Source organism: Hydra viridissima, unplaced genomic scaffold, assembly GCF_058129835.1.
Source record: "Hydra viridissima isolate aposymbiotic clone 2 unplaced genomic scaffold, HvirCarnegie_v1 scaffold_1, whole genome shotgun sequence".
Taxonomy (NCBI): Eukaryota; Metazoa; Cnidaria; class Hydrozoa; order Anthoathecata; family Hydridae; genus Hydra; species Hydra viridissima.
Window position 1 is genome coordinate 35241412 of NW_028324300.1, and position 282483 is coordinate 35523894.

Sequence of the window (282483 nt, forward strand, 5' to 3'; positions counted from 1 at the left end):
CTTTTTTATTTAAAAAATATATTTACAATAAAGACACACAAAAAAAAAAAAACAACTTAAAAATGCAAGAAATTATTATAACAATTATAAACTGGTAGAATATCGCAAATAAAAGAAATTACAAATTACAAATAAATCTAAGCATACTATGTTTTCAAAGATTAAAAAAGTAAATTTGTAACGAAAATATCCTCCGTTTACTTTTGAACATGATCTCACTATTTGGTATTAACTTGACGAGCTTCACGCAAAGTTCCATTGGTACTGAGTTCCAAACTTCCACTAAAACCGCTTAAAGTTGTTTTTTATTTGATCGTTTAAGCATCCTCGCAAGCCCAAATGTTTACGATTAGATTGAAATCCGGTGATCTAGCACACAAGGGTAATATTCTTTTACAAAAGTCGCAGAGTCCGCTGAAGCTCTATCTTCTTGAAAGATGCATTTGCCACGTCCATAAAGTTTTTCAGCAGATGACACAAAGCAGTCTTCCAAAGTCGAAATAAGAGTAAACTATATAACTCGACCTGGTAAATGTTAGATAGAACTGTCCCTTTAAAAGAGAAAAAACCCAAGATACCTACGGATACCACTCCGCCGCCTTGTAGTCTTGGTACCACAAACCTAGGGTTGTAATTTTCTGACCTCAATCTCTTGAAAAACCTTGTGCATCAGTCTTCGTCGAAAGCACAACAAGATCAAGAGCTAAGTGATTATAGAAAAGAAATTATCATTAGTCAAGTTAATCCTAATTCCTTTAAATGGTGGACTCCTCATACAGAGCAATAAACGATACTGTAAGCATTTGGCAAATTTATGGTAAGCCTACTTATTACACAAGTAAAATCTGAAAGGATAGCACCTCAATTAAAATTGCTTCATCTTTATTTACAAAATGATGCAAAACTGGATATTTAAGTTAGCGTAGAAAAACCAAGGTGTTTAATGTCACTGCATACTTTTGTAACTTCAAGAAGTAGATTTTTCAACTATTTTTTTTAGGCGGTTAAACTAGGAGTAGCTTTTTGGGAAAAAACATAACAGTTAAATAAAAAATTTTCTCTTCAGTAAAAAAAACCCTGTCCTCAAACAAGTTTTTATGTTTAATTTTTACCTAATCATAATCCACAAAAAGCCCACAAGTATTTCCATGAAAACAATCTTAAATATATATACAAACGATTTCTGCTAAAAACCTTCTTCGATCTTTTAAGTCTTTTAATGAAATCGGAACAGTATTTTGGGACAGTACGAATACTTTGTCATAGAGAAAAAGTTCGTAACGTCATCGAATTTTGTAGCACTTTCTATGATTGTATAAAGAAGGAAAATGAAGGAAAATAGAGACATTATCATTAAGTTTTACTCGACTCAAACATATAATGATCGAACAAAAGTACGAGACAGCCGAAACACCAGGTAGACCTGTACAAGTGCATGAAAAATAAAGCAGTTGCACCAATAACAAAACAACACCTGATTTAAGAAACATCTGTGGACACATCTTGTGGACAACCAATCAACCAATATCAACTAATCCACCTGTGGAAGAAGATTGTTTGATATTGGTTGATTGGTTGATTGGTTGATTGGTTGGTTGGTTGATTGGCTTATTGGTTGATTGGTTAAGAAAATTTAGCAGGATTTTTGGGAGGTTTTTTATAAGAATTTATTGGGGATTTTTAAAAAGAGAGTTTAGGGAAAGAGAAAAAAGAGATTTTGAAAAAAAAAAAGGTAAAGAAAAAAAAACTAAAGAGATATTTTCAAAGAGAAAGTGAAGATTTTTAATACAACAATAATTCTTATATATATAGAGACCTTTTGACCCTGATTTCCAAAGGTGGTATGAAAATATTTTTGTCTGACGTTTAATTTCATATTATCATCTGTATTTGTAAATATCAAAAGATACGTAAAATATCTGAGAGTGTTAAGCAAGATAATGATACTTGACCGTTAGTAAGTATTATTATCATTTACATTTTGATTAAGGAATTATTGCATTTTTATTAACTATATTAAGATTTTAGTATTAAAATTAACGAAGGTCTATAGTGCTAGAAGTCAAGGAGTCTACCGTGATACAATATATACACGAACTACACACGAACTACACACGAACTACACATAAACTACACACGAACTACACACAAACTACACACGAACTACACACGAACCACACACGAACCACACAAGGACCACACACACGCCACGCAACACTGAGGAAAATCCAGCAACCCAATCGTAAACATTCAAACACCCTAAAATAACCAAACAAAACAAACACATTCTCCAAAAGACTAAACTGTTCGCTTTTACTCGAGTTATAATAAAAACATTTTTAAAGATAACTTCGCGCTGCAAAAAAGTTGCATCTAAAAAACTAAAACTCTAAAACCTTTAATAAGAAAACGTTACAAAGATTTTACTGAGTAAAAACCTATTTATCAATAATGACAACCTGAAATAGGCTCATAAGAATAAGGTGGCGGAAGAAGAGAATCGCTTGGTCTACAAAAGCGTGGTGGTAGAAGTGTTGGTATATGAAGCTGGTTGTGTAGTATCTTTGTGAGTCAAATAAAGACACCTTACATATAGCAAGTAAAGAACTGCAGGGTGCCATTAGCAGACGTAAGTAATAAGATATATCTCCTACCCACACAGTTGAAGCTTGGATGGAAGAAAATTGAATTAGTTAAATGCTCAAGCCCAACTTTATCCAATTAGTTAATTTGAGTTTGGATGGTTAAGAACTAGTCAAGGTCCCAGTCAAGGTCCATAAGTAACTTGAAAGAAAAACTAGATGCCATTTGGAGAAGAGTTCCAACCGCAGATTTGTAAACTATTTTGTTCAATTGATAATAACAAGAGGGTGATATCTTAAATATTTGTTTTGATTTTTATTGTTGTTGAGCAAATTTTGATTCATCGTAGTTTTTTTTTTTTTTATGTGTGTAATATTTTAACAGTTTTTTTTCTTGCGTCCGATTGTTTTATCTAGTTTTTTTTCTTTCTTTACTAATTTATTTTATTGTGTAGGGTAGCATTTAAAATTTAACTTTGCGTTTTAGTTACGCATCCTAATGCAAGACATTTTTTCTTGAATAAAAAAAAAAATAGTTCAATACCTTCTTTTAGACTTTAACTTTAAATAAGGATCAAACAAAAAAAAGAATCTTAATGCGCGATGTATGACTTGAAACTTCAAGTTAAACTCTTGCATTCGGGCCGAAATGCGCATGACATTTCAGGCTCTAATAATTGGAGCCTTAAATTTTTCACTTTTTCACCACGTAGTATACACCAATTGTAAATAAATAAAAAAAAACCTTTTGTGATATGGTAATTAATAGTATTTTTTAAATGAAAATTTATCGAAGTCTAGGAATATTTTTTCGCATTACATTTCCAAATTAAACTGGTATTTTTAATTTAAACTTCAATCGGTCGATTGGATGTTGATTGAAAAATATCCAATAAATTGGAAATATCCAATAAATTGCGTTAAAATATCCAATGAATTGGGAATATCCAATGAATTGGGTTTGCCGATAATTTTCCTATCAATTAGTTCATTTGCAATTTTCCAACCCATTTTTAAAACTCCTACATATATATTCCATATGAATTTTGATAATTAATCAAAATATTTGATTGTAAAGGGTTCATGTTTGTTGCAATAGTGATGCTGCTGGCAAAGATATGAAAAAAGGAGCAATATTTTTCGTCCTTCCTTCTCCGCCCGTCCAACCTTTTTTATTTTTAATTTATTTTCTCATAATAAATTGAAAGCTAAATTGAAAGTATTACATAATCTGTGCACTTACAAGTTATGTAATATAAAACAATTGCTTTCTTCTCCGCGACAATACGCATTATACAAGTGTCCAATTACATGCAACAATATGCAACAACTACACAATAACTTCATGAATTTACATTAAGAACAGTTTGTGTTTTTAAAGTAAATAGGTCTTCTCAAACAATCAGCGGACGACAAGCGTATACAAACTTTCCCGTTTCCTAATCTACTATTTTTCTTGTAAAAGTTTTCATGAGTTTTATTAAACGCATATGATACAACGATATGTAAGTTGTTTTACCTTCTAATGAAGCAGTTAAAGATGTAATTGTGAATGAATTAAACTAATTATTTGTCTTGTCACCAAAGCAGTTGGCATAGCTGAAAATGATGGCATTTAGATATATTGTCGAGCCGATATCATTTTTTTACTTTTCTTCAGTTTTGTTACATTATCCTGTTCTTCAGCAGTATGTTTACAAATGGTATAGTGCTGAGTACGGACTCGAATTCCATGTCGAAAGACAGTCAAGTTCTTGCGCCTATAGCGGCTATAACACGACCGAAAAGAGCCTACAGAAGCAAGTGGGTTATTTGAGAAATTTACTTAATAAATTAAATGGAAATTTGTGTCTAAAAAAACAATATCTTGTCTCACTGATTAACTAATAAGTTGCTTTTTTTGTCGGTACTTTTTCTGACTATTAAAAGAGCATCCAGAATGCAATAGAAAGTAAAGTCTTTCCCCTTCCCCATATTTTTAGCTTCTCACTATTTTTTGTTATTTGAATAATGATACAAGGTTTATTTTCTTTAAATATACAAAAAACAAGATTCATTTCTTTAAATATACAAAATTTAAGTTTACTATATATTTTTTGAGTAAAGTACAAGTTGTAAAAATAATAACCTTTGACTCTCGTGCTTCGCAAATATGGATACAAATATGAAGTTTGTTCTTTTTATGTTTAATTCAGGTTCAAAAGATGTCGTCTTCATTTTTCTCCTTACAGTCGTTATGCCAATCAATACCCTGCGTAATTACTCTGTTATTATATGGATCTTTATCAGATATGATTGGTAGGAAACCAGTTATGATATTCACAACAGCAATGACATCAGTTTCATCGGCGATAACAGTTGTTATCATAAAAATGAACTTTGATGTTAAATATATTTGGTTTTCAGCGTTTTTGGATGGTATTGGAGGCTCCTTGCCTGGAATGTTCATAGGAATGACAGCTTATATTGCAGATATTGCAACGAAAGATGGTTTGACGCTTAGACTCGGTAAGGTTAACAAAGAATAATTTAAGATTAGCCTAAGATTAATTTAAGATTAACTTAAGATTAATAAGGATTAAAATAAGATTAAGTTAAGATTAATTCTATGTTTAATCTTAAGATTAAACTTAAGATTAAACTTAAGATTAAACTTAAGATTAACTACAAACGATTAATTAAGATTAACTGCAAATTTACTCTGACAATTTAACGAGTACCTTAAAACAATGTTAAACCGTTAACAACCCAAACAGCATCAACATTCCTTAACAAAAAAGAGGTATCGATAGTTTTTTGTGGTAATTCATAAGATTAACCACACAAAACTATTTATACCTCTTTTCTTTGAGGCTGGTGCTAATGCCCTTTTGTAAAAAAGATAACTGTTCTTTTAGGAGCTGAAAAACTTCTGAACTTGTTTTAACAAAATTAAAAGATCAAAATACAACAATATCGGATACTTATTTTGAATCAACGATGAAAAGAAATACCGAAAGAAAAAAAATGTTGAAACTACAGGCCTTATAAAATATTTAGAGGCACCAAATGATCCTTATAAAATATTTAGATTTCACCAAATGAAAAAAAAGTTACTTCCAATTGTAGCAAGAGATGTTTATTCACGTCTTTTTTATGATCCTAAAGATAAATCTACAATCGAGCATAACGCCTAAATAACAGAACCTTTCCAAAAAAAGAAAAAAAAAAAGCTGAAGGGGTTGACCATTTTGTACCCCAAAACTCTTATTAAATAATGAAAAATATTTTCTTAAACATTTTGGCTTACATAAAAAAAAAAAGAAATGGTTTAGTTGAAGGATCAAATGACTATCTGAAAAAAAAAAAATCTTCAAAAGATTTCACTTTAAAGTCTTTACCACCATCATCAGTTGAACCAGAAAGATGCTTCAGTGCTACTGGGCTTTTTATTACTGAGTTGAGAACATCATTGAACCACAACACTAAAATGTATATAATATTTGATTGTTTAGAAAAAAATTACAATTCCTTAAAATTACTTAAGTCATTTTTTCCCATTACTTAAACACCCCCATTGAGGAGGCATGTTGAACGTTAACTTTATTAAAGTTGACAACGTATAAAATAACGTTAAATTAGTTTTTTTGAGAGACCTAAATGAAGAAAGTTTTTGGTAACGCAGGTCAACAAAAAAAATGTTGTGAATACATTCTAAACTAATGATACTGAACTTTATATACTTTTAGTCGCTAAATCAGTATCTAGCACCATTTTTTTTTGCATCACTTACCGTTCTCTAAAAAGTAGCCTCGTCTCTATTTAAGAATGCAAATAGGATATACTGCAAATTACAGAATTTATTTAACTTAATAGATTTTTTTATGTTAAAACTCTACGAAATATAACAAAGTTTCCACAAAGTAAAAACTCTCCACAAAATGTAACAAAATCTGTATATAAAGTTTTTACAATCCACTTTTACCATAGTTAAAGCACATGTGCAAAAAGTAGAAAAATGATTCCGCAAATTCAAAAATAAAAAAATGGCAGGTGGTACAATTTCTTAGCTATTACACTCGGACACACCATTACGAAAAAAAAAAAATGAATCTGGCAAAAACGTTACAAACTTTTTTTTTTATCACCAGCCTGTGTAATCAATACCTTAATTTTAATAGCATATTTAATCGATTTCACAGAATTACCTTGGTCACCCATCTCCTTGCTAAAATAATTGTCCGAGGTTATGTCAAGTTATATAAAGTGGCGTAAGTTAGCTATAAGTGAGTTAAAGACCGCTAACTGAATTAATTTAATACTGCTGAAATAAAAAATAAAAGATGCAAAAATAAATGTTTTTGCTTGTATCTTATTTAACACTGTAAAGGGAATAAATTCTTCAAAACGTCAAGTTTTATCTTAATAAAGGATTGTTTGTATATTTAGCATAATTCTTATTAACTTCTCCATTTACAACTTCAGCGCGTTGTCATCAACTAGCACTTATATTGGTAGAGGAAAAATCTGTTTCCACCTGCATGACGAATTTTCTATTATCTGACTTTTGAACATTATACAATAAAATGTAATGTTAAAAAATATAAAAACATGTTAATAGTTCGACTGAATGAATATTGGGGTTATTTAGGGTAAAAATTAAGGAACGGAAATTTAACGTCTGAGTTATCGTAGGGAATATACTTAGTCTTTATGTAAAATATATATTTCTAACGATGTTTATTGTTTACTTGAAACTTTGTAAATATTTATAAATTTTTCAAACTATATATTACTTTTTTCGCACTAGCAATCAACGAATCAATTCTTCTTATTGCTCTTGCTGGTACGTACTTCTCTAGTGGTTATTTGATCACAAGTTATTCGTTCTTCGCTTGTCAATTTTTGATTTCAAGTTTAAGTTGTGTAGCGCTTTTGTGGACTTTGTTAATTTTAAAAGAATCTTTGAATGTAAACAAACCTGGTATCAAAAAGGAGAGATTTCATCTAAAACAAGTTATTTCCGTACCTAATACTTTATGGAGTGCATTTACTAAAAAACATAAAAAAAGGTGGATTATCTATCTTTCAATGGCAACTATGCTAATTGCTAATAGCTCATCTATGTCACATTTAAACATACTGACGTTGTATTTTCTAAGTTATCCCTTTTGCTTTACTGCAATATCGATTGGTTATTACGTAAGTACACTGCTGCTGGTCGCTGCTGTAGGAATGGCATTGGGAATAAAAATCGGATTGAAGATCTTTTCAGGACCAGCGTTATCGCTTATTGCATATTTTTGCAACTGCTCGTATTTTATCTTCTTGGCTTTATCAGAAAAACAAGGCAAAAACTTTTTATACGCAGGTAAACTTTTGAAAAACACCCGTCATATACCATTTATATAAAGAATAATTTTTAAACTTGTTAAACACCCGTCGTATACCTTTACATAAGTTTTAATTGTTAAGCTCGTAAAACGCCCGTCATATGCCCTTTTATACAGTTGAAAACTTGATAGGGATAGTTTATTTGAATTGTTTTTCAAACTAGAAAGTGCTGAATAATTGTTCAGCTCGTAAAATGTTGTTTTAAAAAGATATGTGCTATTTATTCAAACTTTGTCAGGGTTGGCTTTCAAGGCATTTTCGATGCTATATGCACCCGTCTTTCGTTCTATACTATCAAAAGCTACAGATGAATCAAGTCAAGGTATGCGAATGGTTTATTTAATGGTTTGTCAATCATCCTTCCTTTTATAGTTTAGAGGAAACGACCATTTATGTTGTTTATTTCAACTGTAAAAGTTTTTTATGCTTTTCGAAAATTTATTTCCGATAGGTTTTTCATGAAAAGTGTCGCGAGTATTGACTAAACTTGCAAATAGTTTTTGCAAGTTGAGTCAAACTTTGTATTGCTGCAGAGTTTTTAGCGTTAGCTTTCTTATCAATAATCATTTACAGTTGCTTTTATTACTGTTGGTGACTTCTGGTGGTTCGACTTCTGCTTTTAATAAATGTTAATTCAATAACGGCTTATTTTTTTATTAAACTATTAAGGTTCTATTTTCTCGATATTGATCTGTTTGGAACAGTTATGCAGCCTACTGATGATGATATTTTATAACTATGCATACACTCGTATCAATATCGCCGGATACGCTGGCTATTTCTTCTTTATCCCTCCAATCATTCTTACTATCCCAACAGTCCTCACAATGTAAGTATTAGTTTAAATTTTTTTTATAAGTTTTATTTGCTAGACTCTCCAGATCTATTCAGACCTTTAGAGACAACCTTCGGCTATTAAATTTAGAAGATTAAACATTTGTTTTCTGGTTAAACAATTTAACTTTGGGAAAGTCGTAATTTTAAACTAGTTCTAGACGCTCCTTTTATTACAGACGCTATTTAGAGCGCTGTAACGATGAAATGTTTTGGAACAGAGATTGGTTTACCTCGTTGGATTCCTTAACGTCGTCTTGGAGAATGACCAGAACTAGTCTACTTTTTGTTATACATTTAAACAACTTACATGGTTTTTTTTTTTTTTTTTTCTAATGATATTATAGATATGTTACAATATATTTGTTACAAACTATTTTAAGTTTGAATGATTTTTAGAATTTACTGGGTCAAAACACAGAATGCATCTGAAGACACCGAACTTAAACCTTTAATAAAGAAAATGTCAAATACATAAATAGAAAAGTTAGAATTAAAATCAATTTTGGAAAAAACCCATGGGTAGGGTTTTTTTTAGGTTTCATCGACATGTTTTTTTTTTGGTAAAAAAAGTTTGTTTTGTAATAAAAAAAGTTGAGAAAAATTTTACTAAATTTTATTTAATCTTAACTTTTTATACTTTTTAGTCACTTAATGAAATGTTTATTACATAATTTATAGTTTTATAAATTAATCCTTTCATATTTGAAAATATTCAAGCGCTGCAACAAATGAATAAAATTAAAACATTGTCATGAATTAAAACTATTGCGACATTAAGTGATTTAGATGAATAAAAACTAGGCTGTAGAACAAGCGTTTTCTTTTTTTTTTATTATTCGTATGAATCTATGTATTCTAAGTTGCAGCTTTTTGACCACTTCTTCATTTTTCAACTAAATTTACAAAAATTCAAAAAACGAAAAAAAAAAAAAAAAAAAAAAAAAGCACAAAGCATTATTTGAGCTGGTGAGAATCAGAATGGTGTAAGTCAAAAAAAATATATTTTTAGTTAAGTCAATATTTATAATTACCATGCATCATTCTGTTAAATATGAGCTTGGTGTAAGTCAATTAGTTACTAATGACTAACACCGAGCAACTAAAATGAGTTTTTTCATCGTTCGTTTTAATTTTAGTATAAAAATAAATCGAAAAGTAATAATCGAGGTTCAATAAACTTATTTAAGTTAAAAGTTAATTTGCGGTGCGAAGTAAAATATCTGAACGTAACACATGCTTTCTGATATTCTTTTAAGCATCTTTTCTGCATTGATACTAATATAGTTTACTTGACCACCGAAAACCTCTATAAACGTTTTATTAACAGTTATCGGAAGGCAATCATTTTAACCTGATTATTTGCCAAAATGGTCTTAAATCTATATGAAGACTCCACGGGAAGAAACGGCAGGGTCACATTTTGAAAATTTTGACTTTTTACACTTTCTAGCTTTACTAACCATCATAGCATATTTAGTATTTGAATTCAAATCAAATAAACGATTTGATGCATATTTAAAGTTTTTCTAAATTTTCCTAAAAATTCGAAACTTATATAGGTTTAAAAGTTTACTAATGACTTATCTTAAAATGAATAAGTGTGACCCTGCCGTTTCTTCCCGTGGAGTCTTCATATATTTTTAAAGTCCTGTGAGCGGGTTCACTTTGGAACATTTATAAGTAAGACGAAGTAAGTATGCAGTATACTCCTTGTTTTCCAAATGTTGTGGCTAAAACTATCAACAAATAAAATGCAAGCAGTATTTTAATGTAAAGATTTATTTGTTGGTTTTGTTAAAAAATATATTTTTTACAAATGGACGTTTTACCTTTATATATTTGTGAAATCTCACCCCCATCTTTCCTAAGGACGCCAATGCCTTTTCAGGTTCTTTCTTATAAACAATAGCGGTTTTAAGTTGAACGCAAGAAATTTTTTCATCTTTTTTCCCCAAATAATATCGAAATTCATCCACCACGAGAGTGTTTTTTTTTTTTCTCTACCTGATAATTTTGGCTTCTTTTTTCAATAAAAAAGATAATATATTAAAAACTTATCCAAAAAATTTGCTAAAATGCCATTTTTTAGTTTTCACTATGTTTGCTCCTTAATACAAAAACAACAAAGTAAATCTTAAATCTATTTGACTCAATTTCAAGAAATCGCTATTTAAAACCACAAACTTATAATGGTTGCGGCTGACATTTGATTGGATTGCTGGTTAAAGGGAAAAATAACCTGAGATAAATATTCCAACTTATAAAAGCATTATTGTACGATGTCTATTATTTTAATATCAATACAAAAAATTTAGATAAAGTATAAGCTAAGCATCTATTCTATTCAAGATAGATATCTATTGTCACAGCAATTTAACAAAAAAAAAAATTACGATAGAAAAAATATATTACTATTTCAACTCTAAAATAAAAGGACCTTTAAGAATATCAAAAGCATATCAGGTCAGTAATTGATGGCAAGTCCATTGTTTTTAACAACCACAGTACATTTATGAGGCACAGACTTGATAAGTATGTCAATTTGAAACTTTTTATTTGTCACCAGGCAGATTGAAGTTTTTGATACGATTCTTCAGCATTTCTGAACCTACCATGCAAATGTACTTTATTACCAAAGTGTTTCCCTAAAGTCCCAATAGGATTACGTTTACGGTTTAATAGTGATTACGATTGCGCAAATACGGTTCTAATAGTGTTAAACATTAGTTTTAATCGTTTACAGTTGGTAAATGATTAAAACAATTGTTTAGCACTATTATTAGGTCACATTTTGTTTTCTCTCTAAACTTTTCAGATGAAACTTCGACTTATCTGACTATTTTGTTCGTCTCAATTGTTCTACCGTCCAATTTCAGTGAACCTTTAAAAAACTCCTCCAAACATGCTTCTCGGTTCTTCGCCGACATTTTTTCCCGGTTTTTTGCTATACGATAATTATACAACCCGAAAAGTACGAGAAGCAACTTTCTTCGGTCGTCCGACTAAAAATCATCAGTTTCAACAACTTCTTTTGTATTATATTTTATCAACTAATCAATTCATAACCGCTATTGACATTTTCTACATAAACTTGACATTTTTATTATAAATCACTTTGTGTAGTTCCAGCATCCGTGATTTTTTATTTGAAAACGCTATTATATCTAGTACTAGCAATTGTCTTGCTATTACTGTATTTTTATATACGCAAAAAAAAAACAATTAAAAGATCATAAAACTGAAAACAAAATAAGAAAATATTCCATTAGTAGGAAATGAGATATCTGTTAAAGGTTTTTAATTTAAAAAGGGATTTTTTTTTTAGAGCTCCATTAGTTTTAGAGAACAGTGTTTTTATGCACTATGTAAATAAACCGTCGTTTTTTTCCTACAAATGCACCCTTGAAACTCTTCATCTACAAGAAATCCTGTCAAAACCACATGATGTAGCTTTATCTAAAAGTTAATCTTGAAATCTCAATTGGAAAATTATTTCGATTATGATACTGTTAAAAAAGTTTAAATGTCGTTGCAACATGGCTGCCACATTCCTTTTTTCGGGCGTTTTCTAGTATTCAGAAGTAACAGTTATTAAAACTATGAAGAAAGAAGGCTTTTTTAAATCTGATAAGAGGATGATTTAATGCTCCGAATGCTACTCATTCAGAGCAAGAAAAATAACAAACACGAAAATCAAGATATTTCTTGACGTTCATGTACATCATCGGCCCAGTTCCTCGTACTGTTATAAAAATAACTAGCTGTGACATTTTTAATTCAAACCGCTGGAAGACTCAAAAAAGTAACTAATATTTACATGGAAGATTTTTAAACTCATAGAAGACCACTTTCGGAATCGTTTATTGTTGTCATCTGTCTTCAATTGATGTCATTCATGTGTACTGGATTGACGTCTGTTCTACTCTTTTTTGTGATTGGCCAGAATGGCTGCTTTGTTAAATTACCACAGTAGTTTCTAAACAACATAGGAGATAGTAATGAATGAATGATTATTTCAACAGTAGCGAAAGTTTGGTAACAAAAAGGTATCATTTAGTGTACTTATTCTGTAAACGATATTATATTTAAAATTTTTAAACTGTTTAAAATAAAAATGGTTATTTTATTTTTCAATATAAAGCAAATTTCCTCTAATTCTTTTCAAATATTTTCATTTCAATAAGTATCTACTTTATTCTGCATGTTTTACACGTCCTTTTAAAAATTAATAGATGCGCACTCGAGTAAAACTGCTTTTAGTCGTTATTTTTTTTACTGCTTTTAACAACTTACAATGTTATAAAGGTTTTTTTAATCAAATCCGCGGTTTTACCCTTATATAACCGTAAAGTTTCTCAAAAGACAGTACTGTAAAATGAATGGTTAAGTCTTTAGTCGAACTTTGAAAAGTTCTAAGTCTAAGTTCTTTCATAGAAAGGCTGAATATTTGCTTTCAAAAAGCATCATGCAGCTTGTGCTCTATGGAACTGCGGTTCCAGCGTCAGTAATTTTTCAACAATGTTTTAAACTTTTAGGATCTTCAATTGCTCTTTATGACTTGCTTAAACAAAAATAAAAAGATTTAAGAAATTGCTTCAGATAATATTAGTAATATCAGTAACTTTAATATCAAGTCCAATTAGATAAATAGAAAAATGCATAAAACCATTACTTCAGCAGTAAGAATAAAACAGAGAGTTAATTTTCATAGACTTCGCTTTTTTGCTCAAATTAGAAGTATACGCAAAAATTCAATGCTGAAATATATATGTACTCTTAAACGTATTTAGTTAACGCTATCATTTTATTTTGATGAAACCGGCGCACGACGTTTTTCTTGTTTGATCAAATTGTTAATAACCCATTGTTAAATAGATGTTAGACGTAGTTAAGCCTATTATACCAAATAACATTGTATTAAGATTTTCATTGTTTGTTGTAGAAATTTATTGTACATGCAGAATTTATCGCTTCAAAGCAAAAGATAAGAAATAATACAAACAACTGAAAAAACATTGAATCAAACATCAACAAAACTGCTATCGGGAAAAACTAACAAAGTGAGGCTACTATTGTTTTTATAGCAGTTTATGGAGTCCCAGCTAATATCTCCTGCCTGCTACAATGACAAATAAGTAATGTTTTCGTTAAACTGTTAAACTGTACATTAAAAAACAAAATACATTATCTGTGGTGACCATCAGGTCTTGTTTTCAAATGATAACCGAAACAAGTTAATGTTCCTTATATTTTACAGATAACAAGTGTTCGAGGTTGCTTTAAACAAAACCTATTGCGATGTCAAGGTTAAGATACACAATTGAACCAGTGCTTTTCCTATATTCATCTTCCATTTTGCTTCAATACCCTGTGCTCCAAGAATACATATACAGCTGGTACAGTGCAGAGTATGGTCTTCGTAATCTTAATGAGACTCAGACAGATTCATGCATCGAAAGTGACCATAACAAAACTGAAAAAATCCTTCAAAAATTAGTAAGTAGTTTTGTGGAAGTCTTAGTTGCTTCTCTAAAAACATTTTTTTTTTTTTATTTGACATTTTAAACTTATTGTTTTCAATCATCATTTAAACCATTAAAGATATAATCAAAAATTGCTCCCATTTTGCAATCGGTTCCGGTACTTTGGTTGAGCAATTATAAGAAATGTTTTTGTTTTATTTTGTTTTGCGTAACTTTAGTGCAAGTCTGTCTGTATCTTAGCAACAGCATTAATTTGCGGATGTTCTAAGAACACAAGCCTAACAAAAAAAAAAAAAAAAGAAAAAAAAAGAAAAAGAAATTTATTAAAACTTTTAAGCCAATGGCATTCCTAAATGGCAAACCTAAATCTTATGCATTTTTGGGTGCTGAAAACGTATTTCGTATCAGTTTTTATACTCCCCATAATTCTCTCACAATAAGTCATCGATTCTATATTTCAATATAGGAAAAATTTGATACATAAAAATTAAAAAATCACAGTTTTTTTTTTTATTAGGTCACAGTTTTTACTAACGAAAATATTAAATTACAACAATACAAATAACTATTTTGATATATTTTTTATCCCTTTTCTCTATAAAGCTTTTTCTCCGATGTAATGTATTTTGTTGTTTTCTATGAAGTGACCAACATTAATCATCCATCATATTGATATTCCACTGTTCCTGTTATCGTTTGTCCATCTCTTTTATCTCCGGATGAAACCGTTCCGCTTTCTTTTCACTCACATGACCCAGGTATTTAAAAAAAAAAGTCACGATGGGTTTGCACAACTTTGTCAAAACTCATATATTAGTCTAGAACTAAACAGTTCTGCTTTTTCCTAAATCAAACTAAAATCATCACTAAATCATTCAGCTTGGGTAAACAACTGTTGATTTAAGTTTTCTGAAGAACATTAAAGCTCATCAGTATTCAGTTAACTTTCAATAAATTCGAAACTTGAATGTAAAATGTCATCAACAGACTGAAGCGCTCAAGAACAGGAAATCCTAATCCGTGTTTTAAGACACATCAGTTGAAGTAAGGCTAGAATAGACAATTACTTACTTATCATTGCAGCTATATCCAGAAACATTAATGCTGCAAAAATAAAAATTGTTTGAATAGTTTTTTTTTTGCTGTCTCCATACCATGAGTTCTGCAAATTTAAAAGATTTCTTCTCTTTCTTGTGCCATTTCTAAAGATTCTTAACATAAACATAAAATACTTTATGAGCAGCCCAACATTTGTCTTAATTACCGATTTATACACCAAAATATGCATAGTATACTTTTTTTAGAAGGTCAAAAATGTTTTTTTGATTTTTTTTCACAATCATCACACATATAACAGAAAGCGTTAGGAGAGTTTTTACAACCACGATTAGTCATGTTTAGTGTAAACTAAATACACATTTGTTAAACACTGCAATGCGGGGTATATTAACTGGAAGTAAACAAACAGCTGCTCCATTTATCAAAACTACCGACCAATTAGCAATTGATTTAGGTGCCAACCCTATAACGCTTGAATGATTAAAAATATTTTTTTACATTTTGAACATTGCATATATATATGTTTTTAAATGTTAAAATGTGAGAAAGTGATGGGTGATAAAACTTATTACTATTTTTCGGAACTAGCGCACCGAACACCGCCGGAATTAGGTAAAATTTTTGAAAAAGTTTTTTTTATTGTTGGCCTGTGCATTTTTCCCTAAGAAAAGTTCAACAAAGAAGGATTTTCACCGATTATTTTTTACAAGATTTTAAAGTTTTACTTTAAAAAAAATAAAATTCCTCTTTCAATTACATTAAGTTTGTATTTTTATTTTAGTGTAACTTTAAGTTAAATGTTTTTTAACAATTTTAATGATTGTAATAAACTATATTTTGAATAATAAAATTAATTACAGGAAAAAAACTGTACCATTAATCATATAAATTTAAGACTTTGAAAAGAAATCAATTTGCGTAAAACGCCTTCCTTCATTTGTTACGTTATTTTGTGAAAAATTAAGTTTTCAGTTAAAAATTCGTTCAAAATGAAAGAGCGAAATACTGAAAAAGAAGTCAGAATAAAAAACGATTAATAATCTGTGAAAAAAAAGCAAAGACTGTCCACCCTGTAAGTGATGGATCGAGCCGCGCCAAAATTTACAAGGCTCTCAAAAACGTAAAAAACAGTGAATCTGGTTTGTGGAAGAAGATGGACAAGATCTCTATTTGGACCAAGAAATCCTAACAGAGAGGTTTCAAGTCTTTTCAGTGACGCTATCCAAACTGAAATAAAATTTAAATCTTGTATTAGTTTAAATTGTTGTAAACTTTAAACGTCATTCTCTTGTATTTTTTGACAGAATAAATTTATGTAAATGTTAAGGGGCGCCCTGTAAAATTGTACTTTTCTCAGAAAATGCAATTGCATACTTAAAGAAGTTAATACCGTAGTTTTTCAGTTACAATTAAAGTTACTAATGAACATGAAAATTTGATATTTCGCTCTAAATTTGAAAACTCTTGACCTAACAGTGATGCACCTAGTGTGGGTATATCAATTTTTCATCTATTTTGACAAATAATGAGTTGCAAATAATGTCTATATGATACAAAAAATGATTTTTGCACAAGTATTATCTAATAATAATACAACTATACAGTCTTAAAACTTCCCGTTGGTCTTGTATACGCACTGGGTTCATCACTGCTAGACAAGAGTTCTGCTATATGACATCAGTTCTGCCATTCTTTGTTATCTTCCACATGATCAATTTATAATCGCAATAGTCTCCGTAATCGCCATAACTACCATCATAATTAAAATAAATCATTAGTAAAACGTAAGGGCACCAATGATCATCATTAAATGATAACCGTGTCGTGGAATTTACTTTCAAACTAGGTTCAAAGTCAAGCAGCTTCATTTAATGCTGGGTTAACGCTCTGCCAATCAATCCCCAGTATTTTCACTTTATTTTTTTACGGCTCAATATCCGACATAATTGGAAGAAAACCATTGATGTTGTTAACCTCAGCCATGACAACTATCTACTTAACAGTTACTACAATTACGGTTGTAAAAAACCTTCATGTGAAGTATATTTACATAGGGGCATTTGTGGATGGGTTTGGCGGTTCTTTCTCGTGTATGTTTATGGCTGTGACAACATATATCATAGATTTGACTAAGAAGAACGAATTACCAATGAGGTTCGGTAAGAAAATGTGTTATTTTCTAATACTAGTATGCACTTACTCATATTTATATGGATTTATTACTAGCACTTTGTTTAAATTATAAGTTTTCACCAACTTTGCTCAACTGCACTTGTAGAAATATTTTTTTAATGTATATATATATATATATATGGGGTTATTTTTTAATTAATTATCTTCTAAATAAAAAGATTATCTTTCTTTTCAAGCCATCATCGAATCAATAGTGCTTTTTGCATTTGCTGGAGTGTACTTTTCTAGCGGTCCGCTGATCTCTAAGTTTTCATTTATAATCATTCAGCTTTTCATATCAAGTTTGAGTTGTCTGTCATTTTTTTGGGTATTGCTTATAACTAAAGATTCTTTAAATGAAGACATTTCTAGCGTCGGAAAAAGAAACTTTGGGGTGAAAAGTTTATTAGCCGTACCAAAGACTATATGCATAACTTTGACCAATCAATGTGGGAAAACTTGGCTCATTTTTCTCTCAATAACAACGCTTTTGTTCGGCTACTGTATAACAATGCCACTCCTGGCTTACTTAATGTTGTATTTACTTGATTCACCTTTATGCTTTTCCGCATCAGAAGCTGGGTATTATATTGGCACCCTGTTGATTGGCGTATCAATTGGAAGTACTCTTGGTATTAAAGTTGGGATGAAGCTCTTCCCTGAACCAGTCGTTGCCCTGATCTCTTGCCTCTGTGGTTCCGCCCATTTTATTTTACTTGGATTTACACAGACCAAAAATATTTTATATACAGGTATTAAAGTGCTTTATTTTTTTTTTACTATATTTTGTTTACTATATTTTGTTTTACTACAGGTAATATTTGTCATATCTTCGGCTTGGTTCATATTTTATTATGTTTGTTGATTTCTAGGTTTACTATTTAAATCATTTTCCTTAATGTATATGCCTATTTTCCGCTCCTTGCTTTCACAAGCGGTCGTGGCATCGAGCCGAGGTACTCCTAATACTACTAAGATTTTTTCTGTTATTATTGCCAATATATTGTTACTATTGCTACTGCTTCTGTTTTCAGTATTTATTATTATTATTAGCTTTGTTAGAACAATATCTATTCTTATTCTCCAGACATTTTGCTGTTTGATACGTAATGTCAAGGTTTTTTCTCAAGGTTCAATGTTTTCTGTATTGGGAAGCCTCGAGCAAGCCCTCGGTATATCAGTTAATTTGTTCTACAGCTATATTTACACTCGGATGAATAATAGTGGTTATCCAGGATATTTTTTCTTTATACCCGCTCTTTTTTTGCTGATACCTTTGATATCAACTCTGTAAGTTGTAGTTTTTTTTTAAATAAAAAAAATTGTAGACTTACCATCTTATTGGTTGACTAATTTGACTTACTATCATTTAATTTTAACTTTTAAAGCGTCTAGAAAATCTTTCACTTGGTAAATGCATATCTTACTTTTAATTTCTTCAGATTATACTGGATGAAGTCAAGAAAAGATTCGGCGAAAAATGCTTTAAAGAAACCTTTAATAAGCATCGAGGAAGCTTCTTCCTGTCATCGAACATGATATTTACCGTGAATATTTTTTTTTGTTTAGAGCAAATTCTATTTTATGTTTTGTTAAAAATATATGCAGTTCCTCTACACAACAACCGTGTAACAACTTGTTTTAAATCTCCGGTAGTTCATCTCTTGATAAACTTTCCGTAATATTTAAAATCAAATGTTAAACTCATGTAAAATTTCAATTTTGCAGATTCGTTAGTTTATCGTTGATCCAAATAAAGCAAGAGCCAATCTCTGACGAGGTTTCAGAAAAAGTATAAAACAAAAAAATGGCATGATAAAAGAAGTAAATTTAATGGAGTTAGTTTTAGTTATGACGTTCGTTGCCGAACTATTTTTCGTGTGCGTACGTACTTACCACAATAGTCTTAAAGTATACACATTATCGGCAGTTTTGAAACGGACCAGTACTACGAGTATACTACGAATATACTCGTAGTCGGCAGTGAACGCGTAAACACGGTTTTAAACCTGTAAGTTTTATCATTTCTATTACTTTATTGTGGTCAATATCTGTGTTAGAATCTAAAAAAGTTATTGAGAACAATTTATTATAGCGATTATAAGTGTGTTAAGTAACTTTAAAATTCTTGACAACAATCTATTATAACAGTTTATAATGCGATAAGTAATTTTAAGGTTGCTGTTATCAAGATTATGGTTTGACACAGGTAACCAAAAAAAAAAACATCAAGAAAATTAATTTCTAAGAATGGCTTAAGAAATACTCAAAAATCTCAAAATTATACAACTAGCATCCGACAACCTTTCGGAGGGCCCCCTAAAAAAAAAACATCTAAACCGGAGAACAGCAATCAAGTAAAAGCCGATCGAAGGGAAATTAATCATAAAAATACGGATTCCCACAGCCGTAGTTTGTGAAAAGCGCTTAAAGGAATAGAAATGGGTAATGAAGTATGAGAATAGAAAGGAATAGAAATGGGTAATGAAGTATGAGAATAGAAAGGAATAGAAATGGGTAATGAAGTATGAGAATAGAAAGGAATAGAAATGGGTAATGAAGTATGAGAATAGAAAGGGGTATCAATCTTGAGTAAGAGTATATTCGACTAAATTTTTTTTTTAGAGTGCTAACAATCAAAACTCAACAATATTGGGATTTCAGTATTGTTTAAATAACTTATTAAGTAAATATAGCTTAATTAGCACTTCCAAATACATTCCTTTGTTAAAATTAAAACCTTTTTTTTCTATCCGAATCACAATTTTTTTGTATCACATAGAATAATTGGCAATGACTTATTTGAAGAACATATATGTACTATATAGCTACTTAAAGTGAACTATTTATAATTAAATTGCTAATAACTATTGCGCAATAAAATAATTTCAAGCAATCTCCCCTCGCCCATTTAGATTTCAGAACCATTCTTCCAAAAAATAAAGTTCTAAGTTACACGCAAAAATCGTGGAGAATAATGGTTGATCTACATTGCAATGGATTTTTTTAAAAAAACAAACAAACAAACAAACAAAAACAAGAAATATTAATGAATTTTATAGATGATTGAGTAGAATATAATAGTAAAATAATTATTTGCAAACTCTTCTGCGTAAAAACACGAAGAATTATTTGTCATATTTTTTATTTTGTAAAACATGATTGTTAACATTCAATCAAGTTTTATTATTTTCATTCATTTTATCATCATCATCATCATCATCATCATCATCATCATCATCATCATCATCATCATCATCATCATCATCATCATCATCATCATCATCATCATCATCATCATCATCATCATCATCATCATCATCATCATCATCATCATCATCATCATCATCATCATCATCATCATCATCATCATCATCATTATCATCATCATCATCATCATTATTATTATTATCGTTATTACTATTATTACTATTATTATTATTACTATTATTATTATTATTATTATTATTATTATTATTATTATTATTATTATTATTATTATTATTATTATTATTATTATTATTATTATTATTATTATTATTATTATTATTATTATTATTATAATTATTATTATTAATATTATTGTTGTTGTTGTTGTTGTTGTTGTTGTTGTTGCTGTTGTTGTTATTATTATTATTATTATTATTATTACTTTTATTATTATTATTATTATCATTATTATTATCATTATTACTATTATTGTTATTATTATTGTTATTATTATTATTATTATTATTATTATTATTAATTTTATTATTAATTTTATTACATGATTTTGTGTCCCTTTTGGACGTTCAGCTAGTACTTGTGTCTCAATTTTGCTTCCCTTACCCTTATCTATGCTACTTCTGAAAACGTGTATACCCTTCAGAAATCATTAATAGTATTAGCAAATCAACTAACTCGTTAAAGATATACGTTAGATTCAACTATACATTGTTTCTGAGGAATATTTCGGCTATTTTATAATATAATTTATTACTTTACCACAGGGTGATCCTGAAGGTGAACTTCACAGCAATAGCTTTTTCGACAGTTTGTAAATGGAAATAGTTACAAAGAGCTACTGCGTTACAAAAGTTGAGCGAACAGTCTGAAAAAAGGTGTTTTTTGAAGTTGACCGAACAGTCTGCTTATCTGTTGTTTTTATTTCAAAACATTTCTTTCATCCAAGATATAGAAAATTGAGAACTATAACTCATTTGACAATTGAGTCATCAGAATTTAAATAGTAGTTTTCGATATTTAAAAAAAAAAATCTTTACATATTTACAAGATTTACATATTCACGAAAAAAATTTACGAAGGTTAAGAATGAAGTTAACCATAACGATTTCTGGTTTTATTGATTACATTTCATGAATGTTTATGCTTTAATCTGCAATATAATATGCTTATGAAGTATATATCCATTTTTTGTTTGTGTAGATACTTCTAGTAAAAATCATGGGGTATTTAAATTTATACAGCCTTTAAAACTATATAACGTTTACATAAACTGAATAGGTTAATACAATTTCTTTTTTTTACTTCTTTTTTAATACATTTTTCAGAGGACTCTTCAGAAGATTCGAAGTTATTAGATACACATTTACTGAGATCGTTTGGTCTTCTAAAAATGTAAACATTAGTTTGTGTGTGTGTGTATATGTGTGTGTGTGTGTGTGTGTGTGTGTGTGTGTGTGTGTGTGTGTGTGTGTGTGTGTGTGTGTGTATGTGTGTGTATTTATATATGAAATGTTACAGTATTATTAATAATTATTCCATTGCATTCTTGACATGTTGTGTACATTTTTCCATAAGTTTGAATCAATTTGAGGGCGGCTTTTTTAATAAATATTTAATGTTTATTATTGGTTTTAGAATTATGAAGCGTTAAGGATGTGTTAAGGCTAAGCATTTAGGGAGCTTTGGGTTCTAGGGTTATGTGAAAGGTAAATGTGCAGGTTGAGTCGAGGTTGCTCGTGTGTCGATAGTTTGTTTAAAAATGGGTAAGGTTCAATCGTTAAAAGGTTAATTTTATATTTACCATCCGCAGTATATTCTATGATACAATATTACTTAATAAGCGTTCTATTAGTGTGTAATGGTTTGCACTCTTATTCATTACGTTTATAAAATATAAAGAAATACTCTTTTGCTCTACTTGTAGTGTTAGATACGGTTTTTTTTTTATTAAGTATTCCTCTTTTTGTTCTTCTTCTTTTTCATACGAATATCTCTACTTCTTCTTTATTTGATTAATATTTCTTTTGACTTTTGTTTAATTCCTTACTTCTTCTTATTATCAAAAGTTTGTTCTTCTTTTTCTCTTTTGTTCACTTACAAAACTTCTTGTTTATCCAATGTTTTTCAATCACAAAAGTTCTCTCTCTTTAGAATTGTACTTCAGACTTTTTTAAAAACTCTCTCTTTTACTTATCTTTAAAACCCTGTCTTCCTCTCCTCTTCTCTCCGTCTATCCGTCTCCCTACTGTAAAACTCTTTTTTTTTGTTGAGTTTTTTTATAGTTTTTCGTTGTTTTTCCGTTGCGATACCTATTCATCATTTGTTTATATGGCCGCTAGACGAGTCTTCGTGTTTACGTCTTTTCCCAGTAGTTTTTAACTTTTTTTCTTTCCGTATTATCATTTACTTACCTGATAGGTTGATTAGTCATTGTGTGTAAGTCTTCTCCCGGTCGTTGTTTTTAACTTTTCTTCTTTTCGCTTTCTCATTTATTTTTATGGCAGGTTGAATAAGCTCCGTGTGTAAATCTTTTAACAGTTGTTAATTTTAACTTAATTCTTTTTGCTTTATCATTTATTTATATGAAGAGTTAATGAGCCATCTTGTGTACGTCTTTTCCGATCATTGTTTTTAATTTAATTCTCCCTCATCACACTATAAATCTATTAGATTATTAGGAAAAGCGACAGGAGACGCTAAAGTATCTTTGATTTTAATCATGTTTGGTGTTATCATTTGATTAAACTTTATTAGTCTTTTTCTTCCGGTTTTAGTGGAAAAAATGTAAAAACTACGTTTTGTTGAGTAATTCATTGATATGTTATGCTCAGGTCACTAACATTCGGTAAAAAAAACTATGAATCAGGTATATAATCATTTTTTTTTCTTCATATTTTTCAGTTAACTGCGTTTAAAAAATAAAAAAATCACCAAATGGAAATTTGGAATAAAGATATCGTAAATAACTTATTTTTTATGAAGTTTTTTTACTTTTCTATAAAACTGCATAACATGAAGTTAGTCGATTGCAGATTGCAGCCATTGATATGCGTTTTAGACATAAGAAAGTTTTTCGGTGACAATATACAGTTACTAAAAACCTTTTTTAGTGAATTCACTTTGTATTACCAGACAAATTAGCTTGTTTTTGAAATTTATAGACGATGTATAGAGTAAATTAGATTAAGAGTAAAAAGTTTATCTTTGAATTCAGTTATTTTTGAAAGGAGAAATATATATTTTTTCCTTTTTTGAAATTTATTTTGTAGAGAATTTCTAACACTATATAAATATATAAAAATCGAGGAAACAAATTTTGAAAATTTAAAAAAGTTCGATTGAAAACTTTTCTTGAAAAAATAAAAAAAAAAAACCGTTTACTTTTTCCCTTAATTTTGGGGAAAAGTGAAGTAATTTTGATAATTAAAATACTAAAAAACTCATGCTAAATTTATCAAAAATATAATGAAAACAAAAACTTTTTAGAAACTAAATGTTCAAAAAAAAAAAAAAATTAGTTAATTAAATTTGAGTTGTTTCATGGTCAGAAGCAGATTCGGAGTATTTTTTCATGCAAAAAAACTCAACCAAGCTGTATTTTGATTTTAAATTTCTTTTCATCTTTAGATAGAGCATAAAATTCTCTAAAACACGGTGCCACACTTTATTCAAAGACTTTACTTTAGGATCAAAAAAATGCAAAACGAAAAAAAAACAGTCACTAACCATATTTTTTTCGTTTACACTTACTCCAGTTTACACTACGCAGATATTTTAAAAAATTTTTTCATTGTCAGTAAAAATTTCGGAATTCAGTTTCCCCATCTTATAACTGGTGGGTTTCGCTATTTGAGCTAATTTAAGAGCTAATTTTTGTAGCTGATCTACAGGTAAATATTTATCAGCAAGACACATAACCACAAATCTTTCATTTAAATACCAATTGTGCTTTTTAAGTGATTTCAGTACGGCTTCTGCTGGTTTAAAACTGAATTCAGAATATTGTATCATTTCATTAATAGCTTTTAGATCTAAAGAAGGTGCTATGGCAGTGTTAGGAGCTTTAATAAACCATGGAACATAAAATAGTGCTGCAGTTTCATAAATCAGCTCTCCCTCTTGCAATCATATCATGTTAGGACATAAGTTACTGAATTGTGGCTGAATAAGATCATATGTTAAATAATAAACTCCCTGTGCCATAAACCTGGCATGATGCGAAGCCATTGGAAATCTAAATTGAAACTTTGTTACATTGCCACCTAACCAAAGAACTGCTAATTGTATAAAATACTGGCAGTCATTTCTAGGAAATGTATCATTTTCTAGGCAACTTTGATCGAATGTTAATGATTCAGAAGCCTAAATTTCAAAAAACTTTATTATTAAAAATTATAATTAAACTTATTAATCTAAATAGGACAATTAAACCAACCTGCTTTTCCAAAAAAAATATAATTTTTTTTTTCTGAGTCAAATCTCTTTAGGCTATCATAATTTATCTTCTTTTCAAGAATCAATTTCCAATTACCCTTCAGCCTATCAAATAACTCAGTCTTTGGTCCACTTGTTTTACCACCAGTAAGAACATTTTAAAAGTGCAACATTATATTTATTTCAAATCATTTAAATAAATTATATGTTTTAATAAAATGAACTAAGAAAAATTTTCGAGTTACATTAGATTTAAAAATTATGTCACGGTCTTCTAGTTGTAAATGATAGTGCAGAACGCGCTATTAAATATGGTCAAGACTTCATTGAAACTTTGAAAATTAGTTGTTGCAGATCATCGAGTAAAATTCATACAACAGAAAAAAAACCTTGGTTGAAAACTTTAAAATAATTTTTCTTTAAAAAATAAATACAAATTTAAAAATATTTTTTATTTAAAATACATAGGAAAAAACATATATAAGCCCCCCCTACCTCCCAAATATAAACATCATGTATTTAAATGGGTAGGGCTGACCATTTCCATCATCTTTTGCATTAAAACAAAACATAATCTAAAAATAGATATATTAGGCTACAAAAATAACCCTTAAGATATCTATAAAATATTTGTAAGTGAACCTGCCCCTCTTATTAATTTCGCGCGTTTTTTGAGAATCTTCGCGTGTTTTTTGAGAATTTTCGCGTGTTTTTTGAAGTTTCGCGTGTTATTTGTAACTTTTTTCTTATACAAAGTTACATAAATGGTGTGTCATTGACAAAAAAAAACACTTAAATTTTTCTTTTTTCAACAACCATTGTATTTGTTTTACGAGTGTCGGCCTAACAAACAAACTAGAGTTGCACTACTTGCCTCTTCTCGTTAAAAAGTGAACAAATATGATGGTAAACTTATTTACAACAATCATCATCAGCATTATTAAACATAATATGCTCAATCTTTGATTGATTAGCCGATGAAATTCGATTTTGATGTTTGTGTGGCAGAACTTTCAAAGTTACTTGTTTTTTGCTCTATCTCATCACAAAACGTTACTTTGGTGCAAATTAATGCCTAATTAGCACCATTTTCAGGCACCCCTATTAGTGCCGATAAAAAATTTAGAAAAAAAGTTTTAAAAATTCAAAAAAAAAAGGTTGATTAAAAATTTCTCATGTAAAAAAAAAAAAAAAAAAAAAACCCCGTTAACTTTTCCCTTAATTTTGGGGAAAAGTGAAATAATTTTGGTAATTAAAAAATTAAAAAACTCATGCTAAATTTATCAAAAATAAAATGAAGACAAATCTTTTTAGAAACTAAATGTTCAAAAAAAAAAAAAAAGATTATTAAATAAACTTGAGTTGTTTCATGGTCAGAAGCAGATTCGGGGTATTTTTTCATGAATAAAACTCGACCAATTTTGTATTTTGTTTTTAAACTTTTTTTCATAGTGGAGGTTGTACGTAAAGCCAATTTTTAAAAAAGTTTATGCTTAAATGCCGTATATTTGTCTTAACTATTAGTTTAGCCGCGCTCATCTTAATGCCCATCTATAAATGCGCTCATCTATAGGCGCTCATCTTGAGCGAGAGCAGCTACGTGTTTACTCTTTTCCCGATAACCATTTTCTTGGTTTTTCTACCCAGTTGCCTATTTTATTTAGTAAAATTAAATTTTAGTTACAAGGATTTTGAAGTCGATTTTTAAATAAACTCTTTTTTTAACAGAACGAATTTTAAATTTTTGCTAAAGCACAAATAAATTTACTAAAAAGACTTTTTATTCTAGAAACATATAATAATAATAAAAAAAAAAGTAATATATTTTATTATTAAATTTAATATATTTTATATTTTCATTTCTGTTAATATTTCAACATTAGCACTTATTTCTCTCCTTAATATTACTTACTTTTTTACTAATATTATTTCTTTATTCTATAAAAATATCCATTCAATTCAAACGAGTAGACTCGTTAAAAATGTATTTTCTGCGGTATGCAGTCAAACGTCCCGCAATACAAAAAAGAAAAAGTTTTTTTTCTTATTAAACAGGCAAAGTTGAAACCCGCCTCAAAAACCTTACGCGTGTATAAATGCATTCGTCTAAGAGCATTATTAAAGAAACGTTGTGAACATGCAACAGGTTTGCGCAGTTTTTTCCTTTTATAAATTACAGAAAAGAAGATGTATTAGCGATAATAATTAAACCATTGGCCTATAATTATAATATAAATATGATTTAAACATTAATATAGGTCGTTATAAACATTAGGGTGCATGTGTGTGTGTATGTTTGTGGTGCGTGTATGTATATATATATATATATATATATATATATATATATATATATATATATATATATATATATATATATATATATATATATATATATATATCTGTTTTAGTATGATTGATAACTATTCCATCGCATACTTGGCGTGTTGTACTATTGGAATTATTTTGAATGGCATTGGATTGTTCTTGTTGATTACCTGGAAGAGTGCGGGAATAGACTTAGCTCAGCGATATATACTCATCAACCTCTGCTGGATTGACTTGAGTTTGAGCATATTCCTTTCAATTGACGAGACGCTTGACTTATTTGAAGTAACTTATTCAAATTATAGGATGGTTCTAAAAATCTGCATATATATTGTTAACCTCGGATATTATTGCGCAACATTTTGGCTGATACTTGACAGGTACCTGCATATAAAACTCAACATTAAGTACTTCCTCTACTGTTCAAAAAAGAAATTATTAATTGCAACGATCATTTTGTGGATTTTCTTGGTACTGAGTGGAAGTTTGTTTGAAGTTTACCACGTAAACTATGTCATTGTGATTTATGCTGTTTTTGATTCAATTATACTAATCTTTTCCAGCTACGTGTACGCTTACGCTTTGATATTGTTTAAAAAACAAAGGGCAAATGTACGATCCAATCAACATAACAGAGGTATATTTAAAGGGTTAGTAACTGCTTTAATTATTTTAGCAGCGTATGGTGTATTGGTTGCCATACCTGATATAATATATGCGATTAATTCTATCGACAGCAACTTTACTCAAAACGAGAAAATATTTTGGTATGCGTGGATAGTTTACCCCGTTTCCTTATGGACTGATGCGTTAATATACATACTTTTATCTCCTAAAGTCAGATATGCACTGAGAAATAAACTAAAATGTTTATTCGGCAATGGGAGGAACACTACTGAGAGAAGTGAATCGTACTACATCAAGTCAGAGAGAAGTTTAAGAGTGAAATCAGAAAGTTGAGCAGTTTAACGGTTTACAATTTATTAAAGTAGACCTAAGTACGTGAAAATTGACGTTACTTCAATAAAAAATCTATTGATTTCATTGCGCAAGTGCTAAAATGTGTGTAGAAATAAAGTGAAATGATGAAAAGTCATATATATTGTAATTTTAGCTATAGCAATCCCTGACACAAACTTTGGCTGGAACATATACATCAACCGTTGCGAAATAACTGGTTGTAATAATTATAAAAACAAATCAGCTTTATATTTATACTTAAAAGCAAAAGCTTGAACAGTTGTTCTGTAAGTTTATCAGTTGCATTTAAAACTGGCAACTTAACGTTTGTTGTGTACCAGAGCAAAATATCCAAATATTGTTTAATGATTTGGCATTATCTCCTTTTTAAAACAAAACAAAACAAAAAAAACCAAAAAAAAACACAAAAAAAAAAAAAAAAAAAAAAGAAATTAATTAGTTATCTATTGCCTTTTTTTTGTTTGTATATAAAAGGAGCAATATACCCAAATGATTAAGGATTTGGGAGTATTTCCTTTTTTAAAACAATAAAATGAAATGAATTTGTTTTCTGTTGATGCTTAATGTTTTTTTGTTTGCACATGAAAGGAAATCATTAAGAATATATTCTGTATACACTGAATATACACTGTTCCAAACAAGAATATACACTGTTCCAAAAAAAGGCTTCCCACCCAAACCTTCTGACCCATAGAAAGCCTCTTGAGGGATGATAGTATGTAACTAGAGGATCAAAATAATGTTAAACTCAAAATCACTGATTGGCGTCCGAGAGAGAAAATTGCATTTAAAGTTTATGCTATAAATGAAAAGGTTCAGAGAAAATAAAATCAGTTGTATTAAAAAAAATTTCTGTATTAAGTCAAAGTAACTCTACATACATAAAAAACAATCTAATTAAATTCACTGTCAACAAAAAAAAAACGAAAAATCTTTTTAAATTTTTTTCTGGAGTTAAGCGAACAAAGCGTTCGGAGTTTTGTAGCGCGACACAAACTTAAAAGTCGCGTAAAATTCTGGGAAAAGACATATATGTTTGTTTACATTTGTGTTTTTTAGATTTGTGTTTATTTAAAACAAAAAACATACTTATTCATGACAAAACGCCCAATAGGGCAAAGACTCATAAAGAAAACTGAAAATGTATCTGCTTTCTTTGTTTCAAAAAGGCTTCTAGAGCACTGACTGACAATATGAAACACAAATCACAGGTTATTTTACAGAAACAGATTGATTTTCAAGACCCAAGAGTCCCTCTTGGTGTATATGAGGCCTGTAGATCATTACTTAGAAGATGTGATGAAGGTCAGAAGGTCACTTTGCCAGAATTTCAAAACTTTAATTCAATCAGTCTAAAAACACTGACCAGAACTTCAACCTGTGATTGCAAGATTTGCTCAACTGCAAGACTATCTGGAAAAACTAAGCCTACTTTTCTTAAAAACTCATCCAACCCAGGACCAGCCGAGGTTAAAAAAGCTCAAAAGTTACAAATGCTATAGAGAAAAGATGTGGAAAATGCTTTTCAGTCATTGGCCGTGGTTTTGCTCATGTATGTACAAAGAGTACTCTACAAAAGAACTTGGTTGAAGTCACATCAAAGGACAGACTTGCTGCTGAAACAGTTGCAGTGTCAGTCATTTCTTCATCTGAAGCATCTCCATATGGAACAATTCGTCTCAAACAAGCACAAGGAAGCAGTCCATTTCCAGTCCTATAAGGTAAATAATGTCTATAATGTGATTAAGAAATGTAATTAGTTTGTATACTAGTTGAGAATCTTGACAACAGTTTGTAATTTATTTGCAGGTTCATCACGATCAAAATGCCTCTTTCCAGAAAAAGTAGTCCTTGATGTTAAAAATTTAGCAAAAGTGCAAATGAACACTGGTCTTTCTACTCTGGAGTGCAGAAACTGGTTTCAACCTTGAACAATGTGTCACAGACCCGCATTGTAAGAAAAAATTTTGCAACTAACTTTCAGTCTTTTGGGCGACAACTTGCATCTGAATTTATTCACACTGAGGTTCTGTTTTCATCAGAAAGCAAATCAGCAGAACCAAAAGTAGTTGCAAATTGCATTAGTGCAAAGTCTCTTCTAGAAAAAACTCGACTCAAAAGAAACATTTCTCAAAACCACCTTGTGAAAGTGGGTATATATGAGGGAGGAGATTTTCTCAAAGTCAGTTTGGGTGTTATTGATTTGCAACAAGCCCCACAATATGTCACTAGAAGACTTCTGACTCATCAAACTTCAAAAGATTCCAGTGTCAAAAGCCAGCTTTTACTTTCTGTTTCTGAGGAACTTCCAGAAACCTATGAGAATGTGAAAACAATCTTAGAACTCGTCCAAGTGTACCAAATAAGTTTCTTCTTGTCTTGTGACATGAAACTTGCAAACATTATTTGTGGGATTCAGTGACAAGCTAGTTCACACCCTTGTACATGGTCTGACATTGATGCAAAGAATCTTGCAAGCTGTGGAACTCCTCGAACCTTTAAATCTGTCAAGAAAAATATTGAAGCTTTTATTGCCTCTGGGAGTGATAGCAAAAAAGCAAAAAGTTTTACCAACACTATTCATTCTCCAATTATCAGTCTTCCTGATGATTCTCTCCTTATTTACCTTATCCCTCTAATGGAGCTCCATCTGCTATTAGGAGTTGTGAAAAATCTGCTTTAGTCACTCTAAGGCTCTTGGACTAATGTTGGCAAGTGGCTTTCTGGACTACACATTCAAATTAAGCCGTACCATGGTGGTCAGTTGGGTGGACCAGAATGCAGAAAGATCCTGAAAAACATTGACTTACTTCAACAGCTAGCTGAAAGAGAGTCTGCAATTCAAGTTTTTGGCTACGTTGACACTATGCGAAAATTCAATGCTGTTGTAGAGTGATGCTTTGGCAATGAACTTGACACAGACTATTCTGAAAAAATCCAAAGTTTCAAGGAATCCTACATTGCTCTCAATGGGCCATCTGCAACACCAAAAGTTCACACAGTCTTTCACCACATTCAACATTTCATCAACAGAAGGAAATGCTCACTAGGCATCTTCAGTGAACAAGGGACAGAGGCACTACATCATGAGTTTAAGCTCCATAGGCAAAGATTCAAACGTTTTCCTGACCATCCTCAATATGCAGAGCACTTGACCAATTGTCTGGGTGATCTTAACAGCAAGCACATGCGAAGAATGAAAACTTAGAATTAAATTCAGAATTGTGATCAGTTTTTAAGCTTGTCAAAGAAAGAAAAATAGTATTTTCTAATCTTATTTTTAGAATTTTATCACCTTTTCAATCTTTTGTGATTGTTTGATGAGTTTATGTTAGAAAATATATATTTGAATAATAAAAATTAATAAATTCCTTTCATAGATCCTTCAAATTTTAGGCGTAAATTTAAAATGCAATTTTCTCTCTCGGACGCCAATCAGTGATTTTGAGTTAAGTACTTTTTTGATCCTCTAGGTATATACTATCATCCCTCAAGAGGGTTTCTCTGGGTCAGATGGTTTGGGTGGGAAGCCTTTTTTTGGAACAGTGAATAGCAAACTATCTCGCAAATATTCTTCTTCCAAATTTTCTTTTCAACTGAGTTAAATATTTGAAATCAAAATTTGGTTGTAAAAACTTAAAAAAGCTGTTACATAATATGCAGTGCGGAGTAAGGAGCGATCTTCACCTAAACTTGCTGATTGGACCATGTGCAATTTAGAATGTTTTGCATTCCAGTGAGAAATCTTCAAAAGACAAAGATACTCCCTAAATCCAATAAAATATTTTTTCTGTACGCAGAAAAATGGTTCTTAAAAAAAGCGACTTTATGTATTGAATAATTTTATACTTAGAATATATTACATTTTAAGTAGTTAAATAAATAAACATATATCAAAATCAGTGTTTGGAAAGTTCCATTTTAAGAGGATCTCGTTCCGTTCCCCTCTCATTTCGAAAAATTAGAACTCGTTCTAATTCCTCCTTCCTTGTTCAAAAAAGGAACTCGTTTCACGTTCCTACTTTGTTCCTTTTTTTAAACGTATTTTTACATATAAATGGTCATGCTTATACGACATCTATAAAAAAATGAGAGCAAATTTATTGTTTTGTTATGCGAGTGAGGTTTTTTTAATAGATTTTATTTTATTATTACATTTAGAAAATTTTTTGATATTTCTGAAGTCCCGCCGGCCTAGTCTGCCTCTAAAGGTACTTTATTCTTTGAGGGCGGCGTTTTTAATATCCATTTAAGTTTGTTAGTATTTGTCTCTAGTAATGATGATAAGGGATTTAGGAAGAATTGAATCAACGTTTATGTAGAAGGGTGTATGGAGGTTGGAATCGAGGTTGAGGGTATGTGGATTACTTGGTTAGGAAAGGGTAAGGTTTGGGGATAGTTTAGTTAGGGATGGACAAGGTTTAATCGTTAAAGGTTTAAGGTTGTATTAGCTGTCCTCAGTATATTCTATTACGCATTACAACTTAATAAACGTTCTATTGGTGAGTAATAGTCAGCACTCTTTTATTCATTAAGTATAATACAAATAATATTCTCTAACAGTTCTTGAAGTGTTCAAATATCTTTTCTTTATTTGAAACTTCTGGTTATTCTTCTTTAATATTTCTTCTTCTTTTTCTCTTTTATTCACTTATAAAACTGCTTGTTCATCAAAGTACTTCTTCAATCACATAAATTCCCTCTGTTTAAAAACCTTCCCTAAAAACTATTTTAAAACTTTCTCTTTAAAACTCCGTCTTCTTTCTCCCATTAATCCCTCCTTACTCATCCGTCAAACTTTTTTTAAGCTTTTATAGTTTTTAGTTGTTTTTTGGTTGCGATACCTATTCATCATTTGTTTATGTGGCAGGTTGATGAGTCTTCACGTTTACGTCTTTTCCCAGTTGTATTTAGCTTTTATTCTTTTCGTTTATCAATTATTTATATGAAGAGAGGACGAGTCATCTTGTGTATGTCTTTTCCAATCGTTTTTTTAAATTTAGTTCTCCTTCCTCACGATACGTATATAATTGAGTAACTAATATCAGTTCGGAAGTATGAGCATTATAAAAATGTTATTGGAAAATAGTCTAGTCAAAATAAGTTTAAAAAAAGGCTAACCCGGAAAAAATTTGGCTATAAATGAATTTGGTATCATTCGAAGCGTAATTTTATATACTTTAATATATCCAAAATCCACCAAAATTCGTATTGGGCAAAAAAAGTTATAAATATTATTGTTGACCTCACTTTGTAGATTTTTTTTAAAAGATGAACTAAACCCGTACGACTTGCTGTCAATAAGTTGTGATAATTCAGCGAAAAATGACGCGGTTCATATAATATTTTGTAAAAATATAGTTTAAAGTTTACAAATTATAAAAATGTATAAATTAATTACATAAAATGCTGACATTATCTATAAATAGGACTGAATAGATTACTCGAACTTATTTATGCAAGCAACTCTGTCACGCATATAATTACTGGTAAAGCAGTAGCTAGAGCACTAAGAGCTCACTTCGTAGTTGAGTCTGCTTAATGAGTCTGCTTTTTAAACAAAGCCCCAAAGATGAAGCTGATAGTTCTCTAAAAAATATGTATCAGGATCTGGTCCAAGGAAACATTTGGAAGAGATAAACAATAGCAGTGTAGTTATAAGATTTACAAATCTTATTGAAAATTTAAAAATAAAGCTTTCCCATTCATCCAGAACAGCAAAACGATGGTTGCAGTATCTTGAATACATAAGCATTATCAAAATGTTCATCAGAGCAGAGAGAACTGGGAACTGGCACAAATATCTGGAAGCCATCAGGCTGATGCTTAATTTATTTGCCACAACAGGGCATATAAACTATGCCAAAAGTGCTCGGTTATATCTACAATCCATGCACTCACTTAATTTGAAGCATCCTTGGCTTTATGAGCAGTACTGTAAATCAGGTTACCATTGTATTAGACGCACAGATTGATATTGGGCTGGTCTTCGGCCTGATTTAGTAATTGAAGAGTGCATGATGAAATCAATAAAAATCAATGGAGGCTAAACCAGAGGAAGGGGTATACCAGAGGCTAGGAGGAATCTTTGGGTCAGTACCTTGCACGAATGCGAAACAATCCATGGTTCCATGTCAACATTGACAAAGAATTGTTTTGAGAGCAGTCAGCAACATTGTGAATCTGGTGAGTCTCGGTGAAAAAGAGAAACTAAAGATTTTTTAGCATTAAAGGAGCTGCTCGAGCTGTTTAACCCATTTGAATTTCAAGACTCAGGACTTCAATGTATATTTACTGGCCTATGTGCTGATAAAGAAGATGACATCAATTGTAATCAAGCAGAAAATGTGGGTTTAGAGATTCAAAACCATCTTAATAATATTGTAGTAATTAAGCAGTTATCAAGCGTTCAAAGCAGGTCAAGACACTTGCCAAGTTGATGCCATCTGTTAAAGTTAATGGCGATGCAGTCCACGTAGATCCTAATATTTTGTTCCAAAGACTAATCATGCTAATTGAGAAGGTTGAAGATTTAACTGACTGCTTCAAATATGAATTAACACCGGAGCCCACATCTCTCTACAAAGATGGATTAATGACAAAACCAAACAAAGCAGCGTTTGGTAGAAACTCATTAAGGATTCAACAATTTTAACAGTGAATAATGACACAACCTATATTCTTGACGGCGGAGCTTTGCTGCGTCGAGTTTTTTGCAGTCTCTCAGCTACATATTCAGATATTATTGAACAATATTGTACATATATTACAAAAAAGTATGGTAATCATACTTTAATTGTTTTTGATAGTTACAAATCATCCATCAGAGATCAAGAACATCAAAGGAGAGCAAGAAAGTCTATCAACATTGTATTCCAACCAAAAAACCAAGTGAACTGCAAAAAATTTGAATTTCTATCAAACAGCAATAACAAAACTGCTTTGATCAAAGCATTGGGAATAAAGCTAAGAGAAAAAGGTCATATAGTAGCGGAATGCGAAGGAGACGCTGACAGAATCATTGCTACAAAAGGAATTAAGCTTGTACAAAATTGAAAATGTGTGACTATCATAGCTGATGATACAGACATTCTTGTTACGTTGGTTCACATGTGGGATCAAACCATGTGTGAGATTTTTTTGCGCCGCAAAGCTAAAAAAAGTATGAAAAAAAAAAAAGGAAACAATCAGCATAAAGAATGTTACATTAAGTTTATCATATAACGTGAAAAAATGTTTGTTGTTTATCCATGCATGAAGTGGATGTGATACTACCTCTGTGCTTTTTGGTCAAGGAAAGATAGCTGTAGAAGTTTATTGAATCGATTAGTGAGTTTGCTCAATCTTTATACACAGTATTCCAAGATCCCTTTGCAACACAAGATCAGGTAGCTAATGTTGAAATACAAGTGGTTTTGAATATGTATGGTATGCAAGACAATGATCATATTTTTTTTATTGATTTAAAATATTGTTTATTTCATAATTATACGTCCATATTGTTTTGCAGAGGTTTAATTTAGCTCAACTATTACTATAGGTGAAAAAAATAAACAAGTCTCGCTAGCACAACTTAGGAAACAAAAATATATGAGAATGGTGGCAACTTCCAAAAAAGGAATTCAGCCAGAACGACTACCACAAACTGAAAGCGCGATCAAGTACCATTCGTTTCGAGTGTATTTACAAATTCAGCAATGGTTGGGAGTCAATATGGATGAAACAAAGTGGGGATGGAGAAGGGAAAATGACGTTTTAGTACCTACAAAGACGGACAAGGTATGTATACTGGAGCAGCAAAATAAACCACAAATGCCGATTTTACTTTCAAAACGGATTTCTTGAAAATACTCATTTTTCAATAAACAATCTAAGTTTAAACCAGCTCCCAAAAATAGTTTTAATTAGCTTTTCAACTTAAGTATTTTTTTATTCAGGATCCTGCACCAATTCACATTCTTAATATCATAAGATGTAACTGCGGCACTAATGCTAAAACACCATGTAGAAAACAATGCCAATGTCGACTCATGGAATAAATTGCATGACATGTCATGTCATTTTTTGAAAGTAACTATTACTTTTGTTACTCTATAAATGGTTGAAATGGCGGCTTAAATTATATCACGCGTTTCTTGCGCATTATTTTACTCCACATTAATGTGCAATGTTTCAGTTTTTAAAGAATTTACACTCGACTAGCTTTTTATGAAACAATATCTCCACAAAATTGTGCAAATTATGACCTCTACACTTAGTGTCGAATTTTATGTCCACACTTTCCGCGAGAGTGCAGCCTGCGGACAGTGCCAAGGTTTGGAGTGCACAAATGCACCAAAAAATAACGTCAATATCGATGACAGCGAAAATGAATATGAAAGTAGTGAAGATGGAGATGGAAACATTTTTGAAAAAATGTTTGACTTTTGCTATTTTTTCTAATTATATTAGTCGAGTGTAAAAAGCACTAACATTTAAACCTTAAATGAAAAATTATTCAAAAGTAGTTAAAAATATATTTATTATTAAAGAAAATATTTCAAAAATGCTTGTTTTTTTTAATAGTTATACTAATAAACAAATTTTTTTTTATTTCAGTCTCAATATCAACAATATATCTAATAAACTTTTAAGTAAAGGTGTTTTAATATACTATAAGTATTAGCCTATATAAAAATATTGTAAAAAGACTGCTGACATCAGCATTTAAAAGATCTCTGAAGCACATTTCATTTTTTTAAATTTTTACACATTAGGCTATATCTGAACAATATTCAAAAAGACTAAGCAACTTTAATATAAGTTATTACAACTTATTGACTGTAGACACGACGGGTTTTTTTTGTATTTTTAATAAATTTGAATAAAAGTGAAGTGAGCTTAAATAATCATAACTTTTTTTGCCCAATATGGATTTTGGTGGATTTTGGATATGTTAAAGTAGATAAAATTACGCTTCGAATGATACCAAATTCACTTTTATCCAAATTTCGTCCAGGTTGGACCCTAATTTGACTAGACTAAAATAAAAATTTAGAAAACGAGTAAAAAGTATGAAGGCAAAGACAAAGAAAAAGAAAGTGAAGACAAAGACAAAGCAAACTTTAAACACTAGCTTTACTTTGTTTAAATATAACTAATTTTTCAAATAGAATGTCACCCAATTTATGTCTTTTTTCAGTCTCATTAGACCCTGTTGAAAATAGCCACTCAACTTATCCGAAAGGGCCACACACTTTATAACAATTAATAATTTAGTGAAGTACGTTAGTTAACAACTTAGTTTAAAAATAATAAAATTAAGACAATGCAGTTTAATGCAGATAAAAAGTGAGTTTCTGGCGTTATTAACCCCTTAATGCACACATTAATTTGGAACTTTCTATCAAAAAATGATCAACTTTTTTTTTCCTTGATTTAGTATTTATGTATAATTGGAAGAAAGAAAAAAGGATTTTCAGTGGCGTAACAAGGATATTTTTTCTAGTAGAGGCAAAAATAAAAAAATGACAATTTTTTAAAATAAATGCATTTTTTAGGTAGGGGAAGGGTGCCAATGATGGCATACTTAACATTAACGTTTCTCTGAGTCATTACCTGAAAACTTAAAAAATAATTTTTGACATGGGTGTATTCCCTTTAGCATGCAGAATAATAATGAACCTCAGAATTTTTACCATTTTTCTTTTTTATAAGTTTATGCCATTAAAAAAGAAATACAAGTATGCCATCTTAGGCAACCAACTGCTCCTATGATGGCACACTTTAAAGAAAATAGACAAACAAGAACTTTTCTTTTTTTGTTTTTTATTTATGGAAACACAACTTATCAAAAAAAACAAAATTAAAAGTAAATCTTTGGTCTGTAAGCATAGTTCACATATAAATTTCTTTCTACTTCTAATTATGCCTTGCACATAAAAAATGACACCAAGACTGCATTTTTGACCACAAATCCATGGTTCTTTAGAGCAAGACAGCGTATAAAGTTCATAACAATACAAAAATGCTGTATCAGATTCAAAATTCATTTTATTATTACTTCCTTTAATCTCCTCACTGCAGTCTTTTTCTTCAACAGTCGTCTTTCTTTTTGTTTTTCTAACAAAATTTTCCTTTTCTTTGTTATCTTTTTCTTTTGCCTTATCTTTTAATTCTTGAATGTCCCGTGTGGTATTCAGAGGTCCAGTTTTTCCACGCTTTCGTGCCCTTTTCAATTCGATTTTAGGGGTTGCTAAAGGCACCGAACACAACTTTTATACACTAGATCTTATCCTTTCGTTGAAACAGAAGATCCAATGCATATGGAAGCTTCTGATGGGGAGATCTCATTTCCAAATGTGTTGGTTTCTCAAACTCTCGTATTTCATCTTTGTTCTTAGCCTGATCACCTTTTTATGAGCATAAAAATTTATTTCAGGCATTTTTTTCAATTCATTTTGCAGACTTTCCTATGATGGCAACTCCTCAGTATGCCAGCATAGGAAAGAGTCACCATATTTATTAAAACAAGCTGTGTCTACCTTATTCTACACATTGCATTAAAATAAGTATTCTAATAAATGTACAAAGCCTGCAGATGAAATGCATGAAAATTTCACTTCTGTATGATGTATAATAAAATCGTAATCCTAAATATATGAGGGCATTAAAACTACAACACCACATGCGAAAACTTATGTTTGTTGATTACAAAAGCACAATTTATGACAGAGGGACGAATTTTTACCAGAAGTAATGAATTACTAATACACACATGTTGGTCTAATCACTTACGCACCAAAACTAATATTTTTGGAAATATGACCAGTATGCCATCATAGGCGCTATGCCACCATAGGCTTCTTTCCCCTATATAGAATATAGATATAATATACAGGAACATAATAAAACATAAAAACATAATAAAAATTTTTAGAAAAAACTAAAAATTTGATTTTGTATGGTATATCATAAAATAAGGCACAGCACATAATCCTACGTCACAATTTCTACAATAATATCTGGTTTCTTTTCTTTTTTTCTTCCCTTTATCGTCCCTTTTACTGCAACACACAACACAGTATCTACATGGAGCAGCTTTTTTTCTGTTGGAGGCACATGTTCATGAAAATGGCGTTCGGTCAGTCGTAAGGGCCCAGGTAGAGAACTTGGTCTACCTTTCTTTGACGTTGAATAAATACCCGCGTCGGGAACGAGCATGTAAAAGTTTGTTTACAACGAAATACGTTCGCTCGAGTGTGACACGGGCGAATTCAAAATTTGCCGGAAAGGATAGCTCGTGTCAGACACGGGCATGTACATTAAGTGATTAAAAAACACTATATATTATAAAAATACACATTTACATTACAATTATATTTTAATCTGCAATTGAAAAAATTAATTTACGAATAATTTTTTTTTATCTTTCAAATTATGATCATATTATTAAACAATTATGCATTAAAACCATGAAAATATTTCGTCGTTGTAACAGCATGTAATATATTAGCATAGAATTTTATTACTTAAAGCCCAATAAAAATTACCATCATTATGACTTATGTTGTTCATAGATTAGTATAAATTTAGTAACGCATAAAGTTTTATTCCTTTCTAGTTACCAGTTTCCGCCATTCTAAACTCTCGTTTCTTTAATGGCGGTCATTTACAATGGTGGTTTTATAAAATCAATTTTTTTATGAGTAATTTTTTTTATATCAGTTTTAAACGATCTATAAAAGACATTTTTATTACATCTATACTTAACCGATAAATAGAATTAATCAAGTTTATACATCTAATATGCGCCACAGAAAAAGTCTCTGTATTAACCCTCCGTCGGGCGCAACTGATCTAACAGGCACATGCTTCATTCATTTGTTACTTTCTCCACACCGGAGCGCTTTTAAATCTAGATCTTTCTAGTAATTTCCTGTCTTTATAAGACTTATAAAACCCTCTCACTTAGTTACTTAACAGATAACGCAAAGTGTATTAATTGACCTGTGTGTTCTGATAGGCTCATTGCGCCCGATTAAGTCATTTTATTTAGGTAGCTATTTTTTAATTTTTTTTTTTCAGATTTGTTGATTTCGCACATTTTAAACTAGTAATATTAAACTAACTGTGCGTATTTCATAAAAATAAATAGAAAATCTTCAAATGGCCTAATATGCACATTGCGTCTGATTATGTCATAATTTATTTATTAAAGAAAAATTTAATGGCGTCTCAATTTGATGAGCTAAGGAAGTTACTTGAGGAAGAAGTTGAAGAAGAATCTGCACAAATTGAATATTTTGCAGAAGAAAGTGATATTGACTCTGAAGATGAAGTTGAACAATGCATTCTTAATTCAGAAACTGAGCAATCTGAAAACGAAACAAAAGAAGATGACAAAGAAGAAGGAAACTCTTTTATGGGCAAAGATAAAAAAACGGAGTGGCTAACTAAACCACTAAAAAAAAGTCGACGTCGAAAGACACACAACATTTGCACTCATCTTCCAGGAGTAATTGGAAATGCAAAAAATGCCAAAACTCCATATGAATGTTGGAATAATATTTTTAATGACAATATAATTGAAATGATTGTCACATACACAAATATTTATATTGACTCCGTAAAAGATAGGTTTGTGCGGCAGAGAGATATCAAATCCACTGACATAATAGAGGTAAAAGCATTCATCGGACTATTGTATTTAGCAGGAGTATAGAGAGCAAATCGAATGAGTTTGGAAGATCTTTGGGGAAAAGAAGGTGATGGCATTGAAAAATTCTCTCTTGTTATGAGTCTCAAACGGTTTAAGACACTTATTTGTTGTCTTCGTTTTGATGACCGAAGAACTCGAAACCAAAGAAAAGAAACTGAGGCGCCTTGCCCCAGTTTGAATAATCTTTGAAACATTTGTCAATAATTGTCAGAAAAGTTTTAGTCCAGGGGAAAATCTTACTGTTGATGAAATGCTTCCGGGATTTCGAGGTAGATGTCAGTTTCGGCAATACATACCCTCAAAACCAAACAAAAACGGTATAAAACTTTATAGTCTAGTTGATGCCAGGATGTTTTATACTGTCAAATTGGAAATTTATGCTGGGCAACAACCACAAGGCCCTTTTTGTTTTAGCAATAAACCAAATGATGTGGTGATGAGAATGGCTGAACCTTTATTTGGATCTGGTCGGAATATAGCAGCGGATAACTGGTTTACTAGCTTCGATCTCGTAGATAAATTAAAAACTAAGAAGCTTTCATATGTCGGCACTGTCAGAAAAAACAAAAAACAGCTACCAATTGCATTTATAAATGTCAAAGGTAGAAAAGCAAACACAAGCATGTTTGGTTTTAATAATAATAAAGTTTTGGTCTCCTACATCCCGCGCGAAAGAAAGAATGTCATTCTAGTTTCAAGTTTTCACGATGATGATGCCATTGATCCTCAATCTGGAGAGCAAATGAAACCGGAAATAATCACTTTTTACAATCAAACTAAGTGTGGAGTTGATGTAGCAGATCAAATGTGCGCTTCTTATAACGTGAGCCGAAACACCAGACGTTGGCCTATGGTAATTTTCTATACAATACTAAATATTTCTGGGATCAATTCGCAAGTAATTTACATTGGGAATAACCTCGAAAAAAAACGAAGAAGATTATTTCTAAAAGAGTTGTCACATGAATTGGTTTTGGAACACCTACAGAGAAGAAGCATGAATATCGTTGGAATACCTTTTAGTCTACGTATTAGGATGCAAAGATTCCGTCCAAGAATTGATCAAGAAAAATCACAATCTCCTACAACTTCAAAAAGACGTAGATGTGTCACGTGCACTTTAGAAACGGGTGTAAGAAGGTTATCTCAATACGAATGTCGAAAATGCCACCAATCACTTTGCATGAGCCATCAGGTTTTTGTCTGTCAACCATGCTTTTCTTTATACGAATGCATCAATTTAAGTGAACATGAAATATCCAAATCAGAATAAATATGATTTAAGTACATTAATGTGACTTACAAATGAAATATTTTGAAAAATCTTGATGTTTAGTACTTTATGTAAGTAAAAATTGCAGTAGACACTTATTTGAAAACCAGTTTTAATAAATTACAAAAAAAAAGTTGTTAGGTTGTTTACCTATCTTTTAAAAAAGTAAAATGAACAATGGTCATGACCAACGAATAACTTACTACATAATTGTAGGTATGAAAATTTTTTACAGGGGCCAATTAAATTCCACTCAGAATATGTCAACTGCCTTCGTCTTTTATTCGACCATATCTGTATTTATAATGAAATATTTAAAAATATTATTGTAACTTGATATAATTGTAATAAAATATATTTTATAATAAAAGAACTTATTTAACCTAATTTTGGAATTTTGAATAGCTTTTCATTATCTTTTCTTTATTTAATATTTAAATCACAAAATGTAAATGCTATTAAAAAACAAAAATGTTTAAAATAAAAATTCATGTTTGAATTATGAACTTTTTCAATCAATTTAATTTAAAAAAAAGGAAAATTTTATTTACAGTTATTCAAAAACATTTAATAATTGTATCAAAAATAAAAATATTTATGTATATGTATATACATACACTCAAAACATTATTTACATATATTAGTGTATGTATATACATATATTTATGTTATGTATATACATACACTCATATATATATGTATATGCATATACATACACTCAAAACATTACTAGTTCCTCATTTAAATTCAATATGATTAATGAATAATTATGCATAAGTACATTACATATAAAGAAACAGAAAAAAAAAATAGTTACCTGAAATTGGTTGATTGTACGTGGTTTGAGAACTAAACATAATGTAAATATGTGTGTGGTTTAAATAAATTTGGGTTTTTGTCCCTGTTATATTTGGCTGCAGTTTAACTATATAATAATTGACTATATAACTAGAAAACCGATCAAATTACACAGATATTTAGCTTTCTAGTTTATCCGCCCACTGGAAGAACGATCACATTGCTCGCTGTAAAACATGTGATAACGCTAAACCAATCAGAATTGAGAAAATTATAAACAAACCTGTTGAAATGGTGGGTGTATCTGATTTTCCTCAAGTGACGGATAAGCCGAAGAAAAGAAAATCATTGGGTTCTAAAAAAGATAAGGCGAAAAAAGCTCGAATTTCAAGCCACACAATAGGCAATAACTGCCAGTGCACATTTTTGAAGTGCTTCAAAAAAACAAATCTAGAAGACAGAGCAACTCTTATTAAAGCATTCAATGCTTACCTTTCAAAAGACGAACAAGACTCATTTCTATCTTCTCTTATTACGACAAACAAAGTGTTGAAGAGAAGACCTACTCGTCGTGAAGGGAAAACCCAGTTCCATGAATTTAGCTATTCTTATCATGTACGAGTCATGCGTGGTGGAACTAATGTAGAACAGAAAGTCTGCTTCAAAGCCTTTATGGCCTTGTTTGGCATTACAAACAGAAGAGTAAAAAACATCAAAAAAGCTTTAACCTCAACAGGTAAGTAGCAAAATGTAATTATTACTCAAAGTATGCCTGTTAAAAAATGTATAATTGTGATAATTATTATAATAATTTATATTATCATAATTAAAAATTATTGAAAACGCATCTTTACATATAGCTATTTCTGTATTACAAAGTTAATCATGACAAGATCTGGTACTGCTAGATTAAAATATTATTGAGCAATCACAATCAGTTCATGTTACTAGATGTAGTCACGTATAATTTTGTAATACAGAAATATTATAAATTGTTATCACTTAGATTAGCTGTAGACTGTAGTAATACCAGTTGACCGTATTTTTTTCGTACCATTGCTAATCATCCGGTGGAACCTCTTTTTTGAGTTGATGTTTACGTATCGCACCCTTTTTTCACACTGTCTAGCAACCTACACTATACAGATACAGCAATACCGACTTATAACAGTTAAATTAATAAACTAATAGCCTTACTATAAAACAATTCAATTTCAATAATAATGTTAATTTAGCATTACTAACTTAGACTAACTGTGTAGTCATAACGTCTGACTGTTTATGGAAAGATATTCACTAATTTATAACTTACATTAGCACTGCCACTAGGAGGATTAATAATGTTATCATTTTTTTTTTGAGTAAGTGTGGTCTTATCTTAATTAAAAGGGAAGGGCAGAGGAAGAGATTCTTTTGTTAACAAAAGAAAAAATTCAAATTTTGGTTTGTAACAAAAAAAACTTTTATGCACGAGAAATTTGTTTGTTTAGTAACAACAGGACAACAATTAAACAAAAGTGTGCAACACTTATCACCCACACCCTACACCCTCCCCCCAATCAACTAATCCGCCTCTATTACTCACACTTACTAATGATTTTTTTTACAATAGGGTGTCCTCCTAAAGATATCAGAGGACGACATAAGAATAGGCCACACAGGCATCCTGACCATGTGACAGCAGCTATCCGTGCACACATATCAAGCTTTCATGGAAGACATTCTCACTATGCGCTTGGCAAAACTAGAAAGCTGTATCTTTCAGCAGAGCTTAAAGTCAGCAAAATGCACGCCCTCTTCCGAGAAGCACATCCTGACTTAGAGATAACTTACGAAACTTATCGCAGAGTTTTCGTTAAGGACTTTAATATAGGGTTTGGATACCCAAGGAAAGACACTTGTGGGACTTGAAACAAGTTAGTTTTAAAAATAGAGCACGTGGAAAAATGCATCTAAAAGAATGAAGGAGATGTAGATGTCCTACGTGTGGAAAAAGAAAAATTGACCAAAAAACATGAAACAAACAACACAAACGCAAAGCTGGTACATTTTACACGAGAAAGTTGGAGGCACACAGACGTGCTGAAGCAAATGAAGCGATTGAGGCAATATCATTTGATTATCAAAAAAGTTTATCTATGCCAAACAAGACGTGTAATGAAGTCTACTACCGTCGCCAACTTACTTTTGTTTCTTTTAACATTCACGTGCTGTCCACAAATGATGTTTACATATATACCTACGATGAGACCAAAGGAAAGAAGGGTGCAGATGACGTTGTTTCAATGTTGTATCATTTTTTTACAAATCATTTTTCGAGTAATGTCACTGACCTGGAGGCTTTTTGTGATGGATGTGCTGGACAGAACAAAAACTTCACCATTATTCGTTTCTTCTACACAATGATGCACACCTACAAGCGCTTCAAGACTGTTAAGCTGACTTTCCACATCAGAGGACACTCTTACATGGAGTGTGACAGAGACATGGGCCTGGTAAACCAAAGGCTAATGTGGAGTTGCCAGAAGACTGGTGTAGAGTCCTAGAAGAAGCTAGAGTTAAACCAACACCATACAATGTTATTCGTTTTTCTCGCAACCAGTTTTTGAGCTTCACTGACCACATGAAACTAAACTTTAAAGCAACATGTCCCTTTCCCACAAGGCCAGTGCAGGAAATCCGATTTTAGGCTCAGCATCCCAAATTGGTGTCATATCGAAATAATTGGAATGGCTCAATGGAAACCGCTGTAATAACAAAACCACAGAAGAAGGGATCAATTCTTAGAAATCTTCCAACGCTGATGCAGCTCTACCCTATTGATCTGGCGGTCAGCAAGGAAAAGTATAAAGATCTCCAGATTCTCAAGCGCTTTTGTCGACTTGAAAACCATGCATTCTTTGACAACCTTTCAACCTTAGTTACAGACATCACTGACGGTTCTGAAGGAAGCAGCTCATGCACTGATAATTAAAAATAATCACCTATTACTTTTTAATTAATCCTGAACACCATTAATAAAGCGCATCTTATTTCTAGTTAACAAAGTTTAAGTTTTCCTTAATAATTGTATTGGTTATTCTTGTATACAAAACGATACATACACTCTACGCTGCACCAGTTAAAATTGTAATTTACTATTATACAAACATTTTTTGAAAAGAAAAAAGTATAAAACGGAAAAACGATCAAGCACCAAATAGTTATCCCATCGGTAAAACAATAATAACAACATCATTGCTAAGTAATGTTGACAGTAAAACTTTTGTTTCTATTAAAGACCTTGCTCAAGTAAATAATAAAAAAGAGAAAATTAAAAAAGCTTTACAAAAAAGTGAGCTATAGTCTTTTAAAGTTTAAAATCTAATTTACTCAAAACAATAAAAATGCAGCTTAATCGTTTTTCCAGTGTGGTCTTCATATATATATATATATATATATATATATATATATATATATATATATATATATATATATATATATATATATATATATATATATATATATATATATATATATATATATGTATTAGGGTGACAATTTTTTTAAACATTAAATTTTTTTTGGAATTTAAAATTCTAAACAGCTGTGCAATGTCACTTTAGAAATTCACCAAATAAAATTCTGCTCAAAAGCTTGAAAGGAAAAACTTTATTTAGAATTTATTACAGAGTTAATAATAACTTTATTTAAACAGTTTTTTGTGGTAAAATTTAAAAAAAAACGGTATGTAGAAATTAAAACAACTATATTAAAACATTTTCTTAATATTTTGACATATATATTTAAAATACAGCTTAATTCTTTCTGAGAAATATTGGTATTTTTACTCATTTATGATACTTAAGTTTTTAATAATAAAAAAAATGATTTTAAGATTCATGATCTTCTAAGCTGACTTAGCATAAATGGTATTTAACCAAACCAAAACCTCATTACCTGAATACAGTTTGATAAAAATAAACCGACTTTCCTCTCTATTTATTGCTTTAGCAAATTGGGAAAAATATCTTTACGTCACAATTTAACGAATGCTTTTGTGGTACCCAAGACTAAATAACTTTTTTAGTTTTAGATATACATTAAGTTCCGGGGTCCGCCTCTTTCCAAGACCAATATGTAAATTTTACAACACATCTAAATTGTGTAAAACTCAACTGTTCAAAAATATATACTTTTTATTGTAATACACGTTTTGATATAAAGATCTTAATACAATTATTAAAATATAAGAAATATTATTTAAACATTTGAAGTTAGGATTTTCTATGTAAATGTTTCGAAAGCAAATGTTTTTCAAATCCACTCAAACTGATTTTTTTTTTTGTTATTGTGTTATAAATTGATTAAAAATATTTTTTACAAAGTTTTTATAGCTTTTACAAAGTTTTCATAAATCTTCTCACTCAAAACAAGTCACGATTTCCAGTTTAAAACAGTCTTTTTTTCAGTTGGAACACTGAGAAATAATTATGAGTAACAATATGCGCCAGTATTTAAAAACAAAATCAAAGAAACCAATCCAAAGAAAAGTAGCTTGTATGATATATGAGAAAAAGCAAGACCTTCAACATTCTAATAAATACAATGTTGTATTAGCTTAAGTTCTTTCCTTTTGAATCAGTAAGTGTTTTTAGTAAATTTTATTCAAAAGTTGATAACCAATTTTATTTAGCATGTTAATTCGCTATTTTTATTTCGACTCTGGAATCATGGTTTTCTGAAAAAGTTTTTAGCAGCTATCTTCTTGTGAGTAAAAATCATAAAAAGTTACAGTATAGCCCCCAACCTTACTAATTTTAGTACTATTATCTTATCGGTGTAAATAAAGTTGAATTTCTGACCGTTATTACAAAAACAGTTTAAAATTTTAATTGTGTGAGTGTTTAGTTTTCATGCAAATGCACCTGGTGTTTCAACTGCATAGCACTTTTCATCGAACGATATGTTTGAGTCGAGAAAAAATTAGAACTTGTGTTTATAATTTCTTTAGCTTTCCGAACTCACAATAACTAATAATTACTTTTCTATAGCCAAAGTTGTTACAGTGGTTTAAATTTTGCTGTTTAAATTATTTTTAATATACGGATCATTCCGTAATGTTTTATTTAAAACGGCAGGCTTGTTAGTTTGCCAATGATTTTATAAGGAATTTAGTTACATTTGGGACCTTTTTTTTTACACTTTTCTACAGAAAATGTAAACAAGATGACATTCAAAACTGATTAACATAGATTATTGCATATAAGGACTCACTAATAAAACTCAATAAACTAAGTAAAATTAAAAAAGTTAAGAAAATAAAAAGTTAACACACGAAGTAAGTTAATCACATAATACAAAAAAAGCTTCTCAAATGTTTTATTGTAAAATATGGGGAAATTTAGCAATATTTCTAAATATTGGGTAAGCTTAAGTATATCTTAACTCTTTACATTTATATTCACCTACTTTCATATAGATATACACAAATAAAAAGCTACAAGATGTATATGCAAAAATCAGAGAGGTTATAAATTAACAGTATACCTAAAATGGAATCCCGCATGAAATGAGTTGCCGCAAAACTACATCGAAGCATAATTTCATTACCAGAATGGACATCAGAAAGAGCCGCGTACAATTTCTCCGGGTTGGACTGATGTGCCCTTGCATAATAATTAACCTCTGTCAATAACAAAAGCCAGCAACAATTTAGAAATGAAACAAATGCTACGCTTTCACAAGCCGGAAAAAAATTTATGTGAAAAATGCCAACCACATAAACTTAGAAATATACTTGATACGGAGCGTAAGAAATAAAATGAAAAAAAAAAGTAAAGCCCGAATCGAAAAAGAAAACGATAAAAAGTAATGAAAAGTCGAACTTAGGATTGACACACAAGCTCTGCTATTAGCACCTAAATACGTTTGATCTCTTTATTTTAAAACTAAGCTAAACACACAGAGTTTCAATTTATTCAATTTGAAAAAACTAAGACGGGTTTTGCCATCTATGAAATAAGCTTGAAGGTGGGCTATTGTCTGATAACTATGAAACCATAATAAATAAGTTTATTACAAACAAACTTCTGCCGAGCATTCAGAGAACCTGAAAAGGATATTAAAACTAAATTACACAGCAATAGATGTAAAGCACAAAATAGTGTGGCATTAGCAAATATTTTAATAAATGTAGTAACATTAAGCAATGTTATAATTGAGCAAACGTATTGGTAAGTTGCCCGCACCCAGATAAAAGCTGACTTTATGCATGCTACCATAAAGAGAAAGCTGAAAAACGAAGTTATTCGTGTACCAGCTGAATATCTAGGAGTTTGTCTAGGAGCACGCGTACATCCTAAGCTGCATCTAGGCGTACATCTTACTTAACAAAAGATTTTTTTAACCCCTTTGGAAATGTACAATATCATAAATCTATTAGATTATTAGAAAAAGCGACAGGATGTAAAGCACAAAATAACGTGAAGAATAAAAATTAAAAAAAACTTTAAAATCGTTTAAAAAAATTAAAAGATTTTTTTAAACGATTTGGAAAACTCTTTTTCCGGAACTTTCAGTTTTTCCAACTCTTATGCGAGTGTATCCTCGAGATTTCGAATCAAGATCTCTCGAATTAATTATTAATTCGAAAGCTTCGGGTATATTTATTAGCAATTATCTCTGTATAACAAATGCAGAGATGAAAAAAATACTATTTCAAACCTTTAAAATTATATATAAAACAATTCCAATAAAAAAACAAAAAAAAAATAAAACCCCAAAAAAAAGGGTTAAATTGGGCTTTTTTTCTTACGAGTATTCTAATTTTTCGTACTCCTATCTTGAAAGCTTAATCAAAATAAAAATCTAAATGGTTTGTGTATCCGTAGTGTAGATTTCCCGCTGTACTTAAGCAAGAGCCACTGCATATCGCTCTATACGCAATATGTTGAAAAAACTTTTTTTTACCAGGATTTTTAAAAGTTGCTAAAGTACAAATAAACTTTTTAAAACAATCTTTACTCTTTAAAATCGACAGAAAATTCTCTAAAAAACGGTGCCACACTTTTTTAAAGACTTTTTCTTTTAACAAAAAATAAATGTAAAAAGATAAAAAAGAAAAAAAAAAAAAAAAAATCGCTCACCTTTTTTTTCGTAAACACTTAGCCCAGTTTACACTACATAAATATTTTAAAACTTTTCAAAGCGAAATACTTTAATGTTTTAATTTATGCTAATATTTCAATATTATTACTTATTTCTTTTTTTTTTTATTACTTACCCTTTTTTATGAATACTATTTCCTTGTTCTACAAATTTTCTCAAATTTAAATTTTAACAAATACACTCGTTAAAAATGTATTTTCTGCGGTATGCAATCAAACATCCCGCAATACGAAGAAAAATTTATTTATTGAAGAAATATGAAGAAAAATTTATTTGTAGAACGGCTTAAGTTGTAAACCGCCTTATAAACCTTAGAAGTGTTTAAATACATTCGTCAAAGGGCATTTTTGAAAAAACTTTATCAATCTGTTCGCACAGTTTTTTCCGTTTTTAAACTACAGAAAAAAAGATGTGCTAACGGTGGTAAGATGACGACCTCTGTGTGTTTATATTATTTATATCATATACAAATAACAGAGATCGTTTAGAGAAATCTTTTTAGAATCGCACACATTAGGGAGAGTTTTAAATGGTATTGATTGATTTTATTGATTACCAGGAAGAGAGCGGAGATTGACTTAACTCAGCGATATATACTCATCAACCTTTGCTGCTTTGACTTATGCTTAAGTATATTTCTTACAATTATCGAGACGCTTAAATTATCGCAAGTAAGTTATTATCGTATTACTTGAATACGATATTATAAAGTTTATATTTTAACTATTATACCGCGTGCTAAGAATTGTTTATATTTAGTAAGAAGAGGCAGTGAAAATTAAAATACTTGTTTTACCAAAAAAAAAAGATGCGTTTAAGGTTTGAAATCTACGCAATTGTGCAGAACATTTCCCGCCCAACATTATTTATTAATTAAAGTTCAATGTCATCTTCATTGCAAAATTTCTCGTGAATAATGTTTTGTTCGTTATTTTATTTGAAGGCTTTAGCAAATATAGTTTGATAATGGTTCCTTCAATAACAACTTCTTTTATCTTTGAATATGACTTGAGTGATATATAACTTAACTGAGAGCTTATAACTTAATTGAGAGATTGTCTAAAAATATTCTGCAATCATGAGTTGCCACCGTTGTCCAAAACTTGAGTTGATGCAGTTTGTAGCAAACAGATTGTTCACCTTCAGATGTAGCCTTTTGAAGCAAGGAGCTTAAGCTGTATTATTTGGAAATGAATTGTACCGATGTAGTATCCTATTAAGTAAATTAGATGAATGAATTCGATTTTAACTCTATTAATTGTGAAATGGTTTTGCAGTAAAAAACCAGTCTGCTTAATGAAATGAGTTATCTAACTCATGTTCTCTTGCACGCAATTCAGTGTTTAGAAGACAAGCAAGTGATTTGATGTCCCAGTTGTAATTGTTACTGAACTGACGGTTGACAATTAACATTAGTTCTTTTTGTATCTTTTCCGAAATTACTGGGATAAGGAGAAGTACGTAAATATTGCAACTGATACCAAAATTCTCGAGACTTCTTACTTGGATTTCTAAGCTGTCAAAAAATTGTCCTTTACTACTCAATATTATAAATATTATCAATTGTTTCTAATAAAAAGAGTTTTTGCGTGTGTGATGATGTAAGTGGTTGCTTATTGTCATATCTTCGTTTGAGTATTTCCAAGGCAGTCTTGTAGCTTTCGTTTGTCAAAGTGAGTCCAGTTATAGAGGCTATTCACTGAAGTGAATTATGCAAATAAGTCATTTTTGGAATAACAGATAAATCATCTTTAAGATTAATCAAGTGCAAAATGGCGGATCAAAATGTTATTTGAAATACAATTAACTATGTAAAAGCAATTTGTAAAATGGCAAATCAAATGCCTGTTTGCTGCTACTAAAATACGACAATAACTAAAGCGACATTCTTATGAAAATAATAAATAAAAACCTCATGATAAATCCAGAGCGATATGCGATGAGATACAGTAAGCAATCAAAAGTGGTTTAATTTCTAAAAGACCTTTTAAAAGTTGCAAATTCAATTTAAAGCTTCATGCTACATTTACCCCTACTTGTCTGAAATGAACGTAGATGTAATCTTTAACGTCCACACTTACAGCGCTCGGACACTTGACTTAAATGGGAAGAAAGGCGCTTGATAGAACACACATGCCATCTGCCCAATGGCAATATTAAAAAGCAGAAGAACATGCATGGAAATAGATTTAATGACATTAATGAAGTATGAGCCCTAACTTTGGGGAGTTATTCAGAAAAAAAAAATTTTTGATGAAAACTTTTATGATAATTCTGAAAGTAAATTTAATCAAGAGTTCAGATAAGAAAACAGAATTAGGTTAATTTTCTTTGCACAAAATTTCTTTAGGCGTTTTAAAGTCTCGACGGAAGATAATTATCCGAACATAAACAATGTTTTCTGAGTTACAATTAAAAAATGATTTGTGTGCAAATATTAGTGATCGACCGAAACTTAAAATTTTCCGGAACCGCAATTAAATCTAAAATAGATTTTTATTATTCCTAACCGTAACCGTAACCGAAAATAAACCCATACCGGAACAGGAACCGAAACCGGAACCGAAAACCAATAATATATATATATTTTTAAAGTTAGCTTCAGGTTAAACAAAACATTAAATTAATAAAAATATTAATTGGATTCCAACTGGAAGATTTTCTCGACAAAAATGAAGTTTTTCCAAGTTTTCTGGAAGGAGTGTGTTTCTTTCGTTTGAGAGAATATCTCCCGCTGTAGAAAACAGTCTTTCAACATCCGTGGATTTCGGAGGTGGTGTGAGGTACTTTCTTGCTATCTTAGTCATTTCTAACTTCACTTTGTTATTTGAATTTTTTTCATAGTCTTTCCATAACCCAAGGCATTTAGAAGCAATTGACAATCCAAAAAATTATATAATACTTTTTTCATCATTTTGGAAGATGAATGTGCATTTGGTCCTGTTTGAGTTTGAGATTGCGCAATAATTTTTGGCACAATGTGCAAAAAAGATGGTTTTTTTTCATTGTCGCCAGATAAAATTTGAGTTGCAGGAGCCGATTCATCTTCAAGAGGTTCAAAAATATTTCTTTGGGTCATGATAATATGTTTAGCATTTTGAAAAGCAGTTTCAGATCTGAAAAAATACCATTTGTATCTTGGACCTAAAAGAGTGACAGCAGAATAATGTTCTGTTTCTTCAATTGCTGAAAAATGTTGTTCAATTGCATTTTTCAAAAAAATTTTCAACTCCTGAACACTGACATCGCTGGAGCTTGTTTCCGAAGCTTTAATTATTGTTGTCACAATCGGAATGCAGCAACTGATGCAAGAATCAATACTTGACAATACTTTTATTAATTCGTCAAAAACACTTAAATTATTCACCAATTTTTTATAGAGGCTTGTGTCTAAAACATAAAATTCAATTCCCTTCGAAGGGAAATTGATTAAAGCGGCTGCAATGGCTTCAGGTGGAAAGTTCGCTCAAGCATGTAATAGATGGAGTTACATCTTGTGGCAACATCATTTTTTAAGCCAACTATGTCTTTGGATTTCTCACAGTCTGTAAAGTTCAGCGTAGAAAACAGTAGAATGGGATGCGTACCAATAAAGTTTTTGACTCTTTGAAATCAGTTCGTCTATGATTGGATCTAAAAATAGTTCTTCATTAATTAATAGTTGAAGGAAGTAGTTAAGGCATCCAGCTGACTCATAATTACAACTTGGTTCATTGAAGGCTGCTTTTACAAATGCTGTATTGTCTCTTAAGCAAACTCCAATTTTTGAAGTAATTTCCCACTTCTCTGCTGTTGTTTCAATCTTGTTGAAAATGTTTTTTGTGGTATGGCTTTCCTCAAATTGAGAACAAGAAATACAGAATTTGACACGATTCCAGTCTTTGGAAATAAAATGAACAGTCATTCCCAGATAGCCATGATGAAATGATGACCATGGATCAAGACAGACTGACACATTTTCAGCATCTGATTGTACCAACTTTTCTTTGAAAGGAACTTTTATCTTTTCATAAGCTGGATCTAATAAATTTCTGTTGTATTTTTTTGCAACGCATTTAATAGTTTGGAGCTAAAAGAGCATAGTTCCTCCAAAACCCAGCATAATTGACAAAAGACCCCGGTTGGAGATCAATAACTATCAAACACTGACTTGTGAAATTTTTGGCCTTTTTCAAAGTTAAAATCAAACTTTGAAAAAACCTGAACCCAATTTGGCGTTGTAGATTTAAACATGTCAGTTATTTGTTTTTTCGATCGTATGTTGAAGATTCGAACTGAGAAATTCTCGTGTGAATGCAATCAAAAGCCGTTGCGTTAAACTTAAAAAAAGTTGATTCAAGAGAAAAAACGAATATTTTAACACGTTATAGATGATATAGTTAGTTTTAGTATTTAATATATATCTATTTATTTAAAAATTATACACATAACAGCAAATTGTCTTCTAAGTAATAACGAAAAAAAACATTACAAGTTAGGAACATTATTTTATAATGAATTTAAACAAGAAAATTATTTAGTTTTCAAACAAAGCCAAATCCTACTTCCGTTAATTCTCAGGCTTAACATTTAATTTATAAAAAATTTATTTAAACTACTTTTATCAAAATGATAGTAACGCTATAATGCTAAATATACAATGCGAAATATATTCCGGTTCCGCCCAAAATTGTGGCCGGAGCCGGAACCGAATTTCGGTCGATCACAAGCAATACTTCTAGTTAATTTTATAATCAAATAATGAATAGTCGCTAACAGTGAACACATAGTTTTCAAAGCTATTTGATTTGTTATCGAAACAATCAAAAACGGGAGTTAAAACCAAGAAATAGTCGCAAGCTCAGCGCAACTCAGTTATCGAATTGTTTAAACATGATAAAACATTTAGATTGATACAAGAAGTGACTGGAGTTTCATTAGGAACCATCAGCGACTTGGTTAAAAAACACAAAAGGTTTGTATAAGAGAAAAATCATGATTAGAAGCAAAGCACAGAACGACCCCTAGAATCGATCGACAAATTGTATGGATGGTGCAGTTGATCTTGTGAAGTCTGATGGAGCTCAAAAAGTATGAAAAAAGGAAGTGAAGCATTCAAACTCAGCTCGAGGAACAGCGAAATTAGGAGGAGGCAATCTTATGGTGTGGGGAGCAATAACTTGGAATGGAACAGGAAAGCTGGTGTTTGTTGATGGAATTATGGACTCTGATGTTTATGTCAACATTCTCAATAAATATCTTACGTCCTCAACTAGAAAACTGCGAGTGGGAAAACATTTCCTGTTCCAAAAAGACCAAGGACCAAATATGTTAAAAATAGAAAAAGAGTTTTTCATCCAGAAGTAAAATGAGTTACTTAAATGGCTTACTTAAGAGTTCAGATTTCAATCCAATTGAATACTGTGGGCTATTTTGAATCAAAAATCTGACGCACAACATATTAAATAGAAGATAGAGCTGAAGATCGTGCTCCAAGAACCTTGGACTCATATTGAATCAGATACGACAAAGACGTTTGTTGAACCAATGCAAAATTGATTTGCAGAAGTCATTAAAGCCAATTGTGGCCTAACTCGATGATAAAAAGTGTTAAAACTAATTAAATGAAGAAAATTTTGACCTTAAAAATCTTGTTCGGGTACTTACTTAACGTTGAATATTTGTTAAGGTTGAATGTTTCGTTAAGTTCTGGGCAAAGAAAGTTAATAACTACTAAAATTCTTTAAAATTACGTCAAATTTTCGAAAAATAAAGTATTTTTACAAATACTAACTATATACAAACTTCTGAATCGAAATAATTATAATAAAAAAAAAAAAATACGTTTGGTTTCCTCCTCTTCTTGTAAGATGTTCTCAACCCTTCATTTACTAAAAGCTGTAGATTTTTCTCAAATCAATTTTTTTTGTCTAGCATAGACAAAAAATTGTTTTGCTAAACCCAAGCTGGCACTTGAATTCTAAATTCAAAAGCTGACAATCAAATTTATTGAATATCTTCATTCCCTGTTATTATATTGATTACTGTATCATGGTTTTTTAAAACAGGTTTTGCCAGTTATCTTTTAAATAACGTTTGCATCTGGTCTCGACTTGCTAGTAAAAATCATAAAAAGTTACAACATTGTAATTGAATTATCATTTTATCAGTTTAAACAAAATCGAGTTTTTGATTTGATTGCCAAAATAGTTTAAAATTTTAAGTGTGAGAGTTTTTATTTTTAATGCAATTGCTCATGTGTGTCCACGTGGTGTTTCAGCTGTCTCGCTTTTTTCATCGAATAATAATATGTTTAAGTCGAGAAGAATTAGAACATGTGTTTATAGTTACTATAGGTTTCCTATCTCATATTTTTTTTTTTTCAGGGCTAGTAAGCCTGGCGGTATTCTGTGAAACCACCAAGTAAAATTAAATATCAATGAGAACTTTAGTTTTTGCAGAGCTATTCGAATGTTTATTAAACAACAGGTGAAAACTGAGTTACCACGTAATTAAATTTCGAATATTTGTCTACCTAAATAAACTTTTGCGGTATTAACATAAGTCGATGTTTTAGAGAGTAAGATAAAGCATTAAAGTGAAAATAAACTGAAAAAAGATTTTTGGTGACATACATCATCAAAAGCCCTTTTTTAGCGACTGAATACCACTTGCGTAAATCCAATTTGTATTACTATTGAACTTCTTTGTGTAAATCCACTTTGTATTATTAAATTAATTAGTTTTTATTTTGAAACTTATAGGTGATGTGTTGAGTAAACCAGGATAAGAGTAAATAATTTGTCTTCAAATTCCGTCATTTTTTAAAGTAAAAGATTTTTTTGTTTTTTGTTTTACTTTTATTTTATAGAAATTTTCTTGCACTAAAGATATATGTAAAAGTTGAGAAAAAATATTTTGAAAATTTAAAAATAAATAAAAAATATTAAAAATAAAAAATAAAAAGAACGGTTACCTTTCCCCTTTTTTATAGGGAAAAAGAAAAATTGTTAAACTTTGGTGACAACTAAGATATTCAAAAAATCATACTAAATTATTTAGAAAAAAAATAAACAAAAAAAAAACAACTAATCTTATTAGAAATTAAACATACAAAAAAACTATTTATTAATTCATTTGTTACGTGGGACAAAAACAGGTTCGCGGTATTTTTTCATGGAGAAAAACTCAACCACGTTTGTATTTTGTTTTTAACCTTTTTTGAAAGTTAGCGGAGGTTACATCTTCATGCGCATGTGTAAGTGTGAACATTTGCATGCTTACTCTTGCTCCGATAAACATTTCCTCGCTAATTTTACCAAACTACCTTTTAAGTTTAATAAATGTTATTTTTAGTTTCAATATTATTCTTTTAATATTAATACTTATTTCCGTTATTATTGTTAATTACTTTTTAATTATTATTTCGTTAATTTATAAATGGGTCTCAAATTTAGATTTAAACAAATAAACTTGTTGAAAATGTATTTTCTGCGGTAAGCAGTCAAACTTACCGTTAAACGAAAAGAAAAAGATCAACTTATTAAACAGGCAGTTATAAACTGCCTCATAAACCTTACGAGTGTATATTTCGTCAAAGAGCATTGTTAAGCAAATGTTGTGAATATGCTGCAGGTTCGCGCAGTTATTTCCTTTATCAAAGTACAGAAAAGAAGTTGTGTTAACTGTGGTAAGAAGACAATCTCTGCGTTTTTATAACACAAATACCATATACACATTAACATTAGGAATGGTGTAAGTGTGTGTGTGTGTGTGTGTGTGTGTGTGCGTTTGTGTTATATATATATATATATATATATATATATATATATATATATATATATATATATATATATATATATATTTTATAGTATGATTAACAAATATTCCACCGAATACTTCACGTTTTGTGCAATTGGAGTTGTTTTGAATGGAATTGGATTATTTCTTTTGATTACCTGGAAGTCTGCAGGAATTGACTTAACTCAGCGATATATACTCATCAATCTCTGCGGCATTGAGTTAACCTTAAGCATATTTCTTATAATTAACGAAATGCGTGACTTATTAGAAGTAAGTAATTCACATTATTGGCTGGTTTTTGTGTGCGCAACCATTTTTACCATCGGGTATCATTGCGCAACTTTTTGGTTGATACTTGACAGGTACTTGCATATCAAACTGAACATTAAGTACGTCGTCTACAGTTCAAAAAAGAAAATATTAATTGCAACAATTGTTTTGTGGATTTTCTCGATGTTTAGTGGAAGTTTAATAGAAGTGTATTTCTCTAACTATGAGGATGTGGTTAATGCTGTTTTAGACTTAATAATACTTTTTTTTTCTGGCTACGTGTACGCCAAAGCTTTGATATTGCTTAAAAAACAAAGGGCAAGCATACGATCCAATCAACATAGCAGAGGAATATTTAAGGGATTAGTAACTGCTTTTTTTATTTTAGCGGCGTTTGCTGTATTGGTTGCCGTACCCAACATAATTTATGCTATTAGATTTATCAGCAACAACTTTACTTCCAACGATAAAGTATTCTGGTATTCGCGGATAGTTTACCCCGTTTCCTTATGGACTGATGCGTTAATTTACATATTTTTATCTCCTAAAGTTAGAAATGCACTGAGAATAAAACTACAATGTTTATTTGGTAATGGGAGAGGCACTACTGAAAGAAGTGGATCGTACTAAATAAAGTCATGAATAATATTTGGAGCAAAATCAGAAAATTGAGGATAATTATCTTACGGTTTATAACTTATTCAAGTAGACAGAAATGCGTGAAAATCTACGTTATTTCAATAAGAGCTCTTTTGAATTTACTGCGCAATTGTAAAAGCAAACACTTTTAAAATATGTGTAGAAACAAAATGATAAAGTTTCGTATGTTGTGATTTAAGATTTAGCACTTAATGATGTAAGTTTTGGCTGGAGCTTATACAATTACCATAATCGTTGAACAATAATTGTTCGCACTAATTATAATAGTGAAATAAATTTGTTATCTCAACTAAATGAATTAAACTTGTTATCTCTGCTATATTCTATATTCTCTGCTCAATGTTTTTTTTGTTTGTACATAAAAGGAGTTCCCACGAGCGCCGTAGCAAGCTAAAATGGTGCCAAGGGCCTGAGAATATTTGGCGCCTACCCACTAAAAATTGCCCTGCCACCCTTCCCCCCTTCCTCCCTCATAAAAATAACCTACCCTTAAAAATAACCTCCCTTCTCCAAAAAAAAAATTTAGTAACTTCTAATCACATTTACAGGCTGTGGTTTGAACCTTTGAGAAAAATTGAAAATGGCCCAATAAAAAAATTCTTTAGTACTTAAAAGTTTATTAACAATAACAAATAAGTTTAATATACATTAAGTGATATTCACTTTTCGTGCTTTTATGCATGCAAAATCATCTATAATTTATCATAGTTTACCTTCTTTGCTATTTCATTCTCAATTGAAATAATAGCCAAACTGAATAAGCGTTCTTGTCCCATGGTTGCTCGCAAGTAATTTTTGATTTGTTTAAGTTTACTAAAACTTCTTCCATAAGTTGAAACTGTCACTGGAAGAGTAAAGAAAATCCTGAGTGAAACTTAAGTGTTCGGATATACATCTGTTAAAGAGTAAGAGTGGATGAATTGCAGTATTTCAATTGCATTAGCACATTCCAAATTTTTCATCATAGCTTTTGCCTGAAACTTGAAACTCTCAATCTCAGCTTGCAGTTCTAAAGAATCCAAATCATTTTTTTACTTCCGGGCTAGGCTAAATGCTTTTTGCTTAAGATGTTCAACAGAGTTAAGAGAGGTGCGATTTTTAAATTTTTAATAATTTTATATTGCGCGAAATATCTTTTTTTACAGCATTTTTACAAAATTTATTTATCACATAAATGAGATTTTTTGACTTAAGTTATGAATCGTGCAAGACATTGAGGAAAGAAACTTGCGAGTGATAAATGGGAGGAGATAAATAATCTTAATAACTGAAAATTGCCACCTTTACAATAAACTAAATTAAAATATTGATAGTAAAGTTGTCCAATTTTCCGCCTTTACCAAAATGGCGCTCGGAGCCTAAGCCCCCCAAGGCCCCCCTCGCTACGGCACTGGTTTCCACCATAAATGAACGACCGAAACAAAATTTTAAGCCGAATCCGAAAACCTCGAAATAGGCACCGAAGCAATCTGAACCTTGAAATCCAAATCAATACCAAAACATGAAATAACTATTTTACATATACAGAGTGTCCCTTCTCTCTCTCTCTCTCTCTCTCTCTCTCTCTCTCTCTCTCTCTCTTTATATATATATATATATGTATATATATATATATATATATATATATATATATATATATATATATATATATATATATATATATATATATATATATATATATATATATATATATATATATATATATATATATGTATATATTTTATTTTAATATATTAAAAATTTTTCATCCACTCTATATATATGCACTGCAGGCCAAATGTTTCCGAACACTTGATATTTTTATATAAAAAGCTAAAATCTAATCTGTATCATGAAATTAATCAATAATATTAATTTATAATACTTAAACTTACTAATTTTAAGTGTTTATGTAAGTTTGTTTTTTTAATTGTTTATTTTAACTTGATATATAGCGTTACATTACTCTTAAGAGTTTGGTATTGTTAAAGTTATTTATTTGTTGAAACATAAAGTAAATATATATAATATAATGATAGTCGAACAAAATAATTAAGAATATTTAGTTTTGTTTAGTTTTCATTTGGTATTAATGACGGTTGCTTTAAAAATATGGGTAAAAAACCTTCTTTAACGGTTGCAAAACGTTCTGAAATAATTACATTACATAAAGAATGTTATTCAGTTCATAAAATTTGCAAAAAATATAAAGTTGCCAGAAGTAATGTACAAGATAACATCAAACGATGGAAAGAAACTGGCATTTTTGAAGACAAATAAAGATCTGGTAGACCACGGAAGACAACAAAAGCAGAAGATAATATTATAATATTGATGAGTAAAAAAAATCGAAGACTTACGGCCCCGGAAATAACTTCAGGCTTTAATAGGAGTCATTCAAAATCTATTTCATTAACCACTACGAAACGATGTCTTAGACAAGCAGGACTTTCTGGTCATATAGCGGTCAGGAAACCGTTGCTACGGATGGCAAATGAAAAGAAAAGGTTACAATAGGCTATAGACCACCAAAATTGGACAGAAGAAGACTGGGGAAAAGTACTATGGACCGACAAGTCCAAATTTGAGCTGTTTGGGCAAAGACGTAGAATTTACATCAGAAGAACAACAAAAGAAAAAGTGATCCCAGAGTGTTTAGTGCCGACAATCAACCATGGTGGTGGGTCAGTTATGATCCGGAAGTGTCCGAAAACTTTTGGTCCGCAGTGTATATATAGAGTGGATGAAAATTTTATTCATCCTCTCCTCATCTAATATCAATCAATTCATGGTTTTCTAAGCAGGTTTTGCCAGTTATATTTTGATTAAAGTTTGTCTCTGGCCTCTATGTGTTAGTAGAATTCATAAAGTAGTTACAATATTGTCGCTATCTTTACAACAATTAACTATTATTTTATTTTTTAGTTTACATTGCTTGTCTTTAATACACCAAGTACGAGATTATCTTTTATACTTCAAATACGACCCAAGCACGAAGTATAAAGTACTGGTCTTCTGAAACTATCGATGAATATCTTGAATGACCTCAACCTACAGATTATTAATACATTGAGTATTTTTGAGTTTTAGTCAAGTTTATTCTTGTTGCCAACATTAAAATGTTGGCAACAAGAATAAACTTGACTAAAACTCAAAAAAGTCGAATGTGATAAAAATCCAGCCGGCACACAACGTTGTATTTACGTAGTATTTATGTTAAAATTACGTTTTACGTTACTTAACGTTAATCTAACGTTGTGTAAACGTAATCTTTTTAACGTTATATTCTAACGTTGAGCTAACGTTGATAACGTTAAAAAAACAAAGAAATATTTACGTAACATTCTAACGTTGAGCTAACGAAAAGACAACGTAAAAAAAGAAAGAAATTGCCGTATTTTTTGCGTTTTTTCTTCTTAAAGATGGCCACACCCACTGATCACAAAATATAACTGGATAGCGTATACCAAAAAAATTTTTGAAGCCAGTTTTGGCCTCCCAAGATGGCGACGGAATTAAGGAATGATGATATGAAAATTAAGAAACTGATAACAATCAAGTTTTATATCTTGAGCTCAAATATTGATAAATATATAATTTTCTAATAAAAATCTAGTTTTTTTGTTTAACATAAGATTTTTTTCATAAAAATAACGGAATATTACATATTCACATAAATTTCAAATAAAAATATTTTTTTACTTAAGAAAGCATATTCTTACAATAAGTTGCTCTATGTTAACTTTCTGTTTTTCGTTTTTTAGAATAAATATAAAATAAAATTTCTCAGCAAAACTAAGTACAAATTTTTATTTTAATTTACTTAAATTTAGTTTGTTTAATAAAAGTAAAGAAAAAGTATTTGTATGCTTGTGTAGAAATCTCAAGTTTCAAATAGTTAGCATTTGTTATATAATTTATGTGCCTTTTAGTTCTTAACTACCCAATGCTGTGTGCTAGAAGGTTAATAACACAACAGCATGGTAGGCAGCTGATTTTATTTTTCAGATAAAATGTTTTTTAGGCATTAGTTCATCAGATAGGCACTAAAAAATTATAAATGCTGCATGAACTATTAGCTGAGCACTGTGATTACACACAACTCAGAGGTTCCTACTAGAGTTATATATATATATATATATATATATATATATATATATATATATATATATATATATATATATATATATATATATATATATATATATATATATATATATATATATATATATCGTATCATAAAAATATTTTTAATTGCTTTTTGAATAGGATAAGTTTTGTTTATTGCTTCCTAAGCTTTTTTCCAGTTATTTTGGCAGTTTGTTTTTTACCCAGGTGATAAAGATATATTTTTGCATAGTTTTCTGAAATAAGTTTAATCAGTGCAAATAAATGGTTATCAGTTATAGCTAAGTCAAACATATGAGAAGTTTGTTCATTAAATATTTTTGAGTAATCAACTGATCTCAAAACAGCTCTAGAAATGGCATTTTGAATTCCTATTTCATTTGGAAGGTTGCCATTTATTGAGGAAAGCAACCTTTGGAAACATCTTTCAGTTTCTTCGCATATGGTAGCAACACTTTTAGTTGGTTTAATTAAACCTCTTCTGTCTTTGAATTTTAAAAAACTGGTTTGTTCATAATGATAAGAAAGTACTAATGCATTCCAACATTTAATGCAGATAGTTTATTGTAAGTTTACGTATCATAAATTTTTTGATAAGATACATAATGTTGATAATGTTTGATAACATACAAAATGTATGTTATCAAAACATTCCCTTAATGATTTGTTTTGAATAACAAGTTAAAAACAATTGACTCAATTATTGAGAGCTGAAATATTACAAAGAATAATATATAAGTAAAATAACATATATTAAAAAATAATATTTTGTACTTAATACTTTTATTAAATACTATATCCATTAATTACATATATGTATTAAATAATCCTAGAAGGAACCCCTGAGTTGTGTGTACTCACAGCACTCAGCTAATAGTTCATGCAGCATGAACATATCTGGTATCTTGCTGCAAAAATTGAAAATATAAAATTTGTCAAAATTGTAAATAGACACCACTGCCGCTTACCATACAGTCATGTTATCAACCTTCTAGCACACTGCACGGGCAACTAAGAACTAAAAGGTACATAGATTATGCATAAATATTATTTAATCGTAAATTGCACTTAAACGGTATATTAAATATTTTGTACCTTAGTATCAAAATAATTACTTTAGTTATCTGATTTTTTTAGAAATCATTTCATTTCTTTAAAGTCATTAAAACTTTATTTCATAGTCTAGTTTTTCTTTCAAAACTCTATTTATTTTCTTTAATATTTCTGTAAAAAGCCTTATAAAATGTACATCGATCACCGCTATGACTCCGATCGCCGCCATCTTCGGAGGCCAATTTTGGCTTCAATTTTTTTTGAAAAAGGCAATTGAATACGCTATCCAGTTATATTTTGAGATCAGTGGGCCACACCCTGTAAAAATGAAAATTAATACCAACTTCATGTCCCCAGGAAACCCCTTTAGGTGTAAATAGTATCTGGGTATAAAGTTCACCACAAGAAATTTCAAAATCAAATATGGCTGTCTGAGCGAGACATTCACATTCAAAATTTTTGGTCCATAAATCTCATTTTCGCCATATAGATATTGTCAAAACATAACAAATTTTTTTGTTTTTTTTTCTATACTGAGAAGCTCTTCATTGCTGCTTATAGAGTTGGAATGCATTGCCTCGGTTGTTTGTCCACTAAAGAGTCCCAAAGAACAGTTATTTCTAGGAATGAACTGAGGAATATGGTGAGAAAGAGCATGAACTTTTGGTGTTCCAGTTATTGAAAGTCTCTGGTACAAAGATTTGAATGCCTCAATCTTCTGACTGTAATTGGCTTCCAAATGGCTTCTAAAACAGACTGATACAACAGCATGAAGTGTTTGAAATGCACCAGTGAACTTTGCACTTCTTGAGCTTTGCCTATTGGTGCAAGAGACTCCAACAGATCAAAATTTTCCAAAATCTTCTTGCATTCATTTCCATTGAATTGACCCCCATGGTATAGTTGCATGGTAATATGCAGTATTAAAGGTCATTCTTTAGCACCTGGCCACAGGTGCTAAAGAATGACCTTTACACAGCAAGCCCTTGAACAGTAAGCAACAATGACCTTTACACAGCAAGCTGTTCAGAAGTGTGGTAGGTCTCGGCCAAATTTTGAGAGGCAACTTGCACAGCGTTTTTCCGTGATGGGTTTTGAACTTTGAACACTTTTATCCAGATCAGTTTTGCTGAGAAATTTTGTATCGTGAAGTTCTGACAAAGAATTTCTTTCTCTTGATGTCATTTTTCCAATTTTACAGAGCAAACAACTGCATACAGTGCTTGTCCTTGTAAAAGGTCTTACTATGTAGGATACTTGATCTTCACTAGTACCCTTGTCAAGTCGTTCAACTTTTTTTTCTCCAATCACAACAGACACCCGTAGGTACCATTTGATCGGTGAAGTCAATGTCTTTGTTTACACCTAAATGCACTCTTTTAATGGTAAATGCAGTAAGTTGTCTGTCGGCTTTCTGATGGCACAAAAAACACACTGTTTTTCTGCAGTCTTCATGAGTTTCGCTTTTGTTTGGTATTTTAATTTTGGAACTTTGAAATTAGAAAACCAATAACGCACAAAAGAAAATTATTCTATTAAGAAATTTAAAAGAGGGTGAATGCCCTTTCCTGGAAAATGGTGATATCTTTTCCAGGAAACAGAAGTTCTGAAGAAAAATTGTAATCTGCCAGACTAAAAAATATAAAACCAAAAATACGTGAGAGATAGACATTGTGATCCAATTCACAAAAAAGGAGATGGTTGTTAGATATCCTTTTGTTACGTTTATTTGTCTGTTTCATGTTTTGGCTTAAAATACATGAAATGGTTAAAACTTACACCCTAGTATATCCACTATGCAAAGAAGATTGTGGTGCCATTGTTGTAAATTGTTGCTGTTTCTATTAGCAGCAATAAAGAGCTTCTCAATATAGAAAATAAAAACAAAAAAATGGGTTAAGTTTTCACAATAACCATATAGCGAAAATGAGGTTTATGGAACAAAAACTTTGAATGTGAATATCTCGCTTGGACAACCATATTTGATTTTGAAACTTCTTGTGGTGAACCTTGTACCCATATACTGTTTACCCTTAAAGGGGTTTCCAGGGGACATGAAGTTGGTATTAATTCTCATTTTCACAGGGTGTGATGGCGTAAGAGAAGATAGGAAATGTATTTGTTTAAATATAAATATAAAGGTGACTTACCTTCGAACTAAACTTATAAGTTTAGTTCGAAGGTAATTATCCAAGTTTAAAGGTTTAAGTTGTCTTTTAAAAAACAATAGAGGAATTTCGAAAAAATATTTTTAAATAAAAAGTGTACAAGTACTAAAAACTTTGAAATGCTGATAAAAGATTTAACAAAAGGTGGTAAAATGTCGATTATAAAGGTTTGATTTGATTTTTTCTTGTTGTCAAAACCTGTTCTATAAATTATATAACAGATTTTTTATTATGTTGTAGAATGTTTTATTATGATATTGAATAATTTTTTATTCTTAAATTGTTATGTTACAACTATTTCTGAATCTACTAGTTTTCAGATAAATTATAAATACTTAGCTCGATATCATTAAATTTGTTCAAATTTTAACTTTTTGAATTTCCACAACAAAATTTTGTATCCAATTATTTGAAATGTTCAAACAATTAAGTAACATTTGTATTTGGGTATTCATTATCACGATTTTTGTTCTTTTAATCTCATTTTAAATTTTAAAGAGTTGTGCCTATTTTATAACCCTTTAGTTGAATCCAAATTTATAGCTAAGTTTAGATTTTTTATAATAAATGTGAGTAATATGTCTAGTATTTTACTTCAGATGCAAGAAAATTACAAACAAATATGAAATTGGTAGGAGCCTAATGCTCATCCAATTAAATCTGCTATGATGTTATTTTGAATCTGATAGTTACTCTGAGCAATATAGTCTAATATTTTAAAATCAAGTTAGCTGTGGAAAATCAATTTTAATAAACTGCTTGCATTGCTTATATTTTGAAAAACAACGTAAGTATATTATATACTATGCCTATAATCATCTTGTATTTTCACATTTTTAGTATTTATTTGTTTATTCATTTAGTTGTGTTTTAGTTAAGATAACTTAGTAATTGAACTGAAAAAAAAAAAAAAAAAAAAAAAATTATTTTCCAAACTAAATTTTAACCTTAACATTTCATTCTTGAAAAACCTGTAATACCGTATTTTTATTTTTAGATTTTATTTTAAGCTAGTCTTTATTTTATCCTAAATAACCATAGCTAATGAACACAAGCAAGTGTTTTTTATCACTATATAGTAATAATTATTAGTAACTGCGCTGAAAACAATTTTTAGAAAGGTAGTAAAAACACTTGCTTGTGTTTATTAGCTATGGTTATTTAGGATAAAATAAAAAGTAGCTTAAAATAAAATAAAATATTTGATTAGAATTTTAACTGATTATTTTAATTATGATAAAAACATTCAACTGTATGATTTTAATTATTATACAAATATTTAGCTGTATGATTTTATTATGATACAAAAATTTAACTGTATAATTTTAATTATTATAAAAACATTTAGCTGTATGATTTTAATTATGAAAAGATTTAACTGTATGAAATTAATGAGCTAGCAAGTAAAAAACTTACTTTGAATAAATGTAGTTTCCTTTTTATTATTATCAAAAATTTAGGTTTTCTTATTTTTTATTTTTTTATTATGTTCAGTTTTTATTATCATTTTGTTATTGTCAAAACTACTAAAATTTAGGTTTATTTCAGAATAATAAAAATGAATAAACAAGAGAAAAATCAATACTTGAGGGAATGGCGGCAAAGTAATAGAGCCTTAAACAATCTTCTTGTAAATGAAGAAATCGACAGCTCATTGCATGTCAAATCAAATATTAATGAAGTGGAGAGTAGCACTGATTTCCAAAACATTGAAATTGAGAACTATAACAATTGTGTGTGTCTGATCATAAAGATACTTCTGGAACTGAGAGTTCTGATCTAGACTCTGAGGTTCTTAAGAATGATGATAATGAAGATCTAAATCTGTCAATATTGTTCTATCTCTTCTTCCTTACATGTTTTTTATAATTAAATACATCTTAGTCTTGAATCTTGAAAGTTAGCGTTAAGAAAAAATCAAGCAACTAGTCAGTTACAAGAAAAATATATTTTTAACTGTGTTTTTAACATCCTATTAACAGTATCCCATATTGTATTTTAGAAGTCATCCTGCTAATGTTCGAGTCTCCGACGGAAGCACAAATAAAAGATCAAATAGGAAGCATCTTAAAGTTATCACCATTTGTAAATGGAAGCAAACAAAAATAATTGAGGAAGCAACTGATTGTTGAACAATTATTAATTTTTAGTTTTTTTTGTAAATTTATTATACATGCTATATAATATACAAAAGAATACATAATACATCTTTAGGTAAAGTATTTAAAAACATTTATTGTATTTTTAGTCAGAGTATCCCAGAAGCTGTTTTTCTAACGCCTTGTAAGGGATTAGAAACCTTTATTTTAACGTTGAATACTGATTGTAACTGTGTTAAACATTTAATGTTAGTATATTAACATTAAAGGTATATATAAACCGTTTATATACGGTTATATTCATATAATAAACATGACACGAAGCTATAGGCTTTGGCAGGGTTATATGAATATAACAGTATTTTAACATTAAATATTAAACACAATTACAATCAATATTTTATGTTAATATAAAACGCCAATATTTTTCCAACTTAAATTTACGTTAGTATAACGTTAATCTAACAGAACTTTACGTTAGTATAACGTTATTATCTAGCGAAAATCTAACTTAAGAATTTTACGTTACAAAACCTTTCCATTTTGCCGAACCGGCAACGTTGTACTAACTTAAAATCTAACGTAAATACAACGTTAATACAACGTTGTGGGCCGGCTGGGAATCCATTAAATGTTTATTTTGACTCAAAATTTATCGATTCTGTCTGTACCAAATATACACAAAAAAATCTTATACATTAATTTAACAAAGAAATAAAAAAAACAACAAGTTTTAGAAAATTAGAAAAAAAATCTAAAAACAATTTTTACAGCTGTTACTAATTGTGAAGGTGTATGTGTCTTGTCGATTGATATTCGCGTATGGCTTGTGCATGGTTCATGTAATGGTTCATGTCTGGTTCGCGTAATGATAGACTCGTTGACTTCTAAGATTTAATATCTACTTAAAACATTAAAAATACCGTCTTAATGCAAATATTAACAACATACTGTCTCCTGAACCAAAATAAAATTAATGATAAAATTAATGGATGGTGTTTCTCGCCTTTTACTTCAAAAATACTTCCATATGTCTAATTCAACTATATTCTTTACAAATAATAACACATTAAATTATAATATCATTATCAAATCTCGTTCAAAAATTCTCTCTTAACATTTTATAATTCGTGCCCAAAACGTCTACTTAGAACTTCTCTTTCGCTTAAACTCTTAATTCCTTTCTGTTAATGCCGTTTTCTTCTTTTGAGTTTTTCTTCTTTTGAGTTTTTCTAAATCCTTCATTTTCTATATGCTGTAGATGTTTCTAAAACTAAGTTTTTTTAGCACACACTAATATCGTGTTGCTAAACCCAAGGTGGCAATTTAAATCAAGATTTAATCGCTAACAATCTGTTTTATTTACCTTGTTCGTTCTCTATTTCTATTTCGACCCTTGAATCATGGTTTTCTAAAATAGGTTTAAGCTGTTATCTTCTTGTTGGCAAAAATCATAAAAATTAAAGCGCTATCGCGAAACTTTACTAAATGAGTTGCTATTATTTTATCGGTGGAAATAAAATTGAATTTCAGATTTTTATTCCAAAATTATTTTAAAATTTTAAACTGTTTTGCAATAGCGATTTTCTGAGTTTTATTTTTCATGCATTTATATGTCCACCTGGTGTTTCAGCTGTATCGCACTTTATATCGAACGATTTTAGGTCTTAGTCGAGTAAAAATTAAATTTGTGTTTACAATTTCGATAACTTTCTTATCTCACAATAGAAAATAACATTTTATATTCACAATAGAAAATAACATTTTATATTCACAATAGAAAATAACATTTTATATTCACAATAGAAAATAACATTTTATATTCACAATAGAAAGTAATAATTACTATTCCGAAGTCTCAACTGCTAAAGTGGCTTAAACTTTGTGGTTTAATTTTTTATATTTTTTTTGACGAAACTTTCCGTTATGATTTATCAAAAAAATCAGACTCATAAGTTTGCCGATTAACTTGTTAGGAAATTATTTGCTAATGACACCTTTATATATATATATATATATATATATATATATATATATATATATATATATATATATATATATATATATATATATATATATATATATATATATATATATATATATATATATATATATATATTGTAGAAAATGTTTATTTATTTAACATAGGTTATTGCAAATTCACTAATAAAACGCAATGAACTAAATATGATAAAGAAAATACAAAAAATCACATTAGAAATAAGTTAATCACATAATGAAAATAGAATTTCACAAATATAATCTGGCATAAAATGGTTAAAGTTAGCAATATATACAAATATAGGCGAACTTAACTATATTTTAACTCTTAAGATTTCTTTTCGCCTACTTTAATTTCCATATACACAAATAAAAAGTTAAATGATGTATACATTCACAAAGAAAAACCATTAATGTTATAAAGGAACAATATAGCAAAAATGGAATCCCGCTATTGGCGCAAAATTATTTTGAAGTTTTATTCGATAACCAAAATTGACATCAGAAAGAGCTGGATACAAATTCTTCTGAAAAGACTGGTTGCATTGCGGAATAATAAACCTCTGTCAATAAGAAAATCCAGCAATTCTTTAAAAATAAAACACATGCCACTTTTAAAACCAAAGTTGAATGTGAAAAATTGCCCAACACATATATTTAGTAGTATATGTCATGGAACGTAAGGAACACATAGAAAAAATGAAGTCAAAAACCAAAATGAAAAAAATAAAAAGTCATAAAAACTCGAACTTACAATGGAAATATACACTTTGCGATTAGCACCCAAGTCCTGCAATGCTTCATCTATGTATTAAAAAATTAACCTATCCGCATACAGTTTTTATTTGTATATTTCTGAAAAAAGATTTTTCTATCTATGGAACGAGACTGAAGGTGGTTTATCGTCTCACAACTATGCAACCAAATGAAACATATTTATTATAGACAATCCTCTTCCGAGCATTTACAGAGAGCACTCGATGTAAAACACAAAATAACGTGGTATCTGAAAGGCTTTAATGAATGCGGAAAGGTTGAAAAATATTGTAATATAGCAAAATTATTTGTAAATGGGGCGTATCCAGATGAAAGCTAACATTATGCATGCTAACGTAGAGAGGATGCTGAAAAGTAAAGTTATTAGTGTGCCTGCTGAATATGTAGGAGTTTGTCTTGCAGCAGGTGTACATCCTAAGGTCGATAGAGAATATAACTTAAAGCTAGATTTTTTTAAAATCATTCAGAAATATACAATATTATAAATCTGTAAGACTAGAAAAAGCAACGGGTGACACTAAGGTATCTTTGATTTTACTTACATTTGGTGTTTTCATTTGATACAACTTTAGCATTCTTTTTCTACCTGCTTGAGTAGGATAAGTGTAAAACCACATTTTATTGAGTAATTCATTCATATTTGTTTTGTTCAGGTCACAACGTTTGTTAAAAAACTGTTAAACAGGTATATGATTAATATGCGTTTTCAATCTTTTCAGTTAATAAAATATGCAAAATAAAAAACCATCAAACAGAGTTTTCGAATATAGACCTATGTGATATGAATACAGATATTGTAAATATTTTATTTTTTGTTAAGTACTTTTTGCTTTTCTTTAAAATTGCATAACATGGAGTTAGCTGACTGCTGATTAAGTCATTGATATGCATTTTAATCACTAAAATAGCTCTTTGGTGACTATATACAATCACTGATAACCTTTATTAGTGACTGAATACCACTTAGTGTAAATCCACTTTGTATTACCAAATTAGTTTGTATTACCAAATAAAATTTTAGATGACATATAAGGAAAACAAGGTTAAAGTAAACAGTTGTTCTTCAAGTTCAGTTGTTTATTTAAAAAAAAATTTTTTTTGTTTTCTTTTTAGTTTTTGTTTTATAGAATGTTTCTTGGACTTTGTATTCATGAAAAAATTAATAAATAAATTTTCAAAATAAAAAAAAAAAATTTATTTTTATGAAGAAAAAAAAAATTTAACTTTTCCCCTTATAATTTTGGGAAAACCAAAAAAATAATTTGACAAGTATTTAGTTACTAAAAAAATCATTCTAAATTGAGCTAAAATAAAAACAAAACTAGTTGTAGGAAATTATTAGAAATAAAATACACACAAAAAAAAATTTATTAATTAATTTAATTTGAATTGTTTCAAGGTCGCAAGCAGGTTCACGATACTTTTTCATGCAAAAAAATTCAACCAGTTTTTTATCTTGTTCATGAACTTTTTTGATATCAGAGATTGAAAGGCCATACTCCTTTACATTTTACTTATCAGTTAGGTTTGGTGCTCTCATCAATTTTTTGATTAAATAAAATTGGAGACACTTTATTTTACTAGGATAATTTTTAATTTTTGCTAAGATACAAATAAACTTTTTAATGTAATCTTTACTCCTTAAGATCGAGCGAGAAGGGTCAAGCATTAAATAAAAGAAAAAAAAAAATTGTTAAACAGTTTACTTTTTTTTTTTTTTGTTTACACTTGCACCAATATACTCTACCAATTGATATAAATTTAAAATTTTTCAGAATGAATTTTTTTTTATGTATTCATTTTTATCAATGTTTTAATGTTATTACTTATATTTTTATCATTACTTACTTTTTTATTAAAACTATTTCTTTATTTTCTATATCATCCCAGATTTACATTCAAACAAGTAGACTTATTGAAAATGAAATCGATTACATTTTCCATGCGTTGTTGTGTTAGAATTATTTTGAACCGCATTGGAATAATTTTGTTGATTACCTGTAAGAGTGCGGGGATTGACTTAACACAGCGATATATACTGATCAACCTCTGCTGCGTTGACTTCACTACGAGCATATTTATTACGATAAACGAGACGCTTTACTTATTAGATGTATGTTACTCACAATGTATGCTAGTTCTTGATGTGTGCAGAAACATTTTTAACATGGGATATTATTTCGCAACGTTTTGGTTGATACTTGACAGGTACTTGCATTTAAAACTGAACATTAATTACATCTTCTACTGTTCAAAAAAGAAAATATAAACTGCAACGATTATTTTGTGGATTTTTTCAGTGTTGAGTGGAAGTGTAACTAAATTTTATCTCATTGACTACGTCGATATGATTTATGCTGTTTTAGACTGAATAATATTTTTCTTTTGTGGCTACGTGTACGCCGATGCTTAAAATTGTTTAAAAAACAAAGGGCAAACGTACAATTTAAACAACGTAACAGAGGTATATGTAAGGGATTAGTAACTGATTTTAACATATGGCGGCATTTGCTGTGTTGCTAGTCATACCCGACACAATATATGCTATTGGATTTATTAGAAGCAACTTTACTTACACTGATTAAGTAATCTGGTATACGCAGGTAGTATACCCTACTTCCTTATGGACTGATGCGTCAATTTACATATTTTTGTGTCCTAATGTTAGTTATTCACTGAGTAATAAGCTAAATGCTTTGTTCAGCATTCGGAGAAACACTACAGAGCAAAGTGAATCGCACTACATAAAGTCATAAAATAATTTTAGGAGCACAATATACTTATTAAACGGTTTATGATTCATTCAGGTAGACCGAAATTCGTGTAAATCGAAGTTACTTGATAAGAATTCTATCAACTTCACTGCGTAAGTATAAAAATGGCTTAAGTATAAAAATGACTAAAGTATAGGGACACAAATGACTAAAATATAAGTATATAAATGACTAAAGTAATATAAGTTAAGTATAAAATGACTATAAGTTAAGTGTAAAATGACATAAGTTCAAAAAATGACTTTCAAAATATGTGTAGAAATAAAGTGAAGAAAAATCATATGTTCTAAACTCTGGATAGAGTGCTCAAAGATGTAACTTTAGGCTGGAGCATAAACAGCTTCTATAACCGTTGTACAATAATTGCTCGAACTTATTATAAAAACAAATCAGCTTTAATATTAATACTTGAAAGCAAATGTTTTACAGTTTTCCTGCAAGATTATCCGTTACATGTGTTCATTCACATCGACGTTTTTATTTTACAAGAGCAAAATATCCATATGTTTATTTGTGATTAGGCAGTATCTCTATTTTACAGGAAAAAAAAAATTCAATGAATTTATTTATCGCTGCTCAATCTTTTTTGTTTTTGCATAAAAGGGGATACCACCATTAGTGAATGACCGAAACCGAACTTTTTACCGAAATCGAGTGTACCGAAAATTTGTTTCCGTAAAATCGTAACCGTAGCCGAAACCGAAAGTTCAGCCGTACCAGAAATCCAAACCAAAACCGTAACAAGCCAAAACTTGAAAACCAAATCAAAACCAAAATAACATGATGTAACTTTCTTTGTACATAAGATTGTGTCCATTTACTCAATAGAAAAGCTAAAACAATGTTATATATAAATGTAATAAAAGTATAATAACAGTACACACACACACACACACACACACACACACACACACACACACACACACACACACACACACACACACACACACACACACACACACACACACACACACACACACACACACACACACACACACACACACACACACACACACACATATATACAGATATTGCGAGGTTAGAATTATTTTGTTCTATCTCCCATTTTGAAAGTTGGAGCTATTAATTTTGGTAAGTAAAAATTACTTTTAATATACGCTTTGAGGATGGATGCGGGAGCAATCTGTGAACTTTTTAGAACATTTTTAAAAATGAATTTTTAAAGTACTAAAAAAATATATTCTTGGAGTATTAAAAAAAGAAACGTTGAAGATAAATGCTTTTCCAATCATAAGATTCAATTAACTCTCCTTTTTTTTATCACGGCTTCAAAAACGGAAGGTTTAGCAGGTACTGATTATATTTCTGATTGAAATTGAATTCCAAGTACTTATAGTTGATGACTTAGTGACTTGACATTTAAGTGAGCCTTTTTGCAAGCCTTATTCTCAACTATGCTCCACACACTGTAGTCATAATTTAGGTCAGGACTCGATGGTGGCGAAAAGCATTTGGGGTGGAATTCAACCATATTGTCCAGAAGATATTGTTAAGCTTTTCTTGACCCATGACAAGATGCAATTATTTTAGCTGTTATATTTATGAGTTATTGCTGTTAACAACTGATATGGTCTTAAAATTCTGTCGTGGTGAGTTGTATAAATTATAGGTGGTGCAAATTTTGGCAAAGTGTGTTTAGTCTGTAGTTTATTCACTATATTACCAAATAAATTAATTTTATTAAACGAAAATTTCGGTCTTGTTTTATTCAAAATGACAGTTTCGTTAGATTGCCGTTGATTTGGTGAGGAAGCTTGTTACAAATGACATCTTTTTTAAGGTTTCAAATAAAAAATAAAAACGAGATTCCATTCAAAACAATTTAACATAGACAAATGCAAATAGGGATTCATTTATAAAATTCAATAAACTAAATACCATTAAAAAAAAATACAAAAATACCATTAGAAATAAGTTAATCAGATAATAAAAATAGAACTTCACAAAACAAAATAGTAAAATGTAGGAAAATTTAGCTATATTTATAAACATAGGCAAGTTTAACTATAAGTTACCTTTTAAGTTTTCTATTCACCTACTTTCATACACATGTACACAAGTAAAATGTTATAATATGTATATATTCACGAAGAAAAATGATTGAGGTTATAAATGAGTAATATATCAAAAATGGAATTCCGTTATTAAAGCAAAACTGAGTCGAAGCTTTATTCGATTAACTGAATGGACATCAAAAAGAGCCGTGAAAAGTTCCGTGAAAAATTCACAAAACAGACTGGTGTGCGCGTTGCAGAAAAATCATTTTCTATCAATAAAAAAAATTCAGCAACACTTTACTTTAGAAATGGAACACTTGTCACTGTTTGTGCAGAAAAATGATGAGTGTGAAAAATGCCAATCACAAACTCGGAAATACACCTTATACAGAACGTAAGGAACACATAGAAAGGAAAAAGTAAAAGCCGAAAGGCAAAAGAAAACGATTAAAAATCAAAAAAGCACAAAAGCGATAAGATGGACACACAAGCTCTGCTATTAGCCCCTAAATCTTTGAAACTAAGCTATGCAGATAAAGTTTCTATTTATTCAATATGTGAAACAGATAAATTTTGCTATTTATGAAACAAAACTGAAGGTGGGCAATTGTCTGATAACAATGAAAGCATAAGTCAAATTTTTTATAGAAAAACCTCTGCTGGGCATTCACAGAGAGCCTGAAAAGGATATTAAAAATATATTATGCAGCGATGGATGTAAAGCACAAAATAACGTGTTATTTGCAAAATGCTTAAATGAATGTGGAAACGTTGAACGATATTATAATTGAGCAAAAGTATTTGTAAGTCGGCCGCATCCTGATGAAAGCTAACTTTCTGGATGCTACCATAGAAAGTAAGCTGAAAAATGAAATTATTCGTGTACCAGCTGAATAGATAGGAATTTGTCTTTGAGCACGCGTACATCCTAAGCCCTAACTATCTTACTTTTCAGAAGATTTTTTTAAAATCCTTCGGAAATCTACAATTTTATAAATCTATTAGGTTATTAGGAAACGCGACAGGAGACGTTAAAGTATCTTTGATTTTATTGACATTTGATATTATTATATGATTCAATTTTAATAGTCTTTTTCTTCCGGTTTCACAAGAAGTGTGAAAACCATGTTTGACTGCATAATTTAATATGCTGTTTTTTTCTGGTCACAAACATTCTTTAAAAAAGCAATTAAACAGGTATATGATCAATATACAGTTTCAGAACTTTCAGTTAGTTGCGTATAAAAAATAAAAAATTCACCTAATTGAAATTAGGAATAAAGACATAAATATTTTCTCTTTTGTTAAGTTTCTTTACCTTCCTTTTAAATTGCATTACAGAGTTGGCCGATTGCAGATGAAGCCATTGAAACAGGTACACTCGTTAAAAATTTATTTTCTGCGGTATGCAATCAAACTCCCCGCAATGCAAAAAAAAACTTGTTAATAAAAAGGGCTAAATTTTTAACCAACCTGATAAACTTTAGAAGTGTATAAATACTTTCGTCATAGAGACGTCTTTTTCGTTGAAGAAACGTTGTGAATCTCCTACTGGTTCGCGCAGTTTTTTTCCTTTATTAAACTACCGAGAAAATAATGTGGCAAGAAGTCGATCTCTGTGTGTTTATAATGTAAACATCATATACACATTAACAGAGATTGTTTGATCTTCTTAAACAATCGTAAACATTTAGGTGCGTGTCTTTGCGTGTGTGTGTGTTTGTGTGTGTGTGTGTGTGTGTGTGTGTGTGTGTGTGTGTGTGTGTGTGTCTGTATTCGTCTGTGTGTGTGTAATAATTATCAACCATATGGTAAAATAACATATGTGTTCATCCATATAATATTACAGTATGACTGCTAATTATTCAATTGCATTCTTGACATGTTGTGCTATTGGAGTTACTTTAAATGGAATTGGATTGTTTTTGTTGATTACCTGGAAGAAAGCGGGGATCGACTTAACACAGCGATATATACTCATCAACCTCTGCTGGATTGAGTTAACCTTGAGCATGTTTCTTACCATTAGGGAGATGTGTTCTTCATTTGACGTTAGTTATCCACATTATAAGCTGATACTAAATGTGTGCATAGTGATTGTTAATACCGGATATTATTGCAAAAATTTTTGGTTGATACTTGACAGGTACTTGCATATAAAATTGAACATTAAGTACGTCGTCTACTGTTCAAAAAAGAAAATATTAATTGCAACAATTGTTTTGTGGATTTTCTTGGCGTTGAGTGGAAGTTTATTTGAAGTTTTTCTCGTCAACTACTACATTATTATTTATGCTGTTTTTGTTTCAATTATACTTATCTTTTCCGGCTTCGAGTACGCCTACGCTTTGATATTGTTTAGAAAACGAAAGGCAAATGTACGATCCAACCAAAATAATAGAGGTATATTTAAAGAAATAATAATTTCTTCAATTATTTTAGCGGCGTTTGCTGTATTGGTTGCCATACCTGATATAATATATGCGATTAAATCAATTAACAGCAAGTTTACTTACAGCAAAAACGTATTTTGGTATACGTGGATAGTTTTCCCCGTTTCCTTATGGACTGATGCATTAATTTACATATTTTTGTCTCCTAAAGTCAGATATGCACTGAGAAATAAATTAAAATGTTTATTTGGCAAGAGGAGAAACACCATTGAGAGAAGTGAATCGCACTACATAAAGTCTTAAATAATTTTAAGAGCTAAATCAAAACGTTGAGCAATTTTAAAGCAAAATTTTTATTTGTTGATTTATGATTTCGCAGTCTCTTTTTTGTTTTCTTGTTTTTACTTAAAAAAAAAAAAAGGAGATACCACCATATCATTAAGAAAGTAGTAGCATTCTAGATATAATGGTATCTACTTTTAAGTATAATCTTCTATTAAAATGTGTTAAACATTTAAAAAGGAAAATTTGTCACCAAAAACTTACAAAAGTTGATATAATATGTAGAAGGGAGTAAATGCAAGATGTAGAAGTGAGTAGAGAGCGATTTCCGTTTAATTTCTGATTGGAGCATGCGCTTTTTTGAATGTTTAGCATTTCAGAGAACCAGAGTAAAGGCCGAATTCCAGTAAGGACAGTTTTCTGTACGCAGAAAACTGTCCTTACTGGAGTTCGGCCTTTACTCTGGCTGTTGAAAAAAGCGACTACCTGTATTAAATAATTCTATAGTTACTATTACATTTAAATATTGAAATCCACTCTTTCCGTCATATATATTAACATTATATTGAAAAAAAAAATTATATATTTTTTTAATAATAAAAAAACAGAACCTTTGGGAGGAAAGACTTGTTTTGCTTTAGAAAAGGGGAACGAGGGTGAGGATCAATTCAAACAAATAAAAAGATAACCGTGGATTCCCCAAATCCACGGTTGCCTTTTTATTTATTTGAATGGGCTCCTCAGTATTTTCCTTCCGGTTCTCTCCCTAAAGCTCTGATAAAATATTGGTTTATCATCTAAAATTAGTTGATAAAATTTTTGGTAAATAATTTATGATAATATACTATATGATAATTATGAGCATTATAACAATATGCACAGTAGTAAAATAAAGCTCTTTTTTCATAAGTTATTTAATTGCTGATTACGATTAAGTTCAAGTTAAAAAGAAAAAGAAAATTTAAAAAATATTGTAAATTTTTAAGCAATACGTAAAAGACGTGTAAGAAGAGTTAAATTGCGCTTTAAAAAGTTAATCAGTTAAAATTTCATACTGAATTCACGAACCAAACTCTGTAGTACTCTCGTCAATCGGCTTGTATTCATAGCTGCCTTTGCCATCCATGTATAACACGTACTAAAGAAGCGAAATCTCTTAAAACACGTTGGATGTTCCACAGATTAAATTTACGAATGAGTAATAAGAAAAAAAATATAAACCTCGTGATACTTCCAGAGCGATTTGCGATGAGATACAGTAAACAATGTAATCCCAACCTTAAAAAACACAATCAAAAAAAATTTAACTTCTAAAGGACTTTTTAAAGATTGCATATTCAATTTAAAGTTTTATGTTACATTTACCCTACCTGTCTGCAATGAGCGTAGATGTAACCTTCAACGTCCACACTTACAGCGCTTGTACACTCGTCCAAAATGGCGAATTGTGGAGCATGATAAAACAAACGTGCCATCTGCCAAAAAACGATAAAAAAAAAAAAAAAAATCATACACAGGAAAATGTTTAATGACAATACTGAAGTCTGAGGCCTAACTTTTGTTAAACCGATTCCCATTTCAATAACAATTTCGGCAAAGGAAATTGATATACTATAGTGTATTTTGCTTTCACTATGCAGAAAAGCATATAATAACACTGTATATCACTATACCAAAAAAAAATAGTCAAATTATTTAGAGCAATTTATAAAATTTTTTTAAGATAAGTTTTTTCAATTAAATTATCAAATGTTAAAATGATGTGCAAATGACCATGATATATATATATATATATATATATATATATATATATATATATATATATATATATATATCATGATCATTTATATCATCATATATATCATTTATTTCATCATATATATCATCAAACGCTTACGTAAAACAAGAGTTATTTACCGTTTAATAGTACACACATATAGTCAGTTGTGAATAAAATAATAGGAGTGATTAACAAAATAATTATTTATAATAATTTTATCTAAACTTAAATTTAAATTAATTTTTTAGGAATAACTGGAGCAAATGTTATATAATGAAACGCGAGTATAAAGAATTGCTTGCACTTTTAAAGTTACGGTGGGGAAATCCCAAATTTTATATATAAACATTATTATTAGATTTGTTCACTAAAATAACATATCTACAGTTTACTATCAACCTATTTATATTAGCTTTTTATTTATTTGGCTTTACTTATATTTAATAAAGCTAAGATTGTTAGTGTTAATTTAATGAAATATACTTGGTAATCGATTGAGTTTATTTTCTAATTATGGGTCGTACATCGCATAGTAGTGCAGAAAAATGATAACAAACTATTAAATTAAAACAAGAAGGGAGAACATTTATTTAAGAAACATATTGCTCTCCCATTAATGATCAGAAATGGAAAAATGGAAGAATTGGAGCAGCCATGTCTAAACCATCAAATAAAGTTAAAGAATTCTAGAGCAAAAAAGATCTATAGCTAAAAAAGATGATGTAAAAGCTGCTTCAAGTAGAGATAAAGTGAAAAATATAAACAACTGAAGAAAACTATTATTGATCATATCTAAGAATGTAATTTTAGTGATAAAGAAAAATTAAAAAATTCAATTTTTGTGATTAATGTAAAACAACAAATCATCACAAAGCAAAGGATTATTAGATTTAAGTGTATCAATACTATTTATACTCACAGCAACTCTTTGTTTTTCTCCGCCACTGAGAACATCAATCCAATCTTGAACGCTATCCCAACCTCCTTCACGCTCAAGAATATATCCCAAATGTACCTGCAAACAATAACCTCACAAAAAAGTAAAAAATTATCCAAGTTTTAAAAATCAAAAAAAATAAAAAATCTTATCTCTGAAGCAGATAAGGTAACCATAAAAGAAAAAAGAAAGTTTTTTTTAACTGTATCCAGCATTGCTACAAGATCATTATCAGTTATTCTTTTACATTTCATCTGAGCTATTGAGTCTGGATAAATAATTTGGTCTCTTAATGTTCCAATAGTCATGTATGGTCGCTGTGGAACATAGAACAACTTGCCAGCATGAGGTTTAGTGATAGAGCCACCATAAGCTGGCCACAACTACAAAAAAGAATTAAGATGATTATATTTAAACAAATTTAAAAAATCCTACACATTTTTGTGATACTAGACTAAACTTGCATTTTAAAAAAAAATAAATTCTATTTAAAAGGGGTTTTTCAAGTCATAAGCTCTTCAATTTATATTTGGCACAAAAAATTGCTTAGCTAAAGCAACAATCCATGTTTAAGAAACTTTTTTTATGTCAATAAACGTTCATTTTTTTGAACTAAACAAACAATTCACTTATATGACTTTAAGAAAAAAATTTTTCAAAATCCAAACCCACATATCTATCTTTAAAAATATCCAAACTCACATATCTATCACTAAAAAAGTCCAAACTCACATATCTATCACTAAAAATGTATTTAATTTTTTGATTTTTTTTTAACTGTAAAAAGAAGCTAAAAAATCAAACTTAATCTGAAAGATCTCATGACTTTGATAACACTCAACTCCCGCATAAAAATTGGGAGTAAAAGAAGTCAGTAAATCTTTTTAATTTTTTTTTTATTTTAAACATAAGTTATTTACCAGTTAGCAACAAACAAACGTTTTTGTGTAATATATTTAAATGCCATATTATCTACAGTGCATTAATTTTTATTTTTATCTGTTTTTCAAATTTTCATTTTCAAGTTAAAAAAAAGTAACTTCATGAAAGGGATGACAGTGTATATACTTATAAGATACCTATTTACTTACAAGATACTTATAAGTATGTATTTACTTACAAGATACCTTGAAAACTTTTTAGCTGGCAAACCACTTACTGCTCTGCAGTATTAAAATATTATTATTGATCTAAAAAGAATTATCTGATCAACAGAGAAAATGAATTTCAATTACATTTCTTTCACAAAAGATGCCTTCAACTAACTTAGTTGACTACAAGGTTGAAGAAAAAGCTAACAATAATGTAAAGGAGAAAATCAGAATTAGCCATAAAAACATTTAAGATGCTTCTTCAATCTTCGCACATTTCATTAATAACTATTCTTATCTACATAATTGCAGTTAAAAGTTTTGAAGAGAAGAGAACTTGCAATTGGCTTTTCTTTTCTACACATTCAAAAACTCTAACTGTTGTCACTGATCTGTTGATGTGTTTCAACAGTTTATTCACTGCTACATTATATAAAAGGAGAAGAGAACTTGCAATTGGCTTTCTTGATGTGTTTCAACAGTTTATTCACTGCTACATAAAAGTAAAAGGAAAAACAAGATAAGGTTCTGAGAGTTTGATTTGTGATGAAAAAATCTGTGAAAGCGTCAGTAAGAACCTCAAGAAACCTAATAAAACTAAGAACAAAAAGTTTGATAGTTTTAGTCTGTACTTTTTATTAAATGATCAATTAGTTTACCAATTGCTTAATTGTTTTTTTTAGTATACTAACGAATATTCTGTCATTGTGTAATAAAATATTGTCTAGATTGGCATAGTATCAGTGATTGTGTTATCAGAAAGTTCTGCAAGAACTGTTCACACAGGATGTTGCTCAAAATAAATTAGAGTATTAGGAATGATTATGAGAAAATTAACATTTACGCTTGACATGTCTAAATAGAAATTTTATATATTACTGTGAATTTTTAGTAACTTTTATTCAGGCAAGGTATTGAGGCAACCCTTTCTTCCTTAAAATTGTCAGGATGTTAGAAATGTTAAAGATATTTGTCTAAAAGGTGACTTTACTAAAATGAAGCCCTTTATAGAATTTGAAGGTGCATGATTACTTGTCAATTTGATAAAAGCATAACCAAATAGCTTACCACCATCAGCATGTCTTTTTTTGCAATGAAGCTATAAATAGATTAGTAGCTTGTTCAATTAATCTGTTTTCACAATAACTAAATTGTGCGCTATTTATTAATAGACCTCATTCTAAGAATTCTGCTAACTACAAGTGAACAGCACATTAAATAATTTCTATGCTTCTACTAGTAGTTATTGATAGTAGTTTGGTAACTTTTCAGGTACTACACCAAGCTGAGATTTTTTATTTGTTGTGGGAGTGGTTGATGATCTGAGGATAAACTGCAGCAGCTACCAACTTAAACTTATACATACATCAAATCCTGAAAGCTACAAGCTTGGAATAAAAATATAAAAGATTTACCAATTCCAACATTAAAAGATGTTGGATTTACTTTGGTGAACATATTGGTGAAGAGTTAAAATAAAGATAATTATATATGATTAAAACTTCCCAATTTGAATACATAAATATCACAAAAATAATATAACTAATAAGATTTAAGAAACATTTTGAATCAACATAAAAAGAACTTGCCTCGCCAAGTATTCTAAAAAGTGTTGACTTTCCACAACCATTGGGACCACATACCAAAACATTATGTCCTGCAACAACCTCAAATGTCAGTTCCTTCAACAGGACATCACCATTTGGTGTTACTAAAGGAACCTGGTCGAAACGGATAATATAATCTTTTTCAATGAAAACAACTTTATGACTCATGTCAATTTGAACTCTTCCTACTTGATTGACTTGGTCTAAATTAAATTTATAAAACAATTAATTGTTATCATTTAACTTTCGTTTTGATTGTATTTAAAATTTAGTAAAAGACATTCTGGTAATTGAAAAATTGAGTATGGAATACTGTCTGACATAAAATGATACATATTTACATTATAAATAAATGGTTGTTTAGCATATCAATATAACTAAACAAAGTTGATATTAACAAAGTTGATATTAAAATAGTTATACTTGTTCCTTTATAACATCCATGTTACAGTCGTACAACTTTTTATTTGGAATAAATTGTATAAACAAAATTTAAAAAATTAATAAAAAATTATATATTGGTACCAAAATCAATTAAAAAAGAAAATCACCACATGCTTTTATGAAGACTTGAATATGTTTTGGCATAGATATAATTTTATGAATATGTTTTGGCATAGATATAATTTTATGAATGTTTTGGCATAGATATAATTAGATGCATAGATAATTCCTTTGGAATATAATTAGATAATTATAATTATGGATAATTAAGATATAATTAGATAATTATGGATATAATTAAAGATAATTATATATAATTAATAATAATAATTATATATATATATATATATATATATATATATATATATATATATATATATATATATATATATATATATATATATATATATATATATATATATATATATATATATATATATATATATGGAAGTTTGAATTTTTTATCCCTCACCCTTTTTTTCTGTGAGGCTAATGAAAAAGAACTCTATCATTAACTTTATGAAAATTGGATAATATATACAGGAGGATTCTCAAAAAACAAAGATTTTGAAAATTGATGTACTTTATAAAACACTTCAGCTTTATTGCTTGCATATTGAGTGTTAATCAATTGCAGTTTATTACTTCTTAGTTCACTTTCTATTTTATACAGTAATAATTACTTTTAAAGAACATCATTGAAACAAGACAAAAGTAAAACATTTATTTGCTTGGCTTGTATAAACAAAAAAACTTTTGTAGCTAAGTTACCTGGCTTTTTGGACATTTACTCCACCTTCAAAAGGTTGAGAAAAAAACTGTTAGAGATGCAAGCCGACAATGTTTTTAGACAATGGCAACAATATAAAGCAAGGCCATATGAAATAAAGCAGCATTCAATCTAGAGGTTGGAGAAATAACATTGAGTGGAAGGCTCTGCAGAAACACAAAACTTGTCAAACTACTTATTAAAAATCAAAGGAAAGCAACCTTTTTTGGATTATTCAACAGTTTACTTGATATTGCTCATGCGGATGCTCTTAAATTGATCACCATTCCAGAAGACAAGAACTTATTGCTCAGAAGCAAAAAGGATAGCCATGGTTGATGGGAGCTGTGGACATGGTTCACACATGCCTTGAACAGCATGCACAACAGCATTTAGATGCTGAATTGGAACACTTTGAAAATTCCCAAGCAGATATTGAAGCATCAACAAGCCAGGCTGTGGTCAAATCTGATTCCCCACCATGATCTACGGTAGAATATTACAATCCTCTTGCCTTCTTAGGTGCTTCCACTAGTATTGCAACATTAAACATAATGTCACCTAAACTATTGTCTGCTCATGAGTGAACAAAATTCTCATCATGATAGGCTACCTTCATTTAGAAAAAATTTGCTTCCAGTCTTGGGCATGCTGTTATTGATTTGAATACAAACAGGACCACTGTTTATCTTTTCAGAGCAACACCAATGTGTAGTTAAAGCACCAAATTTTGAGTTCAAAAATGTTTTACCTTTAATAATGTAGTGTGGGATGAAAAATTAATTATAGATTTAACTTCTAAAACGCTTGTAGAGCGTCTTCTAGTCCTAATATCTGGTGTTGGAGTGGAGCAGCTATTTGGTGTTCCAAAGCTTGCGCCAGAAATTGACTTGGCCCAAGCTAAGATCATTATTAAGTAATTGGAGGAGTGGGATTTTATCGAAATGTAGTGTTGTGGTTTGGCATTAAAACATCTAACACTGGAACTTATTCAGGTACTTGCAGTATGATTAAGCAAAAATTTAGACAAGATATACTATTCTAGGAATATTGCCATCATATAATTGAGTTAGTAGTTGGTGCTGTATTCATGACAACAAGTCATGGATCTACTGGTCCTGAAGTTTTGCTCTATAAACGATTTTAGAAGCACTGGCAGTTCATTGATTGCAAGAATTTTCAACTAGCTTAAACAGATGAATGAGATATCTTTATTGGAGGCAGCCTTTTATGAGGAGTTAATTTTCAAGTGCCAGGTGCTATATATTGTCCCAGACTAATGTTGATATATATATATATATGCATATATATATATATATATACATATATATATATATATATATATATATATATATATATATATATATATATATATATATATATGCATCAGGCAGAACCAGTTAAGCCTGGTGGCAATTACTGTAATTTGTGCCTGACTGAAAAGTAGCACATTACTTCGAAACAAGACTTGCTCAATAAACGAAGCAAACTAACATCAAAGTGCCGCCATGAAAATAAATTTTTAATTAAAAACTTTAATGCCATCATAGCACGCTCAATAGCACTTTTTTCGTATTTTTTGTAGTTACATTTTTTTATGGTTTATAACATCTGATGATCGCTATTGCGTGAAACTTTAAGTAATGTAATATAAACCAAGCTAATTTTTTAGCTTATATAATAACAATAATAATAATATATTCGCTCTACTTATTCTATGCTGTATTGAGCACTCTTACTGGAAATTAACATAAGTTCTACAGTACTTTATATAATATATATTATATATATATATATATATTGTCTGAAAAATAAAATTTAAAAAATGTATCATATACATGCCAAATATGATATTTTCATATTTGGCATATATGCAGTACATTTTTTCCATAGTCATGCAACTTTAACTTAATATCTATAGATGGTCAATCAAGCGTCAACAATCAAAATATTGAACATTTTAGAAATACAGTATCAATGCTATTCCATTTTTTTGTTTTCAAGTGAAGCTATCTACTTTGAAATGCCTTTAACTGACCAAATATACATTTTAATTTTTTTAATAGAGTTTGCATATATCACCTGTTTTAGCTGTGCCACGAACATAAATATTTTTCTTCATGTCATTAAGAACATCCATGAGTAGAATTACCCTCGTAGTGAATCTAGATTGAAGAGATTTTTGAATTGTTGAAGAAAATCAGATGAACAAAAGAATTGCTCAAGAAAATCAGATGAAAAAAAGAGAATGCTATTGTATAAATAATATTTAATAAAACTGGAAAGCTTAATAAAACTGGAATTTAAATTCTTTAAATCTATCTCTCTTTTTATAAACTCTCCTCATTTTTTAAACTAAATAAATCAAAAAAGTTTAAAAATTGCTTTAAAACAAAAATTAAAAAAGGGTAACTTGCTTTTAAAGAAAAACAATTTTCTTCTTTATCAGAGAAACTTTTAAATTACTGTTGCACAAAATTATTCTGCACATGAAGAAAATAAAAAATGTCTATTTTTAAAGTAAAAACCCATAGAAACTCAGTTTTTGTCATTTATTTGTTAAATTCTAAATACATCTTACAGTTACAATTTAACAAATACAATAAAAAATTTTTTTTTACAAAAAAAGTGTTTGACAAGTTGGTCAATTTATGACACCCTACTTTGGTTTTACACCAATTTGATGAAAAATGATAGATGATGAATTGTTGTCATCATTCACAACAAATAATGTGAAATATCATTTGTATAAATTGTACACTAAGAAAATTTTTTTTTTATGTGAATACTCAAAAAAAAGCACAAAAAATCAATAAAAAGGACAAAACATCATGAAATTGCATTATGTTTATTATGGTCTAATTTCATGGAAAAAAACCTGGGTCATAACAATCGATAAAGTTAAGTAATTGTATTAAGCTAAAAGTCATGCAAATAAGCCAATACTTTGGAATGAATTTCTTTAGATGGAAGCAAGTAATTTCATTAAAATGTTTAGTCCATGGTATGGTAAGCTAGAAACAGAACTTTAGCTAAAATTTTTAATAGCAGCTAAGCAAAAGGAGCTCTAAGATGATAAGAGAGCATATGGCTGTTTTTAATGTAATAAAAATAGTTTTCATTGATGGAAAAAAGGATCAATATCTCTGAAATATCATTCTCAAACAGAACCTACTCAAGTGCACAAAAATTAAAAATTAAATCCAACTTTGCTCTTTAGCATTCAGTCTAAGCACACTAAAGTGTTAAGAAATGGTTGTCAAAAAAATCTAGTAAATACATAAACAGCAACCTCAACCTCTTCTTATTAAGAACACCTTTTAAATACTTCCTGTAAGATGACAACAAATTAGCAACCTAACAAATTAGCAACCCTCAAGTTGATCATCAAAAGAGAATTGGAGTAATATTCTAACTGAAAATTTCTTATTTTAGAAAGTGTAAGTTAAATTCTTTTCTCAGAAACTTTAAATCAAATTTTGGATATAAATAATATAACAAAAAGCATGAAAAAAATTTACATAATTCAGATTTGAGTGCATTTTTACTAGTAAACAAAATTTAAAAAAAAATATAACCAACTAATTTCCAGATGATAACTTTTTCTTTAAAAGTTTAGAGTAAATAAAAAAAATAGAAATAAGTTACAATAGTAGAATATGTGAAATAACGCACCCTGACAACCTAGTAAGCTCTCGATCCACTAACGATAGCCTCCTTAGGGCATCAGCCATCTTCAATAATATCTTACCTGTTGCATAATACTCCTAAAAAAAATAGCAAAAACAAAAGCTTAATGATTCTCTAGAGACGCATATAAAAAATCTCATAAAAATATCAGTAAATAAATTTAAAGATATTACCATTTGGAATAAAATAACAAAAATAAAAAAGAAACATACTTCCATGATTTCTACACTTTTCATTTTTTTATGCCTTTCATTATTTGAGAAAAAACTTATGGCCATGGCACAAATTGTGACAATTTTGGCGAGATCTAAGAAAACAATAAAAAATATTTTAAGCAACTTTTAAAAAATGCCTAAGAATGATATGGTATTTTTAATCAGTAAAAAACTGTAACATAATAAAAGAACATTGTTTAGCACTATGATATAGAAAAACTTATAGGAAAGTTGATTCAAACATACGCTTAGCAATAATATTGTCAGCCATACGAGTTAAAAATCTAAACATCAACATATGGTGCAAATTGCTTGCCTAAAACAAAAACGATTTTTGCATGAATAGCAACAATAATAATTTTGTTGCCTAATTATTGTACTATTGCAAACATTCTCTATTGCATATACTTTGTTTGCTCAAATTAAATGTTTGGTATATCTTTATTTGTTAAAACTGAATATTTTGTGTGATAATTCTAAAGTTCTTTATAAACAGTGTTTGTTATAGCAGATATTGTCTGTATTTCTTTGAAACTTACATGATACTTTTTTTATAAATCATTTACATTTTAGTCAACAGTAATAAAGTATAAAAAAAAGTAATTCCATATACTAAGTATGCAAATATTTCTTTGTTGCTAAAATTACAAAATCATTACAAAATCTTTACCAGCCTGTTGAAAGATTCACAAAGTGTTTTCTTTTCCTTATCTTGGCCTTGGTAAAATGCAATTTCTTCGCTAAAGCAAATTTTCAGTTTTATTTTTTTATAAAAATAATCAATATAAAAAGGAATATAAAAATCTACATACATACACACACACACACACACACTCACACACACACACACTCACACACACACACACACATACATACATACATACATACATACATACATACATACATACATACATACATACATACATACATACATACATACATACATACATACATACATACATACATACATATATACAAAATGTATGTACATATATATATATATATATATATATATATATATATATATATATATATATATATATATATATATATATATATATATATATATATATACAATATGTAATAAATATACAAAATGTTTATACATACATATATACAATATATGCAAAATTATAACTGTATATATAAAATACAAGGATTTTTACCAATTAGTAATAATTCGTGAATTAGCTGAACGAAACTCTCCTTCAAGTCTTTGTCCATCAGAAGTAAGTTGTCTAACTGGTTTTCTAAGTCTAAATGCAAAAGTTGCTTTTTAGGTAAATTTTAAGATTATAACTAGAAAAAAAAAGGATTGAGCAATTCTATCAGGCAGATAAAAGTTGAGTTTCCTTTTGTTGACTGTAACAAACTTCAAAATAAGAAACTTTTTTTTGCAAATTTACAACTATGTTTGGTTAAATTTAACTGCATGTATTCATAATTTGTCAATTAAATCAAAATTGAAAAAATTATATTAAAGAAGTTAGAAAATAAAACAGCACCTGGTCAATAAAAACCCAGATGCAATTAAATAACCAGAAATAAGTAAGTATCCCATCAAAGCAAGAGGTGTCTAAATTTAAAATTTTTTTATTTTTTCTTACTACCATCTGCTAGAATTTATTAAAATGACATTTCACATTTTAAAATGATATTTTAAAAATATTTTTTAACAAAACTTCTTTTAAAATAAACATTTACCAAAAAAAAGCTGATAAAACTAACATTTAAACATGTTTTTCTAATAAAAATATTAATTAATTAAAAATATAATAAATATTTGAGATTCTGAAAATATTCTTAGATACTGATTATATTTTATATACTTTTTATACTGATTATATTTTTAGAGTGAAAAAATATCTAAAAATTTATTTAATTTACTATTTAACTATTATCTAACTCACCTTATACCCAGAGGTGTAAACCAAAGCTTTCACATACAAAATTATATCCAAAACAGGCTAAACAAAATGTTGATTTAAAAGTGTTATCATTCCACAAGGATGTACAACTACATGCTTCCATCTTGCAAATCCTTAAGTAAAAACTATGGAGTTCAGTTGCTAAAAACAAATTGTAAAAAATACCTTAGTGATCTTTAAGTAAAGATTGACAAAAGATTCACAAAACTTGTCAACATCCTGAAAAAAATTAATTGATTAATTTTTCTTTAAAGGTTGTTATGACATATCTTTGTTACTTTTTACATACTTAAGACTTTTGGAATTCTTTTTACAGAATGGTTCTTGGTGTGATAAAACCTCAATACCATTCTATCATAATAAATTAAAACTTATTTTTTACTTTTTTTAAGTAATACTATGGACTTGATTTAATCTTTAAATGCAAGGTTAGGTTTTTTTTCTCTGTAATTTAACAAAGTAACATATAGTAAAACAACATAAAGTTAAAAATTAAAAAAGATATACTTCTGTTAAAAGCTGATCTGGGTGAAGAATTCTTCCATCCAGGTTGTTCATTTTATAGAAATTCATTCCACTGCAACAACAAAAAAAACTAATTTAATAACATAGATTTACATACATATATTACGTTACATTACCTTACCTTACATTACATTACCTTACATTACATTACATTACATTACATTACATTACATTACATACATGCATGAGAGAGACAGAGAGAGAGACAGAGAGAGACAGAGACAAAGAGAAAGAGACAGAGAGAAAGAGACAGAGAGAAAGAGACAGAGAGAAAGAGACAGAGAATAGGATTTAGTCTGTTTGAAAGTACCAAAAATGAATAAGGTCATTTTTTAAAGGTAATCTCCATGCTCCTCCAAGATCAACTTTATATAATTTCTTAAAACAGGTTTCTTACAAAAAGAAAAATGTAAAAACCTTTACAAAAATTTAACATACTCTAAATAATGATCTTGCAAATTAAATGTTAATCTTGAACGTAAACTGATCTTCAACTCATCAATAGAAAACTAAATTTGAAAAACATCTCATTAATGGGTATTTAAAATTACTAAACTTCTAGCATTTCATTTTAAGAAATTAGGAGAAAAATGCTAAAACTTCAATTTTCAATAAATAAAGTTTTACATTTGGAAAAAAATCAAAACCTTTGTGAAATCATATTTATAAAAATACCGAAAATAAACATTTTATACTTATTAAAAATACTTAGGACAAATATATATCTGAGTCAAATAAGGCAATTATTTAACTCAGAAAAATTTTTTGCTAACTTTAACTCTCGACTGTTATATTCAATTTCATGTAAATTGTAACATAAACTAAATTTTTTTTTTCGTTGAAAAGAAAGTTCTTTCACACTTTCATGCAATAGTTTAATTCATTACAATCTTCTGAATAAATACAATCCATCTACAATATAATTGATATTATTACCAACAAAAATTCTCCATTCATTTGGAAAAAAAAATGGATCTCATTCTTGTAGAAACTGCCTGGCTGTGCCTCAAAGAATTTATGAATGTTGGCTTTAAGTTGGCAAGCATGGTCAGACCTCTTCTCTGACATGTGAAATTGTAGGGCACAGAAAAGGTGACAGTTGCTTGGAGAGATGTCTGGAGAATATGGCAGGTGAGACAAGATCTCCCATCCCATCTCTATAAGCTTAAGACATATTGATTTTGCTATGTGTGGCCGCACATTGTTGTGCAGAAAAAAAATCTTTTGGTGCTGCAGCTACATCTGAGTTACTTTCTACCTGAGTCTTTCCAGTTGGTGACAGTAATAGTGAGCAATTATGGTGGTGTTGGAAAGGAGGGCCTTAAAATGCACAATGCCATGTATATCCTACCACACTGAGAAAAGGACTTTCTTTTGGTGAAGATCTGCTTTGGGCTCTTTTTGTGCCATCTCTTCAGCATCAGCCTATTGACACTTTTATATACAGTTTACATAAAGTATCAACTTCTTATTGCCAGTAATAAAGTGATCTAACTACTCAAAACCTTGCTTTTATGAGACAAAAAAGTGCATCTCCAAACACATGTTCTTGTCATGTTGTGTCAGACTGTGGGGAGCCCATATCCCCACTTAAAAACATTTCCCAATGAATGAACATCGCAGTGTGGATGCTATACAACAGTTACTATATAGAAGAGTCTAAGATCCTCCTCCACCAGTTTGCACAACACTTCAGAATCAACTTAAATTGGATGACTAGACTTTGGACAATCTTTGAGTCAGAAGTCATTAGAACAAAAATCTACGAAACAAATTTGACAAGTGTATTTGGTAATACTGCCTTAACCTAGGGCTTTGCATATGTTTAATTGGGCCTTAAAGAAACCAAAAAGAAACTTATATAAGATGAAATGTCAAATATGTGATTTTTGATCTAACATTTTATGTTAAATCACCTGTACTAGCTTATATATATATATATATATATATATATATATATATATATATATATATATATATATATATATATATATATATATATATATATATATATATATATATATATATATATATAAGCTAGTATAGGTGACAATATACTGTTGATGTATTAAAAAAAAATGCTAAGAACTTTCTAGAAATTCATAGAACTTTTCCATGCTCTAATGAGATCCATTTTTAATCACGCAAGTGGGATAAAACATTCCTTTAAACCCAACAATTTATTGATAAAAAATGCTATGAAAAAGAAACTAATATATGTAAACAAACCTTTAACATCTGCGTTACAAGAGCAATCTGTAATAATAAATGTGTCTCAAAATAATAATCAATCATAAGAAAGTCAAAAATCATTAAAAACGAAACCTTGATATATTATAATATTTCCCATTAACAAAAAATTAGAAGTATTTAATTACAAAAAACCCTTCAATAAACAATATTTAATTAGCTAGTAACAAACACATAAAGCATAAATAAAAAAAAGTAGTGTAACATACAACAGGCATTGCAGTAAGATATTTAAATGCACTATCTTTAAAAGATTCCAAATCTTTTGCTATAATTGATCTAAGAGAGAAAGATTTAAAACCAATTAAGTGAATGGGAATGAGGTACAAAAAATTTCTCAAGAATCAGCAGATATTGTTAATTACTGGATGGATAAATTTTATGTCAAGTTTTAAAAGTAACACCATTTTATTTGGATTGGGTTGCCATTTGGATGAAAATTTAATAACACTGGATTTAAGAAATAATAGAAACTTAATGCAAGAAAAATATTTGTAGCAAAAAAATCCTAGATTTTCTCCCAGTAACAGGGATGATTATTAACAGTACTGAGTATTTCTAATAATTAATTACCTTTCCATTGATGTTGTCATAGAGATCATCCAAACATCACAAAATGTTCTTGATATTAATGACAATGCAATAAAGATTAGTCGGGCAGTCTAGATGATATAATATACTATAGTACATGCTTTTTAAATGAGAAAATCTTCATGTTAAAACTTAGAATAGTAAAAGTTAGAATATGCAAAAACAGTTAATAAATCTTCAACAAAATTTTGTTGGTAATCTTACTTCCAGAGGGAGGTTATTACACAATTTGGGACAAAGCTCTTGCCTCCTGTAAAAGTCAAATCCACTTATTGTTTTTTTTTTTTTATTAAAAATATTTGTAGTAGCATTATTTCCATTAAACAAACAACAATATTTTAATTATATACAACATAAATCCAAGGGAGCTCGAAAAAAAAAATCCAAAGGAACTAGAAAAAAAAGGAGAGACTTATATTTTAAAATATTGGAGTTTTATGCCATACTCTTAAACCATTGGATTGTTGGGAAGAAATATAAAACTTGTTAAATTTTTTTTCAAATTGTATCCTTATGTCTTCCTATTACAGTACACACAAGGATATTAGAGCATAATAACAGTTCTCTAAGAGAAAACTGAAAATAAATTAGTAAGTAAAAAATCAAGTAAATAACTTTGTTAAAAATAGGAATAAATTGGATTTAAAAATTTCGTTTTACTGTATTATAATAAATGAAAGAGACATTTGCTGAATAAAAAGCAAATGTAAGTTGCATAATCTTTATTTACAAAATCTCTTTAGCTGCTAAATTAATCAATTATTTTATTTAACAGGGTTATAAAACAAGAGGATTGAGGAAGGGATAAATTTGTAAATGAAGCTTATATCATTACTTTTTAAAACAAGAAACAGAATCATTTATTAGACTTCATTTTAAAGTTAATACTGAAATAAACATATGCTTTATTAATAATGTTTCCCTTTAGAGTAAATTCATAAGATCATTAAAACATACCTCTTTAGAAAAAGGGCCTGGAATGAGAACCTTCACCATTCTTAGTGTCTGCCTTAAATGATTGAGTAAAAAACAAAGAAATATCAAATGACATGGATAAAAACATACTTAACTAAAAAAAAAAAACACAAATAAAATTAACTTCATTCACTGAAGATTTATATTTTTAAGTTCAGAGTAAATTAGCAAATTTAGTTTTATATTGAAACTTATAGAGAAGACTAGTACAGAAGACCCTTTGATCCAACTATCTCTAATAAGGCATGTATATACATTCATTTACTAAAGTCTAGATTGCCTAAAGAAAGGAAATGATGTATAATTTGTGTGATTGTCTGAGTGAACACAAAAAAATTTTCAATTTAACTATAAATTTTACCGCAAAAAATTTGAATCCACTACTCCTTTATACTCTTTTGGGTTCTAAGTGTAAAAAAAAAAAGCTTAAACAAAAAAAAAAAACATAAAATAAATAATCAGCAAATATTATTACTGTTGTAATTGTATGCCAATGCATATATACAAATACATTAATATAAAATATTATATATATGTATGTATGTATGTATGTATGTATGTATGTATGTATGTATGTATGTATGTATGTATGTATGTATGTATGTATGTATGTATGTATGTATATATATATATATATATACATATATATACATATATATACATACACACATTTATACAGTATGTAACAAAATTATTCATACCCATAAGAAAAATGAAAATTTTTTAAAGTATATTATATTAGGCAGCATCAAAAGTATGCATACCTTTCAACATTTTATTTGTTTCATAGTTAAATAATAAATAGTATGAGGCCCTTTGACATTGATTACTGCTTGCTAGCAATTAAGAAAACTATCAACTATGTTTTGTAAATAATTTTGAGCAATATTATGCCAACTTGCCTCCAAAGCTAAAAGTTTTGCTTTTTGGTACTGTGGTCATCCCTATTAACTTTGTCATCCAAATAGTACCACAACTTTTCAAATGGATTCAATTGATATCCAGGCTTTGAAAAGGCCAATCTAATTCTGTTTCATTTTCTTCAAAAAATTCTTTGGCAATCCTACTGTTATATTTTGGATCATTGTCTTGTTGGATGACAAATTGATCCGGTAATTCTTATTTATTAATGAGGGGGGGGGGGGGGGCAGGGCATAAAGTTTATATATTCAGCTCTTGTTAATTTTTCATCAATTAAAACTAATTCCATTATAATTGAAACAATCGTAAACAAGTATATTGCGACCTGTGTTTGATGGTTGCTGCCATAACTTTTTTGTCCAAAGGTTTTCCTTTTCTTTTCCATAAATTTGGTCTTTTTTTGGAACTCTTTAGTTTAAATAAACTTTCATCAGACCACACTGACTTCTAAAAAGTAAACTTTGACTTTGGAAAGTACTTTTTTGCCAAGGCAAATCATTTTATTTTATTTTTTCTTAAAATAAAGTGTTTATTTGACACAGGACACACAAAACTCTACATAGCAAAGTCTGTTGCATTGTTTGTTCAGAAATATTCATGCATAGTTTCTCTTTAATATTCTGGCAGAAATAACAGGCTCTCACTTTACTTCTTGCAAAATATGTTTATTTTCTCTAGACATTGCTTTTGGTGGATGGTCAGAATATACTTTATTTTGCACACTTTAAGTTTTCTTTTTTGAATGTATTATTGACTTGCTTTAATTATACTTTTCAGCAATTTTTCTATATATTAAAAGTCACTTTTATGATAATCAACAATCAATTGCTGTACTTTAACACTTATATGGTGTTTCTTAGCATCTTGGAAAATGTTTAAGATGAAACAAAAGAAACAATTCTTAAAATACTTTAAATTTTACACTTATAGTGCAAATACAAAAAAATTAAAGAACTTGTTGGCTAAAAAAAATCAAAAAACAAACTTACAGCAATAAATAAATTGATGGATATGAATACTTTTGTCATTTAAAAAACTGTACTTTTAATGTTATATGCTAAATATAACATTGAATACATAGCATAGCAATTTAACATCATAATTATCAACACAGAATTATTCTTAATAATCATGTTTACATGAGTTTATATTTCATTATATAGAAATACAGAATAAATACATTAGAGTATAAACACAAAATTTACTAATATGCTAGAGGTATGAATAATTTTCTCACATGTTGTATATATATTATGCACACACACACACACACACACACACACACACACACACACACACACACACACACACACACACACACACACACACACACACACACACACACACACACACACACACACACACAATATACACACACATGCACACACAAACACACACAACTACTTTTACAACAATAATAAATTGCCTTACAAATTTACCTCATCAGGAAGTTTAACACTTGAATAAACATTTTTCCTACAGAAAAAAAATATTAAAAAAAATTTTTTTTTTTAATTTACATGAGATTATTTATCCAGAACTTTTTATTATATTCATCATTAAAAGTTTAGAATTTACCATTTTGGCAATTTCTTGCTCCAATGAAACCCAGATACAACTGCGGCAGTTGATGCAGCTATAGAAACAATAAGTAAAATATTTCTTGACGTTAGGTTGCTGTTTGTTTGAAATAATATTTTGCTCCAACTAGGCGCCATTGATATAAAATTTACTTTTAGTATATTTCTAATATATTTCCAATATCTATGAAATACTATTTCATGGCTGTTGATTGCTGTAGGACATAAAACATTTAAGTATCATACAAAATAGTAATTTCTTCATTTTGTGTGTGTGTGTGTGTGTGTGTGTGTGTGTGTGTGTGTGTGTGTGTGTGTGTGTGTGTGTGTGTGTGTGTGTCTGTTTATATGATAAATTTAAACAAACAAACATACATACATACATACATACATACATACATACATACATACATACATACATACATACATACATACATACATACATACATACATACATACATACATACATACATACATACATACATACATACATACATACATACATACATACATACATACATACATAATGTAAAACTAGATTTCAATTGGTTACTTAAGTTGTTTTTTTTTTAAAGAAATAATATTATATATGTGTATCAACTGTTTATGTAAGGAAAAAATCAATTTTAATCTATTTAATGGTGAATACTGATAATGTTGACACACTTGCATAAATATTGTTTCTTAAGAAGAGAGCTCCAAAAATTTACGTTTATTTACTACAGAATATTGATATAATTTGAATAAAAAAGTACAGTAATAACAATGAGTTTCAAAAATTCGATTAGATTTTAGAAGTCATTTCAAAAGTGAAATAAAAATTTTTTTTCTAGCTATATATTTATAAACAACAAGTTTTCTACCAATCAGAAGTTGTTTCTCCGGGTGATTGTAAGCAAACGCTAGATTTTTCGGAAATTTGAGTTTTCCGGTCAAAAAGTTTGTCAACAAAAAAAAAATCCCGTCTAGTTAAAAACTGGACATGTCAAATATCAGAGCTAATCTGGTCCAGAACGAGAATCCTTCTGTCATTTGAATATAGCTAAAAATGCAATAAAAAAGACTGAAGTATTTTTATAAATGTAACGTCTGGTTGTCTGAAGGTCAGTAAATACAATACTAGCTTAGGTAAGTTATTACATTTGTCACATTAGGTCAAAATGAAGAAAAACATCAAGCTGAGTTTCAGAAGAAACCCTCTGGAGGGATTAATATACAGGGTGCTTCCACGAAGCTCCTTAATCGAAATTTTGTCCTATTTTCACTTTAAAGAGCGCTTTAGCTCCGTTAAACTGTTGCGGCGTTTAGCGCAAGCACTACTTCCAAAAATGACCATGTACTTTAGTCCATCGAATTTAAATCTGGCGAATAAGGCGATCACTCTACGGATGTAACAAAATCAGAAAAATAGGTCTTGCACCAATCTTGCGTAATTTTAAACTTGTGAGCTGGGGCGAAATCCTGTTAAAAGGTTCATTTTGTATTGCCAAAGTGCTTTTGTGACCGCGGAAGTACTACGGGTTCAAGAATGTTTCAACGATACACTTCTTGGTTAATTTTTATACCTTAGTTGATGAAAACAAGAGGTGTTTTGCCACTTACACAAATTCTATCCCAAACCATGATGGAGTGCGGTTTTGTTAATGCTCAACAACTGCGAACATTCCAGAAGTTTTTTTGAACCAAATTCTGTCGTTTTTATTGTTGTGAGCATGTTCCACCGTAAAGAGCTTTACATCTGTCAAAAGAGCTCTCTGCCAGTCGCGATTTGCGTGATTACGTTGAAGACGTTTTGTTTTCAAGCGTCAGAAGATAAACCTTTTTGAGGTTATGGGGTTTGAAGTTTAAGTTGTTTTCGACGAACCGAGTTACTAAAGTTAAATCACAGGTCTTATTTTTAAAAGAAAATTCAGACCTATAATTTAAGTTTAGTGATGGGTTGCCAAATGATTTTTAACTTCAAGACGTCATTGCCTATTTATAGCTTTGGTGACAAAAAAAAAAAAAAAAAGAAAAAAGTGTTCACCATAAATTTTTTTAGGGCAGGCTCTTTTGCCGAGCCAGCCCGCTTTCCATATAAACAGGCCCTTAGTGCAAATGAAAAATCAAGGTATGTGTATCAGCATTTCAACAAAAACGTAATAAAATCATTAGTAATAAATCAAGGATGTTAAATATCATTGTTCCAAAAAGCATGACTTTTGGGGAAAATATAAGAACAAGAATTGTTTGCGATGCAGAGGTCTATGTTTAATTGCTACAAACAAAATGAATTATCTTCATACACCTTGTTGTTGAATTTGCATTAAATCAATAAAAAAAAAAACAGTATATGGTTTATTACTGAGGGGTTCGGATTTTGGTTATTATTGAGGGGTTTGAATTTAACTAATGGTAGTAATTTTGATATACATCAAAATCACTATATATTAATACGTTTTACTGATTATAGTAAATTTTTACTATTTTCAACAGATTTAGAGCAATGTTACACTTTGCTATTAAGTAAGAACAATATTTTAATGAAAAATGTCAATGAACTTATCTATCAAAGAATAAGTAAATGCACCAATATAAAACCTGATACACTTCTATTCTAATATGTCTCATATTTTTGTTTTCTTTGATGTAAAAAGAAAATTATTAAAGTTTTCCTTCATTCCAATTAAAAACGTCTTGAGGTCAGTAAATTCACATGTTAAAGCAGAATAAGTGAAAAATATTTTTCCATAATTAGATTAGATTATTATTCTAAATAAAAAACTCATTGTACGTTGGTTCGCTGCAGTAATCTTATCAGCGGAACTTTTATTTAGCAGTCCTATTTTGATATTGCAATTCAGAATCAATGATCCAAAACTAAAACAATAGATATAGGTAAGCTTAGAACAATACATCGATATCGCATATTTCCGAAACAATGTGATTTGGTATTACTTATGACACAAAGATACATTTGTTTTGTAATTAATTTTGATAAAAAGTGTATTTCTGTCCAGTGGTTGTAGAAGCGTGAGAAAGAAGAATTGATTTACGGAACGTTCCCAATCTTCTCAATATTAAATTTAAACTGTTATTCGTATTTTGGTAAAATGTTGTTTGAATTTTTTGTTTGGATCTTGAAATAGCTAAATGCAAATTTTTATACTGTTTGTGGCACAATTTTATATATGGTTCTTAGATGTATTTGCTTTTGTAAAACCCTTTGCAGTTAAATAACTGTTCTTTTGATAAAGTCTGCTGAGATAAGCTAAGGTTAAAAATGGAATTTATCCGTTGATTGTTCTTTTAAAGAACATAAATTACAAGCTGCGCAGCGGTGATGAAGGACAAGATTCTTAAATTTTAGCTTTTAGTAACTATTTAAACGAATAAATTTCAGCCATAAGTTAAAAAAAAACTGTTTTCGACAAAACGTTTCGCTAATTGATTGAATATTAACATTTTATTAATATGGTTTTTGATTTCAACCTCATTCAGAACGAAATCAATTGTGTTATCTTAAAATACAGCGATTAGGAAACCTTTTTAAAAAAAGAGGAAAGTTATGTTTTTTATGAAAAGAAAAAAAAAGGAGAAAAGAGTTAAGAGGGGTAATTAATATGAAGTTTAAATTCTTGTTGTTTATAATTGGCTCTCAGCTCCTCTCTTTTCAACAAACAAAATAAGACCAGGTTTGTGCGGACCGTAAGAACTAATTCAAACAAATTCTTAGTTCTCTATTTTTTAAAATAAGATTATTTTATATTTCATAAGATGGAATTCAAGCATTATCATTTATACCAAAATGTATATGGAATGTTTTGGACCTCTGTATTAAATCTTATCAAATTACAAATTAAGTGGAAAGAGGTCAGTGCATTATATTTAGTTGTTTGTATTTAAAATTTATTTTCACTAATTTTCTATTATATTTAGGTAGAAATATGCTTTGTTATTAATACTAAAAATAAACCTTTTGAGTGCTAAATACACAATGCTAACTATAAAAACTCAGTTGAATTTTTAATTATTCTGCAGTCTAAATATTGTAGTAAAAAACATGAAAGAGATCATTAAACTATAAAATGTTGAGAATATACTTGACTTTTGGTCAAATCAACTTGACTTTTGGTCAAATCAACTTGACTTTTGGTCAAGTATATTCTCAGTATTTTATAGTTTAATGTTTATTTAATTGTTTAAATATGAAAAAATTATTTTAAATTAAAATGCATTTGTAAAGAAAATGACCACTTTAGAAATGATTTAATAATTCTATAAATAATTTGTAGTTAAACATAAACACTGTTTATATCCTATGTTCAGAATAAAGTAAGACTAATAAATTACTTTTTTAAATTGACATTATTGGTAGGACTTAATACAAATATTATATTTGCATCCAAAAAATGTTTTACTATATTGACATTCAAATATTTTTGTTTTTAGAAAGAAAATCCTGTAGCTTACTTCACTATAAATTAATATGCTCTAAAGATGAAATGCACACAGTTTTTGGTCATGGCATTATGCTTATTGAAGTAATTTTCTCATAGTCTTTATATAGATAGAAAACACTTGACTAATAATTTCTGTTTTTTACAAATAAATTTTAAATACTGTATTATATATATATATATATATATATATATATATATATATATATATATATATATACATACATACATACATACATACATACATACATACATACATACATACATACATACATACATACATACATACATACATACATACATACATACGTACATACATATGCATATATATGTAATATAATGCATAATATATCTAGGGAAAGCTTGCAGGCATCCAATAAACTTGCAATGAATTTAGAAAGAGCTCAAAGCTTACTGGATTCAATATTAAAAGAATACAGAAAAGAAGTTGTTCCTATATTTAATAGTAAGTTTTCAAAATTGATCTTAAAATAAACTTACAAAGTTTAGCTGTACAAGTTCTTGTTAAAATTTTATACAAGTTAGAATCTTGTTTTGTGTGTGTGTGTGTGAGAAAAGATCATGATAACTATTGTTTTACAAAAGAATGCCATGCATATAATTTAACATTGCATTAAGAAAAACAAACGGAATGTTTTCTTTAACTATTTTTTTAGTTTTCTTTTAATGGCATACAAATAAATCAATGTTATTTATTCATTTCATAGCACTAGTTTACAAAATTTTACCTTTTTTTCTCCTTTTTTTTAAATTGCTTTTTGTTAATTTTTTACACTTATCTCAAATTTGTTTCTTAAATTCTATTGTGTTTTGTCAGTCATGGTATTTAATATTTATCAGTCAAGTAACTGAGAAAGTTTTTTTTTGGAAAACTTATCACATTAAATTTGAAATCTAATGAATATATTTCTAAATGCTCTTAAGCATAGATATTTTTTTTTTATAAAAAAGTGTTAGTGTCTGTCTATCAGTAATTAGCCAATATTTTAGTACTCCATTTCTTCTCAACATTTTTCCATACTCGGAGGTAGTTCATACTCTACATCCTTACCTGGCTGCACATTGGGTCTACTTTTTCATACTCATCAAATTCTATGTTTTCAGGGCTATTTAAATATGATTTTATTATTGAATACAGGACAATTAGTAAAAACAATAATAAGAAAAGGCAAATATATATAGCATTAGCAATTATGTATGATAGGTGCATTTAGAACACTCTACTTTTATATAATCAAGAAGTTATTTGAACTAATGGAGCTTAATCCCAGAGGTTTTTATGAGTGCAACAAGCAGTGCTAGCAAGTTTACCTGCAATTAAGCTGTTTTTTTTAGCAAAGGTTGTTTACTATTTAAAAGAACGAGGTAAAATGTTAAAATCTACTTTTAATGGGATTCATTTTGTTACATTAGTTTTCCTGTAGGGCCTACATGTAATAATATGAGCTTTTAATGGAGTTTGAATGTTATTTTTCAAAAACAAAATTATTATATATTTGTGCATTATATATCTTAGCTTTTCAGTAAAACCATATTTGTGCTTAGTTTCTGTAGTTGACAAGTGTTTTTTAACTGAGTAGTAATATGTTTGTTACAATGTTCCACATGGACACCTCAGATTTTGATAACACTTTTTGGAGCGCTATATTCTGAAAATTTCAGTTTAATACTTATGTTATTCTTTGAGAATTGGCTATTGAAAAATCAACCATTTTGTATGAAATCAACCCACTTGAGCAAAAATTGTTTTTTTTTTAAAAGTTATAAGGATTAATACTTTTGTAAAAATTGTTACATAAATAAAAAAAAAAAAAACATTTTGAGACTTTATTTGTTCCATTTGCCTTTATGTAAACATTATGTAAAATAATTCAATATGGAGACTCTTATACAGTAATTGATTGTCGTCTTTTTTGGAGATTTTTAAAGCAAAAATTAATACATTTCAATCATCCATTTTTAGCCATATGCCTTGAAATGAGCACTGAACCACTCCTTGACTGAAATTTGCTTAAAATGCTTTCTTCTGTAATAAATTCAGCAAATAATAGCTGAATATTTCTGTACTGTCCAAATTTAACTTCTTTCCATCTAAAAAATGATTTTCTGGTTTGTCCAATGAGTGTGTTCCTGAGTGAACTTTTTTGGGTAATTAATTTTAGCTTATGACAACAAAAGCTTATACTTCTTTTTTTTTTTTTGTATTTCAAACAACTTTGTTTCTGTTATATATATTGAATACTAATATATAAATTATTTTCATCTTCTAATTTATGAGCATAATTGAAACTATTTGTACTTCTAACTTTTTTTTTTTTTTTGCATATTTAAGTTGCTGTTATTAGGCCAGTTTTTTTAGCTTTAATGGTAATTTTCACTACTTTTTAGAAAAATCCTAAAATTTTTTAATTCAGAGTGTATTTATTATAAATAAAAACTAGGCATTGAAATATTATTATAATTGTAAGAAATTTCAAAATATGTAGTGGATCTAGCCATATTTTGTCCACTGTATGTATAAATTCTACACTACATGCATAATAAAGATATTACATTTCTATGTTAAAGTATTATATATTGGTTTAATCTTAAGTTTCTGTTAATGGTAAACTTTATTATTAAACTCTGTTGCATATTTTTCTTAACATTAAAAACCATATAATCTTTTATATGTAGATAAACCTGTGCTTGTTAAAACCAATCTTTGGATAAATGATATGGTACCTTTAGAAAATATTGCAAAGGTATCTTTTCATTACTTCTTTCATTATATTGGGAAACACAAGTAATAGACAAAATATAAACTATAACAGCTTCATTTACTTTGCAGCATTTCAGTGTAGACTGTACACTTCGCATGAGCTGGGTAGATAAGAGACTTGCTTTTGATGAAAATGATCCTGAATTGTATGCAGCATTTGATGAAAAAGTTTCCAAACTAATATGGATCCCTAATATTTATTTTCCTCTGGGGAAAAAAGGTGTTTTTCATGATGTAATTGCTCCCAATGTGTTTGTTCTTATTTATGGAAATGGGACAGTCAAGTTTAGTCAAAGGTGATATATTTTTTTTCATTTAAAAAATATATTTGAAACATAGAAGTTGTTACTTATTTATTAAGGATAAGTATATATTTTTTTGAAATCAATTAAGACATTTTTTTTATATTATCAAATTTATCCAGTAGCTCAATATACAATTTAGAAAATATTGCTTAGGATTAAAGACATAATTTCTTCAATAACAATATCATCAATATCTTCCATATTTGTTTCATATTTGTTGTACTTGTTCTTAGGAAGTCTTTTTTTTTTGGCCAAATTACCTAGGTACTTTTTTTAGAATAATTCAAAAAATACCCTTTATATAAATTATTCTTTTGATAACCATAAGACCAAATGAAAAGGTAAAATAATTAAGGTGCTGAAATGATTGTCATTTTTTTCACCTTCATTTTCTTTTTGTTATTTTTTGTATACTAAAATGGGTTTGAATCACAAATCACCTCTATAAATGCTGTGAATGAAAACTTATAAAACAGTTATTTTTTTGGAAGTATTTAAAATAGTTATTTCATTTTAATTGTTTATGTGAAAAATAAGAAATAAGAAACTTTTTTAAGTTTTTAGATAGAAATGTTGTTAAGGCCTTAAATGTATGACATAAACAATTCTGTCTTAGGCTGAGAATTTTGTCATTCTGCCCAATGACCTATCAGTTTTATCCTTTTGATATTCAAGAATGCAAATTTAAGCTAGAAACTTGTAAGTAAAAGTTGCTTATCTTTCTTTCTTATTTAAAAAGCACATTTTTTTAAAATCTTGTTTTTAAATCTTTGTTTTGAAAGTGATAAAAATGCTTCACAACCTTAGTACATTTTTAAAAAATCTAGTATTTATTGTAAAGGCATATTTTATGCATCTCTGACTGCAATTTATATAGAGGAGTTGATATACTGAATTTCTTAAACAATAAAAGTTAAAAAAAAAAACTTCAAATAAAATATCAACTCAAATTCTTTTTGCATGTGTGTGTGTGTTTGCTGCATAAACTGGACTGTAAATGTTAGTAGAGAGCTTCTCTACTCATAGTTATATAGAAAGACATTCCATTTTTGTTCCAAAGGTTCTATACTTTCCTCATGGGTTTTGCCACTATTTTTTCATGTTTTGTTAAGTTTTTCTAAAAGTCATTCAAAAAACAACATTTTGTTGAAGGCTAATATTCAAATACTGAGTTTTTGAATGCTTAATCTCAAATGCTGAATATTGTTTGTTATTGTTAAATTAGGACTTCATTTTGATAAAACTATAAGTTTTAATTGAAATTTAAATAACACTTAGACCAAAGTGTAAGGTTAAATTTTGGATTAGAAGATCAAAGTTTTATTTCATATACATTGTATTCTAAAAGTTTGCAAAATTTATTCTAAAATATTCTAAAAGTTTGCAAAATTTTGTTCTTGTAAAATTCAGATCTATCAACCATTGTTATGAGTTATTACCATTCAATTTGTGGAGTTAACTAACTCACTCTCAGTAGAAAAATTATCATTTCTCATATGCAGTTTTATGCTGAAATTTATGCCACAAATACTCATTGCAGATATAGTTAAATAAACTTTTTACAACAGAAGAGATCACAAAAAAAAACGATTATGGGTTGAAAGTATGTAGATAAAGTCCTGCTTACAATGTCCTTGGTCAAACTAAATTACTTTTTGTATGTCTTCTGTTCTGGAAATAAGGTGACATATTGTTAAACTGTTCCGTGTGAAAGAAAAAAAAATGCAATGCTCTTTAGATGTTAAATTGATCTTTACAAATTAATCGATTGAATATCATGTTGAATTTGCTTAGAATTTGTATAATATTGCATTATGGATTTATAACATAACTAATAAAAGGAATTTTCACTTTATTTAATATATCTGTAATATCTTTAAAGGATTATTTATTTGTTAAATGTTAGATTCTAGACTCTTTTTTTTTACTCTTAATAGTCGGACAATCAAAGTCATATATCAACTTAAAGTGGATGGATGTGCCAATTGAGCGTTCTGGAGAAGATTTGTTCATACTGGACTATAGCCATGTTAGAATAAGTACAAATGTTACCGTTCGTTACGGAGATTATAACAGTGAGTTTATTTTTAGTAAGGCAACCTATGTTGATATACGGCCAGAAGTTCGATTACTTTCATCATGTCTCTGCAGCTATTTTTAGCTCATTATTTTTGTTTTCGACATTCCATTTTACTTTGCAACGAATGACAATATTATCGTTTGCACATTTAAAAAATATATATTTATATTACTCTTTGCTAATTATTTTAGCTGTCTTGATTGACCAGCGTTACAAATTAATTAGTGACAAATTTTATGCTCTGCGATCAAAGAGTTTTTTTCTAAACTGCCAATGATTTATTTTACTTCTGGAGAACTTTTTAGTTTATTATGACTTATTTCGTATGACCATCGTTAGCGTCATCATTAGGTCCGTTATTAAACCAAGTTCTTAATGAATTTCTAATGTTTTAACAAATAATTTTAATGAAAAAAGTTTGTTTTGATCTTAATAGATTTCAGTTCTTTCCCATCTCTAACAAAATAGGATAATTCCCTAATATTGTTTAAGCTATACGGACACCCGATCGCCTTATTATCTTCTGATTCAAATGTGGCCATTTGTTGTAGCATAAGTGGTCTTTACGAAAAAAAAGATTAAGTGATTAGGCTTCTAATAGGGTCAGTTTCATTCACAGTATGAGTAATGTAAGCGACTTATGTGTTTGTGGCTTCCATACCGTCCCAAGTTACCCAAATGCGGTAGATTCAGTTAGCGTCGTATAGATTTTTAATAGTGATTTATTATGTTGCATTATTTTCTTAGTAAAATGTGTTGTACTTTAGTGTCGTTCGATACTTTAGTCGTAAAGTTTACTTTACATCGGGATTTTTCCGCTCATTTTCTTCGAGATTACTTTCCCTGTATTCTTACCGTGGCGCTGAGTTGGGTTTCATTTTTTGTGGATTACAAGGTAACTCCTGCTAGGGTGACTTTCGGTAAGTCAATAACAGCGCCGTTGATATACTTTGATTCCGTATATATTGTTTTTCCTTGCGTAACTATGAAACGCGAACCAAAAGAAACTTCTAGGTAATTTTCATTTTCAGGCATTACAACAATCCTAACAATTGTGACAATGAGCAATAGTATCCGATCAACGGCTCCAAGTGCTAATACGATACGTAGTCTCGATTATTACATGATGATTTGCATGTTATTTGTATTTGGAGCACTCGTGGAGTTTGCAATTGTGGGGATTACAGATCCAAATATGTCTGTTTCTTGGTTAAAGAAGGTTGGCAAAAATTTAGATACATGTTTAAAAGTTTAAAATAGTAAATTCAATCTAATTACTTATTTCTTTCTTCCAGAAACAGCCATTTAAAAAGAATGTAAATCATACAATTTTATCTTCTGGACGCAAAGGAGTCGCGTTGGGGCCGTTCGTATTTTATACCGACCACACACACTTTATTGATGATTGTGCCAAAGTTGCGTTTCCTTGTACGTTTTTGTTTCTAAATGCCATCTACTTCGGCTATCATCGAATTCATCCTGAAACTGTGGACTATTAGTAAATCAATCCAGAGTGTTTACTTTGTATCTTTCAAAAACCTGTTTTTGTTATTAAACTAGATTTGTTGTTCTTATTCAGAAATTATTTGAAGCTGTTTAAATATAGTATTAGCGACTTAAGGTGACGATCAATTTCCTGTTGGCTTGAAAAGATTTTCTAGTGTAAATCTTTTAATCATCATATAGGATTGTAAAGGATTTTCTAGTTTAAGAGTAAAAGATTTTTCATCATATTTATCTTATTTCATCGGATTTATCATCGTATAAAATTTTCTAGTTTTACTTTTAATCGTCGTAAATAATGTTCACCTTTTATTTATGAGAAGCAATACCAACCTAAATAGTTTAAATTTCATCGAGCTCTAAATATTTATAAAATGTGCATAAACATAAAGAAAATAGTTACAGAGGTAAAGAATAAAGTTAAGCGTAACTTTTTCACATGAAATATGAGCGCTACATCAAGTTACACATATTAAGTATTTATGGACATAGTTTATAACTTTTTCTTATAAACAAAAGTAATTATAAATTCATAAGGCAAAAAACATTGACAAAATAAAGTTAAGCTACTAGGTTCACTACGAAATCTACCCTCCCTGCCCTCCTTTTGACGTGTCTGCTTAGATTCACTATAAAATAGTCTTTTTTAAGTTTGAAAATTTTGTAAAATGAAAAGCGTGAAAAAACCTTGAGAAGCAAAACAAACGAAAATATAAGCATTTAATGTATTTGAAAACTACTTCAATGGCTTAAGGATAATTATAATAGAGATTAAAAAATACCCTAGACGTTTTGGGTAAAGTTTTTGTTTTTAATTTAACAATCGCGTGCATTTTTACAAGTAAAGAAATCTACAAAGGCTTGAAGTATTTTAGATCGAAACCAGATTTATATTCAGAAGAGTGAATCAACTATATTTACAGCCTACGGTCTATTCTTTAAGTAAAGAAAGTGTTTTCACGGTTTTAAAAGATAAAATACACTCTTGGGGTTGATGCCCAAAATGTGTATTTTTAAGCAAGTTTTACACCAAGCAAAGTATTAGTTAAGTTACACCCAACAAAGTGTAACTTCTGAGATTCTTGAAAATGCTGCGATGAGAGCTTTGCTTTACTGTATAATGCTTTTTGCACACCAGACTTAGATAGCCAAGAAGCTGTGATTTCGTCCTCATTAAAAAACTTTCAATGCTTTGAGAGCAGTGTGAGTTTTTGCGAAAGATTTTGTGTCAAGTCTCGTAGCAGTTTTTGAAGAAAACGTTTTTTTCTGAGGAAGGTTCAAACGGTGTCGAAAATATGAGCTTTCGTCTGATGATAAAAAAAAAAACTCAAGCATTTAATGCTCAACTGTTATTGATTCTTTTTCTTTCGAGTTTTAACTCCTGGAATTAAGAAATTGATTACCTCAGTAAACGAATATATAATTTTTGTAAGAAAAATTAAAAAAAAAAAATTATTGATACTTTCGATAGAATCATTTGAAGACTACAGGGGAATAGCCACAGCTGTGTGTTTTTTTCTACGTTATAGAAAAATGGAGTTTTAAGTTTGAAGACTTAAGTGGTGTTTAATATTAATCATTTTTTAAACGCCTCGAGATTGCCAGACAACGGTGGTTTTTCAATTGTATTTTTTCAGAAGTAATAGGTATGTATTAAACATACATTGAAATGCAAAAAAAGCTGCGTTTTGCGTTTGCGTTCCGAAATAAAAACTCACACGCAAACTCAAACGCATTTGAAGCAATTTATTGCGTTTAATTACGTAAACGTAAACGCAATTTACGCAAATAACTGCGTTTACGCACGCATTTAATACGCAACTTACTCATATAAAATGCGTTTAAAAACGTAACTCAAACGCAACTTACGCGTATAAATGCGTTTACAAACGGAACTCAAACGGAACGTACGCATATATATATATATATATATATATATATATATATATATATATATATATATATATATATATATATATATATATCTGTTATTTAAATGGAGAAAAACAACATTTTAATAGTACTTAAAGTTTCGTGCCTTACGGCAATCATCAGCTATTAATTACAAATTAAAAACGTAAAAAACCGTTTAAAAACGAATCAAATTTACGGTAGAACGAATTCTGACGTAATGAGCAAAAAGACGCAATCATTTAGTCTTCAGTATCAAAAGAGGATAAAAGGAACTTGTTAGCATGTCGACATTTAGATAATATTTCGCTTCTTTTGTTGAGTAGGTTGTTTTCTTTATGCGATAAAATTTCAAACTTCTCGTGAAGGCAAAGGTTACAGGTCTTGGTTTCAGGGTTGGAAGGTTTGCATCGCTTTACAATTCTCCACTTTATTATAGGTGTGATGGCTTTTTCTTTTAATTTCCAAATTTCCTTTGAAATTACGCACAAGAGCTTTGTATTATTTTGATATAATACATAACCAATCAATATATTTGCTCCTACTAGTTGAGCACTCTACTCAAGTTCGTCCAGTAAAATGGAAAAATTCAATTTAAGATACTCCATCAAAAACATACCAATACCATCGGAAAAAGAATACAAACTAAAGCTAATCGAGAAAACTGAATCATTTTTGAAGAAGATGAGGTGGAAGGCGTTATTTTTCATTAACAGCAAACTAACTTCTAAAGACGATCATAATTATGTGATCTATGGAATCAATTCGATAAAATGTCCACCGCAAATAAAAGAAATGGCTTCTTTCGAAAAGGACGTATTACATTTAATTAGAACAATAAAATTTAGAAAAGTCAAAAACACGTTTCAAAATAAAATGAAAAAGGACATAAAAACCATACAAATGTCTAATAAATCGCTAATAAAGGCTGACAAAACGTCAAATATGTACAAGCTATCTAAAGAAGAATATAACCACCTTTTAACTAATGCTATCACCACCACCTACAAAAAAGGTGACACAAAACTAAAAGACAAAATAAATAAAGAAGGGAATAACATTTTGCGGAACCACGATGTTTATAGTAAAATCAAAATAAACGGTTCTTCTGGATGTTTTATTACATTGAAAGACCACAAAGAAAACTTTATCAACAACCCTACTGTTCGACTCTTAAATCCAGCAAAAAACGAGGTAGGAAGAATAAGCAAATTTATTTTATCTCAAATCAACAATGAACTCAAAAGTAAGCTCCTTGTAAACCAATGGCAAAGCACCTTAAATGTTACCGACTGGTTTAAAAAAATTAAAAACAAGCATCTCTACAAATTTCTAATTTTTAACATTAATGATTTTTATCCTTCAATAAGTGAAAAAACTCTCAACGCTGCAATCAACTTTGCCGAACAGCACCTTTTAATAAACTCGGAGCAAAAAGCAATAATAAAACATGCAAGAAAATCTTTACTTTTTAACAACAATGAAACGTGGATTAAGAAAAATGGGGGGCAGTTCGATGTTACAATGGGGGCTTACGATGGTGCTGAAGTATGTGAATTAGTAGGAATCTTTCTATTATTTCAACTTTCTCAATATTATAAAAGTGAAGATTTCGGGCTATATCGTGACGACGGGCTAGCAATATTTAAAAACAAAAACGGCCAGCAGATGGAAAAAATCAAAAAGCATTTCGTGAAAATATTTAAAAGTAATGACTTTCTTATTTCCATCAAATGCAATATGAAAATCGTAAATTATCTTGATGTGACACTTGATCTTAATGATAATTCTTTTCGACCTTACTCGAAATGTGATAACGAACTGAGTTACGTCAACTGTGATTCCAACCATCCACCAAGTGTTATCAAAAGACTACCTCGCACTGTTGAACTAAGATTATCTTCAACTTCATCAAACGAACTTATTTTTAAAAATGCTACTCCACCTTACGAAGAGGCTTTAAATAAAGCAGGCTATAAATGTAAACTTAGTTATCAACATCATGTTGCCACCACTAAAAATACAAAACGCAAGCGAAACATTATATGGTTTAACCCTCCATTCAGTCAAAACGTGGAAACAAAAATAGGAAACCGTTTACTTGCATTGGTTGACCTTCACTTCCCGGTAAATCATAGATTGCACAAAATTTTTAATAGAAATTCGATCAAGGTAAGTTATAGCTGTATGCGAAACGTAAAATCCATCATTAATTCGCATAACCACAAAATTTTACAAGACCAAAAAAGCATACCAAAAAACACTTGCAACTGTACTAACAAAACTACTTGCCCTTTAAACAATCAATGTTTATTAAGCAACATCGTTTATAAAGCTATCGTGAGTTCCGAAAATCTTGAACTCAAAGAAAAAGTTTATTTTGGCATTAGCGAGACACCATTTAAACTAAGATATGCTAACCATGTAAAATCTTTTAATACGGTCAGGTATAAGAATGATACAGAACTTTCAAAGGAAATTTGGAAATTAAAAGAAAAAGCCATCACACCTATAATAAAGTGGAGAATTGTAAAGCGATGCAAACCTTCCAACCCTGAAACCAAGACCTGTAACCTTTGCCTTCACGAGAAGTTTGAAATTTTATCGCATAAAGAAAACAACCTACTCAACAAAAGAAGCGAAATATTATCTAAATGTCGACATGCTAACAAGTTCCTTTTATCCTCTTTTGATACTGAAGACTAAATGATTGCGTCTTTTTGCTCATTACGTCAGAATTCGTTCTACCGTAAATTTGATTCGTTTTTAAACGGTTTTTTACGTTTTTAATTTGTAATTAATAGCTGATGATTGCCGTAAGGCACGAAACTTTAAGTACTATTAAAATGTTGTTTTTCTCCATTTAAATAACAGATATATATATTTATTGCTCTATTATTATAATATTGAGCACTCTTTTACGCACAAGAGCTTTGTATTATTTTGATATAATACATAACCAATCAATATATATATATATATATATATATATATATATATATATATATATATATATATATATATATATATATATATATATATATATATATTCCGTATCATAAAATTTACAGTAAGAAAGATCGTGTATATATAGCATATATATGTACGATATATACTAAAGTTACTTACTTTGACTCAGTCTTCTCCCCCTTCGTTCGTTGCACCTTACAGTTTAATTTTTTCATTTCATTTTTTTTTAACAATTGTTTTTATTCTCTTCTTTTGCTTTCTTATTTTTTCAAGTTTAGGATAGGGTGGGGCAAGATGTCCATAAAGTCAACATTATTAATTTACCTATGTCTCACAAATGCGCAAGGGACTTGACTTTAAGAACATCTTGCTCCACTAAAATATACAGAAAATTAGTTGTATTATTTGTATGATTGTAATAAAGAAATATTTGTTTTGTGGGTAATTTATTCCACAATATTTCAAGTATAAAAACTTTAAAACTCAATCAATAAAACTAGTTTATTTGCAATTAGCTGGTTTTGGATGAAGAAAAATGCCATTTTATGTGGGGGGCAAAACTTCCTGTGATTATTTAGTGCTTAAAACTTTTAGGTAAGTTTATTTCTTTTGAAACAAAACATAAATAATTAAACTAAATATATACAGGGCGTTTTATATGTAAGAAAGATTGCTTAAAACGGGCAATTAACCACAAAAACACTATGTTATTGGTCAGCGCACGAGCACACTTTAAAAATTGCTTAAAACAAAGGAAAACTCATTTTCCGCTCACAAATTGAACACAATAATACTCAGTTGTATACGGTACTATTATTTTAATCAAAACTATTTTTAGAAAAAAGTATAGCTTAATACCTTTAACTAGCAAGCTCATTTCAATTATTATAAAAATCTGGCTATATTCACTCAATTTAAAAACATAATTCACTCATTTTAAAAGGAGCCATTATAATGAGAAATTAAATATCATTTTTAACAAATTTGATTAATAATTACTTTTTAAATTCGTTATAAAATGACCTAAATACATGTAAAACACGTAATAATTTGTTTTAAGGGATATGTCTAATGGCATTTCCTTATAGCTTAAGGAAGTTCCTATAGGCATTTCCTTATGGTATGCAGCTTATACATAAAAGTATAAAAAAAAAAAAAGTTTAGGAAACAAAACCAAGTTTTACTAAATCGTTTCATAAATATCTAATTTAATATGACACATCAATCTCGCAAGAGTAAAATCTATCATGAGGATATCATAAAGTCTAGTTCAAAAAAGCGACATGAAGAAGATATATTGCAATCACAACAGTTGCAATTGCAACCTTATTTATCTCAAAGTTCGTCTGCATCTAAATCTGGAGAAGCAATTTCAAAAAGAACAAGATCTGTAAATCCTACAAAAACGACGAAATCTACTATACAGACAACAAGTGCTGCGTTGACATCATTATCGGGAGAGTCTTCGAATAATACTTCAGTTTCCAATATTTCTATTCCTCCTATTCAGCAAGACCCGAGATTAAGGTTTCAGGGTTATAGTCTTTTGGCAAAATTATCTGAAGACTCGTGTAATTTGATAAAGAAAATGCAAGATCTTGGTCAAAGAAACATTTTTCTCAAAAAGAAGTTTATTGTAAATTTAACTGAACGGGTAATTAAATTACTTTTTCTTAGATTTAAAATGTTATTAAGAACAATGTAGCGTATGATTTTCATATATTTTAGGAGTATACTTCTTATCTTCATTTCACTACATCTGATACTCAAATAAATAAATCACAAAATGGTGTTGAGTTTTTCTGCATATTGTGTAATCAAAAGTTTACTGCTCGTATTGGTCGAACATCCAACATTAAGAAGCATTTACAAAGAAAACATCATGACATTTTGGGTAAGTGGTTTGACTCATACGATACACTAAACAAATCAAATAAAAAGCGAAACGTGCTAGATGCCGATACTTTGAACGCTATCAAGTTCTTTATTACATCAAACTGCTCGATTAATGCATTTAATAATCCCTTTTTGAGGAAAATAGTCAAAGTTCCACTTCCTTGTGCAAAAAGTTTTGGAGAAAATTTGATACCAGAAACGATGGCAAAATTATCAAACATAATTAATGAAAAATTAGACGATGCCCTGTTTGTCACTTTATTTAGTGATATATGGACATCTCCTGAAATGTTGGACTTTATTGCAGTTGGTGCAACATTAACGAACAGTGATTTAAAAAAAGAAATCATCATTATTGGTATGGAACAGATGACGGGACGTCACAATGCAGAAAATATTAAATTAGGGATTGAAAAGATTATAAATACCTTTACCTTCAATAAATCAAAAATAAATGGTAATTTTTTAAAAATTTTATAGCTTTAATTACTGTAAATACAATGAATTTATTGATTACTTAAGTTATATTTATTTAATAGCTATTACATGTGATGAAGGGAGCTCATTTGTCAGACTATTTAAGCAATTATTTGAAAAGTCTCAAGAAGATAGAATTGAAGAGACGAAAGGAGGCGATAGTGCATTTGAAAATGATCCATTGCTGAACCAAGAGGTTGCCCTTTATATTGAAGAAGCAGATAATGAGCAGCTAAAAATATGTGAAGATGAAGTCTTAAGTATTGAAATTCAAACCTCTGATGAACTTCTTGAAGTGCTATTAACTGAATCAAGGAAGCTTACTTTTACAAATGTTATTCAGTTAGCCAAAACAGCTGAGGATGTAAACATCACTTATGACTTTAACGAAGATAACGAATAAGATCTTCAAAGTGCTGAACTAATTAAAGATCTTGAAATTGAATTGGGAGCATCGAAACTACCGCGGCTTTCTTGCGCAGCTCATAAAATAAACATCGCTGTACGAATCGCTATTAAGAAACAAAAATATATGTGTCGTTTACTTGCGACGCTTTCAAAGTACGGAAGAAGCATCAATCAATCTATAAATAGCGTTCAATACCACATAAAAAATGAAGCTAAATTACAAACAAGCTGTGATGGAATTCGTTGGTCAGCTGCTTTCCTAATGTTACAGAGTTTTCAAAAGGCTTACAAAAGAAATGCATTTGATCCGGAAAATCAATGCCCAATCGAATTAGATAAGATTGAACTATACCTACAAATCCTTCTTCCAGCATACCAGTTCAACTTAATTGTACAAAAAAATCTTTCATCGATTGCTGATGTTTTGCCTGCATTGACTATTATGATTTCAAAATGGAGTAGAATGGAGTTACAAGGAAATGGAAAAGAATTTGCTAACTTGTTAATTTCTTCTTTTAAATTAAAGTTTGAGTATGAACTTAACTCAGGAATTTATCAAGTAGCATCACTGTTGAATATCTCAAAGCTTAAATTGTGGTTCTTTAGACCTGATTGTCAATTTATTGTTAAAGGTATTTAGTTATAAGGTTTTATTAATTAATTAAGACAAAGAAAAAGTTTTAAAATTTAGTTTAAAAAATAGTTCTTCAAAACCTAATTTATAAGTTTAACTACTTTTATATATTAATTTATTATATTAAAGTTTGTATCGCAACCTAAAATTATTTAGGAGCAGTAGAAAAGCTACGCGAAGTTCTGAAATTCTTTACACCACGTAATATTTATCAAAGTGCTTTAGAATCGCAACCAGGATGTGAGCTTACACAAGCGAAAGAACGATTGAGTTCAAATGATCAGCAAACTGATTCGCTCAGCGGATTTATGCTAGATGATAACTATTGCCCAGAAGCTCGGCAGCCTAATTTACAACTCTATTTACTTGAAATCGAAAAAGAAAAACTTTACTTTTTTAAGCAAATTGAAGAGAAAGGACTTGCTGTATCTGTGTATCCTTCTTATGATTTTTGGTTCAAAAATTCTAAAATGCCAATTTTACGAAATCTATTTGTCACCTTACTAAATATTCCATCATCAGCAGCTTTTATAGAGAGATATTTTAGTACTTCTGGCTTTGTATGTGAAAAGAGACGAGGCAACATGACTGCTGATCTGATTATCAGTCGCTCATTGTTAAAAGTAAACTTAAAACTTCTTGAAAGTTTAAATGATTTTTCGGACGACGATGACTCAGATAGTGAAATGTAAACTTATCATATAAAGATAATATATTTTTTGAACTTGAAAAGCACAAAAATAAAATGAATATACAATGCAATAGTTTCAATAGTAACACAACGGTTTAAATAAAAAGTTATATAATATCTTTGAATTAAAAAGTAAAAAGTAATTACTTAACTATTCGCGTTTTCTTAAAAAGACACATTTTTTATAATAGATTAGGTAAGTCGCATTTGTGTCAAGTTTGCAAACCCATTTATTCGCGTAAGTTGCGTTTGAGTTCCGTTTGTAAACGCATTTATACGTGTAAGTTGCGTATGAGTTACGTTTTTAAACGCATTTTATATGAGTAAGTTGCGTATTAAATGCGTGCGTAAACGCAGTTATTTGCGTAAATTGCGTTTACGTTTACGTAAGTAAACGCAATAAATTGCTTCAAATGCGTTTGAGTTTGCGTGTGAGTTTTTATTTCGGAACGCAAACGCAAAACGCAGTTTTTTTTGCGTTCCAATGTATGCCGGTAATTCACCGTATTTTTTTCTAAAGGCTTAAATAGTAATAATCTAAACACTGAAAACAACAAAAAGCATAACAAATGAATATATTAGTAAAACAGCATCAGTTTACAGGTCCATCCTAGTTAAAAATAAATAGATTAAACAATCAAAAAGATTTTTTTTATATAATAAAATGTAATTAATTCATTTATTATACATTAACATTTTTGTACTTTAGCGTAAACATAAACAAACATAAAAATAAAGAAAACTTCATTTTTAAAATAAGAATAATTAATATAGTCAATTCTTTTCAAGGAGCATAAATTGTTTATTTAAGTAAGCACTTAAAAAACACATTAAATTTAATGTTTCGTCGTTTAAACTTGTTCTGTACCTTGTGCCAATTAAACCTGCTGCAGAAAAAGCTCATTCCGACTCTACACTGGTTGGGCGAACTGCTGAAATTTACTTTTGGAATTTGTTTAAATATTTTCCTTTAATATTTTGTTCCTTGAAGTCAATTTCTTTCCTGACTATATTTAAAAGACCGGATGTTGTCGTCGGATCACTAATCTCTTCGTGAGCAATAGTTATCTTTTTTTTTTTTAATTACTAAATCAAGTTTTTCCTTCATTGACATTGCTTGACTTGATGTCGCCACTGCTGATAAAACCGTAGATTCACTAGTTGATTCAGTTTCATACACTTGCACAACTTCAGCTTCAGTAGTTTCGGAATCGTTTTTTAAAAATTGTTGAATGATTTCTACAATATTTTTTCCATAACCAATTTACTTGTTGTATTAAACACGCCATAATTATTTTCATTATTTACAGCTGTACGTGGACATGGTTCATGAAAATATGAATATATATCAGAATATACGGTTCTTCTCTCACTTATTCGAAATATTAAATCTTGTTTCAATTCATTACTTAAGAAATTATTTTGGTTACTTAGTTCATCCAACATGAACCTAATTGTCAAATCTGCAACATATAGATTCGTGTCCCTTGAACAGAGAGCTTCCACAGCTACTTTAACAGGTTGCAAAGCCATTATTATACTTGATACAACATTGAGATCATTTTCTGATAAATCTATATCGGATTTGATATAATTTAGACTCTTACGAACACAATTTTTAATCTCATAAATTCTTTCCAACATTATCAACATACTGCTCCACCGTGTTTTTGTGTCAAGAATTAGCGTAAGTTCTTTTTTAAATTCATCCTTAACATGTTTTTGGAGGATGTCATTTTCTGTTGGTGATCTACGGAACATGATAACAATTTTTCGAATTTTTGTTATTATTGGACCTATACTTTTATGTTGAATTGATGAATCAGTAGTTGATGTATCCTCAATAACGTCAAAAACCCCAATATCTTCCATTACATCGTCCTCTTCATCTTCACCATGTTCAAATTCAGTAAAAGCCACTTCTTGATTTTCTACGGAAATATTATCAGAAACAGATCTTTTATACAGCACCTTAATTACTGATAACTGGATGCCGTGGGCTAAACAAAGTTGATGATTTACGTCCAGTAATCTGCCTACCTTTTTCAAAATACACTTAAAGAACTTAGTATTGCGATAGAAAATTATATTTTCTATCGCAATACTAAGTTCTTTAAGTGTATTTTGAAGATACGTTATACATTTTTCAGCAGGCATCGATCCTTTAATCCTAAATAATCCGAGTTTCCAAAATACATTATCATACGAGTAGACATTCACATTCATAAACCTTCGATTTTTGAGAGATGTCCATTCATCGAAAGTCAAGCTGAATAATTCACCACGGGCTATTCTTTCTGATAATTCTGTAACGATTTGTTTTCGGATTTTGTCACCGTACTGCAACAACATTTTCATAATTGTTTTTGGAGACTTTGGGCAATCATATTCTTTGGATTTAAATAATTGCTGAAGATTGTATGATGTGCAAATCTTTTTAAATGATAAAAAATCTCGTGCTTTTAGTCGTGCTAAAACAGCTGGAAATGAATTATCAATCGTTTTAATAATGTTGAAATAATTAGAAATTTTTTATCTAGAATTTGTATCATTCGTAACGGAAGTTGTGGTATTGATATTAGAACAGCTAGCTTCTGCATCATCATGTTTAACTCTTTTTAGCAGATTAATTTTATGTTTTCTGATAAGGTGATTGTGCAAACCACTTGTGCTGCCGCCAGAGTAGGGTTAGGACTATTGTAATTGTAATGAAAACAATTACAGTAACAATAGTTATTGTTATTGTATTAACTTAATTTAGAAACAATAACAATACTTGTGATTTACAACTATTGTAATTCTGTAATACAATAACAATAAATATTGTATTGCAATTCATCTTTATAAAACAATAACAATATCTGAAAAAAAAAGTATTGTAATGACCCACTACAATAACAATAAATATTGTATTGCAATTCATCTTTATAAAACAATAACAATATCTGAAAAAAAAATGTATTGTAATGACCCACTACAATAACAATAAATATTGTATTGTAATTCGTCTTTGTCATACTATAACAATATATTGTTATTGTAATAAAAAAAATTATTTTATTGTCAAAACTTAATAAATGTTTTAATAGTCTAGTTGCCGAATATATACCCTTGTAACCTGGAAATAGGGTACAACTAATATTTAATGATTGATTCTATTTTACTGAAACATAATGGGAGGGGGAAGGGGTGCCAGAATGGTACATTGGGCAAATTTAAATATTAAAAATCAACGTTAACGGGATCAAAAAAAAGGAAATCATCATTTTTCTGCAAATGAAAGGGATTCGGCAGACCTAAGACAGCGATTCAACATAAAATACGTCCTGAGATAGGTAAAATAGATAATAAAAATGAAGTGAATAGTTTTCTTTAAGTTTAAAAATTACAGAATATTTTACAATAATAGGCCGGGTGAATAAAAATGAGCAATTGCTTTTACTCAGTAATTGCTCAATTTTACGTGAATAAAAACTTAAGAAAAGTTGTTGAAGCTTTTATTCACGTAAAGATGACCAATTACTGAGTAAAAGCAATTGCTCATTTTTATTCACCCGGCCCAATAAACTACAGAATGCTCATCAAATTGCCCACAAATGCAAAGTCCAGTTACTTTCGCGTTCGGCGCGTATAAATATTTCCAGTGGATACAGAACGTAAAAAAGACACTTTTTAAATTCTTTTGAACGATTTGGACGTCTTTTCAACGTTCAAAAGACATCTTCTTTAGGTCCCGTGCCTACTGGGATAACACAATGAAAACTGGCTTTATTAAACAGTCGATGCAATGTTTTGATGCTCTACTATTACTTGCTGTTTTTTTTCAGATGAATATTTAAAGAATCAAAATCACTTATGTCTTTAGAGAACAAAAGTGAAATTAGTTCTTCCACGATCATACGTAATACTCTAATACTGTGTGGAAACGTCTTTCCAGCCAACATAGCTCCAACACCTGCAATCGCAATTTTCAATACACCTTCCAGAACATGACATTAATGTACAAACACAATCAACAATTGCTGGATGTTTTTCAACTGTTTTAGCTAAGTAGCTAAAACAGTTGAAAAGCTAGTGCTAGCTTTTCCTGAAGAACTGAGAACCACCATAGCACTACCAACGTAGTCAAAAAGATCAAAAATTAAATTTCTGCGGCTTTTTGTCTGCAAACAAAATAAATTAAAAACTACACTCTTTTTATTTGGTACGGATTAATTATCAAAAGAACATTTGCGAACGTATGCCTTACGTAATAATACCAATAAAATACCACAATGAGCGGAAACTAAAAACCTTATTGCTACGAAATTATCCTGAATTAGCAATTTAAAATTCGGGAAATTTCTAATAAAACTATTTATAAGTAAAGTCTTGTATTGTAAAAAGAGTATACCAAAACTTATATAGAATTTCATTAATTATATTAGTTGTAATTTATATAATATATTATTAACTAAAATCTTCTTAAATATTTTGTGGTTCATTCTCGGGTACAACCGATTTTACCCTATTCAAAAAATATTTTATGTTGAATTGCTATCTACTTAGTATTTACACAATAAACGTTTAATTAACTAAAGTTTTAAACTTTGATAAGTCTAAAATTGTATTTTAACTTTAATTTTAGACTGCCTAATTCTTTCCAGCCGACTAGTACAAATTAGGTTTTTTATTGTTTTATAGTCATGGTTTTTTATTACGTAATAAATAATTCTTCCGCGGAAGAATTGACACAGTCCGTGTCCAGACAATGTTAAAGCGTGTCAATATAAAAGCGTGACAAGTTAAACTTTCTGAGTTGCCTAAGTCAAAAGAAAATTTCAATTTTTGAAAGATTCTTAATCAAATGCAGTAAAAAGGTTAGTTTTATGATTGCAGGTCAAATGGAGGCCACTGCTGCGCACTTGAAACCAAAAAAATTTGTTTAAAGGACCACTCCATAAAATTCAAAGCTTTGTCAAGACACGCTGGAATAGTATGTTTTTTTGCTTGAAGTCAATTTTAGATGCGAAGCCTATTCTTTTGTACATACAAAGAAAAGGAAAGAAAAATGAATTCCCTGTCAAGCAGAATATCTGGTGGAGAGAAATTCCTGATGAATCCATTTTTGAAATCTGGCAGAAAGTTTTGCCCTTGATGAAAAGGCTTAAAGGCGCAATCAACACCTTGTCTGTTGAAGACAAGCCATCAATTCATGAAGTCATTCCCGTAGTGTTCAACTTGCACAAAATCTTCTCTGACAGCATGACAGAAGAAAACACAGAAGATGTGAAGAACTACTGTGCAGCTGTTTTGTCTAAGCTTGAAGAAAAGTTTAAGAATCATGGCTGCGATGAGAAAGCTTTTGCTGAAGCCAACTTTTTAGATTCACGTTACCGTGGTGTGGTTCTACGTCAATTCTCCCTGGCATTATTCGAAAAGGTCAAACGAGAAATTATCAATGAACATTCTTCCTACGAAGAATGGACCTCTGAAACACGCCCAGAGGTTTTTTAGGAGTTTTCCCGTAAAAACGATCCCCTTTATGAAGCCTGCAGAGATGAAGAAAAAGCAACAGACCCAATAGTTGGAGCTGAAGAGAAACCTCTTATTTTAATGGAGTGGGAAGCTTTTTTAAAAGTCAAAGTGCCAAAAGATACTGATGTCTTTTGCTGGTGGAAACAAAATGAATTTCAATTTCCAATTTTGTCTACAGCTGCTCGTGCTGTGCTCTCCGTCCTAGCATCTTCTGCAGCATCAGAACAAGTTTTCTCAGAGGCATAAAATATTGTAACTCTACTACGAAGTCGTTTGGACCCAACTAATGTGCCTCGTCTGGTGTATATACATCACAACAGCAGCAAAGTCATAATTCAGTGGGATTTACAACTTGAATCAGGTAAATGCAGTTTGTTAGAGGGTTTGTTGGTTGCTGTAACAAATTTATCTTTTTTAATTCTTTCAACTTGATTTTTGATTTTACTTTAATTTGAAAAATTTAAATTAAAAAAATTTAATTAAAAATAAATAAATTATAAAACTGTCAAAATGCAAACTTTTAATTTAACTGACTAAAACTGTTAGGAAATATCATATTTTGATACAAAGTATCAAGAAGAGTAAAAATGCTGAAATAATGTTATTCAGGTCAACTTGAAGGTCCATCTAAGTCTGATCATGAACAGTTCCATGTCTGCTGCCTCCTCGAGCAGAACCTCAACTTCAGTTAAGCGCAATGCATCTCATAGCCAATTTGAAGAAATTGATTCAGAAGATGATGAAGATCAACTTAATCAGGTCTCCAGTGGTTCAAGTCAGAGTTTTGATGATAATGATGATTACACATCACCAGGGTTGGACTGGCTTGAAAAAACGGCCCGGGAAATTTGGTCACGGCAGCCCACTTCATTGTATGTTGCATATATTTAATATATATATATATACATATATAAATATTGGTTTATAATATATATATAAACAATAACGTGCCTAAAAAAAAATGGCCGTCACAATCTCCGGACCTGAACCCAATCGAACATCTTTGGGAACATATTAAGAGAAAAATTAGTGTTCGCAAACCATTTAATCAGCACGATTTGTTTGAGTTGATTAAGCGCACTTGGGAGGAAATACCAATTGATATTTTAATTAATTTGGTTGATTCAATGCCACGTAGATGTAATGCTGTCGTTGCGGCAAAAGGTTTTCCAACGAATTACTAGGATTATGCACAGATTATATACATTATGTAACAGAATATAACACTATGTAACATTATATCTATTATTTAACAGAAATCTTCATAAAAAATGCTGAAAGTTTATCCTTTGTTGAGAAAGTTTAATTTTTAAACGACATATTTAGTTTGTCCAATTACTTTTGAGCCAATCATTTTCATTCTTTTAGCAAAATTTTGAGTAATTACTCCCAAATTAGGAGTTGTGTTTTCTTTTTCATAATTGTAGTATAATTTGACATGCAATTGGTTTATAATATATATATATATATATATATATATATATATATATATATATATATATATATATATATATATATATATATATATATATATATATATATATATGGGCGCTGAGAGCCTTCACGCCGCCCATACCAGCGACTATGATTAATGCCCTTATTTTTCTAAATTTACCTATATTATATTAGTAAAGGACTTTTTATTTTTAGGCGCGTTATTGTTTTTTATTATTTAAAAAAATTTAAAAAAAAAATTAAACTTCCAAGCCTAAATAAAAATAAATATTTCTAAAACACTGCTGTAAGTTGGAGTCTAAAAATAGTAGACATAATTGCTACTCAATATTGACTAGTATAGTAACTTTTTCATTGTTTGACTAGTCGATCCCAAGACATCAATTATTGCATCGTTATTAATTCTCGGAAGAAGGTCTTTTTTACAAGACATCAGCATGAATGACTGTAAACTTGACTGGCTCATCAAATTTCTTAATCTGTTCAAAATATATTTCAATTTCGAAAATGAGCTTTCACAAGCAACTTGTGACGAGGATAATTTCAGCACAAATTTGTAAGCCAGAAACAAATTTGAATACGCAAGACTATGCAAGTTAAACTTCTGGAGGACAAAGTAACAACAAACAATACATTTTTTGCAAGATTTGTATTTATTTATGTGGCTGTCACTGTTTTCAACTTCTGGGATTGTAAAGACAGTTTCAGATTCTTCGGATTTTTATTGTTGCATGTTGTCCGAGACAGAGTCAGATTCCGTGCTAAATATCAAATTATATTCATCTTCAAGAGTTATTTCGAAATTTTCCCATTTCCTTGCAAAGTCCGATAACTCCGTTTGAAGCTGATCTTTCGTTACACTAGCATCAAACTTTCTGAGAAACCCACTCAGATGCTGCAATGCGCCACTAGCCACTTTTTTCAAAATTTCTACAAAACTTCTTGGATCTAAACAAGATTAATCAGCATATAGACTGCTATGCTCTGAGAATCTCTGTTTTAAACTACTGATTACTTGATCCATTACCATGTTGTGAACACTGATTATTTGGAAAATAAAATGTAGCCTAACTAAAAATATAATATAATTTTTTATGCCAACCGGCCCACCGGGAATCTCCCGGTATCCCGGCGGCCCAGCCCAAGCCTGCACATCACCCTGAATTCAAACAAAGGCAAAAACATCTAATAGTCTTATTCTTATACCAAAATCTTATAAACACAACTCATTCCAGTATAACTTTTAGCAATTAAAATCTTTGTAAGAAAAAGTATGAGATATTTGGAAAAATAATGAATATGAAGATATTGTTAAAAATAGTACGGTTAACATTTTGTTTTATTTTCAGGCCTTAAACGCATCAAGAAAAATCTCCTTTTGGCTCTTCGTTTCGTCATCATTAATTTTTTTGTTGGTTCTTCAATATTTCAAGACATTAACATTTATATTTAAGAAGAATATTATGTTTAACTGTTTGTGTTACTAAAGTTAATTTTCGTATATATTTTAAGTTCCTTTGCAGTATTAAAATCAAGAGGAAAAAATAAAAGGGCTGAATAAAATAATTTATGAAAGTTATTTTTCATAATAGTAAGGCTATCATCAGACAGGCAATATTTTGCGGCCATTTAGAGCATAGAAATACATAACAAGATAGGCGATGCGAAATCTAAATATGTAAAAAATAAAATTTGCAATATGTTGCAAATCCGTAAATAAATAAAGAATAGCAAAAATAATAGTAAGTTCGTCAGAGATGAATATAAATACGTTAAAATACGTCAACTTTTCTACTATAATGTAAAGTAATACACTACAATAGTTATTGTAATTGTTTTCATCAAAACAATACAATAGTTATTGTAATTTTATTTCATTAAAACAATACAATACAATAGTTCTCGAATTTTGTTGTATTGTTAGAAAAAAAACAATACAATACTTATTGTAATTGTTTTTCATCACAGCAATACAATACAATAGTTCTTGAATTTTGTTGTATTGTTAGAAAAAAAACAATACAATACTTATTGTAATTGTTTTTCATCACAGCAATACAATACCAAAATAAATTTTTTTTATTGTTTCTGTAATATTGCAATACAATATTATTGTATTGTAATGTGTAATTGTATTTAATTTTTACAATTACAATTACAATAGTCCTAACCCTACGCCAGAGCATTTTATATTTTTTTTGCATACATTGCATATAGCTGAATCGCCAGCTTTCGTACGTAGAAAATGATTCCACAATTGATTTTGTCCGGATCCAGTAGACATCATAGATAAGGCAATTTTTTAAAAAAAAATTCAATATGTAAATTTTGGAACACAATACAAATATATTCTATAATATAATTTTAAAGACTTTTTGTGAAATACTTACTCAACACAATAAAAATATTCGCTTTATTTTCAGTTATGTTTTGTGTTTATTTTCAATTTTTTTTTATGATACTTAATAATTTTATCATCCAGTGCAAAAAACCAAATAATTAAAAAAAAAACTTACTAACGCACTATTTAAATTAATTAAAATGTCACCTGTAACTGTAACCAGATGGGACGCGAGCACAAAATAAACTGAATGTAATTATACATAAACTACATAAACAAATCCTAATTGTATGTAAATATTTTTCTTTCTCTATTAAAAAACTAAAATTTAAGAAAAATCAATCAAGTAGGCTGTATTTTTTTTTTAAGAAACGCATATTGTAATATTGTAACAAAAACAAAGTTCTTTTCCATTATAAAGTTCTTAATTTTTTGCGATTTCAACTGTTTTTTTATATCTAAAAAAGTTAGCTTTTTTGTAGAATTTTTCTTTTTAGTTAGAAAAAAATACTACTAATAATTTATTCAGAATTTCCATAAAATTTTACCGAATTACCGGTAAATTATTTGAAATTACCGGTAAATTTAAACATAATTTTTAACCAATTTACCGGTAAACCGGTAAACCGGTTAAAAATTAAGTTTAAGTTTAACCGGTTTACCGGTAAACCGGTTAAATTTAAACATAATTTTTAGCAGCGCGCTGCTAAAAATTATGTTTGACCTCAGCCTCGCTTTCCAATTTGTTTACGCTGCAGCGTAAACAAATTGGAAAGCGATGCTGAGGTCAAATCAACAAAAATACTTGGGATTCCTTTGAACAAAGAAACGGATCAACTATCGATTGACTTTACTGCATGCATCACTATCGGAAATAAAGAAGTGATAACAAAAAGGACAATGCTATCCGCTATCAACAGTGTCTTTGACGTATTGGGATTTAGTGCACCTGTATTAATCACTGGAAAAATACTATACAGTCGACTATGCTTATTAAAACTCGGATGGGATCAACAAATTCCAAATGAACTTTCAGAAGAATGGTAAACCTGGATCAAGGAAATTAGAATTAAAATAACTATTTCAATTCCGCTGAGCGTTTTGTCTGAAAGAATCATTGAAGTGGAGCTCCATGGGTTTTCAGACGAAAATAAATCAGCAATATGGGCATGCGTCTACATTGCAGTGTGTTTAACTACCTTTTACAATAAGCAGTTAAGTACGAATAAAAATGACAGCTCTTGATCAAGAAGTAAATATAATATATATAACAAAATTAATTACAAAGATCGCATGCTTTCGCTTCCCTATAATACAAGAAGCTTTTGCAAGAAAAGCATTCTTCAAAAACAAAAAGCCATCACAAATAGTTCGTTGCATTAACAAGTAATGCAACACAGTGAGTCACCAATATTCAAAAACAAGCAATTTACTTGTAGCAAAAGCACAGATTGCACCAGTATTCCTAGATTGGAGCTGGTAGCGGCTCATACCTTGAACAAGTTAATGAATCATGTTAAGAAGACGTTAAACAAGTATTATGTTATTGAAGTATATCATCGGGTTGACAGTACTGCGGTACTTTAGTGGTTTAAAGAAAGGGGCAGTTGGTCGCAGTTTGTCAGGAACCGAGTTCAACAGATCTTGTTGAATGGAGAAGTAAAATGGTTTTATTTTCAAACAAAAGAAAACCCAAGTGATCTTGGAACAAGAGGAGTGAGTCCTGATAAATTATCTAGTTTGTGGCTCATTGGACCTTCATAGTTAAACACAAGGAAAATTGATCGATCCAACCAGAAATAATCGAAGCGCCGAATGCATCAAGTGAAACTATTAGTGTGAAAGAGAACGTCGGTATGGCAACAGAAGAAATAAAGGGACATCATATATTTAAAGAAATGTTGAGTAAACACAATCATTGGAAGATCATAAGAATATCATCCTTCATATAAAGGTTTATTTACAATTGTCGGAATAAAGAAAAAATAACAGGACCACTGGAAGCAGAAAAGATGATAGAGGCGGAGTTGATGAATCTTAAGTTTCTACAAGAAGCTGTTGCAATAAAGTCCGATGTGGAACTTAAACAGAATGAAAAACAGCTTTGGAGATGTCACGGAAAAGTCTCTGGGTATAATCCAATATTTGTACCTAAAGGTTTTCAACTAACTCTAAGAATCACGCAAAAACGTTACACGGGGGAGTAGAAGATACCATGAGTAGCATAAGAGAAAGGTTTTGGATACCAAATTTGAGAGTTGCCGTAAAAAAGGTTATTCGTGAATGCAATCTATGTAAAAGATATGGAGTGACATCGCTCTTACCGCCAAAGAGAAGCAACGTAAAACTTCCAGGTGTCGGAAGTATGGTGCTCATTAAAGACGATGTGAAGGACAAGGCACTTCTCAACATCGGTCAAATTGAAAAAGGAAAGATGGAGTTATTCGTGGCTTTAAAATACGACTTGGAAATGGATATGTAATTGAAAGACCAATTCAATTGGTGTGTGACTTGGAAATGAGTTGTGGGGCAGAAAGCAAAATCGAATCGGACGAGAATTTGGAAACCGGAGCCGAAGAGGATACCTTGAAAAGAGAAACGAGGCTAGCGAAATTGGATGCAAGACAAAAGATTAAATACATCATGGAAGACGAGATGGAAGATAACTGATTAAAACCGAAGTCTCACCTTTAATCGGGGGACGGTGTCGTGAATAAAGTTTTCAGGATGTAATTAGCGTGTACGAAGGTGTTAATGTTGTAGGTGCTTATGTGTGTAGGTGTTAATGTTTATAGGTGCTAATGTATGTACAGTTGTGGACAAAATAGTAGTAGTGGCTAGTAAAACAATGATTTTTGATAATAATTTTATGTAAATTTAAGTATAAATTAATAAATTTAGGCATAACAGTAATACAAACACTGAATAATGAAATGGGAGTAAAAATGTTGGTGATACTGTTCAAATTACTTTAGGGAAGTCCCGAATTTTATATACGAACATATCTAGATTTGTAGGTTAAAATAGCATATCTGTTGTTTCCTATCAATTTATTTATATAAGCTTTTTGTTTATTTGGTTTTAGTAAGATTAATTAAAGGTAAGATTAATTTTAGTGTTAATTTAATGAAATATGTAAAATAATCGTATTTAATAATCGTAATTTATTTTGTAAATAGAAATTATGGGTCGTGCAAAGCATTGTTGTGCAGAAAAGAGACAAATAATTATTAAATTAAAACAAGAAGGGAAAATATACAAATTTATTCAAGAGACATTAAGTTGTTCTCCAATGAAGATTAGAAATGCTCTAAAATGGAAAAATGTAGGCGAAACAAGGGGCCGAAAACAAAAAATGACTGAACATGAAGACAGATTGATAAAATGTGCTGCTGTTGCCGTTCCTTTTGTAACTTCCCGCCATATTAAAGAAGATTTAAATTTAAGCGTTTCTTCGAGAACAGTACGTAGGCGGTTACTACAAAGTTTGTTAGTCACCGGAAGCCCAAGAAAAGTTCCCCTTTTAAAAAAAAGGCATGTGGTAGCAAGATTACATTTTGCAAAAACGCATGCAGATTGGCCTGTTTCAAAATGGCGTAATATTTTGTGGTCTGTTGAAAGCAAAATTGTTTTATTTGGGTCAAGTGGACGCAGGATGTATGTAAGGAGGCCACCTAACTCTGCATACAAACCGCAAAACACCATAAAAACTGTAAAACATGGCGGAGCAAAAATAAATATTTACGGTTATTTTCCTAATTATTGCGTAGGGCTAATCTATAAGATTGATGGTATTATGGACCAAGACATATACCTTCAAATGTTAAAAAATACCATGTTGCCCTATGCAGAAGAAGATATGCCCCTAAGATGGGTTTATATGCAGGACAACGATCCAAAGCATAGCAGTCGTAGAGTAGAAAGTTGGTTCATTGAGAATAGGGTTGCAGTTATGGATTGGCCTGCACAGTCATCGAAAACCTTTGGACGGATGTAAAAGAGGCAGTTTATAGTCAAAAACCAAAAAATCAGCAGGAGTTATGGCAAGTTGTCCAGAATGCTTGGAACAACATTCCTTTAGAATGTTGTCAAAATTTGGTTAACTCAATGCCGAATAGATGCAAAGCTGTGATAAAAAACCGGGGGTATGCAATTAAATATTAATTTTTTACTATTAATCAATTAAATTTATATCATTTTTTTGTTAATAAAATAAATTATTTGCAATATAACATTAAATAAATTAATACTACTATTATTATGCCCAATCCGCTTTTTATACTTATATAATTATTATAAATAAAAGCAAAAATTTAAAATTTTCTACTAATTAGTTTATCATCTCGTACCTATTTAATTAATAATCCAGTATTACAATTTCATTTTCAGTAACTGTTTAAAGAAAAGAATATTAATTCGTTAATTTTAATCGCACTACTAATATTATTTTGTCCATAACTGTAGGAAGTCTAAATAATTCCCCACAAAAGATTTTTTTTGAATTTTCTGTAAAACATTTGACTTTTTTTAAAAGATGTACTTCTTGCAGAGACTAAAAATAGAGCATGATGTTTAAAAGTTAGTCTTAAGATTTTCTTGAAGCCATTGATATTCTTTTTCTATAAATGAATCAAAACTTTTACCATATTGTTTTAGTTTTTTCTTCACTTTTGACATAAATGTAGCTAAAGTAGCCTTTACTTTATTTATGTTCTCATTTCATGCTTCCATAATCGTAATTTATCTACTTCTAATTCACGTATATTCAGGATAAGATCAAATCTTTTTGTTGTTATTGTTTTTAAGAATCGCAAAAAGTTGATAGAACCACTAATTAACATTTATTAGTACTTTATATAATTTTTAACTTTACCCTGTTAAACATTTTATGTTACTATTTTTTTGACAATTATTTCATTAGGTTTCCTATAATGTTTAAGTAAATAATTTTACTTGTATATTACAGGAAATACTGAAATTGCTAAATAAAGATATTTCAAATATGTACCCACCCAACATAAGACGACTTTAAGACGTCTGTAACTTATCTTTAACTCGTCTAGACGTCTGCAACTAATTACAGACGTGTTTAGACGGCTTTTGCACACATCATTAAGACGTTTTCCAACAACTAGTTCAAAACGTCCTTAAAACATCTTAACAAGACGTCTTTCGGAAAAACCATTTTAAGACGTCCTTAAGACATCTTAACAAGAAGTTTTTGGGAATAACCAGTTTACTATGTCTTTAATCATGGAAATATAAGAGATGGACGAGCAACATTATTGTTGCTCGTCCATCTCTTATACTTCAGGCATTGAGTTAATCAAGTTTTGCAAACCATGCTAGTTGCGCATTCTTAAAAATTTATTGTTTTAAACAATAGAAATTCAATTCTCTTAAAGTCTGTCGGATTTGTCGAAAATTTTTTTTGGCTCGCCTAACTAGAAACATCAACTTCGTTTTACTTAATAAAGATAACAAAAATAGAACCAAACTTTAAGCTTAACTTATATAGATAGACATTGTTAATACTTTAAGAAATAACGTGGATGATGAAAAGAAATTGAAGTCATTTACTTGACCACTTTAGTACATGTACAACTTAAGATATAACAAATTACACAAAGTATCAACTAGTTTTGTAGATACCTGGAGCACAATCGATCCATGTTTAGCGAACTACTCCATCTACAATAATGCTGTGGTTTTCAAGTTTACAAATATTATAGAATTTTCTATTCAGGCTTGCTCCATCAGACGCTATACCTCTTACTTTAAGTCTAATGGATTCTAATATCGTTATATATGTGTATATATATATATATATATATATATATATATATATATATATATATATATATATATATGACGCTGTTTAACTTTCGCCCCCCCCCCTATTTTATTAGAGATTATTAAAGATCATCGTTTAAAAATAAGAAAACGCATTAGAAACAACACTTTTAGACCAACTCTAAACTCAACCTGAAAAATTTTAAAAATCATACAAAAACGCTGATATTCGTCATTTTTTCAACGCGATGACGATTTAAAAAAACAACTTAAATGTTAGTCATAGACCTGGGGTCACTACTATAAAACTCATTTCGATCGGATTTAAAGAAATTGTAAATTCGATGAATTTCTCCTGATTCGATATAATTGGCGTAAACCCGATAATCCCAAATTGCCTCAACTAAAAACAATTTTTTTCGAATCGCAAAAACTTTCCGACGAAAATATTAGCGGATTCATGAAAAACGAAAAGATATTGATCCAGTTAATCCATTGTTTTTTTATATATTTTTTCCTTTAAATTATGGAAAGTTAAGCAAACTTTCAACTAAATACCACAAGAAAAACAAATTTCAAAACAGAAATTTAAGTAAACCCAATATCCTTATCTTAAATATAAATTATAGCTATTTCCAATTATGAATCTTTCTGTGCAACTAGCTAGCACAGCCCTACGTTATATGTTTTAGGGGTTTTAAGACGTTCTTTATTAATTTACAAGGCCAGCCAATCAATGTTTTATTAACCGATTAACACCATTAAATAATTATAAGTAATTTTTTCACTATAATTTTCCAATATTATAGACATACCACAAAGGCAATAATTATGTCATAGAACTTTCAATAAAAAAAAACATTTTTTCTAAGGCATAAAAAAGACTGGTACAAAGCAACAATTAAACAGTAATTTTAAAGTAGTGAAATTATTATGTCATGTTAAATAATTTTCATCACATATCTAAGTTATCCTTTATTGTTATTGTTGCCTGTCTGTATTGACCCTATACATAATACCATTTCCAAACTTAGTATATTATATTCAATGTATTTTTAATATTTCTTATCCAAGGGGACAGAAAAAAGATGCCTAAGCACTTCGATTTTTATTGAGTTTGTCACGAAAAATTCTTTTTGCAGACTGGATTAGACAATACAAAGATGTTTTTATGGGAAAATTTGGTGGCAAATTCTCAGATGGCTCAAAAACAGCAAAGGTTACCAATCTTGAAAAAACCCAGGCATGGAGGCTATCTATTTTGAAGCAGTTGCAAATGGATTCCCCATTTCAAAGATCTTCTACCTAAGAAGTGCATTATTTTCTTACATTTCCAAAAGTATTCTAAACCTAGTTTAAAAATTAGATTACCAAACTTTATTCAGATTAGATGTTAGCTTGATTTGTCAGAAGCAGGTTCCATTTTGACCAGAAAAAATGAATTGGTTCTAAAATGTTCTAAAATAACAATAAATATCTTTAAAGAGCATCAGAAAATGTCCTAAATATCGTTCTTGCAAATTAAAAGAACAACTCAATTCTATTTATTTAAATTTTTAGCAGAAATTAAAATAATAATCAAGCTTGCTCTGACCAATTTAACTTTTATTTGTTGTCTCCTAAAAGGCTTAATTCTCTTTTTAATCATTAAGTGTAAGGTAAACAGTAAAGGTAGACAGTAAAAAATGGAGAAATGTGGAACTTATTAAACTAATTTTGTAAATGAGAAATGTTAGAGATTGAGTTTGATTTCTGTTTTTGTTTTCAAAGCAAGAAACTGTTAAAAAAAAAAAAAAAGCTAGCTCAAATTATCGGGTTTACGATATCCTCTACTCAAAGATCGCGTAAATTGTTATCGAGTTTCCTCTAATTTGAACAAAAAAAAATCAGATCACAATTTTTTTTTTTTTAATATATTTGAAAAATGCAAAGTTAAAAGATTATCATAATAATGTTGTTATAAAACATATCAGTATAAAAGATTATAAAAATAAATATAGGATTTTATTTAGATTACAAAGTCTCATTTTTACTGAATAGAAATCTCTCATTTTTCAGATTTCTTTGAAAATAATAAAATTTTTAAATTCTTTTACCCATAAATTGTAAAATATAAGTTTTATGAAAAAACTGTTTTTGCTTTTTAAATAAATAATCATCGCAATTTATTTTTAAAAAAAGGGCAAAATATTTACAAAAAAAATTGTGATGGGTTTATTGCCATTTTTTGTTGTTATGAGTTTTTGTTGTTTTGAGTTCTGTGCGCTGCGTGATAACCTTTTGAGCAGCTTTGTAGGGGAGAACGGGTTGAGATGGGACATGGGGTGAGATGGGACTTGGCAATATCTCAGTGAAAAATTTAATAAAGCAGAAGTTTTTTATATATGTTATAAGTTTGCAACAGCTTCTTCACATTATTGTGTTTTTCAAGTTTCAGAAGTATTTTTATTTCGGATTATTTGCGAATATGTAAAAATCTAACAACTTTCCTGGATTTTGAAGACATCATTACTATTAAATATTTATGCATTGTTTGCATATATTTTTATGTTTATGGTCTTTAATTATTCACAATTGTTTTATTTAACTACTTAAGAAATATGATTAGCATATGGCTACGAGAGCTATATAAAATAAAGGTTTTCTCACATCTACTAGTGATGGGGTGACTTGGGACAAGAGAATCGGGTGAAATGGGACACTGTTCAATTTTATCATTTTTTTTATTAACTGTACTTTAACTTTTATAATCAATATTTTTGTAAAAAAAAGACAAGTGAACAGAAAATTATGTTTATGTTTATGATAGGATTTCAATGTTTACTTTATAGTAAAGTGTTTTTTATCATAGAAAGTAATAATTATTCTATTGGATTTCTTTGTTACTTTGTCCTAAAGACATCTTTCACAGTAAGTATTGTTTTAATGCCAATCATTTTTGTATTTTAAATTCAGTTTAAATAAAGTTCTTCACTATTAGCCTTATTAAATTTAATCACATTATAAGTTTTATAGGGTTGTGATACTATTTTATTTTCATTAAAATAAATTTAAAATTTATAGCCTAATCTGGATTTTGGTTAATGCAATTAAAAAGAGCATAATTTTTTTTGATAATGGAGTGAGTAATATGAGTAATAATTTTTCAGATGCCAAGAAAGTACAAACGAGTGACAAGTCGGTTAAAGCCTGATGCTCATACAATAAAAGCTGCTGTGATGGCTGTCGAATCTGGCAGTTTATCACTACGAGCAGCTGCACAAGAGTATACAATTTCAAAATCAAGTTTACAGCGGAAAATAAAGGTTAATAAAGAAACTTCTTCCAAAAACTTATACTTTGATGAATAACATAAATACATTTTTAATAAGACACAAGAAGATGAACTTTCAATATATCTTCGTCAAGCATTTAATATGCATTATGGACTTGATGTTAGAGAAACAAAGCAACTTGCATATCAATATGCAATTACAAATGACATTAAAATACCAGAAAACTGGAAAAAGAGTGAAACAGCTGGAACTGAATGGTTTTATTTATTCTTAAATTGTACAAAATTATCTATTTGTACGCCAGAAGCTACCAGCCTCAGTCAAACAACTAGTTTCAATTGCACAAATGTAGATACTTTCTTCAAAAACCTTGACAGTGTGCAGAAGCGCTATAACTTTTCTGCTGATTGCATTTACAATATTGATGAAACAGGTCTGACAACTGTTTATAAGCCAGTGAAAGTGATTGCTGGTAAAGGAGTAAAGCAAGTAGGACAGGTAACTTCTGCTGAAAGGGGAACCCTAGTTACAATGGTGGGTTGCATTAATGCCCTTGGAAATTTTATTCCACCGTTTTTGATATTTTCTCGTGTCCACTTTCGTAGCCATATGTTTAAAGGTGCACCAACAGGTACAAAAGGTGATGCTAATCCTAGTAAATGGATAAATACAGAAATTTTTTGAAATGTTTTGATTATTTTGTGGAGTATGGACATCCTAGCGAGGATCATCCATTAGGGGAGAGCGGGGTTGGTTGTCACGCGGGGTTGGTTGTCACGCGGGGTTGGTTGTCACAATGTTTATTACAGGAAATGTAGATAAGATTTTGAAATTTAAAATAAAAATTTCTTACCGCAATGATCTTCTGGACTGAAAAACTTATCATAATTGATCGGTCTGTTTTTGTGATGTTTACTTTGTTAAATTTTTAAAAATCCTTTGGACTCTGCGATTATCTCTCTGCACTCTGCGATCAACATTTTTGACTTCTTTGAAATTTCTTTGTTCTCTGCGATTATCTTTCTGCACTCTGCGATCAACCTTTTTGCCTCTGACTCTTCCTCTTGCTCGGGTTCTTCCTCTTGCTCGGGTTCTTCCATTTGCCTGGGTTCTTCCTCTTGCTCGGGTTTTTCCTCTTGCTTTGGTTCTTTCCCTTCCTCGGGTTCTTCCTCTTGCTTTGGTTTTTTTAATTTGAAATGTCCATAAGCCAACGTGTGAATTCCATCTTCCAAAACGATTCTTTTGTCGTCGGCGGCGATGAGAGAGACTTTGTTGATTTCTTCAGTGTAAATGTCGTGCAAATGGGATCGAATGACGTTCATTTTGTTTACCTTTTCTTTTTTGGTTTCGAGACATTTTTTGTAATCGTCGTGGGTGATGTATTTTTGCACGACATTTCTTTTGACTTCTTTGTATCTTTTGTGTTCTTTTTCATGGGTTTTGTAAGTGTACAATTTCGACCGCAGACCAACAAACTCTTCAATCTGTTTTCCTCCGGTTTCGTCTTTAAACATCCCAATGACCTTTTTGTTTGCACCAACCTTAAACCCAACGCTTTGAATGGCAGGATGGTTTTTGTCAACATCACTCGTGTCGAATTTGCTTTCCACATCCTCGGCAACGTCTTTGTAAAAATCGTCCGTTTTGATTTCAGAAATCAGCGAGTCCGTGTCCGTCATCAACAACTTTGCTTTGTCGGAATATTTTTTTTTGATGTAGTCGTAGTGGAATTCAAACATCAAAGTCTTGCGCAAACCCAAAATGGACATTCCCAAATAAATTGGTTTGTTGAAAAACAGATTTGTTCTTTTCATGTGAACGGAGATCAAGTTTTCATCGAAAATCGTGTGCCTGGTGTAATTTGGTTTGGCCGACAATTTTATTGCCTTTTTTGTCACCAGCCTCACATCCACTCGCTTTTCAATGTTTTCCATGGTTTTTTCCAAACACCGATTTGTTCATTAGCTTGAAAAAATCCTTCTCATAGTCGTTGGTGGCTTTTGTTTTCAAATTGGTGTTGAGGTCAATGTATGGTTTCATCCAATCCTGTTCCTCAAGTTTGATGCCTCTGTGCACCTTTGAAATTTTCATTCCCAATCGTTCATACAATTTCAGGTTTTCGCCGTGAAGGACGTAATTCTTTTTGTCGTTCAAATTTGGAACGAGTTTGTCCACTTTTTCAGCTTTCATTCTTTCAGGAGCAAGAGAGTAATCGTTGTGTTCGTCGTGAAGATGATCAGGATAGTCCAAATCAACTTCCAAAATGCACGGAATCGATTACCAATTGGAAAGTTCATCTTCAGTCATCCATTTGAATTCGTGAGTGGGAAGAGGTTTGCTCATAGCCAATCCGTACAAGTTGTTGGCGTACAAGTTGTTGGCGTACAAGTATTGAATGAAGGACGACTCTTTGCTCGAATCGAACGAATCTCCCATGTGTTTGTTATTGGAAGTTCCAAGTCGGTTTGAAATCATGCTGATTCCTCCACGGATTCCTTTTTGGGCGATGAGAATCATGTCAGGTTTGCTCAACAATTCCAATTTTATTTTTGTCATTTTCAAGCAAGCGTCCCAAGCCAACCCGGGAGATATGTAATACCAGGCGGGGTCTTGCGCATAATTTTCGTCGCTAATTTCCACGTGGTAGAGTTTGGAGAAAAACGCTTCTTTTGGAGGCAATTGGTTTTCATGAAATTTATTGAATGAGTCAATCCAATTGTAAGGGTACACGCCTTTTTTGCACAACAAATCAAACTTTTTTCCTTCAAAATATTTTGCTAGGTTTTTGAACTGTTCTGGCTTTAAAATTTTAGACAAACTGTCCACACTGGAGGCCATGAATTTAAAACTGTCGATGAATCTTAATTCAATTTTTTTTTCGTTTGGTTTTCCATCTTTTCCAATTTATTCCCCAACTTTGATTTTTTTCGTGAAGCTGATGTACTTTTCCTCATTGGATGGAATGCAGGTTAATTCTCCACCAGAAAATTTCTTGATGAATAGGTGGCTGTCGTAACCTGACAAATTGTGAAAAACAACAGGAACGAATTTTGGAATTTTGTATTTCAAATTGCAATCGTTGTGGGCAGCTCCTCGATATTTTCCAGTAAAATGGCAGTGATTGCGTACTTTGTCATTATCGAGAATTTTTTCTTCGCAAATGTGGCAAACTGTAGCGGATTTGAAATGATTTTTATCCTCTTTTGTCATGAACATATTTTTTTTCCCGGTCTTTGCATAAAGTTCTTTTATTTCTCTTTCCAAACTTTCAACAAAAAATTGGGCAACGTCGTCGTTCTCGCTCGACGATTCGGAAATTAACGGATCACTATCGTAAACGGTTTCGTCAAAACATTTGATGTAATAGGAAAAGGAACTTGGAACGTGCTTTTGAAACTTTTTGGTGTACGACTGGCTAGGGTCTTGTTCGCACGAATCCATCGGTTTGATGAAACTTTCAAAGTCGGCATAAACCACAAATGGGACTCTCATTGACCTTTCTTTGTGTTCAAATTTCATGAACGAATTTTTTTTTGGCAGTTTGATTCGAACTGAGCTATGCTCTCTGCAATAGGTTGAATGTCTTGAAAGATCTTCAACGCTTTTCATCCCTTGCATACAATTTCTGCAAAAATATTTTTTGCCGTTGTGTTTAGATGATTGAGATAAAATGAGTCTACTCAGATTTTTGATCAGACAATAATGATTTGTTTTCTCGTCTGAAATGAGCAACAAATCAATTTCATGCTTTCTGTCTAAACATTTCGATATTGATAAAGGTTGAATGGATTTATTTTCGCACATGAAAACATTCACGCTAATTTCTGAATTATTTTTTTCAAACTTTTTGATTTGATTGAGTTTGACTGGAAATTCAATCCCTTCCCAATTCAACTCTTTCGATTTTTCAATCAAGTCTTTGTCAATTCTTTCACCGTGTTTCTCTTTCATGTTCAAAAATCTTGAGACGCACCATTTGAAACATTCGTTGTCTTCGTTTTCCATGTTGATTATTGCTTTTTTGCTTGCCAGAAAATCATCGAGAGGAATGTAGGACCTCCCGCCGATTGGTTTGTAATCAATAAAGTTGATATCCATTTTCAAGATGGCGTACACTTTGCCAAGCAAACCTATTTTGTTGTACTTGATTATGTTTTCCAAAATTTCCGCTTTTGCTGTGCTGTAAAATTCTACCAAATCCGTCGACTCCAAAATAATTTCAGCTGTTGATGAAAAATTGGGAACTCGATATATTTCCTCTCCAGTCAAAATGCTCACGCCAAGCATCTCGCAAGTTAAAACAATATACGCTTTTTTATTTTTACTTTCTTGAAGAATTTTCATCGCACCGTCTTTTGCCAAATCTAAAAAGGCAGTAACGTCACGATAAACTCAATCAACTTGATGTGAAAATTGTTTGGTAACATTCTTCAGTGCGTGTTTGGTCAATTGAAAATCAAATATTGGTTTTCTGAACACGAGCGATTTGAGAGACAAGATTATTTTTTTCAATTCTCTTTTTGTATTTTTTAATCATTTTTTCACAACATCTGGAACGTACGGATCAACAAACTCAAGCACTTGGTTGAAGCTGTTGGAGACGGTCGTTGCAATTCTTGAAAACAAGCCAGGACGAGGAGCAGGAACCGGTCTAGGTGTAATGACGCTCGTTGAATCGGACAGGTGTGTTAAGGATAGATGGTTCATCTCTTGTCACCTGATTTTGCAAGCGAGCCGGTCCGAATGAAATCAAGTCGTTTGAAACGGGACGCGGAGCAGGAACAGATCTCACAACGACAGGACGCGGGGCAGGAACCGGTATTGTAGCATTCGTTGGTCTTTGACGTGTTACAGGTTTAACACCAATAACAGGTCTCGTGTTTTTTATAGCTTTAACGAGCTCATCCCTGGTCATTTTTGAAAAACCTTTTATCGCCCGGTCTCTGGCTTCACTTCGCAATTTTGTCAGAGATTTCTCTTTGACTTTTTTTTCTTTGACATTTTTGTTTTCCATTTTTATTTTGCCAAGAAAATTATTTAACCCAAAATCAATTTTTTGGTCTTTGGAGATTTTTCGCATTTCGTTTTCCATTTTATTATGCCAAGAATTGAAAAACTTTTTTTTCATTTTTTTAGGTTTTCGAGTTTTTCAGAATTTAAAATTTCAATCTTCATTCCATCTTCCACTTTTCCATCTCGACGCTTCAAATATCTCCATCCATGCCCCGTCTTTTTCATCGCTTTGTAAAGTAATCCATATTCAACCACCTCCCCGGTTTCGATGTTGGTTGTTTTCACAGACACAGGTTTTTTTCGAATTGAACCAAGTCTTTCGTATTTTGGATCGATCGGTTTTTTAACCTTTTCCGTTTGCGTTTTTATTTCTTTTTTTGGTCGACCTACAGGCCTGTCTTTTTTTACACCTTCCAAAAGCAAATCTTTGCTGATCAGATTGTTCTCAACCGCAATCATCATCAAAGCCAACAAATTGTTTGAAGTTTTTGTGACTCCATTTTCCCTCAGCAAATTTTTCAGATGTGAATCTCATGTTTTATTTTTAAAAAGAAAAAAAAATTTTTAAATCATTTTTTTGTCAAGAATCTCATGACGGTTTTTCAGACCTAATAAACAGCGTTCATGCTGGTTCCATCTAAAATTTAATCAATTTGTCGGAAATGATCACTGCAAATATGACGGTGCTGTCTGGCACTGCCGTTCGGAATTTGAGGTTCACAACCAATTCGGCCGTTTCGAAAACAACTCTTTCTTTTTGCTTGCTGATGTCGATAAAGAACAATGGATACAAATTTTTATAGTCAAGCAGAGACAATCCAGATTGGCAAACAAGTTCGTTTGTGCCGTAATATTTTTCGTCAAACAAGAACGCGTCAGAACGAACCATGACAATTTTCTTTTCTCCAAAATTTAAGTCGTAATTGTCATTTGGATACTTTATTCCATTGACGGTCACGTAAAAATTGTTGACATCACAATGATCGAATACGGATGGATTTGCTGTTTGACTGGAAGGTCTGTTTGTCTAAAGTCCGAATATGATATATCTCGGAACGCTTTTGTCCGTGATTCTTCCGAGAGTCCAGGTTAATTCTGTTAGACCAGTGGGAATGGCTTGCTTTTCGACTTTGTTTGCCTTATATGCTGCTGGAACGGAAATTTTCTTAGCCTTTAAATCCATGAATTCGGATTTCTTCAAAATATCCAAGTCAATTCTAGGCACAAAAAGTCTGAATTTTTTGATGTCGATCATTCCTGCTGCAACAGTCCCAGCTCTGTAAATGGCGTCGTCATATTCTTTTTTTGTGAAGGTGATGGTGTGTCTGAATCCATAAAAGACTTTGTCATAAGTTTCACAAAACCCAAAAATGTGTTTTAAAGGTATCCTTAAAGAAAAAGATCCAATGGATGTGGTGTCTGCGAACAAGTGGTCTCGTCTGACGTTGAATCCTGTGGCGTTTGAAGTGTCTTTGTACCACATTTGCTTCAAACCATCTGCAAGGTGAAAACCATAAGGGTTATTCAACAATCCAAGCATGGTTGTTCTTTGACCTGGATACATGACTCTTTCCACTTGTTGTCCTGATAAGTCATAAGTGACGTTACTGAACAAATACATTATGGCGTTGTTCACCAGGGCAATGTTGTCTGTTGCTGCGTAAGCAGTTCCATCCGCTTTTTTCAGAACTCCTTCGACGAGGATGTAGGCCTCAGACGTAAGTATCTGCACAGACTGGCAATCAATCTCAAAAACGATCAATCCTGAAGAATTTAAACCGAGATTTGTGGGGAGGTACTCGAAAAAATCAACTTTTTCAATGCCGGTGTCATACTCTGGCATTTCATCAACTCTTAATCTGTCGGTGTTTATCATTTTTTAAAATGAGGGAAAAAAAAATTTTATGTCATTTTGATTCGTGAAAAAAAATCACGCGATCAAAAGTCCACTCCCCATTTTGACGAGATCTTGAATTCTGGTTGCATTCTTTTTCGTCATTTTCCTTTTTTCTTGAATGGACGAACCAAACATTTTTTTGTGCAGCTCTTCCATTGGATTAATATGAGCATACTGATCCAATTTGCCGCTTCGTTCACAATCGTGTTGACCAATTGGTTCGGATTCACCGTCCCTGCCTAGGCGTAAACTTTTTCGATCGCTTTTTTTCCTTTATCAATGGCAACATCTTTGGCTGTCAGTATGGCCGAAGAGGCCAATTCTTTACCGGCAGTCTTTGCTGCTGTGATTGCTTCTCTTCCAATTTCGCTTGCTGCTGCTGCCTTTCTCAACAAATGAAGAGACGATCTCGATGCGTTTGAAGCTGCCATTCTCCTCAAAAAAATTTTAATTGAGTTTACGATTCCTCCACCTCCGACGACGTTCTTTTTTAAATATCTTCTGTTGTTCACAATTAGCATTTTTAAAATGAGAAAATATTTTTTTAAATCCTTTGGGTTTTCACGACTCGATGTATCTTTGAATAGACTTGTATTCCTCTTTGTTGATTTCCCCCTGCCTCAGCAGCTCGTCACAAATTGCGACAGCTTCGTTTCTCGATGCTACATTTCCAGCATAACCTGCGGCGATGCTCAAGCTAAGTCTTTGCACAAGCGCATTGGATCGCTAGGAAGTGGCCTTTTTTCCCTCTCGTTTTAATTCGATTTCTCTCCCAAATGGATGCAATGATTGTGACATATTTTTCACTTCTCGAAGCTTTTGGTATGGTTGGATGCCTTTCTCTCTCCATTGCATGCGTTTTGATAAGGATTTTTTCGTAATTTTTAAGGTCATCATCCGTGCACTTGCTTTTATCGGGTTTGGATCTTGAAATCAGCTCCCAAAGACCTTTTGTTCCCGCATACTTTTCTCCACCAACAATGATGTCATTTTCATCAATTAAAACTTGTTCTTTTCCAATATACAATTTACCACCACCTTCTCCTGCGTGAATTCCAAACACTCTGTCTGAAGCAAATCGTTTGGATGCGTATTTGGTCAAATATTCCAAAGCAATATCTCCAACATTCCTTCTTTCAGGAGGTTTTTCAACACTCATTATTTCTGGATAAGTCAAAGCCAATGGTTCAACGTTAACCACTCTCTCAGCGATGCTCTTCAGCTCGTTTTTCACCTTTTCATTGCTCTCGATGAGCGGTTTGTAAAACTTGCTCAAATCAGCCTGATAATTTGCATCTGAAATGTTGGCGTTGAGGCTCTCATTGTAAAGCTTTTCTCTGTTAATCATATAATTTTTGACAATCTCATCTCTCTTTTTCGGGTCTTGTATTTTAAAAAAAGACATTTTGAAAATACGGAGAAAAAAAAACGAAAATTCGTTCGTGTTTGCGTTTATTCACCTTTTTTAAACAGGTTGTTGAATGCTTTTATCGCGTCTTCTCTTCCTTTTTGAATCAGCGACTTTTTAGTCAATTCGTCAATGCTGCTTTTTGCATTGGTTCGTATTTCTTCAGTCATGGCTTTGAATTTTTGAAGCTCGCTGAGAATTAATTCGTACTCGGAATCGCTCACAAATCCATCCATGAGCGATTTTGAATTGTGATCGCTAATGGTGTTCAATTTTGACACGGAAAGAACTTTCAATTTTTTGTGCTTTTCAGCCTTCAGCATCATTTTTTTGTTCTGTTGATTTCCAAAAATGGACAAAGCTCCCATTCCAACAGCAATACCCTCGCACGCAATCGAAACTGGTGTGGCAACGACGGTTGACAAAAGTGCAATTCCTGTTATTCCCAAACCAATACACATCGTTTGCAATCCATCATCTGCGAAAAGAATAATCTTCGCAGCTCGATGGTATTTTTTGCTTAGAGCCATTCTCTTCACTTTTACATCCTCCATTTCTTTTTGGATCTCACTTATCTTTTGAAGACGATAAATGTGACCTACATCCGATGGTGCTGTCGGAAGAGTCGGATAAATGTTGTCTTTGTTTTTCAATATTTCCATCTTTTTAAAAGTCATGATTTTTTTTTTAATTCGAATTGATGTGATTTATTTTACAAAGCTTTTCACCTTTTTTGACGGTGACGTCCTGATTGGTGTAATTGTGAACATCCTTGATGACTTCATCCACAGATTCTAAAATAATAACATCGTTTTTTCTGTAATTCAATTATTCGCTAATTTTGTTCATCAAAGTGACGACAGCAATGCCTTTTTCCAATTTCAGTCCAACTGACAGCGATATCGTCGTGTGCGAGAGAGCTACAAATTTAATGTCTTTTTGAGCAAAAATCTCATGCTGTCCGTGGGCGTTGAAATAGGTGGGATGATCCAACTTTTTTTTGACAACAATAATGTTTTTGGGATTTTTTTGCTCCAACTCTTTGATTCTCTCCTCCAAATGGTCCAAATGAAAATTCAAACTGTGTAGTTCTGCTGAGGCGCTGTTTTTAAACAACTTGTGAGGGGCATGCATTTTTTAATATGAAAAGAAAATGTTTTAAATCATTTTATTTTCATTTTTTTTTTTTGCACAATTTCACAATTCATCATCAGATTCCACTTCTCCCAAATCCAAATCATCACTCATGATGCTTAGAATAGATGTTGCGTTTTTTGCAATGGCCACTTCAGAAATTTTAATGGACTCGATCTGTGCTCCGACAAAAACACCTTCAATTTTTAAAGAGGCGATGACACTTTTGTCAAATGTATTCCAAAGGATTCGCTTTCACGAACAATTTTTTTTAATTGACTGTTTTCTTTTTGAAAAACATAGAATGCACTTCAATTTTTTTTTCGTTTTTCTTTGTGAACAACTTCCCGAAAAAAATGAGTGCTGCGTTTGGATTCTCAGATTTGTTTTTAAAAAAGGACAAATCTTTCGTCATGATTTTTTTCGTTCTTCCTCCTTTTTCAAAGTGAACACCATTTCCTTGACTCGATTGCGAAGAAATTTTGATATTTTTTCAGTCACCTCAATGAACTTTCTTTCTTCTTCATTCGTTCCATTTTTTTCGTTAAAACCGAGAAAGGACATTTGCTCTCATCAAAATTTTCAATCGTCACGAAATTCATCTTTTTATAAAGAAAAGAAAATTATTTATATCATTTTTTCAAACAGATCAATTCTTTATGATCCACCCACGAGTTGAACGAGTCAGGATATCCTTTCCATTTGACTAATGATTTGCTCTTTGTTTTTCGAATTATTTTTTCAATTCTGAATATGTCTTGATTTTTCTTTTGCATTTCCTGTTCGTAAAAAGTTCCTTGAATTTCTTCACCATTAGCATCGGTGACTTTGTTCGTGGGTGGACCCGTGTGCTGAATTTTTGAAACTGTGAAAACCTCTTCAGTCCATCTCGGTGTGTACCCTTTCTCAAAATTGGACTTCTTTTTTGTGATCCTCACTTTGTCACCCATTGAAAATTTCAGTTCTGGGGTTTCTTTTTGAACCTTTTCATTCAGGTTTATCCAGACCTTATTTTTATTCTTTTCATCGTTGGCTTCAACTGGTGTCATTTTGATGGAAGAGTGCTTTGTGTTGTTGTAATTTTTCACCATTTCGTTCAAAACGTCAATGTATTTATTAGTGTTGTTGGCTGAAAAATATTTAAACATTCTCTTTCATCGTTCTGTTCCATTGCTCAACGACACAACTTTTTTCCTCGTTTTCAGTAGAATACAATTGCACAACCAGCGCTTTCACGTGCTTGTTATAAAATTCTTTTCCTTTGTCCACCCACATTTTGGTGTACTTTCTTTCATTAAAGATTTTTTTCAACGCTTCAGCCACATCAAGACCCGTTTTGCTTTTTAAAGGAACGATCCATCCATACTTTGAAAAAACGTCAATGACCATGAGCAAATATTTTACTCCGTTGTAGAATTTTGAAAACGATTGCATGTCAACCAAATCTGAAGCCCATATTACATCGACGTCATTCACAATCACCCTTCTTTTAAAATGGTGAATGACCGGTTTGTGAAGCTCCTCTGCAAGCTTATCCGTCCATTTCAGATGACTTTCGGGAATTTTTTTTTTTTTTTGCGACACTTAGTCCGAATTTGGCTTTGGCTTTGATGATGGGAGTGATGAGTTTTCTTTCGTTGATTTCTTTTTGAGTGGGGTTTTGAATGGAGTTCATTTCTTCCAGCATCATTTGATCTGCCAAATTTCTGTTTTGAACGTCGTTGAAATATTTATAACCCAAATCGTGATGGTATGCTGCATTGTCCACTCTGTCCACTGGTTTGCTCCACTCCTGATACATGTCGGTTGAAGTGAGCCTTTTGTCCAAGTTTGTGCCAGGTCCTGCAAAATTCATTCCTGGAATGTGCATTTCTCCTGGGAATTTTGCCCACGGAAGTTTAATTTTTTTTGAAAATTTGTTGATTGATTCCACCAAATCTCCCCCTTTTCGAAATGATTCATGCGAAGGAACAAACTTGCATTTTGTCGTTCCGCAAGCATCACAAGTTCCTTTGACCATATTTCTGTTGTTTTTTGAGAGTTCGTTTCTCAAATGGCTCGTTTCTGTTTTCCTTTTGCATTTCACGCAGTACATTTTTATTTTTAAAAAAATTTTTAAATTAAAAAAAGGAAGTTGCTGATTTGTTATGGAATATTGGAAAAAGCAAAAGGAACAACAACAAGCTTCTGCCGAGAAGCATTCGATGCTTCTAAATTTGCTGTTAAGACCTGGATGGTTGGATTACAACCATTTGCAAGTTTTTGGAAAATCTTTTTTCCAACCCGAATACAAAATACTGAAAAGTTCGATTAAGAAGAATTTGCCAAAAAGTATTATTCTCAACTTGTTCAAGGTACAAAACGAAATGGAAAAATTGAGTTTAAAAAATTATTCCGACAACGAGGACATGGAATGTCAGTTTTTCGAAACGGCTGACGATGTGCCTTAACCTGAAGATCTCGATTCAACCAAAAACAATTTGATGATCTTTGACGATTTGCAATTGACCTAACAAAACAAGTGCGAAAAATATTACATCCGAGGAATACACTCCAACGTCGACTGCTTTTACCTCCCTCAGAATTATTTCATGCTACCAAGACAAACCATCAGAGAAAACACCAATTTTATTTGTCTCTTTCCTCAAGATTCAAAAAATGTTGATCATATTTATCGAGAGCATGGTTCGAGCGACATGAAGAAAGAAGAGTTTAAAAAGTTTTGCAGACATTGCTGGTCTGAACCTCACGGATTTGCGGTGATTGATTTGTCATCAAAAAAATACGATGGAAAATATCGAAGCGGATTTTACATTTTTTATTTTCCAAAAGAGGTCATTTAAAAAATGATTTTAAAAAAATGGCGCATAATAAAAAATGTCAGGCATAATCATCGACGTAGATGGAAATTCCAACGTAATCATAACAGAATTTTTGGACAAAATCGTTTTTGAAAAAGGGAAAACTTATGAGATGGCTTTTCTCGGTCTGGAGACGTACAACAGCTTTCCAAACATCACCAGCAAAAATAATTCTTTCGGGTACAACATGAACAACAGAGCAAATTGGGAAAACATCACCATTCCAGACGGGAGCTACGACATCATCGACATCTCAAGTCCGTCTCAAACACAATCAAAAGTTACGCGCCACAAAGTGCAAGCTACGTCACAGCAAATAAAATCAGCTACTCCCCTGAAAACATCAAAATCGGATCCAATTCAAACACTTTAAAATCAACCATCAAACTTGGTTTGTATTATTTGATGGACTTGAACGTTGAAAACAGCATCGCCTCACTTTTGGGATTCACAAAAAGACAATTGGACTCCAATTCCGAATACGAGTCCGACGACATTGTCAGAATTTCAAGCATCAACATGATCAGAATCGTCAACAACGTCATCGGGTCGGCATACATCAACGGCTCACAATTAAATTGCATTTACTACTTTTATCCCGACGTGGGTCCAGGGTTTAAAATAATCAAAAGACCTACCCATTTGGTTTACCTCCCTGTCAAAGTCCCCGAAATTTCCACGATGATCGCTCGCATCGTCGATTAAAATGGAAATTTAATCGACTTTCGAGGTGAAGACATCACAATACGATATCACATTCGAGAAGTGAAAAAAATATTTTTTCCGACATTTAAAAAATGAGCAAGTATATTAGTGTGAAACTAAATGTGTCTCAGGGGCAGATCGAAAAAATAAAAAAATCCATGATGGCAAGCCTGTGAGCATCAGGATTTCAAGAGATGATTTTAATGGAAACGACGTTTTGCTTGTGATGGAGAGTCAACATTGTGGACGCTCTCCATCGAGGAGTTGGAGTAGCCATTAAAATGAGCAAAACTCAAGTAGAACACAACTCAAAAGTGAAAGGAGGATTTATTGGAGCACTTTTGCCTTTATTGGGAATGCTTGCAGCTCAAGCCGCTCCAGTGGTTGCCACTGGTTTATTGGGTGGAGCTGCTTCTTCGCTTGGGTCCACTGTGTTCGACAAAATTTCAGGAAGAGGTGTCATTTATGTCAAAAAAAATGGAAACGTTTTTAAAATGGGGACTCACAGAGGCAACGGACTGTTTTTAACACCATAGGTCAAAGGAAGCTCAGTCAGAGATGGATTTTATTTGAAAAGCGGAAAAGGATACGAATCTATCGGCGCTGGATTGCTTCTCGGACCAAACTCCCCATTCTCAAACGTCCCCTTTTTAAATTTAATTTTGTGAAAAAAAATTTCTTGGCGTAATAAAATGAATCTTACGAAATGACGACGGGAAACTTTAAAGTTTTAAAATGGTGAATCCTGTTCAGTATTTAAGAAGTAAAGGAGTAGGATGGCGCGAGATAGAAATTTACAAATACATCATCCAAACAAAAAAAGAAAAAGAAAATTTTCGCAATGGAAAATTTAAACACCTTTTCAAAAATTGAAATTTTTTTTAGCAAAGAAAAAATTTGAAATTTTTTTTTTTTTTTGATTTTTTTTTTTTTGAATTTTTTTTTTGAATTTTTTTTTTTCTACAAAAAATTTTTTTTTTGCCTCAGAAAATTTTTACCCCCCGCGATTATCAAAATTTTCACAACGAAGATGAAAAATGATTTTTGTCCCAGAACTCTCATTACATAGTAGTAACGTATACACTGCGACCATTTTCTATAGACGCATGTAGAATTTAGCGGATTTACATTGTTACAGTGGTAATAAAATTGTTCTAACGGTACTTTTGAATAAGTATATGTAAGAAAAAAATGATCCATTAAGCATCTGATTATTAATTGTCTTGATTGTATTAAAATAATAAAATTTTTATTATTCACGTGGCAATTTTCTATAGACGGACTAAAGTTTATACGAGTTTTGTCGCAAATTTCTTATATTCTGTAGTATTTTTTATTTTGTGAGTCGAAATTAAGATTGAAGAGATCAGATCACGTTATCCGTAATTTCTTGAAAAATCCAACAGATTATGCAACAATCAAGAGGAAACCAAAGAAATCTAAGGTTTCAGGCCTTGAAAAACGCAGAATTGTTCGACTCACATCAAATTCATCGAAAAGTTTGAAAACAATTAAGTCAGATTTGGGTTTAAATGTTTGCAAGGAGACGATTAGGAAAGTTCTTAAAGACAGCCCACATATTGTACGATCAAAAATGAATAAAGCACCAAACTTTGAAGCCCGTTCACAAATAGAAACGGATGGAATTCGCCCGCGAAAACATGGCTCGTAATTGGGAATAACTAAGAAATTTTAGATTAAATTCTCATGAATACGTAAGATGTCTAAATAGCTGAATACTTTTGTTTTCAATACCAGGTGATTTTTTCGGACGAGAAAAAGTTTAATCTTGACGGGGCTGATGGTTTTAGTGGCTACTGGCGTGATTTGAGGAAAGAACCCAAATATTTTTCGACAAGGAATTTTGGTGGTGGATCTTTGATGGTTTGGCTTGGGTTTTGTGCAACAGGAAAGTTTACATCTTGCAATGAAAAGTTCTGAATAAATTGATGTGCTAAAATTATGTTTGATTCCATTTAAAAACAAATATTGACGCAAAAAGTTTGTTTTTCAACAAGACAGCGCCAGCATTCACACTAGTAACGAGACTAAATCTTGGTTTGAAGCTAAAGAAATTGTGCAAATGTAGTGGCCTGCTCGCAGTCCAGATTTGAATCCTGTTGAAAACATCTGGTGAATCATTGTAAGACGTATCTACGCTGACCAGAAGCAGTATAACTCTGTGGCAGAGCTAAAAGTAGCGGTATCAGAATGCTGGGAGGATATGGAGCCAAAAGTACTGGAAAACTTGGTGGGAAGTATGCCAAAACGAATTTATCAAGTAATTGAGCGCAAAGGAGGTCCGAGTACTAAAAATGTGATAAAAATATTTTTTTTGGATAGTTTTGTTAAAAAATGTGAACTGCGTCTGTAGAAAATAGTCAGCTATCTTTTGAATTTAATTCATTTATGATTGACCTCTTTTCAAATTTGATATAATTTTTTGATAATTTTCATTATTTTTTGATACTTTATTTATAATTTATTGAAATGCATTATAAAAATAAAGTTAAGTACGTTTTTAAGACATAATCCACATGCGTCTATAGAAAATGGTCGCAGTGTATAATTATCAGTGACGAAATTTAACTACATTTTTTTCAACAAAATTTCTACTGTCCTTATGCCATCAACATTTCAAGATCCTCCACATGGCGATGGTTTGGTAAGGTTAACGGAGGAGCATGTCAGAACACCAGCCAAGAAACAACTGAGAAGATACGACTTACCTTAGGCAGTCAAGTGACAAGTTATGATTGCTGTTGGAAAATACATGTACAAACAAACTTAATATTTTTTACATAGCTTAAAATTGACCCTTGAATATCTGTACTATCACCCCATATAGGTGGCATGTCGGTCGGTCGCATTGTCAGTATCCTAATATAAGTAAAATTTTGAAAAAACTACAAATGTCCAATTTTTGAAATAAGACATTTATGGTTTTTTCCTTGTAGTTTTTATTTGTTTATCTTTGAAATATTGATTGTCTATTCTCATTTATAGATCAAAATTATTATGAATGGTCTTCTAAAAATTACTTGCAAAATTAATTTTTTAAACTTCGATAGAGCTGCCGATTTCTCCATTATTCTATGTAATGATTTATGTGATGCTATAATTTTTGATGGTTAATGAAATTGATGGTAAAAAAATTGGTATGAAAACTAAGTTTAATAGTTAGCGAACCCGTATAAAAAGTATATAAATATCGTTAGAATGGTGGGTTTAGAAGATATGATATTTTAATACATAAAAGCATGGAGTTCTTTTACAAAAATCAGTATTTTACTCGTTTTCGACTAAAAATATACCTTATGATCTTGTACTATAAGCCATCGTAGATAACATGAAAACGAGTTTCTTCAGTGAAATATGGGGTTACTGTTTGAATAGTACCTCCATTTGTAATATTATTCAATTCTCAATTTTCGTGAGCGATAAGAATCCAGACAACTGGATCAAGGCTACTTTCTAGGAGAATAGAAAAACAAAATTATATATTTCTTCTTATTTCTTCATAAAACTTGATCGCACTATAAAAGACTGATTAACAGTTCGCACAATTTACATTCGTTTGACACTACTGCGGCTGCCGTAAAGATGTTTTTTAATCGGGTACGGGGGTTCTAGAGTTGTACTTTTAAGACTTTGAACCAGGGTTGTGGAGTCGGAGTCGTGCAGTCGGAGTCGGAGTCGGAGCTCATTTTGGCTGGAGTCGGAGTTAGAAATATTGTACCGTGTCCGACTCAAGCTTAAAAAAAATCTTTCAAAGTTTCATAATTTCGATATGGATTTTATAGATGTTACTCATTAAAATATTTCATGTTCTGTCAGTCTAAAGCACAAGTATCAAACTCTAGCCCTCCAGTTGTTAGTTACAAAACTACAAGTCCCATGATGCTCTGATTGCTGCAGGATATCCAGACATAATGAGAATTGTAGTTTGCAATAACTGGAGGGCACCAGTAAACTTCTCCAGGCCTTGGTAGAAAAGATTCTTCAAGAATGTAAACTTAAAAAAGAACAAGTTCTTTCTGTCCAACGGACAATATTTCAAACTTGATTTTGACAAATTTATAATTTTATTAGTGACTACATTAGAGTTTATTGCATAACAAGAGTTTAGAAAAGTTGTTTTTTCAGAAATTATTTTCTAATAAATACTGTTTAAAACACTAAGTGGTTGGATTATTTGTATCATGGTGATGAAATAGCCAATGTTAACACTTTAATACAGTAAATTTGTTGTTAAAAATTGGTTACTTATGAAGGAGTCGGAGTCGGAAGTCGGAGTCGGTCCATGATAAAATCAAGGAGTCGGAATCGGAGTTGGAACAATAGCTTACCGGCTCCACAGCCCTGCTTTGATCCACCCTATCTTCCTCTATCGGTAGAGTCGGTATGAAAGGTTTGAATAAATATTCACGAATATAACAACAATTAGTATTCCATTAGGCGTCTTCTCTCTTATAACCTTTTGACTTTTATTAATTTTCAAAAATCATAGAAAATGAATAAAAGATTGCAACGTAGATAGACAGTAAAAGTCTGAAGATCTATACCAGAAAAAGATAAATCTTTTCGCTTTTCAGAAATAGATCATACACTGAATATGACTGTTTCACTCTTCTGAATATACATCTGGGTGAAATCTAAACTACTTCAACAAAAAGGTATTTGACTAAGATGTATATAAACAGCTTCATCAGTTCATGGCAAATTTCAGTTCAGAAGAATTTGTTAAGCAAAAATATAGAGTTTATTCTTAGTATATTCCCCCTCCTACCAACGCCACGCATAAGCGTTTTCTAACTAGAAATTACAAAACTGATCATCAAATTCAGAAATTTGATTATCAGAAATTACAACTCTGATCATCATGATAAATAATTATATTATATAATATAATATTATTATAATATAATTTATATTATAATAATATAACCGAAATTATATATTATCACACCTGAGAAAAGGCCACTCAGTTTTAATAATATCAACAAATGCAATACGCGCACATGGTCTTCCAGCCATTTTCTAAAGTGTTTTAACAATTTTAAACCTTTGTTCGTGATTTATACATATTACTAGTGGTTTATCTATATTATTGCATTTTTAAGCAAAAATGACTGACTCAGATAGAGAAAAGAGGTTTTTTAAAAATCATTTTCCAGGTTATGAAACGTCAATTACTTTGCTTGATGAACAAAAAAAGGTAGCAGAAATTTTCATTCTAACATTTGCATAGTTCTCTCCTAATAAAAATTTATTTAAAATGAATGATATGTTTATATTTTTGACATTCAAATCTCTTGTATATTTTTCACTAATTGTTTTTCTTTAAAGTTAGATGGAAAAGTTGTCAATGAAATCAACAATTTTATAAAAACTCAATCATGTATACTCATAAATGCTGTTTCAAGAAATGACTATTGCTTTAAAGATAATTCAGTTTATACAGGATTAGCAGGTTTACTTTTATTTTTTTTAAGTGACCTTATAATTAAGAAATCAAGTTAAACTAAATGAGAATATTACTGTCATCTTATTCTATTTTTATATATATATATATATTTATTGAATAAAGCTTTAAATAAAAAAATTACAAAAATAAAAACTATTGGTGCCAAATTCTATTTATAATTAGTTGTATTAGCAAGCCTAAACTGTATCAGTCTTTCAGAGTAAAACCATATAAAAACTAACAGCTAAGTTTATAAAGATTGTCTATCATTTTCAAATTTTGGAAATATTTTTTTTCTTCCAACTTAAAAAGGAGAAAAAAATATTTTCCCGTTTTACTGTTACTCATTAAACAATCAACAAATTGTGGTCAACAGTGTGGTGAGTAATGTATCAATCCATAATGGTTTCTCTGTGAGTATTGCTAAGAAAGGTTGAAATTTATTTGAGTTTTTAGTACTAGTTGTTTAAAGATATAATGGTAACTATAAATTTGCTTCCAGAGCTTATAGAAAATTTAATCAAACTCATGAAAACAATTCTTGTTGATATAAGTTCCTATTGAGTATTATTGTATCAATTAATTTTGACCCAGGCTCTTATAAAGAGCATATTACATTTGTTTGAAAGATCAATAAGCATCGTAAAATTAAAAAGATATATTAAAACAACATGAAAATGTTCTTTAAAAAAATATTTATTTCAATATTTTACTCTTAATTACTTTTAAGTTGTATTTTTTAAACTTGCTATTTTATACCCCATTATATTTAGTTTCACTTTTGTTAATACTTTTACTTATTGTTATTATACCATTTTTTTCTGAAAGTTTTTTCGTTTTCAAATCTAAGAGTTTTTTTATTTATTTGCAAACTTTCTTCAGGTATAGCTTTTTACATCTCAAAGCTGTCAAGTTCACAGTTGAATTTCAAAGCAGATGATAGTCATAAAAACTTAAGTCAAACACTTTTGCGTTCTGCTATAAAACAATGTCAACATAAAAGATTAAGCTTTCTATGTGGAGACTCTGGTAGAATGTTTATTTTAAATTTATTTAATTAAATTTATTTGATGGTTATTAAATACCTAAGCAAAACATTCGTTTAAAATAGATAAAATTTATCTTCTATCTTGGTAACATCTTTAAAAACAGCCTAGTCAGGTAGACAGGCTTGAAAAGAGTAGCTTAGTTTTTACAGCTGTTTAATCATTCTTTTTAGGTTGCTTAGCTTTATCATGTTTGACATTCATGCATAGCGATCCTGAGTTGAGTAAGCAGTGTTTATCACAACTTTTAAATTTATCAGTATTATTATCAGATGATAAGCAACCTGATGAACTGCTGTATGGGAGAGCTGGTTACCTCTTTGCATTGTTGTTGGTGTACCAAAGTTATCATAATTTAATACCCATTGATTTGATCCAAAAGGTTGTATTAATTTGTATTCTCTATTTAAATTTTATATTTCTTGCTGTTTGTTTAGTCTTTGTCCCCTAAATCCTTTTGTTTAACAATGGTATTAAAAATCTTATTTCTTTTTTTTTTTTCTTCTTCTTTGTAAAACCATGTGTTTCATTAATGCGAATATACTTAGCTAATAAGCAAGTTCACTTAAATATAAAATAAAAAGATAAGTTTGGAAATAGATCAAAATAAAAAGGTAGACCTGATTTCTTTATTTTATCTTTCTACCACTTTTAATGGTAAAACCATATGTTCATTTTCTCACCTATTCTTTTTTATAAAAAAAACCTTTTTTATTTTTGGGTATTTTGCAATATAAAGTAGCCATATTGGCTGTTTTAGATTCAAAATATGGCTATTTTAGATTCAAAATATGTCAACAAAATAATTTTTTTTAACTTGCATAATGTTAACTGAATGTTCAACAGTTTTTTTTTTTTATTAGGTTATTGATAAGTTGTTTAAAGATGGTCTTTCAAAAGTTGCTTCCAATCACCCTTTATGTCTATCCTATAAATGGAATGATAAGCATTACATTGGTGCTGCTCATGGGTATATTGGAATTTTGTACATGTTATTGCAGGTTTCTTGATGATTTTGCTTAGTCATCACAGATGTATAAAATTGGGAAAAACTACTTTGGTCATCAAGAAACTACAAAAATTAAAATCAGGTTATGTTGTCCATAAAAATAGTTTCAACTTCAAAGTTTATTCCTTTTTACACATAAATAAAATGCAGTATGCAATAACATATTCTTAATCTGCAAATTTATTATCTAACTTTTTTCCAAAGTAGTCTATAACAACTGTGTGAAACTTTTGGGAAGTTTAGATAAATTTAAACACTTGAACTTCAGAATCTTTTTCAGCAAAGTTATGAAGAAGGTCCAAGGATATTTCCATTTAATGTTTTTGCTATTTTTTGGGAAACACTCTAAATATTTTTTTTTTGGGAAACACTCTAAATTTTTTCTTAAAAGGGTTTTTTTTACACACACGTATCATATTTGTAGAGTCTTGGGGAGCACTCTAGTTTCCTCTAATATAGGTGGTTTTCTTAGGACCAACCAAATATGTTTTTTCTAGTTTTGTAGATCTGTGTCATGATATATAGTAAATGTTTTCTAGCAATAAAAATCATTTTTTAGTAGAATTATTGCAAGAGAGGGGGCAAAATGAAATAATATAACAGCTGTCCCAATATTTAAAATATGAAATAAAATGAAATTATGTGTTCTTCAGTTAAATTGGCAAAAAATAATTAAATTTTCTTGCTTTATTGCACATTGTGCTAAAGTCCACCAAAAAGTAAAACTAAAAGTATATGAAGTGAAAAAAAAAAAAAAAAAAAAAAAAAAAAAAAAAAAACTCAATATAAGCATGTTTAAAAACACTAAAGTCACACAAAATAATACATAGTAATAGCTCATAGTATGAAAAACTTAAAATTTGTTTCAAGGAGTTTCTATTGCTACATACTAGTGAATCTTGCTGTTGTAAAATCTTTGTAACAAAAAATGTGATGATGATGATGATGATGATGATGATGATGATGATGATGATGATGATGATGATGATGATGATGATGATGATGATGATGATGATGATGATGATGATGATGATGATGATGATGATGATGATGATGATGATGATGATGATGATGATGATGATGATGATGATGATGATGATGATGATGATGATGATGATGATGATGATGATGATGATGATGATGATGATGATGATGATGATGATGATGATGATGATGATGATGATGATGATGATGATGATGATGATGATGATGATGATGATGATGATGATGATTGTTGTTATTATTATTATTATTATTATTATTATTATTATTATTATTATTATTATTATTATTATTATTATTATTATTATCATTATTATTATTATTATTATTATCATTATCATTATCATTATCATTATCATTATTTTGTATCAAAGTTCAATACTTGGCTGCAATTCTCATATTCACTGAATTTGTTTTTATAAAAATTAAGTTTCTGATAAAACTTAAGCTTTAAAAGGATTAAGTTTATTTTATTGTTTCACATTAAATTGTAAAATAAAATTATAAAAATCCATCTATCTGTTTTGTGGTTTTAAAGGCCAAAGTGATGCTCCCATTATGTGTAAGTGTTGAGCAATCAAAGTCTATTGCCTTATGCTTGGATCAGTTACTGGAGCTTCGTTTTCCTTCAGGCAACATTTGCTCATCTATTGGCAACACAAGTGATATATTAGTTCACTGGTGTCATGGAGCACCAGGTGCAGTTCATCTGTATGCTTTAGCTTACAAGGTGTGTAACTGTTTGTTTTAGTTACTTACGTGAAACTCAAATAACATTTCATTAACTAATTCTAAATATGTTGATAAAATAGGATGTTTATGATCTGGAAAGTTTCATCTTGATTTTTTTTATATTGAAGTAAGCTAATTTTAAATACACATTGTTCAATTTAAATTTATTTAATTTTTCTTTTTATTCCTAAACTTTTATTTAATAGTTCACTTGATTCTATTGTACAGTTATACTAAGATTGATAATACACCTGAATTGTGTTTAATAGAAAACCATCTGTATTCTGAGAATTTTTTGATAAATGCTTAATTAGTTCTAAATCATAGAACAAAAATAAATAATACTTGGATTGCAAATGAGTTCTTGAAACAAATTTGGTTTATGTTATATTTCTATAGCCAATAAAAGACTTAATTACATCTGAAAGCTTTACACATAAATTTTGACTTTCAGATTTTCTTTTTAGCTATAAATGAAGGTTTTATAAACATAAATGAATAATATTTGCATATATTTGAATTTTGTTTCCATAACATTTTTTTCTAATTGTTCACATATACCTTTGGCCAGCAGTGTATGAAATTGCAAAAATTTAAAAAGACATTAATTAAATAGATATCTTAAGTTTTATGGTTATAATTTTTAAGCTTTTTTTCCCAAAATTTTCATTAGTTTTTTTCTTTCTGTAAACATAGGTCTTTGGAGATAAAAAATACTTAAATGCAGCACATAGATTTGCTGAAGTGATATGGTGTCGAGGACTCCTTTGTAAAGGTTATGGTATATGCCATGGAGTTGCTGGAAATGGCTATGCTTTCTTATGCATGTTTCAGTTGACAGATGATTTCTCTTACCTTTGGAAGGCCATAAAGGTATGACCCAGTCTTTTTTTTAAAGAAATGTCAATATATATTTACAGTTTTGTTTTACATTATGCATTATCATAGTTTTGAAGTTTGCTAAATTGATTTTTATTGGTAATTTAACAAGTAGATAAATCCATAAACTTTGATATTGTTTAACTATTATTATAATTGAAAAATAATAATAATAGTTAAACTTTACTAGATGTTTTTTTTTTTTTTTAAATCATATTTTTCTTTTAAACTCATTTTTAAAAGGAATTAAAATAATGAAAATTTATTTTATATTATTTTTTTTATTCAACAAGTAATCAAGTTAAATTTATCTTCGTTAAAATTTTTTTTCTTTTTTTGCACTCCATTTTTTACATTACTTTATTTAATTGTATTTATTTTAATTATATAAGAAATTTATGCTTAATTTGATTTTAGTTTGCTGAATGGTGTCTTGATTATGGTGAACATGGGTGTCGCTCTCCTGATCGCCCTTTCTCTCTTTTTGAAGGTTTTTTTTTTTATCATTTAACTGAAGTGCATTAAGTTTTAATTTGATTATTATTTGTTATTAATTTTTTAAGAAATTTAATTTAAGTTTTTCTGCACCATTAATTAATAATAAATATTTATTTTTGAAAACTTAACATTTAGCTTGTTTTCATATGATTTTTGGTTTAGTTTTTTTTGGTTTTTCTTTATTGCTTACCCATAAAAAATAATAATTTATTTATTCATTTATTCATTTTATTTATTTTTTTGTTTGAAATGTTTTTATTAAAGTGTTCTTATTAACTTTTAAAATCACAAAAACTTTTTTCATTAAAAGTTTTTTCCTTTTGAGATTCTGCTTTTAACTGTTTTAGTTTTCTTTTATTTTTTTTAGGCTTGGCTGGTACTCTTAATTTTCTTCTGGATATTTTGACACCGTACCAAGCTAAATTCCCTGCTTTTCAATTAATGCCTTACAAATCATTTGATCATGACAATAATTTCCCATCCAAACCCTGACAGAAAGACAGTCCTATAAATCACTCTAGCTAATGCATGAGAATTGCTATATATAATAAAAGCATAATTGTAAAAATAATTTATGAAAACACTCTTTTAAGCTGAAAAATTTTGTTGTTTATAATTATTATCTTAAATACCATTGTTTATTTGTAACTTTTAGCTTTAAAAAACAGAATAATAAGTGTTGTACTTTCTTTTCCTAATAAATGTTGCTTATTTTTTATATCAATCAAAGTTGCTCATTTGTTGTCCCTATTAGTGTTTCTTCCTTTATAATCATGTTAACGTGTTTTCATTTAGTTATTATTTTTTTAATATTTTGTAAATAAAAAAAAAATGTTGAAAATTATACATTTTTCTTTTGAGCTTATTATTTCTTTTATTTATTTATTTTTTTTTAGTAGTTCTCTTTTTTTTATTACCAATGGTTCCATAAATTATTTGCTTAGTTTTATAAAGACAGAATTTTAGCTTAAATCACTTTTTTCAGCAACCTGTAAAAACATGCCGAAAGAAAGAGTCCAAAAGAAAACAAGGGTTCATTCTCAAGTTAAGACTGAAGGTATATATTGTACCATGGCAATAAAAATAAACTTTTTGAAAAACTTTTAGCTAATAGCAATGATCTTTCATTTAAAGATTTGATATTCAAACATTAAAAGAATTAAAAGTTTGTATTTTATTGAGTTAAAGTTCTACAATATTTTTCTTCTCTTGTTTGTAAAGGCATTCAGTTTAAACATGAGTTTGGACAGCATATATTGAAGAACCCTTTAGTTGTTAATGCTATTATTGACAAGGTAATTTTGTTTTCTACTTATCATGATCTACCAATTGAGTAATAATTATGTTATCAAAAGTTATTTTATCTGTAATAATTTGTTTTTAACCATAATGTTAATATATTGTGTCTTGTTTAATATCTTTTAATTGTTAAGTTGATAGTTAAATTTTCAAAATTAATAAGGTATCAAAATAATGATTCAAAATTTGAAAATTGAAGTTTTAATTCTTTACAATTCTTAACAAGAAGATTGAAAAGTTCAACAACCATTTTCCTGTTCCTTACCAATTCCTCTGATAATCTGTAAAAGTATATTAGGATAAAAAACTATTATTTTCAAAGTTTAACACATTTTAAAGATTTTCCTACACATGAAATATAAGAAATTTTCAAGGCTAATAATACAAAGTCAAACAAGTATAGTTTAACATAGCAATTCATAGCAAATCCTAAATATGTATAGAATTTGGTATATGGAGTCCAGTTGTGCTAATGAAAAATAGGCAACTTTAAGGAGTTTTTAAAACATTTTTTTTTTAAATCTGAATCACTTTGGTGATGTCATTAGTAAAGTCATATCATATTTCACATTACCAATGAATATTTTAAACTTTTTAATTATATTTAAAATGATAAACAATAATTATAACAAAATCTGATCTTGTACTACTTAATCTTAAGGCCGCAATAAAAAGTACTGACACCGTGTTGGAAGTTGGACCTGGTACAGGAAATATGTCAGTAAAAATCTTGGAGAAGGCTAAAAAGGTTACTTTTAGAATTGTTTATTGTTTGATTTCAAGCTGATGAGCATTTGCAGTTAAAGATTTTTTAAGATTTTCCAAATTCCAGTTAATTGCATGTGAGCTGGATCCACGAATGGCTTCTGAGTTACAGAAAAGAGTTCAAGGAAGGTAGTAATAGATTTTGCAAAATGAAATGCATTAAAGTAATAATAAAGAATTTAAATAATAAAAAGTTAAAGAACAACTTTAGTTTTATTTTTTTCCTTAATGTGCTTTTTTTTTATTCTTAATTGTAATTTACTTAAAAATAAGTTTGGCCTGATTTTTATTATTATTGTTATTAGAAGTTTACATATTATATAAACATTCATGTTAAATTCTTATTAAGCAAAATATGAAAAACAGTTTGTTAACTAACAAATTGAGTTTTTTTTTTATTTAGTTTGGTTTTCAATCATGTAAATTTTCATTTGTAAAGTTCCAATAAAAAAAATTTTACTTTATTTTTGAATATTAGATTTGTGTTGATACTTATTTCTTTTAGTCCAGAGGCTAATAAATTGCATTTAATTGTTGGAGATGTTCTGAAATCCGAACTTCCTTACTTTGACTGCTGTGTTGCTAATTTGCCATACCAAGTATAAATTTCTATCTCTTCTCTTATAAACAAATAATAAAACACATTCAGATTAAAAGAATCTCTTTTTTAATCATTAAGATATAAAGATATGAAAAATTTTGTGTAAGTGTAAGAAAGAATGTTGTTGTTTTTTTTGTTTTTTAGATCTCCTCTCCATTTGTATTCAAACTTCTTTTGCATCGTCCATTTTTTAGGTAAAGCTTGTTTTTTGTTTTTTTTTGGAAGTGTTTTGCTAGGAGTATTTGCATTGTTAACATTTTTTTTTATAATAACGAAAAACAAGTTAGATTATGTTTGTTTGAATTTTTCAGATCATGGCATTTTATTATTTTGTCTGCATTCTAGTTGTAAGTGCGTTTGAAAAAAAGCAAACTGTTTAGTTGTCCTTTGTGAATACCTCAATAACAGTCAAGGATTTGATAGCTATTGGGATAAATAGGGATTATAGCATTTGATAGCTATTGGGATAAATGGGGATTATTTAAAAATAAAAACATAGTTTTAACCCCAGGTATAACTTTTAGATGAAATGTTTCTTAAGCTTTTGAATATTTTAATCCTTGACCATAACAGTTTAATGAATTTTAACTGGAGTTAGTGTTTTCAATACATAAAAAAGGTATTTTACTTCCCTAACTAAGTAAGGTATTTTTTTCCACAAATCATATTTCATATGTTCTCAATCACACCTATATAAAAGAATATATCTTGATAATGGGAAGTAGTTTTACTTTTTTTTGGTAAGCTTTTTTTTTTTTTATTTATAGGTGCGCAGTTCTCATGTTCCAGCGTGAGTTTGCTCAACGTTTAGTTGCAAAACCTGGTGATAAATTATACTGCAGATTGTCAATAAATACACAGTTGTTAGCCAGGGTTGATCATCTTATGAAGGTTAACAATGAGCACTCACAGTTTTTAACACAAAATTAAATTTAACATATTAGTAGAGTTGGTCAAGTTTCAAATTCTTTTTAGGTGGGCAAAAATAACTTTCGACCACCTCCTAAAGTTGAATCAAGTGTTGTGCGCATTGAACCAAAGAACCCTCCACCACCAATAAATTTCCAGGTACTGTTTAACTTTAGTAATTTCCATATTGAATGTACTTCAACATGAGTTCTAAGCTTTTTTTTTCTTTTCAGGAATGGGATGGATTGGTTCGTATTGCATTTGTTCGTAAAAACAAAACACTTGCTGCTTGCTTTAGGTTGCATCATTTATTTAATTTTTTTTATTGATTTAAGTGATTTAAATTAAAATATTTAATTTATTTATAAAGTAAGTATTGAACAAATTATAATATATAACTAGAGTAAAATTATCTTAACTATTTTTTCTAACAAAAGATTAAAGTTTTATTAGACTTTTTATTAAAAAAAACAACCTATATTTCAGGAATCAAGTTTAGCATAAAGAATCCAGCCTCTATTTCCAAAGGTTCTTAAAAAACTTAACACATTGAAGACGGTATGCATTGAAAAGTGTTTACCCTGAATTCCCGCATATTTTTTCTAAATATTTGTTAAAGGTGATAACAAGAGATATTCATAACAGAGTGTAACATCACGTGATTGTTGATAACAAAAGTTCTTTATTGTTTTGATGTCTTCATGTTCTCTTTACTTTCAATTCTAGTTTATTACAAAATATTGCATGAAATTCCAAATAACGTAAATTTCCGTCATCCGTCGCCAACAATTAAAAAATAAAAGACGGGAATTCACATCTCCTGTCTTCAAAGTGTTAATAAAATATTTATATAATGAATTTGAAATTGTTCAAATCAACTATAATGAATTTATCAAATAGAATAATAATTATACAAATATGATGTTCTAGCTGCAGTTAAAGCAACTGATATCTTTCTTTCTAATTAAGTAATTTCCATTAAATTTCAGCTCTAAAGCTGTTATTGATATGTTGGAGAAAAACTACAAAATACATTGCTCCTTGAACAATATTGTGAGTTTAATTTAATTTAGAAATTTTTTTTTTTTTAACAAAATCCAATGAATGTTTAGCAAAATTAACTGCAACGTTTTTAGTGAAACAAATGCCGTATGCAATTTTGCTACTTTTGATTAAGTTAACAAGTTTAATTAAATATGATTAAATTCTTTTTAAACATATCACTCAAGAAGTTTCAATCTTTTCGGCGGTTCGTTGTCAAGTTTAGGCTTAGCTTTAGAACGATAGCTATATCTCTGCATTCTTTTTGTGTGTGTGTGTGTTTGTGTATGCGTATGACCTAATCGTTTAATTTTGTGCATGTGCGTGTGACCTAATCACCTACTTGACGTTTCATGTTTCAAAGTTTGAAATCGTAGTACATCTTTTGAAGCATAGTTGCAATAACCGTTTTACCATATTTGCTTAGTTTATTTCCATAACGGTTTTTATCACATAGACAGAATGATTTCCATTATATGAATCGATGTATTAGAAAAAATAGTCTATTCTTTCTTTGGTTTTAAATTATTATTATTGTTTGTATTTCATTTGTACCAATAATTTTGAATAGTTTCGTATGAATTTCTTCCATATTAATCTATTTACAGGATGTTGGTTGGTATGTATTAGATAAGTCACTCAATATTTGGTTATGAATTTCTGCTTAATCTTTTTTTTTTTTTGTTTCGAAATAGTTGGTAGAAGATGAGTTCGACATGAAAGCAAAAGTGTTAGGTCTTCTGGTTGAAAAAGAATTCGATAAAAAACGAGCACGAACAATGGACATCGATGATTTTTTACTGTACGATTTTTTTTTTTTTTTTTTTTTTTGTCGAACTCAAAAGCAATTAAACTTTTTCCGAAGTAGCTGATGATTTTTTTTAACATTTAAAAAAATATATTATATTCATTTTATCAGAAATTTTAAAATAAATCAGAAATTATCTAATTTTTGTAATCCATACAATAGAAAATTTCCGATAGCGATTAACGTACTTTTGTCTAAATATTGATTTATTTTCAGGACGAAAACCTGTATCTTTTCTGTCTTGATGTCTCAAAAATTACATCTAAATGTGTTTAAGACATTTCTATTGGTTTATTTTATGTTGATCAAACTATTACAATAGCTGCATTTAATACTTTTTTTTATTTTTTTTATTTTGAACATCTTCGTTTCAGATTGCTAAGTCATTTTAACACTGCCGGAGTTCATTTTGCATAAACAAATTTCGGAATTCGTTAGAAAATTTACCGAGGATAATCTTTCCTCAAAAAAACCGAAGCCGGCTTTCGTGGTAGAAGATCTATCGGTGGTGAAGATCAATCGACAAAATTTCGCTCATTAAAGCAATAGTTCGTGCTGTTCGCAGATTGCAGAGACAGATTTTAAAATTGTGTAGTTGTATGTTTTTTTAAAGTAGAAAACAATTTAAACCACAAGCGTTGTTAACCATTGTAACCCTTATGCATGACAAAGTTTAAAAGAAATTTTTTTGCTTCTTTCAGTGAATATCCCCAAACACCTATCCTATGAGATTTATATCCTATGAGATTTATATCCTATGAGATTTATATCCTATGAGATTTATAACCTATGAGATTTATAACCTATGAGATTTTAACTATATCCTATGAGATTTTTAGCTTTCAAATCTAAATGCAAACAAGGCTGTAGCATCAAACAAAAGCAAAAATGCATATTTGCATTCATAGAATAATAACTTCTCAAAAGAACACAAAAATTTAATTGGCTTAACAAATGTAACATGATAAATCCAGATTCGGGGTACGTTTTCCAGTTACTTCACAGAGATGAAACTCTTTTTTTCAATCCCAGTCTTAAGGTTTTTTCTGCCTCTCGTAGATGCTGATCTCTTCATTGAACTATTAATCTTTTTAGAGAGCGTTTTAGTTGTTGGCATGTTCTCCTCACCTCAAAGGAAACGTGATGATCTACAATTTATGTCTTTTTCTGCGCTTGTCTGACACGAGAAAAACGCAGAAGACAGTAATGCTTTTGCTGCTCTTATCATTACTTTTCTTGATGCCACTTGAAACTCATCATCAGAATTTTGGGGACTAGAGCTGGTTTTTCATTAGGTACATTTAAGGTAAAATTATCCTCCAAGTACTCTTTATCTTCATCTTCAAAATCCACATTGCCACATTCATTGGTTTCAATCTGAATGCCTTCATTTTGGTTACGAAAAGAATAATAATTTAAAATAGAAATAAGATAGAGCACACTTAACAAAGTTAGTATAATTTGCCATTAAAAGTAATAACTTCTAAATGTGATAATTTTTATGTAGTTTTCAATTTAAAGTTATAATTGAAATTTAGTCTGCAACTTTGCCGCATCTCTATTGACCGCAAAAATTCGCAGGTCAAATAAAATCTGGGTTGACTAATTTCAAATTTCGACTTCTTGGAAATTTTACCAAAATTAATTTAAAATTATTTTAAAAAGTGGAAATTTGCGAAAAAACTGTAGAAAGTACAAAGTAAGAAATAAAATAATATTTCTTTAAATTTTTTCTTCTTAATCTTTCTTATATTTTAGATTCTTTGCGAACAACTAAAAAAATTGTAGGATTTTGCTGTATACAAAATAACATTTTGATAAATAACTTTGACAATTGTTTAGAGCTGTTGATGAAAATTTGTTTAGTTATTAAATTCAATTTTGTTTTACATGCAAACAATTCAGAAGTGGTACCAATGGGGAGAACAGTATAAAAAAAATCATGAAAATTATGTTTTTAGATGCAAAATTTGTTTCACTTCCAAAATTTGTTAAAAACCTGGAACTCAATTCGTGTTTATTGTCTCTAATTGTTAAAAGCAACTATATGATTCATTAATACAAGTAAAAAATTCAATTGAAATCTCAGTCAACAAATGCAGTTAACCGGTAAACTTCTTCATGGCTGGAGCCATATGAAAAAAGTTTCCAATTGCACAAAAACTATTCAAAGGGAAATAATAGTTTATCAAATTTAATGATCTGAAGTTCAAGTGTTTTTGATATCCTAATTGGTATTTTTTATTCAATTTTATTTTTGAGCATAAAAACATATATTACCTTCAAATTTTTTTAAAAACTTTTCGCAAATGGGCGGGGGGGGGGGGGGACGGGGGACGGGGAAAATATTTTGCCCTTCTTTCAAGCTGGGTGAGGACTCACCAATTTAAGCAATCGAAATTAAACCAAAAAGAATTGAACTAGAGGGCTGGTGGCCGTAAAACTACCCTCGCCCTCTTAAATCTAACACTAGTCTCAAGAGCCCTCCTAAAGTTATTTTCCCCGGCATTATTTATTGTCTCGACGGACTTGCGAACAAACGCTTTCTTATCGTACCAAAAGTAAATTTTCAAAAAAAGTATAGCTAAGCAACAGTATCCACATGTCATTTACTTATTCACAAATTTCTTTAAAGAAAAACATCGTTATTATTGAAGAAAATTGTCATGACAACATGATGATGAAAAAGAGTTTTATAATGTTGCGACAGCAACAACCAAATACTTTTTAAAATGCTTTAAAACTACAAATAAAAGTTGTTTGGTTTTTGTTTTAGAGTTAAGTATAATAGATTTTTTTTATTCTAAAATCTTAAAACTTTTGTTTAGAAGGAAAATATTTTAACAACAACAGCAACAACAAAAACAACAACAACAACAATAACAATAATAATAATTATCATTATTATCATTATTATTATTATTACTATTATTATTGTTATTATTATTATTATAATTAAGCATGGGAATTTCGGCCTTCGAAATCGACGAAATTAAACGAAACGAAATTCGTGTTTCAATTTCGGATCGAAATTGAGAACGAAATTTCGATTTTTTGGATTGTTTAATTTCGCGAAATAATTTCGTATAATTTCGGGTCATTGAAAGTAACGAAATTGACACGAAATTAAACATAAGTTTTAATTTCGTAATTTCGAAATTCGTGAATTTGTAATGTTTAAAAATTTCGGTTTTTCGAAATTCGCGAAATTGTACTTTACCCACATTTTCGGATTGACGGTATTCGAAATCGAAATCACCGAAATTAGAAAGAACTCAGCATATTGAAGTAAAATTCGACAATTTTGATCTAATTTCGTTGATTTCGATATAATTTTGGAAGGTCGAAATTATTTCGTTAGTTCAGTTAATTTTGTTAATTTCGCGAAATCCCCTTAAAACCCAAAATTTTCCCCTACAAGATACAAAATTATTAAAAGAAGTAATAGTTTCGTTTATTTTGTTTTAATTTCGTTTATTTCGTTCTAATTTCGTATATTTCGATTTAATTTTGTTATTTTCCCCATTTTCACCTTAATTTATTATAAAATGAAATAAAATGAAATGAAATGAAATTAAATAAATTGTAATTTATTATTTCTTTTGCAGTAGAAACATTTAAATCAAATCAAATTTAAATCCAAAAAGTAGCACTGTAGCAGTAGTAGCACAGAGAAACTAGTAGTAGTACTTTTGGTTAACAAAATGATAATGAGTTTTAAGTTAAAATTGTCAATATTTATATTCAAATCGAATTTAATACAAAACCAGCGAAATTAAATCAAAGTTATCGAAATTAATAAGAAACCAGCAAGATTAAAACGAACCTATCGAAATTAAAAAAAAGAGGCGAAATTAATACTCATGAGGCGAAATTAATACTCCCACTGGTTGAAATTTAATGAAAAATTTAATCTACCGAAAGTAATAAAATTAATTTCGACGTTTTATTAATTATTGCACGAAATCAACAAAATTATTTCGAAAGTATCAAAATAAAATCAAAATTGACGAGATAAGACGAAATAGGCGAATTAGTTCCAAATTTGACGAAATTTAGGCGAAAATTCGGTATGTTTCAAATTTCGATTTTTGTTTTTTTCTAAATTCACGAAATTGCGAAATTCGATTTACCTGCCAGTCTCGTTCTTTCGAAATTCGCGAAATTTATTTTTCTGATAAATTCGAAATTTCGTCTTTCGAAATTCAATATAAATTTCGATACGAAATTTATTTCGACCCAAAACTTGTGGAAAAATTTCGACTCGAAATTAGTTTCGATCCAATTTTGAATACATTTCGGACCGAAATTTAGATCGAAACATCCGAAATTACGAAATCATCGAATTTCGAACTTCGAAATTCCCATGCTTAATTATAATTATTGTTATTATTATTATTATTATTACTATAATAATAATAATAATAATAATAATAATAATAATAATAATAATAATAATAATAATAATAATAATAATAATAATAATAATAATAATAATAATAATAATAATAATAATAATAATAATAATAATAATAATAATAATAATAATAATAATAATAATAATAATAATAATAATAATAATAATAATAATAATAATAATAATAATAATAATAATAATAATAATAATAATAATAATAATAATAATAATAATAATAATAATAATAATAATAATAATAATAATAATAATAATAATAATAATAATAATTATTATTATTATTATTATTATTATTATTATTATTACAAATAAATAAATAATAGTAACAACAATAAGTTTTAATCTTCAGCATTGTATGCAACTCAAAACATATTATTTTGCTAAATCTCCAAGAATGCTGAGATATTGATAAAAGATTCGATTCTATATACCTAATAATTCTACACCTCCCTCCCCCTTCACCCAAAAAAAATATTAAATATCTTTTAGTGGTGGAAGATTTAAGACTATAAGGTATAGAGTATCGAAGTCAAAGACAGAATGCTCTGGATAAAACTATTTGTCAAGAATATTTATAACAAACTTTGTTATAAAAATTTTTGGCTTTAAAAGAAACTAAATTACAAGTTGATCATTTTATGAATAAATATTGGATTACACTAATTGTGACATAAAATTGTGGTTCATATAATTTTATTGAAGAAAGGAACGACCATTATTTAATTAAATTTAGTTTTGCATAACACAAGAGACTTTTAAGGAAACCATGGAAACAGGGGCGTCGCCTTGGAGGGGGTAGGGGGGGGAGTCTCCCCCTCCCAGAATCTAAAAAAGAGAAAAGTTGGGAATTTCCTTGCCGAGAGTTGGGACAGTTGGGAAATAGGTGATAAAATCAAAAAATACTTTCTAGTTAAATAAAATTAAAATGTTTGCAAAAATCCATCATCCATCTAATTCTTTTTTGACTTGGACAAATAAACTTTACGTTTATTAAACGACTTATGGCTGTTTTCCACAAGACGAAATAAATTGTGGAGTCATAAAGAAGAGCCCTTTTGATTTCCGCGTTGTTTTTTTTTTCGCGCTACTTTTTTTTTGTTATCAACAATAAAAATGGCAGCTGAAAGTTTATGCTGTATGTTTGACTAAAAGCAGTTATTCTTTTTTTTTTCATACTTTCTACTTTGAAACGTGAATATTTATTTCCATGAATTGATTTCAACATTTGTCTTATTTAATGTTTATAAAAGTTATCACACTTATTAAGAGTGATAACTTTTATAAACATTAAATCAGTTAAAAATTACGGTAAATTATAGTATCTGCATTTGTTTTCCAGCACTAACTATGAAAAGCAAAAGATATAAATTACAATGTTGCGTATGCAAAGCAGTATTTAACAACGACTATAAAACCAGTCATGAAAGATCCGTTCATGGTGGTAGAAAGGTTCATATACAAACAGTGGGAGCCCCAGAGAATCCTTTTCTAGCCTCCTTAGCTTCAAAAAAACGAAAAATGGTACCTCAGAATGCTGGTGATGATGTCGAAGTGGATGATGAAATACAAAGTAGTGAACATACAAAGTTAGACTTGATAATAATTGAAACATCGACTTCAACATGTAGTATATCCATAGAAGAAGAATTAACATCTTCTGATAAAAAATTTGAAGAGGATGCAAGTTCAAAAATTCAAGATAATGATGCAAGAGGGGAAAACTTGGGTTATGTTGTAGTCCAGGAACAAGCAGAGAAACTTACAGAACTAAATTCTAAATCAGATCATTTAAACCAGTTTCCTGACCGAGATGAAAAGGATGACATGAATATTATTAACTTGGATACTTCTGAAGTAAGCAGTGAAACAACAAGTTGGACTTTGCTCATGGGGAATTTGGGTGTTTTAATAGATAATCTTAAAGATTGTAATGACATTTATAAAAAATACTGTAAAGAAGAATTAGTAAATGAAAAATTCGCTGCGATTGAAATTGTAAATGCAACAAGTTCTGTGGTGGAAATGTCAAAAAATGTTTTGAAAATGGGAAATGCTTTTTTAAGAAAACTCGATATCAAAGCTCAAAGTATTATAATTGACAAATCAGATTCATCAGCATTGATAAGCCATGACCCAGGATTACGTCCACATACAATTACAGATAATCAAAAATCGTATTTAATCCAGTTAGGACCACACCAACCAAAACTTGCTAGTTTCCCAAGTGACGGTAAAAATAGATTTAATCCCCAGTGGTACAAAGAGTTTGAACATTTAGAATACAGTACCCAGAAGGATGCCACATTTTGTTTTGTCTGCCGGCTTTTCCCTAAGGTATTTGGAAAGAAGGGAAAAACTGAAGATGCTTGGATAAATGTTGGGGTAAGATCTTGGTCCAAGATGAAAAGCTATGGGAAAGAAAAACTTGGAAAGCTTCAGGCACACTTTACCTCTCAAGCACATAAAGTTGCATTAAGTGAATATTGTCACTTTCTTATGAAAAAAGGTCATATAGATCACCTTATTGATAAATCCAATAGACTTGCTCTTATAGAAGAGCAAAAAATAGAGGTACAGAATAGAAAAACTGTTGAAATTCTTATTGATACATGCAAGACTTTAGGAAGCCAAGGGCTAGCGTTTAGGGAATCGGACAGTGCTAATCAAGGTAACTTTGTTGCAGTAGTGAATCTTATCTCTTGCCACAATCCCACACTAATAGCCTGGATTGAAGATAGAGCCCTTCGTCCATATAGAGTTACATACACAAGTCCATCGTCTCAAAATGAAATGATTAGTTTAATTGCAACTGAATTAAAGGGAAAGATCATAGAAGAAATTAATAGCTCCAATTTTTTTTCCGTGATGGCCGACACTACTCCCGATATGTCACATAAGGACATAATGAGTATAGTTGTGAGAACAGCCAGTGAAAACGGTGAGATTCGGGAAAGGCTTTTAAAATCCGTTGAATGCACTGATAAGACTGGAAAAGGGATGGCTGAGCTAATTTTATCTTCTTTACATAAAGAAGGCATTGACACATCAAAGATGGCTTTTCAGTCGTATGATTACGCGAGTTCAATGTCTGGACAATTTAAAGGAGTACAAAAGTATATAACAGAAGAAGTTGGCCATAATGTACCCTACATACCTTGTCAAGACCACAGAACAAACACTGCTCTTGAACATGCATGCAATGTTAATACTTTAATACGAGAATTGTTTAATGTCCTCGAACAGTTGCATGTTTTCTTCACATCAAGCACAAAAAGATTTAGTCATTTAAAAGAAAAACTGGAAGACATTGACAGTGCACTACAGCTTGTAAACCTGTCTAGAACAAGATGGACCGCACGAGCAAAATCTGTTAAGGCTTTAAATCAGTGTTTAGAGAAGGTTGTTGATCTTCTTCAGAGCATCTCAAATAATAAGATTTTTGATACTAACACAAGAACTAAGGCAATGGGACTTCTGAAAAAAGTAACAACTTTTGATTTCATTATTACTCTTTTCTTCATGAAGAATATCATTGAGAAGATAAAAATATTAACAGAAATCTTAGAAAGTCCAAACTTCAATGTTATCGACAGTATAAATGTAATTGAAAGTACTGCCAAGAACATACAAAATATCAGTAACGATACAGATGCTATGAATAATTTGATTGAAAGTGCAGTAATATTTTCTAGGAAATTACACATTGATGCAGAAAATGATTACGAACGACACCATAGATTAATAGCAATGGAGATGAAAGCTTTTTACCGGAAAGAATTCAAAGAGGTCATAGACTCTCTAGCCATGGGTTTAACAGAAAACTCGGCAGCATTAAAGGAAATATTTGCCCCTATCACCAAAATTTTTAGTTTTCCTTTAAATAAGGATAATTTGAGTATTGAAAACTTAACAAAAGCAAACAAACTTTTTCCTCCTGGATACAAGGATCATATTCCAGACGTTCATGTGCTGAAAAGCCAGATGGAAATTTTGATAGATATCTGTTTAGAAGAAGGTCATGAAGATTTTAAGTCATCAAGAACACCAGCTAAGACGCTGCAAGACATTTTGTACCATGTTGTGAAGTTAAAGGATATACTGAAACAAGCCCATAAATTATGCATTTTTGTAATCACAGCTGCTTATGGTGTAGCATCAAATGAGCGTTCATTCAGTCAACTCAAGATTGTAAAATCACATCTGAGAACAACAATGAGTGACGAGAGATTGGATAGCCTCATGCTACTAAAGTGCGAAAAAGAACTTTGTAAAGGAGTTAACCCCGAACATCTTGTTAAACGATGGGTTCAATTGAAGAAACGTCATATTAAAGTCAAACAGTAGACAAAAAATGATAGTGATGATAAAATATTGTGCGTATAAGTTTTGAAATAAAATAATATTTTCCATATTCCTTTGTACTAATTCATTTCCGTAAAATTTTAAACTGCTATATATGCTGCCAAAATGGTTTGTAAAGTTTATTGGATTTGTAAATTGTAACATTTTTTTGGACTGATACAGTTTCACTATGAATGGGTAAAACCTTTAGACGTTTTTTGAATTGAATATTTTGTATAAATGTAAAGGAAGCTATGTTTTGTTAAAAGAAGTCAATAAATACTGATAATTGACAATTCATGAAAGTGAGTGCAATGTAGTATAACAATCAGTAGATTTTGTAAATAGGACAAAAATTGATTTTTTGAATTCTTAAATTATAAAAAACAGTTGTGAAAACTATGTTAAGCAGTTGGGAAAAATAAGGTTCTCCCCCCCCTGGAATTTTCTCACGCAACGCCACTGCATGGAAACTTCAGAATTTAAAGTATTTTCTAATGCTCATATGATCTAATGCTCATAGGATTTATTCTATCATTAAAGATAACTGTTTCCGCATAAAAATTTTATTAAATAAAATAATTTTAAACCGAGAGAGTTCTATAAAATATTATACAATCTCAAAAGCATCTCAGAGCAATTCCGTTCGACTTACTTTCACACAAGGTTACGAATCAGTCCGCTTAACCCTTTCATGCACCAATTACTTTTCCATAACTATCATAGCTCATAAAAATCATCTGCAAAATGACAGCGGTACTATAAAATGTTAAAGTAGACTTTTTCTACAGCCTTTTTCAACTCTCATTTTTAAAATAGTATTGTTTTCAATTGGTTAGAATGCACCATTTGAATTGGGGAAGCTTAGTTTAATTTAATGTTATACAATAACCCAGCGCATGAAAGGGCTAAGAATAAGTTTGCGTCGCTGATTCTTATATAGAAATCATCGACCAATAAAATGCTATAACTTACCGTATATCAACCATATCTGATAGCTAATTGTTAACTTTAGGTATTGAGAATCTATATTTGTCTAATATTAGTTAATAAACCAATTTCATGCTATTTAATGATATTTGGTTTGTTTATTATGAATTTATGGTAACTCTTTAAGGAGTTAAAAGATTGGAAGATTGATATTGCTGTTATAGAGCTATTGTCACTAATATTTTCTGGTAAAAGTAACCAATTGCTATAGTTGCCATATTGGTATTATCTCTGGGAGTATTTTATCAGGATATTGACAGTAGTTCTTTATGTACAAATAATTTTCTGCTTATAATTAAATCCAATTACATGATAAAAATATCTCTGCTACTTTTTAAGTTTATTATCACATTTTATAGCAATGTAATTCTTTTTTTAAAAGTTTTACTTTTATTTAGTATTCGGTAAAAGGTTATGTGAATTGCTAATTATTTTTATAATTAACAATTCACATAATCTGTTCCTGAATATTTAATAAAAATAATTATTTTTTTAGTGCTGTCCTATAATAAGCTAGAATCATGACTGCACTTGTCTTGAAGATATCTTCTGCTTTTTTTTATGCTATCTCTTCAATGCTGATTGTTATTTTAAATAAAGTTGTTTTAACAACATATGGGTAAGCAAAATTTAAGCAATAATGTTGATGCATTATAGCATTTTCACAAATATAGGTTTTTCTTATTTGGCAATAGCTAGTTTAAAAATAAATATCTCCAATTTAATAATAGTAAAATAGGTTTTTATTAAAGTTCATGTTTTTTATTACATGAAAACCTAAAGTTTTTTTATTTTGTTGAGTTCTGAGGTGAAAATATGTTGATTTCTATTCTTTAAATTGTAATTTAAAAATGATATTGTATTTGGAATAAATCTTGTAATTAAAGCTGAGTTTTATTTAAAATTGGAAAGTCCATGAATAGAGATCAACATTAAGGTTTTACCTTAAAATCAATTTAAAGTTGAAAGTTTTGTTTTTTACTTTTACATGTAAAAAAAAAGATTTTTTGTACATTTAAATGTTAATTAAAGTTTTTTTGTTGTTGCTTTTAGCTTTCCTTCTTTTCAGTTTCTTGCTGTAGGACAGGTGAGATAAATGACAACATTGAACAAAGTGATCACATTGATCATTTTTTACAAGTCTGATTAAATTAATATATTTTTAAAATAAAGTTAGATTAACATATACTTAACATCCAGTGTAAATTCTAAATTTAATTACTTTAACTAGTTGATAAAAAGGTGTCCTTGACTTATACACAAATCAGTCATTTTTTGTACCAATTCCAGGCTTTTTTGCATCAATTCCAGGCTTTTTTGCTTCAATTCCAGGCTTTTTTGCTTCAATTCCAGGCTAATCTATTCTGGGGATATTGAGATAAAAAGTTCTGCATATAATAATGATAACATGATAAAAACATTCCTTCAATTTATCATTGGCTATAAATATGTAATACTTTAACATGCTTGAGGAAAAGTTTATTGTTATACATTGATTTGCTCTAAATTACTTGTTATTTGTTAAAAAAGTTTTTAATTGTCTATTTTTGTTGGAATGATTAGAAAGATTTTTTAAAGATACTAATTTAGATGGTTGCTTCAGTGTTAGTACTGGGTATTTCGAATCAAATAGGACTTGTTACATTCCCTGGGTTTGAGAGAGGAACAATTAAAAAGGTAAAATTTAACAGTTAGCACAAACATGTGTAGGGTAAGGTAGAGTGGGGTAAGTCACTTCTGTTTTCTTTTTATTATACATTAAACAATACCATCTCAATATTAAATTTTGTAGCAATTACTTTTATCTTAATAATTTCTCCTACTGTGGTTTGTGATCTGTTTAGTTTACTTCTTTATTTAGAAGTTCAGTTGATGTCTTTCTTTTACTTTTTTTCTCTGTCACTGTTTTGATTTAACACCTGGATGCTCTGTAATGACTGCTCTTTAATGTAATGTCAACTTCGTTAAATAACTTTGGGTGTCAATGTTTTCACCTTTCTTGTTTTTTGGAAATAATTTCTGATCATCTGTGTTAAGTAAAAATATTAAGTTATGCAAAACTAAGTACTTTTTTTCTGTATACTTTTTATTTGTAACACAAATATTTTTGTAATTGTGACATAAATATGTTCTTAAAAAATATTTTATTAGTAATTTACTGAGAAAATATTCCAAGCTCAAATAAACAAAACTTATATAATGGTATTGAAATTTTTTCAGTTACTTAGTGCTTATTTTATTATTTCTAAATGCACTAATTTTTCACAGTCCCAAAAGGGGTATTTTACTCCACTCTACCCTATGAAGACTGTTTTGCTTTTTTTTAAATAGAGGGTTTTTTTTTTCAACTAAGAAAACTAAATGTAATGGGAAATTGTTCTTTCAGGTCTTTCCACTGCCTTTATTGTACTTCTTTAACTTGGTTTCTGGTCTTGGAAGTACCCAATCCTTAAAGTAAGATTTCAATTAATAATCAAAATACTTTAACATTTTTTTAAGCATATAGCAGTCACTAACCATCTTGATTTGTAAACAAATTTATTCAGAACACCTTTATAAACCCAGCTGATGATATTTGATGGAAACTTAATCAACTAAAGTCATTAATAAGTTGTTAAATTAAATGTAGATTTTTAGTTTATTTAACATACTCATGTTTTGATCATAATATTTTTCAAACCTTAGTTTACCAATGTTTACGGTTTTGAGAAGATTTTCAATTTTATTTACAATGGTTGGAGAGTATTTTATATTAAGGTTAGTATTGGTGCTTTTATTTTGAAGTATATTATTTTATGCTTTGGCATTTTATATCAACTTATAAAAACAAACTTGAAGTGTTAGATGTTTTGTGTAGTCAAAATTAAAAAAATCATATTATTTAACCAAGTATCAATTCTGAATATTACATACTCTTAACTGAGGTGGATATTTTCTTGTTTTATATACTACCTTACTTTAGAGCAGATTTTCAATCAAAGTTCACTGTTTGATCCATGTGAGGTAGTTATAACTAATGGTTATAACTAACTTTCAGTGGTAGTTATAACTTTTAATTATGAGTTGAATATTAGACTCTTTAGGTATCTAATAATGTAATAGCAATAGTTCTTTTAACAATAATTATAGTGTATTAGTAATAATTCTTTTGAAAAAATTTTATTTTTTGTTTTTTAAATAAAGTGATTTGAAAAGATGGTTCAGAAAAGATATTTTAGAATTTCACATTTTTTTTATTAAGTGAAGAATTTATTATTTGTTTTTAGGCCAAAAAAACTTTAAAAATAAAAGGAAACTTTCTCATCAAAACATCAACTGCTGTTAGGGTTTGCAATCTGGATATCCAAATATCTGATTATCTGGATTATCCAGCCAATTTTGACTATTTGATAATCCAGATTATTTTGGAATGAAAATCTGATAATCTGGATATTTCTAAATAAAGAAAAAAATTTTTTTTTGCATAAATGGTGCAAATCGATAAACATAAAGTCAGCAAAATCTAAAGTTTTGTATTTTTATTTAAAACTATAAACTTTCAAAGTTTTTCCTAATTATTAAATATTATTATGGCATTTTAAATATACATCAAACATTTTTAATTAAAACGATAGAATACAAAACTTAACCAAATTACCAATTAACCTTAACTAAACTTAGCCAAATACCATTATATTTAAAATTAAATCAAAGAAAACTTCATAAAAAATATAGGAGATGTTAGTTAACATCTTATATATTTTTTCTAACATTGACCATAATGAGGCGGAGAAAGTAGTAAAAAAAAATCACAAGTGAAAGTGTGTTTGAAAGTCAAAATGCTGCAAATTCTCTACAGTAACAACTGAAAGAAGCAATTTCTTCAATTAACCCTTTCATGCACCAATTATTTTTCCATAACTAACATAGCTCATAAAAAATCATCTGCAAAATGACAGCGGTACTATAAAATGTTAAAGTAGACTTTTTCTACAGCCTTTTTCAACTCTCATTTTTAAAATAGTATTGTTTTCAATTGGTTAGAATGCACCATTTGAATTGGGGAAGCTTAGTTTAATTTAATGTTATATAACAACCCAGCGCATGAAAGGGCTAAGAATAAGTTCATTACCCAGCAGAGCATTGTAATTACTAAATTGTTAAAATAAGATTTTGTGGTTTTAACAAATACAAAAACAAGGGCAAATAATTTAAATATATTATATAATGTACTTCTTACAATAAAACCAACATCTACAACAACAGAATGCATTTTTTCAATTGCAGGTTTGACTAGGACAAAAATTAGAAATTGTTTGAATTTTACAACTTTAAATGTAATTATTTTTTTGAAATACGCTTTTTTAAAAATGACATAAATTTAAATAATGTAAATGTTTTATTATTTTTAGAAATATCAATGTATAAATTAAAATACTCAAACTAAGTTAAATAATTGAGCTATAAAACATCATAAATATTGGATTCAATTAATCGTCTTTAAATTCTTATTTGTTATCCGGATCTCTGGATATATCCGAATATTTGGAATTTTCAGTATTCGATATCCAGATAGTCATTACTGTCAAATAATTGCAAACCCTAACTGCTGTATATTATATTTAGTTTAAGTTTCTGTTAAAACAATAAATTCGTTGTTATATGTTTGCCACAAGTATAAACCAAAGTCAAAGTGTAATACAGTTTATATAATTTTAGTATATAGTTGTTGTATCTGCACTGTCTTACTTACTGCTTCTAAAGAAGTTTAAATCCTCATATTTTTAGTAAGGTAAAGACTGGATCAGTATTTATTTAAGAAAAAAACTATTTCAGTATTTAGTTTTGTATGCAGCCCAAGTTATTAGCTTTCCACTGCCTTATTATTGAAAATGACACAGCCACAGCCTTATTGAATATGATTTACATTCTAAAGTTTAATTTCATAATGGATTTTTTTAGTAAAAAGGCCAGCATCAAAGTTCAGTTATCTGTTTATTGTATGATATTTGGTGCTCTTGTTGCAGCCAGGTATAATTTTGTTTTTAAAAATCGTTTTGCAAAGCTGCTCTTAGTTTCAAATTTGCCATTTTTCAGCAGTTTACCTTATAAAGTGCAAAACTGTGCAACTATTTTTTTCAATATTGTTTTTAAATAATATTTTTCTTGAACTTGAAATATTTAAATATTTTAATTTAGTTTTCTTTTTGTTCAACTTGTAACAACTTCCAGTGCAAGTATGCAATGTATTTCCAAAAAAAGTTTTGATGAACCAAAAAACAGATATTTTATTTGATTGGATAAACTGTCTTTACTTAATGTAGTCGCAGTTAGATACTTGTGTGAGCCCTTCCAAATATCATCATGATTTATTTTGGCTTGATACTTAATGTTGCATAAATAAACTTTATGTTGCATATATGTAAAGAAACTTTTTGAGTTTTGAATGAAAAATAACTTTTTTTAGAAAGGTCCTTGAAAAAATTTTCTACAAGAAATCATTTTATATTTCTTTCCAATGAATTTTTTAGTGAACTAGATTTCAGTAAAAAATTTTATGCTAAAATTTTTCACTTTTTCTTTCAATGTAAATGGGAAGAATAAACTTTCCTCTCTCACACAAAAATTTTGAGTGAAAGGTAGTTAAACTTTTAGTATCATTTTCAATATTACAGAAACGCAATTCTTTCGTAAAAAAATTACAATACTGTTTAACTCAAATGAAAACTTTATGAAGTTTTATATCTATCAATGAACAGAAAAATTGAAAAGTCTAAAATATTACAAACTGTGACAGTATAGAATATTATAATTCTGTCAAATTATAACTCAGTATTATTCAAAAGAGTTTTTCAAAGCAATTTAAATGAACCTCAAATACACCAAAATAATTAAATCTGTAAACAATTGAATGGATAAAGCATTTTATCTAACGCTGGCTATTCTTCTATTGCCCTTTGTAAAATAATTTAAAAAATCATGTTGATTGTTGGTAGTCAAAGTTGTTTAAATCTTATGCATTTGATAATTTATCTAGTTCATTTATTTTTCAGCCGGGATTTAGCGTTTGATTTAAATGGCTATATCATGATCATGGTTAATAATCTTATGACAGCTGCTAATGGCATGTTTGTTATCTCATAAAATTTTTCTTATTAAATTTTTAATCAAACCATGGTTCGTTAAAAATATGCAATTAGGTTCAAGTAAATTATATGATTTTTATAACTTTGTTAGGAAATATAAGAAAAAGTATTTCTTTGCTGATCTGTTATTAAATTTCAATTTTGTTTAGGAGTATACTTAAAAAAGAAGTTGGAATCAAAAGATTTGGGGCAGTATGGGCTGATGTTTTACAACAGTATGTTCATGCTTATACCAGCTTTTTGTTGGAGTATATTTTCAGGTGACATGAACTCGGTATTAAATTTTGTTAGTTCTATTATATTTGTTATTTAACATAATATTTACTATTATATTCAATATTTACTATTATATTCACTATTTACTATTATACTATATTTCATATTCTATTATAGTTGATAACTATCATTAAAAGTAACATTTCATAACAGTAAATAATTCCAAAGGAAACTTCAAAACTGTTCCCAATTTCTTTAAAATATTTTCAATGCAAATTTTACAAAAGTGGTTCAGCTAAATTTTTTATATTGGAGTTCTGTTTTAAAATTAAAGTGCCATACTTTTAAAGTCTCCCAGAAAATGTTTTCCCTTGAGAGAAACATACAAAATTTGTCTTGATAGATCTTTTGAAGTGTCACCTCCTCCTCCCCCCCCCTTCCCCCATATTATTACATTTTTTAGTGTCTACGCTGCATGCTTTCAACTTTATTCTATTGTTGCTGCCAATCCTTATAACTAATCTTTTAAATTGTATGCATCATAGCATCAAGTGTAGCCTGCAGGTTGCCAGCATAGCATCAATCTGCAGGCTGAAATAATTACTAAAAACAAATAATCTTTATCAGTCTTAGTAAAATCTTCATAAATCTTCCCATCCTAATCCACATTCTGTATCATATTTAGGTGATTGCATTTTGTTAGTGAATTCACAATGACCTGTGTTTTGTAAAGTTCTTATAAACATGAAATACATTGATATTACTTGATTATTTATTGCTCTTATTCAACTGAGGGAATTAATCAGGAATTTTTGTAGTGATATGTCTGGTCAATGAAATGAGATTTTTACCAATTTTCTCTTCACAAATTCTGATCTTTTGTTAAATAAATTTATGTTTACCTAAATTAACAGATTCTGTAATGATGTTTGTTATTGGTGATTTTGGTTAAGACAAAAAAATTTTTCAGTAAAATTTTTTATAAAAAGTCAATATATAGAAACTAAAAATTTTTTCTTCATTTGGAAGCACACATATTTTATTGAAAACATAAACCATTTTAAAAAGAACAATATTAACAATTTTTGAATAAACTAGGTGCAAATTATATATTCTCCACATAGTAAACTGCTATTGGATATTTTAATAACAATAAACTATATTGTGTATATGTATTTAAGTAAACCCAACTATACTTTAATTTGAAATTTACTAATAGGTACACATTCTAACAATTATCAAACCATGCTAACATAATTGAATCAGTGTTTTTTAAAAGGGCTGATTTGCTCAAAACCCGTTTTTGAGAAAACTAAAAAAAACTCTTTATATCTTTTAATATTAAATATACAGAATTTGTGTAATATATTTTTAAAAAATATATGCAAGAGTAATATCTTAGTACACTTTGATAATTGTTATAACATTTCGTTTGTTAATAGTTAATTAATGAAATTTCAAAAAATTGGCCCTTTAAAAAAAAATTGAATATTCCGAAATCAAAACTGTTTATATTTTCCGCGTATTGCGGCTAAAAATACGAATCAGCTGGAGAGTGATTTTTTTAAAAAGGGCATATTTGAAACAAATTTGCCTTTTAAAAAAAAATCAAAAACTTTCAGGTGGCTTTATTTCTGTAAGAAGATAAAGTTTAAACACATTTTTAACATAAAACTGATGAAGGACATAGAAGGACACAAAACACACAAAAAGTGAATTTTTAAAAAAATGTCAAATCAGCCCTTTTAAAAAACACTGATTCAATTGTCTTTTATTTTTTTCTAGGTTTTGATTTTTCCCAGATGGGGTGACTTAACTTTCATTGGAATGTTTTTAGTAGCTTGCGTTTTTGGGTAATTTTATTCACCTAATATTTAGAACTCAAAAATTAAGCTGTAAGATAATTCTTTAATTATTAAATGACAAAAAATATTTTTACACAAATGCTTAAATTAACAAGAAAAATTTTTTTGTAAAAGTTCTGGGTCAAAAAACTTTATTTAAGAATAAAAAGTTCTTAATTTAGATTTGTTTTGAATTATTCTGCAGTTTTGTGTACCAATTATAACTCAGCTCTTACCACAACAATTGTTGGATGTCTGAAGGTATAAAATTTAGTTTTTTTTATTACAACAGCATCTTTCATGTTTCAATGTTTTAAAATTAGTTTGTTTCCTCCATAATCTTTTCTCCATTTCATCATTATGTTACTATTTACAGTTTCTCTTCCAAGCTTAGTAAACAAAGTTATCAACCAGTTAATTATTTATAGACAGTAATTTTTATTGTTTGGTAATTTAGTAATATAATAATCAATATAATAAAATTTCCTTATTAGAATGTGTTAGTTACATACTTTGGCATGGTGATAGGTGGAGATTATAAATTTGATTGGTTCAATTTTCTTGGATTAAACATAAGGTAAGAATTTTTAAATATAATAATTGCGTTTTGATTTATTTTATTTTTAATTTATCAGTTCCACTTGCCTCTTTCTTAAAATTTTTTTTTTGTTAACAGCATTGCTGGTAGCATCTATTATTCATATGTTGGTTTGACAGAAAAACAACCTACATTGTCAAGGCAACCTTTGTTCAAAGCTTAGTTTATTTTACTATTTTTTTATTTTTAGAGTGTATTTAAGTATATTTTAGTCAACAGTAACTATATTTATTTTTTATGACAATCTCTTTGGAATTATTTTAAATTTATTTTGAAAACAAAAATTATGGAGTGGATTTTCTCCTGTTTATAAAACAGATTTTATTTTTTTGCTCATATTTTATTTGAATATATTATATTTATAGTATGCTAAATAATTTATTAAGTGATAATTTTTTTAAAAGATTGGTTTTAAATACATTGAATAGTAAAATATTTATATATATTTTCCTAGAAATTGTTATTCACTGATATTATTTATTGGAAAGTTGTTAATGTGATAATAATGCTTTTTCTGTCCAAAAATGTGAGAGAATCTTTTTACTTCTGAAAGATGCAATTTTCAAAACAAAAAAATTATCTTTTGCTTTTCTTTTGCTAATTTTTCTTTCAATTCTGTTTAACAAGCTGTTAAGCAAAAGTTTCATAACTGTGGTATGGCTTTTATAAATTTTGTTATTTTTTACTTCTGTGTTTTAAATCAGAATTGGGAGACTGTAACTAATCTTTTTACTGAATAGATATACTACTGTGGGCAAAAAATAACGGGAAATTTGAGTTTGATTTTTTTGTGATTCTGATAGGGACAAATGTTTTTATTCTTAAGTTGGCACTACTGTCACCAACATCTGTTCCAAATTACATGTCAAAATACTCATTAGTGTTTGAGATACGTGTTTTTTTGTAAACATCTAAAAGTGATTTTTTTGTTTGTTATAATGTCTGAAACTATTCAACAATGCAGTTCCATCAAATTTTGTGTGCAGAATGAAATTTCTGCTACCAAAATGTTGAAAATTTGCAGGAGGCCTTCAGTGAGCAAGCTCTATCAAAAACAAGTGTTTATGAGTGGTACAAAATAATCAAAGAGGATCACAATAGCGTTGAAGACAAGGCACGGCCAGGATGGCCATCAACATTAACTGGTGACACATCAACAGTATCAAATATTGACACTCAATCCATATCGTTCAGCAACCACTGTATTTCCCTAACACCATGTGACTTCTAGCTATTCGCTAAACTCAAGAGACTGCTTTGTGGACACGCTTTGAATTGATAGGAGAGATAGAAATAAAAACAAAGAAGGAATTAAGGCTATACCGGAAAAAGACTTAGCAGCATGTTTTGAAAATTGGGAAAAATTTTGGCACAAGTGTATTGCATTGGGGGGGGGGGACTACTTTGAGAGAGATTAAATGAATTTAGGAGAATAAATAAAGATTTTTTGATTTATAAACAAACTCCCAGTATTTTTTGTCCACAATGGTATATTTTTTTTTGAAGAAATTATTTGTTTAGAATGCTTCACTTTCTTGTTGCAAATTTTCGTAATTTGTTAATCAACATCTTCATCTTTAATGGTTGAAATTACAAATTTGAATAAAATTTAAAAAAATATCAGCATCTTTATTGAATCCTTAAATAACTTGTCAACTCTGAGTAATATTTCATTCTCATTCAATGAGTTTGTTAATTTGTTAGAAGTATTAAAAATAATGAGCGATGACCCATATGAGGGCATTTCTGGCGGTGGATTGAAGTTGAAAAATGCAGCAGGCAGTAAAGTAACAAAGTCAGTTTTTTTTCTTCTTCATTCATTTCTCGTTATTTTTGTTCGTTTCTTGTTTCATATTTGCTCATTTTCTTCTAATTTGTAATCTACTTTCATTGAAAATTAAATTGTTAAAAATGTTTTTTATTTTGATGTACAAATAAAACACTTCAGTTACAAAAGTAATAGTCATAGGATTATGATGAAGTATTTTTTTTTTTAAGTGGTGGATAATATTTTCCTATTTTATCACGAATACCACGTTGTGTGGCCTACCAAAGTCCTATGCTTTAAGAAAGTGCTAATTTAATAAATGACAAATTTCTTATATATAAAAAATACATTTGGGGAAAGTAACTAAGTTATGTTTACTAGATATCTAGTTAGTTAAAATAAGTAATTTTTTTTCTCTAAATGTTTTTTTTACTTTTACGAAACTTGTCGTTTCTTAAATTAGGACTTTCTTAAATCATAGGACTTCGTTACGTCACACCACGGTAGTTAGAATTGTCAAAGCTATATTTTCAGAATGGAAAAAGTTTTTTACCTACTAAACGTTTTTTACCATGCAAACGATAAGAAAACAATTTTAAGTCTTATTTGTTAACAGGAAAAAGAAGACCAAAAAGAATATATCTAAAGAAATTGTAGAAGCTACACTTTCAGCTAGGGCATCAAGCAAACAAGATGGTGGAACGTCTGTCAAAAAAACCGCTGCTGAGTTAGCTTTTGAGAAAGCACAAGAAAAGAGAGTGAGTATAATGTGCACTAATAATCGTTTTAATTTCAACTAAAAGTCAAATATATGGGAACATTTAAATGCATTTTCGGGAAGAGCACGTTGATAAACTAAAATCAAATCGAAACGAATGTTTCGTTTTTCCATATTTAATCCATAATTTGTCGGAAAACGCAACAACTTTTTTTTATTTTGATTAAAGCTGTGGAATATCTGAAGAATGATTTTTTTTTTTTTGTTAACCAATAGCTCGCTAATGATGGTGTTTTATTTTGAAGATGTTTTCTTTTTCAAAAATTGTCTTAATTGTCCCACAAGTAGACAAAAAGTATTGTTTATAGCAGCTTTTTAGCGAGCAGTTAATGTTAAAAGATCTTTTACTTGATTTTGTTACTTTAAAATGTTTCAGCGACTGTTTTCTTTTTTTTAATTGAATATCTAATTTACCGTTTTAAAGATCTTTTTTTTTACGGCTGACAAGTAATAGTAAACTATGAAATTTGTTCTTCAGGCTTCAGAGAGGATTCTAAAAAAAGCATCAAAAACACACAAACAGAGGGTCGAGGTAACATAAAATTTTTTATGAATTTTAAACTGAAAATCAAAAAGTATTGCAGCTCAATTTCGTTTCATACTCCCTGGTTTTGTTAAGGTGGCTTATTTACGGGGATAAGAGGGGGTTAATAATATGTTTTCCTATCCCATCTTGCCAATTTTATATTAATTGGTTCGTTATTTTATTGAGTCTTGTTTTGTTTTTCAGGAGTTAAATGAGTATTTAGGCAGCCTGTCTGAACATTACGATGTCCAAAAGGTCAGCTGGACAAAATAGGAGCTGTTACTTTGCTTTACACGTTTGCTCAAAAATAAAAACAGACAAAAAAATTCTCCTGAGATAAACGATAAAGAAGAGATTCTTCTAAACATTGCGTTTTACAACATGCGACGATTTTTTTATGTTTATATATGCGACAGAAAAATGGGACTGCATATGAATTAATGCCAATCAGGCATGGTTTTTTTTACCTTATTTTAATTGTAATTATAACTTAGTATCGTTAATCTTTCCCACTAACTTATTCTAAAACTGCATGCGTAATGTAGAATATGTAATGCGACGTAAAAAACAAACGGCGAATCTTGTTTATCAGTGTGTTTTATCTTGTTGCAAGTAGAAAAAATCAGAAGATTCTGCAGTGTAATTACGAGTAAGTTGAAAAGTTGTTATACATCATGCACTTAAAAAAGTAACAGCATATTTATCTAATAAACTGAATTGCGTACTATTTTTTGAAAAAACAAAATGTCCCATAGGTATTGAGTTCTTGAACTTTGTAGAATTAAAGTTCAAACATCGAATTTTTCACACACAAACTTCAAACACCTCGTGCAGTCGAGAAAAAATTTTTCTCCTTTTTCTTTCTTTTTTTTTTTTTTTTTTTTTAAAGTACAGTCAGCAATCAGAAACGTCCTTGTCTTATTGCTTTTTAACAATCTTAATCCTTGACCTAAAGACTACCGGAGATTTCCGCAATGTGATTTACAAACCGATTTTTCGAAAGCTTCTGCAAATGATGAGATTAACTGACTAAAGCAAATCCTAACTTTAAATCTTTTTTATTCATAAATAGCTTTGGCAATATCTGCTTTTCAAGACTTCAGAAAACTTTCAAAATATTAAGAAACTTTTGTCTTGATTCAGTATCAAAAGAGTTCTTTTATACTCCCCTGTGACATGAAAATGGCCTACATTTTGTGTGGAATTCAATCTTACTCTACCTTTCATCCGTGCTGCTAGTGCAATATTCAGTAATTGTTCCACACTTATCAAGATTAACATCTTGAAAACGGTGGAACGATGACTGAACATTAAAAGAATTATTTACCATCTATTCCTACTAGAAAAGACTTGTCTAAAGCAAAGAATTTTGAAAATACAATTCATCTCCCTCTCATCAGTGGCACTGATTCTGGATGTGATTCCTCCGATGGAGCTTCATCTGTTGATTGGTGTCGTAAATCATCTCTATTGGAAATTACATGGCCTGATGGCAACAGGTGGTCTTGTGCCCTTCACCTAGTACAACAACAATATTGTGGCGGGTATTCAACGGTAAAGACTGCAACAAACTTCTCCAAAATACTGACATTTTGGACATCATTGCTAGAACAAGTTTGGCTTACCAAGTAGCTCCGTTAGCTACTTGGTAAGCCAAACTTGTTTTAGCAATGATGTCCAAAATGTCAGTATTTTGGACGATATCTATTTTCAGATATAGTAAGGACTTCTTGATGTTTGTATGATTTTACTAAATAGCTAAGAAAATCTTCTGCCCAGATCTTTTTACTTCAAAAATACAAATGCTTTTCAAATTTGAACACGTGCTCATTTTTGCCTAGTAGTGGACGTTGATGATGATGTAGTTAATGGGTTTAGCGATGTAGTCTCTTTGAAACGTAAAGGTGACACAATCATGACACCGACGAGAAGGTTATCTTAACTACTACAATAGTAATTGGAATAAAACATCGATGTTCTTCTATCTCTTTTTTTTCTCCCCATCTAGTCGCACTTTTCGTAAATATTAACATAAAAACTGGGTTATAAATTTTTTAAAATCTGTATTTTGTATATATGATTTGTATATACGTTTTATGCATATGTTTTGTACAAATGATTGCTTAAACACATCGCAATTTATCTATAGTATATTAGTCGAATGAATACTTTATAATTATGCTATATGCTTAAATTGAAACTTTTTCAACTGCCTAAGTCTTTAATTTTCTCTGGACATCTGTCCGCAAACATTTTGACTACTTCTAAACTTAAAGATTTTTGCTATTCCTTCTCTATAGCATACACTGCTCATTTTTGACCGATCTACGCAAAAATATTTGCAAATGAATTCCTTGATAGCATAATGCTGATTTTAAAAAACACACAGCGTTTAAATTTTTATCGTCTAAACAGTTTCAATTTTTACAACAGATTTGTCCTGCGGAAGAAATGCCCGCTCAGTCATGACAAACTTATCGTTTTCAGGCAAACTTATCATTTTCCCATTCATTAAAAGATTAAAATGAGTTATTGGAAGATATTGCGCTGGTTACCTGTGTAATAACCAAACCTGAAGTTATTTTTGTGATAAACTTTTCAAAAGTTTAGAAATACCATTGTTTTTTCAGCTTTTAAAACATAACTTTTTATAAACCTTATAACATCACATGAAAGTTTTACCAAATGTGCAAAATGTTAATTCAATTCATAATTAAATAACATATTGCACATTTGGTAAATAACCACAAACATTATAAATTGAAACGGTTAGTTAACGTTTAACTTTTTTTTTTTGAAAAGACTTCCGTACAAAAGTTTAAAAAACAACTACATATCGATCAAGATTTATTTCAAAAATTATGAAAATGTCAATTTTTCATTAAGATTCGGAGGCATAACAATTGCCTTCAAAACAGCATCACAGCGACAAGACATCGAATCAACTAAACTATTGAGAACATCATAAGGAGTGCCATAACCAAATTCTACAATCAAAGCAAACCCAGCAAGTACACAACGTTGAAGCAACGTTGAAATAACGTTGATCGACGTTGATCAACGTTATTTCAACGTTGTTTCAACGTTGTGTGCTTGCTGGGAATAAATGAACATTGGACTGATATCACAAAAACGATATAGAGCAATATCCTTTAATACTGTTACCCTTTTTGCGTTAGTGTTACGCCAATATCGCTTGCTAAATGGGCAGGGTAAGGTGAGTTACAGAGGATCTAGGGGCACTGTGGATATGAGAGATTTTCTCAAAGAGTCGGATTTTGTTCAATATGATTATGCCACCATTTTACGTGCTCATGTATCAGCCATCTTTGTTCGTACTCGTTATCGCATAGTTTTTGATTACCGAGTTTTACAAGGTAATTTTTCTTCCCACATGTAATTCAATTTAATTTCTTTACTATGGAGATCATAGATTAAAAAAAAAAAAAATTGCGTTTTATTATTCGGATTATTGATATTTATGCTTCCCTTTAGTGGTTTAGGTTTTCCTTTCCTTGAGACATGAGTGTTTATTCATTTCTCAATAACTCATTATATATTTTATTTGCTTTACAATTATATATATATATATATATATATATATATATATATATATATATATATATATATATATATATATATATATATATATATATATATATATATATATATATATATATATATATAATAAGAGTTTTATCTATAGCTGCTTAAAACAGAAAAGCATTTCTGCTGTAAAAAAAACGAAGTAAGGTTGGATTTTCAAGTTTACGTAGGTATGTAAAAAAGGCTAAACAATATGGCCTGGATGAAATGAAGTACACACCACACTCCAAATGCTTACAGCTTTTCACAAATAAAGAGGAAATATTGTAAATATATCAGTGTTTTTTTATCATTAAGGACATATCTCAAACTTTTTACGTTTATAAAGATAAAATACATATTTTAATTTTTACACAATTTAAAGGATAAAGAAATCCGGTCCACTATGCCCCAACTTCCACTTATTACTTAAGGATTAATATATTTTATTCAGGGCACAGCGGTTGTTCAGAATATGACCGTAAATAGCAGAAAATGACTGTTTAAAACAAATTGCTATGTAGCAATAAAGCAGTTTTTTTTAAAAATGCAACAGTTTTACAATAAAGTTCTTTACTTTAAATTTTTTTTACACTGACAACTTTGTTTTAAATTTTTTCATTCTGACAACTGGTAAAATGAAAAGTTGTAAGGAAATTTTAAAGGAAAGAAACTTTGATTGGGAAAGGATTTTCTATTTATTTTATTGAAAATTTTATCACGAAAATTTTATACAAAAAAACAAACTTTTAGAGAAGCATAATGTTATTCTTTTGTATAAGTTGTAAAATCAAGTTGTAAGATACGCGGAAGAAATTTATGATAAGGAAACACATACATTAAGCACAATTAATGGTTTGACATTTATTTGAAGAATTTACAATAAACCCATTAATGATAATCACTCGGTTTATAGTAACGCCCTTATAATTACAAAGGTTCCCTCAAATCTTTTTTATCTCTACTTACAACTCAGTTCTTTAAGATCCTAGCGTTTTCTCAGATATTAAGAGCAAGAATAAGCAAATTTCTTTTTCCGAGCACCTTGTGCTGCGGTTAATTTAACTAAATATTTTAGACAGTACTGAAATTTTAGAATTCAATTTTTCAAATTATATACATTTAATTATTTTCCCATGCTGCGGCTTCAAATAGGAATATTTTAGGCCGACGTGTGGTAACATCTTTTTCTTGCTTTTTTTTTATTACTTATTGCTTTCTTTAAACTCTTATCTTTACATCAAATGAAATCAAAACTTATTGCTTTCTTTAAACTCTTATCTTTACATCAAATGAAATTGGCTTAATGAGAATAATGAATGCAGCAAATGCGTTATTCTTTTGTCACCATTTTTTTAAAAACGTTTTTCTGAGACGATTTGGATTCAGCAAATAATAGGCTTGAATATTATTTAGAAGATATTGGCATTGATAAAATTAACAATTTGCAAAAGTTTACATATTTTAGAAATTTGCAAAAGTTTACATATTTTAAAAATTACAAGTTCATTAAAAAATGATTAATGATCTTTTTTAAAAATAATTAATGCTAAAAAAGTGAGGTTTCGTGGTTGTTGATTTTTTTTCAAAGTTAAATTAGATCTTTATGTTTGTTACGCCATTTTTTATTGTGTGTAATGATGATTTTAGAAAGTAGCACCTGATTACATCCCAAAGAAATAGAAGAATTTTTTCGCAAAAAAAAAATAAATTCAATCATTAAAACCAGGTTTTAAAAAAAAAAAAAAAATTGAAAAAATAAATATTAACCTCGAACCTACTGATTCTTTATATTTTTAACCTTAAGGCGGGAGGAAGGTTCAGACTTTATCTGTAACCCTTAATCAATATCTTTCCTGTTCCCTAGAAAGATGCTTCTATTTATATAATAGTATTTCGGCATTCTTTTATTTTTCCCACCATGTAGAATCTTTGACATTGAAACCTCAAACTGTTTAGTTGTTATAAGACAAAATAAAAATTAAAAAAAAAAAAAAAATTAAAAAAATAAAAAGATATGACACAGTTGAATCGAATAAAAGGTGAAAAGGAAACCTCAAATTTAAATACAATAAGTCAATTATTTGTAACTTCTTTTTATCGTGTGATTAAAAAGTTTTAAGCGGGATTAAGATTTAAAGATTTTCTCTCAAATCCTATAAAATATCTTTCAAAAACCCTTTTCAAATGTGGTTTCCTCAAATGTTAAAGGGCTTTGATCGCTTTTTCCTCACGTTTCACTAATGTCATAGGGAAAAAAGTTTTATAGATGGATTAAAAATGATTTTAAAAGTCGTCCAAAATATAATATTACAGATTTTTTAAAATGGCATTGAAAACTATAATAACTATAAAAAATCTTTCGTATTAAAAATTTATATACATTTACTCGTTAACTACATAATAAGATGTAATTAATACATATTATAATATATTTACATAATTTAACATTAATATACATATACACACGTTAACAGCTCTAACTTTTTTTTTATCCAGGCCAACTGTCTTTGCGAGCAGAGGAAAGAAGAATGCGGCCACAAATGTTGTCTATATGCTGTTGAATTTCAGTGAAAACTAGGCTTTCTTTCTTCGCCATCATAATTTGCAGAAACTTCGGTCGTTGTATTAAAATCGAAATATGACTTTGAATCTTATTTAATGTTTCTTTTAAATCTTGGTAAAACTCTGAGTGACGTATTATACTGTAATTCCATCCGTTTAACGCGTTCATTAATTGCCTTATAACGCACGTGTATTTGTTTACATAGGCTTTATTTTTTTTGGCTGAATTTACCAAGTCCATGCATATTTGAAGAGATTCAATAAGTGAAGTACCCGGCATTTCTCTTAACACCTTCTTCGATTAAGTTTGAGAATATAAAAATAATGACCGCCTCTGTTTGAAAAAAAAAAATTTACCAAAACGACAACAATTACCAGTTCCAAATGACACTTAATAGCTTTTTTAAGCTACCGCTTCCTTTTATACGACAGAAACCAAATTATTCTTCATCCGTAACTGCAACTTTCTTTATATTTTTCTTCTAATGTCAAAGAAGAACGTATTTGCATACTTTGTACTGTTTATATCGTATTTTATAGCCAACTAAACGGCCAGATCAGTTGTATATAAAACCTGTCGCTTTTAAGCTTTACAAAAACAAATGTTTATATAGTTTCAGTTTGATCTGGAAATGTGATAAGGAATGATAAGGGTTTATATAATCACAGGTTGCTATATTCATGCCAAATGTCCTTAGAAACCATTGTTAGAAAATTACAAAAAGTTCATTAAAGGCTTCTAATATAGTTGATGAAACAGGCGCCGTTTAATTTACTAAAATTTCATAAGGATGTATATAGTATGCATTGTTTACATATGAGAAAGAAGGAAGTAGATACAGTGTTCTTAAAAATTATTTTCATGTACTTATTCACGAATAATAATACAATTGAACAATTATGCAAAAAAAATATATAAAACTAATTTAGAAAAACACTTTTGTTTGTGGTCCTAAACTTAAATAAATAACAAAACTAATATAAATGTAAACTTATTAAAAGTGGAAAAATTTCAACTCGAGTTTAAACAAACTGCGTAGGTGATTGACGAAAATATTTTTTGAGATAAATCACTTATATAACTCCGTGATAATGTAAACAAATCCATGGAAATGTATGAGTAAGTCAAAGATGAAGCGTGCGTTGTTGGAAAAATAAATTACGGTCAACTTCAATTTTTAATACTTTTGTTAAGATTTAGCTTGCGCTCGTTTGTTTTAAGTTACGCCTAAAACGTTTCTGTGTAAAGTGAAACGATTAACTTCCCTTGCTTGAAAAAGCGTGCAAAATGCTTTTTTTTTAATATAATGATCGACTTCATAACAGTTATTTGCAGTTTACTCAAATAAACAAGTTTTTTCGTTACCAAAATTAATTTTTTTACCAGTGTTTATTAAAAGTTTTTTTTTAAATTAATATGTTCAAATAAATAGCTTTAAAAAGGTAGGGAAATGATAAACAGAGAGATTGAGAAAATTTTGATGAAATGTTTTTAGGGATTGATTAGCTTTTTGAACTAAAAACATTTTTTCAAACACGTTTGAAGAAGTTCCTGATTCTTAACATTCTTAAGATTTTGATGCGCATTCTAACAATTTTTTTTGTTACTAATAGGAGGATAGTTTTAAAGCTTTCTAGGGATTTATTTGCGCAATCCATATTATTGTTGATTAGTATTATGACGATTTTGAGTTTCCAAAAGAGCAAAGTAGAGTTTTGTTCAAAATGAGGTACCTAAGGAATAAGTTTACTGACACACCCTACTCTACATGCCTGAATAACTTAGAATATATAAATACTTTATCAGGCGAATAAACTACACTGATGTCACTCTTCAACGAATCTTAAAGATAAGTAGATATCCAGTGGGCATTTGGATGTCCAACGACGTCTAGTGGACGTCCTAATTAGACCTAGGACGTCAATATAGAACGTCTAATGGATGTCAGTAGACGTCTGAATGAAACACGTTTCGTCCGTCCTTATTAGACGTCCACGGACGCCCTTTTTAGACACTTTTAGGACGAATTACGACATCTGGCGGACGTCCAGTTTAAACTTGTTTTCCTTGCATCCGGGCATTAATAATACTAAAATCTAGGAATAATAACCTTTTTGAAGTTAAAGCTATATTTACTAGTTTAAATATAGATAAGATAATATAAATGCTATAACAAAAAAAAAAAGAACTTTTATATTATTTAATTTCTTCTTGTAATTTAGGCATTTCTCGTTTTAACAAGTCACAAATAAATGTCTCGATATTGCCTACGTCAAATCCATTTTTTTCTGAAATAAGCACTTCTAAAACAAGAAAAATATAGAATTATTTTTTGTTTAAATATTTATATTTAATTAAATACGTACTTAAATTTTATTATAACTTTTTTGTTCTTCATAGCAACGCTCAGAAGAAACCTTACAACGAAATTTGGTATGTAAACTTTTAATACTTTTTAAAATTTTTTTAAATACGTTTTAAACATTTGTATAACGTTGTGGATACAAATTTCCATTTTCCCTTCATCCCATCTTTACTAAAACAGATTTGCAAAGGTGGTGTCGTTATGCTGTCTAACACATTTTTAACTATTCTACGTGGCGTTGAACAACCAACACCTTTTGTTTGTATAATTTAGAGAAAATAAAAAATGTAAAGAAAATTTTGTAGGAAAAAGAGTATCAATTTTTTCAAGTTTTTATAGCCGGTAGCCACTTTATTTAAACTGAGAATAACTCTCTTTTATTTTACTTTGCTTTTATAATTGCATCATATCTGGCTGGCAAAACAAACCTGGCTGGCAAAAAATTTGCTTCATGCGGAAGCGCGAGTTAGATATTTAGTTAATATATATCATTGGCAAGCACGCTGTTAAACTCAACAACAAAAAAACAACGGCGTTAATAGTTCACGCAAGCTTGTTTAAAAAAATGTCCAAAAGAAAATCATTTGGACGTCAACAGACGGCCGAATTAAAAATCAAAACGAAATTCGACTAATTTGGACCTCCATAGACGTCTAAATAGGTTGCGGAAGCTCGGACCGAAGTTGTTTCTCTTTGAACGTCCGAGGACGTGAAGGGCCCACTCGAATAAAGTGCTGCGTTGAGAAACCGTTAAATTGTCAGTTTTTGGTTTTGAAATTTTTATTGAGAATTTGCTTTATTAATATCGTAACAGATAAACAGTTTTGAAAGTTTAAAAGCAAGGATATCTGAAGCTAAAAACACAAATTTTGACTAGAAAAAAAAACCTTTTTCAACGGGAGAATACAGTTTCTTTGACCTTCAGTTCAAAGAATATTATTTTTGATGATAAACCACTTATTAAGTTTCGACGTTTTTTCTCCCACAACTAAACAGTTTGGTACGTAACTTCGGTTGTGTAACATTTAGTGTCTACTTGTATCAATTATAAAAAATGCATTTTTATTGACATCAATGTCTTGAATGTTAAAAGGTATTAATAATTCCTGATCAGCAAGCTTAATGATAATTGATAAAAACAACAATAGTAAACTGATAAACATTGTAGAGCTTCTTGATGTAATTCATTTTTTAAAATGAGATTTCCCCAAGGTCTATATATTTAAAAAAAGAAATCAATAACAATAATAATATAAAGCAAGTATGTAACTTAACATATCTTTAGAGATTTGCCACTACAATTGTTAATTGTTTATTGTTATAGAAGATGATGCCGATTGTCATCTTTACATATTGACAATCTGATGTTTCCAACTCATAAATAAAACTCGATTTGCATGTAGAGCCCAAGATGTGGAACTTAAGGTATCCCAAGCACGTGATGTAAACGTGAGATTAATAAAGATTTAAACTCTTTTACACCGAGAGATTAAAGTCAATCTTACCATTTAAAAACACATAAATGCGTCACCCATTCATTTTGAAAATTCAAAAATTTTATTAATAAGGAACACTTTATTTTAAGTAATACACTCACTTTAAGAAATACTACAATTTGCGACTGTAAACTGCATAAGCCTCCTCAGACCTGAGACTGATTAACATTTAGAAATGCGGAAAGGCCATTTCAAATTATATCTTTAAATAGAAAGATGTGTTATTGCGTCTATCAGATATTTTAGAAGGTGTAAAACACTAATTTACCAATAAAACATCACAATCAAAAGTCATGGAAATACTCCAAGTTTCAAGTGAAATGTAGAAATAGTTATTTCCAAAACAGTTGCGCAAATCGTTCGTTAAGAACCCGTAACTAAAAAAAGTTAAATATGTCGAGACATTTTAATAATTAAAGTTAATAATTGGAATATTTTCCCTGCCGAACAAATTTTTTTCCATGTTTTCAGACAAAAGTCTGTTTCTTTCATTTAAAAGAATTCTCCAACACTAACATCAACAGAAGTTGAAAGATTGTTTTCAACTGGCTCCAGCAGCTGAAAACAATCTTTCAACTTCTGTTGATATTAGTGTTGGGGGAAAGGAATCTCTTTGCTACTTTTACCAAACCAAACTTTGCTGTTAATATTGTTTTCTCTTCACAATCTTTCCAAAACTCTAAACAGCACTAAAATGTTGGGCTTTCTAGGTACTCGTTTAAAACTTCCTTTGCCAAATTGAAAGTTGGATTTTTGGACTTCGTACTTTGTGAGTGTGCAATCATATTTTGCGTAATTGAAGAAAATCCAGTCTTTTCAACAGAGTTAGTTCTCATCACAAGAATAGTTTCATGTTAGCTCAAGTATGAGTTGTCTAATTAAAAAAAAAAGCTTTTATTTAGCAGCTTGAAAGGTTTCTTGGGATCTAAAGAAGTGCTGTTTGAATCTGGGCTCAAGAAGTGTTGTTATTATCAAAAAAGTTCTAAGTCAAAAAAAGCGTGCCTCCATTGCGTTTTTCAAATCATTTTTCATACTCATCATTTCTTCGTCATCTGAGGGAACGTCAAATAAATTCATGATCGTTGTCACAATTAGAATGCATGCACTAAAGCAAGCATCATTTCCAGAGAGTAATTTGGTGGCTTCTTCGAAAATTGCTAAGATGTTTACCAGCTTTTACCATGCTGTACAGTGAACTCAATGCCACTAGAAGGACGGATAAGCAGTGTGGTAGCTATTATAGATTTCACTTACAAAATTCATTCAAGCATGTAGTAAGTTGAATTCAAGCGTGCTGAGACATCATTTTTGAGCCTGTCTAAATTGCTCATTTAAATCTCTTGTTGTTTATGGGGCTCAGCAAAGGAGGTTTAAATAAAAAGCATGCGTGCAAAGTTTTCGACATTTTTCTATCAAGCTTCCAACACTCTGGAATGAAAAAAGTTCTTCTTTGATCACTAGTTAAAGAGAATGATTTAGACACCCAGCAGAATTGTAAACACAGAGTGGTTCCTTGAAAGCTGTTTTATGTTTGCCGCATTGTCTCTTAAGCAGACTGTGATCTTGTCTTTTAACTCCCACTCTTTCACAACATTCTCAAATCTTTGAAAAATATTTGAAACAGTATGTTTTTATAAAACAGTGCTGGGAACATGAAAGGCAGAATTTGATCCGCTTCCATTTGTCTGAAGTTTAGTATACCTTTATGCCAAAGTACTCATGATGAAAGGATGGCCAAGAGTCCAGACAGATGAAAACAGTTTCAGCATGTCAGGTGTCTATATGGTATGCATGATGGTTTGTGATTTGGCAGTTTTGTAAGTTGGCAGATTCTCTAAAATACAAATTGACTTTTAAAAATGAAAAATGCTGTACAAAAAGTAAAAGCTAATGGGATGTTTTTCAACCTTTTGTCTTGTTCGCTAGGGTGGGTCGTTAAAGTATAGGAAAAAATAAAAGCTATTTGATCATATTCTAATAGCGATGTTATGTTGTCTTAAGTCTAAACAAATAAAAATTGTCTATAAAAAGTTAATTAAAATCGTATCTTTAGCCCGCGCATGTGATCCAAAGTTTGGGGAATTTTCGAAAAAACATTTGGTTAAATGCATATATTTTGTTAAGAAAAAGTTATATAATAATAGAAAATGAAGAAATATGATATAGAATGCATAAACAATAAATATAGTACTAAAATTCGGGATTACTATATATTAACATGCTGTAAAAAAAATTCTAACTGATTATGTTTTCATCACAAAATCTTGTTTAATGTCAAATCGGGGCATAAGTTTTCTAGATGCAAGTTTCGCTCGTATTAAACCTTCTCTTGAACTGTACTTCGCTGCACTTCTGACACAAGATTTATCTTTCCTGCATGAGGTGAACTTCGTGCTTTAAGTATCCTCCTGGCAGCGAGTTCCCTTACTGTTTTGTGTTCATCACACAACATCTACTGAAGCATATTTTCAGGACGGGCAAAATAGGCATTACGTTGAATTACGGGATCTAACATTAAGAACGAGAACATTTAGTTTCATAAAGTTTTTAGACCCATCTTTGCAAGTTAGATTTGTTTTTATTTGAAATCATAAAGGATCATATACTTTTACGCAATATTCAGCTAATAGTTATAACTCATTAGATGGATTTGATGTAGAAATATACAATCGTAATATTCTATTTGCTTTTGTTAACCATTGGGCATGGGACATCTTAACCGGGGATCTGTTACTCTAATCATCAGAGCATTTGCCACTGAGATAGCAATTGTTATTTCATATAGGTATTTTTGATCTGTACCTAGATCTTCAAACTTGACTTCTGGAAGTTCGCTTTGTTTTTTTTCATAGTTTATTATTGGTAATTTTTCACAATTTTCTACTGATTTGCCAATAGGACCAGCATGTGAGGATGCGCCAGTGGTAACACCGTTTAATTTGTTAAATAGATGTGTCAAAGGCAACTCGTTTAAATGTAGCATGCAAATAATCCATTGTAAGGGCGTTGATGCCTTTTCTCGAAGGTTCTAATCCCGCCGTTGAATTTTCCTGTGTTAGTGACCTTACCACCGCAACAAATAGCCATTAAATCATCTAGATTAATTTTTTGTGACAAGAGAAGCCCAGTAATTGATGATTCAATACTTTTGGCAGTACTTTGCACTGGCGTAGTGTAACCAATATAAACTGAATCTAGTTCTTTAACAACAGATATATCTTCCTCAATCACCGTTTATCTGTACCTTTTTTCTCCTTTCTTCATAATATTTAGCGTCTTGTCTTTTCGTCCACCAAAGTATAAGTTAGGTAAATGAAGCTGCATTTGTTGTTTACATAATTCATTACGTTCGTTTTGATTTATCGACCACTTCAAATCCGAAGATATATCGTGCAATACTGAAGAAACAGTCGCAGCGGCTGCATTGTCGGAAATACCGTAACGGTCGCAGGTTTTTGACAACATAGGCAAACTTTTAACTGTATTTTTTGTTATTTTCTTTATTTGCGATGTGGGAGGTAGGTTAAGCCTATCAGACAAAGAAATAAGACTAACTTAAAGACGACACCAACTGCTGCTGGTCAATATTTTACACTTCTCTTGAATTTTGTGAATGTGTAAACTAGATTTGTTCGTCTTGTGAGGCTCTTGTTACCTTTTTTTGTAATTTAGTTGAAAGAATACGATCTATTCCATCAACTAGCATCTTCCTTTCTTATCTTTGGTCAAGCAAAAACTTCTGCTCTCTTGGGCAACAACAAAGTTGAATTTGTTTAACTTTGCAATAAAAAATGTCGAATAGAACTCTGCTATGCTGTATAAAATCATTTTTTTAATCAGCAGATAATCTTTTTAAAGATTTGATGAGGCTTTTGCACTTTATATGACATTTTTTAAAATGATATTTAATATCTAAATTACTCTTGTGTGTGACACAGTAGGAAGAAGTTTAACTGACAAATTTTTTAAAATACTTTTTATTTAAGTTCATTTTCACAATGTAGAATCCAAACAGCAAAATTTACATGCAAAAACAAACACTCCAGACGTCAAAACTACTAACGAGGAGAAAAAAAAATTTTTTTGAAGATGCCATTAAAGCTGCAAAACAAAACGTTTACAATATATCAAGTGTAAGTTTTGAAACTTACACTTGATTCCAATCATTTTTCAAAGAATTCCTATTTGCTCAAATGTCTGAAAGAATACTTGAACCGCTATTAAAAACCTAATACTGTCCACAGCTTTATATTACACAATAAACCATAGTCATTTTTGATGACTCTCACATAGAGATGGCAAAGATATTGGTTAAAGCAATCTGATGTTGATATAATTGGAACCTTAACCGTAAGTGACTAAAACAGTTTATATTCACCCCTCAACAGGAGTGGTTATATTATTTTTACTTCAGCATCATATATGCCATATGTTTATGCAAATGTTAAAAACAACCTTGTGTTTATGCACATGTTAAAAACAACCTTTTTAAGCTAAGAAATGTAGTTGCATTAATTTGCATTTCCGTTTTGTTTTTTATATCTTGTTTTGGTTTCTTGTAATTTGCAGAATGGTTTACTTTAAACTTCGATATTTTTAATTCAAGCGAAAAAAATTTTCACTTAATCGTCTAAACTTTTGCTAAAAGTGTTTTTTACCAAATATTTTATGTTGCTGAGTTGTTCACTTGATATTATACCATTAGGAAATTTGTGAAATTTTCTAAAAAGAAAAATTTTAAGATTGGTAACAATATAAACCAAAATAAATAGTGAAGTTTAAATGCAATGGAACCGAAGTCGTTATGATTATTTTTCTGATTTAAATCAGTGTTACCATTTGGTAATATAGAATGCTAAATGGTATTTTGAACTCATTATACTTTGGGCATAATGACAACATGGGATTAATTTGGCTAAACCACAGTGGCGTATCTAGGGTATGGCAGGCAGGGCAAGTGCCATGGGCGCCAACCTGAAAGGGGCGCAAAAGAGGCTTGGTTGCAATACAATAAGCGAGAGTCATATAAAATAAATTAAGAAATAATATATTATATAAAATAAATATATTATATAAAATAAAGTTTGCGTCATCATTTATTAAAAAATTGTAATTAAGTACTTTATGTGGGGGAGGAGGGGCGCGAGATCGGTGTTTGTCCCAGGCGCTATTTACCCTAGGTACGCCACTGCTAAACCAATAAGTTCGATATCCTATCATTAAATTAAGAATTTTATGGTTTATTTTGATCTATAGATCAAGGTTAACTTTCATTTGAATTGAAATTAGATTGTTTCTCTGGAAAAAATTCGGTTTTGGAGAGCGCAGTTTGATGTTAACGTTTAACCCACTAAAACTTAATTCAAGTTAAGTCAATTTAAAAACTTAATTCAAGTTGTGACTAATCCAACAGTAGTAAAATCAAATAAAGAAGAAACACTCATTCATCAAATACTCAAACACACATCAAAGACACATTGATAGAGTAATAACTTTTTTAGCATCTCCTAGAAAATTGAAATTCAAAATTAAATTTGAATTTAATTTTAAACTTTGCCTACTTTAAACTTCAATTTTATCCATATACTTGCTTAAAATCCCACTTCTAAAATTTGTAATAATTTACAATAATTTATAATAATTTGTAATAGTTTGTAACACACTGTTCCATAATTTGGGGGTGAGTCATCAATGAAAACACCCAAAAAAATCCTTTGGAGGGATCAAAGTACATACCCATGGGATATCAGAACAAGTGGTTTTAAAATCAATGATTTCCGTCCGTGAGAGAAATTTGCATTTTAAGTTTTTATCTATTTCGGCGAAATTTGAGAGATTGCTTTTTTACAAATTTTTAACTTTGGCAACTATACAAAGATTTTTTCTTTCAAAATGTTTACTTTCTGAATAAATAACAAAGGAACAAGAACAGACCAAGACATAAAAATGATTTTTACTTCAAGAATGACTTCTTAGAATGCTTTACTATAATAGCAAATAAGTCATTTTTTTAAATATTTCTAAACATGTTTACTGTTATAATCTACAATACAGTTAGCCAAATGAGATCCATATTCTGGATGAGTCCTGTCTCTCTTGTACCGCTGCCATTGAGGCTTGAAGTTTGAATGCAGAGCTTCGGTGGCCTGCTCACTGTAAATTCCAAGAGCTTGATTGCTGATGGAGATGAACTGAGACAAATGAAAGAACACAGTGTGGGCCTTTAGAGTGATTAAGATTGGAAGTGCCAGATAGGCATCTGTGAATTTGTCAATGTGATCTTGAAAATTGTCATCCAGTTCTGTTCCAAAGCAAGCTGTGACTACCTTTTTTAAAGTGTTGAAATGCTTCAACAAATGGAAGTGCTGTATCTACAGCTGCTTTTTGAATTTTTTGTTTTAGAATATTAACATTTTTCAAAAGCTGGTGACAGTGTTGTCCATGAAAATGACCACCATGAAAGGGTTGAAGAGGTATGTTTAATTCCATAGGCCAATCTTTCCCATCTGGCCAAATGTTGATCAGATTCTTGTACAGAAGGTTGACAACTCCCAACAACAAATGTAACTCCATAGGTGGAATTGCTTTCAAACTTAGTGTCTCATTTGTTGCATTGAGCAGAGATGTGTTAATGACATTTGTAAAATGCTTCGCACTCTTCAAGTCACTTCCTTTCTTAACAAATGCTTGATGAGCCTTTCTGATATTTCCAAAAGTTCTCAAGGAACCACAAGTGCCAAGTTTTGAGGAGTCAGCATCACACCAACAGCAAGAATGTCTGCTGGCATGGGATTGAAGAACACAGACAATGTTAGCTACTTTCTTGTCACATGACAAGATATAGGAAATAGAACTAGCATCTGTCAGCTTCAAAAGGTTTTTGATATTCTCAAATGTCTCAGGTATTCCTTCTGATATAGCTATTATTAGCTGTTTCTTTACTCCAGAATCCTTTAATGAAGAACTGCAAAGCCTAGGAGACTTCAAAACAGGACTGTTTGGTGCTGCAGCTATCTGAAGAACACCCAAACTCATCTTTAGAAAGTCACCTCCACCATCTAATCCAACCTTTGCAATGTGTTCTTCAGGGACAACTCATGCTGATAAACCAAACTGCAATAGGTGACCAACATTTTTACAATACAAAACCTCTCTTAGAGTCTGATTGGTTGAACATCTTAGAAACAGTAAAATGATCCTTGAGCATCTGTCTGTGTTGTGCAAACTTCTTAGAAAAGTTTGGCTCAACAGGTCTTTGAGGGGCAATAGAGTTGAGGGTTGAGATAAGCTGTGTCATCTTATTATTGGAGTGTCCTGTATTAAGTTGCAAAGTTGCAAGGCTTTCAACTGGAAGAGGATCTCTGAACAGTTGAGTTAGAGTAGCTTTGCCTGAAATTTTAAGAGGCTTAGTGCATAATCTAAAGCATGTGCATTTAATTAATTTGATTAATGCAAGGAGAAATCAACAAATAGGTAAACCAAAAAATAGTAAGTACTGTCTTATCTAAGAATTTATTCTTTCTGAAATTAGAATTTAAGTTTGAATTTTCATGAATATTGGCACATATAAGAAACTTACCAAGCTTTAATGGTAATTTAGGACCTCCACCTGATTGGCTGAGTCGAACTGTTCCATTTGGAGATGCATCTTGAGTCCCTAACACTGAAGATGCCACAATTTCAGCAGTTTTTGTGTTTGCTTTTGTTAGTGCAATCAGATTTGAACTTCTGGCTCCAGCAGTGGATTTATGGGGTTATCCTGACCCAAGTAATGTTAGACATTTTGCACATCTTTTTTCAGTTTTAGTTGACTTCATGAGTTGTATCAACTGCCAATGGAGATGGTGCTTTGCATTTTGTTTTGCCAATTTGACAAATAATACAATCACAAGGCAGAGAGTTTCTTGTTTGTTGCTTCACAATGATTGAGTTAAAATCATAGAGCTTGGGAAATGGCTTTGTTGATGTTCCTTCGTCTATTTTTTGCAAGTGAAAACGACAGTTTGTACACATGCCATATGGAAGGCGATCATCTGCAAAGTTCAAGGGTATAGGGCTATGCTTTGTCAATCTGTTGATCAGGAAAGGTGTTAAGCAGCGATCACTCTTCGACATGCACAGAATGCAAACAGAGTTACGACATTCAGAATGAGTTTTTGCAGAATTCGGCATTTTCAATAAATTTAAAAGTTTTTTATGAAATATTTGTGTCTACTAACGTAAAAACAAAAAAAAAAAAATGGTAAAAATTATCAAATGTTTAAGATTAACTGGAAATCAAAACAAAAGTAGAGTAGAGTAGGGATGTGGCAACTCTAATTTTGAGAAATGCATTAAATTAAAATTTTTAACTTTACATGCTATTGCTTAGAAGTTCCTCTATAATAATAATGTTAGTTTTGTTATGACGGAAATCATTGATTTTAAAATCTCTATTACTTAACTATCTCTTTTACTTTGATCCTTCCAAAGGATTTTTTCGGGTGTTTTCATTGATGACCCAAATTATGGAACAGTGAACAATTTGTAATAATTTGAAATATGTAAATTTGATGTTAAAGCAAGATTAAAAGTTTTAGAAAATTGAATAGTTTACAATTACTGCATTAAATTTAAAATATTCAACCGTTTTGGAAAAAAAGTAAGATAAGAGCTGAATCACCACGATTTGCATGGATCACGATTATGCCAACCTAGCTGACCCAAGAACGCCACTTATATGGGGGGATAGCGTACACATCAAGGTACACTGTGATGCAAATTTTGAAATCATTTTATTTGTCCGCGGAAAATAACTTCATTTGAATGTTGAAATTAAGTGAAATTTTGACTTCAGAGTGCGCCAATAAAAACACCTGTAGAATGAGAACCACTCTATATAACTTGATAAAATTTAGGGTAAATGTTGCCTACAACCACAATAAAACTTTGGATAAATTTTCCGTCGGATTGGTTCACGGGTTTCGGATTTATGACAGCTTTAGTTAAAACTTTGATAGTTTTTTTCTACTTATACCTTAAAACGTTACCGATTGCCGTGAAAATCCGTCACTATTTTCAAAATTATGGTTTCGCGAGTGTTCTACTATGCAATACCAACAACTTTTATTGAAATTGTTTAATTGCTACATGTACCGTTTTTATTTTATAGACCAAAATATTGGTTTGCTATTTAAAGCGCGGTTTGGCTTGGCTAAAACATAGCGTGAAAATCTAAGCATTTCCTAAGGTATAAACTATGCCAAAGTGTAAATAAACCCTAAAAAAAAGTGCAAAATCTGGTCGAAAGACTACCAGTTGGTAAAACAAAATAAAAATACGTCTCTGTTAGCATATTTTTATTGACTCTTGAAACATTCTTAAAAAGATTTACTTTCAAAATTAAGTGATAAAATAACTATTAAAACTATAAAATTTTTTACATTACATTACCATTAAATAGCATCTGATTACAATTGAAGAGATGTTTTTTGATTTTCTCCACAAAAAATTTATTAATATTTAGCTCAATCTACTCTTTTACTACAAATACTCTACAATACTATTTTAAATGTAAAATCCAAATTTAAAATTTTTAAATTAACAGCATTTAAGGATAAAGTTGGTTAAAATGTTCATTATATACCGTAAGCTATGATTTCCTGCTCCTTAGCTAGCAGTTCTTTAAAGATGCTTGCTGTTTATATCAGTTATGCAGCACAACAATCTTTCTTTGTACTCTGTTTTGCTTATACCTTGACCAATGTTGATAAAAATCTTGATGAGCGGTTTCAACACAAAAATAGATCTTGATGAGCGGTTTGTTCACTATAAGGCCCCAGGGGGGATCCTTTATGGCTGATGAAATCCTTGATATGGTAGAAGACGGTGTGAATTTTAGGTGTTACGCTTGCACCAGTTATCATTAAGAAATGCCTTTTGAAATTTTCGATACTTTCAGTGAAGTCCGGCTGTAGGATGAATCCAAAGCAAGCTTTAACAACTAAATTGAAATTTTTAAATGCTTTAACTATGTGAAAGATATTGGGAACCAAGCTTTTATCAAGATCCTAAAAACTGCTCTGTCGAAGCAGTTTTTAGGATCTTGAAAAGATGATTGACAACTCCTAAGAGGAGATGCTATTCCATCGGTGCGATGATTTCAAAAATCAGAACATTGTCAGGCCCGCTGATGATTGGCTTTCGAATGACATTGCTGAACAGCTTTGCATCAGCAACATCCCCGCCAGATTGTTGAAAAGACTCGAGGCTAGATTTGATTGAGCCCAGTGTTCGCAATTTTCCAGATTCGGCAAGACACTTTGATTTGACGTCACACCATGTGCAAGGGTACATACTTGAATGGGTTTGAAGACCATAAATTATATTTGAAACTTTCATATCACAAGCCAAAATTAGATTAGGCCCGTTTGCATTAATTAGGGACCAGATTTGTTCAACATTGGAGTGAGTTTTTGGCTAATCTTTTGATACGGCAACAAGAATTTGTCTCTTGACTCCAATGTCTTTACCAGTCCTTTGAGTGAGAGGCTGTTTTTGTAGCTGGTTTCATCCATGAACGCAGTATCGACAATTCTTAGACAAAACTTTAGAAAACCTTTGCCACCATCAATTCCATGCTTAACAAAACAGCTACCAGAAATTTTGTGATATTGAAAAACATGATTCACAAGACTTGATAAATCATCGAAGTGAGCAACAACCCAAACTCTACCAGAATCTCCTTTTCCGTCGGTGATTTTTAAGTCACTGCAGGTGAATAAACCACTTAAGTGTTGACCTGCTCTTATGAAATTCTTGTAAAATTTTGGCTCTACTATCTTGCTGCTTGATGTTTGGTTTATAGCTTTTGACCAGTTCTTTTTATCGGTTTTTTGACAGTCCCGTATTTAATTGAACATTTATAAGAGCTGGAGTGGACAATTTTGGTGCGTTAATGGTAACGGGGAACTACTTCGACCTGAAAACAAAACATGAATACTTTATGTTTATAATAAACTTTGTTTAGAAAGTTTGGTAACGCTCTTAAATTATTCGTTTTTAAAGAAATTAGAAACTTGTCAAAAATATATTTCCTGAAATCTATCTAGTCTCATTTCCTAATAGTCCAGACTTTCTTTCAATATATGCATGTAAAAATTATTTAAGTATAAATATTTACCAGGGATTATTGTAAGCGAAGGCCCGCTAGATACTTTAGCAAGTCGAATCCTTCCTTCCAGGGATAACTCTTTATTTGAAATAACTCGAGATGCAATTTTTTCGGCTGCTTTGGCATCATTTGCTGCTAAAGATTGAAGGTTTTCCGTGCACTTTATTTGAGAGCTGCAGCACATGACTCAAACCTTTTCCTAAAGGGCTGAGGCATGTGCTGCAGCGCACAGTTGGTTCTTTCTCAATGGTGGTTTGCTCCTCATGAGGATGTTTTTCTTGTAGCTTTGAACGACCAATTTGGCAGATTAGGCAATGACACATGTTGCCTCTTGTTTCAAGCCTCACTTGTATTCACTTGAAATCAAACAAAGGGAGGAGTACAACTTCTTTCCCCTCTTGTTTTCTTACGCAAAGTAGTTTTGCACGATTCACACTTATAGTACCCGAGAATCTCTGATATTGATCTTGGTCTTTTACGGTTGGCATATTGATCTGCTTGGAAAACAGAAAGCTGCCTTAAACATTTTTTCAGACAGAGCAAGCGCATAAACTTTCGATTTTCATCATGAATCTTTGCTTGATTTGGCATTGTGTTAGTTCACTAAACCTAACTTTACCTAGTCAAATTCTGCCTTTTACAAAACTTAACCTAAATTTATATTGAATAATAATCCACTTACAACTATTAACAACATGCTAACAATTATTAACATATTTATAATTATTTAAATTAATGACACTTGTTAACAATTGTTAATGACACTTGTTAACAATTACAATTTTTAACATACTTATAACTATTTAAATCAATGAAACTTGTCATACTTAATGACTATTTCGAAGAGATCTTATTTTATGAGACAGCCCTACAAACGATTTTTACCACTCTTCAAAGGACTATTCTGCCCTTCATAACATTTTTCTCTTCAAAAATTATTACACTTTTAGAAAACTTTTGAAAGAGATTTTCTCTTTTTGTGCCTCTGCAAGTATTTTTATAAAAGTTTTACAAACTTTGTTTCAAAACAACCCTACTCTGTAAAGGTTGACTTTCCTCAGACTGGCCCTCCGACCATTTTAGCAGTCAGTCATCTTAGCTATCTAAAATTTTTAAGTAAATTATTTTTTTCAGAGTTTTTCTGTTTTAATAGAAATAGTAATTTTTGATTTTCTATGTAGGTATCCTAAGATAAACTTTTCAATCATTTTTTAGAATTTTAAGCATTTCGACAGTAGTTTATACCTTAGGAAATGCTTAGATTTTCACGCTATGCTTAAGCCAAGCCAAACCGCGCTTTAAATAGCAAACCAATATTTTGGTCTATAAAATAAAAACGGTACATGTAGCAATTAAACAATTTCAATAAAAGTTGTTGGTATTGCATAGTAGAACACTCGCGAAACCATAATTTTGAAAATAGTGACGGATTTTCACGGCAATCGGTAACGTTTTAAGGTATAAGTAGAAAAAAACTATCAAAGTTTTAACTAAAGCTGTCATAAATCCGAAACCCGTGAACCAATCCGACGGAAAATTTATCCAAAGTTTTATTGTGGTTGTAGGCAACATTTACCCTAAATTTTATCAAGTTATATAGAGTGGTTCTCATTCTACAGGTGTTTTTATTGGCGCACTCTGAAGTCAAAATTTCACTTAATTTCAACATTCAAATGAAGTTATTTTCCGCGGACAAATAAAATGATTTCAAAATTTGCATCACAGTGTACCTTGATGTGTACGCTATCCCCCCATATAAGTGGCGTTCTTGGGTCAGCTAGGTTGGCATAATCGTGATCCACGCTAATCATGTCATAACACTCAAAACGAAATTTTAAACCAGAATAAAAAAAAGGTTTTCATGTGTGTCATTTTGTTGAGCATAAACTTAGAATTCATATTGAAAATTTGTTGGATATAAATTTTTATTTAAACAACTCAAACAGAAATTTAAATCACATTTACGATTCGTATAACAATAATTCTCTGAATTCCAATGTATCGATGATATAAATAACTGGATTTATAAAATAAATAGTGTACAGTCTTTTAAAAACAATCGTTAGTAAAATCAAAGAATGATGTGTAAAAGAAGCCAAGAACACGCGAAAAACCTTTGAGTAAAAAATCTAAAAATATGGTCGAAAAGTTGCTTCTAAAATTTGCTAAGAATCTTTAAATGAGTTTGAGAACTGTTACAAATTTTGTCACAAATATGACGTGAATACTTGGATCAATTGTACATATTTGATAAAAATAATTTTGTAACTAAAAGCAGTTTGCCATAACGCAAAATTCTATTTCCTTTAAACGTTTAACCATGTGCCAGAAATGTTTTTCGGGTAATCGTTCAATAAATGACCTTCTCGATTTACTCGGTAAAACTTGGACCCTGTTGCGAATAAAAAAAAATGTATTTAAATAATATCTTTAAATAAACACCATAAGATATGACATCATCATGACATTATATTTACCTTAAAATCTGCAGTTAATTTATTTTATTGTATTTTTGAAGCAAATATTTTTGGAAAATTTAAAAATGATTAGAATGATGATGTGAAAATCTTATCAAAAATTCTTCCTAATTGAGAAAAATAGAGCAAAAACATATTTTACCTTTAAAAAAATAAGTAGCTCCATTTTTCCATACAAAAACCGAATCAATATTCGCCGGAATTCCTACCCAATTTTCACTAATTTTGCGTGGGAATTGCTTGTCTAAATCGTTATTAATTCCATTAAAGCGATAGTATTCATCACCTGTGAATACATAAGTTTTTCCGTTGTTCCATACAAAAGCAGCATCAATCTTTTTTACATTGCTGTTGATTCCTTTGTACTTGTTAAAAATGGAACCAGTTTCTAGGAGTTTTCGATTAGATAAGCTCTCGTACATGTAATATCTAAAAAGACGTCATTTTTTTGTATCTAAAAGAAATTTCCTCTTTCATTTAACCTTTTTTAGACTTTATTCAAGTGTCTATTAAAAAAGTTGAGGAAGTTAACTTAGTAAAAGAAAGGGTAAAAATATATCAATAAAAAATACAGACAAGTTGCCCAAATAAATGTAGAGTAGTGTTTTGAAAAGAATTGCAAATATTACTCAAAAATTTATGAAAGCGTCAACAATATTACGTTAAAAGTACTTCACTTTATAGTCAAAAAAAACTTTTTAATAAAACAAATAAACTCAAAGAAGTTATTCAAAAGAAAAAAAAACGTCTTGAAGGCGGGAAAAATATTTCGTTAAAAATGACTATTCACTTTATCATCAAAATAAATTTACCTTGTGCCACTGAAAAATATCAACTTCTTTTCACTGTTCATGTAGCCAGTATCGACACTTCTAATATTTGAAAATATATCAGATACTAAGTAGGGTCCCTCTGTTTTTTTCAAATCTTCGCTGAGTTTATAAAACTTATCTTTGTTGAAAGCGAATGTAATACCCGTTGATTGTTCATAAATGGCAGCTTTTATTTCGTAACTTTGTGCTTTTTTTGAGCCTAAACGCATATAAAAAAAGTTGTGATTATTGCAAAGTTAAAACAGTAAACAGAGAGAGTTGATGTTATAAAACAAAAACGTACATTTTTGAACTCTATTGTAACTCAAAAAAAAAACCAAGATGATTTCTAAAGTTAATAAATAATTTTTAAGCTGCCTAAAAAATTAATAACCAATTAAAAATTTGTGACTTTCTTTTATTATCACAAAAGCACTTCGAAAATTCTTTTATTCTAAAGATATTTTTGTAGTATGATAATTTTACGTTTTACTAAGTTCTTAGTGCTACAAAATACGTAGGCTTTATAATGTTAGCTTTAGGTTACAAAACAAGTTCTTTTAAGGGGTGTATTCCTAAAGCAACATGCTAATTAAACTGAAAATCATTTCTTGTTTATTCTATATGTCTTGCAAATGTAAGCTTACCGTATAAACTTTGTATTCCTAATACGTCGTCTTCATTTAGCTGGAAGTTGTTTCCCATATTACCTCTGTACCAAGGAAACATTAGTGCATCTCCCACATTTGAATGCTCCAGCCCTATACTATGTCCAATTTCATGAACAGCAACCCACAATAAACTGCGACCATTAGGTGAACCAATTGTATACTGCTCTGCGTCATCAAAATGGACATCACCCGACAATCCTAGTGGGGAAAATAATCTTATAGTCCTAAAATCCTTAAGTGGGGAAATAAACAATAAATGAAAAAAACTTTCATTAGAATAGATTTTGCTTCATGTATAAGATTGTTCTTCAAAATATTGTTACAGTCACCTTCGTTGTTATGAGGATAAAAAGCATGTGCCAATGTTCCCCCAACTCCATCAAAGGAATAAGGATCATTATGGTAACCTTCTTGAAACTTGACATCAATATCACTTACTTTGTTGCTGTTTAAACTTAATTTTTGAAACTTCAAATTGGTGACAGCTTCCCACATTGAAAAGGCTTTTTGAAGAGTGGCTTCCACCGCTTCACGACTTAAACCGTCATTATTATTGTTTAAAAGTCTCCAAGTAAGTTCCTAAATATTTGAGAAAAAAAAAAAATATATAGAAAGTTTATTATCTTTAAGGTACTTTTTTACAACTCTAGTACTAAAAGTTTCTTAAAAGCTTCTTAGGTATAAAAAGAGAGAAAAAGTATATAAAGTGCAATTTAAAAACAATGTAACAAGTAAGATAAAATGTTTTGTTGTCAAATAAAATTATTTGAACTGCATCAGTATCATTCAATGTAATATAACCGTTAAATTTGTCCCTAAACAGAACACAAATTAGAAAATATTCCTCTAACTCTTAATAAAATAAGTTTCTTATCAAAATGTAACTTACTATTTTCTAAAGAGTTTCTAAAGATTTTGCGCTTTCAAGTATTATTTTCTTATAAACAAGTTTCTTGTTTAAAAAAAAACAACAACATGTAACCAAGAAAGAAATCAAAAAAACTTCACGTTTTTTATACATACTTCTTGCAAATTTTAAAACTATTTTTATAAATTAAATCTATTTGTAGTACTTTTAAACAAGAAAGAAATCAAAAAGCTATTTACATTTTTTTTCCACTTTGAACCTTGAAGTGTATATCTCCTCTTTCTTTTGTCTTCTGGTCGGTTAAAATCAGGCATACCACAACGCGGTGTTTTAATAAGCTCCTTTGTAGGTGCATCCAGAATGCCAGAAACTGTTAAGCCAGCAAATCTTTGCAAGTTTTCTATCGAATCTCTAATTTCTTTTTCGTTATGCATTGAACTAACCTCTGAAGAGATTTTTTTGTAATAACCAAGACGAGACAAATAATCCTAGAATGAAAAAAAGAAGATACCATTATCGTTCAGTATTATTGAATTGCAGAGTAGTAAATGCCTTCTATTAGCATTAAATGTAGCTACAAATATTATTATACATTTTTATTATTCTTTAAATTGTTTACAAAGACTTTTTACTGCATTTGGATATTTAAGTAGACTTCTAAAAAATATTTCCATTACAAGCAGCTGATTAAAAATAGAAACGTATTTTAACAGAGAAGTTCTTACTAATTCTTTTTCCGTTACTTCCACATGATCGACTGGTAATGATGTTGCAGCAACCGCTATTAGAATAAGTTGGAACCCTAAAGCTATGATATTCATTCTCAATTCACATATATTCAGCATTAAAAAAATATGCTGTGTGTAAAATTATTTTGTTATTAAGGAAAGCTCTTTAAACAACTCAATGTTTTTACTAAAAAATCTCAGCATTTATAGCAGAAAAATCAAGTTGTTTGCATAATATGCGTGTGCTTTTGACGTAAAGGAAAAATGACATCACTAAGTATGTACAACGTTCCATTTTTTCCTTAGCTTCAGTTGACTAATGACAATTAAGATTTATCATTTGTTTCTTTCATTAAATAACAAACGATTTGATGGTTACTCAAATACATCCTGCAGTTCACATAGAAATCGAAACTTGTTTTTTTTGCTTGTTTGTAAAGAAAATTATGAAAATCTCCATCACTTTATATTTCTTTCATAATCATGATGCGCTTTTCTTAATGAGCGGAGTTCTCTTTTATCTTATCTGGAATGGATAAATTTGCACTTAAATTCCTTAGAGTAAATTATCTAAATGAATAAGTAACAATAACTTTTAGAACTGTTTTTATTTCAAAATATCACTTCTTTCCATAATAGTTCTCTTGAAAGGGTACAATTTTTAATATAATGAGAGAGTATTCATATGGGTTTAATATTTGCTTAAATGAGCCTTAACGAAATGATTTTTTAAACCCTATCTTGTCGTAAAGTGAAACCTTGAATTCCAACTGATTATCAGAACTAAAGCTACCCTTTTTAGTGTTTGATCTTTTATGACTTCCGAAAAAAAAAAGTTTTTATTTCATCATTTTACTGGTAAATGATAATTAATTAATTCAACTTTTTGCTTGGATGAGATTGATCGGATGATTAGGATGGTTGAAAGTAAAAAGGTGAATTGTTAACCATTAACCTTAGTAACTCATTTTAATATTCAAAAAAAAATTTTTTTTTGATCGTTTTTTATCATTTTGTCTGAGAAACGATCAAATTTTGTATATTTAAGAGAGAGATTCTGTGTTTAGAGTCCCTCCAGTGATTGCCTTGCCAACTTGTCTCCCATTGCAGACTGAAAGAAAGCTTCATAACAAGCATCAGTTTGTTACTTGCGCACCGAACTAGGCTGGCTCATATTGTTGATCTTACCCTTTAAGCCTGTTCTGTGTGTTTGATATTATTGGTTTCGCATGTTTGGCATTTCAAAAATTTTTTTGAAATATCAAACGAACGAAATTTTTGCAATTCGTCTTTTTAATTTTGTTTTCTAACGCAGTTAATGACGTAAATTTTCATTCTAAATTCCTAAAGGAAATTTAATCCTTTTAATTCTTGTAGTTAAACAAATTTCGAAAGTAGATTTTATAAGGAGACAGAGTTTTCCTATAAAGTTTCAAAGCGGAAAACTTCTATCAATTAATTTAAACGAGCTAAAACAAGCCGATGGATTTTGCTTCCCCAATCGTAAAGCAAGTTTACAGATCTGAATAATACTTTTTTTTTTCTGATAAGAAAGACTTTGGGAAATCAAAGCTAAATTTAAATAACTGTAGCATTTTTTGCTACCATTGCATTCATATATTACATAGGATGGCTTCCTGTTAATAACTTCATTGATTTTTTTCCGGAAACCTCGCAAGAAAAACAAAAAGATTTGCTTAATAATTTTCTTTTCTTCTTTTTACGTCAAATCTTGAAGTAACAGTGAAAACAAATATAAAAATCTTAAAAAAAATACAAAAAAAATACAAAAAAAAAACAAAAGCAAATAAACAAATGTAAAAATCTTAAAAACAAAATAAAAAAGTAGAGGTAAGCAGTAAGCAGTAAAAGATTGCATAAATATGAACTTTTTCCATGGTTTTTTTACAATGTTGTGAAGCCTAGTAGAACACGAATTAACTTTAGTGCCAATCTTAATTCTAATGGTTATTTGGAACTCAAAAACTGGGGGAAGTGAGGGGTGGGGGGGATAATTTTAGATAGTCAAAACCTTTGTACGTTAAAAGATATCTTGACTAAATAATATTTTTACAGATGAAGCTTTGTCTATTTTATAATAATACAACTTTTTTTAAATTTTACTTGCCCTTTTCTACACACACATTTAGGATCTACGGAACCTAAGTATACAGTAATATTGTACTAAGACTCTAATCACGGTAATTTTTAAATATCTTTATTTTGATTAGTATGAATTGCTTTAATGAATTACCTATCATAAGCAATGAAAAATATTGCAACTGGTCTTATGGTATATATATATATATATATATATATATATTTATATAATTGTTTTCAGTTAGAGAATAGTTTAAACGGTATAAGTAAATATTTTCATATATATTTATTTTACATTTGTAATCAGCAATCAGCTTTGAAAGAGAATTCAGCAGCGCGTAAAGGTTTAGAAAGGTTTTTTTTTCCTCCTCTGCTGATCACTGATCCACTAAATTACAAAGCCGAAAGTTATTTTTTCAAAGAAACTATGGTCACGCCAAAAAAAGTGAAACATCACTTTCATCAAGGTGAAGCAAGCAGCAATACGACAGCGAAATTCAAAAGCTGATTTATCCACTTTGTTTTACTAACGGTTCATAGAAGAAAATTTAATCGAATTTCACCAAGTTGTCCAACTGAACTTCAAGATATCAATGCAGACTATGACAACTGCTATTTGATATGTATTTAACTTGGTATCATAATTTTTTATGATAAATGGATATTTAACTTGAATTATAAAACCTCCGAATGTAATCGATACTTAAGATAAATCAACTCAAGATGTATCAACTATAAATCATGAATATCGGTTACATTCGTAAGTTTTATGATTCAAGTTTAATAAACATGTATTACTATTGTAACGAGAAAAGCAATCGCAATCTGAAATTACACTTTAAAAGTTTGTTAACTGTAATACCATGATATTTCGGAAGCATCACTGTTGATTATAGCAACAGGTTGTTACTTGTCTTTTACTTACGCCTGAAGCCTTTTAGTTAAATAGGCAGCCAATAATAAACAAATCTAATATTTCCAGGAAGCAATCTGTTCCTGAAATAGTATCTCATTACTAAATAAGAAATGAAGAAAGAAAATTTATAATAAGATTATTCTTTGCATATACTTTTCGCGCGCTGCAAACGGAAAGCACTAGAACCAGGATTTTCGGGGTACTTTGAAGCAGAATGTTTGAATTCCTATCAAACTTGGTATGAAGACTTTGAAGATTTTGCACCGAGTAGTAATGATGCTCTTGAACCATTTAATAGAGTGGTGAAAGATAAAGACACTTTAAGGGAAAGACATCCACTTGCAAGATATAAAAATGTTGAATTAGATATAGCTGCAAAACGGTCAAATAAACATGATGATCAAATGAACAAAATGAACAAACGTGAAATTTTTTAAAACTTTTTCAAAGCCAAGAGCCAGCAATTACATTAAGGTTTTGGACAAAAAGATATCAGTAGGCTAAGACTAGAAAATTAATCTTATACAAGCAAAATGGTGAATCAACTAAATATGATATACATGTAAGTGATGAAATAAAAAATACTCAGACAGGAAAAGATTGCATCAAACAAAGGAGATGGAAGACTTTTGATTTGTTCAAACAAAGAGCTTTTAAAGTCTTGATCTTAACAATGATTAACAATGAAGAAAGTTTGACCTATAGTTACAACAGAAAAGGTTGATAGATTATTGGTGTGAAATTGCAAGAATGATTCGAACTTATTATCAAAATGCGTCAGTTTCATGGCACACTGTGTAGCGTCGATACAACTAAATGTCTATTATATCAAAGTTAGTCGTAAGTAAGTATGGCCGCTGTAAGTATAGTCGCTGTCTAGTTAAAAAACCACTGATGTCTGCAAGAAACTTGCAAGTTGAGCGCACTAAAACGTAGCCAATTATCTATTTTCTGATTAGCTACAGCCGGAAATCTTGAAACTGGGAGTTTATCAACGTTTTGTATGTTTCCTAATAATTCTTTTGTTACTTTTCACTGCTCTTGGAACAGATCTCTGGAGGGCTATCCTTGTTATAACCCGAGCGAGTTGAATAATTCTTAAATTACAAATTGCTTTGTACAATTATGTTCATTATTAAACTAATTATTTTTCATATTATTATTATATAGGTTTAAAATAATCTTTAGGATTTTAGTAAGTTTGAATGTTGTTTGAAAGCAAAAAATTATTACAAGTAAAAAGCGCTACTTGTAAATACTGACTGAAGCTTTAGTGTAAATCTTTTAAACACAAATTATAGTTGTGTTGTAGCAACCATCAATAAAAGAAGTTGAAATCCTAAATATTTGACCTTCATTGTTGGTTCTGACAAAATTATTGCTATGAAAGTTCCTCCTGTTTGATTGATGGTTCTTCAACTCTTTTAAACTTTTCTCGAAAAATGAGCGCTCATATAAAACAAATATGTATCAAAATTTTCGCTTATGCAAACAAAGTTGAAGTCAACAATTTTGAGCATTGTTTTTTTTTTGGTTGTTAATGAGAGCAGTCGAAAATAAACTATTTTTGGTTCCATTAATAATATTAGCATTCTTATAAACATGAGATAAAAGAAATTAGAATTAGTATTTTGTATGGTATTTACTTATCAAACAAAATTTACGTCCCATGCACTATTTTGTTTTCCCAGCTGTGTTTTGAATGTACAAACAGTATAAGCTCTTTTCCAAATATTCTCATCTTGATCGAGACTTGATTAATAAGATTACGCTTATTTCCCGAAATGGTTTGATGTTTTATCGTTATCTGAATGCCATAACATTAAACTGTTTGAGCTATTTGTTACTTTTTAGTAAAAAATTACAGTAGTAACTTAAATGATAGCAACATAATGATAGCAACATATCGATCGAACGGATCGATCGATGTGTTGCTATCATTTGAGTTAAAGTTATTCCGATTTACGTTACTCTTTTACCATTTTTTTACCCTCATTTTTCAGTATTTACCAGTTTAGACAAAAGGCAATGAAACTTTTTTTAATTAACATAAGCATATTAAAAACAAAGAACAAACATTTACTTCATTCACCGAAAAAGTCTGATGACAAATTGCAAAAGAATGTTAAAATGATATTTGGAAAAGAACTTTTAATGATATAACATTCAAAAGCTCGTGAGAAAGGCTTAAGAGCTCTGGAGTCATTCGCTAGTTTTGATAAAAAAAGAGACCTAGCGGTTTCTCATATATCATCCACTATATTATGTTTGAAGTTTGCATAAATTTTAGTTATATTTGGTGTTTCTAAACTCACGCACTCTACTGTATGATTACCTGTAGATTAGTTTTGATGATTACCTGTAGATTAGTTGCAAGTGTAAAAAAAATAAAATTGTGTGTGTGTATATGTATATATATATATATATATATATATATATATATATATATATATATATATATATATATATATATATATATACATATGAATGTCGTTCAAACCATTCTGTAACAAAACAGCTGTATATAAAACATAAGACAAGGTTCTAGATTTTCCATTGCCCAAGATAGGTAACATTCAGAGATAATGCCAACATGAAGCTTTTGCATGTTCACACAATAATTCAAAGTTTAATAGGTCCAAATGTATGTGCGTGTGTTTGTGGGATAACGGATCGTTGATAAGGGGTAGGGGGTCAGGGGTAAAAAAAGTCAATAAATATTATTAAAAGAACCTGTAATATCATAAAGGAGACTAAAATTCATTGTATAACTGATACTTCCTGGAAGCCTGTATTCTTAAATCATTATCAATTGTAATTTATCATTATCAATTGTAATTCTGACTCTTCCGTTTCATAATATTCTTTGTCACTGTGAGACAGAAGTTTCAGACTTAATGAAAACCTTGATCATTAGAGTAGTGTTAGTATGTATTAAATCTGGTTTTAATTGTAAAACTGCCAGTGAAGAAATCTTTTAATGAACAAAAATTATGATCATTTAAAGTTGACATCACGCCCAAATAGGAGGGAGTGCATACTTTTTTTTTTAAACAAGTTGAAATTTTTTCATGGTATTTACATTTCTCCGTTTAATTTTTATCTAGTTTAACATGATAGAAATAGTTTAATTTTTTTTTCATTCCAACTTGTTTTTGTATTTAACAGACAACTGAAATTAGGGGAAGATGGGGCACAGTGAATCGAGGGACACAGTGAATGTCATCATTTTATATGGTCATATACCAGCCATCTTTATTTTTAGTCGCTATCCCAACTTTCTCACCCTCCATTTGTATGTTATACAGATGGCTGATATGATTTAAAAAGTTGAAATTTATTTTTTGGATTATTTATATTTTTGATTTCTTTTAGTACTTAAGTATCTCCTTTTAAGAAATCATTCGTTAAAATCATGTCTAATTTCAAGTGAATTTATTAATTTCAAGTTATTAGATATTGTGTTATTATCATTAACTTTGTATTCTTTTAACAACTTTTAAGTTTAATTATCCAGTTTTTTTATAGTTACATAGTTTTAGTATAAACTAAATGGTTAGTTACACAATTATCTTTATATGGCTTGTTTATATTCTTATAATTTGCTATTTTAGACACATGGCATGCAATATTTCAATGTAAGTTTAAATTAGTTTTAAAATTAAAAATTTTAGATTTTGATTTGCATTTCTTTTGATGGGGATATTTATTTAGGTTAGGCACAACTAAGCTTACGTATGCCTTGTTTATATTCGTTTAGAATTTACTACTTTAGACACAAGGTATGTGGTATCAAATTGAAATTCTGATATTCTTATTTTCGTTTCTTTTGGTGTGCTTTTTCATTCATGTTTTGATTTATCGGTATTTAAGTTAGAGACCTTTTTTTTTTTTGTTCCTTACAGGTTTTGAAGTATGTGGAAATTATAGAACCTTTCAGTTATCAGATAAGAATATCTTTTATTACACATTTTTATTAAAGATATTATTTAGTTGTTGCATTGAACTTTATCTTTAGAAAATGGTATCAGAAATTAATAAAATAAAAAAATTTCTATTATGAATTTATAAGTAAAGAATTAACAATAACAATACTTCTTAAAGGGTAATTAGTAAAATTTTATTTTCATTTAATACTATTTATATCATTTGGGTTCCATATATTCTTTATTGTATTTTATGTTATATTTATCTTTAAGGAATGGACAACACGTTGCTGGAATTGAAGCGTGAAACATGTACTAAGAACAGCAGCATTAAAACCTAAAACCTAGTTTGTTAACATCTATTGTGTATATGGGTGTGTATGTTTTATACAGATGTTTTATAACCTCGAATATAATGACTATTAAATATATATTTAAAAACTATTTTGATTGTAATTAAAAGTTTGTGTACTGAATTACACTATTATAAATATTTGGTTCGTTTTCAATGTCCAGTTAAAGAGTTTTTAACGCTTGCTAACAAATTGAGCACTATATTTCTCCGACCATGTTAGTTAGTATAATTAGTACTGCTTGTATCAGATGGGTGGTAATTATTACATTTATAATGGTAAGAACCAATATGTATTAAGAATATCATAATGAAATAATCCATATATTAAAAAAAGTATTATTTTATCAAATTACAATGCTATGTGGCTTATTTCCTCTTTAATTATAATGGAGTGATTTTAACTGATTATTCCTTACAATAACGTATTTTAACTGAATAAAAAGAGCGGATAATTTGATGCACTAACGTAGTAACTCCTTTATTTAAAAGGATTGTTTTATCGGAAAAATATCAACGGACTTCAATCCGTTAAAAATTTAATCCGTAAACTTAACGGAAAAGCCGTTGTGCAATAGCGACGGATTGATCTGTCACCCATTTTGTTGTATACAACGGTTTTTTTTTTAGACTGTACAGTTATTCAAAATTATGCTAATTTATTTTGACATCCTTTTTCTGAGTTTGCAAGCTTAGACGATTAAAAGGGGTTTGAGCTTCTTTAGTTTAACACAAGCATATATAATAAACAAAAAAAATCATTCACTTTAGTCACCAAATAAGACTGATGACTAATTACAAAATAATGTCAAAATGATATTTGGAAAAGAGCTTTCACTGATATTACATTCAAAAGCTCGTTAGAAAGGCTTTCATAAATAACGTTGACTGGCTTTCATAAATAAATGAGATGTGAGGCCATTAGTGGTTTCTTATATTTCATGTACTTATGTTAAATTTGAGGTTTGCATATTTTTGTACTTATATTTGGTGTTTCTACACTTGCACGCTACTGCATGTTTATCTTTTAAAACTTTCACTGATTGCAAGTGTAAAGTAAATAAATATATATATAAGCGTTCACTGATTGAAAATGTAAAATAAATATATAGATATAAATGTTTATTTATGTCCTTCGAACCAATCTGTAACTGGAAAACAGCTGTATATACACCATAAGACCAAGTTATAAACATGCAAATTGTGTAATCATTTAACAAAAACTTTTGGTAATCAGAATCTGGGAACGATGAACTGGCATAAGTTCCTTAAGTCCAAATTGTATGTGTGAGTGTCAGTGAAATAATAGATGAAGGGGAGGGGGGGGGGGGTTGAATCTGAAATGCTATAAATAGAAATATTTTTGATTATACCAATATTTTAACTGAAAATAGGGTTTGTAGCGTACGGCTATTTCATCGTATTACAGCAAACTATTTCAAGACATTCAAAATAATGAGTTTAATTCTTAAATTGTGTAATCATTTGAAATTCTTTTCCATTGCTATTCTTGTTAAATTGGAACGTAATTACACTGATTGATTGTAAGAGAGAGATTCTTTTAAAATATATTGAGAACGTTCACAAGTGGTATAGATTGATCATATATATGGGAAACAAACCTGATGCCATATTAGTTATGATTACGAGCCTAATAAATAACCTTTTCCTTTGTTTATTGATTTTTAATAAAGCAATATTCCTGTTCGTAGTTTAGATTGTGAAGTATTATTTTATACAAATTATTGTTTCTTTTATCATTAATATGAATAAAAATACGGTTTATAAATCTGTTGTCACTGTATTTTATTACAGCTATTATTTCAATATATTATTATCTTATTGTTATAAAGGGCTATTTTTGCCAGAAATTGCCTTTTTAATTAAAATATAGAAAATAATAAAAAATGGTAAAAAACAAAAAGATTTGTTAGAAACGCATCACTGTAATTTTTAAAAGAAATCATTCGAATGTTTTATCATTTTGTCTTTTTGCAGCAACGATTCATTATTTTCTAGGAACTTGTAAGCAACTATATAAGAGAATACAGGTGAATAATTTTACATAAAAATGTCAAATGAGAAGTTCTAAAGAGTGTATTTTATGTGTTTTATATACGTAGGATAACAATCGAAAATCAGATGGAACTTAGTTCTTTAAAGAATGCAGAGCGTTTCAGTTAAATCCATGGCAAAACAAGGTTTAACAAAGCATTTAGCTGAGGCTTATACAAGCAAATATAAAATCCAAATGAAAACCCTTTTAGGAATGCAAAAACTGAACCCTTTTGAGTAAACTATTATTAGAAGGAACATTTTATAAAAAGTATCGCTGTAAAAGTTATTCCTGTACATCCATTTAGATAAATATTTTCTAACGAGTTTGTGTAAAGTAATTTGAGTACAACTTTATCCACTCCAGATAAGATACTGGAGAACTGCGCTCATTTGGAAAAGCATATCATGTTTACAAAAGAAATCTGCAGTAATGGATGATACTTTCACGAATTAGCAAATAAACTAACAAAACAAGCTTCAATATCTATGTAAACTATGTAAACACGAAGATAATAAATCTTAAATTTCTCCAGTCAACTTAACTAAGCAAAAAGTGGAACGTCGTACATATTTATTGATTTCATCCAATATTTCGTCATAGGCACACTTGCACTACACAAACAACTCGATTTTTTAGTATAAATGCAGAGTTTTTTTTTGTAAAAACATAGACCTGCTAAAGAAACTATTCTTAACAACTAAATTATCCTAACACTCAGCATATTTTTTTCAATGCTGAAAAAATTTGAGCTGAAAATGAACGTCATAGCTTTAGGATTCGAAATTCTTCTTATAGCGGTTGCTGTAATATCATTGCCAATCGATCGTGTGGAAATAACTGAAAAAGAATTAGTAAGAACTTCTCTGTTAGAAAAAAACCAATCTAATAAAATTTTTATTATGAAATTATTCTTAAAATCTCTTATTTAATATTTAAATTCAGTAAAAATGTTTATAATTAGGTTAAAGAATATAAAAAGCGACATTTAATATTGAGCAATGATGGTGTCTTTTTTGTTCATCCTAGATGTATTTGTCTCGTCTTGGTTATTATAAAAAAATCTCATCAGAAATTAGTTCAATGCACAATGAAAAAGAAATTAGAGATTCGATAGAAACGTTGCAAAAATTTGCTGGTTTACCAGTTTCGGGAATTCTCGATGAACCTACTCAGAAGTTAATTGAAACTCCGCGTTGTGGTATGCCTGATATTACCCAACCAGAGGACAAAAGAAAGAGGAGATTTTCACATAAAGGAACACCGTGGAAGAAAAGTGTAAATAGTTTTTTGATTTCTTTCACGTTTAAATTTGCAACAAATAGTTTTTAAAATGCTGAAAGCATCTATAAAAAACGATACGTTTCTTTATCTTTTCTCGGTTTTTTGTTTTCTTGAATGTTGTTTTTTGATTTCCATTTCTCCAATGTTTAGGAACTTACATGGAAACTTTTAAACAACAACAATGATGGTTTAAGTCGTGAAGCGGTAGAAACCACGCTTCACAAGGCCTTTTTAATGTGGGAAGCTGTTACCAACTTGAAGTTTCGTAAGTTAACATTAAACAACATCAAAACAAGTGACATTGATGTCAAGTTTGCAGAGAATTATCATAACTGCTCTTATCCTTTTGATGGAGTTGGTAGTACTTTGGCCCATGCATTTTTTCCTAACAACATCGAAGGTGACCGTTGCAATCGTTTTAGGATAAACGTTAAGTAAAGTTTATTTTTTTGTAAGTTTTTTCATGTATTGTTCATTTCTACTTTAAATAGGTGTGGCGGGTGATATCCATTTTGATGATGCAGAAAAGTATACAATTGATTCACCTAATGGTCACAGTTTACTGTGGATAGCTGTTCACGAAATTGGACACAGTTTAGGGCTTGATCATTCAAAAGTGAAAAATGCGTTAATGTTTCCTTGGTATGTTTATGAGGGAAATAATATCCAGCTAAATGAAGATGATGTTTTAGGAATACAAAGTTTATACGGTAGGTTTATGTTTCCGATTCATAATGGTTAAAAAAAAAAAAAGGGATTTTCAGTTTAATCTAAATAAAGTCTTAAAAATACAAAGGAATGTTATTGCAGCTTAGGGCCAATATTAAAACACCTACGCATTTGTAACTATGAATATTACGAAAATGTTATCTTAAATAAAAAAACTTCGAAGTTTCCTCGTGATTATAAAAGAGAACCACAACATCTTAAAGACACATTAATGTTTAAACATTTTAACAACCATGAGTTTCTTTTGTGTAGTACAATAATGTTCCAAAACGTCCGTTTTTGTTTAATAACATCAACGCCCTCTCTCCGCTCAATATTTTAACTTTGCAATACTCACCATTTTTTCACCTGCGTTTAGGCTCAAAAGTTACAAAAAGTCACCAAACAAAATCAAAAAGCTATCAAATAAAAGCCGCCATTTATGAACAATCAACGGGTATTACATACGCTTTCAACAAAGAGAAGTATTATAAAATCAGTAAGGATTTGAAAAAAACAGATGGACCCTACTTAGTAGCCGGAATATTTTCTAATATTGGAAGTGTTGATACTGGCTACATGAACAGTGAAAAGAAGTTGATTTTTTTCAATGGCACAAGGTAAATTTATTATGATAATAAAGTGAACCCAGGACAAAATGTTCTAAAGAACTTCTATAAACTTTTGAAGGATATGGCCTACAAATTCTGTAGAACTTCTATAGAATGTCTATTAATTTCTATAGAACTTGCCATAAAACTTTCTTTTTATATTAACATATGTAAAAAAAAAAAGTTCTATTGGAATTTCTATAAAAATTAGCAGAGATTTAATAGAAATTCTATAGAATCCTATAGAACTTCTATAGGCCAACAGTTTCATGTTTCAAAAATTTATAAAAGTTCTATAGAACTTTTTTTTTCCTTGGGAAGTAGTCATTTTTGACGAAAATACTTTGGCGCTCTCGTCACGCTATTAATTTTTTTAAATAATTTGTTTGGATTTTTTTATTGTTGATTTTTTTTTTTATTGCCTTTAATTATCTTATTTATTGACTTCCTTTGCTTTAATCAAATTCGGAAATATTTTTAATCAATTTACTGCACCGAATTTTATAGCAAATAAAAACGCACAAGTATTTACAAAAAATGACGTCTTTTTAGATATTACATGTACGAGAGCTTTTCAAATCCAAAACTCCTTGAAACTGGCTCCATTTTTAACAAGTTTAAAGGAATCAGCAACAATATAAAAAAGATTGATGCTGCATTTGTGTGGAGCAACCGAAAAACATACATATTCACTGGTGATGAATACTATCGTCTCAACGGAACTAACAATGTTGAAGACAAGAGTTTCCCACGCAAAATAAAAGGTCATTGGTTAGGAATACCAGCGGCAATCGATTCGGTTTTTGTTTGGAAAGATGGTGCAACTTATTTTTTTAAAGGTAAATTTTATTATTTTTGATACTTAGTGAAGCATTATAACATAATTTTTGTGATAAGAATTTTGGTCAAAGATTGTATTTTTATTCGTTACAGATTCCATGTTCTACCGCGTTGATAGCAAAGGTCATTTGATGAAGGATTATCCCAAAGATATTTCTGGTTCATGGTTGAATTATTAAAACAACTAAAGTTTTGTAATGATATTTCTGTGGCACACTTTTTCTATTCTTAGAGTTGTTTTGAACAAGCTTGTACAATTTGTGCAATTTGTTATACCAAAATTGTTTACGTTATATTTGAGACTTCAAGCCTTGAACACGATTATCAATTTCAATGGAGGGTATTCTTTTTAAATATTTACAAAACATATTTTAGATGTTTTCTTATGAGATATGTGCGTGTTTGTTTTACATGTTCAATTATTCTATTAAGCAGCCAATTTTTTTTATATTTTATAAGCTATGAACGTTGTAAAAGTAGTTAGCACTATTGTAAATGTAGTTAAATGTAGTTAATGCTTTATTTAGAGAAGATAAACACTAGTTATACAAAGTGCAAGACAATTTAGTTTCTGCTTAGGCTCATTAAAATTTTGATTAAGAATCGATTTAACAATCATTTGTTTTTAAGCGATTATAACAGCTCCTATGTTTATCTTAAGTTGGATAACATAGTAGAATGACACTTTTCTCTCTGTTTATCACTATTTCCTTCTTGATTGAGACACGATTGAAAAGCAGACTTATTTCTCAAAATAGTTTCATGTTATCTAAATGCCCTAAACATAAAGATTATAATAAAGATATTAATTAAAATCGCCAGTTACTAACTTTAAGCGATAGTAACTTTATTTGTAGTGTAGATTGAAATTTATTTATAGTGAAACTTAAAAAAAATAAATATAATAAAGTTTAATCATTGAATATTTTTACGTGTGGGGATTTAGATTTTGATAAAAACATAAGCTAATTATAATAATGTAACATGTACTTTAGGCAAATAAAGAATATATTTCATCTTCAACAAAAATGCCGCTTCACTTTTTCAAATTTTCAAACTAATAAAATCAATGAGGGCTTCACTTTTTGTAATGCTTTCTCTTACATAGCCTCTCTTAAAGCTCTTTTAACGACGCCTTATCCGTTTGCATTCGTGAAAAATTTTTACTCATTTGCGGGAAACACAATAGTCACCCTAGATTGCTGCAAGTTTTTCATAATGAAGCGGCATTAGGATTAAAAAGGTGTACATTATCCTAAGAATGTGCTTTTTGTAAGATTATTTTTGGAGCATACGCCTAATAACTGTTTACTTAGAGCGTTAAAAATATGCAACACGCTTTGAATTCACTTTAAAAAAACTGATATTGAACACTGGAAATATCTACCAATTGATATAAAGTACTGAGCTTAGTTTTGCTTTGTTTATTTTTATAACAATAAACCATCAAACCATTTTGGGAAACAAGTATGTTTCATCATCTCAATAATGTTTTGATTAAGACGGATATAGTTTAAAAGGAATTTACACTTTTAGCACCTTAAAATTTTGCTAGAATAGCTTAATATCGCAAGAGGCGTAAGTTTGTTTTGAAAAGTAAATGACATTTAAGGAACCACTGGTGAGATCTCTAATCTCATGCTTATATGAAGAATGTAAATAATTTCAGTGCCAACAAAAAAAAAGTTTTATTTTCACTGCTCTCATTTGGATATATTTGAACCATAGTTTTACGCAGTCATTTATTTAAAAAAAAAAAAAGCCCTTAAGCTCTTTGTTTTTACATATATGTCACTTATTAGGAACCAAAAAAGAGAACTGTTCCGAGTAAGTGATGTCAACTTCATTTGCATCAATTTGCGTGACATGTTTTTTTGATAAAAAACCATTCATTTTTGGTAGCTGAGTATGAAAGTGTTAAAGAAACATCAACCAAACAGAAGAATTACTCAAGACAATAACGTTTTCTTACACTGATTTTATTAGAACCAACAATTATGATTATTCCTTTAGGATTGCAACTTCTTTTAATGACGATTGCTTCAACACCACTTAATCATGCGTGAGGATCTTGAAAAGCAAAGATAAGAGCTGCATTAAAACTTAGAGTTACACTAAAGTGTAGATAAAAAGCCATCATTGTTGCTTGTTACTTTTATTTAAGTACTTTAAAGTACAGTACTAAAGTACACTTAAGTACATTAAGTACATTAAAGTACATTACTTTTATTTTAAGTAACATTAAAACTAACCGAAATACGTAGGAATGTTTTAAGCAATATATTTTTATTCAAGTGATAGAAATTCTGTCGCGTATTTGCTCAATGAAAAAAAGAAGACATACGAACTTTAACTCTCCAAAAGCGATGTATTAGGGATACAAGCTTTATACGGTAAGCCCCGCTTGTCTGCACTGTGAGACGAAAGGGCCAATATGATAACAATGAGCGTTACTGATTAGTATTGTTGTCATTGAACTTTTGGATGGGGGATAAGTAAAAAAATTATATTTAATCGATTAATTGTTTATACCTTCATTAATTTTAAAGAGTTTTATACATAAGCGTCTTTGATAAACAGCTTTAAAAGGTTATCATATACTTTTGGTCGAAGCGTTTTACGTAATTGGTGTATCGTTTTCTTTTGAAGTAGTATCCTTTAAAAACAAAATAAAAAATAAAAGCTTGTTTAACGCAAGAATGCTCTATTGCTTATCTTTTTAGAAAACGTAATTGTTCATTATATAGCCTCATTCTGATTTTTAAACTCTATGTTGCTCATTCTTCCTAATTTGGTAGGTGATAGCATGGCTAATTTTTAAACGCTGCATTTTGTAAATGCTTGTAATTGAAAATCTTTTTCATTTTTTTCAAAGATTTGTAATCTATCATAGAGAACGACACTGTAAGGGGTAATACGGTAATACCTCGGTTACCGCACTAATTACGGCGAGGCTGGAAAAAACTTTACGGTAATACCGCGGTAACGATAATTTGGGCACAGCGGTTGCGGTAATAAATCTATAGTTTAGTTAAATTAATAGCCTCTGGTACAGCACAGTTTTTGATGATAACTTTTCTTATTGGAAAAGTAAAACAGGACTCTATTTAAGTTTATCACAGTTACCACAATAATTATCCGAAAGATCGATTTCAATTGTTGGAAGAACACTAGGGGATAGAAGGATATATCTTCATCCAGATTTTATCAATGAACTCTTATCTCTACATGGTTTGAACAAAGAATAGAAGTGCATATGTTAATACTTTTTATCCATTTCTAATATTTGTAAACTTTGTTTTTGCATGTGAATAGTTATTTCTGATGAGGTGACTGGATGGAAGAGAAGCAGTAACGATGGGGATGAGGATAGGGACGGGGTTAGGGTGGGGCTTGCTACAAACCTGATGGGGTTTCAGAATGATGAAGAAAAATCTGATGGGGATGGGGTCGAGATGGAGAAAATTTCAGTCCCCTTCTCACTTTCTAAACTGTTCCTATTACATGTTTTTTTTATACTCTTTGCTATTTGATTAATAGTTTGTCTAGCACACCTCAAAATTAAATTATTTTTCTAATCATAATACTTTGGATAGTAGTCAGTTACTATTGCTACAACCTTGTTTTTTTCCAGCTTCTTGAATTGTAATAACAAGCAACCCAGAAGTGTTTTTGCTAGGTGATATTGACTTTGATTTAATTGCTTATGTTGCTCCTAACACTTTAAACGAAGACTTTTCCAGCTGTTGGCGTTTTCCTTGAAGTTTTGTTGATTTCAGCGAACGAAAGTTTATGTCATAAAAAATTCACTTTTAAAGGCCAAATAGAGATCTCTTTGGAGATTATGCATTTGTAGCATTGGTTTTTACATTCATTTCTTTTAGATGTACACATCTATTTGTTGTCAAACTGCTGTAAAATGCCCTACTATATTATTTGGCTTTTATCAAATATTAAGCAGAGCCTAACAAACAACAAAAAAATGTAATGTAAAATATAGCAAAGCTAACATATAAAGTTAATTGAACCTAGCAATAAAAGTTCACTACAAAAGTTAAAATTAAATATTAATATTACAAATTATCTTATTCTGTCAAGCTACCTGCTGAAAACTAAACCTATTCCGTCACACTGCAGTTACGGCATTCTAATTTTGGTGACTAGATTTATATTATTTACGTTAATGTATATAAATGTGAATCTGTAAGAAAGTTCAATATAAATCAGTAAGTAAGAATAAACAGTGGCTTCATGTTGAGAATATTTTCTAGTAAGTCTTAGCTGTGACATTTAAATACTGCTCATTAATAGTTTGTAAAAAAAAAAAATATAAGAATAATGATTATTTGCTAAAAATATCTAAACAAAATAATTTGCCTGAAGTAAACCTCGGATTTTTAAGAAAATCGCAATTTCTTTATAAACGCACATTGCTGTTTAAACTATGAGAGTTATATAAATTTTCATAGTATTATTCTGTGAACAGAAAGCAGAAGCGTAGCGTTCAAACTTCAAAGACTACTTGAAAATGCTTACAAAAAATTGTATTCAAAGTACGGCTGAAAGCTTTTGCAGTGCATATAATACATAAGCAATTTATTTTCATACTCTTAACTTTTATATGACATTACTTATGAAAAATTTAAGATTAAACAAAATATAGCTTCCTTCAATCATACGGAATGACGAAGTTTTTTTTATCAAAATCTCAAACCGATTATTTCTCTTCGATGAACTGAAAAGACTTTAAACGTTTGCATTGCAAATCTACCATATCTGTACACAGACACGAAAAAGTTAAAAAGACACCATGTTAAAATGTATTTGCTTTTTTAATTTAAGTGTTATGTGAATAAATCTTTATCAAAATGGTTTATCTACCAAAATTTTATAATTCAGATTACATATCTAATTGGTTAAGCATGCCAAGCCCAAATGGAGCATTGAATTTATCTGAATTTCACTGAGGCTGTTTTGCTGGTGAACATGAAGGTGAACTCAGTCAACAAAAAATATCAGAAAAACTCTCCATTTTACTTTCTACGTTTAATAGAATGATTGTACAACTTATCAGAATGGAGAAGGAATCCACAAAAATTAATCAGATAGTGTATGTAGATGGGTATGGAGACTCTGCAGCCAACACAGTGTTATAAAATGGGTTCTAACCTTGACTTTCTGACCCGAGAAAACCCTTTTGTGGAATGATAGCCTACACTATGGGGATCACTTGGATATAAGTATTAAAATCAGATTACAACGTCCTGGCAAGTTATTGACAGGGCCGTACCGAACGACAAAGACGTGGGGGGGGGGGTGAAAATGAAAAAAACAAATTTTACCGACAAGATTTATTTTTTTTTTTAGAAGCCAAATTTCAGTTTTAACCGACATAAACCATAATTTTTGAGTTTTCCGTCAAAAACCGACAGAATATAGTACAAAATATAGGTTATTCCAATAAATATGAACTAGGGAAACAAAAAGACATATTCTGAGAGTTTATCGTGTATCTAAAATGAAAATTATGCTTTAAAATAAATACTCTAAAACAAGAAAAAATCATTCTAAAATGGCTCTTTTCACAAGCAATGTTTACTATTAAAGTCCACAAGGCAGCATTGCAACTTTTTACTGTATTCAGGATGATGGTTAGGTCGTTTGTACCTTTGCCAATGCACTTGAAAGTTGTGATGCATTGCCTCTGTTGCTTGTTCTGAGTAAAGTCCGAGAGCTTGGCCGTGTTTGTCAATGAAATCTTTCACATGAAAAAATACAGCATGAACCTTGGGTGTCACAGAAACATTTTGCAGTGCCACATAAGCCACTCTGAAAGTTTCAATTTTTTGTACATAACTTGGATCAAGAACGCATCCAAAACAGGCAGACACTACTGCATTGAATTTTCGAAATACATCAACTAATGGTATTGCAGCATAGCATGAGTGTTTCTCGACAATAGATTGAAGAAGATCAATATTTTTTAGCAGCTTCCTGCACTCATTTCCTGCAAAATGCCCTCCATGATAAGGCTGTTGTTTAATGTGCAGTGAATCAGTCCAAAGAGTTCCTTGAGGGAAAACTTTTGGTAGGGCAGCAAAGAGATGATTGAAAACACCAATAAGGAGATGCAACTCCATTGGCGGTATGAAGTCCAAAACTAATGTGCCACCAGCAAGATCAAATACAGGAGAATGAACAACATTCATGTAATCACGAGCTCTTTTGATGTTTGATCCTGCTGCATTGAAAAGTGAGACATTCTGATCAAGAGATTGGAAAGTTCTTAATTTTCCTTGATTTAAAAGGTCCGTTGCACTTGACTCACACCAGGTGCAGGGGTGTGCACTTGAGTGTGCTTGGAGACCACAAATTATATTTGCCAGTTTTAGGTCACAGGACAAAACAAAATCTTGGTCTCTCATATTGATCAATTCGAAAATTTGAGACACATTTGAGTAGTTTTCTTGCAGGTCCTCAGAGACAGCAATAATAAGTTGCCGCTTAACTCCAGTGTCCTTGAAAAACTTGTTTGTGCAATTGAGTTTTGCTGGGGGAGTGTTAGGTTCACGATTTAATTCAATAATTCCAAGGCTTACTTTCAGGAATCCTCCCCCACCGTCAATTCCAACTTTCACAATATGATTATTTGGTGTCCTTCTCATAGAAATGAGTTCATTTTTAAGCTCTTTGAAGTCCTTGCAATGAATGACAGTCTTTCCACATCCAGCATGATCTTTAATCAATGAACTCGTGAAATGGTGAGAAAGCTGCTTACTAACTGCATCAAATTTTACAGCATAGTTTTTCTCAACAATATGTTGTGAAGTTGACTGATTAATTGTAGCAGCTAGTCTCTTGATGCCATTGTTTGAAAGCCCTGTGTTTGCCTGAACTTGAACAAGTTCTTTTATACTAATTGATGGGTTTGGAGGAAATAGTTTTCTAGCTGATGAGGAACCTAAAATAAATGCAGATATTGTTTAATTTCGAAATTTCTAAAATATCTTTTCATGAAAGTTAAACTTTTACCTGGCATTATTGGAAGCATTCTTCCATCTTGTGGTTGACTCAATCGAACAGTGCCATGTCGAGAAGAATCCTTACTTGAAACAACAAGAGCAGCAACTCGTTCAGATGCAACAGGATCCTTGGTTGCAACAGCAACAAGGTTATTTCGCAAAGTGCCCTTTGTGCAATGATGAGGTAATCCTCTTCCAATAATTGAAAAACAGTCAGAGCATCGTTTTTGGACAGTTGAAGATGGAGTATTTTGTGCTGAGCTCTGCAAAAGCTGAGTTTTCTGTTGACCATTATTTCTCAGTTTTCCAACAGAACAAATCAAACAGTCACATTGTGTGTCTCTAGTTTGAGGTCGAATTTTTATAGTCTCAAAATTGTAAAGTGATGGGAGATTGATGTGTTCTCCAGAATCCTTTCTTCTTAAACAAGAACGACACTTTTCACAAATTCCAAGTGGAACTTTGTCATTATTAAAATCGATCCTCTCATTGAGTATTGTTTGGCATTTTTCTTTTAGGAAAGGTGTCAGTTCCCTCTGACATTTACTGAAGCAAAGAAAACAGACAGTTTTCCTGCAGTCTTGGTGGTTTTTTGCTGTATTCGGCATTTCTTTGTAAAATTAGATGTGCGCAGTTTTGCTCTCGTGAATAAAGTAAATAAATCATGCCTTTTCCCGAAATTTTTATTTTCCCGAAATTTTCCCGAAATTCAAAAACTGTCTTATTTTCACAGTTAAAAATAATTTTTATGAAAAGTTAAACAGAAAAACAGAAGAATAAAAATATGTTATATTTGTTTGGTAATAAAGGAAGCTTATCTTCTTGATATCTTTTAATTTTTCAACTTTTTTTTATGTTTTCATAAAACATAATGCTCTTTATGCTACAGTATGTTTGTTTACTTGAATTTAAAATTATATCTTACTGTAAAAATGCAAAACAAGCTGTCATTTTGAATGTGTGTGTAATCAATAAATTCAGAAAATTTAAACATCAATAACTTGCCAGGACGTTGTAATCTGATTTTAATACTTATATCCAAGTGATCCCCATAGTGTGGGCTATCATTCCACAAAAGGGTTTTCTCGGGTCAGAAAGTCAAGGTTAGAACCCATTTTATAACTTTGTGCCAAGAGTTTGAAATCGGAAGATAACAGTCAACAGTGAAACATGGTGGCTTTTCAGTATTTGTTTGGGGTGCAATTTAGAGCAATTGTTGGTCAGAGCTAAACAAATTCAGCTGATTATATTTCCATATTTCAGGAAGGGCTCCTTTTATCATTCTCAAGTGGTAGCATTATTTAAATGACTCATTATTTACATGAGATCTGTGAAAACAATATTATACAGACGTGAAAGGAAATTAACCGAGTCAGGCTGAAAACACCCCGACAACTCAATAAACGTTTAAACTGGTACATTCATATTGGCTGGGGAACAAAATGTCGAGAAATAGAATACACAAAACTTAAAGGATGGATGCGTTTATGCATCAAGTGAAAGAGGCCTCTTTAGAGACAAGTGATCAAGATAGTGTAAGACAAAAGTGTACGGACGTTGAAAGGAGAACCATGATGCTATATTGGTATAATAATAAGTTTATTGGAAATTACGGAGAAGCGTTCAGAATAGGCATTCAGATTCAGATTAAAGATTAAGTTTGCAATTAGAGCGATTTTCACAACTCATAAAGTTTGATAATTATAAAATAATATCTAAAACATTAAATATTTAAGGTAAAAATTGCACACGAAAGATTTATTTTAAATTTTCCTTGAAACTAAATACAATCTTGTTCTTGTTCTTGTTCTTTTTTGTCTTCTTCTTCACCTTCTTCTTCTTCTTCACCTTCTTCTTCTTCTTCACCTTCTTCTTCTTCTTCTTCACCTTCTTCTTCTTCACCCTTTTCTTCTTCACCTTCTTCTTCTTCTTCACCTTCTTCTTCTTCTTCACCTTCTTCTTCTTCTTCTTCACCTTCTTCTTCTTCTTCTTCACCTTCTTCTTCTTCTTCTTCACCTTCTTCTTCTTCTTCTTCACCTTCTTCTTCTTCTTCTTCACCTTCTTCTTCTTCTTCTTCACCTTCTTCTTCTTCTTCACCTTCTTCTTCTTCTTCTTCACCTTCTTCTTCTTCTTCACCTTCTTCTTCTTCTTCTTCCTCTTCTTTGCCTTCTTGTTAACATTTATAGCACTATTATATTTTTATGTGTTTGAATTTTATGTAACTTATGAATAATAAGTTAAAGAAACTCAAAAGTAACAAGCGATACTTTTCATTAAAAATCTAAAACCGATTACAGTTCGAAGTCCATGCATATGAACAAATGGTAATGGTGTTGTAGAAACTGGTTTTATTAGAAGGTTCAATCCTAAAATACATGTGATCTTCGTTGTTAGTTTTGAAAAAGTGAAAGAAAAGCTGAAAGAAGTTTGTTGCTACAAATGTAAAATTTGTGAGATCAACAAATCTTTAACAACTCTATAGTTATGTCCAAAATGTGAACGGTTTTCATTAAACAAGTATGCTATGCAAGTTTCATTGGTTATAGCGAAGATAATATCACCAATTTTGAACGGTGTTAGAATTTGGTGACTAGTGATCGACAAAGAGTTATGAAAAAACCTATTTTCAGAAACCTAATTTAAGCTGTTATATTTAAATTTGTGTTTCGTAAAACAGATTTTTTTTACGCTTTGTTCTTAAAAAGCGTAAAAAAAAATTGTTTTACGAATAATTTAGCTTTTTATAAAAATAACAAATCAAGGAATTTTTTTCTTGAAAATGGCTGTATTAATTTTTTAAATCTTGAACACAATTTAGTGTTTAATTCAAGGTAAAACTTTAGAAATTTATCGGAATTTAAAAGCTGTCTTTGCTCTATTCTTTGTTCAAGAGAAATGCCAGACGGGTTCTTCAATTATCTCTTAGAACTCATTTCATTGGGAACGATTACATGGAGCTTGTGAGAGGTGTAAGTTGTAAAAACTATTTGAGAAAAAACATTGTGCAAGCTTTCTTTGATTTACACTCAAACTGTTTGAAGATCTTATCAAAACATGTTTTGGCAAGAGTTTTAACTCTGACTTAGAGCCAAAGATATTTTTTTTTTGGATATTTAAGGCAAGTTGTGTCACCCAGTTTCAGTCACATCAAAGGGCTATACAGTTATTTCAGCCACATCAAAGGACTATACTATACAAAGGACAATACACTTTCTTCAATTTATCAAAAAGAAAAAACAACCTGAAGGTCCATAATTGAACATTCTAATTTCAAAAAGTACTAGGACAGATACAAATGAAATCATTGACATCCAGACAATGAAAGCGAGTTGCTCAAATGTGTTAATAAATACAACATGCTATGCTATGAACAATCCGCTTTTAAAGAAATGAGAAAGCATAACTTTTATTTGAAACAAATTAAAATTGAGACTGAAAGAAGGAAAATAATGTTTTAAAATAAATTAAAGGGATTTTTATGCAGATATTTATTACTGCTTTCCAGTTTGCATGTACAATCTCCCCTTAAATGGATTTTACAAGATGTTTTATTGAAGGTAGTGTTTGAAACTTATAAACCCTGTTGTTCTGTTTGCCTTGAGAAGGTTTGCATCTTTTTGTAACCTCATAAGAAATGAGAAAGCCTCATAACGGGCATATTACATGTGTAAGTGTCGTTTACACATTCTATCAATACACATTGATTCTCAAATGATCAGATTGTTGGCAGATATAACGAATATCTGTTCGTCAGAAAAGCCATGTGAAATTAAAAAAAAAGACCGTTTAACCCTTAATGTTCCGAACCGTGCACTTGAGTTCTACAACCGCATGAGTTTTTACAAATCTATTAAGGGGTTTGTAAAAAATTTTTTTAAAAGCGAAGTTTTAGTGTTTTTTAATTTTTTTTTTTTTTTTTTTTTTTTTTTTTTTCGTTTTATCCTTAAATCTCTCGTTTTAATCCTTAAATTTTTTTTGATCTAACATAATAACAAATATTTGGTAATGATGACTATTAAAGTTTATAACAGAACGTTATGCAGTGCCACTGAACCATAATGCTCATGATTCAGTGGCACTGCATAACGGATTGTTTTTCGTCTACCGGTCTGGAAATGAAACAAGAAGTGGAATTTGTCTTTTTAGAAGAGGAAGATTTTTTAAATCTGCAACAAATTTTTCAGTCTTTTCAATTCTCGTTTCAGTCTTTTCAATTTTCTTTGCCACAAATACCAACATGAAGAACGTGCTCATTCTCAAGAAATCCACTGAAAACTTTTATAGAAATCTTAAACTTTAGATTTTCAGAAAGTAGTCGCCTTCCCTCCCTCCTCCTCCCCCCTCCCCCATGCAAATTATGAATACTAGTTTTCTATTATCATGTATGTTAATAAAAAGGTTATTAAAAGGCTAAAAAACATGAAAAAATAAAAACAGAGGCAAAGTTAATTACTATTAGTGATACTGTTTCAAAGCATATAGTAATTCAGTTTTTTTAACTAAATATCTAGTTAAAATAATTGACTCATTTTTCCGAAATGTTTATTTCATTCATACAAAATTTGTCATTTCTTAAATTAGGACATTCTTACAGCATTGGACTTTATTAGGTTTTGTATAAATTTTAAATCAACTATAATTAAATCTAATTTAATATAAAATATACCACGAAACAATTTGCATTCAAAGAAAAAAGAAAAACTATACACTGAAGAGCAAGTTGCCCTTGCTGAATTCAATGTACAAAGCGATGAACTTTCAATTAACAAAGCTGCTCTATCGTTCAGCATACTAGTAGTAACTCTTCACTGGCTGTCCACGGCATAGATAAATCAATTGGGAGTGGTTCAAACACGAGATTGTCGCAACAACTTGAATCAATTCTGGTACATAAGCTCATCTAATTATCCGATTGGGGCTTTAGTAGAACTTACAATGACATATTACACTAGTTATCGAAAATTTGCCTCACCAAGGTCAATCTCATTTGTTTCTTAATGGTACACCAGTGAGAGATCGGTATATGGTTTTCATAAACCGGTGGAGTCATAAGTTGAGTATCAGAGCCATATGCAATATTTCATTAATCAGTAAAAAGTATTTTAACACACTACAGAGAGAATTCAACGAAGCAGATATCAACGAAAACACTTCATGTCATTTGTGGAATTTTCGTGAAATTGGCTTCTCTGGTGATCAAAGCAAGCGACACATAGTTTGCCGGCGCGGTGCAAAACGACCATTGAAATTGGTTGGCAACAATCAAAAAATCTATTATACTGTTTTAAATTGCATGAATGCTGCTAGTAATCGTCTTGCTCCTTATATCATTTTTAAATCAAAAAAACGTCTAAACAGAGATTGGTGCTTAAGTGGTCTAGACGATACTGTATAAGTCATAGCTCCATCCGAATGGATGGAAGATAAGCAATTCGAGAAGTGGCTCACCGGCGTCTATGTTCCCACCATTAAAAAAATTAGAGGTAATTAGTTTAATCTTTACTTTAATCAATTAACTATTTAATTAAATGAATCTAATTATAATTATCCAATTACATGCATTCATAATTTAGAAGTAGATAGAGATGTGACACATATCACCCATCAGGTCGTACTTTTTTGCATCGAAAACAATATCTTGGTAACTTGCTTACCAGCACATTCTGAAGTCACTAGATGTCGGTATTTATTGTTATGTCAAAAGAGTTTGGCCCAAATTACTTCAACAGTTTTATACAGAGACAATGTTCAGCAACTTATTAAAAGAATGTTTTAGCTAAGTGCAAGCAAAACCTTTTAGCTCTAATGAAGTTTTTACACGCTCCCAAATAGCCACTGGATTTCAGATGACATAAAAAAACGAAAAAATGTAGACGTACCAGGGTTCAAAGGGGAGTGTTTCAATAAACCTGAATTACTCGAGGATTGAAAGATGCTGAGAGCAAAAAAGCAGCAACGCAAGTTAAAAAACAGCGTAAGCTTAGCTTTAATGACGAGCAGTAAATAAACCAAGCAACAACAGCGCCTCCAACAACAATAACAGCTGCAAACCAAGTTAAGTGTAAAAAGTGCCGAAAAGTTTTAGGCGAAGCTTTTACATGCCAATATATGGAATGGTACCAGTGTGGAAAATTAAAATGCAAGGTTTGGCTTTGTCAAACATGCATACCAAAGCGATATGTAAAAGGCGGTGAGTTTTATTGCACCAAAGAGTGTCACACAATGACAATTTAATTCAACCTCTAGTACCTCTCATGGACTCAATATAATCACAAGAATAAAGTTTTTTTTATTTGGTTGTTTTTTTAATTGTTATTATTAGTTTCTGTTTTTTTTTTTTTTTTAGTTAAGTGTTGTTTTAATTACTCATAGATTTGCTTATTTCATTCTCCCCGAATATGAGGGAAGAATGAAATAACTTTTTTTTTCAATTAAATAAAGACTCTTAAAAAACTAAAAACTTTTTTTTATTTGATTTGTATATATTTAAATACAGCTCAAAATTCTCTACAACTTTAAAAAAAAAATTTTAAAACCTTTTTACCGTAAAAAAAAATTAAAACTCTTAACTATTTCAGTTGACCCTATTTTACTATATATCTCCGCTCTTTTTTTGTCTTTTACTTTAGTAATATCTGGAATATCACAAAGCGTTGTTTTAATTAGCACCTAGTAGGTGCATCCAGATATCCTGAAACTTGTGAGCCACATTTTGGCAAGTTTTCTACGAAACTCTGATTTTTTTTCACTGTGCATTGAACTTAACCTCTAAAGATATTATCTTCTAATAACCCAGGTGAGACAAATTGTCTTAAGATGTAAAAATAAGATACCATTATCGTTCTCTATTATAAATTTGCAGAGTAGTGAATCCTTTCTTTAACAACTGCTGCAAATGTTGTAATAATTTTTATTATTCTTTTTTTTTTTTTGTAAGCGTTTTTATTGCATTTGAATAGTAAAGCATTTTTAAGACGGAATTTTCGTACGTGATTGTTTGTGAGGCAACAAAGTGAGTATAATTGCGTCAATAATGTAAGGGCGGCGTTTTTGTGAAATGCGGGATAGAGAACGGCCAGAATGTATGAGTGTAACATTATTGGTATAAAAGTACCTGTGAAAGTGGGTGACAAAAAAACTGTAAACAAATTTATTCAAGTTTATGAAAAATTAATTTTGAAAACAGATTTTTACAAATGCAAATTTTCTCTTGCCACCTTTAGACTCGCGTCCAAAATCTCTTTCTACACTAAAACTATTCTCACTTTAAAATCTCATCTTTTTCTTTTTCCAAAAATCTCTTTTTAAAATCTTCCTCAAAAACTCTCTTTTCGATTTTCTCCAAAAATCTTCTTCAAAGATTTTTATCAAAAATCTCTCGTAGATTTTCTCATAAAAATCTTTTTGTAAAATTTTCCCATTGAAAACAGCCTTAAACTTTAATAGTGTTACAGATTTATTTCTCACGCAATTTTACGTCCACATGGTATTTTGGATGTCTCACATTTTTCTTCGGTTGAATTTTATATGCTTGAGTCGGGTAAAACATAAAGATGGTGTTTAAATTTTTTTTCTTTTTCTCTCCTCAGAGTAGAGTTTTAAAAAGTATTTTAACTATATATAATTGATCCAACTTCGTCTAACTTCGTCTAACTTCGTCTAACTTCGTCTAACTTCGTCTAACTTCGTCTAACTTCGTCTAACTTCGTCTAACTTCGTCTAACTTCGTCTAACTTCGTCTAACTTCGTCTAACTTCGTCTAACTTCGTCTAACTTCGTCTAACTTCGTCTAACTTCGTCTAACTTCGTCTAACTTCGTCTAACTTCGTCTAACTTCGTCTAACTTCGTCTAACTTCGTCTAACTTCGTCTAACTTCGTCTAACTTCGTCTAACTTCGTCTAACTTCGTCTAACTTCGTCTAACTTCGTCTAACTTCGTCTAACTTCGTCTAACTTCGTCTAACTTCGTCTAACTTCGTCTAACTTTGTCTAACTTCATAAAACTTTGTTAAACGTTGTTAATCGTCTGAATTCGACGAAGGTCCAACAGTGGTTTTACGAAGTTTAACGTTTGCCTTAGTCGAATTTTTTTCTCTTTAAATTTCGAATTCAAAGTCGAATTTCAATTTTGGACAAAGGTCCCATGCTTAGTTAGCAATCTTCAAAAAGTATTTGTTGCTAATATATAATAAAATAAAAGAACAAGATGTCAAAGAAACACGCGAAAACTCGCGAAAAACACCTCAAATAACTGTTGTTTAGTTATTAATAAATTCCTACAACATATTATACTATATATATTATATAATATCGGATCCTTAGTACATTACACGCACAATTTTGAAAAACGACCTCTGCTTGTTCGCACTAGCATAAACCTGAGGAGTACTTTGAGCGATGACGAACTTTAAAAGAGAAAGAATATTGCAAAGAAGTGTTACAGTGATATTTGGAAAAATTCTTATACTGTTGATGCAGTCAAAATATTCAAATCAATATAAAAATAGCTGATATTGTATAGTACTGAAAATACCAATGTTACGTTTTGTAATATCATTTTACAGCCTTGTACTTAGTTTATTTAGTAAGAACTAATCATCTGCGTATCAAAACTTGCCACATTTTGATATGCAGTACCCATTTGGCTTGTATACATAAAAAATAGTTAAACTAAAATTTAAATTTAAAAAACAATGAATAGTTCTTTCCATCAATTTTTCTGAAATATTTCCAAACAAGAGATGGCATATTGAACTTGAAAAGAGTCTTCTTTTTGCTATGAAATTTTGTACACAACTAAGAATTATGGACAAAAAACTGCCGATTATATATCAATTGTTTATGTTCACATGCCCTACGATGCTTACTTATTAAATTTCGAATGTTCAATGTCGAATGAAATAGCATTCGTATTACAAATGAAGTATTATTATTAAAATTCAAATGGCGAATTCGTACAAAAAATTACGAAATAAACATATTTAAGAAAAGATTTTTTCGTCTTTGTCATTTTAAAAGCAAATTGGCATAATTTCGTAATATTCATTTTCTAATTAGCATACCAATTAGCAGTTGAAATAATTTGTCATTGGCATAGTATTAAGATATAACACTTATCTGCTATGACGGCAGGTCTAATGATATATAACAATTACAATGCCAAAATCATATCAAAGAGCAAAAACCAGCATGGTATTTTCTGATGGCTGTCTACAGAATGAATTTGAAACTTAATAATTATTTAAAAAAAAGTAAAAAGTAATAAGCAATAATAATGATCTAAACTTAAGTATAGATTGTAACTATTGCTTGTTACTTTTTACTTTTATTTGCATTTGTTCGACTAATGAGTTACTTTCACACTTAAACTCATGAAAATACGAGGAAATAATTTAAGGATAAATATAATAGTGGTAATGAAAACTGCCAGTATGATATAAATGGTAAAAGTTAACTTGGTAATTTTTCTTTTAAGTATTACAAAACTCGCTCGGTTTACAACAAGAGTATTACTCCAGGTAATTGTTTCAAGAGTAATGAAAAAATAACTAAAGTATCAATTGAAAAAATACAAATATTTAATAAACTACCACTGTCAAAGTTTTTGGCTGCACCTGATTAGAAAGTAAATAAAAGGCATGACATCAAATAAGCTAGCGAAAAAAGACACAGAAGAAATACACTTCAAGAAAGAAAGTGGAATAAAACAGTAAAAAGCTATATGATTTCTTTTTGTTATATGATTTCTTCTTGTTTGCAGTCTTTATATGATTTCTTCTTGTTTGCAGTCTTTATATGATTTCTTCTTGTTTGCAGTCTGTTATGATTAATTGTAAAAGAGCTCTTAAATTAAATTTCTTGATTTTTTTCTCCAACTTTTGTCAACTATCATTTGATGTGTATAATTAGTTGATTCTTTTTTTTCTTCCAATTTTATATCTGGAAAGTTATTTCTCACGTATTTAGGAATTTACTTGGAAACTTGCGAACGCTAACAATGATGGCTTAACTCGAGATGAGGTGGAGAATACGCTTATGAAGGCATTTTCGATGTGGCAGTCTGTCAGCAACTTGAAGTTTCGAAAACTAAGCTTAAATAGCAGCAAAAACATTGACATTGAGGTCTTGTTTGCTGAAGGTCATCATAACGATAATTATCGATTTGATGTAGCTCTTGAATTCTCTCATTCCTTTCTTCCCAATATTAATAAAGGTACTTTCTCAAAAACACTTTTTTTTTTTCTCTAAATCATTTCAAAAAAGTGAAACGGTTACACTTTTCGATATATTTTTTCAAACAACTTTTGATACCGTTTGCTCCCTTCTCTCTATTTTTTAGAGCTTTTTGGTAAAATCCATTTTAATGACGCAGTTACATTTACAGTCAATTCAACAGAAGGTTTTAGTTTATTAAAAGTTGCTTTCCACGAAATCGGACACAGTATAGGATTGAAACATTCATATGTAAAAGGCTCTATTATGTATCTGTATCTTCAAAGTTATAATAAAGACGATTTTCATCTCACTGAAGACGATATCTTAAGGATACAAGCTTTATACGGTAAGCCTAGCTTGTCGGCACTATGAAAAGATACGGCTAATATGGGTACATTGAGGGTTTATGATTAACATTCTTGACAATGAACTTTTTATTTTTATTTATCTTTATTTTTTTATTTTTATGCTTTTGAAGACTAGTTCAAAAATTATTTTCATGTGTAGCTAGTAGCTATTACTACCAGGCTGTTAGATACAAGACCACAGGTGAGAGTGTTATTTTAATTCTGTTTTCTGTTATCATCGCAGAACGGCTTGATTATTGATTATGAACCTCATCTCTTTGGCACATAAGCATTTAGAAGATTAAAAATGACAACACTATGTGGTTATAGCAACTGGTTATTGGTTAATATACTAATTTTATCATGGTTTGTATCTACAAATATAAGTTTGGTTACTAACGTACTTTAGGTTACTTGATCATACATCATTTGAATAAGTCACTATGGTCTATCCCAGTGGGCAAATCTACGTTGGATCAACGTCGGATCAACTTTGGATTTTACGCTGAAATGACGTTGGATTTAGGTTGAAAGTTTACAACATGTGGAAATAATAATGGCTTTAAACAACATTATCACATGAAGTAAAGTAAATCATTCAAGTCAACAACTTTAATCATTTAAGTAAACAACTTTAAAATTGTTTTTTAAGATAATCTATTAAAAAAAACCCTCCAACCTTTGAAAGATGAGCTACCTATTTATTATTTATATTTAAATATGACATTAAATACTGATATAAATATAACACGTTAAATTTTATACATTTGACAATTTTTAAATTATAATTTACTCATTGAAGGCGACAATTAAAAAAAAAAAAAAAAGCCAAAATTCCACACCGATTGTAATATCGTAACAAGAATAAACATAATAAGAAATAACGTCTTTTTATTTTTTCCCAAAACGAAGCAGTTTTTTCCTTTATTGAAATATCCAAGATATTTTCAAGAAATCTTGAAACATTGAAGATCTAAATAAAATTTTCTTGATATTTCTTGAAAAAATCAAGACAACAATAAAAGTCTTGAAATTTGTTTTAGCAGGAAACAATCAAAATTTTATAGTACATAATAGTAGACACACACACAAACACAACAATGAAAAGCATTTTACTGGTTTTTAGTGATAAAAAAAATATATATATTTTCAAACTAATTCATGGCAATAATTCATAGAAGATGATGAAAGAAAAGAACTATCATAAGTTTAAGAAATGAATGTAAGTCTTTAAATAAAGTGAAATTAGAATATTAAGGACATCTTTGATCGTAACTTAACTAATAAATTTCTTGCTAAGCCATAGATTGTTTATAAAACAATAAAAATTGCAAAAGTCGTCTGCAAAAAAGATCATGAACAAATCAATTGTAATAAAGCTAGAAGAGCTGTATGGATGTATAACCAATACCAAGGGTAGCCAGACTGATTGACCTCAAAGCTAAATATGGTTAACAAGTAACCAATTTCATGTTACAAAATAAGGATTCACAGTTGCATGTTTAAGTAAAAGAAAAAGAAGTGAAGCATTTTTGGTATATTAACATTTTCCAATTTTGTTACTCTAAGTTTTGATTAATGCGAATTACTTCCAATATTTACACTTTATCTTGTTGGAGATTAACTTTTTTCAACTTAATCACATTTTATACGTTACTTTTAATAACTTTCGGCAGGAAAATAAACATTTATTATAAGAAATATCCTTTTATGGAAATCATACTTCGGATAAACATTGAACAACAGTTTCCTCAAAAAAAAAGCAAGCACTTGCAGCAATTATACCCACAGCTGCCAATCACTGTGAATCCTAAAACGCATGGCGCAAACACCAAACATTTCTGGAGCCATTGAAGAACCTTTTTAAGTGTATTTTTAAATACGTATACTTTGAACTTTTTAGGAAGAAAAAATCCCACCAATGAGAACAAGTGTAATATATAGAAATTATTTGCACAAAAATAAATACTCAAATGTCTGTCAAATTATAATCAGCTCAATTTTTCATATGAAAATACAAAATCCGCTGTGAATGTTATTTAATAGAAAAGCTAATTAATGTTATACTTTTAGCATTTGTTACTTATTCATGTTATTTAAAAAAAGTTTATAATGAAACAAACTAATGTGTTCCTGAAACATGTGAATTGACGGTGGTTTTCATCAAAATGTTAAAAATTGATTGTCTCTCTTAGACAAAATGAAAAGAACTTTATGTTTCAGATTATTTATCTAATTGATTAAGCATGCCAAGGTGCATGGACTTATCTGATTTTCAACGAGGTCGTATTATTGGTCAAAATGAAAGTGAATTTAGTCAACGAAAATTATCAGAAATATTCTCAATATCACTTTCTACTGCTAATAGAGCGGTAGTACAATTTAGCAATCAGTGAAAAGAATGCTCATCAACAAACCCAGATATCTTGTAAAGAGAAATGTTGAAGAAAATCCACTTTACAAGGTCTCAGACATAGCAATATTAGCTGATGCCAACCCCAAAAAATCTGTAAAGTATCTTCATAAGTTAGGCTACTATGGCAGAGCTGCAAGAAAGAAGTTACTTCTTCGTCCACCAAATAGTAAGTGCAGAGAGGATTAGGCTCGTGAAATGGTGGAGAGACCTATAGCATTTTACAACTCTGTCATTCTCTGATGAGTAACAATTTGCATTATTCTCAGACAGTGGAACTGTGTGAGTATGGACACTCTGCAGCCAAAAGTTCAACATCTAAAGATTGCAGCCAGCAGTGAAACATGAAGTTTTTTTCAGTTATGGTTTGGGAAGCAATATGGAGCGATGATCTTTTAGAGCTAATGAAGTTCCAAGGATTTATCAATTTAGCTAAATAAATTTCAATATTTTCGGAAGGACTTTTTCAAATATTTTTTAGATGTAACACCTTGTCACACTGTCAAAACGGCTGAAAATTGATTGAATCAAATTGGGATTAATGTACTTCCATGGCCGAGTCAGCCACCTGGATAACCCCTATCAAACACCTCTGGCCCACATTAGACCACAAACTTTGCAAAAAGAATAAGAAGTCATTGTCAAATACAGAATTTTTAAGACTATTGCATGAAATATGACGAAATTTCTCAAGATGATATTCGTGAATTAATTTTACCATGCCTAAAAGGGTTCAAGAATTGTAAAATGTGAACAGGATGTCAACTTTGAATCAATTATTCATATTTTAATCATTAAAATTTTTTTTTATTGTATTATTTGACAATTTCAATTAAAAAAAATTGATTTATTGAGTGTAAATTCAATTCTCTCATGTCTGTGCATAGTTACACCTTCAAAGGGGTTTCTTGAGAATCGCCGTAACTATACCACGTTTGAATTATAATTTCAATTCTATGACAATTGACAACACCGCACACATTTGGTAAAAAAGAAACTTTGCTCATATACCAAACCTAACTCTACACACCCTAAAAAATCTAAAAACTAATGTTAAAGTCCCGGGTCAAATCACAAAACTTAAAAGTGATTAGGAGAAACTGATTGATAGTAACACATCTAGATGTTTTGACACCTCATACTATATTCTGGTTAATTTAAATCCCCATATTGCAAACAAGCCATGTCCATTTTACAAACAGCTACTAGCAGTATGAACACCCAAGAACAATGTTGTTTTGGCAAACAACATATCTGTAATAATTATTATGATTACAAAAGCCATCTGCTGAACCGGGATTGATTCCATCACCTGTTTAATAAGGATTCCTTCATCTGTTTAACAGTTGTCTAGAAACTTGCAATCAACGTTTAGAAAATATCCACAAAATCCATTAGGGTGTCCATATTACCCGCAGTGACCCTACATTAAACTGCTGAAGTTATATGCTACAGCATTCTTTGTTGAGAAAATATTTGGTTATGGACGTGTTGTATTATTTGATCAATAAAAAGAGAAAAAAAGATAAACAACAAAAGAAGAATTTAAAATATTTAAGTATGCATCTTTATAAGTTACTCGTACAAAACTTCCTTTTAAAATTATCAAACTAAGTGCTAAAATTAAATAATATTCAAAAAGTATAAACGTATGAGTTTGTGTGAAGCGCAGTAAAAATCGCAGTAAAAATCGCAGTAAAAATCGCAGTAAAAATCGCAGTAAAATTCGCAGTAAAAACCGCAGCAAAAACATGCAAGTGGCAAGAGCAGCAGCTCACGAAAAATCAAGATGAATTACATCATCGGATTGCAACATAATAACGTGATTGAATGCTAAGATTGTTCCCGTTTTAACCTAAAGTAGAAAATACCACTTATAATAATAACAAAAACTAAACTAACTTGTTGAATTATAATTTTTCGGCCAAAGCTGATTCGATTTTGGACTTTACGATGATTAACAATCAATTAGCATTCTACCTACTACAATATTTTGGTTAACTTAGCAAATAAAAACAATCAGTGAGAAAAAATGAATGCTGAAATTTATTAAAGTACAAAATTAAATTAGAGCGCATGTCGTCGCTCTTTTTGTAAATGCCTTTTTTTAAATCATTTATGAAAATGAAGCGAAACTTAGCTGCATAAAACTCCGGTAAAAAATAGAAAACAACAAAACGCATATTTAAAACATTTTAGATAAACTGTGCAATTTTTAACTTTTCTAGAATAATAGTTATTTACGAGTTTTGCAAGTTTAATTTGGTATAATCAAAAACTACCTTAGTTATAGTAGCTTCCTTGATGGAACGTAAAGAACACAACTTCTTTCCAACAGAGACATTAACCCGTGAAAAATTGACGCCTAATTCAAAATGGCTCAGATGAAGCTCACCGTAGGCTATTTCTAACTACATATATAAAAAAAGTGTTTCATGTAAGTATGAGTGTATAAGAATATTTTTATATACCAAATAGAACGCTTAAAAAAGCAATCAGAAATATAACGTTACCACAGCGGATCCTTCGGTTTCTGCAGTAAGCTTTTGCCTATAAGTGCCCCAGCAAGTTCCCAAGACAAAAAATCCCGCAAAATTTTCTGCTTGTATCGTCGGGTAAAACCCGAGCTGAATGACATTTTTTGAAGTGTATGACCAAGTCTAAAACAGGATTAAAAAAAAAAAATGTTCTGCAATATCAACATAGATTACATTTTGAAAACAAATAAAAGTTTGTACGAGAAACCCATTATGTGATGATATAGTTAACATCGATTTCTAAAATCACCTAAAAAAGTTAGTACATCTCTTTTCTTTTGAATATACTAAATTTCATAGTCTTAAAATTTTGTACATTTTCTTGTTTATTTTTTTTTAACAATTGTAAAACTTAGTTTAAAAAAAAAGGAAGAAAAGAAAAGAAGTAAAAGAAATAAAAAAAAACCAACGAACGTTTTTTTTTTTGTTTTTTTTTCTGAAACCCTTGTATATAATTTTCGTTTTTCTCTGAAAAAATTAATGAAAAATTTTTAACCAGAAATTTATTTCTACAATCGTATTATACAACTACCGTTGAAATTATATATGCATCATTATGATACCTGGCCACTTGCAATCTGGAAAAGAGCAAATCCTGATAGAGCACGAGCGTAATGGTCTCCACATTCAATTTCATTCCATGGACTGCGTCGAGTTCCATCATAAAAATAGCGCGTTTTTTCAAGTACTAAACAGAAGTTAAGTTTCGCAGCAAGATATAGTAGTCCAAAGATTTCTTCGTGCTCAAGACAATTTACGTTTAGACAAAAGACGTAAAAAAATCACAGTAAAGAGCCCGTTATTAAGTTACAAATTGCATTTTTACTAAACGTGTGATTGCATAAATATAAGTACTATACCATCTGCATGCATCAAATAAACATACCATCTAAACCTTCTTTCACCAACCCCTCCACAATAAGTAAAGAAGCAAATGGATAAGCTACACCACTCCATGCAATCTAAAAACAGAAGAAACAGTGAAGAGCTTTGAAAGTTTTAATTAACAGCAAATGAAGTAAATAAAATTAAAATTATTACTAATATGCTTCTGTTGAGCAAAAATTAACAATTTACCTCTGATGAATAAAGTAAAGGATTAGCTGGTTTTGTGCCACTATCCCATACACCTTGCACCCAACCATTATCTCTCTCATCACAAAATGCTCTTGGTGCTTGAGTTTCTATATAAAACAAAACTTGATGGATCGAGATTTTCTTTGATCAGAATGCAAATATAAAAACCATTATATGGGTCACAAAAACCTTATATGTGAGTCACAAAATTCCTAAACTTGTAGAAGTTTTAAGCAAACTGCATCAAAAATATCAAACCATGTTTTTTAAATTCTTCTTTTACACTATTATGGATTTTGGCATCTAAAAATGATTTTTGTTTGAAATGCCTTCAGTAACTTATTGTTGCAAGCCTAGAAGTGCATATTTTAATTTGGCTTCAGTAATTTGATTTAAAGTATTTGGTTGAAGAAAAAAAAGTGTTACTTGGGTCAAAACTTGGTACAAAGTTTCTTGTATAAGTATACTGAAGGTGTGATTGTATATGTTCTTTTGGTAGTAAGTAACCAAGATTTAAGAGGTGTGCCCACCATTGTCCATACATCCCACCAATAAAAGTACCTTTTTAAAAAAAAAAAAAAACAGAATTTAATGACAGCCCTTCAAGTAATTTTACTTAAAATGACTGCAATAAAAACAGTAAAGAGATTTTAAATTTTTTTATACAATCATATTGTCATACAAAGATTTTGTTATATATTGCTAATAAATTGAAAAGATACCCCCCTGTTTAACACAGTATAGTGGTGGGGAGGAGCTAGGGAAAATCTCCACACTGATAATTTTTTAAATTAAGCTAGTTCTTTAAAAGAACATTTAATATTCATAAAATCTATCATACTTACAGCTTCCTAAAACATAGACTGGATGTGCAGGGTCCATCACATGTGTATACCATTTACCATTGGTAAAACATGCTTTGTCCAAGTTAACAGTACCAAGATTAAACCGATCTCTACAAACCTTTGCATAAACCTGAAAAAGAATTCATGCTAACATCATTATCAAAAAATTGTGAATATTTATCTAAGAACAGTTTCCCACGGATAAGTAGATAAATATATGCATGAAACAGTTTTTGAAACGATATTAAAATTTTTTTTTTTTTCATAGCTTCTTATAAACCATTTTAAAGTTTGAAACTGAACAGAAAATATCACTACCAAGTCATTCTGAAGTTTTGCCATTTCCTCAGCAGCCCTATGTTAAAAAAGTAGTCTTAAATTAACTCATACAAAAATGCACGTCATATAACATGATTTTCTTTCTCATTCCATTCTAATCTGACAAAAAAATTGCATGCTTACTTAACAGTTAAAAGAAAAAGATTGTTTGAGAGTGCTATCCAGATTCTGAAAATAATTATGATAAAATGATTCTGAAAGGAAGACAACATAATTATTAGTAGTATTGAAAATTTTCAATGATATTAAAAATTATCTTGTTATCCTTTCAGAATACGGAGTAATTGAATTTAACATCTTGACATCTTTAAAAAATTGAATTAATATTTATTGGTAGTTTGGTAATTTTTAAGTATTTATAAATATATGCTAAAAATTTTATCTAAAAATATATATATCCAAATTCTGAAACCACCAAAGAAACAGAAAGGCTTTTGCAAGGAGGCATATGAGTAGGGAAATACATGATTGGGGACAGGTCTTAATTTCAGATGAGTCAAGGTTTTGCCTTGTAAGTACTGATCACCAACTAAGAGTGTACAGAAAACCAAATGTAAGATATTTTGCTTGTAATGTTCCAGAAACCACTTTATATGGAGGCAGCTCATTGATGGTATAGGGCAGAATATCTTTAACAGCTTGCACAGAGCATTTTATTGTTGATGGTGGTCATCTGACTTCTCAATTATACATAGCAGATATTTTAGAACCTTTTTTGGTACCTTTTGCATTGTAAATTGGAGATGGATTCCTTCATATGTAGGATAATGCTAGACCACATATGCCACATGTTGTTACTGAATACTTAAACAATGCTAATATTCAAGATTTGGAGTGGCCAGCTTGCAGTCCAGATATGAACACAATAGACATCTTTGGAACATAATGGGACCAGGTGCTAGAAGCCAACATCTACTACCTAACAGCCTAGACAAGCTGCAACCAAGTCTTATTCGCATATGGGAAGATATGCCTCAAGAAACAATTAGATCTCTTATTGAAAGTATGCCACTGCGCTGTCAGACTGTAATAACATCAAGAGGTGGTAACACTAGTTATTGATAAGTCAAAAATGTTTCAATTTAAACTGTATTAGTGCACATAACAGTAATAATCATTTTACTTTATTTTGTTAAATGAACCATTTTTTGGTTTTAGTTTCTTTTTTTTTCACCATCCTCAAAGTCAATTTTATTATTATCATCAAAATAATTGTGTATATGTAAATATGTTTCAATATTATCAAAATATATGATAATATTGATGACAATCAAAATAAATGCTTTTGTTTCTATTTGAATACTGCAGGTAAAGCAAAAGTTTTACTTAAACTAAATTCTCCTTTTTGATTATTTCCTTCTTTTTTTAGATTATTTTCTGTTAATAATTGAGTCTTGTTTAAGAAGTTTTTCCATTTTAAATGCTTACAAAAAAACAGATCCTAAAAAGAAAATGCAGCATACCTATATTTATTTTAAATTTATATTTTTTGTTGCTTTTTGGAGCTCTGCACAGCTGATTTTATTCTAAGAAATACGTGGCGTAGTCTACTGACATTTTAAAGCAGTAAAAAGAAATGCTGTTAAAGAACAAATATAAATATTTGGTTTCAGTTTTACAAAATCCATGTTATAGAAAAAGGTTATTATTACTAAATATTATTACAGAGTTCCATTTGTTATACCCAGAAAGACATCATAGTAAATGCACTAACATATCATACTAATTTAACAAAATATACCTTAAAGCACACAAATACAATAAACCAATCAGTGTAGAGTAACCATATGTTGCAACATCATAGGTGTTTGGCTGTGGTCCAAATACCATCCCTGTTAATTAGAAAAATATATGCATATGCATATACATACATACAACAAATGGCAACAAATTATTACTCCTACTAATACAAGTTATTCCCTATGGAGTAAAAATTACTTCTAATAATAAAACAAGAAAAAAAAATTTTTTTTAGACTATAACAATTAAATATCATTTCGCCCGTCACCTGGTTTTGTAGAATCTACTACCTGCAAAGAAAATTTTATAAGGTAGATGATGCTATAAAATTTAAAAAGGTTTAACAGATGGTTACTAAAAATCCGGACTAACTTTAACTGAATTTTAAATGCCACAAGCTAAATCTTTTTTTTCATGCTTACATCCATTTTAAAGCTTATTTAATTCTCTATAAGTTAATTTACTTGTTTTTAGATAATTAATAATAATTAAGAAAATAATGATGGCCAAGTAAGAAGAGGTAAGAAAATGGATTTACAAGTTTTATTTGAATAATAAATTGCAAGGTAAAAAGTTCACAGTAGCTCACTTCAATGCTGAAAAAATTCCAAGAAGCACTATCTATGATATAATCAAGCGTGTTGAGAATGATTCTGGGTACAAAAGAGTGCAAGGAAGTGGTTGTGTGGCCAAAATCATGAACCAAAAGGGTATCAAGCACCTGAAAACCATATTTAATCACCGAGTTTTGATGAGACAAGCTGGTTGAAAATATGGATGCAATCATTCACATATCATTAAAACTCTTGCCAAGTACACTGACATCAATAGTTATAAAAAACAGGGTATACCTCATCAACAAGAGAACTAGAATGAGCAAATCAAAACCGGCATTGATCGTCTTTATCATGATTTTAAAGGAAAATTGGTCATCCTTGATGACGAGTCTTACTTTACGCTATCACACTCAACAATTAATGGAAACAGCACCTACTACTCTAGCAACAGAGACAAGACTCCACCAAGTGTTAAATATTGCAAAAAGTGCAAGTTCGAACCCAAGGTGCTTGTCTGGCTGGCCGCTTCTGACAAAGGTATTTCAAAGCCATTTTTTGTCCCCAGCGGCCTTGTAGTCATTAAAGCCATCTATGAAATTAATTGTGTAAAGAGAAGATTAGTGCCATTCATCAACGCTCATCATGCCGATGGTAATTATATATTTTGGCCAAACCTGGCGTCATCGCATTATGCCAAAACCATGACCAACTGCTATGAGACTCATAACATCAATTTTATCAAAAAAGTTGACAATCCGCCAGCCGTACTGGAGTGTCGTCCAATAGAAGAGTTTTGGTCTATTTTGAAGTGTATGAGAGTAACTGGCAAGCAAAAGGCGTGAAGCAACTACAAACCAGAATAAAGCTTTGCCTAAAAAAATTGACCTTAACCTTGTATTTTCACTTTTTGGGTCAACTCGTGTCAGAGTTGGCCGAATCCAAAGAAACAGACTGGTTGAAGACAAACTTAATTAAAATAAATAATTAACAAAAAACTCTTTTTAATGATAGTTTTATTTAATCTCTACCATAAAAACTATGGGAGTAATTGCCCATGAAAGTTTGTCCAGATTTTTAGAAACCACCCGTTATGATTGGTTCAATTTTGTTAAACTTCAACAACAAATAGAATAAAACTTTTATACTAAACTAAAAATTTTCTTACAAATCTCTGTTGATTTCAATGCTTTAAAAAAATAACAGTTGAGGAAGATAGACTGTTTTTACAAGTGCAGGGATATACTTATACAGTAGACAGTACTTTTCCAAAAAAGAAAAATGTAAAATAGTACAATAAGATAACATAGCACAAAACTTAGAAAAGAAATGGCTAATTTTATAAAGAAGACATATTCACTAGGTAGATAATTGTTCACTGGGATAGAAAAATTAGAGAAAACATATAGACTGATCATTGGTATTGGTTTTAGGAGGAGAAGAAGATAACCTACTGAGTATAAAAAAGATAACATTATCCACCAGTGAGTTGCAGTCTAAAGCTATTTTCAATTGCATAAGTCATGAAGAATGTCGATACCAAAGTGTTGCAAACATCGATCAAAGTGTTGCAAGGATATACTTTGATACAACATTATCAAACACAGGAAAAAAGAAGAGAGCATGTGTGCTCTTGAAGAGACAGCTTGGAAAAGATCCTTTTTGGCTTCAAGACATCATAATTTTAAGATGGTTGCAGCAGTAGCATTTCAATAAGATTTGCCTGCAATTACATCTCGACTTGTTATACTACTTTTAGTCCAGTTTTAGTTATTTAGGCATTTATTACAGCAATTTCCTCAATCATTCACAGAACAAAAATGGTTTTAAAAATCAAAAGCTGAAAAGGATAATGGATAACTAAGAAAATATACTTGATGACACAAGTAAAAAACAGAATCAAAAAGAATCAAAAACTATAGTAATACCAAAGTTTCTAGCTCTGCAAACATCAAACATAAAAAGAGAAAAGTTACCAAAGTAATAATTAACAGATATCATTTATCGTTATCTTTGACATTAAAAAATTAATTTCAAGTAATAAAGTTATACCTATGAAATAGATATAGATATTTCTATGTTTGTTGAGTATTCTCCTAAAACTGTATTTGTTTAAGAGATTTCTGCTAATAAATATGCTCTTGATGAATGTTCTTCAACTAGTATTAGATGTTTGAGTGAACCATGAAAAGGTGATGAAGGAATAATTCACTTCAGCCCATAAAATATTCATTAGACCAGTACAAGTGAAATGCCTACTTTAAGATATTTTTAAAATATTCAAATGAAAATTCAGGCTATTCTAGTAAATCTATCTTCATTGTAAAAGTAAACAAATAATTTAATTGTATGCATTATGTGAATGTTTATTAATTCACTAAATGATAGGATTGTTCTACTTTTTAAAGCTTCAGCTCTTTTAAAAAAACATTTTTAAATTAAAATTAACAAAAAAAATACCATTTTTATCAGTATCCATTACATCAAGCCAATAATTCATAAGTAACTTAATTGGATTCCATAATGTGTTAAACCAACTCTTAGAAGCACCGTTACGAATCTAGAAGGTAACTCTAATTTCAAGTTCTCACCTATAAGTGAGAACTTGAAATTTCAAGTTCTCACTTATAGGTGAGAACTTAGGGATAATATCCAAATAAAAATGTGATAAAATTATTTTTTTAATTTTCAATTCTTTCAGTTAAAAAAGTAAAATAAAAGACAAACAAAAAGTGTTTTAAACCTCTCTGTAAGTTTTAAGTACTGTTCCTAACTCTCCATCAACACAGATCATACATGATGCAGGATCAGTTGAGTAATTTTCCCATGTTGTCCAAAGACTTCGAAGCTCAAGTGGACATGGAGTGCGGCTTCATTAAATTGGTTATTTTAAATTTATTTTAGCAAAAAATAAAACAACTTTCAGTAAACAAAAACTATAAGCTTAAACAAGAACAAAACAATTGTTAGGATTATCATACTATTATATCTAAAAACAACCTTGGAATAACTCCATGCGGTGTGATTTGGTATAATAAATCAATTTCTCGCATTGTCCGTTCAAGGTCGGGGAATAAGCTGTAAAAGTTTAGAAAATAAATAAAACTAACTACATTTTTATCAATCAAGCTTTTTCACAAATAAATACAAGTTACTATTCATAAATCTTTCTGTCATTTTCTCCTTTCATATAACTTTAATGGCAATTTGTGCATGTTAAAGTGTCATAGGAAAATGTTGCTTAGCATTTCTTATAGCTATTAACATCAGCTGCACACCTTTTCAATGCAACTGTGTGTGTGCATGTGTATGTGTGTGTGTATCAAAATATATCAAATGTTAAAATAATTAAAACACATCAAAGTTTATCAAATATATCAAATATAAAAAGTAACACAAACAAATATAGCATAAATAATAACAATAATAGCAACAAAGATAGAGCAACAAGCATAAATACTATAAAGCCTAAACAAAAAACAGACTTTTTTTAACCAACTTAATAAAACATTTTTAATGTTTATCTAACCTATGTAAAAAAAAAATTTAAATACTGATCTTCATATTAATCCTAATGATGATTTTAACAATCATCTTAATAGGAATCTTTATAAGAATACTAATAAAGATCTTTAAAATAATCTTCATTAAGATCCTAATAACAATCTTATAAACAATCTTAATAGTAATGTTAACAATGATTTCAATAAAAACCTTAATAATAATGATACCTATAACTAAAAGCTATAAGTCTAATTAAAAGCTTACAAGGAAAGAGCCATTGCAAAGTTTAACACATGAGTGCAATTTAACGGACAGCAGCCAGATGAATTACTGCAACCTGTAAACAGAAATAATTCAAAAACCATTGTTAATATATTTTGGCCTATTTTGTGTAGTGATTTGTAAATGTTACACACATCAAAATTAATAAACTTTTTACTCACCCTCAAATGCATACATATAACCATCCATTTGCCACATGTATGTTGGAGAGCTAAAAACAGTTTTAAAAGTAAATAAAAATAAAGTTATACATAAATGTTTACAGCTTTAAATATTTAAAAGTAAAAACAAATGAGTTGCAAAATGTTAGCAAATAGAAAAACAAAAAGCAAGGACATGAAACTTAAGACAACCAAAATGGTCATTTCCCATTCTTATCTTATTTCCCAAACTTTTAAATGTTAAACTTAATGGTCTTTAGGAATATCATTTAACATTTTAATTTTTTTTCGAACTTACACCCGAATCCCAACCTTCTTTGATATTTTGAAGTTATTCTGCTAATGATAAATCTAAAATTACTTAATTTTCTACATTGTTATCATTATTGTGCAAATTTGATTTAAACTGATAAAATGTTCTCTTGTTAATTAACCTCTGTTAACCTGCTATTGTACAAATGGAAAGCAATAACAAAAAGAACAATAAATAATTTAATTTAACAATAACTTTTGAACATAAAAAAGTGAATTTTTACTTTAAAACTGATACTCTGCCAGCAGCGCTATCAATCAACTGCCAAGGCAATGTAGAGTTAAACATGCTATCACGGAAATCATAAGTAGATTTACGAAGTGACACTAAGTTGTTTACTGTGTAAGTTAAAACCTAAAGCAAGCGTTTATTTGAATATTAAAAAACTTGAAATTTTAAAACTTTGATTTAAAAAAAAATTTTAATATATTTTTATATATATATACATATATACATATATATATGTGCATATATATATATATATATATATATATATATATATATATATATATATATATATATATATATATATATATATACAGTGCTGCTCATGGAAGTAAGGACAAAAAACATTTTTTCAAAAGAAAAATGTTAAAATATAATTACGTTATAAAACTATTAACTTATTAGTAAAATGTATGTTTATATAAAAATAAATCAAATTAAATAAAACTTGTATAAAAAAATTCTAAGTTAAGTTATTTTAATGTAAATATATCAAAATAACATAAATTGTTGACACAAGGAAAAGTCTTATCATTTTAAATTAATAAACAGAGAACCCAGAAACATATTCACGTATGAAACTGTATTTTACATTATCAATTCAAATCTTTTAAGTTTGTCATTTAACAAGTATTTCTATTGTTTACTGTGTTTTTATATGCAGACATTTTGTGTATTTTATGTTAGTGTTTTAAAAATTTCAAATGCAGAAGTTCAAAGGTAAAATAAAAATTTCTTTTTTTAGTGTAAATTCAAAATATTGAAAAAAATATGCCTAAAGGTAATCAATAAGTGTAGAAAAAAGGGCAGCAATACTCACTTTGCTTCAAGAAGATTATACAGTTAAAAAAATAGCTGAAAAATTAAATCTGAGTAAATCAACAGTTAGTTAAACAATTCGTCAATATCAAGAATCTGGAAGTTTGGAAGACAGAAATTGTTCTGGTTCTTCTCACATAACAACAAAAACTGATGGCTGACGTATAAAAGTTATCAGTAAACATAATCGAATGTTAACTGCTCCACAAATAACAGCTATTTTCAACTGTGATTGAGAAAAAAAGTTTCTGTCAGTACAATCAAACAAAGATTGCAAAAAGTTAACTTGCATGCCTGTGTTGCTATCCAAGAACCATATCTACAAAAAGGTTATTGACAGAAGGGATTCTGTTGGGCACAGTTCCACAAAAATTGGACAATTGACAAATGGTAAGAAGTACTTTGGACCGATGAGTCAAAACTTGAAGTTTTTGGAAATAAGCGAAGAGTTTATGTTAGATGATCTGCTGAAGAAAAAATGCTAACTCAATGTTTGGTTCCAACAGTAAAACATGGTGAAGGCTCTGTGATAGTTTGGGGTTGTTTCTCTCTTGATGGAGTGGGAGATTTGTGAAAAATCAATGGTATAATGAGGAAAGAACATTATAGAGATACCCTGAAAACAAGTGCCATCCCTTTGGGACTTCAATTAATTGGAGATAATTTTATTCTGATGCATGATAATGACCTTAAACATACTGCATTATTATGTAGAAATTAATTAGAATCAAAAAAAGATGAAAATGTGTTACGTGAAATGACCTGTCCTCCCCAAAGTTCAGACCTCAACCCAATTGAGTTACTATGGGATGAACTGGATAGAAAAATTAGAACTGTATGTCCAACATCAAAATCACATTTATGGAATATTATAGAAATGGAATGGAATAATATTCAGAAAGAAAAAATTAGAAAAGTAGTTGAAAGAATGCCAAAAATGGTTAAAGCAGTTATTAAAGCAAAGGGTGATTTTTTTGACGGTTTAATGGTTTTTAATGGTTTTTGTAAATTTTTATTACATAAAACTGACAAATAATACATTTTATATTGAAAATGTATAAAAAATATAATTTTTATTAATATAAATTAAAAATTCTATAAGGTAATTACATATTAATGTTGCTTTTTTGAAAAAATCTCAATTGTCCTAACTTCCATGAGCAGTTGTGTGTGTGTGTATATATATATATATATATATATATATATATATATATATATATATATATATATATATATATATATATATATATATGTGTATATATATATATATATACATATATATGTATATATATATATATATATATATATATATATATATATATATATATATATATATATATATATATATATATATATATATATATATATGTAATAAACTTATGCATTACATCAGAAACGGTCTTCCAAACAGTGGAGTAGTGATTTCCAACATAAATAGGTGTTTTTGGAATACTGACAAATGGGCTCCAGTCTTTGTACCTGAAAACATAAAATTGAAAAGAATAGAACAAAAGAATTAGAGAAAACCAATTCTAAAATAAGAAAAAACAAGCTACAAAATTCTATGAAATTTAATGAAATAAACTGAATTTCTACCATCTTTAAAAATGAAAAACTGAACTACTTTTTGTTAAAATGGCACAAATCAATAATGGAAACTTTCAGAAAATCAAAACTAACTTTCTAAAATTTCTTTGTAAGAAAATTTTAATACTAAACACTTTCCAGCATTGCATTGCTTAACTAACCACTTTCATGACCTAAACAGCCATGAAAGCGGTTTATAACAGATGAAAGTGAAAAAAATTCAATCTTTGCTTTAAAAAAAAAAAAAAAAAAAAACAGTAACAGGCCTACACTCTTTCAAACAAAAAAAAATAGTTTTACTAACCTGTTAGGAAAATGCCATGCCAGCAAGAATGTAAAAATCTGAAAAATTCAAAGAAACTATATTCAGGAAATTAGCAATGGACTTTAAAATACAACCTCTAAAAAGTGACAAGACATCTTTCCTATGTTATATCCTTCAAGACATCTTTCCTATGTTATTTGAAACAGAGATTAAAACTGGCTTTTTTATTAAAAATAACCTTGAGTAAAATACAGCGGTGGCCAAAAATTAAAGACCACTCATTTTTTTTTCAAAATTTATTTTTAACCTTAGTATAATTTTATTTTGGAAAAAGGTATCAAAAAAAGAAAAACATTTTTAGAAAGAATTTTTATTGTATTTTATATTTATTATAAAAGAATTTATAATTTTTTTACAAAATAATGTTAAAAAATTAAAAAACTGACTAGTAAAAAATATAAATGGGAAAAAAAATTGGACAAAATTTTAAGACCATTTTCAAAAATATTACAAAAAGCAGTAAAAAAATAATTTAGAAACGTGTTGTTCCTCCATTTGTTTTCAAGCACTCTTGTACTCGTTCTGGCATTGAATTCATTAAAGTTTTGATTACTTCATCAGGCACATTTTTCAAATGATGAGAGATAGAAGATTTCAAATCTTCCAAATTGTAAAGTTGTTCTTTACCAAGCTTTTGATCAAGCCATGACCATAAATTCTCTATTGGATTCAAGTCTGGACTATTGGCAGGCCATGGAAGCACTTGAATTTTATTAGAATTGAACCAATCGCTAACAACATGCGCTTTATGACACAACGCATTATCTTGCTGGAAAATAAATCCATCTTGCAACTGCCATAAATCAATGCTAGGAATAAGCGAGTTTTCCAAAATTTCGATGTACCTTTCTTTGTTGAGTCTACCATCGAATAAATGAAAAACGCCAACTCCATAGGCACTCATACAGGCCCAAATGCCTATTGAACCACTGCCTTGTTTTGTTCGTTTCAAAATGCATGATTCATCGAACCGTTCGCTTGGAAGTCTACGCAACATTACGCCACCTTTTCTGTTGTCTACCTCAACGTTCATTTCATCACTAAAGACCACACGGCTCCACTGATCTGTTGACCAATTTTTATGTAGTTTGCACCACTCTTTCCTGGCAAATTTTTGTTTTTTATTTAAGCGTGGTTTTTTTGCAGCAGCACGCCATAAATAATTTAAATTGTGGAGGACCCTTCGCACAGTTCTAGGGCTTGCTTTCAGACCATTTGACAGTGTCCATTTCGTAGACAAGTCTGTAGATGATGCTCGTCTGTTTTCTTTCATTAATCTCACTAACGAGCGAACATCACGGTCATTTGAAATTTTATTGCGTCCAGTCCTATGACGATCATTAATTGACTGGGTCTCTTTTTATCGTTGAATTATGTTAATAATGCAAGAGTGAGACCTTCCGAGCTTTTCTGCTATTTGTCTGATGCTATAGCCTTCTTCTTTTAATACAAGAGCCGCGTATCTGTCTTTTTCTTCGATCTTTGCACGCATTTTTGCAATATTTTTATATCCTTATTGCAATTCAAAAAATAAATGTTTATTTGATATCGAAACTCAGGTTTCGACATTTTATTTTATAGCCAACGTAGTAAGCAATTAAGACAGTTAAAAAAAAATAATGGATTATTATTTTTAATAAGTGCAAATTAAAGATTTGAAAGTGGTCGTTAAATTTTGTCCAACTTATTTAAAGAAGATTTATAAGTACTCATCAGTTTTTTAATAAGTTAAACGCTATTTAATTAAAATTAGATTAAAAAAATTATACCACTTTAATCCGTATGTTTTAATTAACAAGATATTAAAAAAAAAAATTTAATATGTCAATTAGAATCTTCTTAATTTTAATTGAAAGATTAAGAAACTAACTAAAAAATGAGTGGTCTTTAACTTTTGGCCACTACTGTATATTCTTTAAGTGGTTCGTTAACACCAATTTGTCTTGAACAGTAATGTAGCAACCTATTGACATTCACAAAATGAAAATTTATTTAGAGCAGGTTGAGATTTTTATTAAGAAAAGAAACATGACATGTTGTAGAGTCAAAACCTTTATATTTGACAAACATCTTGATAAATTCAAGGGGAGTATAACTATTTATTACTAAATCTTTTGTAATCATTCATAAATAACATTAACACCAAAATTTTTTGACTTAAAATGTTAATTTTTTTTTTTTTTTTTTTTCTGAACTAATTGAATACAAAAAATTAAACCTATATTCACAATAATCATTTATGTTCATCTACAACATAAGCAATTGGTAAATAACATTTACTTCCTAGAAACAAAAACATTTATTTTTAAACACCTGGTTTTCACAAGATTATCAAAAAAACTTACTTTGCACTTGGAATTTATTGGAAACAAAACATTAAGAATGTTTGGCTCATAATCCTTATCAAAAATAGATAATTAAATATGGATGGTAAGTTAGAGCTAGAACTTTTTTTCTTAACTGTAAAACAAATTATTTGGTGTTAAAAAAAAACTTTCTAACCAATTTTTTGAGCATGAATGGGAGTTACGTTTGTTTGAATTGCAATAATCGCTCAGTTTTAAAAAATGTCTTACTAGGCCTACTTGTGATCTTACAGCTTGCAGCATTAGGAAAGCAATATGAAAAGTAACATAGAAAGCAAGATGGATAAATATCAGACCACAAGTGCAAAATCAAATGAAATAATTTACTTTCATTTGATCCCTTCACAGTACTTAGGAAAACCATCAATTTTATTTAAAAGCAGTGAATATATGATCTAAAACTAGAAAAATTGTGCTTATTTCAACCTTTAAAGTCGTTTCACATAAGTCATTTCATATGAGCTGATGTCAAATAATATGGGAGTATAATGACATTGGTCAGCTTTCAAACTTTGACATGATTGAGAATTGAAAAGACTTTTATTTATCAAAATCTTAGAACCTAGTGAGAGCCAGACTTGTGGCAGCTATTTCTTATATACACTTAAACAAAATTATTATCAGAAAACTTACAGATGAAGAGCCAGAAGGAATTTTTCTGCTAGTATTTACAGCTCCATTATAAGTTTGTCCCATCTAAATAAAAAATTAATATCCAATTTGATAACCATATTTTCTTCAAACTTCATCTGTAAAAAGAACTTCTCATAAACTTTTTCATAAGCAAAACCTATCTTTACAAACTAATTAACACTATGAAATATACTTTTGATGAACCAGCTTCTCCCTGACCAGGCAAAGTCGAAAACTTGGTAAAGCTATTCCACAAATCTTTTACATCACTGTATTGCAGCATTGTAGACATATCATCTCCAGGCTGACTTAAAGCTATATATTAAAAAAAGAATGTTTTAAACAAACAGCTTTTTGCTATTATTAACCTAAAAATATGCTATTCAACAAGTAGTTGTCTTCAAACAAACCTATTATTGCAACATGCCCATTAAAGGCTTCAAGCTCTTTCAAGGTTGGATTATTCATATCAATACCATACATAGATCTATAAACATAAAGGTTGGCCATTTATAAAAACCTTATAAACTAGAATAATGGTCATCATACGCCTGTGTTTTAAATTTTTCTATTTTGTAATCAGAGTTTTTTAAAGAAAAAAAGTTAATCACCTTAATGAGAGTTATTATAGACTTTGACAATCCCCTCGCATGTATTTGTTGTAAAACAGAATTAAATTGTAAGGAATATATTGCTGTAAGATTTAGTCAATATCATTATTATTACCACAAAAAATATCAGTAAAATAATTGTAAATATAAATATCATAAAATCATATTATAAATATCATAAAATATGATCAGTACTGATTTATTCAGTATTAAATAATCAAATCAAGCAAATAAATAAACTTATTGAATTCAAATGATTTTGCACCCCATATTCCTATAACTAGCAATTACAGATCAAAATATAACCTTCCTGTTTTTTTGTTTTTTTTTGCTATTTTAAGGAAAGAATAAAGGTAATTTGAGTTTATTACTCTGTAAAGTAAGAAAGAAAATGTTTGAGCTGTATAAAGAGATAATTTTAGTTAAACTTTTAAGTAATCATATCTGCCTATGAAGTCATACAATATTCACATGTTTGACTCTTTGCAACTAACAAACATTATGTCCAATTTTTTGATAAGCTAAGACTTTTGGATTCAATGGGAGTTAAACAGCACTTTCCAAATGAATGGTGGTTGTTTATAGATAGTTGAAAGAAGAGCATAAAGTGTGTTATTCCATTATGGAAATTTATTTGGTAGAATTCCTATTAATTACTGTGTGCATTTCAAAAAGGTATACAAAAACATAAAAAGAGCACTTAATTTACTAAGATGTTTGAACACAAATGATTTGAAGATCAATTGTGTGGATCATCAAACTTTCAATCAACAGAGAGATTATACAAGATATCTGTATTTTTTGTGACCATAGTATAGCAAACCTAAGAAAAAACATTCTGAGCAAAAAATCAAAAAAAGTTAAGGCTGATTCTTGTAAAACAAATGTCATAAAACAACCTAGTTTTCAGATTATTTGTCCATTAAAAGCTGGTGTTTTTAATGGACCAATAATCTGGAAACTAATGTAAAACTCACAGCTCATAACTGACACAGAGAAAAAAAAAAGAGGAAATCTTTTAGGTTGTCATGAAAAACTCTTTGGAGATTACAAAAGCAGAAAATTACAAGCATTGAATTAGTGCTTGAAAAATATCATCAATTGGGGTACAAATTGAGTATGGTTCATTTTCTCAACAGCCACCTTAGAAAATTTTCTGCTTATCTTAGTGGCATATGTATTGACAGGATGAGGGGTTTCATCAAATTATTAGGATATGGTGGAGAGGAATATAGGACTTGAGTTAGCCATTTTTTTATACTTTACATCATAAAAAAAGGGGATGCTATAGAATAAATACTTAACGTTGAAGGAAAAAAGTTGACATTTTTTAAATCAGCAAAAAAAAAGATAGAAAAAAGAACTCTTAAACTTAAAAAAGCTAAAAAAATATGTTAACCTGTGTTAGTTAACACTTTGATGTAAGTTCCAGATTAGTTTAATATTGTAAAAAAGTTAAATTTTAGTTAGATTGTGCACTTATTAGTAAATAGTATTTTAAACTGATTATACCCAATAATCAAAGTATTTAAATAAATAAAGTTTCAGATTGATTGTATACACAATAGTAAATAGAAGTTAAATAATAAAATCTCAGATTGATTGTGTATCTAGTAGTAAATAATATTTGAATAAATAAAATTTCAAACTAATTGCCCCCCCCCCCCCCCCAGTGGCACCATAAGATAACTAAACTTAAAATATACAAAAATTTTGCCATTGTTTTCCCTATGTTCATCAATTAGCTATATATATTAAGGTATAATACACAGATTTCAAACAACTATTAATTTTATGAAAATATCTTGCTAACACTCCTTTCACTGTTTCTATAATATCTATTTAAAATTATACCAAAAAAGTTCTCACCCAACAGTGTATAAGGAATTCACATTACCACCATAGTTCTCATTTTGAACTAAAGAAATATGACGATCAAAACTAAAATAATAAAATCTTTGATCAACAAAATAAACTTTATTAAGTCAAAAAGTTAAAGTTTTGAAAAGAAAATAAACATTCCATTTCTAGACCTAAAAAAAAGGTTTGAACATAGGGTTGTTTTAGAAGGCAAACTTATTAAAATTTTGGTGGGTAGACTCTAAAATGATAAAGGGGGGTAAGAAGAGCAACTATAATTAAAATCAGATAACTTTTTAGAGACTGTGTATCAGTCTAAAAAGTAATTCACTTATTTAGTGTTTCTGAAGTGATATTGTAACTAGTGTTGTGACCAAAATGAAAAATTGTAACTAACTTAACTAAAAAAAGCCGTAACTTTTTAGCGTAACTAAAACTAGTTGACTAAACTTTTAGTCTAACTAAAATTAGTCAACTAACTTTTTAGACTTATTAGATTTAGTCGACTAACTTTTTAGTCTAACTAAAATTAGTCAAATAACTTTTTAGTCTTACTAGATTTAGTCGACTAACTTTTTAGTCTAACTAAAATTAGTCAACTAAACTTTTAGTCGAACTAAAATTAGTCAACTAACTTTTTAGTCTAACTAAAACTTGTCGACTAAGAATTTAGCCTAACTAAAATTAGTCGACTACATTTTTAGTATAACTAAAGTTAGTTGACTGACATTTTAGCGTAACTAATATTAGTCAACTAACTTTGTAGTCTAAGTGAATTTAGTTGACTAACTTTTTAGTTTAAATTTAGTCTACTAAATTTTTAGTTTGCAAAAAATATATTGTTAGTGTTACCCAAAAAATACTATTTTAAAATCTTGTTATGAGTTAGTTTTGAAGTGGTTTGAGCGCCATGTTTTTAATTACAAATTGCTGTAAGTTACAATTTACATCTGCAGGGCATCTGTTTCAAGGTTTGATTTTCAGAGTTTTTCAGGTTTTTGAAGAAAGGTTTGCAACATATACACTTGGAATTTTGTAATAAAACTTATCTAATTAGTCCCCCGTTATTACTAAGTACTTGTTTTAAATTCCAATGAAAAGCGGTTCAGATCTGGATTTTTTAATTTCTAATTAAAGTGAATTACAAATTATAAAACACATGTGAAATCAATTTATAAAAAAAAAATGGTGCCATGTTTTTGAAAGGTGTGTTATGTGCAGAAGCATTTTTGGATTTCCTTTATATAATACCTGAAATGATTTTTTGAGGTAATAATACCTAATTTATTTCGTTCTACACTCATAAAAATGCAGATATTTATAATAACAACAATAAGATTGAAATAGTTAGGCAATTAATTTTTTTTTATTATTTCTATATTGTGTAATTGAACATTTATCTTGTTCAACTCTCAATTTTGTTTTTTTTTTAAAAATTATTATTAAAATGCTAATAACTAATCATGTTTTCTGTATAAAATATCAGCTGTTTTTGACGGAGTTATTCTGCTAACAAACCAATTTTTATTTAATTCAATAAAAGAAAGTTTGGGGCAACACTAGGTACAAACAAAACAATTTTATTACCTAATTGTCACAAATTACATTATGTACAAAACATTAGATTTTGATGTCTTTAAATTGATTTATTTGTCATAATTCATATTATGTTCATATAACTTCATGGTATAGTTTTTTTTAGCAATAAATCTTGTTTTAGTCAACTAAATTTAGTTAGACTAAAAAAGTTAGTCGACCAAATTTAGTTAGACTAAGAAATTAGTTGACTAAACTTAGTTAGACTAAAAAGTTAGTCGACTAATTTTAGTTAGACTAAAACTAACCTTAACTCCCACCCCTAAATGCAACAACAGTTTAGAAAATTTAAACAACTAAACTAGAAAAACTTTTTATAACAGATCAACTTATATATGCATCTTTATCTATTTATGCCATTTAATGAAATAAATTGTTGATTAACTAGTACCTTCATTATACCATCCAAGTCTGTGCAGTCACAAGAAAAAACAAACTTTAAAGCAAAGACTAAATTTCTAATTTACTTTGAATGAAACGCTTATGTTTGAAATAAAATACTTATGTAAAAGTATTTGAATTAAATGCTTATGTTTTGAATATATTGTATCTTTTTTTTATTTTGGTAAAGTAACTTGGTGAAATGGTGTATAATAAAATAGTAAAAATTGGCAGATTTATGAAAAAAGTGCATTAAGTAGTGTTAAAACTATGCTTAATCAATTGTGAATATTTAAGTAATATTCTTGCATTTATTATGAACCAACTAAGGGTCTGCGTCTCGTTATTTTTTTAAATCGAGACGAGACAAGACAATCCTAAAAGCTCTGTCCCGATTAGCGATAAATATCGAGACAATTTTCAATTTTCACTCGAAATCCGGGACGATACCGAGACGAGACGAGATGTCCCGGACAAAATAGAAGCTTCACAATTTCCCGGAATTTACATCTTTTAAACAGGACATAACGAGACATAACGAGACATACTAGTTAATCCTTAATGTGAAATTTAGTATTCTGCTGGGGGGCTTGGCCATTACAACTGTTTTGGTTACTTTATATTTACCGAGGCTTAACAAGACAAATAAAAATTGAAATGAAAATTTGCATGTGTTTCATTTATTTTATTTGTGATTGCTGTACTGTAATGCACATTAACTAAATTTTATTGGCAATAAATAAAAGTTTTTAATTACAAACTTTGTCAAACAATTCATTTACTTGTGTCACTAGTTGAAGGTGCATCAGTTGAAAAGAATTTAAAAGTTTAAAGTTAAAACAAGAAACATAGAAGCAATAAATGGATGTGGCAAAATTTAAGATTTTACTAAAGGCAAAAATAAAGTTAAGATCTCTCTTTAGAATTTTTGTGAATGCCCTACCAGGATCTTTGTCATCTTCTGAGGTCAGTTTCCAGGACTTGATTTGAACAAAGTCATAGTTCTGTTGGATATAGAGCAACTTTTCAACATTTTCCGGCTGAAGCTTGGTCCTTTTGTGAGTGACTATGTTTCCTCCTGCAGAGAAGGCCCTCTCGGAAGTGGCCGAAGATGCTGGAATTGCCAGGTAACGCCGTGCTGCTTCAGCCAAAAGAGGTAAAGTCATTTCATGTTTTTTCCAAAACCCAAGAACATTTTCCTGGGCCTCTTTCATTGGCCAGGGATGCATGTTCTTGTAGACATCCTATTCCTTGGCAATGTCGGACTTGTCCAAAATTGCTGTGTGTTGAGAATGAAATTCAATCACGTCTTGAGCCAACGAATCTGTTTCCTCCTCCAAGTTTGCAGTGGCCGTTGGTTGATCCATGATTTTGTTGAGCCATTCACGATGATTGGTGTGGTTTTCAACCAAGTACTTGTAGGTTTTATCATAGGTTCCAAATTTTTTGGATGCTACACCCTTGTAGTAAGGATTAAGGAGATGACCAACACCAAGAAACATGGTATGAGCGCCAGCATTGGGAAACCTTTTATCAAGCTTGGCTGAAAAAGTTCTTAAAAAAGATTTGCTTGTGTCTGACAAATCATCCTTGATCAATTCAACCCTGTTGATGTGGTGCTGTAAATTGTGGAGACCACCAACAACGATGTGTAGACTTGGCTTTTTATCTGCACTAAGTCTCTCAGATGTCTTTGCCAACAGTTTGAGAGTAGGTAACAGTTCCTCAAAGATTTTAAACTCCAATTCAGTGGGGACAAGAGATGCAACATCTGCTGGGTCAATGCCTGGCCTTGCTTTTATTGCCAAAAGAGGTTCTTTCATGTCAAAGACACTCTGCACACACATGTATGTAGAATTCCAGCGAGTGTTGTTGGCAGTGATGAACTTTTTGTAGACCAACTCTGTAACATTTTCCTTTGAATCGGTTTCCATGGAAAGACGAATGTCCCTGTTCATAGCTGCAATTTCGGCCTTGATTCTTTCATTCGCCAAATGACTCTTGTGCGTCTTTTCTGCTAGCCTTTGAGCACAAGGGATTGCATGATCTACTGTTGTGGTGGCATCGACAGTGTCCTTGGTGGGCAAATTCAAGGTATGGTCCACACAAAGCAAAGACTCATCAGTAAAGGTGCACTTTGGAATTGCAGCTTTGACATTGGCAGCATTGTCATGAGTTACGACAACTGAAACAGCTCCTGATGCAGGTAGATCGGCAACAACCCTAAAAAAAGTAACAAAAAATTACGGCAAACTGAAATGTCTAGTATTGTCACAGTATGGTAATTTATGTCTAATACAAACACTAAAATAACTAACTTTCCTTTGCACTGATTATAAACGTGCATAATGGCGAAATCAGGCATATCACTTTAACTGTTGAACACAATTAACTTAACTCATGTAAAAAAGTACATTTTGTAATTTAACTTACTTGTCGATCTTTTTGGCGATGTTGTTTGCTGTGTGCCTCTCACTGAACGGACTGACAGAAACGACAAACTTGTTCAGGGTCCACTCCTTGTCAATGTAATGAACAGACAATGATTGGTATGGATCAAAGTTCCTTGAAGTCCAAATGTCCGTGCTCAGAGCCATTCCCGGACTTTCCAGTAGATCAGTTTCCAAAACTTTATCCACAGCCGTCTTGACATTGTCATACAACAAAGGCAGCTTGTATCTAGAATAAGTTGTGGCAGCCTTGATTTTCAGCTTTGGATCTAAGTAGTGCATAAACTCCTTGAAAGGTTTTGCCTCAACAAAGCTGAATGGAAGATTCATTCTTGCCAGAAGTTTCATAATTTCCAAGTCGCCTCGAAGTTGCTTTGGATCTCTGGATTTGTACTTCAGACGCTGACTCAGTCTTGCCTGGCTTGACTTGCGCTCAATAAGACAATCAGGCATGGAAAGTCTTCTTTTCTTAATGGAGCGGTTGAGAACTTGAGGAAATTTTTCGCCTGGAAAAAATCTTAAAATAGTTTAGTATTGCTAAGTATCGTTATGCTGAGGTAAAAAAAAAAATTTGTGCGGTCTGATTGCTAATTTATTAATTTGGGGTATAAATTGAGTATTAACTTATTAAAATAAGTCATAAAAAGAGGTTTTTTCTTTTGGGATTAAAAAGACAATACACAAAAACGTTTATTTCAATAAAGAGTTTAAAAAAATCATTGCAACATCTTTTTAAAATAAAGTTGCTACAAGCAACTTCATTTTACACTTTTAACTCACCTCTTTGTGGCTCATTAGTCTCATCTTCATTATAGATATTTTCAAGTTCGTCTAAGGAGGCCAAATCAGAATCTCTCTTGTGGACGGCTTTATGTTTCTCCAGCTCTTTAAACTCACGAAGATGGACATGAAGTAGATGCTTACGCATGCCAGATGTGTTACCATCATTGACCTTGTAAATTTTGCCACAAAGCTTGCACCTACCATTGGCCTGGCTTATACCACGGTCACCATGGGTTTCGTCTGTTTTTTGCTCCTCATAAAATTTCCAGATATGACCTTTGCTTCGTGGCATCTTGCAGACTGATTGACAATTTGACTTTGACTATACTCAGACAGCGCCGGATGTAAAAGTCTCACTAAAAATTTAAAGAATAAATTAAAATCCAGGAGCAAAATGTTGAAGTGCCAACTCTCCAGAGAGTACTGGTATAGCCTTGCCATTTCCCGAAAAATGAAACTATGTTACGCGGGCCCAAAAAGTTAGGACAATTCAACCAACGACAGTTCAACTTTACTATACTAATTTAGTAACTCACTAATTTCACAAAATTATTTTTTTTTAAATTAAAATATGCATAACATTCAAAATTGGTATGCCTTATATTATTTGATGTCTCTGTTTTTCTTTTATTATCAAAAAATATCAAATATTTATACCTGCTTTAGTGCACAGATGGTCCAAGAAAGACACTTTGATGCTTTTAGCATTAAATTTCACTAATATATAAAAAGAGTTATAATATATAAGTTTAAAGTTTTTGGTTATTGAAAAACTTTTGTAAATGCTATTGTTTTTGTTGTGAATGATTTGCATTTTTTAACAGCAAATTTATTCTGCCAGCCATACAATTACTGAAACACGTATGAAAATTTGTGAAAACACTTATGTGTTTATGTGTACACTTGTGAAAACACTTATGAAAAGGCCAAGTCTGGCCCTTAATGTTACTGCCAAGTTGTCATGGCAGCCAAATGTAACCAAATCTGCCCAACTGCCCATTAATAATCAAGGATTTAACTTGTTCATCCTTAATCCACGCGTTCGGAATGTCTCGTATGTCTCGAATCGTTGTGACATGTCTTGTTTTGTCACGTATCTTAATAGAATGTCTCGTATCGTTATGCCACGTCTCGAATCGTTATGGCATGGATATGGCATTAATATATAATTGAGGCAAATAGATATAAATATCTATGTCTCAATGATATGTATTAACTAGATGTCTAACTTCAAAAAAAGTCCGTAAGAAAAAGGGAAGCAAGATTTTAAAGTTTTTAAACCCGCTTAATTTAAACTGGACAATTAATAAGTCCTTGTTTAGCTTTGTTTTTATGATTGCGTCATTTCTGGCTGGCAAAACAAACTTGGTTGGCAAAAAACTTTCTTCACTGCGAAAGCGCGCGTTAGATATCTTGTAAATATAATTGCTCTGTCTCGTAACGTTTCATAATTATCCGGGACACAGTTTTTAAATTCCGAGAAAAAATTTATGTCCCGATTTATAACTTTATTCCGGGATAATCGTTTCCTTTGTCTCGTTATTTTTTTCCGGGAAATTTCTCGTCTCGTTACGCATTTCCCGGTTCATTTCGAGAAAACGATTCCGAGACGCAGACCCTTAGAACCAACTTCATCAAATAAGAGGAAAACCTAGAGAAAAGTACTAAACATTCCCCTTTCTCTTCAGAGTTTTGAAATATTTTTCTTTTTTTTAAACAAAGAAAAATCTGTGAAAGAAGACCAGTGAGTAAAACTTTGGAAGTAAAACTCCTGCTTATAGAAAAGCCATACAATTTAAGATTGACCAAATATACATGCAGAGACAGGCCAACCATTAAAAGTCAATTGCTAAGTATGAAACTCTATAATTTAAGAAGTCATTGTAAATCTTAAGACTTCTGCAAAAAACATTGCAGCAATCAACTAAATCTTGTCTTATGAATTGAAAATTGAATCAAATTTTAGTTTATAGCATGACAATGAGAGCACACTGCACAAAGTGTTAAGTGATAACCAAGTGTTAAGCTGTTGGTTGTTAGAAAACATTAATGAAGTTCTTAAACGACCATCACAATCTTCAGATTAGTCTAGATTAAGTGTGATTAAGTGTGATTAGGCTGTCAAAAGGTTCAACAAGTCTCAAAAGTTATCTTAAAATTACAGATGGAAAAATTATTAAGAATGATCAGTCAGAAAATGTCGAGAGTACAATAGGAAATTTGAATAAAGAATAATAATGCTTTGATGTAAGACATTAGAGGAAGGAATTGTTTCGTAATAAGAGAGTGATTTAGTCCAACTTAACAAATAATTCATTCCGTTGAATGTAAAAAATGCTGAAAAAAATTGTTCAATTACTGTATCACAGCAACTGCTGGTAGTTTAAGAAATGAATGGAAATCTGACAAAATATTATTTTTCTTTTTATGAACATTTTTGATTTTAACCTGCAACTTTATGAGCACAAAATGCTCATAAAGTAATTGCTGGCAAACTTTTTTGCAACAAACTTGCATATCTCAATATACTGTACTTTAAATAGCAACTATGAATTATACTTGGTAACTGTTAAAAGAATTGGAGAGAAATATTCAGAACTTATATGAGTTAAAAAAAATTATAACTTTAGAGATATTTTTATAATAAAAGAAAAAGAATAAAGTGAAAACTTTCAAGTAACCACTATTTTAGTGACTGCAAATGAATCATAAAAGAAAAATAATACCTTGATTAACTACTGGTGAATAACAATTCCATCCAGCAATATTTTGAAGACTTGCTAACAGTGAGACCTGAAATTTAAAATAAACGCAATAAATTGATAAATTACCAAAAAAACATTTTAAAAATGGTATTCTTGAGATGAGATTATAAAGTGAAGCTACTAGATATCATATTAAACATTTGTAAAATAAACTTTAAATCTTAGAGTCAAATGAAATAAAAGAAAATAAATATGAATTAAAAATTATGCAAACCAAAATAAAATAAAAACCTCAAAGTCAAAGAAACATTCCATTTTTATATTACATATACTACATATACATTTTTATACTGCATATACTAGTATATGTATCAGCGTTAAAAGTCTTTAAACCATAGTAAATAAATCAAAAACATTCTTTAGGAACATAAAAAAAGACGATGTTTATTTGTAGAAAATACACCTCAACTCAGAAAATTGGTTTAAACATTAAACTAATTTTTTCAATCAAAAAAAGGAGGGTCAATTCCAAATGGATTAACAAATCAATATATACGATATTATAAACATCAAACATATCTTATAACAAAAAATAGATAAAAGTTCTTTAAAAAATTTATTACAAAACCTAATCACAGATAAATCTGTTATATCACTTAAATACCTCTGTATTTCTATTTCAATTTATTTAAAATGCATCTTAAAGTTATGCTACTTTTTAAATCAAAGATTAAAATTGATGAAATAAGAAACTTTTAGCAGGTAAAAAGCTTAATTTACTTCACCTGTGCATCTTCCTTTGTTTCATTTCCTACATGAAACTCAAAAACAATGACAGGAGCTGCACTTGCAATTGAATTTAAAGGCACTTTTGGACTGTATGCTTCTAAGTGAACTGTGAAGCCTTCTAGTTTAGCATCAGTATAATCAACTGAAATTTAATACAGAAATCTGTCAAAGTTATCATTTCATTTCCAATGTAACAGCATTTTAATATGTTGACAGTTCGGGATTAAACCTGCACCAAAATCAGCAACAACAGAATGCCAAAAAAACAAACTAAAACAATCTGCATTTCATAAAATGGTTAAGAAATCATTTTTTTTCTTTGTGACATTTTACACTGTTACAACATATTGAAAAGATCAAAGAAATGACAATTCAGTTACAGAAAATCAAATTGTTCCTTTCAGAATATAAAACAAAGTAGTTTCTAAACTCAATTCATTAAAGAAAACTGGTCCCCTGAAGTCTGAACAATCTAATACCTTCAACAACAGGAAACTTTGCAGTCACCTCAATGGACTTTACACCAGGTAACTCTTTGAGCAACTCTTTTGAAGCACTTGGTATCACTAAAGAAGTGTTTAAATATTAGTTAACATATATCTAAATGCAATACAATTCAATCAACATTAAAACAAAACTCTTACAGTGATCAGTAATGTATGGTGAGGGCTGAAACTTGGAGTCATCGTAAAGTTCATCTGACTGTAATACTAAAGCAGAGTTACCAACTCTAAAATTAACAAATTAGTAATCATAGCAATACTTCTTTTTTAACATTTTGCAACTTTATATCAAAATATGAATGCTTGTTAATATTAAAAAATAAAGTATAATACATAAACTTTTGATTATTTTATTGCTTTGTTTATTTCTTTTATAGGGAAAAAAGTTAAAATTTTTTCTATATAAACTTTTTGAATAAATATTTAGGCTAGTCCTATCCTCACAAAAATCAAACCAAAGTACTTGTTTTATTTTTTTAAATTTGTCTCTAAAAAGTTTTGCAACACAAGAAAAAAGAAACACACACAAAAAAAAAAGCTTACTAACTTGATAGCGAAGAAAGAATTGGGAGCATGAGCATCATGCGCAACTCTATTATTTATTTGCCACTGTCTCAACCCACCATCACCTCCAATTGCAATACACCCACCTCCTTTAAATTTTATTTAAGTCTTTACAAAGAGAATAACTTAAACTCTTACAAAATCGTTTATAAATCAGCAAATAACTTAATCTCTTACAAAATCGTTTATAAATCAGCAAACTTAAATTAAATACCATTAATGTTAAAATAAGATTAAAATAAGATCAAAAATCAAAAATTACCTAACGCTCCTAAAGGCAACTCAACTGCTCGTAGAGCCTCTCCAGAATATTTGTATTGGTCAAGAGTTGGATTTACTCTATAAAAAAAAAAAAATTTGCTATATTAAGTAAATATTGTGCAGAATTTTAAAAATGCACCTTACCAACTTGTTTTAGTACATAATAACATTAAGTTGTGAAAAACAATTGATTATAGACTTAAAATATTTAAGTTTATTTTTTTTTTTAAAGAATTATCACAAAACAAATCAAATTCACAGTACATTTTAAAAAACTCTATACTTACACAGGAGTATAATTTAATGGATCATGAACATACAAGCTTTTTACACTTTTGCACACTGAATCAACACTAAAAAAAAACAGGTATCAAAATGGCGAATTTCAAAATCAGAACACAAAATAAACTAGACAGAAAACAGGAAATATACCAGCAACTTGTCTCAACATTTTCTTCACTGCAACAGGATTTTGTTGAATATTGAAAAACTAACTGACCACCTTGCTCAAGTATATCAATGTTTTTTGGATGAATACAAATACATGACTTGCATTTACTGACTACTGACATAGCAGCAGTCCACTCAGGTTCTGTTGATCCCTTCAAAGAGATTAAGAATAAGCGAATACACTAGGGAATAGCATAAGGAAATTAATTTTTGTTGTATTATATTTATTGTATTATTTTATTATTGTATACATTAAGTTTAACACCATTACTGTTAATATTATTACTGTTATTACAGCTGTTATTACTACTGCAGCATAAACTTATGGCAATAAAGATGTAATATGGAATTAAAAACCATGCATATTACAAATCTAAAATAAATCAATATGATTTAATATGATTAATTGTGAATGCTTTGAGCTTTAAACAACTTAGAAACATTTACAAAATTTTTATATATTGTAAATGTCATGCATAAAACAGTGATTTGAGTGCCATCTGTTACTTTTTCAATTTTAAAGTATGCCCCAAATGTTTTATAATCAAAAAATATTTGGGCTTCACAAAAATATTTGGGTAAATTGAGATATTTATGACAACAGCAATAGAAAGTATGAACTTTTCTGTATTAGATTACAAATAACACTAGGCAACAAAAAATGGTTTCAATTTATTATTTAATGTTTTTTTCATTTGACCATGACAAATTAATGGTAAAGTTTATTTTCATGTTGCTTTAGGCATTTAGCTTGTTCAAGTGAATGATTTTTTTTTCTTTATTGTAATTATATAGTGATTACTTTTTCTTTCCTATTTTTTTACTAAAAAAAATATTAAATTACTTATTATAATGGCTTCTAGAAATTGTAAATTACCAGTAAACTGTTTTTACTACATTTGTGGATGTTATATTGGACTTGGTCAGGTGAAATGTGAAATTTCAAGGGATACAAAGTATTACCAAGCTTATTAGAAGTATTTTGGGATGTTTATTAAAGACCAAGATAAATCCTGGGCTCCTCGTATTATCTGTGGCTGTTGCAAACCAATAATCGAAGGATGGTTAAGAGGCAACAAGAAAAGGATGCCATTTGCAACTTTTGAATGCACATTAGATCATTTTTATCTTTTGTGAGTTTTTACATGTTACACACTAGAACATAATATAACATGTTAACTCATGTTATATTTTATTCTAGCGTGTAAGTTTAACTTCTAACTAATTGTAAATAAATCCTAATTGCAGTTTGTCTATTTTAATATACAGTACTGTGAATAAGTTTTAGCCCACTTACTAAAACTCATGTTTTTTTAACAGATTTTGAATAATAGCTTCCGATTATTTTTTTATATAAAATAATGTCTAACTTCAAACAATACTAAACATTACTTTAACAAACAAAAGCAATATTTATCAAAATTTTACAAAGATTTTGTATTTAGTTATCTAACGTGTTTATTTTTATTGTATGCTGATCTAAACCCAATTCATATCAGCTCCTTTATTTTTAGTTTGCTCTTTCATTTTTGTTTATTGCTGTGAAGGCTTCATATAAGATGATAGTACAGTTTACAAAGATATTTCATAGATACTGTGTGTTTAATATTGTTTTTTGTTTTTCTAAGAGCGAAACTTCTTCTAATTTATGCTTTTTTTTTTTTTTTCTTTTGTATTATTATTTTTATTGTTATTTAAGTAATAAAATGGGTAAAATTCCACTACTGGAACGTAAAAAAATTATCGTGCCTCATGAAGAAGGTTATTCTCAACAACAAATTGTCCGAAAAACAAAATATTCAAGGACAAACATTAGAAAAATTATAAAAAAATTAAAGAACACAGGATCTCTTGAGGATAAAATTCAAAGTGGAAGACCTTCAAAGCTTACAAAACATGACATAAAGTATTTTAAAAATGTGTCTCTGCGAAATTGGAAAAAAACCTCCAGTGAACTAGCCCAAGACATTCAGGCTGCAACTGGGACAAATGTTTCCTCATCTTGCATTCAACGACATTTGCTAAAAGCTGGGTTAAGAGGGTGTGTTGCAGTTCAAAAGTCTTTACTATGTTGTGGCAATAAAGAAAAAAGACTTAAATATGCAAAACAGCATAATAATTGCACGCAAGGAATATTAAACCGTGTACTATACACAGATGAATCAAAATTTGAATTGTTCAGTAGCAGAAGACGACAGTATGTAAGAAGAAGGGTAGGAGAGGTTTATCGCCCTGATTCCCTACATCCAACAATCAAGCATGGGGGAGGTTCTGCTTTAGTTTGGGGTTGTATTTTCAAGAACTCCCTCCTCACACATGTCCTGTAAATATTTTCAGTCCCGAGTGGACTGAAAATATTTACAGGACATGTGTGAGGAGGGAGTTCTTGAAGTAATGAACTGGCCTCCTCAAAGTCCAGATTTGAACATTATTGAACATGTTTGGGATTATTTGGATAAAAAAAAGGCTGAATATAACCCCAAAAATGTTGAAGAATGTTTTCGAATATTAAAAAGAGAGTGGGCCAATATTCCACAAAATTTCATTACAAATTTGTATGAATCAATTCCCAGGAGATTCACTTCTTTCTTTTTGTATCATATTTTATCAAATTATTTCTAGATATTTTTATTTATAATATGTCTATAAACCTGATTTTTTTATACTTCATAAGTCCTTCATATTTTTCCGATAAAATCAAAAATAATTGTAAACTTATGGTGGGTTAAAACTTATTTACAGTACTGTATATAGTATTTTTGTTTTCTACCAATGGAATCAGCTGGAACACACTACATATTGCTTATCTCCACAACCATTATAACTATACAAAAACTGAAGTGATTTTCAGAATTAGCATGCAAAAATTTATCTAGAAACATCAAAACTTCAAATGAAATTGAAATTTCATGAAAATTTGTTGCCTAATGTAATTACTTAATGAAACACACTAATGTTATTCTTGTTTACTTGCTTATAACTATAAGCATTAGAAAATAGGCACTGTATACTGAAGTATAGCCATTATTGAAAATGGCTAATTTTGAATTTTCTATTTCACCAAACTTTTCATATACAAAGAATTGATTTTCATTTGCAGCAAAGCACTAGTCAATAGGTTTACATCAAAAGCTAAGAAATACAGTCTTATCAGAAAAATGCAGAAGCATTTTTACAGAAAAATGCAGATCCATTAAGTTTGGCAAAGATAAGCTGTTTTTAAATGATCAGGGAAGTGCTCATTAAAGTGAAAAGGCTTGGTAAAGAAAAAAATCATAACAAAATATCATAACAAAAGTGTGAGGAAAACAGAGTTTACAACACAGGGGATGGTAAAATCATTTAAGACAGTCACCAAAACTGCTGATTAACCTAAAATTAAAGAAAAATGTTGTATGTGTTGATACTACATCAAACTTGAGCTCCAGAAGTGATGTTTGTGACTTTCTAGAACATATGGTAGCAAGAAACCTTTGAAACTTTTTCTGTCTACACCATTTAGACGAATTGACTATTAACAAGACCATAACAATTTTGCTTGACACAAAGTCTTAGCTATTGCTTAACTTACTGATCCTGATACTGATACTGATGAAAATCACAAAAATCTAAGCAGAATTTAGTTCATTCTTACGGCTTGTTTGTTTTTTTCAAATTTACCACAAGACAACAAAAAAATCATTGAACTTCTTATGATTTTGGATTTCATAAGCATTAACTAACGTTATCCTTCAAGTAATTTTTTATCTTCATTTCACTGTATTCATACTAACACTGTTGAAAAAACATCTTTAAGGTCATTTTTTAAAGCTTCTGTTAGAAATAAAATAAATGCTGCTTACTACACAACTTTGATGTGTAAACTTTAAAATGTTAAAAATATCAAAAACAAATAGCTTGAATACCATAACAAGGTCGCCTTCTTCATCTTGGTATGTAAAATAATTCAACCCAGTGTAGCTTTTCATAATATTGTCCCATAAGGTCTTTCTGGACAGAAACACAAATGTTCAGTATCTTTACATCATTTATTGAGTTTTCATCTTAATGAAAACTCAATAAATGATCCAAAAACACTTTACATCATAGATTGAGTTTCAGTTAGAATTTTAAATTAAACTTTTACCTTGGAATGCATGTTTCAACAAGTTTGTTATTATCAAAATACTTTATTCTCACAAAATTATCCATGAAAACCTTCGTACTTTTTTAACGCCTAAAAAATCATGCCATGAAAGTTTATTTCTAGAGCTTATGATTAATTCTATAAACAAATTCACTAATTTCTAATGTTAACTTTTAAAAAGTGATTTTGATATCATAAAGGGTCTTCGTCTGCTGAAATATTCTTGCAGGTTAGTAAAATAAATATTAGATGGAAACTGAGACTATTACTCATTATAGCGTAATCTAAAGAGGACCCATTTGGAACGCCTGGGGAAAAAATTCTTTTGCTAATCAACTGCTAAAATTATTTGCCATTGGGTTTCTTTGTACACAAAACACATTAGCTTTGGTTAGAACCTTTAAAGAAAACAATTAAAGTATTTAAAAGACATCTTTTAAAGGGTATGACGAGTATAAATTTAGTGTCCTAAGGATCATATCTACCTATATGGACAAGGTTTGAAGTTCTAAAGTATCACGCAAGAATTATTAACTTAAATCAATCTTAAAGTTTATTAGTCTTAGTTTATTAATCTTAAAGTTTATTAGTCTGTATTCTCTTTGCAATGGTTTAGTTTTAATTAACAGTTTATAATAATAAAAAACAAAAAATTTAAAATATTTATAAATAATATTATCGATTTAATTATGAAGCAAAATAAAAAAATAGTTATAGTTGAAGTTATAAAAAATGACAGGAATAAAAATATTAACTAAGAAAAATTGAAAGTTAAATTCTCACAACAGCAAAAATTAGATAGAACCCTACAATTCTTATGTGACGAAATCTATGCGTGATTCTCAAAAATTTTTCAACAACGGTTTAAATTAATGAAGTTTTCAAAATACAGAAGGTTTTTTAAGTAAATAAGCTTTTTTTGCAGTTATTCAAAGTGATAATCATTTTCACAGTAACAAATTCAGTTAGAACTAAAGATTTGATAAAGTAACGTAAGTTGAAATAATTTAAGAACTTTAGAATTTTAAAAAAAATTGAACTTAAGTAAATATCATGACGAGCTACGCTGAATTCAATAGCAGAAATCTGATATGGAGATAATAGCACAAATCTGATAGCACAATTCAAAATCTGATATGTGCAAAGTTAGTACATGCAAAAAACATTGAAAATTACTGGTGGTTCACCAAAAGGTCTACATTCCCATTTACTGTCTAAACATAAACTTAAAGTAACATTGCAATCGCAAGTACCAAGAGCTTCAAGTTCAAAAGATTTAGAAGGAGAACCTCAAAATAAAAAACCGAAAATCACGAACTATTTTTCTACAACAT

The 282483-nt window shown here is 29.9% G+C and overlaps 18 protein-coding genes, 4 long non-coding RNA genes and 5 pseudogenes across 47 annotated transcripts; 19 read left to right on the forward strand and 8 right to left on the reverse strand.

The window, feature by feature from the left end:
• Positions 1 to 3872: 3872 nt before the first annotated feature.
• LOC149894708 (proton-coupled folate transporter-like) lies at positions 3873 to 9599 on the forward strand. 2 transcript variants are annotated; one of them, XM_090094058.1, is made up of 7 exons: positions 3941 to 4087; positions 4243 to 4385; positions 4778 to 5090; positions 7372 to 7932; positions 8194 to 8277; positions 8625 to 8784; positions 9189 to 9599. In XM_090094058.1, exons 3-7 carry the CDS (start codon positions 4787 to 4789, stop codon positions 9265 to 9267), a joined length of 1188 nt encoding a protein of 395 aa, XP_089950184.1. In that variant the 5' UTR covers positions 3941 to 4087; positions 4243 to 4385; positions 4778 to 4786; the 3' UTR covers positions 9268 to 9599. The 2 variants fall into 2 exon arrangements, with proteins under 2 accessions (XP_089950178.1, XP_089950184.1); XM_090094052.1 differs by having other exon boundaries at positions 3873 to 4385.
• Positions 9600 to 12687: 3088 nt separating this feature from the next.
• LOC145192136 (lysosomal proton-coupled steroid conjugate and bile acid symporter SLC46A3-like) lies at positions 12688 to 21735 on the forward strand. Of its 8 annotated transcripts, none has more exons than XR_016453664.1 (10): positions 12688 to 12838; positions 13735 to 13927; positions 14050 to 14288; positions 17389 to 17493; positions 17704 to 18258; positions 18379 to 18462; positions 18637 to 18796; positions 18949 to 19053; positions 19235 to 19517; positions 21499 to 21735. XR_016453664.1 is itself a non-coding variant. In XM_090091489.1 (9 exons), the coding sequence occupies exons 4-8, from the start codon at positions 17427 to 17429 to the stop codon at positions 19043 to 19045; spliced, it is 963 nt and encodes a 320-aa protein (XP_089947615.1). In that variant the 5' UTR covers positions 12688 to 12838; positions 13735 to 13852; positions 14050 to 14288; positions 17389 to 17426; the 3' UTR covers positions 19046 to 19053; positions 19235 to 19341. The 8 variants fall into 8 exon arrangements, 5 of the variants coding, with proteins under 5 accessions (XP_089947615.1, XP_089947612.1, XP_089947602.1 ...); XR_016453660.1 differs by having other exon boundaries at positions 12699 to 12838; positions 17181 to 17493; XM_090091489.1 differs by lacking the exon at positions 21499 to 21735 and having other exon boundaries at positions 13735 to 13852; positions 19235 to 19341.
• Positions 21736 to 24508: 2773 nt separating this feature from the next.
• On the reverse strand, positions 24509 to 25356 carry LOC149894709 (uncharacterized; annotated as a pseudogene).
• A 7448-nt stretch (positions 25357 to 32804) lies between these two features.
• LOC149894710 (uncharacterized) lies at positions 32805 to 35698 on the forward strand (annotated as a pseudogene).
• A 366-nt stretch (positions 35699 to 36064) lies between these two features.
• Positions 36065 to 36916, forward strand: LOC149894711 (uncharacterized; annotated as a pseudogene).
• Positions 36917 to 38261: 1345 nt separating this feature from the next.
• Positions 38262 to 52899, reverse strand: LOC149894712 (uncharacterized). 4 transcript variants are annotated; one of them, XR_016454668.1, is made up of 9 exons: positions 48775 to 50362; positions 45579 to 46208; positions 44276 to 44383; positions 43738 to 43882; positions 43529 to 43600; positions 43265 to 43296; positions 42651 to 42741; positions 39255 to 39325; positions 38262 to 38865 (listed from the first exon to the last, which is right to left on the reverse strand). It is a non-coding gene; the product is annotated as an uncharacterized LOC149894712 (long non-coding RNA). The 4 variants fall into 4 exon arrangements; XR_016454667.1 differs by lacking the exon at positions 48775 to 50362 and adding an exon at positions 50373 to 52899 and having other exon boundaries at positions 43738 to 46208; XR_016454666.1 differs by lacking the exon at positions 48775 to 50362 and adding an exon at positions 50373 to 52899 and having other exon boundaries at positions 38262 to 39325; positions 43738 to 46208.
• Positions 50640 to 59404, forward strand: LOC149894713 (uncharacterized). 4 transcript variants are annotated; one of them, XR_016454665.1, is made up of 4 exons: positions 50640 to 51065; positions 56760 to 58063; positions 58245 to 58446; positions 58835 to 59404. It is a non-coding gene; the product is annotated as an uncharacterized LOC149894713 (long non-coding RNA). The 4 variants fall into 4 exon arrangements; XR_016454664.1 differs by having other exon boundaries at positions 50640 to 50834; positions 50954 to 51065; positions 58245 to 59404; XR_016454663.1 differs by having other exon boundaries at positions 50640 to 50817; positions 50954 to 51065; positions 58245 to 59404.
• Positions 59405 to 67900: 8496 nt separating this feature from the next.
• On the forward strand, positions 67901 to 68666 carry LOC149894714 (uncharacterized). The gene is made up of 2 exons (XR_016449338.1): positions 67901 to 68225; positions 68437 to 68666. It is a non-coding gene; the product is annotated as an uncharacterized LOC149894714 (long non-coding RNA).
• Positions 68667 to 70672: 2006 nt separating this feature from the next.
• Positions 70673 to 72023, reverse strand: LOC149894715 (uncharacterized). 3 transcript variants are annotated; one of them, XR_016445276.1, is made up of 3 exons: positions 71854 to 72023; positions 71289 to 71338; positions 70673 to 71097 (listed from the first exon to the last, which is right to left on the reverse strand). It is a non-coding gene; the product is annotated as an uncharacterized LOC149894715 (long non-coding RNA). The 3 variants fall into 3 exon arrangements; XR_016445279.1 differs by having other exon boundaries at positions 70673 to 71122; XR_016445280.1 differs by having other exon boundaries at positions 70673 to 71122; positions 71289 to 71725.
• Positions 72024 to 77953: 5930 nt separating this feature from the next.
• LOC149894716 (uncharacterized) lies at positions 77954 to 79069 on the forward strand. Its single transcript, XM_090078975.1, has one exon. It carries the CDS (start codon positions 77954 to 77956, stop codon positions 78797 to 78799), a length of 846 nt encoding a protein of 281 aa, XP_089935101.1. The 3' UTR covers positions 78800 to 79069.
• A 525-nt stretch (positions 79070 to 79594) lies between these two features.
• LOC145192363 (ATP-binding cassette sub-family D member 3-like) lies at positions 79595 to 98329 on the reverse strand. Of its 2 annotated transcripts, XM_090069139.1 has the most exons (24): positions 98080 to 98329; positions 97941 to 97977; positions 95942 to 95985; positions 95563 to 95614; positions 94588 to 94676; positions 94224 to 94293; positions 93994 to 94020; positions 92203 to 92273; positions 91747 to 91816; positions 91405 to 91458; positions 91222 to 91278; positions 90817 to 90887; positions 90478 to 90567; positions 89982 to 90051; positions 89558 to 89627; positions 89309 to 89403; positions 89082 to 89173; positions 87489 to 87571; positions 84176 to 84396; positions 81699 to 81878; positions 81478 to 81573; positions 80149 to 80253; positions 80000 to 80056; positions 79595 to 79916 (listed from the first exon to the last, which is right to left on the reverse strand). In XM_090069139.1, the coding sequence occupies exons 1-24, from the start codon at positions 98217 to 98219 to the stop codon at positions 79839 to 79841; spliced, it is 2019 nt and encodes a 672-aa protein (XP_089925265.1). In that variant the 5' UTR covers positions 98220 to 98329; the 3' UTR covers positions 79595 to 79838. The 2 variants fall into 2 exon arrangements, with proteins under 2 accessions (XP_089925265.1, XP_089925271.1); XM_090069145.1 differs by lacking the exons at positions 97941 to 97977; positions 98080 to 98329 and adding an exon at positions 96345 to 96400.
• Positions 98330 to 101003: 2674 nt separating this feature from the next.
• LOC145192361 (glycine receptor subunit alpha-4-like) lies at positions 101004 to 109418 on the forward strand. 5 transcript variants are annotated; one of them, XM_090095654.1, is made up of 11 exons: positions 101604 to 101674; positions 101838 to 101933; positions 102513 to 102604; positions 102877 to 102986; positions 105218 to 105285; positions 105372 to 105598; positions 106224 to 106306; positions 107545 to 107682; positions 108455 to 108607; positions 108719 to 108906; positions 108983 to 109418. In XM_090095654.1, exons 3-11 carry the CDS (start codon positions 102561 to 102563, stop codon positions 109184 to 109186), a joined length of 1215 nt encoding a protein of 404 aa, XP_089951780.1. In that variant the 5' UTR covers positions 101604 to 101674; positions 101838 to 101933; positions 102513 to 102560; the 3' UTR covers positions 109187 to 109418. The 5 variants fall into 5 exon arrangements, 4 of the variants coding, with proteins under 4 accessions (XP_089951775.1, XP_089951780.1, XP_089951769.1 ...); XM_090095649.1 differs by lacking the exons at positions 101604 to 101674; positions 101838 to 101933 and adding an exon at positions 101004 to 101168; XR_016454917.1 differs by lacking the exon at positions 101604 to 101674 and having other exon boundaries at positions 101721 to 101933; positions 108455 to 108582.
• A 5866-nt stretch (positions 109419 to 115284) lies between these two features.
• LOC149894717 (uncharacterized) lies at positions 115285 to 116959 on the forward strand. The gene is made up of 3 exons (XM_090078984.1): positions 115285 to 115620; positions 115800 to 116424; positions 116507 to 116959. Exons 1-3 carry the CDS (start codon positions 115285 to 115287, stop codon positions 116845 to 116847), a joined length of 1302 nt encoding a protein of 433 aa, XP_089935110.1. The 3' UTR covers positions 116848 to 116959.
• On the forward strand, positions 116871 to 118233 carry LOC149894718 (uncharacterized). The gene is made up of 2 exons (XM_090100872.1): positions 116871 to 117484; positions 117643 to 118233. The coding sequence occupies exons 1-2, from the start codon at positions 116977 to 116979 to the stop codon at positions 118176 to 118178; spliced, it is 1044 nt and encodes a 347-aa protein (XP_089956998.1). The 5' UTR covers positions 116871 to 116976; the 3' UTR covers positions 118179 to 118233.
• A 4921-nt stretch (positions 118234 to 123154) lies between these two features.
• LOC149894719 (uncharacterized) lies at positions 123155 to 124126 on the forward strand (annotated as a pseudogene).
• Positions 124127 to 136433: 12307 nt separating this feature from the next.
• LOC149894720 (uncharacterized) lies at positions 136434 to 137376 on the forward strand (annotated as a pseudogene).
• A 5222-nt stretch (positions 137377 to 142598) lies between these two features.
• On the reverse strand, positions 142599 to 143447 carry LOC149894721 (uncharacterized). Its single transcript, XM_090079021.1, has one exon. It carries the CDS (start codon positions 143445 to 143447, stop codon positions 142599 to 142601), a length of 849 nt encoding a protein of 282 aa, XP_089935147.1.
• Positions 143448 to 154564: 11117 nt separating this feature from the next.
• LOC145192282 (glutathione S-transferase LANCL1-like) lies at positions 154565 to 160810 on the forward strand. 3 transcript variants are annotated; one of them, XR_016445008.1, is made up of 9 exons: positions 154565 to 154794; positions 154926 to 155049; positions 155926 to 156072; positions 156263 to 156471; positions 156953 to 157059; positions 158639 to 158830; positions 159529 to 159705; positions 160129 to 160201; positions 160577 to 160810. XR_016445008.1 is itself a non-coding variant. In XM_090066789.1 (9 exons), the coding sequence occupies exons 1-9, from the start codon at positions 154705 to 154707 to the stop codon at positions 160699 to 160701; spliced, it is 1275 nt and encodes a 424-aa protein (XP_089922915.1). In that variant the 5' UTR covers positions 154566 to 154704; the 3' UTR covers positions 160702 to 160810. The 3 variants fall into 3 exon arrangements, 1 of the variants encoding a protein (XP_089922915.1); XM_090066789.1 differs by having other exon boundaries at positions 154566 to 154794; positions 156953 to 157090; XR_016445006.1 differs by lacking the exon at positions 160577 to 160810 and having other exon boundaries at positions 158733 to 158830.
• Positions 160811 to 160830: 20 nt separating this feature from the next.
• On the forward strand, positions 160831 to 166264 carry LOC145192167 (putative dimethyladenosine transferase). Its single transcript, XM_090066809.1, has 12 exons — positions 160831 to 161266; positions 161431 to 161504; positions 162170 to 162256; positions 162341 to 162402; positions 162779 to 162872; positions 163019 to 163068; positions 163642 to 163765; positions 163850 to 163942; positions 164017 to 164081; positions 164773 to 164836; positions 165520 to 165626; positions 166007 to 166264. Exons 1-12 carry the CDS (start codon positions 161209 to 161211, stop codon positions 166047 to 166049), a joined length of 921 nt encoding a protein of 306 aa, XP_089922935.1. The 5' UTR covers positions 160831 to 161208; the 3' UTR covers positions 166050 to 166264.
• Positions 166265 to 168315: 2051 nt separating this feature from the next.
• On the forward strand, positions 168316 to 184559 carry LOC149894722 (nucleotide sugar transporter SLC35D1-like). 3 transcript variants are annotated; one of them, XM_090091257.1, is made up of 13 exons: positions 168316 to 168414; positions 175895 to 176017; positions 176452 to 176485; positions 176989 to 177075; positions 177785 to 177852; positions 178084 to 178155; positions 180340 to 180408; positions 181431 to 181501; positions 181673 to 181797; positions 183525 to 183592; positions 183766 to 183844; positions 184078 to 184160; positions 184260 to 184559. In XM_090091257.1, exons 2-13 carry the CDS (start codon positions 175920 to 175922, stop codon positions 184342 to 184344), a joined length of 939 nt encoding a protein of 312 aa, XP_089947383.1. In that variant the 5' UTR covers positions 168316 to 168414; positions 175895 to 175919; the 3' UTR covers positions 184345 to 184559. The 3 variants fall into 3 exon arrangements, 2 of the variants coding, with proteins under 2 accessions (XP_089947383.1, XP_089947377.1); XM_090091251.1 differs by lacking the exon at positions 168316 to 168414 and having other exon boundaries at positions 175858 to 176017; positions 184260 to 184555; XR_016453580.1 differs by lacking the exons at positions 168316 to 168414; positions 181431 to 181501 and having other exon boundaries at positions 175858 to 176017; positions 184260 to 184339.
• LOC149894723 (zinc finger MYM-type protein 1-like) lies at positions 170865 to 174694 on the forward strand. The gene has a single exon (XM_090091239.1). It carries the CDS (start codon positions 171415 to 171417, stop codon positions 174409 to 174411), a length of 2997 nt encoding a protein of 998 aa, XP_089947365.1. The 5' UTR covers positions 170865 to 171414; the 3' UTR covers positions 174412 to 174694.
• Positions 184560 to 185796: 1237 nt separating the features above from the next.
• On the forward strand, positions 185797 to 187841 carry LOC149894724 (protein FAM32A-like). Its single transcript, XM_090091273.1, has 4 exons — positions 185797 to 185976; positions 186566 to 186707; positions 187206 to 187259; positions 187458 to 187841. Exons 1-4 carry the CDS (start codon positions 185900 to 185902, stop codon positions 187524 to 187526), a joined length of 342 nt encoding a protein of 113 aa, XP_089947399.1. The 5' UTR covers positions 185797 to 185899; the 3' UTR covers positions 187527 to 187841.
• A 22521-nt stretch (positions 187842 to 210362) lies between these two features.
• On the reverse strand, positions 210363 to 214306 carry LOC145192322 (matrix metalloproteinase-14-like). The gene is made up of 7 exons (XM_090094933.1): positions 213971 to 214306; positions 213485 to 213733; positions 212707 to 212956; positions 212354 to 212575; positions 211707 to 211926; positions 211037 to 211323; positions 210363 to 210809 (listed from the first exon to the last, which is right to left on the reverse strand). The coding sequence occupies exons 1-7, from the start codon at positions 214088 to 214090 to the stop codon at positions 210724 to 210726; spliced, it is 1434 nt and encodes a 477-aa protein (XP_089951059.1). The 5' UTR covers positions 214091 to 214306; the 3' UTR covers positions 210363 to 210723.
• A 9535-nt stretch (positions 214307 to 223841) lies between these two features.
• Positions 223842 to 227795, forward strand: LOC149894725 (matrilysin-like). The gene is made up of 7 exons (XM_090072759.1): positions 223842 to 224177; positions 224353 to 224601; positions 224758 to 225007; positions 225099 to 225317; positions 225695 to 225935; positions 226479 to 226765; positions 226860 to 227795. The coding sequence occupies exons 1-7, from the start codon at positions 224058 to 224060 to the stop codon at positions 226943 to 226945; spliced, it is 1452 nt and encodes a 483-aa protein (XP_089928885.1). The 5' UTR covers positions 223842 to 224057; the 3' UTR covers positions 226946 to 227795.
• A 4541-nt stretch (positions 227796 to 232336) lies between these two features.
• Positions 232337 to 234521, reverse strand: LOC145189235 (uncharacterized). Its single transcript, XM_080065822.2, has 2 exons — positions 233799 to 234521; positions 232337 to 233727 (listed from the first exon to the last, which is right to left on the reverse strand). The coding sequence occupies exons 1-2, from the start codon at positions 234394 to 234396 to the stop codon at positions 232349 to 232351; spliced, it is 1977 nt and encodes a 658-aa protein (XP_079921948.2). The 5' UTR covers positions 234397 to 234521; the 3' UTR covers positions 232337 to 232348.
• Positions 234522 to 243228: 8707 nt separating this feature from the next.
• On the forward strand, positions 243229 to 245106 carry LOC149894726 (50 kDa hatching enzyme-like). Its single transcript, XM_090079033.1, has 4 exons — positions 243229 to 243306; positions 243755 to 244001; positions 244128 to 244349; positions 245003 to 245106. Exons 1-4 carry the CDS (start codon positions 243229 to 243231, stop codon positions 245104 to 245106), a joined length of 651 nt encoding a protein of 216 aa, XP_089935159.1.
• Positions 245107 to 248307: 3201 nt separating this feature from the next.
• Positions 248308 to 281415, reverse strand: LOC145192566 (non-lysosomal glucosylceramidase-like). Its single transcript, XM_090075244.1, has 32 exons — positions 281150 to 281415; positions 280929 to 281013; positions 277006 to 277175; positions 276861 to 276926; positions 276575 to 276651; positions 276296 to 276401; positions 275890 to 275975; positions 275725 to 275811; positions 275242 to 275387; positions 274478 to 274544; positions 266551 to 266599; positions 264481 to 264557; positions 264264 to 264385; positions 264071 to 264133; positions 261051 to 261088; positions 260548 to 260638; positions 258339 to 258469; positions 257803 to 257852; positions 257624 to 257696; positions 256856 to 256933; positions 256599 to 256725; positions 256316 to 256415; positions 253303 to 253393; positions 251541 to 251577; positions 251223 to 251352; positions 250804 to 250938; positions 250378 to 250484; positions 250187 to 250262; positions 249864 to 249988; positions 249277 to 249423; positions 249046 to 249174; positions 248308 to 248618 (listed from the first exon to the last, which is right to left on the reverse strand). The coding sequence occupies exons 1-32, from the start codon at positions 281212 to 281214 to the stop codon at positions 248538 to 248540; spliced, it is 3012 nt and encodes a 1003-aa protein (XP_089931370.1). The 5' UTR covers positions 281215 to 281415; the 3' UTR covers positions 248308 to 248537.
• Between the last annotated feature and the right edge of the window lie 1068 nt (positions 281416 to 282483).

Bases quoted from the DNA above. Each gene is read 5' to 3' on its own strand.
- LOC149894708 (XM_090094052.1), top strand. From the start codon at position 4,188: ATGATGGCATTTAGATATATTGTCGAGCCGATATCATTTTTTTACTTT. The intron at 7,933-8,193 runs GTAAACTTTTGA...AAACTTTGTCAG, and splicing joins CAAAAACTTTTTATACGCAG to GGTTGGCTTTCAAGGCATTT. The intron at 8,785-9,188 runs GTAAGTATTAGT...AATGATTTTTAG, and splicing joins ATCCCAACAGTCCTCACAAT to AATTTACTGGGTCAAAACAC.
- LOC145192136 (XM_090091476.1), top strand. From the start codon at position 14,091: ATGTCAAGGTTAAGATACACAATTGAACCAGTGCTTTTCCTATATTCA. The intron at 18,259-18,378 runs GTATTAAAGTGC...GTTGATTTCTAG, and splicing joins CAAAAATATTTTATATACAG to GTTTACTATTTAAATCATTT. The intron at 18,463-18,636 runs GTACTCCTAATA...TTTTTTCTCAAG, and splicing joins GGTCGTGGCATCGAGCCGAG to GTTCAATGTTTTCTGTATTG.
- LOC149894716 (XM_090078975.1), top strand. From the start codon at position 77,954: ATGACTGCTAATTATTCAATTGCATTCTTGACATGTTGTGCTATTGGA.
- LOC145192363 (XM_090069139.1), bottom strand. From the start codon at position 98,219: ATGGCGCCTAGTTGGAGCAAAATATTATTTCAAACAAACAGCAACCTA. The intron at 94,021-94,223 runs GTATGTTACACT...TTATTATTACAG, and splicing joins ATCTTACTGCAATGCCTGTT to ATTGCTCTTGTAACGCAGAT. The intron at 81,879-84,175 runs GCAAGTTCTTTT...TCTTTTTTGTAG, and splicing joins TTTTTAGAATACTTGGCGAG to TTGTGGCCAGCTTATGGTGG.
- LOC145192361 (XM_090095649.1), top strand. From the start codon at position 102,561: ATGAAATGCACACAGTTTTTGGTCATGGCATTATGCTTATTGAA. The intron at 102,605-102,876 runs GTAATTTTCTCA...TAATATATCTAG, and splicing joins ATGGCATTATGCTTATTGAA to GGAAAGCTTGCAGGCATCCA. The intron at 105,286-105,371 runs GTATCTTTTCAT...TTTACTTTGCAG, and splicing joins CTTTAGAAAATATTGCAAAG to CATTTCAGTGTAGACTGTAC.
- LOC149894717 (XM_090078984.1), top strand. From the start codon at position 115,285: ATGACACATCAATCTCGCAAGAGTAAAATCTATCATGAGGATATCATA. The intron at 115,621-115,799 runs GCAAAATTATCT...CATATATTTTAG, and splicing joins TTCAGGGTTATAGTCTTTTG to GAGTATACTTCTTATCTTCA. The intron at 116,425-116,506 runs GTAATTTTTTAA...TTTATTTAATAG, and splicing joins CAATAAATCAAAAATAAATG to CTATTACATGTGATGAAGGG.
- LOC149894718 (XM_090100872.1), top strand. From the start codon at position 116,977: ATGTGTCGTTTACTTGCGACGCTTTCAAAGTACGGAAGAAGCATCAAT. The intron at 117,485-117,642 runs GTATTTAGTTAT...AAAATTATTTAG, and splicing joins TTGTCAATTTATTGTTAAAG to GAGCAGTAGAAAAGCTACGC.
- LOC149894721 (XM_090079021.1), bottom strand. From the start codon at position 143,447: ATGATAAACACCGACAGATTAAGAGTTGATGAAATGCCAGAGTATGAC.
- LOC145192282 (XM_090066789.1), top strand. From the start codon at position 154,705: ATGACTGACTCAGATAGAGAAAAGAGGTTTTTTAAAAATCATTTTCCA. The intron at 154,795-154,925 runs GTAGCAGAAATT...TTTTCTTTAAAG, and splicing joins TGCTTGATGAACAAAAAAAG to TTAGATGGAAAAGTTGTCAA. The intron at 158,831-159,528 runs GTGTGTAACTGT...CTGTAAACATAG, and splicing joins TGTATGCTTTAGCTTACAAG to GTCTTTGGAGATAAAAAATA.
- LOC145192167 (XM_090066809.1), top strand. From the start codon at position 161,209: ATGCCGAAAGAAAGAGTCCAAAAGAAAACAAGGGTTCATTCTCAAGTT. The intron at 161,267-161,430 runs GTATATATTGTA...TTGTTTGTAAAG, and splicing joins TTCTCAAGTTAAGACTGAAG to GCATTCAGTTTAAACATGAG. The intron at 162,873-163,018 runs GTATAAATTTCT...TTTGTTTTTTAG, and splicing joins TTGCTAATTTGCCATACCAA to ATCTCCTCTCCATTTGTATT.
- LOC149894723 (XM_090091239.1), top strand. From the start codon at position 171,415: ATGAAAAGCAAAAGATATAAATTACAATGTTGCGTATGCAAAGCAGTA.
- LOC149894722 (XM_090091257.1), top strand. From the start codon at position 175,920: ATGACTGCACTTGTCTTGAAGATATCTTCTGCTTTTTTTTATGCTATC. The intron at 176,486-176,988 runs GTGAGATAAATG...ATACTAATTTAG, and splicing joins AGTTTCTTGCTGTAGGACAG to ATGGTTGCTTCAGTGTTAGT. The intron at 184,161-184,259 runs GTAAGAATTTTT...TTTTGTTAACAG, and splicing joins TTTCTTGGATTAAACATAAG to CATTGCTGGTAGCATCTATT.
- LOC149894724 (XM_090091273.1), top strand. From the start codon at position 185,900: ATGAGCGATGACCCATATGAGGGCATTTCTGGCGGTGGATTGAAGTTG. The intron at 185,977-186,565 runs GTCAGTTTTTTT...ATTTGTTAACAG, and splicing joins GCAGGCAGTAAAGTAACAAA to GAAAAAGAAGACCAAAAAGA. The intron at 187,260-187,457 runs GTAACATAAAAT...TTTGTTTTTCAG, and splicing joins CACACAAACAGAGGGTCGAG to GAGTTAAATGAGTATTTAGG.
- LOC145192322 (XM_090094933.1), bottom strand. From the start codon at position 214,090: ATGCTGAATATATGTGAATTGAGAATGAATATCATAGCTTTAGGGTTC. The intron at 211,927-212,353 runs GTAAGCTTACAT...ATATGCGTTTAG, and splicing joins AGGAATACAAAGTTTATACG to GCTCAAAAAAAGCACAAAGT. The intron at 211,324-211,706 runs GTAAATTTATTT...ACGTCTTTTTAG, and splicing joins ATATTTTTCAGTGGCACAAG to ATATTACATGTACGAGAGCT.
- LOC149894725 (XM_090072759.1), top strand. From the start codon at position 224,058: ATGCTGAAAAAATTTGAGCTGAAAATGAACGTCATAGCTTTAGGATTC. The intron at 225,318-225,694 runs GTAGGTTTATGT...ACCTGCGTTTAG, and splicing joins AGGAATACAAAGTTTATACG to GCTCAAAAGTTACAAAAAGT. The intron at 226,766-226,859 runs GTAAATTTTATT...TATTCGTTACAG, and splicing joins TGCAACTTATTTTTTTAAAG to ATTCCATGTTCTACCGCGTT.
- LOC145189235 (XM_080065822.2), bottom strand. From the start codon at position 234,396: ATGCCGAATACAGCAAAAAACCACCAAGACTGCAGGAAAACTGTCTGT. The intron at 233,728-233,798 runs GTAAAAGTTTAA...CATTTATTTTAG, and splicing joins AATGCTTCCAATAATGCCAG to GTTCCTCATCAGCTAGAAAA.
- LOC149894726 (XM_090079033.1), top strand. From the start codon at position 243,229: ATGGTAAAAGTTAACTTGGTAATTTTTCTTTTAAGTATTACAAAACTC. The intron at 243,307-243,754 runs GTAATTGTTTCA...TCACGTATTTAG, and splicing joins CAACAAGAGTATTACTCCAG to GAATTTACTTGGAAACTTGC. The intron at 244,350-245,002 runs GTAAGCCTAGCT...TTGTTTTTTAAG, and splicing joins AAGGATACAAGCTTTATACG to ATAATCTATTAAAAAAAACC.
- LOC145192566 (XM_090075244.1), bottom strand. From the start codon at position 281,214: ATGGATAATTTTGTGAGAATAAAGTATTTTGATAATAACAAACTTGTT. The intron at 266,600-274,477 runs GTATTATTTTTC...ATATTTCTTTAG, and splicing joins TTCACCAGTAGTTAATCAAG to TTCAAAATGAGAACTATGGT. The intron at 249,989-250,186 runs GTATGTTTATTT...ACTTCTGTTTAG, and splicing joins GGTGAAAGAAGGTTTAGATG to TACTTGAAAAAACGCGCTAT.